This window comes from Heterodontus francisci, chromosome 20 (assembly GCF_036365525.1).
Source record: "Heterodontus francisci isolate sHetFra1 chromosome 20, sHetFra1.hap1, whole genome shotgun sequence".
In the NCBI taxonomy this organism is placed as follows: Eukaryota; Metazoa; Chordata; class Chondrichthyes; order Heterodontiformes; family Heterodontidae; genus Heterodontus; species Heterodontus francisci.
Window position 1 is genome coordinate 29,765,495 of NC_090390.1, and position 288,358 is coordinate 30,053,852.

The window sequence follows — 288,358 nt, forward strand, 5'->3', positions numbered from 1 at the left end:
TGCTTCAGGGAGCATTAAGAATCAACCAGCACTGGAGTCATTTATAATCCAGCCTGGGTAGAGGTGTCAGACATCCTTTTCTGAAAGGCATGACTTTTTGACCTTGACAATCCAGTGGCTGTGCGAGTTATTTCTCTAATACTGGCCTACAATGTACAGATTTATTCAATTCAATTCCATCACTTGGGAATGGTCTCATTAATCAATCCCCAAATTAATTCTATTAATTATCTCAGCACAGAAGTAAATGGATACAGCTTGCTAGCTTTGTACTAGTATCCTCTAATAATGTTTTTAAAGTTTTGGTTAAATAATCTACTTGCAATATTATCCATTCCTCACATCATTTCAAAAACCTGGTTCATGTCTCCCCCATATCTTGCTCAATTTTTATTTGTGTTTTTGTGTGTTAGGGAGAATTCTGCAGCACTTTTCTTTGGAAGTTTAAAAATATTAAACAAATTCCATGGTAAGACAGATTGTCATTCATCTATGAATGGGGTGGACTTGATAGGCTGAATGTTATCATGCTTTCTTACAGTAACAGTCGTATACCTCGCGCATCAAACATGATGTCCTGAAATGTACTTCGGCACCCATGTTCCACTTTTATCCTTTGTATCAAACACAAAGGAATGACCCAAATAGAGTAATAGAGAAGCTGATATTTTATGTTAGTTGCACACCTGCACCCCAAACTAAAATTAATGAGGCATAAGGCCAAACTCCTGACAAGAATAAGCAAATTGTTTCAGCAATATGTTTGTTTTCAACAAATCGATCTATCAATAATCCCAATTGAGCTTTCATGCTTAGTTTTAACCTGAGACCACTAATTACAGCTGTCCTAACCATTGTTGTATTCATTAATGAAGTGAGGACAAAAATGGCAGAAGGAATTTGTTGCCTTTCAACAATGAGGCCCAAATTCGACATTTCCCGGAAGACAAGTGCGGAGCTAAAGAAAAATTGTCAGAAGGAAGCAGCAATGAGATCAAAATTATGTCTTTCTCCTGATGAAATTTGTAGACAATGAGATAGATTTTCTTCTTCATTGCCTGGGCAGTAATATGGCATGAGGGATTGCACACTCTTATTGAACCTGATTGATTTGCACTTAATTGAAATGAATGGCGTAAAACTCAAGCGGCTTCTATAATGGGCAGTGATCTGCCCTGCCAGACTGCTATTCAGGCAGTGGAAATGGAAATCAACCTTAATGGCTCATCCAAAACCTTCAAAGTGTCAAAGGCAGGCCTGGTCTGATGTAATTCCTCTGTCTAACTTCGGGTGAAATTCGTCATGAAGGAGTGAGCAAGATATGTCATACAGTTAGCAGTAAGCCTGAGGAGACAGACTGGAGATGATTGTGTAAATAAGTAACACAAGAGTTGGTTTGTGCAGGTTAAAGTGAGAAAGACATACTGAGACTAGTGTGGTCCAGGATAGTCCAGAGTTAACAAAGGAGGAGGAGGAGATGGTGTACTTTGAAATAAGAAATGTGGTGAGTAAAAATGATGCACTTGTTGTGTACTTTCAGGGAGTAAGATTGAAATAGTTGGTGTGAAGATCTGATGAAATAAAAGTTAGCGTGATGGTCTGATGGAGTGAGAGCTGGTGTGAGGGTGACGAGAGAACTGGTGAGAGGGTGAGGAAGTGAGAGAATTGGTGTGAGGGTGATAGAGTGAGAGAGTTGGTGTGAGGATGAAGGAGTGAGAGAGTTGGTGTGAGGGTGGTGGAGTGAGAGAGTTGGTGTGAGGATGAAGGAGTGAGAGAGTTGGTGTGAGGGTGGTGGAGTGAAAGAGTTGGTGTGAGGATGAAGGAGTGAGAGAGTTGGTGTGACGGTGATAGAGTGAGAGAGTTGGTGTGAAGGTGATAAGAGTGAGAGAGTTGGTGTGAGGGTGATAGAGTGAGAGAATTGGTGTGAAGGTGATAGAGTGAGAGAGTTGGTGTGAGGGTGATGGAGTGAGGGAGTTGGTGTGAGGGTGACGGAGTGAGAGAGTTGGTGTGAGGGTGACGGAGTGAGAGTTGATGTGAGGGTGACGAGATAATCGGTAAGAGGGTGACGGAGTGAGAGAGTTGGTGTGAGGGTGACAGAGTGAGAGAGTTGGTGTGAGGGTGACAGAGTGAGAGAGTTGGTGTGACGGAGTGAGAGGGTTAGTGTGAGGGTGATGGAGTGAGAGGGTTAGTGTGAGGGTGACAGAATGAGAGAGTTGGTGTGAGGATGAAGGAGTGAGAGAGATGGTGTGAGGGTGGTGGAGTGAGAGAGTTGGTGTGACGGTGACAGAGTGAGAGAGTTGGTGTGAGAGTGACAGAGTGACAGAGTTGGTGTGAGGGTGACAGAGTGAGAGTTGGTGTGAGGGTGACGGAGTGAGAGAGTTAGTGTGAGGGTGACGGAGTGAGAGAGTTGGTGTGAGGGTGACAGAGTGAGAGAGTTGGTGTCACGGAGTGAGAGGGTTAGTGTGAGGGTGATGGAGTGAGAGGGTTAGTGTGAGGGTGACAGAGTGAGAGAGTTGGTGTGAGGGTGATAGAGTGAGAGCTTTGGTGTGAGGGTGGTGGAGTGAGGGAGTGGTGTGAGGATGATGGAGTGAGAGAGTTGGTGTGAGGATGATGGAGTGAGAGAGCTGGTGTGAGGGTGATGGAGTGAGAGAGCTGGTGTGAGGGTGTCAGAGTGAGAGAGTTGGCGTGAGGCTGGCAGAGTGAAGGAGTTGGTGATGGCAATTGAATGAAGTAGCTGGTGTGAGGTTCTGATGGTGAATTGGTGGAAAGGAAGGAGAGAGGGATACACTGTGGAAATCAGTATGCCACCAAAGCCAGGAATTAAATTGAATTAAAAAAGCACAAAGTTTTCTCCGCATGAGCAGAGAAACTAAACAAATACTTTATGTCTAGCTTAACAGAGGAAGATACAAAAAACCTCTCAGGAATACTAGAGAACCAAGGGACTAGCAAGAATGAGGAACTGAAGGAAATTAGTATTAGTAAAAACGTAGTACTGGAGAAAATAATGGGACTGAAAGTTGTTAAATCCCCTGGACCTGATGATCTATATCCCAGAGTGTTGAAAGAGGTTGCTGTAGAGACAGTGGATGCATTGGTGATCATCCAAAATTCAATAGATTCTGGAGTGGTTCCTGAAAATTGGAAGATAGCAAATGTGACCCCACTATTTAAGAAAGGAGGGAGAGAGAAAATGGGGAACTATAGACTTGCTAGCCTGATATCAGTAGCAGGGAAAATGCTAGAATCTATTATAAAGGATGTGATAACTGGACACTTAGAAAATAGTAGGAATGGGCAGAGTCAACATGGATTTATGAAAGGGAAATCATGTTTGACAAACCTGTTAGAGTTTTTTGAGGATGTAACTAGCAGAATAGTTAAGGGGGAACCAGTGGATGTGGTGTATTTGGATTTTCAGAAGGCTTTCGATAAGGTCCCACACAGGAGGTTAGTAAGCAAAATTAGAACACATGGGATTGGGGGTGATATACTATCATGGATTGAGAATTGGTTAACAGACAGAAAACTGACAGTAGGAGAGAGTTGGCGTGAGAGTGACAGAGTGAGAGAGTTTTCAGGTTGGCAGGTTGTGACTAGGGTTATACCGCAAGGATCAGTGCTTGGGCCCCAGTTATTCACAATCTATAACAACGATTTGGATATGGGGACCAAATGTAATATTTCCAAGTTGGCTGATGACACAAAACTAGGTGGGAATGTGAGTTGTGAGGAGGATGCAAAGAGGCTTCAAGGAAATTTAGACAGGCTAAGTGAATGGGCAAGACTATGGCAGATGGAATATAATGTAGAAAAATGTGAAGTTGTCCACTTTGGTAGCAAAAACAGAAATGCAGAGTATTTCTTAAATGTTGAGAGATTGTGAAGTGTTGATGTCCAAAGGGACCTGGATGTCCTTGTTCATAAGTCACTGAAAGCTAACATGCAGGTGCTGCAAGCAATTAGGAAGGCAAATGGTATGTTGGCCTTCATTGCAAGAGGAGTAAAGAAGTCTTGCTGCAATTGTATAGAGCCTTGGTGACACCGCACCTGGAGTATTGTGTACAGTTTTACTTGCCATAGAGGGAGTGCAATGAAGGTTCACCAGACTGATTCCAGTGATGGCAGGATTATCCTACGGGGAGAGATTGAGGAGTCTGAGCCTGTATGCTCTAGAATTTAGAAGAATAAGAAGTGATCTCATTGAAGCATACAAAATTCTTACAGGGCTTGACCAGGTAGATGCAGGAAAGATGTTTCCCCTGGCTGGTGAGTCTAGAACCAGAGGACAGAGTCTCAGAATAAGAGGTAAGCCATTTAGGACTGAGATGAGGAGGAATTTCTTCACTCAGGGGGTGGTGAATCTGTGGAATTCTCTAACCCAGAGGGCTGTGGAAGCTCAATCATTGAGTTTTTTCAAGATAGAGATCGATAGATTTCTAGATGTTAAAGATATCAAGGGGTATGGGGAGAGTGCAGGAAAATGGCATTGAGGTAGAAGATCAGCCATGATCTAGTTTAATTGTGGAGCAGGCTCGACAGGCCAAATGGCCTACTCCTGCACTTATTTCCTATGTTCTTATGTTCCTATGTATATGTGAAAGAGGAAGCAAGAGGGAACAAGAAGTGCTGTTGTGAAGGGTAAGAAGATACTGCAGTGCAGATAGATGACATGTGACAGAGTGAAAAGGAGCAGAAGTGGATGGTTGGTCATCTGTGTGGAAATGTTTTAAGTTTATTTGTTAGAATGAAAAAAGATAGTTATCAAGTTAAAGATGAAGAACAATGAAGTGGAAAGACAAGTGCTGGACAGAATGTGACAAGCTCACAAAGGATTCCATCTAAATCAGTAAATGTAATACAGTTTCATTAAATGAAATTTAAAAAAATAAATCAAATGGAATTCAATTGAATGAATTTATCTAAACTTGAGTGTTCATTAACCATCCATATCCAGTCAAATAGCAGGAGAGTCTTATTGTAAATGTAGAGGAAATTTCACAAACCTTAAACTATTGCTGTTTTAGAAGAAGGAAGCTTGATATCAGCATGGTGCTGAAGGGAAGATAAAAAAATCTTGCTGGTGTGACAATGCTAATGGTCCAGAGCAACAACCCTTTTTTGGTGGATAAAGAAGTTTTTGTTGATTTTAGTAGTACCCTGGATACACACAGGACAGATCTTCAGAGTGCAGAGGCGAGTATTGAACATGTTCTATTACCAGTTTCATTTGTATCTGATTATTCATATTTGGATGAATTTTAATTGCCCAACATCACATTTGGGGGAATATGTTAGATGTATCTAGGGAAAGTGGGGAGCCAGCAGAGCAGCTGTCAAAGAATATTCTTTCCAGGTCGAAGCAGGAAAGGAGCTCCATTTTAACTGCGCCCCCACCTAGAACACCATCTCCCCAACCTACCCTCACAATCCACCACTTGGTTTCCTTCAGATGGCAGTAGTAAAACTTGTGACCATAATAAATGATGTTTTAGACTAATTTCCAAAACTAGCACTAAAATATGAAATTTAGGAAGAAAAGACACAGACTAACAGGATAATTCCATGATCTGACACTCTCAGTGGGGGTACATCTAAGGACATAGATAGATTGGTCCTTCCGGAGTGTTGGATAGTGAACTCATCCCTTAAAACTACAAAAAGTCCCTTTTCAAGACTATAACTAAAATAAAGCAAAGTGCAAGGTCTAGAAATGCAACAAAAACAAAAAAAATATTATTATTGTTTGGAGTAAACCAACATTGATACTTTCACTGGAGGACACATTGAGGCGTTCAAGGCAATGTAATAATGCTAAGGAGATCCTTGATTGATGGTACAGTCTTTAGGCAGATGGAGAGAGGTATGTTGCAGTCAAAACCTCTCAATGCAATGAGCATCTGCCTCCTAAGTGTAGAGATTTGTCTCGAGCAGTGGTGCAGAATGGATGGTGTTGGATTGGCTGTCTGTTATACACAGCGCCTGATATTCAGTTCTATTGCAGTCAATGGAATTAAGTATCAGGCGCTGCATATATCAGGTGGCCAATCCAATATCACCCAGTTTGTGCCACCAGCCACGATGAATTTTTAGCCCCTAGAGTCTAATCCTCTGCGTTATAATTTAAATTAATATAAGCTGTACTGATTTGTGATCAAAGTAAATTGAAGAACTCAGGCAATTCCCCAGGTGATGTGAAATTAAATTAGCAGACAAAAGTAGTTAGTCATTATAATCATCAGCCCCTGTTACCCAAACTCTGGGTATTGGACAGATGGAGAATATTACAAAAATGATTAAACCCATAACAGCAAGAACCTGAAGTTAATGAAGTTCATGGTGCATTCATTGTGTGGAAGTCTGTAGCTGCGAAATTGCTTTTGAAGCACAATTTGGGAGATAAGTGTGGGCTACTAAATATTTTTTGGTTGAAGTGGATATATACATAGGTATTTCCATTTGACTATGTTTTTTTTTCACAGCACAATTCGTCCAATATCAGTGTAACCAGTGCAAAAGAGCAGGGAATTTTAAGCATAATTTTAAGCACAAATTGCATTCAGCACAAATCGAGTATCAGCGATCTTTACAGTAGTTTTAAAAGCATCATGCTTGAAGCACGCTCTGCCCACAAAACTGATCATATCCCAGGTGAATTAATTACCATTGCGAGTTTCCGCTATTTGCAGAGCTTCAAGGAGGATGCAAAAATTAAGTAGAGGCCACTGTGGGCAATTCCCTTCGGAGGAGGGAGAAAAGACACATCCCTGCTCAGCTTGGCACAGATGCAGGGCCTCAGGAGTCACAGGAAAGAAGGCTGTATTGGCAACTTCAGTAGGAGATGTGCTCCCACATGTCAGAGTTCCTTGAGGCAGTGTGGGGTCATGGACTGAGGATGGAGGAGTCCATCCAGCTCATGTGACCCACAATGGCTCAGAGCTTTGAGCACATGAGCTACTCCATCGAAAGAGTGGCCAATCTCGTGGAGAGCCATATGTGGCATCACTCTGAAAAGATACAAGAGCAGTGCACTGACATGCACAGGGTGGATACCAAACTGTGTAGCCTGGAGTTGTCAGTGGCGTTGGTGGTGCAGAAATGTCTGGCGCAGATGCCAGTTGTGCCCCAGCTGGTGTCCGCCTCCAGCCATCCGGAGAACCAGCCAAGAACTGATGATGTCACGGAGGAGGGTGAGAGTGTCAATCTTTACAGGATGTCGTCATCATCCTTGGCCTTCTCCCCTCCTCTGACTGTGTGAACCCCTGTGCAGCAGGGCCACGTGACAGAGGCTGCACCAGCAATGATGCTGGTGCAGTAGCCTCTGGAGATGCCCCCATGGGCACCTGTGTCAGAGGGACTCAGCTGAAAGATTCCTGAATCAAATGATCCCTGATGGACTTTCTCACCCTGCTCCATGTGCGGCCACCTCCTTGTGCAGAAACAGCACCTCAATGTTTTTTATTCTCCCCTTCCGCCTCCACTTCCTCTTCCTCTCCCACCTCCTGCTCCTCTTCCTATGAAGAGTTAACTCAACCCAGGGTCTCACCAACCTCAAGGTACCCACTTTTCTGGAAGCCCATGTTGTGGAGTGTGCAGCAAACCACCACAATGATCGCGATCCTTACAGAAGTGTACTGCAATGCACCATCCAATCAGTCCAGGCACCAGAACCGCATCTAGAGAAGCTCATTAGCCTCCTCAATAGTGGTTCTTGGTGAGCAGGTGGCTGAGGTTGTATCATTTCTGTGCCTCTATCTCGGGCTTTTGTAGAGGGGTCAGTAGCCATCTCTTCAAGGGATATCCCTTGTCCCCTAGAATCCATCCATGCACCTTGGGGTCTGAAGATTTATAGCAGCCTGGACTGATGAAGGATGAAGGAGTCATGGCAGCTTCCAGGAGTGCACACATGCATGAAGCTCGTGTGGTGACAGAACAGCGGAACATTAAAGGAGTGGAAGCCCTTCATGTTGATGAATCTCATTGGCCGGTCACTGGATGTCTTGATGGCCCCATGGGTGCAATCGATGGTACCCTGCACCTGGGGAAATCCAGCAATGGTGGCGAAACCTACTGGCCTTTGTCCTTGCGAGGCCTCATCTGTCATGAAATGAATGTATTGGTCAGCCCTGGAATATAGGGCATCAGTGACCTGCGAGATGCAGTGGTCTGCTGCCATTTGTGAGATGCCATTAAGATCCACGGCAGATGCTTGGGAAGAGCCAGAGGAGAAGAGGTTCGAGGCCACAGTGACTTTGATGGTTACTGGCAGAGCATGGTGAATGGTACTGTGAGGCTCAAGATCCTCTGCGACAAGGGTACAGATGTCTGTGGCCATCTGCTTGGAGAGTCACAGTCGCTTGCGGCACTGGGTTTCGCTCATCTCCAGGTAGCTCCTTCTTTGTTTGTAGATCCTAACATAAAATTAGTCAGCCTCTCATATGACAACCCTCTCATCCCAGGGCCAATTTATTAAATCTTCACTGCACCATCTCCAGTGCAAGTATATACTTTCTTAAATGTGGAGACCAGAACTGCACACAGTATTCCAGGTGCAGTCTCACCAAAGCCCTGTACAGTTTTAGTAAGACTTCCTAATTCCTGTACTCCAATCCCCTTGCAATTAAGGCCAACATGCCATTTGCCTTCCCTGGGACTGTCATGACTGACTTCCCACGCTGTACCCATCTCCTTTCACCTGGTCCGCCCCAGACAGCACATGTAGCCGATGCTCCCCTATGAAACTCTCAACTGCCCCCACTAACAAGCTCTTAGTGAGCTCTCAAAGTACCTTAATCAGCCTTAATCGGGGTGCAGATGGGATAGCGATCCCGCCCTCCCCTTGCCTTGCGAAACATGGCCAGTGCCAGAAATGGCCATGCAAAACTGGCATGCCGGCCGACATTGGTATCTTTGGGCCCCATCCACCACCGTTGCTGGCCTCGGGGGATGGGAGCGGAATGTCGGGGGCAGGTAGCTGCAGCTTGGGACCAAAGGAACAATCCCTGTTGCTCAGGGAAATTGCGGAGAGAGGGTATTGAGAGCAGGTTTTCAGAGAAGCTTACAATCGGGGGAGAGAAAGGCTAAGCTTTCCTTGTTGGAGCATTTTTTTTCTTCTGTGCCTCACGAAGAAAGTCAAAAAAATCAAAGCATTTTCCTTTCTAGGACCTCTCTAGACCTAACTCCTTTTCCCACTAAATTCTCCTGGACTGGAGGCCAAAATGACTTCCCTGAACAGGCCTCTGGGTGACACATTAGTCAAGCCCTGATGATGTAAATGGGGCACAATCTGCATATTTACAATGGGACCCCTGCCAATTTCTGATGTGTGTGCTTTTCCCCAACTCAGATAAACCGGTGAAAAGAGAAGCCTGTTGGGGTTGGTGGGAGACGTAAGCAGCAATTTTAATGTCCTGCGTGTCCAGTTTCTATTGGCTAGGTGGGGCTAAAATCATCTATTGCAAAGAACAGCAGTAATTTTGACTTCAGGCAATACTGTAAGATGGGTGACATGAATTCAGCTGCCCGTTATACATCTCTCCCGAATTTCAATTCCATTAGCTTCACTATAACCCAAAGTCAAAATGACCCTCAATGTGAAATGTTTCATAATATCAGAGGGTGGGCAGAGGATTCCAATCAGCTTCCATTCCTGTAACATCTTTCATTTGTGGCGAAATGGGAGGAAATCAGTCTCTGGCTCCCTGCTGACCTGATTTTGCAAACATTTGAATTTGGAGGAGATTAGATTGAGCGCTGTAGAGTTCGTTTATCTATTATTGGCTGTCCTGGATTTCAATGATTCATGAGACATAGCAGTGTTAATACGTACCCAGCTCTTCACTGCTTAATCATAGAATCATAAAAGAGTACAGCACAGAAGGAGGCCATTTGGCCCATTATGTTCTTTGAATGAGCTATCTGATTAGTCCCACTCCCCTGCTCTGCCATCATAGCCAATTCCCTTTTGGAAATTATTACTGAATCTGCTTCCACCAACCTTTCAGGCAGTGCATTCCAGATCATAACTCGCTGTGTAAAGTAAAATTTTCTTCATTTCGCCTCTGCCAATCAACTTAAATCTGTGTCCTCTGGTTACTCATCTTTCTGCACCAGGAAACAGTTTCTTCTTATTTATTCCATCAAAACCCTTCATGACGTTGAACACCTCTATTATGTCTACTCTCGCTCATCAGCAAAGTAATGGAAGGTGTCATCAACAGTGCTATCAAGCATCACTTAAACAGCAACAACCTGCTCACTGATGCTCAGTTTGGGTTCCGCCAGGGCCACTCAGCTCCTGACCTCATTACAGCCTTGCTCCAAACATGGACAAAAGAGCCGAACTCAAGAGGTGAGGTGAGAGTGACTGCCCTTGATATCAAGGCATTTTACTGAGTGTGGCATCAAGGAGCCCTAGCAAAATTAAAGTCAATGGGAATCAGGGGGAAAACTCTCTGCTGGTTGGAGTCATCTTTAGCACAAAGGAAGAAAGTTGTGGTTGTTGGAGGCCTATCATCTCAGCCCAGGACATTGCTGCAGGAGTTCCTCAGGGTAGTGTCTGAAGCCCAACCACCTTCAGCTGCTTCATCAATGACCTCTCCTCCATCATAAGATCAGAAATGGGGATGTTCGCTGATGTTCAGCACCATTCATGACTCCTCAGATACTGAAGCAGTCCCTGTCCCTATGCAGCAAAACCTGGAGAACATACAGGTCTGGGCTGATAAATGGAAAGTAACATTCATGCCACACATGTATTAGTGTCTAATATGTTCTGTTGATGGATGTTAAATACCTAGTAGTTGAAGATAATAGGGTGAACAGGTGTTGGGTGTTGATTAGCTAATTGTACTCAGATGTATATATAAAGAAGAGCCGGCCAACACTGGTTTGAGATTGTTAGGAGTAGAGAAGTAAGCTCTGTGACATGCAATAAACAATCTCCACCAAAGCAGCCTAGTCTCTGTCTTCTTCACAAACAGGTTTGGAAGTTTCTCTGACATTGGTAGCAGAGAATGGCTGCCTACTAGTGAAGATTGGAGACGAAGATTTGTTTTCAGACAGGAGATTAGAATTGGAGATTTTTTTTTGAAAAGAAAGTGATTGGAGTTTTTTTTTAAGAAAGATGACTGAAACCAGGTGTAAGGTGTTGGGATATGATTTTCCACCACTTTGTTGTGAAGCCGAACCTTACAATCAATGGAAGAATGAGGTCGATATATGGACACTGGCTGTGTCTTTGCCAAAAAGGACTAGCCCTTGCGTTCCCACTAGATCGGGGCAAAGTGTTCTTAGAGCTAAAGGCTCATCATTTGGACAATGAAGAAAGTTTGGACAATCTCATAAAATTTATATGAAAGATGACTTAGAGTGCCTATGGGGTGTGGTCAGACTTTGATAAATTTAGGAAAATGGATGTTTCTTCAATAGAAGAATATATAATGGAGGTAACTGACTATATACAAGATTGCAACAATCTTACTTGGAAATTCCAAAATCAGTGCTTGCCTTCAAATTATTGGAATGTGTTAGGATATCAAACATGGACAGGCTCATGGTCTTGACTGGAGTTAGATTCAAAGAAAGAGATATGCTTTTCGATCAGATGTCTGAAGCCTTAAAAAAATTTCTGGGGAAACATTCCTTTCCGGCTGCTTTCATGGCACAAATGGGCTCTTCAGCGGTGACACCGAAGGTGGAGGATACATTGCTAGCAGCATTTCGAGGCCATTCAAATATGGGGCCCAAACATCAGTATGAAAGAAGAGATGTAAATGAAACGAATGAGGATAGAGACCCTTTTGGCAGCCAAAACAGATGGCAGGAATTGGGCAATTATGGCAGAAGGATGAACCCCAGGAATAACCAGGGGGTGGTTAACCGGTGTTTCCGATGTGATTCAAAGTCGCATTATGCGTTCAATTGTCCAAAAAGGAATGACAGGGTTTTTGAGATGACACATGACGTGGAAGGTTTCGAAGGTGAGGATGATGCTACTGATCAATCAGAAGAAGTTGTAATGGTCAAGAGAAGCTTCAGTCTGGTACTGAGTGTCCTGGTGCAGATTCGTTCTATTGTGCAGTACTAGACAGTGGGTGTATGTCCATGATTTGTGGAGTGGACTGGTTAAAGTGTTATATGGATTCTTTAAGTAAGGAAGATTGCAGTAAGGTCAAAGAATGATAGCTCTACCTGTTTTAGGTTTGGAGATGACAACACATTTAAAATCACTTAGAAGAGTGGTAATTCCATATAAAATTGTAGGGGTAAACCACTTTTAGTAGTATGTAGTATCCAGTGAAATACCTTTGCTGTTAAGTAAGTCGTCTATGAAAAAGGCTCAGATGAAATTGGATATGGAACATGATAAAGCGTTTGTTTTTGGGAAATCTGTAGATTTGCAGTTTACACAGTCGGGACACTATTATATTCCTTTAACAAAACCTAACATCTCCACGCAGAATGTTAGAGGTTTTAATGGAATCTAGGGATTTAAAGGAGAAAAGGCAAATTATTTCAAAACTAGATCGACAGTTTGCACATCCATCTCGTCATAGGTTGCAGATTTTGTTAAAAGATGCAGGGGTAATTAATGATGACTACACTAAACTTATCGAGATATCAGTGCAAAATGTGATATCTGTTTAAAAAAAAACAGGATGATATCATCGTGACCCATAGTGAGAGTCTCATTAGCAAGAGACTTTAATGAAACCGTAGCAATGGACTTGAAGGTATGGGATAAGGAGAAAAACATTTTATAGACATAGCGACCAGATTTAGTCTGTCAATGGGAATTTATAATAAGGACAAAAAAATAATAGTGGACAAGATAATGGAAAGATGGATAGGAGTGGGACTGGGAGCACCGGCTAGGTTTCTAACTGACAATGAAGGAGAATTTGCCAATGATTTCAGGAATATGTGTGAAAATATGAATATTGTAGCAACGCACATGGCGGCGGAAAGTACTTTTAATAATGGGATTTCTGAGAAATCATACCGTGATTGACGAAATGCTCTGAAAAATTTTAGCTGACCAACCAAATTGTAAATTGACAACTGCTCTGGCGTGAGCAGTTTAGATTAGATTAGAGATACAGCACTGAAACAGGCCCTTCGGCCCACCGAGTCTGTGCCAAACATCAACCACCCATTTATTCTAATCCTACACTAATCCCATATTCCTACCAAACATCCCCACCTGTCCCTATATTTCCCTACCACCTACCTATACTAGTGACAATTTATAACGGCCAATTTACCTATCAACCTGCAAGTCTTTTGGCTTGTGGGAGGAAACCGGAGCACCCGGAGAAAACCCACGCAGACACAGGGAGAACTTGCAAACTCCACACAGGCAGTACCCGGAATCGAACCCGGGTCCCTGGAGCTGTGAGGCTGCGGTGCTAACCACTGCGCCACTGTGCCGCCCATTAAATGTGCGAAAACATGCTTCCAATGGTTGGAGGCTACAGCCCTCATCAATTAGTTTATGGCAGGAATCCGAAAATACCTTCAGTAATGTGGGATCATCCCCTGGCTTTAGAGGAGACTACAATTAGTTCAATTTTTGCAGAACATTTGAATGCCACACATGCAGGGAGAAGAGCATTTACTAAGGCAGAGGTTTCAGAAAAAAATCAGGAGAGCTTTGAGGTATCGGATCAGACCATCAGAAAAGAATGTAAATACCGGGGACATGGTGTATTGTAAAAGAGAAGGGCAGAAAGAATGGCGAGGCCCAGGAAAAGTTATAGGCACTGATGGAAAATCAATAATTTTGCTACGTAGCAATCAAACTGTTAGTACATTCCTTGCGGCTTATTGCCACTGATTATGCACTGACAGAATCTGAACAAATGATGGAAACTGATGGTGCATCATGTACTTTGCATAAACATATGTCAGATCTTTATGAGCAACTGACTGTGGCAGATGACGGGCTAACCAAAAGTTAGGATTAGAGTGGCGTATATGCCAGAAGGGGCTAGTGAATGGACGCAAGCTACCATTATAGGAAGGACAGGAAAGGCTGCAGGGAAATACAAACATTGGCTGAATATGCAAGACAGGGACAGAATATCAGACCTATGGATTGGTAGAAGGAAGTAAAAATGTGGAAGGCCAGAAAATAGTGTAAGTTCAGACTGTGAGCCTGAAGATGATCATAGTCCAAGGAAAAGGTCACAAACATGTGAAAGGAATTCTGATCGTAGGAGGGACAGGTCGAGTAGTAGCAGTCCAGAAAGGGATAGGAAATCTAGTAGGGGGCGTGGTTTCACAAAAGCAAGGACCAAAGAGCAAGCGAGGAGCGCCACAGGAAGTAAGAGCCCTTATGATAGAGAAACTCCAGTGGCTACTAACAAGTTAGATGGTGAGTTGGCAAAGAATACAAAAGTAAAGAGCTTGACAGTTGGAGAGAGTTTGGCATGTACACAGAGGTGCCAGATAGAGGACAACCAGCATCGTTCCATAGATGGATCTGTACAGAGAAAGTACTTCCCGATGGTATGTATAAAGCTGAGGCCGGACTTGAAGCTCGTGGATTTTGAAGAATCACTAGATGACCAAGAAATTAGAACAGACTCCCCATGAGCAGGAAAAGTAAGTTTGAGGATTTTCCTAGCCCTGTTAGTGACAAGCTCATGGGAATGTAAGTCCATTGACATCAAAGCAGCACTTTTTGTAAGGGGAGGAATTTCAAAGAGAAGTATTTTTAAAGCAACCAAAAGAAGCTGGAGATGTAGAGGGGAAATTATGGAAGCTAAACAAGTGTGTTTATGGGCTAAATGATGCATCCAGCGTGTGGTACTTTTCAGTTAGGTCCGTCCTGCTAAAAGCTGGTTGTATTCAACTAAAAGCTGATCCAACAATGTTTTATTGGTACTGTGAAGAAAAACTAGCAGGCATTTTCTTGATGCAGGTAGATGATTCTCTGAGGAGGATTTGCGGCATTTGAGAAACAAAGTGATTACTGACAACGCAACTGGCCACTGATGACATCAGGCTGCGCCAAGGTGCACACATGCGCAGACAGTCTCCTGCTCTCTGCGCGTGCGCTGCGTTCTGGCTTGCCAGGACTGGTTAGCGCATGCGCCAATGACGTAATCGCGTGACGTGTGCATCTTCGGGCAACGCGCCTGGTCGGCCTCTGCGCATGCGCTTTGCGCATACAGCAATGCAACGCTAACGGGTATTCATCCATGCGTCAAGTTCAGCTCCCCCCCCCCCCCCCCCCCCACCCTCGCTGCTCTCTCTGGCTGCTACCCACCCCCTCCCCCCCCCCCACCCCCCTCGCTGCTCTCTCCGGCCGCTCCACTCCCGCCCCCACCCCCATCCCCGGCCAGCTCCGCTTCCCCTCCACCCACCCCCGTCCCCAGCCCACTCTGCTCCCCCCCCCCGTCCCCGGCCTCCTCGCTCTCTCCCTCCCGCCATTGTGTGCTGCCATGTGTTTAGGTTAGGTTGCCTTCGTGTGATTATTTGAACGGCGCCATCTTTAGTCCTGGCGGCTGCCTGAAGTCGCAGACTGTGATGTTTTAGTGGCACGTGCTGCATTTGCACATGTCACTGCAGCGCCACCTAGTGGTAGCATTGTCAGCAAACGCAGCCTTTGAGAAATGTGCGGCAGATAAAGTTCTACAGGAATTTAAAGTAGGACGTTGGGCATCTGGAACTTTTAATGGGCAGTGCAGTGGTTAGCACTGCAGTCTCACAGCTCCAGGGATCCGGGTTCAATTCTGGGTACTGCCTGTGCAGAGTTTGCAAGTTCTCCCTGTGTCTGCGTGGGTTTTCGCCAGGTGCTCCAGTTTCCTCCCACATCCAAAGACTTGCAGGTGATAGGTAAATTGGCTGTTGTAAATTGCCCCTAGTGTAGGGAGGTGATAGGGAATATGGGATTACTGTAGGGTTAGTATAAATGGGTGGTTGTTGGTTGGCACAGACTCGGTGGGCCGAAGGGCCTGTTTCAGTGCTGTATCTCTAAAATAAAAAATAAATAAATAAAATAAAAAATATATAGGGTTGAACATTAGACAAACTAAGTTGGGAGTAACCCTAAATCAACAGTCTTACCTAGAGAATGTTAATAGAATCCCAATAAATTGGGCCAGATCCTTGCTAAAGGAAGACTCTGCAACCAAGGCAGAAGCAGATCAGTTCAAGGAGCTTAATCAGGCAATTAAACGGGTTGTGCACACAAACTAGGCTGGATGCTTGCTATGATATATTAGAATTGAGCACCATGCTGAAACATGCTACTGTTGGGGAAGTGCTGAAAGCAAATAAGAAATTGAAGAAATTGAGTTTGGACAAATGTACACAAGTTTCCAGCCTTGGGTGACCCAGAAGAAATGAAATTAGTCATTTTTAGTGACGCCTCACACGCTAATCTTCCTGATGGTTATTCGACCACTGCAGGGTTCATTATATTTTGGTGGGAAGAAATGATAAATGTTGTCCATTAGCCTGGGAATCGAAGAAAATAAAGATGATAGTCAAAAGCACCTTAGCTGCTGGGATACTTGCACTGATAGAAGCGATCGACATGGGTATGTATTTATCGAGCATTTTAAAGGAACTCATATAAGGGGCAATCAGAAAGATTTTCCTATAGAATACTATATTGATAACCATTCTCTCTGGGACAATGTCCATTAAACAAAAAGTGTCACGGAAAAGAAGTTGAAGATTGATCTCGCGAGTCAAAAAGAAATGTTGGAAAGAAGAAATTTCCAAAATAATATGGCTCGATGCATGTCATCAGTTGTCGGATTTTTTTACGAAGAGAGATGCTTGTTCAAAGAAATTGTTGGATGTCCTCAAAGAGGGCCATCTTGTGTTATGATGAGTTAAGAGAACATGGAAATTTTTCTGTTAAGATCACTTTGTAATTCTTTAAACAAGGTTTTTTTCCTTAAAACAAAAAAGGGGGGAATATACAGAATGTTGAGGGCTGGTGCTGTTGAAAGCTGTTGGTATAATAAGGTAAGATGAAGAAAAATGTATCATTTTGTCTCCTTTTTAGTTTTGTGTATATGTATATGTATATATATATGTATTTAATTTAAAGAAAAGAGGGGAATCTGTCAGTGTCGAACAAGTTCTGTTGATGGATGTTAAATACTTAGTAGTTGAAGGTAATAGGGTGAACAGGTATTGGGTGTTGATTAGCTAATTATACTCAGATGTATTTACAAAGAAGAGCCGGCCAACACTGGTTTGAGATTGTTAGGAGGAGAGAAGTAAGCTCTGTGGCAAGCAATAAATAGTCTTCACCAAAGCATCCCAGTCTCAGTATCTTTTTTACAAACAGGTTTGAAAGTTTCTCTGACAACAAGTGCCAGACAATGACCATCTCCAAGAGAGAATCTAACAATCTTCTCTTGACATTCAACAACATTACCATCACTGAAACCCACACTATCAACATCCTAGGGATTACCATTAACCAGAAACTGAACTGGAGCAGACACTAATACTGTGGCTGCAAGAGCAGGTCAGACGCTGGGAATTCTGCAGCGAGTAACCCACCTCCTGACTCCCCAATGCCTGTTCTGCCATCTACAAGGCACAAGCCAGGAGTGTGATGTAATATTCTCCACTTGCCTGGATGAGTGCGGCTCCAACAGCACTCTGGAAGCTCAACACCATTCAGGGCAAAGCAGCCCACTTGATCGACACCCCGTCCATGATCTTAAACTTTCACTCCCTCCACCACCAATGCACAGTGGCAGCAGTGTGGACCATCTCCAAGATGCACTACAGCAACTCACCACGCCTCCTTCGACCACACCTTCCAAACCCCGTGATCTCTTCCACCTAGAAGGACAAGGGCAGCAAATGCATGGGAATACCATCATCTACAAGATTCCCTCCAAGCCACACACCATCCTGACTAGGAAATATATCACCGTTCCTTCACTGTCACTGAATCAAAATTCTGGAACTCCCTCCCTAACAGCACCATGGGTATACCTACACTAGATAGCCTGCAGTGGGCAAAGAAGGCAGCTTACCACCACCTTCGAGGGCAATTGGAGATGGGCAACAAACGCTGGCCTTGCCAGCGAGACCCACATCGCATGAAATGAATTTTAACAAATCGCCCTTTATTCTTCTCTGCTGTACAGAGAACAATGCCAGCTTCTCTTGTCGCTCCACCTAACTGAAGTCCTGCATCACTGGTACCATTCTAGTAAAGCACCTCTGTATCCTCTTTTAACGTCTCAACATCCTTCCTAAAGTGTGGTGTTTAGAGTTGAATACTATCCGCCAGCTGGGGCCTAACCAGTGATTTAAAAGGTTTAGCATAACTTTCTTGTTTTTGTACTCTATGCCTCTGTATGATTTTCAAACAGCTTTCTTAATTTGTCCTTCCACCTTCAAAGATATGTGATCATACTCCCTCAGGTCTCTCTGTTCGTGGACCCCATTAAAATTGTACCATTTAATCCATATTACCTCTCCTCATTCTTCCTGGAAAAAGAAATCACTTTACACTTTTTTCTGTGTTAAATTTCATCTGCCATGTGTTTGCTCATTTCCCCAGTCTGTGTCCTCCTGAAGTCTGCTACCACCCTCCTCACTGTTAACTACATTTCCAAGATTTGTGTCATCTGCAAAATTTGGAATCATAGAGACCGTGAAATGTGTAAATCCTAATTGTTTCTCACTTTGAGTATTAGCTGGAGAAGTTGTTGATCACTTTTTCAAGATCAGGCAAGCTGCAGGATCTCAATGTTTTCCTTCTAATCAGATTTTGAAATACAAAACAGCTTGCAATTTGTCTTGATTAAACTGTTTGAGAATTTAATTTGCATTAATTTGTTGCTGTTTTAAAATTCTCTGCTTCCCAGTTAATTGGAAAGTTACATTGACTAGCTGTCCAAAGTGTGAAATTATATTTAACTTTTACATCCCAGTTTACTGTTGCCCAGCCAGTAAAGATTGTCCTGTCCCATTAAAGATTCATTGATCATGGTGCTGGTGGAGAGGATTTTCTCGTAATTGCAACTTCTCTGACAGGCATATTCAAGGTCATTGCCTGTTCATCTTGCCATACTTTATGAAAGCATTGTACATTAATGTGATCAGCTGACATAGCCTGAGTAATAGTCTCAGCAGTTTTATGCCAGTCTATTGTTAAGTTGAACTTTTATTTTCCTACCCGTGTGCTTTATAGAGTTCAGTGCAGTACTGTGGGAGTGCTGCACTGCAGTGAAAAATTATGCCAAGTCTGCCCTCAGGTGCATGTAAAACATCATATGGCACTATTGGGGTAATTCTCCCTATGACCTGGCCAACATTTATCCCTCATCTAACACCACCAAAAACAGATTATCTTATTTAACCCATTGCTGTTTGTGGGATTTTTCTATGTGATAATTGGCTGCTGTGTTTCCCTACATTAGAATAATGACAACACTTCAAAAATACTTCATTGGGGTTGTGAATTGGGCCACGTGAATGCAATTTTTATCCCCTTTGTACAAAACAAAATAAGATGATTCGAGCAAGTTTTTCACAATAACAAGATGTTCAAATACCAATTTAAAGTTAGGAAGCAACGCATAAGAAGGAAAGCCAGATGGAATATTATTAGGGAAGGTCTTTGGCAGTATCAATGAGAGCAAGATAATTGGATGTGCTGTTGGAGAAATTAAGGGACTTGGAGAAAAGGTAGTGGAGTTGATGTCTGCACAAGGGACTGAGTTATTGGGCCTCATGAACATAAGAAATAAGAGCAGGAGTAGGCCATTTGGCTCTTTGCGCCTGCTCCGCCATTCAATAAGGCCATGGCTGATCTGATTGTGGCCTTAACTCCACTTTCCTGCCTGCCCCCATGACCCTTGACTCCCTTGTAGATCAAAAATCTGTCTAACTCAGCCTTGAATGTATTCAATGACTCGGCCTCCACTGCTCATTGGGGAAGAGAATTCCAAACATGAATGACCCTCTGGGAGAAGATATTCCTCCTCATCTCTGTCTTAAATGGGAGACCTCTTAATTTGAAACAATGCCCGCAAGTTCTAGATTCCCCCGTGAGGGGAAACATCCTCTCATCATCTATCCTGTCAAGCCCCCTCAGAATCTTATGGGCTGAATTTTATTGGGGCGCTGTGCTCTGCGGTGGTGCCCTTTGAACTCGGCGGCACACCCACAGTCGCAGCTGCTGCCAAGCCCTTGCAATATTAATCATGGGGGCTCATTTCCATAGAGGCTGCGCGCTGCCCCCCGCTTCCCCATATTATGTGGGTAGAGGTGGGACATTCAGCACAGCAAGAGTTTTGACAGCTGTGCAGCATGTGCTGGGGCCCTATTTTAAGTGCCCCAGCACCTGATTCCTGACAGCTATCAAAGAATACTCATCTGACTGCTGAAGAGTGGGGCTGCTGTCAATCTGGCAGCAAAGCAGAAATTGATGCAGAAATCCAGCAAGACAGGCAATTTCTGTGGAGAAAGAAGCAGAGTTAACTTGTCCAAGTTCACAGACCTGAAAGTTAAATCTGCTTTTCTCTCCACAGATGCTGCCTGACCTGCTGAGTTACCCCAGCACTTTCCGCTATGCCACCACATACTTACCCTGCTGTGTCCTGTGAAGTTGTGATCCTCTTCTCCCACTCAAGTGTAATATTCCTTCTTGTAGGCATGCCGCACCTGGGTGAATACATTTGCACATTCCAGGACGTGAAACTTAAATAGACCATAAAAGGTAGTACCGAGGTTTACAGAGAACAGACTGAAACAAATGGGCATGCACGGGTGTCACAGCAATGTAAATACGTCTTTCACTAAATATTCCTCACCAACGTGTGTGTCCTTTTCTCTGTGCGAATGATGTGTGCCAATATGTAGCGCCAACGTCACATCCGTTTGCATGGTTGGCCCTTCAGGAGAGCCAATGTATGCAATAACATGATTGCCATGCCATCATTACTCATGACTGTCTCCACGGATGCAGTGAAATGGACATTGGCTTAGTCAGCTGCTGCCTCTAATGGTTTACACAACGATGCTGCAGATGTGGACTGGTGCACAGCAGGTGAGCAAGGGTGATGTGTGGCTTGCAGAGCTCATGTCGGTTCCTAAGGTGCTGTTACGACCTACAGCTCCAGTCAAAGCTCCCAATCAAAATATACGATTCTGATTGTGGTGGGAGATGCACACTGATAATTCAATCCCGTCGCTCCACAGATTGCCTAACATATCATTTAAAACTTTCCAGATTAAAGAAAGGCCCACCCAAATTGTACCATCTATTAACCCCCGAATGAAGATAACCAAACCAGGTGTCTTTAAATCAACAAATTAACTCTTTAATTAGAAGAACTAAATTCTTAAATACTATCAAGATATAAACAGAATTTAAAAATAGAAAAAATTAGAGTCCTTGCAAATTTACAGTCCAATGTTGCTTGAAGTCCTCACAGTCATCCGATGCAGGAAAAAGGTTCTTCCACAGTAGAACAGTTCGTAGTCTAACTTCAGTAGGTGATGCTTTCATTCTCCAGCGAATTTCAACAATTAATGACTTGCAAACACTTTCAATGGAATCAAGCTGACTTTAGAGTATTTGAGGGATAAAAGTTTGTCACAGTCTAACTTCCCTTTCTTCAATTTAAATTACTAGAGATCTCTGTTTTGGCTTGACTTTTTTTTAAATTTTGAGATAATTAAACAGACTAAAATCCTCTTCCTTCAGTTTAAATGGTTGAGAGCTTTTTTTCAGGTGTGCTCATCACAGCTGTCTGTGTCTGTTTGTTCTGTTAGAACAAACTGTCTTCAACTCAAAGCCAGTTCAAAATTGAATTGTAACAAATTTATTGCATGAAACCACTGGCTATATCTATGGTAACGAGAATGCACCCTTTGAATCGCTGTCTCCAAATGGCTGTTTCTAAGGCAATGAAAATGCACCTTTCTATAATTCCTGAGGCTTGCCAGTCCTTAAAGCAATACTGATCCTTGGCAAACCTTAAAGGCAAACCGCATATTCCCATAAAAACACCGACAGGACCTTGACAGTGCGGAGAGCCTTTGTCTGATAGGTCATTTCCATACATCCCTACCTCAGTGCTAGCCCTGCGTGCAGCGCCTGGGTACCATCTGCCCTCCCATGCGTCTTTCATGTTGTAGGTCCTCAGTGTCCTCATAGTCCAAGGAGGAGTCCTGTTGACTTCTCTTCTCATCATGCCAAGCCTGACCCCTATTGGGTGTGTAGTTGTGCAGAGCAGCAAAGAAAGGAGCTGGCCTTTTCAACCCGTAGTACAGGACATCACCCTATCCATACAGGCATTGGAGGTGCTCTTTAAGCATGCCGATCTCCTGCTCAGAGGTGGTTCATGTAGCTCAGTGGCTGGCGTTGTATCTCTCCTCTACAACAGTGGTGGAGTCTCTCACTGGTGTCAGGAGCCATGTCTGCAAAAGATAGCCCTTATCTCCAAGAAGCCCCCCCTCCATCTGAGCCAGTTCAGTGAACAGCAGTGGTAGCCAGGAATGGCAGAAGACCCAGGTGTCATGGCAGTTGCCTGAGAAGTGGTCACACATTCATTGCAAGCATGTGCGGCGTTCACATACCAGCTTCACCTTGATTGAGAGGGCTCCTTTAATGGTGACGTGTGCAGGTGGTAGCCTGGCGGGAGGCCTGATGTCCACATGAGTGCAGTCTATCAACATTATAACCTATGGTTCTCCAGCAATGGTGCCAGAACCAATGGCTCTGTGGGCCTGGCTGTGAGATTCCGTCCTGAAGCAAACATTCTCACTGGCCCTCCGGTTCCCATTCATCGAAAAATCCGAAAGTGTCAGTGGAGAGGCGGCGGGCTGCATAATCAGCAAAGGTAAGTACCAATTATCATATGCTAATTGTGGTTTTGCTGCCATGTGGCAGGGGGGCCGCACCAAGGTCCCGGCACTGCCAGTAATATGCAGCGGGCCCTTCTCAACGTCGCAGGTGGAGGTGGGCCTCTCCCCGTGGCATTTTAGCGGTCCCTGCACCGCGCCCCGCGGCATCGAGGGGCCGGTACAATTCAGCCCTATGTTTCAATAAGATCACCTCCCATTCTTCTAAACTGTTATTATAGTATCTCCACAGGGAGAGTCACTGAGTGGGTCTGTTATTATTGTATCTCCACAGGGAGAGTCACTGAGTGGGTCTGTTATTATTGTATCTCCACAGGGAGAGTCACTGAATGGGTCTGTTATTATAGTATCTCCACAGGGAGAGTCACTGAGTGTGTCTGTTATTATAGTATCTCCACAGGGAGAGTCACTGAGTGGGTCTGTTATTATAGTATCTCCACAGGGAGAGTCACTGAGTTGGTCTGTTATTATAGAATCTCCACAGGGAGAGTCACTGAGTGGGTCTGTTATTATTGTATCTCCACAGGGAGAGTCACTGAGTGGGTCTGTTATTATAGTATCTCCACAGGGAGAGTCACTGAGTGGGTCTGTTATTATAGAATCTCCACAGGGAGAGTCACTGAGTGGGTCTGTTATTATAGTATCACCACAGGGAGAGTCACTGAGTGGGTCTGTTATTATCGAATCTCCACAGGGACAGTCACTGAGTGGGTCTGTTATTATAGTATCTCCACAGGGAGAGTCACTGAGTGGGTCTGTTATTATAGAATCTCCACAGGGAGAGTCACTGAGTGGGTCTTTTATTATAGAATCTCCACAGGGACAGTCACTGAGTGGGTCTGTTATTATAGTATCTCCACAGGGAGAGTCACTGAGTGGGTCTGTTATTATAGTATCTCCACAGGGAGAGTCACTGAGTGGGTCTGTTATTATAGAATCTCCACAGGGAGAGTCACTGAGTGGGTCTGTTATTATAGTATCTCCACAGGGAGAGTCACTGAGTGGGTCTGTTATTATAGTATCTCCACAGGGAGAGTCATTGAATGGGTCTGTTATTATAGTATCTCCACAGGGAGAGTCACTGAGTGGGTCTGTTATTATAGTATCTCCACAGGGAGAGTCACTGAGTGGGTCTGTTATTATAGTATCTCCACAGGGAGAGTCACTGAGTGGGTCTGTTATTATAGTATCTCCACAGGGAGAGTCACTGAGTGGGTCTGTTATTATAGAATCTCCACAGGGAGAGTCGGGTTTTGACGCTTGGGCAACTCTCAACCTCCATACATTCGCCCAGGCATGCGCCATGGAGAGGTCACTCCATAGTTGCCTCACAGCGACTGACACCACTGACCACCTCTAGGCGCTTACCCATTGTCTCTCGAGACAAGGAGGCCAAAGAGATAGGCCCCACCTGCACAACCTTTCTTCATTAGGCAAACCTCTCATCCCAGGAATCAGCCGAGTGAACCTTCTCTGAACTACCTCCAATGCAAGTATATCCCTCCTTAAATAAGGTGAACAAAACTGTATACAGTATTCTAAGTACAATCTCACCAATGCTTTGTACAGTTGTAACAAGACTTCCCTACTTTTATTTTTAGGGAAGATGTTCAAAGCTATTATTAAAAGCGTTATAGCAGGGCATTTAAAAAATTCAAGGTAATCAGGCAGAGTCAACATGGTTTTGTGAAAGGGAAATGACGTTTAACCAATTTATTGAAGTTCTTTGAGGGAGTTACAAGTGCTGTGTATAAAGAGAAACCAGTGGATGTATTTGTGCTTAGATATCGGGGAGGCGGTGGCGTACTGGTATTGTCGCTGGACTAGTAACCCAGAGACCCAGGTATTGCTTTGGGGACATGGGTTCGAATCCCACCCACAGCAGAAGGTGGAATTTGAATTCAATTAATAAATCTGGAATTTAAAGCTAGTCTAATGATGGCCATGAAACCATTGTCGATTGTTGTAAAAACCCATCTGGTTCACTAATGTCCTTTAGGGAAGGAAATCTGCTGTCCTCACCTGGTCTGGCCTACATGTGACTCCAGATCCACAGCAATGTGGTTGACTCTTACACGCCCTCGAAATGGCCTAGCAAGCCACTCAGTTCAAGGGCAATTAGGGATGGGCAATAAATACTGGCTTGGCCTGTGACGTCCACATCCCATGAATGAATAAAAAAATTTTTCCAGAAGGCATTTGATAAGGTGTCACATCAAAGGTTATTGCAGAAAATAAAAGCTCATGGTTTTGGGGGTAACATATTGGCATGGATAGAAGATTAGCTAGCTAACAGGAAACAGAGAGTAGGCATAAATGAGTCATTTTTTGGTTGTCAGGTTGTAACGAGTGGTGTGCCACAGGGATCTGTGCTGGGGCCTCAACTTTTTACAATTTATATAAATGACTTAGATGAAGGGACTGAAGGTATGCTTGTTAAATTTGCTGATGACACAAAGATAGGTAGGAAAGTAACTTGAGAAGAGGACATAAGGGAGCTACAAAAGGATATAGATAGGTTAAGTGAGTGGGCAAAAATCTGGCAAATGGAGTATAATGTGGAAAAATGTGAAATTGTCCACTTTGACAAGAAGAATAAAAAAGAAGCATATTATCTAAATGGTGAGAGATTGCAGAGCTCTGAGATGCAGAGGGATCTAGGTGTCCTAGTGCATGAATCACAAAAGGTTAGTATGCAGGTACAGCACGTAATTAGGAAAGCTAATAGAATGTTCTAGTTTATCGTGAGGGGAATTGAATACAAAAGTAGGGAGGTTATGCTTCACCTATACAGGGCACTGGTGAGACCACATCTGGAGAACTGTGTACAGTACTGGACTCCTTATTGAAGGAAGGATGCAAATGCGTTGGAGGCAGTACAGAGGAGGTTTACTAGACTAATACCTGGAATGGGCAGGCTGTCTTACAAGGAAAGATTGGACAGACCAAGCTAGTATCCGCTGGAATTTAGAAGAGTAAGAGGCAACTTGATTGAAACATATAAGATCCTGAGGGGTCTTGACAGGGTGGATGTGGAAAGGATGTTTACCCTTGTGGGGGAATCTAGAACTAGGGATCACTGTTTAAAAATAACGGGTCGCCCATTTAAGGCAGAGATGAGGAGAAATTTTTTCTCTCAGAGGGTCGTGAGTCTTTGGAATTCTCTTCCTCAAAAGGCGATACAAGTAGAGTCTTTGAATATTTTTAAGGCAGAGGTAGATAGATTCTTGACAAGCAAGGGGGTGGAAGGTTATTGGGGGTAGGTGGAAATGTGGAGTAATCGGTTCAGCCATGAGCTTGTTGAATGGCGGAGCAGGCCCTTGGGACTGAGTGGCCTACTCCTGTTCCTAATTCGTGTGTTTGTATGTTCGTATACTCCATTCCCCTTGCAATAAAGGCCATTTCATTGCCTTCCTAATTACTTGCTGTACCTGCATGCTTTTGGTGCTTCATGTACAAGGACACCCAGGTCCATCTTTACTGCAGCATTCTGCAGTCTCTCTCCATTTAAATAATATTCTGCTTTTCTATTCTTCCTGCCAAAGTGGACAGCCTCACATTTTCCCACATTATACTCCATCTGCCAAATTTTTTCCCCATTTACTTGACCTTTCTACATCCCTTTGCAGACTCTTTGTATCCTCCTCACAACTTGCTTTCCTATCTATCTTTGTATCGGCAGCAAGTTTGGCTACAATACACTCTGTCCCTTCATCCAAGTCATTAATATAGATGGTAAATAGTTAAGGCCCCAGAACTGATCCCCATGACACCCCACTAGTTACAATTTACCATCTTGAAAATGACTCATTTATCCTGACTCTCAGTTTCCTGTTAGTTAGCCAGTTCTCTATTCATGCTAATATATCACCCCCGACACCATGAGCACTTATCTTGTGTAGTAACCTTTTATGTGGCACATCATGGAATGCCTTTTGGAAATCCAAATACACTACATCTACTGGTTCCCCTTTATCCAACCTGCTTCATACATCCTCAAAGAACTCTAATAAATTTGTCAAACACGATTTCCATTTCACAAAACCACTGACTCTGCCTGATTGTCCTGCTGCTACCTCTTTAATAATGGATTCTAGCATTTTCCCAATGACAGATGTTAGGCTAACTGGCCCATAATTTCTTGCTTTCCGTCTCCCTCCCTACTTGAACAGAGGTATTACATTTGTAGTTTTCCAATTTGCTGGGACCTTTCCAGAATCTATGGAATTTTGGTAGATTACAACCAATGCATCCACTATTTCTGCAGTTACTTCCTTTAAGACCCTCGGATGTTGGCCATCAGGTACAGGGGACTTGTCAGCCTTTAGTCCTATTAATATTCCCATTACTTTTTCTCGAGTGATAGTTGTTTTAAGTTCCTCCCTCCCTTTTGCCTTTTGATATTCTACTATTCTTGGGATGCTTTTGGTGTCTTCTACTGTGAAGACGGATACAAAATACTACTTTAGTACTTTTTATTTTTTACTAATTTACTCTCCACGTCAGGAAGACAACATACTGGCAACAGGCTCATAATTTCAGGGCTCAGTGGGATACAGTAGTTGGTGCCTTATAGAGAGTGCATGTAGTATGGTTAAATTTCCACACAGTAAAAGGCAGTGATGCTAAAACTGAGTAAATACAACCAACTATTTTGTGTGATCTTTAATTTATTTCAACCAAGTTATATTTTCTAATAGTTGAATAATATTTTGGTAAATAAAACTTAAGAAATTTTAGTTGCTGCCTATGGCCAATCATGGCATATGTTACATTAAGAGACTATGCTGAAGGAGTGCTCAATCATGATAGACAGAAGATTAAGAGGTTATGAATTTACTTAGAAAGCCTTGTATTGATCCTTTGTAACTGGAAGTGTACTTGACAGAGTTCTCGATTTATACTTTTAAAGGTCAGGCATATTATTGGGGAATGTGTTCAGTCTATCTTGCAAACAAATTGGCAAAACTGGATACAGGTTTGTTTGTCATAGCAACCCTGCTAACCTTCTGAAAAGGAAAAAATTCAAAAGTATAAGCAGTTACATTCGAATGTAAGTTCAGTGAGTTGTGCTAGAGCATGATGTGAAATAACTACCTAGAAATTCAATGGCACACACCCATATTTCCAGTGAAAAATGGGTGCATGAGATTCCAAATATGGTGGGCAGGAAGCGTGCATTCATTACAAGTCAGAAGTGCTCTGGCTGCCATATTGGCATAGGCAAGATAAAGGTGTCCAGGTGTTAGACTCTTTATTTGCATGTGCAAAGGGCTTAATGCCTGTTTGAGACCCCCTGTGCAAGATTGAGTTGACCTGAGTACAGCTGGTGCTGGGCCCCCTCCCAAATGGCCATGTCTCCCATTTGCACCCTTTTCCAATTGTCCCCTCTCAATCACCCTCTCTCACCATACCTGAGGGCAGCTGACAGTGAAACTAATTTCTCGGCCACCATATTTCAAGGTAAATGTTTCAAGGCTCAGGCAATGGCACTGAACTTCACTGTAAGATTAGATAAGATAGGGGTGGTTTATGTCCCCTTCCAAGGTGGGAACAGACCTGACATCACAAAGCTTGTTGTGAATCAATGTTATTGAGATAAAAGTAAGGACAAGTTTATTAAGTTTTCAGATAAACATAGTCACACACTCAGGCAGTGATTAACAGTCTAACACAGAGACTATCCGTATTAGAGACTGGGTGGCAGAGCGAACGACTCTTTCTCTTGCAGCTTCTGGTCTTCAAGTTTTTTCGTCGGTGTTTCTCTCTTGTCTCTCGTTGTTGTTCAAAAATTCTCTACTGTTCTGGGGCAAAGTCATGACATCTTTTATCCTGATTTGTTATCAATTATCTCTCCCTTCCCCCAATCATCTTTAGCCTTGTGTTAGAAGAGGTCTTTCTTCACCAACCGTGGATCATTTTTTGGCTGTTGCTAACCTTTTGGATTTATGTAGGTAATAGCCCTTTGTGTTGACTACTTTATCTCAATGCTTTTACATTTCGTGGTCCGTTATCTCATTATGAGACAAATCACATTGTGTTCTCACAGAAGCTGTTTTTACTGTCTGCTCTCAAGGTCTCACCCTTTTCCTGCAAGTAAGCATTTTAAAACCTGTCCATTGGTTTGAGGCCGTCAGGTAAGCCATGGGCAGGGAGGGGTTCGGGATGTGTTCGCAGACGGAAGAGGAGGGAAGGTGGCCCTGGGAAGTGGCAACCCAGACTTCCTTTGTGGTGTCGGGAGGAGCAATCCTACTCCTCATGGCCCCACAAAGATAAGTTTTAAACTTACTTAACAGGGCCTCCACTGGTTGTTTGCCAGGTTACTGTGAATGGAGCCTCCTTGGCAGATATACTGCTCATTGGGGAGTTCAAATTGCATCAGGATCCTAATAACACCATAGGACCCAAATTGGCATATATTTATTCGGCTGCCACATGAATTAGGCAGGTGCCTCAACTGCCCAAGTACACAGCAGTGTTAAACAGAATTGAGCGTTAAATGCACGGGTTTGATTTTAACTCCCGTTCTGCCCAATTACCATTGAATGGGGATGGTGGAAGTCCCCCCTAATGTGGACCACAATTTGTGACACTCATTTCCTGAAAGTAGGGGGGATGGAGTAGAATTACACCTCGTTACAGCTGAGAGAATCTCATTAACAATGGCTTGGATTTTATAGTAAGCGGCGAATAAACTGTGCTTACCGTTCATTGTGCTAATAGTGGCCTATAGACTTTACACAGACTTTTGAGTGGAAACGTATGGCCATTGGAGTACAATACAGTGCGACTGCCTCTACAGGGGGTATGCGACCCGTGTGAACAGGGCAAGCAACTGTGTGTCTCCTCAACCAATCAGATTGAAGAGTCTAAATTGGAACATGTAAGTTAGAATATTTAATTCAATGTAAAATCATTTACAGAAGGTGAAATAGAAGGGAAAGAGAAGATTGGATTAAAAGTGAAAATGGAAAGAGAAAAAAAATGTCAAAAAAAATTATTTTTAATTTTTTAAAGATCTCCAGCACTAATTTAAATCTGAAGGAAAGAGACTACACACTTGTCAGAGTTAATTTTCAATTCCAGAGGTGTTTGATAACAATTAAGACTTATCACGCCATTAAAAATTCAAAGCTGGGGTTGTTCTCCTCAGAACAAAGGAGATTGAGGGGAGATTTAATAGAAGTATGGAAGATTATGACAGGCTTAGATAAGTTAGACAAGGAAAAACTGTTCCCATTGACTAATGGTATAAGGACTAAAGGACACAAATTGAAGGCTTTGGGAAAGAGATACAGGGGGAAATGTGAGGAAGCATTTTTTTACACAGCGGGTCATAGAGTCATCGAGTTATACGGCACAGAAACAGGCTATTCGGCCCATCGTGTCTGTGCCAGCCATCAAGCACCTATCTATTCTAATCCCATTTTCCAGCACTTGGCCCATAACCTTGTATGCTATGGCGTTTCAAGTGCACATCTAAATACTTCTTAAATGTTGTGAGGGTTCCTGCCAATATCACCCCTTCAGGTATTGTGTTCCAGATTCCAACCACCCTCTGGGTGAAAAAATGATTCCTCAAATCCCCTCTAAACCTCCTGCCCCTTACCTTAAGTCTATGCGCCCTGGTTATTGATCCCTCCGCTAAGGGAAAAAGTTTCTTCCTATCTATCCTATCAATGCCCCTCATAATTTTGTATACTTCAATCAAGTCCCCCCTCAGCCTTGTCTGCTCTAAGGGAAACAACCCTAGTCTATCCAGTCTCTCTTCATAGCTGAAATGCTCCAGCACAGGCAACATCTTGGTGAATCTCCTCTGCACCCTCTTCAGTGCAATCACATCCTTCCTATAGTGTGATGACCAGAACTGTACACAGTACTCCAGCTGTGGCCGAATTAGTGTTTTATACAGCTCCATCATAACCTCCCTGCTCTTATATGCTATTCCTCGGCTAATGAAGGCAAGTATCCTATATGCCTTACTAATCACCTTATCTATCTGCGCTGCTGCCTTCAGTGATTTATGGACAAGTACACCAAGGTCCCTCTGACCCTCTGTACTTCCTAGGGTCCTACCATCCATTGTATATTCCCTTGCCTTGTTAGTCCTCCCAAAATGCATCACTTCACACTTCTCAGGATTAAATTCCATTTGCCACTTCTCCACCCATCTTACCAGCCCATCTATATCGTCCTGTAATCTAAAGCTTTCCTCCTCACTATTTACAACACCACCAATTTTCGTGTCATCTGTGAACTTACTGATCATACCTCCTATATTCACATCTAAATCATTAATGTACACTACAAACAGTAAGGGTCCCAGTACCGATCCCTGTGGTACACCACTGGTCACAGGCTTCCACTCACAAAAACAACCCTCAACCATCACCCTCTGCCTCCTGCCACGAAGCCAATTTTGGATCCAATTTGCCAAATTGCCCTGGATCCCATGGATTCTTACCTTCTCAACCAGTCTCCCATGCGGGACCTTATCAAAAGCCTTAATGAAGTCCATGTAGACTACATCAACTGCCTTATCCTCATCTACACATCTAGTCACCTCCTCAAAAAATTCAATCAAGTTTGTTAGACATGATCTTCCCCTGACAAATCCATGCTGACTTTCTCTGATTAATTCCTGCCTCCCTAAGTGGAGATTAATCCTGTCCCTCAGAATTTTTTCCAATAGTTTCCCTACCACCGATGTTAGACTCAAATGGCCCGTAATTACTTGGCTTGTCCCTGCTACCCTTCTTGAATAATGGTACCACATTCGCTGTCCTCCAGTCCTCTGGGTACCTCTCTTGTGGCCAGAGAGGATTTGAAAATTTGTGTCAGAGCCCCTGCTATCTCTTCCCTTGCCTCATGTAACAGCCTGGGATACATCTCATCTGGGCCTGGGGATTTATGCACTTTTAATCTCGCTAAGACTGCTAATAATTCCTCCCTTTCAATGCTAATTTGTTCAAGTATATCACAATCCCCCTCCCTGATCGCTACACCTACATCATCCTTCTCCATAGTGAACACAGATGAAAAGAAATCATTTAAAACCTCACCTATTTCCTCCAGCTCCACACACACATATTGCCACTTTGGTCCCTAATGGGCCCTACTCTTCCCCTGGTTATTTTTTGCACTGAATATACATAAAATTCCTTGGAATTTTCCTTTATATTGCCCGCCAGTGATTTTTCATGTCCCCTCTTCACTCTCCTAATTACTTTTTTAAGTACCCCGTACACTTTCTATACTCCTCTCAGGCCTCCACTGTTTTTAGCGCTTTGAATTTACCATAAGCCTAATTTTTTTTCCTTGTGCAATCCTCTATATCCCTTGACATTCAGGGTTCCTTGGACTTGTTGGTCCTACCCTTCACCTTTACGGGAACATGTTGGCCCTGAACTCTCACTATTTCCTTTTTGAATGACTCCCACTGGTCTGATGTAGACTTTCCAACAAGTAGCTGCTCCCAGTCCACTTTGGCCAGATCCTGTTTTATCATATTGAAATCGGCCTTCCCCCAATTCAGTACCTTTATTTCCGGTCCATCTTTGTCCTTATCCATAACTGTGATCTCTACACCTACATCGTCCTTCTCCACAGTAAATACAGATGAAAAGAAATCATTTAAAACCTCACCTATTTCCTCCGGCTCCACACACAGATTGCCACTTAGGTCCCTAATGGGCCCTACTCTTTCCCTGGTTATTTCTTGCCCTTAATATACTTATAAAATGCCTTGGGATTTTCCTTTATATTGCCCGCCAATGTTTTTTCATGTCCCCTCTTCGCTCTCCTAACTACTTTTTTAAGTGCCCCCTACTTAAAATAGATGCAATCCAGCCTTGCATTGTTCGCTTGTGCCTTAACAGGTCTATATTTGCTCTGCCTTCCAGACTGACTCAGTTTCTCTTTTACATTTGACTGTGCATCATCCCTTATTGTACCTCCACTCTGTATCCCATCCCATGGTAATGATGTGGAACTCGCTGCCCACAAGGGTGGCGGAAGCGGAGACAATCAATGACTTCAAAAGGAAATTGTATGGTCACTTGAAGGAAATAGACTTGCAGAATTACAGGGTTTGAGCGGGGAGTGGGACTGACTGAATAGCTCCATGGAGAGCCAACGTCGACACCATTGGCCAAATGGCCTCCTTCTGTGCTGTAAATGACTCTGATACTATGACTTATGCTTAAATGGGCAAGATTTAACTTTTTTTGAAGTTTTTAATGCGTATCTAGTGGGTAAGTACAACAACTTCACACCCTTCCAGTAGTTTAATGCCAAGTCTCTTGGCAAGCTACCAGTGTAGCGAAGCATCTAGTGGAGCCAAGCACTCAGAGAGAAATTTCCTGATTTCGACTACCAGTGCATGTGCAGATGCCAAAAGTTGCCTTTCAAGCTGCTGTATAATAATTTTGAGCATTGATAGCCTCACTGTTATTCCCACTGCAAAATCCAGGCCATTGTATGTTTAATCAAATTATATCCCACATCCAATTTCACAACTTCAGGCAAGACTCCATATTAAATGTGCACATCGGCACCTGGCTGGCTTAAGTAAGCTTCTTAAAAGAATATGTTATTTGAAATGCCGATTAAATTTTTTTTTGGCATTTGTAACTTGTAATTAGGTCAAAGTACTAATTAGTTTTTCTAAGTAATCTGCCATTGTTGCTTTTTCCTCCAAAATGTTCCTCCCCTATTTTTATCTGCTGCTGCCATTTATATTGCCACATACAAAGTGGTGAAGGCGGGTATTCCTTTGGTGGTTCCCATAGTGCTGCATGATTTCAATAAGAAAGTTGAATCCACCAGGGGACAACAAATGTTGGTCATTGACACCTGAAGCTTTCTGTCAACATCCATTACTACTCCATAGCCTGCATTGACAGAGGAAACTTATCTTCGTTTGCATTAATTTCACAAGAGTGGCTGCCATAGGGTTTTGTTATTTATTGCAGAATGACCTGCAGAGACATCTGGGACAGAAAAGGCAAAGCTGCTTCTGAAGATTTTAACATCCGCATTCTTCCAAGATACCCAGGGGATGTAGAGAGTCATTTACGGCATAGAAGGAGGCCAGTCAGACCCATTTCCCCACTTTGACCCTCGTAACCCTGCAAGTTTATTTTCTTCAAGTAACCATCCAATTTCCTTTTGAAATCATTGATCGTCTCAGCTTCCATCAGCCTCGTCGGCAGCGAGTTCCTGATCATTACCACCTGTTGTATAAAAATTTCCTTCCTCATATTCCCGCTGCATCTCTTCCCAAAACCTTCAATCTGTGTCCCATAGTTCTTGAACTATCAGTTAATGGGAACAGTTGTCCCTTGTCGAACCTATCTAAGTCTGTCATAATCTTGTACACCTCTATTAAATCTCCCCTCAATCTCCTTTGCTCCAGGGAGAACAACCCCAGCATTTCCAACCTAACCTTGTAACTAAAGTCCTCCATCCTTGGAACCATTCTGATAAATCTCCTCTGCACTATCTCAAGGACTCTAATATCCTTCCTAAAGTGTGGTGATCAGAACTGGATGCAATACTCCAGTTGGGGCATAACGAGAGCTTTATGAATGTTCAGCATAACATCCCTGCTTTTGTGCTTCATGCCTCTAGTTATGAAGCCCAGATCCCATATGCTTTACTAACCACTCTCTTAATATGTTCTGCCTCCTTCAAAGATCTATGCACATGCAGCCCCAGGTCCCTCTGTTCCTGCACACTCTTTAGAATTGTGCCAGTATGTATATATTGCCTCACCTTATCCTTTCTGCCAAATTGCATCACCTCACACTTGTCTGGATTAAATTCTATCTGCCACTTGTCTGCCCATTCTGCTAGCCTATCTATCATCTGTTGCAGGCAGTTCATATCATCCTCACTGTTTGCCATTCCTCCAAATTTGGTATCATTGGCAAATTTTGAAATTTTACTTTGTATTCCAAGATCCAAGTTATTTATACATAGCAAAAAATTCAGTGATCCTCGCACTGACTTTTGGGGAACACCACTGTCTGCCATCCTCCAATCTGAAAAACAACTATTCACCACAACTCTCTGTTTTCTGTCCTTAAGCCAATTTTTTTTATCCAGTTAGACACTGACCCTCCTATTCCATGAGCCTCAATTTTGTTAACCAGCCTTTGATGTGGTACTTTATCAAACACTTTCTTAAAATCCATATATACATCCACCACATTCCCCTTATCAACTTTCTCTGCTATTTCATTAAACAAAATTAGATTAGACAAGCATAATCTGCCGTTTACAAATCCATGTGGGCTCTCCTTAATTAACTCAAACCTTTCCCAGTGCCTGTTGATTTTTTTTCCCTGATTGTTTCTAAAACCTTACACACCACTGATGATAAACTAACTGGCCTGCAGTTGCTCGGACTGTTCTTACACCCTTTCTTGAATAGGGTGTCACATTTGCTACTTTCCAATCCTCTGGAACCTCCCCCATATCGAGGGGAGATTGGAAGATTATGGCATGCCCTTCGGCTAACTACATCCCACTTCCTTTAGCAACCTGGGATGCAAACCATCTGAACCAGGTAACTCATCTACTCTAACCATAGGCAGCCTTTCCAATATCTCCTCACTCTCAATTTTTATCCTACCATTGCCTTTACTCTCTCCGCTTCTGTCGCTATTTTGTCAGATTGCTCTTCCTTAGTAAACATTGATACAAGGTACTCAATAAGTATACTAACCTGACCCTGTGCCTCTAAGTATATATTACCCTCTTTGTCTTTAATAGGCTGCATTCCACCTCTTACTATTTCCATGCTGGTGGAAGAGTTTGGGGTTCCCTTTAATGCTGACTGCCATTCTCTTCTTATATTCTCTCTTTGCCAGTCTTATGTTCCTCTTCACCTCCCCTGTCAACTTATTGCATTTGGCCTGGTTCTCACTTGAAGAACTCACCTGACATGCATCACACACCCTTTTTCTGTTTCATTATAATCTCTATCTCCCTGTTTATCCAAGGACCCCTGTTTTTGGCTCCCCTGCCTTTTTCCCTTGTTGGAATGTACCTAACCTGTACCTGAAGCATCTCTTCCTTAAAGATAATCCATTGTTTCATTGCAGTTTTACCTGCCAGTCTTTTGTTCTATTTTATCCTGGCTTGATCCCCTCTCAACGCATTGAAATTAGCCCTCTTCCAATCTAGCCGTTCTACCTCATATTGCTTTTTTGCATTACGAGTTTAAACCTTATGATACAATGATCACTCTTACCCAAGTGCCCCCCCACAGACACTTGGTCCACTTGACCCACCTCATCTCCCAGCACCAGATCCAGCAATACCTCCTTTTTAGTTGGGCCCAGGACATACTGAACGAGGAAGTTCTCCGGAACACATTTCAGAAATTCCTCCCCTCCTTACCTTTTACTCTAAAATTGTCCCAGTCGATGTTTGAGTAATTAAAGTCCCCCAATGTCACCACGCTATATCTCATGTACATATCTGTGATTTCTCTGCCGAGTTCTCTGCAGATCTTCTATCTCTCTCTCACTAATTGGAGGTCAACAGAATACCCCTAGTACCATGATCATACCTTTTTTGCTTCTCAACCCTAACCAAATGGATTCTGTCCTTTCCCAGTCAAGGACATCCTCTCTTTCCAACACTACAATATATTAATAATATTAATGATTTAGATGAGGGAATTAAATGTAATATCTCCAAATTTGAATATGACACAAAACTGGGTGGGAGGGTGAGTTGTAAGCAGGATGCTGAGAGGCTTCAGGGTGATTTGGACAAGTTGAGTGAGTGGGCTAATGCATGGCAGATGCAGTATAATGTGGATAAATGTGAGGTTATCCACTTTGGTAGCAAAAACAGGAAGGCAGATTATCATCTGAACGGCTATAAACTGAAAGAGGGGAATATGCAGCGAGACCTGGGTTTTCTCGTACACCAGTCACTAAAGGTAAGCATGCAGGTCCAACAGGTGGTAAAAAAGGCAAATGGTATGTTGGCCTTCATAGTGAGAGGATTCGAGTACAGGAGCAGGGATGTCTTGCTGCAATTATACAGGGCCTTGGTGAGGCCACACCTGGAATATTGTGTGCAGTTTTGGTCTCCTTATCTGAGGAAGGATGTTCTTGCTATAGAGGGAGCGCAGCGAAGGTTTACCAGACTGATTCCAGGGATAGCGGGACTGACGTATGAGGAGAGATTGAGTCAGTTAGGATTATATTCGCTGGAGTTCAGAAGAGTGATGGGGGATCTCATAGAAACCTATAAAATTCTAACAGGACTTGTCAGGGTAGATGCAGGGAGGATGTTCCCGATGGTGGGGGAGTCCAGAACCAGGGGTCATAGTCTAAGGATACGGGGTAAACCTTTCAGGACTAAGATGAGGAGAAATTTCTTCACCCAGAGAGAGGTGAGCCTGTGGAATTTGCTACCACAGAAAGCAGTTGAGGCCAAAACATTGTATGTTTTCAAGAAGGAGTTCGATATAGCTCAAAGGGATCAACGGGTATGGGGTGAAAGCGGGAACAGGTTACTGAATTGGATGATCCGCCATGATCAGAATGAATGGCGGAGCAGGCTCGAAGGGCCGAAGGGCCAAATGGCCTTTTCTCCTATTTTCTATGTTTCCCTAATCAGTAATGACACCCCAATCCCTTTTTTCCTTCTCTATCTTTCTTGAACACTATGTATCCTTGTATATTAAGCCAACTTTCTGTTATTGCTACTACATCATATTCCCATACTGCTATTTTTTTTTATTCATTCATAGGATGTGGGCGTCGCTGGCCAGGCCAGCATTTATTGCCCATCCCTAATTGCCCTTGAGAAGGTGGTGGTGAGCTGCCTTCTTGAACTGCTGCAGTCCATTTGGGGTAGGTATACCCACAGTGCTGTTAGGAAGGGAGTTCCAGGATTTTGACCCAGCAACAGTGAAGGAACGGTGATATAGTTCCAAGTCAGGATGGTGTGTGACTTGGAGGGGAATTTGCAGGAGGTGGTGTTCCCATGTATTTGCTGCCCTTGTCCTTCTAGTTGGTAGAGGTTGTGGGTTTGGAAGGTGCTGTCTGAGGAGCCTTGGTGCATTGCTGCAATGCATCTTGTAGATGGTACACACTGCTGCTACTCTGTGTCGGTGGTGTAGGGAGTGAATGTTTATGGATGGGGTGCCAATCAAGCGGGCTGCTTTGTCCTGGATGGTGTCAAGCTTTTTGAGTGTTGTTGGAGCTGCACCCATCCAGGCAAGTGGAGAGTATTCCATCACACTCCTGACTTGTGCCTTGTAGATGCTGGACAGGCTTTGGGGAGTCAGAAGGTGAGTTACTCGCTGCAGGATTCCTAGCCTCTGACCTGATCTTGTAGCCCCGGTATTTATATGGCTACTCCAGTTCAGTTTCTGGTCAATGGTAGCCCCTAGGATGTTGATAGTGGGGGATTCAGCGATGGTAATGCCGTTGAATGTCAAGGGGAGATGGTTAGATTCTCTCTTGTTGGAGATGGTCATTGCCTGGCACTTGTGTGGCGCGAATATTACTTGCCATTTATCAGCCCAAGCCTGGATATTGTCCAGGTCTTGCTGCATTTCTACACGGACTGCTTCAGTATCTGAGGAGTCACGAATTGTGCTGAACATTGTGCAATCATCAGCGAACATCCCCACTTCTGACCTTATGATTGAAGGAAGGTCATTGATGAAGCAGCTAAAGATGGTTGAGCCTAGAACACTACCCTGAGGAACTCCTGCAGTGATGTCCTGGAGCTCAGATGATTGACCTCCAACAACCACAAACATCTTCCTTTGTGCTTGTGTCTGCCACTTCGGGCAAGCTTCAATGCATACATGTATGAAACAAGTGACAAATACTAAATTTGTAAAGGGCAATACCTTTACCATTTACCTTGTGGAATGTGGGGCATAACCTGGACAGAGGGCAGAGCAGAGGTATCAGTTTGAATTTTGGTAATACCTGCATCCCTAAGTCAGAATATTGTGGGTCCAAGTCTTACTCCAGGACTTCAACAGATCATCTAGGCTGAAATTTGAGTGCAGTACTGAAGGATTGCTGCACTATCGGAGGTGTCCTCCTTCAGATGAGATGTTAATCCCAGGCCACGTCTATCTGTTCAGATGGATGTAAAAGATCTCAAAGCACTATTTGAAACACATTTCTCCTGATGTCCTGGTCAACATTCATCCCTGAACAAATACCACCAAAATAACAGGTGTTTATTAGTTCTTGGCTTCCACCTCCACTAGCAAGAAAAGTGCATCAGCTTAGACACAGTGAAATTGGGGGCTGAATATAAGTCGAACCAGTGGGCATTCCAGCACTGGGCCGAAGAGGTTAGGGAAGCCCTGCCTCAGCTCTTCGGAGTCCCTCCAGCACAATTCAGAAGCACTCGGGCAATTAACTGCCCGGCACTGGATTTCTCGTCCCTTTAAAGATGGGGATCCCACCTCCCAGAGCTCCAGCCAATCACAGGGCCAGAAGCTGAGTAGTATCAGCAATGCCACTGGGAGTGATGGCCACTGCCGATACTACACCAGGTCTAACACCAGGCCCAGCGCTGGAGCCCCAGACCTGAGGTAGGTGATAGTGGGGTTACGGGAGCCAGTCCAGTAGGCCCCAGTGAGGGGAGGGGAGAGGTGGGTGAGTGTTGGCAGGGGCGGTGTTAATGGGGTGACGATCTTTGCCGCCAGGAGCCTACCTTGGGCCACAGATTTCCCATGGAGGAGGCCTCCCGCACCCAGCCTGCAGGGAGGCCACCTTGTTTCACTGGGCAACCTCCCTGCGTGGTGGAGGCCCCCCCATCCCCCACTGCTGGTTTAATCCCAGTGGCGGTGGGAAGACGCCCTTAAGTGGCCACTGATGGCCACTTAAGGGCCTCAATTGGACTCTGGGCGGCAAGGTTGCCTTTGGCCTTTTCTGCCCCCAACTTAATTATGGTGCTACGAGAAGGCAGCGGGCCCTCCAATTTTCACCTTCCGTCACAGTTCTATGGGCCCGCCCGCCACCTAGCCCATCTCCTGAAGGCCCATTAAATTCCTCCCAGTATGTGTAAAAGGCCATTGATCACATACAGTGCTTTGAATAATCCTGCACAGAGACCGTGTGAGTGACCAACTTAGGTCACACGTGAAATGAGGAGCGCACCTACTTTCCTCCTTTTGGAACCATGTGGGATATGGTAGTGTAGTGCTGACTTAATGGCTGTGATTGTCTCAACATATGGAATGGATTTTGAATTACTGGAGTGCAAAATAACGTATTTGATCCAAGCAGCTGATAGTTCCTAAGGGATGGCTCATAAATATTACCTTTCTCAAGAGTATTCCTTCAGTGTCTGTGGGAAAGATGTGACAGATAAAGCTGCTAAGCGGAAACATGTCAAGTACTTTATAACAGCATCAATACAGGAATGTGTTGATAAGCCTCCAGTGAGTCAATACCTGACAGTATCGTGATACTTAGAGATTTCCTGACATCAGTCCCATGAGAAATGTAGCCATAATAAGCTCTGGTAATTCTAACGTCTACATAAGAATGTTAGCAGAAATAATACCCTGGAAGAAAGGCACCAGAGGGGACAGCTTGGACAAAGGTGCAGTTTGTAGGCTGCAGAAAAGCTGTAGTTGTAAGGGATTCTTTGCTTCGGAAAGTAGATAATTATGTCATTGGAAGGACAAGGTTCGCAAGATGGAGAGTTGTCTACCTGGATCTAGCGCAGTACGCAGTAAGAGAAAGTTAGGAGGTTTACTGAAGGGGTCAGGAACAGGTTTCGTGGTGGCAGTCCATGTAAGGCTAACTATATATGGAGAAATAATATAGGGGCCTTAAAAGGCACATACATGAGGGTTGTCTCAACACTCAAAGATAGAGGAAGCAAAGCTGTGTAGGAACTAAGCGGTTAACAACTGCCATGTTTAATATGTTGTTACTGTACCACCTGGATGAACCTATGTAGGTTATGGCCTGATACAATTCACATGAGTTGCTATGTTTTAAAGTAGAATGCTTTTAAGTGATGCTGTGGTTATGCGTGGGAATAGTTATATTTTGTATATGTATCAATGTATTATATTAGAATTAAGTTATGGACCTTGTGTTTAGAATCATGTTGGTATGTGTATGTTATGTTATGTGTATATATATATATGACGAGGGAGCAGTACCCCAGGACATGCGCGATGCCAACATCATCACCCTCTATAAAAACAAAGGTGACCGCGGTGACTGCAACAACTACCGTGGAATCTCCCTGCTCAGCATAGTGGGGAAAGTCTTTGCTCGAGTCGCTCTGAACAGGCTCCAGAAGCTGGCCGGGCGCGTCTACCCTGAGGCACAGTGTGGCTTTCGTGCAGAGAGATCGACCATTGACATGCTGTTCTCCCTTCGTCAGATACAGGAGAAATGCCGTGAACAACAGATGCCCCTCTACATTGCTTTCATTGATCTCACCAAAGCCTTTGACCTCGTCAGCAGACGTGGTCTCTTCAGACTACTAGAAAAGATCGGATGTCCACCAAAGCTACTAAGTATCATCACCTCATTCCATGACAATATGAAAGGCACAATTCAACATGGTGGCTCCTCATCAGAGCCCTTTCCTATCCTGAGTGGTGTGAAACAGGGCTGTGTTCTCGCACCCACACTTTTTGGGTTTTTCTTCTCCCTGCTGCTTTCACATGCGTTCAAATCCTCTGAAGAAGGAATTTTCCTCCACACAAGATCAGGGGGCAGGTTGTTCAACCTTGCCCGTCTAAGAGCGAAGTCCAAAGTACGGAAAGTCCTCATCAGAGAACTCCTCTTTGCTGACGATACTGCTTTAACATCTCACACTGAAGAGTGCCTGCAGAGTCTCATCGACAGGTTTGCGTCTGCCTGCAATGAATTTGGCCTAACCATCAGCCTCGAGAAAACGAACATCATGGGGCAGGACATCAGAAATGCTCCATCCATCAATATTGGCGACCACGCTCTGGAAGTGGTTCAAGAGTTCACCTACCTAGGCTCAACTATCACCAGTAACCTGTCTCTAGATGCAGAAATCAACAAGCGCATGGGTAAGGCTTCCACTGCTATGTCCAGACTGGCCAAGAGAGTGTGGGAAAATGGCGCACTGACACGGAACACAAAAGTCCGAGTGTATCAGGCCTGTGTCCTCAGTACCTTGCTCTACGGCAGCGAGGCCTGGACAACGTATGCCAGCCAAGAGCGACGTCTCAATTCATTCCATCTTCGCTGCCTTCGGAGAATACTTGGCATCAGGTGGCAGGACTATATCTCCAACACAGAAGTCCTTGAAGCGGCCAACACCCCCAGCTTATACACACTACTGAGTCAGCGGCGCTTGAGACGGCTTGGCCATGTGAGCCGCATGGAAGATGGCAGGATCCCCAAAGACACATTGTACAGCGAGCTCGCCACTGGTATCAGACCCACCGGCCATCCATGTCTCCGCTTTAAAGACGTCTGCAAACGCGACATGAAGTCCTGTGACATTGATCACAAGTCGTGGGAGTCAGTTGCCGGCGATCGCCAAAGCTGGTGGGCAGCCATAAAGGCGGGGCTAAAGAGTGGCGAGTCGAAGAGACTTAGCAGTTGGCAGGAAAAAAGACAAAAGCGCAAGGGGAGAGCCAACTGTGCAACAGCCCCGACAAACAAATTTCTCTGCAGCACCTGTGGAAGAGCCTGTCACTCCAGAATTGGCCTTTATAGCCACTCCAGGCGCTGCTTCACAAACCACTGACCACCTCCAGGCGCGTATCCATTGTCTCTCGAGATAAGGAGGCCCAAAAGAAAGAATATATATATCGATATGCTATATTGGAGAGATTGTGGAAGACGTTGTCTACCGTTGCAGCAATCGCTGAAGTGACTTTTGCTATAAGACAGGATGTCTTGATAACTGCCCTTCTGCATTTCAATTAAGACAAACTCGGAGACAAAATAAGTGATAGACTTGTAGGCCTCATGACGATGGGAATTCAAGTAAAGGTATTCGGAGACCATTCATGACTGGAATATTGATGGGGATAGCAAACATTCTCTATTGTGTGACAATGATGTAGACAAGCAAGTATTCTGCAGAGACAATGCATGGAAGGTGGGATCATATCTGGCAAATCTAACTATTAGAAGAGACAATGTTTCGAAGGTGAGGTCATATTTAACCAATCCAAAGGGTAAGATGGAATGTAACTAATATAGAATGAAGGAACCCTCAGAGGGGGTATCAATGAAAGGTGCTGAGAGACATCAGGGTGCACTGATTGGAAGAAGACACCACCCTCCAGTCAACAGAACACCTCAAGAGAGAAGACTGCGCCACAGCGACTCAGGAAGCAAGAACCGAGAACACTCTGCACTCTGCTGTATAACTACTGCCGTTGGTTAAGTATTGCTTGTAAATTCTTGCTGTGCTTAATAAACTCTCTATCTTGATTTAAGAATACCAGAATCTATACCTTGTGGGTCAAAGGTTGGGCCACATCCAGCCAAACACACAAAATCTCACAGTTGGCTGGCATATTTCTAGTGTTTGGGAACTAAGGAGACCCTTAGGAAAATTAAGTATATAAATAAATAGCTGGTAATCTGGTGCCAAAACAACAATGTTATCTTCAGAAATAAGTGGGAACCTGACCAGATCCAAAAAAAAGGACTGGTAAATGGGTGATAGCTGCACTATAATCAAATAAAGACAAAGGGACCATTGAGGCAGCAATTGAAAATTATTTAATCTAGATCATTGGGGAGGAGGAGGAAGGCAGGGAGATAACTGGATCCCAGATGGAATGGATCATATGTCAAAATGTATTCAATAGTTGAGTGTGGAAACAGTAACCCTGAAGGTTACGGCTGCCGAGGAAAATCTGACACTGGGAAATGTGAAAGAAAGCAAATCTACATTAAGATAATGATGAAGTGAAATAGAAAGGACAGAAAATAAACTGGTTCAGCAATACATGACTGGGATTGGAGCGGGTGAATAAAATTGAGTGTCTGGGATAGGGTATGCTGCAGAAGGAACTACTCTGGATATCAAAATTGATATTCTGGGGTTTGCTACAGGACCCCAGATCAATACAAGGGGAATAATTGATGCTACAGAGAGATGAAAAGGGTATGTGAAAATATATGTCATTTTAATGGGGGATTTCAATTAACCTAATAGAAACTGGGAATACCCAAGTGGTCTAACGTCACTGTTGGTCAATCTGACTGCTTCATGCTCAGAGTGTAAGGTGAGCCATGAGAGACAGTGCTAATCTAGACCTGGTATTCAAAAGTAACCCAGATATTGTATGGGAATTGGAAGATCCAATACATGTGGGAGAAAATGATTACAGAATGGTCAAGTTGAACATGGTGTGGGACCAACTTGTACCATGAACCCAAAGCTAGGTTTATAAGTTTAAAAGGACAAAATTCAAAGAGACAAGAAAAGAATTAAAGTAATTGGATATGCGGAGGATTTGTGTCAACCTTTTAGTGGTAAACAAATGGAACCCCTTTAAAAGAATGCTGCTAAGTATTTCAGGATAAGTACATACTAATGATCAGCAAGTTTACACTATTTAGGTGTGGCATTAGATGGATTAACACAAAGATTAGGAGTAAAGAGAAATAAAATAACCAGTGGAAATCCTGCATGGAGAAAGAAAGGTTTTACTGGGATGAAAAATGAATTTGGCAGAAACAAGTTCGATGGATGATCAGAGGGACCAAGAATGACTAAGAAAGAAAAACAGCTGCAGAGTCGCAAAATAAATCAGTATTACAATAGCAAGAGGATTATTAGAGGAAAAAGTCAAAAGACTGAAAGATGAGAACAGGTCTGAAACTAAGGTTGAGCCCAAGATAGCAAATATTCTGAACGATCACTTCCTCAAAGAATTCACAAGGGAGGACACTGACAACATGTAAGCCTCCAAAAAAGAGTACCAGGGCATAATCCAAGACCAATATCAATGAAATGGAAGTCCTAGACAAATTGAACAAATAAATCTCCAGGTTAGACAATATTTATCTCAAAGTGTTGGGCGAGACGAGCAAGAGATTTGTGAGGCAGCGGCAATCATTATGAAGGAGTGAACAAACACTGGGAAGATACCAGTAGATTGGAAACAGGGTAAAGTGATGTCCATAATCAAAAAGGGTGACCAGACAAATATAGATAACTGCGGTTCCATGTAAAATAATGGAACTGATTTTCAGGAGTAAACTTTAAGATTACCTAAAATGCAGTCAATGTGACTTTAAACAGAGAAGATTATGCCTGACAAACCATCTTAATTTCCCCGAGGAAATGACAACTCAAATAGCCTGTTGTAAATCCTATTGAATTATGTGCTTAGTTTACTAAAGAGCATTTGCTAAAGTTCCACACAAATAATTGCTAATCAAGCAAAAAGCTGTGTAGTTCAGGATAAAAGTTGAGTATACATAAGGAACTGAAGAGTAGAAAGTTAGAGGAGTAATGTCAGAGGGGAAGAGATAGAGAGTGGGATGCCCCAGGACTCAAATAAAAGCAAAATACTGCAGATGCTGGAAATCTGAAATAAAAACAAGAAATGCTGGAAATACTCAGCAGGTCTGGCAGCATCCGTGGAGATGCTTCCAGACTTGCTAAGTATTTCCAGTATTTCTTCTTTTTATTGCCGTAGGACTCAATATTGGTTTCACCGCTGTTTCTAATTTGTACCATTAATCTGGATTCAGAAAGTCAATGTAAATTGTTTAAATTTGCAGATAATATCAAACTAGAAAGGGGAGTTAAAATGAAAGAGGCAGCTGCAGAAACTACAGAATGAGCTAAACAAAATGGGACTATTTGTTTTTTTTTTAATTCGTTCATGGGATGTGGGCATCACTAGCTAGGCCAGCATTTATTGCCCATCCCTAATTGCCCTTGAGAAGGTGGTGGTGGTGAGCTGCCTTCTTGAACCACGGCAGTCCTTGGGGTCTAGTTACATACACAGTGCCGTTAGGGAGGGAGTTCTAGGATTTTGACCCAGTGGCAGTGAAGGAATGGTGATATAGTTCCAAGTCAGGATGGTGTGTGACTTGGAGGGGAACTTGCAGGTGGTGGTGTTCCCACGCATGTGCTGCCCTTGTCCTTCCAAGTGGTAGAGATCACGGGTTTGGAAGGTGCTGTAGAATGAGCCTTGGTGAGTTGCTGCAGTGCATCTTGTAGAAGGTACATACTGCTGCCACTGTGTGTCGGTGGTGAAGGGAGTGAATTTTGAAGGTGGTGGATGGGGTGCCAATCCAGCGGGTTGCTTTTTCCTGGATGGTATCGAGCTTCTTGAATGTTTTTGGAGCTGCACCCATCCAGGCAAGTGGACAGTAATCCACCAACCTCCTGAATTGTGCCTTGTAGATAGTGGAGAGGCAACGGGGAGTCAGGAGGTGAGTTACTCACTGCAAATTCCCAGCCTCTGACCTGCTCTTGTAGCACCAGTATTTATGTGGCTGCTCCAGTTTAGTTTCTGGTTAATGGTAACCTCCAGGATGTCGATAGTGTGGGATTCAGCGATTGAAATGCCATTGAGCATCAAGGGGAGATGGTTGGATTCTCTCTTGTTTGAGATGGTCATTGCCTGGCACTTGTGTTGCATGAATATTACTTGCTACTTATCAGCCCAAGCCTGGATGTTCTTGGTGCATCTAGACATGGGCTGCTTCAGTATTTGAGGAGTCACAAATGGTGCTGAACATTGTGCGATCGTCAGCGAACATCCCAACATCTGACCTTATGATGGAGGCAAGGTCAGTGATGAAGCAGCTGAAGATGGTTGGGCCTAGGACACTGCAATGAGAACTCCTGCAGTGATGTCCTGGGAGGGAGATGATTGACCTCCACAACTACAACTATCTTCCTTTGTGCTAGGTATGACTCCAACCAGCAGAGCATTTTCCCCCTGATTCTCATTGACTCCAGTTTTGCTAGGGCTCCTTGATGCCATACCCAGTCAATTGCTGCCTTGATGTCAAAGGCAGTCACTCTCACCTCATCTCTGGAATTCAGCTCTTTTGTCCATGTTTGAACAAAGGCTATAATGAGTTCAGGTGCTGAGTGGGCCTGGCGGAACTCAAATTGTGATTTTGTGCAATAGTGTATAACAATCACCAGAGAAGCGGTACTGAGCAAACTGATGGAGCTGCGGGCTGACAAGTCCATGGGTCCTGATGGGCTTCATTGTAGGGTCTTAAAATAGGTGGCTAATGAAGTAATAGATGCGTGGTGTTAATTTTTCAAAATTTGCTAGATTCTGGAAAAGTTCCATCAAACTGGAAAGTAGCAAATATAACCTGTCTATTCAAAAAGTAGGGGGGATGCAGAAAACAGGTAACTATCGGCCAGTTAGCTTGACATCTATTGTGGGGAAGGTGTTAGAATCGATCATTAAGGAGGCTATAGCTAGGCAGTTAGAAAAACTCAAGGTAATCGGAAATTGTCAGCATGGCTTTGTGAAAGGGAAATCATGTTTAACCAATTTATTGGAGTTCTTTGAAGGAGTAACAAGCGCAATGGATAAAAGGGAGCACATTCACATACTGTACTTGGATTTCCAGAAGGCATTTGACAAGGTGCCACATAAAAGGTTATTGAGCAAAGTAGAAGCTCATGATGTAGTGGGTAACATATTAGCATGGATAGAAGATTGGCTGGCTGGTAGAAAACAGAAAGTGTGCATAAATGGGTCCTTTTCTGATTGGCAGGATCTGACAAGTGGAGTCCCACAGGGGTCTGTGCTGGGGCCTCAACTTTTTACAATTTATATCAATGACTTAGATGAGGAGAGCAATGGCATGGTAGCTAAATTTGTAGATGACACAAAGATGGGTAGGAAAGTATGTTGTGAAGAGGACATAAGGAGGTTGCAGACTTATATAGATAGGTTGAGTGAGTAGGCAAAAGTCTGGCAGATGGAGTATAATGTGAGAAAATGTGAAGTTGTTCACTTTGGCAGGAAGAATAAAAAAGCCGAGTATTTCTTAAATGGGGAACGACTGCATAATTCCGAGGTGCAGAGGAATTGAGGTCTAGTGCACAAGTCACCAAAAGTTAGTATTCAGGTACAGCAAGTAAGAAAGAAGGCATAATGGAATGCTATTCTTTATTATGAGAGGAACTGAAAATAAAAGTAAGGATGTTATGCTTAGTTATACAGGGCATTGGTGAGACCACATCTCGAATACTGTGTGCAGTTTTGGTCTCCTTATTTAAGGAAGGATGTGAATGCGTTGGAGGCAGTTCAGAGGAGGTTTACCAGATTGATACCTGGAATGAGTGGGTGATCTTATGAGGAAAGGTTGGTCAGACTGGGCTTGTTTTCACTGGAGTTTAGAAGAGTGAGGGGAGACTTGATTTAAGTATATAAGATCCTGAACGGTCCTGACAAGGTGGATGTGGAAAAGATGTTTTTTCTCCCAGAGGGTTGTGCAACTTTGGAATTCTTAGAAGGTGGTGGACATGGGATCATTGAATATTTTTAAGGAGGATGTAGATAGATTCTTGATAGGCAAGGGAATCAAAGATTATCGGGGGTAGATGGGAGTGTGGAATTCGAGACAGAAACAGATCAGCCATGATCTTATTGATGGTGGAGTAGGCTCAATGGGCCGAATGGCCTACTTCTGCTCTTACTTCATATGGTCGTATGGTAAAACGTATTAGCAAATTGGTAGCCTGTTTTACATCTCTTCTGATTTATAGAACATAGAACATAGAACATACAGCACAGAACAGGCCCTTCGGCCCACAATGTTGTGCCAATCCTTTGTCCTCTGTCAAGGACAATTTAATCTATACCCCATCATTCTCCTTTATCCATATACCTATCCAAAAGCCTTTTGAAAGTCCCTAAAGTTTCTGACTCAACAACTTCCCCGGGCAAGGCATTCCATGCCTCGACCACTCTCTGGGTAAAGAACCTTCCCCTGACATCCCCCTTATATCTCCCACCCTTCACCTTAAATTTATGACCCCTTGTAACGCTTTGCTCCACCCGGGGAAAAAGTTTCTGACTGTCTACCCTATCTATTCCCCTGATCATCTTATAAACCTCTATCATGTCACCCCTCATCCTTCTCCTTTCTAATGAGAAGAGGCCTAGAATGTTCAGCCTTTCCTCGTAAGACTTATTCTCCATTCCAAGCAACATCCTGGTAAATCTCCTCTGCACCCTCTCCAAGGCTTCCACATCCTTCCTAAAATGAGGCGACCAGAACTGCACACAGTACTCCAAATGAGGCCTTACCAAGGTCCTGTACAGCTGCATCATCACCTCACGGCTCTTAAATTCAATCCCTCTGCTAATGAACGCTAACACCCCATATGCCTTCTTCACAGCCCTATCCACTTGAGTTGCAACTTTCAATGATCTATGCACATAGACCCCAAGGTCTCTCTGCTCCTCCACATGCCCAAGAACCCTACCGTTAACCCAGTATTTTGCATTCATGTTTGTCCTTCCAAAATGGACGACCTCACACTTTTCAGGGTTAAACTCCATCTGCCACTTTTCAGCCCAGCACTGCAACCTATCCAAGTCCCTTTGCAGACGACAATAGCCCTCCTCGGTATCCACGACTCCACCAACCTTTGTATCATCTGCAAATTTACTGACCCACCCTTCGACTTCCTCATCCAAGTCGTTAATAAAAATCACAAACAGGAGAGGACCCAGAACTGATCCCTGCGGCACGCCACTGGTAACTGGGCTCCAGGCTGAGTATTTACCATCTAAGACCACTCTCTGCCTTCTATCAGTTAGCCAATTCTTAATCCAACTGGCCACATTCCCCACTATCCCATGCCTCCTGACTTTCTCCATAAGTCTACCATGGGGGACCTTATCAAATGCCTTACTAAAATCCATGTACACCACATCCACTGGTTTACCCTCATCCACTTGCTTGGTCACCTGCTCAAAGAATTCAATCAGGCTTGTGAGGCAAGACCTACCCCTCACAAAACCGTGCTGACTGTCCCGAATCAAGCAGTGTCTTTCCAGATGCTCAGAAATCCTATCCCTCAGCACCTTTTCCATCAACTTGCCTACCACCGAAGTAAGACTAACTGGCCTGTAATTCCCAGGGTTGTTCCTATTCCCTTTCTTGAACAGGGGCACAACATTTGCCACCCTCCAATCACCTGGTACCACCCCCGTCAGCAGAGAAGATGAAAAGATCATTGCCAGCGGCTCTGCAATTTCATCCCTTGCTTCCCATAACATCCTTGGATATACCCCGTCAGGCCCGGGAGACTTGTCTATCTTCAAGTTATTCAAAAACCCCAACACATCTTCCCTCCTAACGAGCACTTCCTCGAGCTTACCAGTCTGTTTCACACCGTCCTCTTCAGTAATACACCCCTTCTCATTCGTAAATACCGAAGAGAAGTACTCATTCAAAACCTCACTTATCTCTTCCGGCTCAACACACAGTCTCCCGCTATTGTCCTTGACCGGACCTATGGTCCCCCTAGTCATCCTCATATTTCTGACATACGCGTAAAAGGCCTTGGGGTTTTCTTTTATCCTACCCGCCAAGCATTTTTCATGCCCTCTCTTAGCTCTCCTAATCCCTTTCTTCAGATCCTTCCTGGCCATCTTGTATCCCTCCAGAGCTATGCCTGTGCCCTTTTTCCTCAACTTTATATACGCATCCTTCTTCTTCCTAACAAGACTCTCAACCTCTCTTGTCAACCACGGTTCCCTCACATGACCATCCCTTCCCTGTCTGACAGGGACATGCTTATCAATGGCCCCTACTATCTGCTCCTTGAAAAAGTTCCACATTTCGACCGTGCCCTTCCCTGCCAGCATATGCTCCCAACTTATGCTCCTCAGTTCCTGCCTGACAGCATCATATCTACCCTTCCCCCAATTGTAAACCTTGCCCTGTTGCACATACCTATCCCTCTCCATTACCACAGTGAATGCTACAGAATTGTGATCACTATCTCCAAAGTGCTCGCCCACCAACAGCTCTATCACTTGCCCTGGTTCATTACCTAGTACCAAATCCAATATTGCCTCCCCTCTGGTCGGGCAGTCTACATACTGAGTCAGAAAAGCTTCCTGGACATACTGCACAAACACTACCCCATCCAAACTATTCGATCTAAAGAGTTGCCAATCAATATTTGGGAAGTTGAAATCCCCCATAATTACTACCCTGTGACTTCTGCTCCTTTCCAAAATCTGTTTCCCAATCTGCTCTTCCACCTCCCTGCTGCTATTGGGGGGCCTATAGAAAACTCCCATCAAGGTGACTGCTCCTTTCCTGTTCCTGACCTCAACCCACAGTGCCTCAGTCGGCAGATCCTCCTCGAAAATTCTTTCAGCAGTTGTTACACTATTTCTAACTAACAATGCCACCCCCCCACCTCTTTTACCACCATTCCTAATCTTATGAAAACATCTATAACCAGGTACCTCCAAAAACCATTCCTCCCCCTCACCTATCCACGTTTCAGTGATGGCCACAACATCGTAGTCCCAAGTGCCCATCCACGCCTTCAATTCACTCACCTTATTCCTGATGCTTCTTGCGTTGAAGTATACGCACTTTAACCCTTCTCCGTGCCCATCTGTCCTCTGCGACAGTGCTACCTTCCCCAATACCTCACTACACTCTTTGTCTTTCTGAGTGGACCCACTGGTCCCTGGATTACAAGTCCGGTTCCCATCCCCCTCCCAAACTAGTTTAAACCCTCCCGAACAGTACTAGCAAACCTCCCTCCCAGGATATTGGTGCCCCTCTGGTTCAGATGCAGCCCGTCCTGTTTGAACAGGTCCCATCTTCCCCAGAATGCAGTCCAATTATCCAAGAACTGGAAGCCCTCCCTCCTACACCATTCCTGCAGCCACGTGTTCAGCTGTGCTCTCTCCCTATTCCTAGCCTCACTATCACGTGGCGCCGGCAACAAACCAGAGATAACAACTCTGTCCGTCCGAGCTTTCAGCTTCCAGCCTAACTCCCTAAACTCACTTCTAACATCTGTGCCACCCTTCCTTCCTACGTCGTTGGTGCCAATGTGCACCACGACCTCTGGCTGCTCCCCCTCCCCTTTAAGGATCCTGAAGACGCGATCACAAACATCACGGACCCTGGCACCAGGGAGGCAACAAACCATCCGTGCGTCTCGCCTGCGCCCACAGAACCGCCTGTCCGTACTCCTCACCATCGAGTCCCCGATGACTAGTGCTCTCCCATTCTCCCTCCTTCCCTTCTGAGCCACAGTGCAGGACCCCGTGCCAGAGGCCCGGTCACTGCAGCCTGCCCCCGATAGGCCGTCCCCCCCAACAGTATCTAAAACTGTATACTTGTTGTTGAGGGGAACGACCACAGGAGATCCCTGCACTGACCTCTTCCCACCTCTAACTGTTACCCAGCTGCCTTTGATTTGTGGAGTAACGACCTCCGTGTAGCTTCTATCTATCAACCCCTCAGCTTCCCGAATGATCCTCAGTTCATCCAGCTCCAGCTCCAATTCCCTAACACGGTCTGATAGGAGCTGGAGACGGATGCACTTCCAGCAGGTGAAGTCGGCAGGGCCACCGGAGGTTTCCCTCACCTCGAACATTCTGCAGGAGGAGCACTGCACTCCCCTGGCTGCCATTTCTTTTATTCAATTACCCCTTAGTTAAGTACAACTATAGATATTAACAAAAACAGTAAATAGCTTACCTGCTCAGTCCTTTTTGGTTAGAGGAGGAGGGTAAAAAGGGTCTTATTATTAGGTTAGAGGAGGAGGATGGGTGGGAGACAGTACATTTGTAGTGGCTCGGGTTTACTCAGCTCCGCACCTTTAAGGAAAATACCTACCCAGGAGTCCTCGCTGCCGACCAGCTTCCGGTTCCTCCGGCGCCAAAAGAAACTCAAAGACAAGGAAAACAGTAAGTAAAACAGTAAGTACTTACTTTTAAAACACAGCTCCTGATGCCTTCACTCACCCACCGAAGAGTCGCTACCTTCTCCTGCTGCTCCGCCGGGAAATGAGCATATTTCCATTGAAGTAAAAATGTGATATTTTATTGCTATTTCAACTTCAATTTGACTTTTTTCTAAGCCTATTTTTTCATAGCATCATAAAATGATACAGCACAGAAGGAGACCATTCGGCCCATTGTGCCTGTGCCAACTCTTTGAAGAAGCTATTCAATTAGTCACTTTCCCCTGCCTTTTGCCCATAGCACTACAATTTTGTTACTCTTCGAGTATTTATCCAAATCCCTTTTGAAAGTTACTATTGAAACTGCTTCCACCACCCTTTTAAGCAGTGCATTCTATATCTGCATTAAAAAAAATCCTCTTCTTGTCTCTGGTTCTTTTGCCAATTACCTTAAACCAGTGTCGTTTAGTCATCGACCCTTCTGCCACAGAAAGTGTTTCTCATTATTTACTCCATGAAAGCCATTTATGATTTTGAACACCTCTATTAAATCTTCCCTATTAAATTTGCTCTAAGGAGAACAACCCCAATCTCTCTACCTAATTGGAGTCTCACATCACTGGTACCATTCCAGTAAATCTTCTCTGCCCCTGTTCCAAGGGTTTGACATCCTTCCTAAAGTATGCTGCCCAGAATTGGACACAACGCTCAAAAGTAAAAATTTGCCCAGGTATGTCCTGTCCACAAAAAACAGGACAAATCCAATCTGGCCAATTACCACCCCATCAGTCTACTCTCAATCATCAGCAAAGTGATGGAAGAAGTCATCGACAGTGCTATCAAGTGGCACTTACTCAGCAACAATCTGCTCACTGATGCTTATTTTGGGTTCCACTGGGACCACTCAGCTCCACATCTCATTACAGCCTTGATGCAAACATGGACAAAAGAGCTGAATTCTATAGGTCAGAATCAAGGCAGCATTTAACCAAATGTGACATCAAGGAGCCCGAGTAAAATTAAAGTGAATGGGAAGCGGCGAAAACTCTCCACTGGCTGGAGTCATACCTAGCACAAAGAAAGATGGTTGTGGTTGTTGGAGGTCAGTCATGTTAACCCCGGGACATTGATGCAGGAGTTCAGCAGGGCAGTGTCCTAGGCTCAATCACCTTCAGCTGCTTCATCAATGACGTTCCCTCCATCATAAACTCAGAAGTTGGGATGTTTGCTGATAATTGCACAGTGTTCTGTTCCATTTCAATCCCCTCAGATAACTAAAAGATCTGTGCCTGCATGCAGCAGGATCCGGGCAACATTCAGACTCGGGCTCATAAGTGGCAAGTAACATTCACCCCACACAAGTGCCAGGAAATGGCAAATCTCCAACAAGAGAGAGCCTAACCTCCCTTTGACATTCAGTGGCATTACCATAGTTGAATCCTCCACCATCAACATCCTGGGGGTCACCATTGATGAAAACTATAACTATAGCTACTTAAATACTGTGCTACAAGAATAGGTGAGAGGCTGCTTATTCTGTGGCAAGTGACTCACCTCTTCACTCCTCAAAGCCTGTCCAGTATCTATAAGGCACAAGTTAGGAGTGTGGTGGAATGCTCTCCACTTTCCTGAATTAGTGCCACTCTAACAACAGTGAAAAAGCTCAACACCATCCAGGACAAAGCAACTCACTTGATTGGTACCTCATCCACCACCTTAACGTTCACTCCCTCCACTACAGGCGCACTGAGACTGCAGTGTGTACCATCTACAACATGCACTGCAGCACCTTGCCAAGGCTTCTTCAACAGCACCTTCCAAACCTGTGACCTCTACCACCTAGAAGAACAAGAGCAGCAGGCACATGGGAACGCTACCACCTGCAAGTTCCCCTCCATGTTATACACCATCCTGACTTGGAAATATATTGCCATTCCTTCATTACCGCTGAGTCAAAATCCTGGAATTTTCTGTCCAACAGCACTATGAGATCACTTTTACCATATGGACTGCAATGGTTCAAGAATGCAGCTCACCATCACCTTCTCAAGGACAACTGGGATGGGCAATAATTCAAAAGAAAGCTGGGGCCTAACCAGCAATTTATAAAGGTTTAGAATAACTTCCTTGCTTTTGTACTCCATGCCTCTTTTTATAAAGGCAAAATCCGTAATGTTTTTTAACAGCCTTCTGAACTTGTCCTGCTATTTTACTAGATTTGTTTACATACACCCCTAGATCTCACTGTTTCTGTAGCCACTTTAAAATTGTACCATTTAATTCATATTCCCTGTTCTCCAGAGTCACAGGAATACAAGTAATATTCACAATAAACATGGGGTTTTATTATAATGTAACAGGAACACATATACATAGGTAGTAACTTTATTAACTGCAGGAGCACATCTGAACATGTCTTACTCTGTCGGGCTCCACTCACAACTAATTGGTCATGAGTGACTCAACATCACTTCCTCTGATGTAGTCTCTAGTGTGGTCTGCCCTCAAGGTTGTCTCAAAACAGTGTTCACCAAGAGTCAATATTCGGATGATTTCCCTTTTTTACATATATCAATGACCTGGATATGGATATAGGGAGCATAATTTCAAAGTTGGCAAGTGACACGAAACTCAGAAATGTAGTAAACAGTGAAGAGGGTAGTAACTGATCCAGCACAAAACACACAGGGGGCTGAATTTTACTGACTCCTCGACGCTGCGGGTCGTGGCGCGAGGGCCGGTAGAATGCTGCAGGGAGAGGTCTGCCTCGGCCCGCGATGTCGAAAAGGGCCCACCGAATGTTACCAGCGGCAACGGGACGTCTGTACGCCCCCCCGCCCCCCACCACCACCACCACCAGGCTATGGCCCTTCATCTCCATATTAAAATTAGGCCTAATGAAATGCAAATTCACCTACCTGCAGGCGGTGGCCGTCCCACTCCGATATTACGGCTGCCGTTCGTGCTCCGCACACCTTCAGAACTCCGTATGGGCACAATCCTGTTGGGGAGGGGGGAGTAATAAAACTGTCAGGGTGGGAGGGGTGAAGGAGTGTGGAAATTAATTTTTGTTGGATGTGGGGATAGTGGGAAGGGGTTAGAGGCCAAATGTTCGAAGGTTCAGGGGGAAAGTTCGGGAAGGGAATAAATTATTTTTTGAGAATAACTGCCACTTAAATGACCATTGGGGGGGATTGGGGAAGGGCCTCAACATCTTTATTCATTGCTAATAAAACTTCCCGATGACTGCACCTTTAAACATCAAAACCACATTGTAAGGGCTTAAAGCACTTTAACAATGGAGCGGGGCCTGCACGGTGGCGCCGAACACCGTTGCCGCCCCCTTATGTCATTTTTTAAAATGACATTTTTTAAATGAGCCCCCATGCGTAATATCGCGGGGGGTTCAGGGACAGCGCATCCACGCGGGGTGCACGCCATTTTTAGAGTGCACCACCATGAACTGCGGCACGCTCATAAAATTCAGCCTAGGCTGGTGAAATGGGTAGAAACATGGCAGATGAAATTTAATGCAGAGATATGTGAAGTGATGCATTTTGGAAGGTTGAATGAGAGACAATATAAATTAAATGTTACAATTTTATAGTGAGTGCAGAAAAAGAGAGGCCTGGGGTGTATAGTACTAAATCTTTGAAAGTAAAAGAACAAGTTGAGACGAACATGCCCGATCCTTGTCTTTATAAACACACAAAGTACAAAAGCAAGGAAGTTATGCTAAGCCTTTACATATCACTGGCTAATCCCCAGCTCAGGTATTGTGTTCAATTCTCGGCACTGCACTTTAGAAAGGATGTCAAGGCCTTGGAAAGAGTCCAGAGGAGATTTACTAGAATGGTTCCAGTGATGAAGGATTTCAATTACATGGAGACTAAAGAAGCTGGTCTTGTTTTCCTTCGATCAGAAAACATTAATGGGAGGTTTAATAGAGCTGTTGAAAATCATGAAACATTTTGATAGAGTGCATAAAGAGAAACTGTTTCCAATGGCAGAAGGACCAATAACCAGAGGGCACAGGCCTAAGACAAAAGAATCAGGGGGAGATGAGAATTTTCTTCATTCAGCAAATCCTTATGATCTGGAATGCACTGCCTGAAAGGGTGGTGGAAGCAGATTCAATAATAACTTCTAAAAAGGAATTGGATAAATACTTTGAAGGGGATTTTTTTTTTCAGAGCTATGGGGAAAGAGCAGGGGAGTGGAACTAATTAGACAGCTCTTTCAAAGAGCCAGCATAGGCACAACGAAACAATTGGCTTCCTTCTGTCCTTTATCATGCTATGATTTTATGATTCTGTGATAAGAAGTCAACTACTTGTTCTGTTTCTGAAAATGTCAGGGAGCAGAGTAGCCAGTAACAGTAAATTCTTGAATGAAAACGCCTTTTCTGTGTGCCTGGTGCATGCCAAGACCATATATCACAAAACTGCATGCTTCCAACTGTCATTACTTGGCCATTAAAAATTTTACCTCTATGTTTGGGCCAGCTCGCTTGGAAGGTCATTCAACCGATCTATGCGAACGCCTGAAAAGCTGTCTGTTCAGTCCCATGCTTTTTTTTTTCTTTAGCTTCTACGTATTGTTCTTGTCTTGTAGCTATCTTAGAGCTTATTTTTTGTAATGTTGTTGGTTAATAAACAGGCTAACATCCTTTTGAAAAAACAGTAGCTGAAATGACTGATTGTTTTCCGGTCAAACAATTTGCTATCAAATTTGTGATAATGTAAGTTTCTGAAATTTATGATTCCTGATAATATGAGCTTAAGCAGTAATAAAAAACCAGCAGCAATTAAAATGCACCTCCAGTAATGGTCCTTTAATGCTTATTAAGCAGCAAATGAGGCACTTAACTTAATTTTTGGCTTAGTGTCAGAAACGTCATTAATTCAACTCTAGAGTGTTCAATTGTAATAGAAAATGGCTCATTACCAGCACAGAAAATGATAAAAGGACAGAACCTGCATAGGGATTGTGCCTTTCATGACCTCAGGATGTCCCAAAGTGCTTTACAGTGAATGAAGTACTTTTGAAGTGTTGCAATGTTGAAAACATGACAGACAATTTGTGCACAGCAAGGTCCCACAACTACAATGTGATAATGAACAGATAATTTATTTTAATGATGCTGATTGGGAGATAAATATTGGCTAGAACATTAGGGAGAACTGATGCTTTTCTTTGAAATAGTGCCACAGGATCTTTTACGTCTACCTGGCAACTCTGCCATTGCAGCAACCCTTCAGTACTGTGTGAAGCATCAGTCCAGATTGTGTGCTCATGTATTCCTGGAGGGAGTCTCCATGTGCCAAATGACCATGTCTCAACTTTTGAAAGGAAAATCTCACAAACGGGGGCAGACATTGCAATGTGAAGCACCATATTGCTTCAGGAATCGGCACCCTCTATTCTCAGGCCTAGAGGCCCAAATATACTTCAGACCCGATAGGCACTGTGAATGTCTACATGGTAGTGCAGCACACAGTGCACTAGGAGCTTGCACAAAGATTGTGCTCAAAGCTTATTAAGACCCCAGCTTTTATGTTATTTGTGGTCTTCCTTAGCTTGGCTTTCAAAAGTCAATTCTTGAAAGGGGTTCTTTATTCTCGAGGCCACTCTTGGTCAGCAAGTAGTCCAATATCTTAAGGACAAGAAGCAGCCCTTTACCAGCTATTGGCACCTGATAAACCACCTCGCAAACTCCAGTACCACAAAAATATTGAAATAAACAAATGTTTCTTCTTCCAGTGAAGTTAGCTCTCTGAGGCATTGTCACATTGTGATCCAGTGGTGATGTGCTGGGAGAGCACTTCCAGTTCTATAATCTAAGAGTGAAGAATGGAGCAGTTTACAGATGCATGCATGGATCTATTTGTAGGGAATGAATATTCAGAAGACTAAATCCACTGTCTTCGCCCCCAGCCAAATTCTCCATTCCCTAGCCACCAGTTCCATCCCTCTCCCTGGCCTTTGCCTGCGGCTTAACAAGACATTTCATAAGCTTAGCATCCTATCTGGCCCTGAGATGAACTTTAATATCTGACTCCATATCCTCTCCATCAACAAGACTGGTTACTTCTACCTCCATTACATTGCACATCTCCCCCCTGCCTCAGCTCATTTGAAAACCTCAACCATGCCTTTTTTTTAACCTCTTGACTTAACTATACCAATCTTCTTATGACCGGCCTCCCACTTTGCACCCTCCACAAACTTGAGCTCATCTCAAACTCTGCTGCCCATATCCTAATTTGCACTATTCACCCATCGTCTCTGTGCCCGCTGACTTGCATTGGTTCCCAGTCTGGCAATGCATCCATTTTAAAATTCTCATCCTTATTTTCAAATCCCCCATTGCCTCACCCCTTCCTATCTCTGTAATCTTCTCCAGCCCTACAACCCTCCAAGATCTCTGCACTCCTCCAAATCTGGCCACTTGAGCATCCCCGATTTTAATTGCTCCACCATTGGCGGTTATGCCTTCAGTTGCCTAGGCCCTAAGCTCTGGAATTCCCTCCCTAAACAATTTCACCTTTCTACATCTCTCTCTCTCTCTCTGCTGCTTTAAAATGCTCCTTAAAACCTACCTCTTTGAGCAACATGTCCTAATATCTCCTTATGTCACTTGGTGCCAAATCATGTTTGATAGTGCTCCTTTGAAGTGGCTTGGGCTGTTTTACAACATTAAGGGTGCTGTATAAATGCAAGTTGTTGTTAGTGACTGGTTGGAATGTATCGGGGTCTTTGGGGATTGGATGGCATAGGGCTCCCAGTAGGCACCATATCACTCAGACATGGTCTTCACAATATGAAAATGGATTTGTCCACACACAATTATTGTTTAGAAGCATGTAACAGAAGTTACCCTAAGACTGTCTTCCCCATAGTGGTAAATGTTCCTTGTAACATACCCTAATTATGTATACATACACACGTAGGATTAGAATTTGGTTTAACCTGATTAAAGATTTGGTTTCTTTTTACTGAATGAAATGGTTAAAAATTGTTCATTCCCAGGATGCTTTAGGGTTTGATGTGTCAAAAAACAGTTTAGCTGACATTGTGGTTTAAATGTTGAAACACAGGCTGTAAAATCCATGACTTGTCTTCAAGGCCACCTTAGTCAAGGCAGTTTTGAGATAAGGAATGGTACAATGGTCAGTAGGATAAAAAATAGCAGATGTTATTTTTTGTAGCAAATGCACCCTTTCTAGCAGCATTGGTCACAATGGCATAATCAATGATAGTGTTTGGTAAGGAGCACACTATAAGATCGTGAACTTTTTCTTTAACAATTTGTAAAGAAGATTAGATCTTAAAAGGAACAGCAGCAATGAATGTTGCTTCTCTACCCACAGAAAGAGAACATGTGGTAGTGTTTTATTTCTCTGTATGTTTAGCGTGTAAGATATGTGTATTTGGTCTTGGTCTCACGCAATAAATGGAAAATGTTGTAAATCATAATCTGGTGTCGGGAATCAAACTTGTTAAAGAATTAAAAAAAGCAGCAGGAAAGTGACAAGCAATTCTCCTGATTGTGTCTAGGACGAGTGTCGTTTAGGTAGGAAACTGCGTCAGTGAGTGTGTGAGTTTATCCTTCCAGTTCTTTGAGTAACCATTGAAACTATCAGGAAAGTTCTTCACACGATCCTATTGATCAGGGATAGGCACTGACATGTTGCACCATGGACATTTGACAAAATTATTGATTGAGCCATGAACATGGGAGAAATTAATCTGCATATAAAGTGCATAGCCAATCTAATGCCATCAAAACACAGTCCAATTTGAAATACATTTCTCCCTATAAAGTAGCTAAACCTACAAACATCAAGCGAGAACAACACAAATGTATAAGCTAGCTAGCATGCAAAATAGTATGCAATACCAATGCGAATTACTTTTGTTGACAGAACAGAGCTGGCTACACCATGTCGTAGGGTGGTAGATGGACCTTATCGGATGACCTCTGTGGATTCATACTGTGTCAGGAGTGCAAATTCATCCAATAAACCATGAAACTCAAGGAGAGGCTTGTTATTGTGGTTATTGAGGTGAGTCAGTAGAAAAAGCAGCAACAGGGAGATGGACCATTTCTCACACTGCTGTTGCCACAAGACAATTTAACCCATGATCATCAATGTTATGAAACTTCTCCACCTACTTGTAATATATGTCTGAAGGAAGGGCAGCCAACAAAAGGGAAGTGATCTCTAAATCAGGAGAATTTTTATAGGATGGAGCAGATAGTACTTCTGAAGAGTCATGTAAACAGAAAAGAAGAGTGGGACAGGAAGGGACAGGGAGATTAATGGTAGGTAGCCAAGAGGCGTTGGAGGCAGTACAGAGAAGGTTTACTTGACTAATACCTGGAATGAGCAGGCTGTCTTATGAGGAAAAGTTGGACAGGCTAGGCTTGTATCCACTGGAATTTAGAAGAGTAAGAGGCGACCTTATTGAAACATATAAGATCCTGAGGGGTCTTGACAGGGTGGATGTGAATGTTCCGCCTTGTGGGAGAATTTAGAACTATGGGTCACTGTTTAAAAATAAGGGGTTGCTCATTTAAGACAGAGATGAGGAGAAATCTTTTCTCTCAGAGGCTCGTGAGTCTTTGGAACTCTCTTCCGCAAAAGGCGATGCAAGCAGAGTCTTGGACTATTTTTAAGGCAGAGGTAGATAGATTCTTGATAAGCAAGGTGGTGAAAGGTTATCGGGGATAGGTGGAAATGTGGAGTAATCAGTTCAGCCATGAACTTATTGAAGGGCAGAGCAGGCTCGAAGGGCCGAGTTGCCTACTCCTGCTCCTAATTCGTATGTTCGTATGTTTGTATGACTAGTTCATTCATCTTGACAGGCTGTTAAACTAGGTCTTGGGTTCTAAAATACAGAAACAACAGAATCTCTCATGGACAAAGTGTCCTTTTCTCACCAAAGCTAGTGACAAAATTAAATAAACACAATTACAAATAAAGAGCGCCCTTCAGTTCCTCCAATAAAGCGATTCTCTCAAATTCTATATTGTCTATATCTCAGTCTGTCACTTTTGATTCCGATTCACCTCTGACAAGATAATTATTAACAATAAGGTTTTGTGCAAAAAGTTGTGTGGTTGTCAGTGCATGTAGTATTCAGTTACAAAAATGATTAATCACTATCTGTAAGCTTATACTCCAAACCAACCAATTTGTGTCCAAACCAAATCTCTTACCTGTTAGCAAAGGTGCACATTTAACATAATGTAATCATATGATGCAGACAATTTCCAGATGACATTGGCCACTCAGATTATCTGCCCTCAAACTGGATGGTAAATGATGCACATTGCAGTTACTGATCTTTAACATACTTGTAAAACGTGTCCTTTAACCCAATTCACAGCAAAAGAAAAATCAGTTGATGGCTGTTTCAAACATGGCCATTGAAACATGATAAGTTTTTACTATGTCTTCCTTGACAGTTTGTAAAACTGCAAATGCAGCATGGATTTTGTTAAGGAATCGTAGGCGGTTCATCATAGGCTAAGGTTTATTAAAGCTATCCATTATAGTGTAGTTACTAACTATTGTATATGAGTTAGCAGCATCCTGTTTTTGCCAATTTCACTCAGCCCCTTTACATTACTCTTGTATTCATGAGGAACTTACAGTGCTGACGTTGGAGATTCCTTGGATTTTCTTGCCTGTTTTCCCCTCAATACAAGTTCTGGAACAATGATTCCAAATGGATAGCAGCAGAATTGTGACATTTATATCGAAGTAATAGTCTAGCAACTTTCAACATGTCACTGAGCTTGTGCCCCAAGTGAAAGTAATGCGTGCCAAAGTGTAGAAATTGAGACATTCCCTAAGTGACTCTTGCCATTTTAAAATGAGTTTACATAACATAAGCCTTTAAACTTGTGTTTTAAAATAACATAGTCATTTGTTTATTTTAAAACACAAGGTTAAAGCTTTTAAGCAGGGGTGCCTAACCTTTTCGCGTGGGGGCCACATTACATTTTTTTGTCCTACCTAGGGGGCCAGTGAGACAATTTCGGAAAGATAAAAGCATTTAAAAAATCTTACTATTAATCAAAACAAAAACAAATGTGCATTTTTGTGAAGAAGCTTTAAATGAGGAGACTAATTTATTGACTTACTTTCTCGTCACTATGTTGGGCACTGATTTAATGAGATACCTGGCATTGTTTTTGCTTGCACGAGTAGTCATTGTTTGCCCACACACTTCTTGTAATGATGCGGTGTATTCCGGATAGGTGTCCATCTGTCAGGATCGTGCTTTCTCCCTCGTCTTTCTCTGTCTCTGTACATCTGTCTGTGTGTGTCTCTCTCTCTCTGTTTCACTCTCCCCCTCCCTCTCTATGTCCCTCTCCCTCTGTTCCCCCTCTATTTGTGTTACCCCCTCTCTGTGTTCCCCCCACTGTTCTGTCCCACCCTCTGTGTTGTCCCCTCTCTGTGTCATTCCCCTCTCTCTCTCTGTTGCCCTCTCTCTCTCTGTCTCGCTCTCTCTCTGTCCCCCCCATGTGTATGTCTCTCTCGCTCTCTTCCTGACTCCCTGCTTTCTTTCTCTGACTCTCTCTCTCACTGTCTCCCACTTTCTTGCTCTCTGACCATTGCTAAGAGCGGGAACTGACAGTAGAGCAACATCATGGTTGACCAGTTTTTTTTAAAATCGCAACTGTCAGTTTCACAGCTGACAGGTGCTGACAGCACACCGGCACTTCTGAACTTCGTACAGCTTTGGGGTTTTCCGGCAGGAATTTACAAACATCTCGAATGAAGGACGTAGCCCTGATCAACATAAAGTAAATGTGATCCAGAGACTGCCCCTGCCTGCTTCTGCGAAAGCTGTCCAATCTTTTCTGGGGTTGGTATTCCACAATTTGCTGAGCTCACCAGACTACTGTATGACCTGTGTGCCTGAAGATAAAGAATTTAAAAATCACTGGACAGAAGCATATACCAAGCCAATTGAACTGTTAAAAACTGCAATGATGGAAGCTACTTGCCTTATCTCACCCAATCTAGATAAAGCACTCCATCTCAAAGTCGCTGCTACTTATCAAAACTTGGCTGCAGCCTTATGCCAACAGGTTCAGAACAAACTACTTCTTTTTGCATTTGTCTCAAAGATTCTGACCAGAGTGGAAAAGATATATAGGGGTGAATTTTAACCTGCAAGGGGTGGGGACAGATGTCACTGTGTGCGGGCAGTTAAAGTTAATAAATAGTCAACGTGTCAGGAAGTCGTCAAGAACTTGCCGACTTCCACGTTGAACCGGTGCTGTTTTGGAGGTGTGCAGCAAGTCCCACGGGACAGTCGGGTCAGTGATTTAATGATGTTAAAAAAATCAGTTGATTGCATATTTAATCTGGCCTTCTAGCTTTAACTGCCAGCACCCAGGTTTCCCAAGCTGTGTGAAACTTGCCAGGGTCAACAAGGCGAGAGCACAGTAGGGATTAACAGGGCTGTGAAATTGATAGGCTGGAAAACCTTTAAATAATAATCCAGGACAGCTGCTTCTTTGCCTGAGTGAAAGGCTTTTACTCTCAGGACTTGCGCTGAGGCTCTGCTTTCACTACTTTTCAGGTAATTTTTAACACATGTCTGCTTGTGGTGAATTGTAATCCTAGCCCCTTTTTGGGGCCATTTTGGATCAGGCGTACTTCTCAGATGATCACTCTCAACTTAAGGTTGAGAAAGACAGATCCCAAAGACACTAAATGGGTTAGAAGGAGTGATCTAACTCTCCCTTAAGCAAAGGAACCAGCTGAGAATATTACTGTCCTCCAGATAGCCTTTTACACAGGTTTCAGCCAGATAACAGTCCTGGAATCTCACCTCAGTAATGTACCTCCCCACCAAAGAGCGTATGGAGACGGATTCATGAGTTAGTGATAGAGAAAACTATGTGAGATAATATAAATTCTAAATTATATGAACATTAATTAAAAAACTGAGCATGCAATCCACAGTTGTTGAGTCAATGGCAGCGTTAATAGTTCTAGGATAAGATTTTTAAAAATCTTATTTCTAGTAACGAATCCTATTTTTTAAATCCAAATATTGTTACAGTAAAATATTTAAGTAGGATATCCATCAATTATTAAAGTAATATTTATCTTAAATCCCTGAGTAGAAGACGACAGAATTAGCAAGATACCTCTGTCCCAATTAAGACGAGTATTATCATCTCCTCACTCCAATAGTCGTACCTTTACCATGAGAGACGCTGGAGTGAGTCCAATGAATCTAAAAATCCAATGTGTGCTGCCAGTGTTTATACTGTTTCTCAAGTTACATAACTAATTTCTTACGTATTGGGGGTGTTACCTCAACTATGCTGTAATTTCTAGGTAAGGTCCATCCTCTTTGATTCCTAAGAAAGGTTGTATAATTGCTAATTTCTAGGTAAGTTTCAGGTCTAAGAAAGCCAGGCCAGTGGCAAGCTGTGAGCCTCATGATGGTCAATTTTTCATTAGTCATCCAACTGCGTTTCAAGATTATTATCCAATTTTTGGGTTTGGTTAACTTTGTCAAAAATTCAGTTGACTGTGATTTGGAGCTATCCGCATAAATGCTACACTGTGGTAGCTTTTGTGACAGTTTGCAAAACTATGTTATCAATGTTTTACACTGTGGTGAGGTTCGTGACTTTGGGAATGAATCCCTCTTATCAGATGTTGCCTTTATGGTTCTGAGATGAGGCAGGCTTTTTAACTCAGAGACTCATGTCCATTTAGTATTATAGGCATGGACTTTTTTAACCTTTTAGGAAGATGAACTCTTTTTCAATTCTTTAATCCCTCATTCATAGGAAAATAACTCTTTTAACCTTATAACCCCACATTATGGCCGGATTATTTCACACACACCCTCTTAATCAGCATGAGTGGAAGCAGCAAGGGTTGGCTATTTTAGCCAAGTGATATCTGCAATCAAGACATTTAACAGTATGCCAATATTTATCAAATGAGGTTTCGAGCGTACAATGAACAATTTCAAAACTGTGGGGTTTAGAATTGTCTCAGCATGCACTGTTCCTCTAAATCAGCCCAAGGCTAATATTTAGCCACATTACAAATCAGACAGATTTTTGAATAATAATGGGTAGGAATGAAATTCGTAAAGGTGAGGCATTCAGGTGAGTCAAGGAAAAGTCTCAGTGTCTGATGAGCTGGCTGAAACTTGACATGCTGAGCCATGAATTTGAAGATCAGCAATCGATAGTTGAATCCTGTTGATAAGGTGGAGGATTTAGTTGAAGTGCAGTGGCAGAAGATGAGTTTTGAATGTCCATTTGTAGGCTTACAACAAGATTGTTCAATACCGTGATAACACCCCACCATTCTCAAATCCGAAGAAATCTATTTTATGGAAATGGTCTCCAAAGGTAATCGTACCATATTTCACTGTTGGAGAGAAGTTATCATTTTACAACCAACATGAGGATCACAATCCCAATCAAATTGAGTACTGGAATGATGTATGAGAAGACACCAAAGATACTTCCAAATGCTCCTGAGACAGTATCAGTGATCCATTCAATAGCGGATTTAGTAATAGAAGCTAACCCTGCTATTGCCTCTATAATACCTTGACCTATAGCCTGAAACCAATCTGGAGCTTGCCAAATATTATTTAATTCAATTTGGAACAGCAGGTGTTGTGCCCTTTTAACAGTTTCCTTGACTGGGTAATTGGTAAATATAAGGATCAGTTCCATGCCCTATAACTGGCTAGGAAACATACTCAGTTTTCGAAGTTTAATAGGTGTATAGATAGTACAAGGGGTGTAGGAATATTTAAATCTACAGGATGTAACATATTTTATAATGTGTCCAGAACAGGTGACATCTTTCGAGGGTGTTATCATCCAAGTGTCTATGTCCAGACCACAGTCGGAACACCTGGAAATCGTAATGATCACGTAGAACCCATTCTCTAAAGAGAAATGTCGCCGGTAATCCGATCTAACAGATGTAAAGGTGGCAGGGCCATTTGCCTTATCTGAACCTTTCCCACATTGCGAAAATTTCTCCTATTTAAGACAGATAAGGAATCTTGATCCCTCACACGAAGGAAATAATATATCATGGAGGTGGAATTGAAAGTGGAATTAGGCTCTAAATGTGGATGGGCCATCCGGTCATACGGATGTTTCCTACCAGGGCCCTAACCCTAACCCTGAGGTCTAAATGAGGCTTAAATTAAGGATCTTCCATTGCTTGTAATAGATTTACATTTGTTTTATCAATGGAACTGTAAGGAGGATATCCAGTCTCCATTTGATAGATTCAACTAACCAAACAGTGGGCTGGATTTTACAGGCCCCCCTGACGTCAAGGGTCATGGCGGGGGGGCCCAGAAAATGCCTGGCCCTCGGCCCGACCCCATATTGCCGGCGGCAGCGATACCTCGTTCGGAGATCCGATGTGAGACACTGGTGGGGAGAGGGGAGCAGGTAAGTATTTCAATGTGGGGTGGGGGGAGCGGGTAAAAACTATTCTGATAGGTGGATGGGATGGTGGGAAGGGGTTGAAGGTAAAAGTTAATGAACTTTGGGGGGAAAGGTCAGGTTCACAAGATAAGTATTTTGAGGGGTAAGAGGTCAAGGAATGAACTAAATGGAAAAGGGGGAGGGGTGGTGGGAGAGGAGATAGAAACATTTCTTTAATTTTTAAATTAAATCTAAAGTGCATACCCCTTTAAAAATTTAAATTAAATGTAAGGGCTGGAAACCCTTTAAAAATGCTGTCGGCGCCTGCGCATTGGCGCCATTGCCAGGGATGGACCCCCTCTGCCCCCTTCACGTCATTGGTGGTCCACCCCAACCATGTAAATGAGCCGCAGCGTTTAATGTTGCAGAAGTACCGTGAAGTAAAGCCCGCATGTGCGGGCCACCATCTTTTACGACCACCACTGATCACGGTGGCGGCAACATAAAATTCAGACCAGTATCTCTAAGTATGGTTCTCTTGGTGGGAAGGGAACTAATATTGTGAAGCATGGCATGAGATGTGAGTTTAGCAAGTGCTTTTTCTCTTATGGTATCGAGTCCGAGGTGATTGAGGAAAGACTCTCTATACCATGACCAAGGGAACTGATTAGACTGTAGTTATAAAAAGGACAGGTGAATAGCTGTCACAAAGCTATTGAGTCTAATGCCCTTGTCTGCGGAGAGGAGTTAGGAACATAGGAGCAGGAGTAGGCCATTCATCCTATCAAGACTGCCCCACCATTCAATTAGATCATGGCTGATCAACTACCAGTGAAGAGAAGAGATTTCTGAAGCTTAATAAAATGCCCAATCTTCTTGAGGCTGTGATCTTGATCTCTGTTCCATTGATCCAACATGAGGAGAGATTTTGCTAGCAACAGAGAAGACTTTTGGTGTGAATGAGTGTTGATCAGTGTAGAACATTTCTTGCGATGCCTTGAAGAGTCACTCGATTTGATGAAGTCCGCATAAGACTGATTTAAAGGTATGTGACGGAAACCACACCTGCCAAATGGAAACATATTAATTTTGTCATATGCAACCACTATTTGAACTTTTACTGAACATAACTTGTTTATTTTTATTTAGAGATACAGCACTGAAACAGGCCCTTCTGAGTCTGTGCTGACCATCAACCACCCATTTATACTAACTCTACACTAATCCCATATTCCTACCACATCCCCACCTGTCCCTATATTCCCCTACCACCTACCTATACTAGGGGCAATTTATAATGGCCAATTTACCTATCAACCTGCAAGTCTTTGGCTGTGGGAGGAAACCGGAGCACCCGGTGAAAACCCACGCGGCCAGAGGGAGAACTTGCAAACTCCACACAAGCAGTACCCAGAATTGAACCCGGGTTGCTGGCGCTGTGAGGCTGCGGTGCTAACCACTGCACCACTGTGCCGCCCCCAAAAAAAATTGTTTAAAAAGATCACAGAGCTGACAGGCTGAAAACATGGCTGCACATTTGCATTCTGAGAGACAGTTACATAGAGAAACAATGGGAGTGCTCCCTGATTCAATTAGCGATAGTGATGGTCAAAAGACATTGAGAGCCATTGTCTGTATAACAGCCAGCGCTCTATCTACCACCCCCACCCCTCCACCCCTGTCCCCCACCAAGTATTTCTTGTAAGCTTTGAAGAATCAACAACCCTCACAGGTGATGCTGTTTCAAACAAAGAGCTGGACATGACTAACCTGCTGGACAACCTAGGAGCTGTTTTGCATTGTGCCACACAAAAAGGGCAGATTGAACTTCAAGAAGAAAGCACCACTCTCTGCCTCTCTCTCTCCATCAAAGTCCCAGGGACTCACAGAAGCAACTTAAGCTTCAAGATAGAGGACCCCTTTTCAGCCTTCTGGTACCAGTGAAACAAGGTTAAATGAGTGCACTGGGCCCCAGCAAGAACTGCAAGACTTAACTCCAATTAAAGTCTTTACATCCAAACTAAAAACAGTAACTGAATTCCATCTATTACTCCAAAGCTTCCCCTTTAATTCTTTCTCCTCCTCTGAATCTATTTGTGCGTGTGTTTAACTCTTATGCATGCTAGCACAGTTGTGTCGTGTATTTTTAGTAATTTTAACTGAGTTAGAGTGTTAAGGTTAATAAACTTTCCTCTTTCTTGTTTAGACCTAATAAAGCCTGTCTGATTGGATCATTTACAATTATAATTAGAGAGCTGTGAGCAAGGGCTCACTGAGGTGAAACTAAGAACACTGTGCTTTAAAAGTTAAACCCTGTTACGGCCAAACCAGGAAAGGGCCAGAGGGAAGCCTGAGACCCCTTCCTCACCCGGTCGTAACAGGTATAACTGCTCTATAAACATCTGATTGGTATATGGGGAGAGAAGTATTATCAAACTTTTCCCCAAACGATGATGAGTCAATAGAGAGTTAAGATTTGATAGCTCTGCTCGATTCTAAATCAGTAAGGATTTTTTGGCATAAAACAATAGTTTTTGTAGTTTACTCTTGACTGTATCCCAGCTGCACCATTACACCAGGAGTTAAGTAAATAAACTCTGATACCAGAGAATTCTGTTGTATCCTGGATAGAAGTGTCATTGGTAACTTGATTATCTTTACAACATCCATATATCCCATAGGAAGATAACCTTCCTCAATGTTTTCCCTTGTGCCATTGTAATTACAAGGTTATGGTGAATCGGTCCAATCACAATCGGTACTACCCATCCTGATGTGAGTCGATTTAAACCTAGAAAAGTATCTGATCTCTGCACTTCTGCAGGAAATCATATAGTGTGAGACACTTCTGGAATTTCGCAAGCACTGCATGTGCCCAGAAGGTCTTTAACAAGAAATCGTCCGGTACCATTGGAATTCCAATCTCAGGGCAGGCAAGATCCATTGAGGTGATACTTATCATTTGATAAGTTAAATTTTTTTGTCTTGCAGTCATCAACAAGCATCTGATTGATCTCATCCATCCCATCATAACTCCAAATATTCTTAAAGGAGTCAGAGTAAAATTTTGAGGAACAAAATATTGTCAAATTGTAAGGAAATGCTCCATCAACGGGGAGTAAAATCTTCGGTTTATTACGGTGTCAAAGGTGGAATGATGGAGCTGAATTAGAAGGGACATATTGCCAAATAGTGGAAGTGGATCCAAACACACCTGATTCATGGGTGATTCACAATGATTCAACATCCTTCCCTAAAGGAATATATCTTTGCTCATTAAGATGCTGTAGTCGTGGGGAAAACAGTGGTCAGAGATGCAGACGGGGGGTGTTTTCTCATCCCATCGGTGTGGGCATAACTTTTCTGCTTACCCCAGTCAATGAAGTAGCAATGTCCCACCTGCTCAAAGCATTGCTCCTTTTTTTCTTTTCACCAAGGTCCATAGCTGACATCTGGAAGTCTGGGTTTTCTTTTCGAAGGCTTCTCATGGTTGCATTGAGTCTTCCAACAAATTAATTTTCCTTCTGAACTGATTTAATTTCAAGAGTCTTAACTAATATTGTAATGCACTCTCAACTTGTGTGGGCTGATAAATAGAACCATGTGATAATCCAAGTGGTTGAGGTTGAGGTATTGAAATGATGCCAAAGGAAGTGGAACCTTGGTAAGGGTAGATGTATCATTATTAGTTGCCATAAAATGATGCTTTCTAGAAACAATTGTAGAATTTGCAGTGGAATTTCTACTGTTCTTGTGGGAAGGATGGTGTTACAATCAGATAATGAGGGAACAAAGAGCTCCCCTCTTTTCCCTCTCCTTGTTTGACCATGACAGATTTATTTCTTTTTTAAGTGGATCTACTTGCCAATTCAGTGAGTGTTTAACTGTTTACACACCATGATCATAAAAGAGCCAATCAGACAGGTTTTCTCGAGTTTCCCAAGGGAAGAGGTTAATCTTATTGTACTAAAACCAATCTAAGTAAAAAAAAATATGCTCCAACTTTCACACATGCACACACACAGACAAAAAGGTTAAAAAGTGGGGAAGGATAGATTGTCAGTTAGAGGGGTGAAGTGCGTCACCTGTGAGATGTGGGAGGTCCGTGACGCTTCCAGCGTTCCGGACGACTACATCTGCAGGAAGTGTACCCAGTTGCAGCTCCTCACAGACCGCATGGATCGGTTGGAGCGGCAACTGGAGGCACTTAGGAGCATGCAGGTGGCAGAAAGTGTCACAGACAGGAGTTTTAGAGAAGTGGTTACACTCAAGGTGCAGGCAGATAGATGGGTGACTGCTAGAAGGGGCAGGCAGTCAGTGCAGGAATCCCCTGTGGCTATCCCCCTCTCTAACAAGTATACCGTTTTGGATACTGTTGGGGGGGATGGCCTATCAGGGGAAAACAGCAGCAGCCAGAGCAGTGGCACCACGGCTGGCACTGTTGTTCAGCAGGGAGGGACAAAGCGCAGAAGAGCAATAGTTATAGGGGACTCTGTAGTCAGGGGCACAGGTAGGTGCTTCTGTGGACGTGAAAGAGACTCCAGGATGGTATGTTGCCTCCCTGGTGCCAGGGTCAAGGATGTCTCTGAACGGACAGGGGGCATTCTGAAGGGGGAGGGTGAACTGCCAGAGGTTGTGGTACACATCGGTACCAACGACATAGGCAGGAAGAGTGATGAGGTCCTGCAGGGGGAGTTTAGGGAGTTAGGTAGAAAGTTAAAAGACAGGACCTCTAGGGTTGTAATCTCGGGATTACTCCCTGTGCCACGTGCCAGTGAGGCTAGAAATAGGAAGATGGTGCAGCTAAACATGTGGCTGAGCAGCTGGTGTAGAAGGGAGGGTTTCAGATATCTGGACCATCGGGACCTCTTCAGGGACAGATGGGACCTGTACAAGAAGGACGGGTTGCATCTAAACTGGAGGGGCACAAATATCCTGACTGCTAGGTTTGCAAGCGTCACACGTAGATAGTCCAACTAGGGATGGGGCCGTACTGGACCTGGTATTGGGGAATGAGCCCAGCCAGGTGGTTGAAGTTTCAGTAGGGGAGCATTTCGGGAACAGTGACCATAATTCCATAAGTTTTAAGGTACTTGTGGATAAGGATAAGAGTAGTCCTCGGGTGAAGGTGCTAAATTGGGGGAAGGCTATTTATAACAATATTAGGCAGGAACTGAAGAATTTAGAATGGGCGCGGCTGTTTGAGGGTATATCAACATCTGACATGTGGGAGTCTTTCAAACGTCAGTTGATTAGAATCCAGGACCAGCATGTTCCTGTGAGGAAGAAGGATAAGTTTGGCAAGTTTTGGGAACCTTGGATAATGCGGGATATTGTGAGCCTCGTCAAAAAGAAAAAGGAAGCATTCGTAAGGGCTGGAAGGCTAGGAACAGACAAATCCCTTGAGGAATATAAAGACAGTAGGAAGGAACTTAAGCAAGGAGTCAGGAATGCTAAAAGGGGTCATGAAAAGTCATTGGCAAACAGGATTAAGGAAAATCCCAAGGCTTTTTATAGGTATATAAAGAGCAAGAGGGTAACTAGGGAAAGGGTTGGCCCACTCAAGGACAGAGAAGGGAATCTATGTGTGGAGCCAGAGGAAATGGGCGAGGTACGAAATGAATACTTTGCATCAGTATTCATCAAAGAGACGGACTTGGTGGATGATGAGCCTCAGGAAGGGAGTCCAGATAGTCTCAGTCATCTCATTATCAAAAAGGAGGAGGTGTTGGGTGTCTTGCAAAGCATTCAGGGAGATAAGTCCCCAAGGCCTGATGGGATCTACCCCAGAATACTGAGGGAGACAAGGGAAGAAATTGCTGGGGCCTTGACAGAAATCTTTGCATCCTCATTGGCGACAGGTGAGGTCCCAGAGGACTGGAGAATAGCCAATGTTGTTCCTTTGTTTAAGAAGGGTGGCAAGGATAGTTCAGGATATTATCGGCCAGTGAGTCTTACGTCAGTGGTAGGGAAATTATTAGAGAGGATTCTTCGGGACAGGATTTACTCCCATTTGGAAACAAGTGGACTTATTAGCGAGAGGCAGCATGGTTTTGTGAAGGAGAGGTCGTGTCTCACTAATTTGATTGAGTTTTTTGAGGAAGTGACGAAGATGATTAATGAAGGAAGGGCAGTGGATGTTATCTAAATGGACTTCAGTAAAGCCTTTGACAAGGTCCCTCATGGCAGACTGATACAAAAAGTGAAGTCACATGGGATCAGAGGGGAGATGGCAAGATGGATACAGAACTGGCTCAGTCATAGAAGACTGAGGGTAGCAGTGGAAGGGTGCTTTTCTGAATGGAGGGATGTGACGAGTGGTGTTCTGCAGGGATTAGTGCTGGGATCTTTGCTGTTTGTAGTATATATAAATGATTTGGAGGAAAATGTAGCTGGTCTGATTAGTAAGTTTGTGGACGACACAAAGGTTGGTGGAGTTGCGGACAGTGATGAGGATTGTCAGAGGATACAGCAGGATATAGATCGGTTGGAGACTTGGGCGGAGAAACGGCAGATGGAGTTTAATCCGGACAAATGTGAGGTAATGCATTTTGGAAGGTCTAATGCAGGTGGGAGGTATACAGTAAATGGCAGAACCCTTAGGAGTATTGACAGGCAGAGAGATCTGGGCGTATAGGTCCACAGGTCACTGAAAGTGGCTACGCAGGTGGATAAGGTAGTCAAGAAGGCATACGGCATGCTTGCCTTCATCGGTCGGGGCATAGAGTATAAAAATAGGCAAGTCATGCTGCAGCTGTACAGAACTTTATTTAGGCCACACTTAGAATATTGCGTGCAATTCTGGTCGCCACACTACCAGAAAGACGTGGAGGCTTTGGAGAGGGTACAGAAGAGGTTTACCAGGATGTTGCCTGGTCTGGAGGGCATTAGCTACGAGGAGAGGTTGGATAAACTTGGATTGTTTTCACTGGAACGACGGAGGTTGAGGGGCGACATGATAGAAGTTTACAAAGTTATGAGCAGCGTGGACAGAGTGGATAGTCAGTAGCTTTTCCCAGGGTGGAAGAGTCAGTTACTAGGGGACATAGGTTTAAGGTGAGAGGGGCAAAGTTTAGAGGGGATGTGTGAGGCAAGTTCTTCACACAGAGGGGGTGAGTGCCTGGAACTTGTTGCCGGGGGAAGTGGTGGAAGCAGGTACCATAGAGACGTTTAAGAGGCATCTTGAGAAATACATGAATAGGATGGGAATAGAGGGATACGCACCTCAGAAGTGCAGAAGGTTTTAGTTTAGGCAGGCATCAAGTTCGGCGCAGGTTTGGAGGGCCGAATGGCCTGTTCCTGTGCTGTACTCTTCTTTATTCTTTGATCGTATTAGAGTCGAGAAAAATAAAAGGAATATGAAGTCTTTGGATGTTGGTGACTCAGCTGGCTTCAGGCTGAATTCCGTGGTCATGCAACTTTCCTTTGGTGGTCCTAAAGCTTCTGGTTTCAAGTTTGGTCGCTGATTCGGTGGTTCTCAGGTTGCCAGTTTGAAGATGTGGATACCGATTCATTGGTTCTCTGGGAGAGCAATATGGCTTAATTCCTTCGAGGGAGATCTCTCTCTGTCCTTTCTGGAAAGTTCTCTAAACTGTGTAGCTGAAAGAGGTTACTGTCTGTTCTTTCTGGAAAATTCTCTACCCACTAGCTCCCATGTTATACTTAAGTAGTTAAGCATAGTGAGCATTGATTGGTGAACAGACTAACACAATCAAACGCAGATTAATTACAAATATACGAATTAGGAGCAGGAGTAGGCCCCTTGACCCCTCGAGCCTGCTCCGCCATTCAAGAAGTTCATGGCTGAACTGCTTTCTCCACATTACCACCTACGCCCGATAACCTTTCACCCCTTGCCACAAACACCACAGTCTGCAGCAGGGAATATGCCTTGGTGCTCACGGTCAGCAGAAATAGTTCGAAGCTTACAAGGTTTCGTGGATATCTCCACCAGTTTAATATTCAGATTTCCAGCCAGTGAATTAAAAAATCATCATTTGACCTAGCATATTTTCGTGACACCTCCATACCATGCAAAATGAAATGCAATGACAGGAGCATTTCATTATATGGTTGTAAATAATAAAAAAAATAAATAGTACACACACATTCATCCTCAAACACTTACTTATCAATCTCACACTGCCATCGGTATGATCTGGTTTAGTTTTCATTCAGGATGATTCTGTGCCCGACAGAGGGCCGCCCCCGATGCCCCAACCACCTGCAACACCCAACACGCCCCCCCCGTCCCCTTGCAATCAACCACCCTTGCCTCACCGGGGCCCGAACGATTGAAAACTTACCTGCATTCCGGGGTCGCCGACGTCTTCTACATGCTGCTGGGTGTAGTCGCAGCAGTGGCCACCGCTCCTGGTGGCGCTGCTGGCACAGAGAGCTGCCGGCCCACTGATTGGCCAGCAGCTCTATTAGGCGAGACTTCCTACCTCAAGTGGGCAGAAGTCTCGCCTCACATCAGTTAAAGCCCAGCGACCTGCAAGTTTTCAGTCGGTGGCCGGCTCCCGTCCGATTAGGGTAAAATCCCGGCTATCGTCTGCATAAGAGTTGATGTTGGGTCGGTCTTTTAAAAGATCAATGACGTGAATGGAAAATAAATTTCGTTTGGAAATCCCTGGGGCAATCTCGTCCAGCAGTACTGATACTCATCAGCTCCAGTCATAGTTGTTTTCGGCCAATCAGTCTCTTTGATTGAATGTGATCGAAAGCCATTTGTTAGATCAATACAAGATTTATATTTCTCCCTCTTGATTCCAGGGAGGAGGGCTGTGGAATTCTGCTGCTGTGCAGTATGTGGGGCCATCACCTTATTTAAAGCTTTATAACAAGCCACACCAAACAGTGATGAATTAATTCTTTATCCCACTTTTAGTAGGACACCTTGTTTTTCTAACTCTTTCATGGTTTTAAGGAGATCCAATTTCCCTTTGTGGTCCTGGATAGGCTGCTGTCTTTTGGGCTTGTGCCAGCTGGCATCAAGTGATTGAGGTTCGATGTCTACTTTGCCACATTGATTTGGATGGCATTATAGATAATGGTTGTATTTATTAATGAGTTGTTCCAGAAGTTGTTCCTTTTCTTCGCCTTCTAAGCAAGTTTGATCTAGTTGGATCTGAATGTGTTTTTGCCTGTCATTCTGGTTTGTGGATGCCTCTCCAGGCCTGGTTGAGATGTTAAGGTAATGTTTTATGTCTGGTTGTCCTATTATGACAGAGCAGGCCAATTTGGTACCAGTCCTACCTCTAGGGTGGCTGGGATTCCGTACACAGTAATAGGTACCCTGTAAAATTCAATTATTTGTGTCTGACATTGTGTGAATCCCCCTAATGGCATTTTGTAAATTGGGCTCCACAAATCTATCCATTGGTTTTTATAATTCTGGGCCCCATTACAGTGCAATCAGCTCCCGTATCAAACAGGTTGCCAGGGCAAAGGGGAATTCAAGAGGCCCCGGTTGGGTGCCAGGCCTTCAATCCTGAGATTGGTAATCTTCAGTCCTGAGTTTTATTTTTGGTCCTGCTTTTGACCATCTTGACTGATTTTTTTCCCTCCCTTTTGGGGGTATTGTCCTTTCCAAATCCAGTAGGAGGTCTGTCAGACCGTTTACTATCGCAACGATTCTCCCGTTGAGGTTGACGTTGGTCTTGCCAGGAATCTCTTTGATCCCTATTCCGACCATTCCGTATCCCTCCATGGCTCTATGGTAGTTTTGGCCTGTGTAAAAGTCATTCCCATAGGGCTCCCACTGTCCTCTGCCTTCTCTATGAGATCTGGTCACATATCTTTCCCATCTTGCCAGTGTCTCAGGAGGCTCAGACTTTGTCAGCAAGTCATGGCTGACATCTGAAAACCTTCTTCCAGAGAGCCAAGAGAGCACACATTGATGTCCAGGTCACCACACTCCTGAATTTCTTCACCTCTGGATTCTTTCAGGGATGTGCTGGTGACCTCTGCAGGATTTCACAATCTGCTGCATGTAAGTGCAGCTCCCAGGTGACCGATGCCATGTTTGTCAGGGCCTACACTTACATCCAGTTTGCGACTGATGAGGCCAGTCAGAAAGAGAGGACCCTCAGGTTTGGTGTAATGGCTGGAATCCCACAAGTGCACTGCATACACTGCACTCATTTATACCAGGCCGTCAGCAGCCAAAGTCGCAGTTCTTAAAGGGGCCGCAGTGGCCCCACAAAAATATCTGGCCCATTGCCGACATATGTGAGGCTCCCTCCCTCACCTTCCTCCACACCTCAGAGACAATATGCTGGCTGGGTCAGTGTGGGAGCTGAGTTCCCACAGCCACCAAGGTGCAGAGAGGTGCTCATTGGTCACCTGAAGCTCATCAGAGGTATCAAATGAGGCCCAATCAATAAAGATCTCAGCCTCCTGACATCGGGGCCAGGAGATGTGCTCCACTGACCATCTGCCCATTTTGAATGGAAAGCATTGAATGGGGATTATTTCTTGTCCTCCCCCTCCCTATCTCCCAGGCCCTCCCTGCCAGCTAGCTCAGCCCTTCCACAGGCAGCAAGCTGCATTAAGACATCCGTATGGTGCCCACAGCTCATCAATGTCATGAAAATGGTGTCTGCTCCAGATGCTGGCTTTGGGCTGTCGAGAAGTCACTGTACCGATTTTATGTCAATTTTGGTCAGATGTGAAGTTCCCTTGACCGATCATGTACAACAGCCCTGAGGTTCTGATACGTGCTCCTAGTGGATGAAGCTCCCTGTTGGGAGCACAGAGTAAGCAAATTACCTGTGGATGCCCAAAAGTAATTCTAATGGAACATATGAGGCTGAATTTTACCAGCTGTCTGGGGACGGTCTGGGAGGTGGGGGAGCCGGGAAAATGGCAAGGGAAAGCTTGCGGTGGAGTGCCTGTCATTTTCTTGCTGCCATGCCATCTTGCCAGTAGCGGGGAAGGTGGAGGATGGCTCTCTTGCCCAGAGGCCAATAGTGCCAATTAACAGCCTCTTCCCATTGTCGCTGACATTTTACCAGTGGTAGCGGTGGGGTGGGGGTGCCCTCCACCACCTGGGGAAACCACCAAGTAAACCCCAGCAGTCTCCCAGTGGGCACAGAACAGGGGCCCTCCTATTCGGGTGCTCTGGTTCATGGAGGGGCCCCTTTGCAGCAATGACAGCCTCCCCACCAAGGCAACGGTGCCACCTGCCCTCACCAACCAGACTCCTCCCTGCCGGGACCTGCCTGACTGGTCCCAGTGCTCCCCCAGACCCCACTTACCTGGTTGTGAGGGCACCATCCATCTATGGTGTCCTCTTCTTCCAGGTGCAGTCCTAGCGGTGGCCACCGCAGCAAGTGACGCTGCTGAGCCTGCTGAGCTGCCAGCCATCTGATTGGCCAGAAGCTGTTGCGGGTGTGCAGACATTCTTAGTAGGGACAGCTGCCCGAGCGGCAGCCAATGAATTGGCCACCGTCAGCAAGATGAAGCTCTGCGGCCCTCAGACCGCTGAAGCATGGTCGCCCCCCACCAGCCGCCAGCGCCCCCCCCCACCGCGCCCCCACCCTCACCCCACCCCGCTTTCGGGCCTGTCGGTGGGACGGAGCCCTGTCACCATGACAAAATCCAGCTCATGGAGTTCTACCGCAAAACTAAACAGGAAAACTATACAACAACCATAAATTAACTCCAAGTTGGACTTGGAGCACCTGCTGATTATCCTCCGCAGCTGATCGAGTACCTCTTGGTTGGAGTTTAATGAGGCCTGAGCAAGTTAAATTGCCAGTTTTTTCCTAACTTTTTCCACACAATTAATATTTGCAATTGAAGTTGTAATCTGTTCAGTTGGTTGTTTCATTACAGTAATCTGGCAATTTGAAAATGTCAAACTTACAAGAAGCTGTAATCGCAGGTTAGCGTTACACTGAATGTTTGAATGAAAGTTTTTGGGGAGATTTTTTGGGGGGAGTAAAAAAGATTAATGGAACAAACAATGATTGGAACTTTGAGAAGGCGCATCAGTACAAAAGTCCTTCACAAAAATGCAGCCTCTGATGAATTGGCAAATCAGTGGTGAATTTGTGCCCCAAGAGTTCTACTAATTTGGCTGTTGCAGTGCTAAAGAAGGTCTGACTTGATATAGAAGATAGAACATAGAACCGTACAGCACAGTACAGGCCCTTCGGCCCATGATGTTGTGCCGAACCTTTAGCCTACTCTAAGATCAAACTAACTACCTACCCTTCATTCTACTATCATCCATGTACCTATCCAAGAGTCGCTTAAATGCCCCTAATGTATCTGCTTCTACTACCACCGCTGGCAGCACATTCCACGCACCCACCACTCTCTGTGTAAAGAACCTACCTCTGACATCTCCCCGAAATCTTCCTCCAATCACCTTAAAATTATGCCCTCTGGTGATAGCCCTTTCCACCCTGGGAAAAAGTCTCTGGCTATCCACTCTATCTATGCCTCTCATCAACTTGTACCCCTCTATCAAGTCACCTCTCATCCTTCTTCGCTCCAATGAGAAAAGCCCTAGCTCCCTCAATCTTTCTTCGTAGGACATGCCCTCCAGTCCAGACAGCCTCCTGGTAAATCTCCTCTGCACCCTCTCTAAAGCTTCCACATCCTTCCTATAATGAGGCGACCAGAACTGAACACAATATTCCAAGTGTGGTCGAACCAGGGCCTTATAGAGCTGCAGCATAACCTCGCGGCTCTTAAGCCCAATCCCCCTGTTAATGAAAGCCAACACACCATACGCCTTCTTAACAACCCTCTCAACTTGGGTGGCAACTTTGAGCGATCTATGGACATGGACCCCAAGATCCCTCTGTTCCTCCACACTACCAAGAATCCTGTCTTTAAGCCTGTATTCCGCATTCAAATTCGACCTTCCAAAATGAATCACTTCACACTTTTCCAGGTTGAACTCCATCTGCCACTTCTCAGCCCAGCTCTGCATCCTGTCAATGTCCCGTTGCAACCTACAGCAGCCTTCCACACTATCCACTACTCCAGCAACCTTGGTGTCATCGGCAAACTTGCTAACCCAGCCTTCCACTTCCTCATCCAAGTCATTTATAAAAATCACAAAGAGCAGAGGTCCCAGAACAGATCCTTGTGGAACACCACTGGTCACCGAGCTCCATGCTGAATACTTTCCATCTGCTACCACCCTCTGACTTCTATGGGCCAGCCAATTTTGTATCCAGACAGCCAACTTTCCCTGAATCCCATGCCTCCTTACTTTCTGAATGAGCTTACCATGGGGAACCTTATCAAACGCCTTGCTAAAATCCATATACACCACATCCACTGCTCTTCCTTCATCAACGTGTTTTGTCACATCTTCAAAGAATTCAATAAGGCTTGTGAGGCATGACCTGCCCCTCACAAAGCCATGCTGACTGTCTCTAATCAAACCATGCTTTTCCAAATAATCATAAATCCTGTCTCTCAGAATCCTCTCCAATAATTTGCCCACTACCGACGTAAGACTGACTGGTCTATAATTCCCAGGGTTATCCCTATTCCCTTTCTTGAACAAGGGAACAACATTTGCCACCCTCCAATCATCTGGTACTACTCCAGTGGATAGTGAAGACGCAAAGATCATCGCCAAAGGTGCAGCAATCTCTTCCCTCGCTTCCCGTAATATTCTTGGGTATATCCCGTCTGGCCCCGGGGACCTATCTCTCCTCATATCATTCAAAATTTCCAGCACATCCTCCCTCTTAACCTCAATCTGTTTGAGCATATCAGCCTGTTCCACGCTGTCCTCACAAACAACCAGGTCCCTCTCACTAGTGAATACTGAAGCAAAGTATTCATTTAGGACCTCTCCTACCTCCTCCGACTCCAGGCACAAGTTCCCTCCACTATCCCTGATCGGCCCTACCCTCACTCTGGCCATCCTCTTGTTCCTCACATAAGTGTAGAACGCCTTGAGATTTTCCTTAATCCTACCCGCCAAGACTTTTTCATGTCCCCTTCTAGCTCTCCTAAGTCCATTCTTCAGTTCCTTCCTGGTTACCTTGTAACCCTCTAGAGCCCTGTCTGATCCTTGCTTTCTCAACCTTAAGTTCGCTTCCTTCTTCCTCTTGACTAGCTATTCCACATCTCTTGTCATCCAAGGTTCCTTCACCCTACCATCCCTTCCCTGCCTCATCGGGACAAAGCTATCCAGCAGTCGCAGCAAGTGCTCCCTAAACAACCTCCACATTTCTGTCATGCATTTCCCTGAGAACATCTGTTCCCAATTTATGCTCCCCAGTTCCTGCCTAATAGCATTGTAATTCCCCCTCCCCCAATTAAATATTTTCCCATCCCGTCTGCTCCTGTCCCTTTCCATGACAATAGTAAAGGTCAGGGAGTTGTGATCACTATCACCGAAATGCTCTCCCACCGAGAGATCTGCCACCTGGCCTGGTTCGTTGCCAAGCACCAAGTCCAACATAGTCTCCCCTCTCGTCGGTCTATCTACATATTGAGTCAGGAAACCTTCCTGGACACACCTGACATAAACTGCTCCATCCAAACTATTTGCACTAAGGAGGTTCCAATCAATATTAGGGAAGTTGAAGTCACCCATGACAACAACCCTGTTACTTCTGCACCTTTCCAAAATCTGCCTCCCAATCTGTTCCTCCATGTCTCTGTTGTTATTGGGGGTTCTATAGAAAACTCCCAACAAAGTGACTGCTCCTTTCCTGTTTCTGACGTCCACCCATAATGACTCAGTAGACAAACCCTCCTCGACGACCTCCCTTTCTGCAGCTGTGATACTATCCCTGATTAACAATGTCACTCCCCCACCTCTTTTACTTCCCTCCCTATTCCTTTTGAAACATCTAAACCCCGGAACATCCAACATCCATTCCTGCCCCTGTGATATCCATGTCACAGTAATGGCCACAACATTGTAGCTCCAAGTACTGATCCATGCTCTAAGTTCATCACCCTTATTCCTGACACTTCTTGCGTTAAAATAGACACACTTCAACCCATCATACTGGCTGCAACTTTGCCCTGTCAACTGTCTAACCTTCCTCACAGACTCTCTGCGCTCAGTATCTGCCTGTTCAACAGCTACCCCATCCACTGATCCGTGGCTCCGGTTCCCATCCCCCTGCCAAACTAGTTTAAACACTCCCGAAGAGCTCTAGCAAACCTCCCGCCCAGGATATTGTTGCCCCTCCAGTTCAGAGGCAACCCGTCTTTCTTGTCCAGGTCCCACCAGAAGGTATCCCAATGGTCCACATATCTGAATCCCTCCCTCCTACACCAGTTCTGTAGCTACGTGTTCAGCTGCACTCGCTCCCTGTTTCTAGCCTCACTAGCACGTGGCACCGGTAACAATCCTGAGATTACTACTCTGCTCGTCCTGCCTTTCAGCTTCCAACCTAATTCCCTACAGTCGCTTTTCAGGCCCTCATCCCTTTTCCTAGCTATGTCATTGGTACCGATATGTACCACGCCCTCTGGCTGCTCCCCCTCCCCCTTAAGAATCCTGTGGACTCGATCGGAGGCATCCCTGACCCTGGCACCCAGGAGGCAATATACCATCCTGGAGTCTCGTTCGCGACCACAGAAACTCCTGTCTGTTCCTCTAACCATTGAATCTCCTATCACTATCGCTCTCCCTTCTCCCCCCTTCCCTTCCTCAACCTATGTGGAGGAGATGTCAGGTTATGAACTTGTATAGTTAACAGATTCATCAGAGGGACAATCTCTTGGTCTAATAATTCCCAGCCAATCTACAAACTGTGCTATCACCACCCAGTCACTATAGGATCCTTTTGAGTACTTCCTGTTTCCAGAAGTTGGGGTCTGTAGTGCACGAATATATGAAAATACATGACCCATATACATTCCTTATGCATCACATGATAGATACTCCACACCCACCCACAGCTATGTAATCTATTTGAAGAGGTGAAAATCTAGAAGGGGAAATATCTGAAAAATTCCTCTCCGACAGTGTTCAGCAATCCTGATTCCTGTGGTTAATGGCTCCCCAATTCGTTTTTGTGTATAACCACAAACTGTTCCATTTGTCATGTGCTTCTGTGGTGTGCTGCAAGTCACCTTCACTTTTCTCAGCAGCACATGGTGCTTTGATGCTGGATCATTTGGACCTTGGAATTAGTGCCATCTGAAAAGATTGTTTTTGAAAGTGTCCATCATAAGACGTTGAAAAGTATTGTGGTAGAAAGTCTAATATTAATCAAAATGGAAAGAAATGATATGTAACGTTAATGGTTTTCTATAATCTGTATTAATCTTAAAACCAATGCTTTGACCAAGTATTTGGTCTTAATGGGTCCTTATGTGGCTCGGTGTCAAATTTTGTCTGATTATGTTCCTGTTGCTACCATAAAGGCGCTAAAGAAATGCCAATTGTTCTGTTTTTTGTTATAACCATGTTTATTGGATAAATTACATGTGATCATTGTTTTCGAACTATGAATACCACAATTAGAATTTTTTTTTTAAACTTTGCAGAATTCAGCAGCTGCTTTTGGTCTCTTCTTTGTTGCTAAGGTTTGCTAGAGAATGTAATATTTTTCCACAGCACCCAGCCCTGCCTTTGCCCTTACTGTTCTGAGCCTTTTCAAATCTATTTTCATCTTTTCATGGCACCGAGCAATGATGGTCACCTGTGGTAAATTGGGCAGCAATGAAATCAAATGAACCACAAGATGTAACCATGTCATCATTGCCCATCGTCGCCCATTATGACAGCAGGCCATTGGGCCGCTGATCAAATGGATGGGCACTTAGCATAAAGGAGCGACTGTCACAAAGCCTTGCCCACTAAGGAATTCAGGAGAAACTTTACTCAGAAAGTGGTGAGAATGTGGAACTTGCTCCCACATGGAGTAGTTGAAGCAAGTAGTATTATGCATTTAAAGATAAACTAGATTGGTCCATGAGAGAAGAAGGAACAGAAGGACGTGCTGATAGGATGAGATGAAGCAGGGTAGAAGGAGTCTCGTGTAGACCATAAACACCAGAATAGACCTCCTAGGCTGAATGGCCTGATTCTATGCTATAAATTCTATGTAATGTCACATCAGTGCTTCTATATTTTTTATTGCGTTTTTTTGAGGACTCACGTATATTAGAATTACGGACATTGTTTTATTTGGGAAAATTAAAAAGGATTCCCTGGATATTTTTTTCACTGGGGTCACTGAAGGGACACTGAGAGGTCTTGTTTGAAAAGAACATTTGCTGGAAGTCGCCTGTCAAAGAACAAAGAACAGTACAGCACAGGAACAGGCCATTCAGCCCTCCAGGCCTGCACCAATCTTGATGCCTGCCTAAACTAAATCCTTCTGCACTTCCGGGGACCGTATCCCTCTATTCCCATCCTATTAATGAATTTGACAAGATGCCTCTTAAACGTCGCTGTCGTACCTGCTTCCACCACCTCCCCCGGCAGCAAGTTCCAGGCACTCACCACCCTCTGTGTAAAGAACTTGCCTTGCACATCCCCTCTAAACTTTGCCCCTCTCACCTTAAACCTATGTCCCCTAGTAACTGACTCTTCCACCCTGGGAAAAGCTACTGACTATCCACTCTGTCCACGCTGCTCAAAACTTTGTAAACCTCTATCATGTCGCCCCTCCACCTCCGTCGTTCCAGTGAAAACAATCCGCGTTTATCCAACCTCTCCTCATAGCTAATGCCCTCCAGACCAGGCAAACTCCTGGTAAACCTCTTCTGTACCCTCTCCAAAGCCTCCACGTCCTTCTGGTAGTGTGGCGACCAGAATTGCACGCAATATTCTAAGTGTGGCCTGATTAAAGTTCTGTACAGCTGCAGCATGACTTGCCTATTTTTATACTCTACGCCCCGACCGATGAAGGCAAGCATGCCGTATGCCTTCTTGACTACCTTATCCACCTGCGTAGCCACTTTCAGTGACCTGTGGACCTGTACACCCAGATCTCTCTGCCTGTCAATACTCCTAAGGGTTCTGCCATTTACTGTCTTCTTCCCACCTGCATTAGACCTTCCAAAATGCATTACCTCACATTTGTCCGGATTAGACTCCATCTGCCATTTCTCTGCCCAAGTCTCCAACCGATCTATATCCTGCTGTATCCTCTGACAATCCTCATCACTGTCCGCAACTCCACCAACCTTTGTGTCGTCCACAAACTTACTAATCAGACCAGCTACATTTTCCTCCAAATCATTTATATATACTACAAACAGCAAAGGTCCCAGCACAGATCCCTGCAGAACACCACTCGTCACATCCCTCCATTCAGAAAAGCACCCTTCCACTGCTACCCTCTGTCTTCTATGACTGAGCCAGTTCTGTATCCATCTTGCCAGCTCACCTCTGATCCCATGTGACTTCACCTTTTGTACCAGTCTGCCGTGAGGGACCTTGTCAAAGGCTTTACTGAAGTCCATATAGATAACATCCACTGCCCTTCCTTCATCAATCATTTTCGTCACTTCCTCAAAAAACTCAATCAAATTAGTAAGACACGACCACCCCTTCACAAAACCATGCTGTCTCTCGCTAATAAGTTTGTTTGTTTCCATATGGGAGTAAATCCTGTCCCGAAGATTCCTCTCTAATAATTTCCCTACCACTGACGTAAGGCTCACCGGCCTATAATTTCCTGGATTATCCTTGCTACCCTTCTTAAACAAAGGAACAACATTGGCTATTCTCCAGTCCTCTGGGACCTCACCTGCAGCCAATGAGGATGCAAAGATTTCTGTCAAGGCCCCAGCAATTTCTTCCCTTGTCTCCCTCAGTATTCTGGGGTAGATCCCATCAGACCCTGGGGACTTATCTATCTGAATGCTTTGCAAGACACCCAACACCTCCTCCTTTTTGATAATGAGATGACTGAGACTATCTAGACTCCCTTCCCGAGGCTCATCATCCACCAAGTCCTTCCCTTTGGTGAATACTGATGCAAAGTATTCATTTAGTACCTCACCCATTTCCTCTGGCTCCACACATAGATTCCCATCTCTGTCCTTGAGTGGGCCAACCCTTTCCCTAGTTACCCTCTTGCTCTTTATATACCTATAAAAAGCCTTGGGATTTTCCTTAATCCTGTTTGCCAATGACTTTTCATGACCCCTTTTAGCCCTCCTGACTCCTTGCTTAAGTTCCTTCCTACTGTCTTTATATTCCTCAAGGGATTTGTCTGTTCCTAGCCTTCCAGCCCTTACGAATGCTTCCTTTTTCTTTTTGACGAGGCTCACAATATCCCGCATTATCCAAGGTTCCCAAAACTTGCCAAACTTATCCTTCTTCCTCACAGGAACATGCTGGTCCTGGATTCTAATCAACTGACGTTTGAAAGACTCCCGCATGTCAAATGTTGATATACCCTCAAACAGCCGCGCCCATTCTAAATTCTTCAGTTCCTGCCTAATATTGTTATAATTAGCCTTCCTCCAATTTAGCACCTTCACCCGAGGACTACTCTTATCCTTATCCACAAATACCTTAAAACTTATGGAATTATGGTCACTGTTCCCGAAATGCTCCCCTACTGAAACTTCAACCACCTGGCTGGGCTCATTCCCCAATACCAGGTCCAGTACGGCCCCATCCCTAGTTGGACTATCTACGTATTGTTTCAAGAAGCCCTCCTGGATACTCCTTACAAATTCTGCCCCATCCAAGTCCCTAGCACTAAGTGAGTCCCAGTCAATATAGGGGAAGTTAAAATCACCCACCACTACAACCCTGTTACCTTTACATCTTTCCAAAATCTGTCTACATATCTGCTCCTCTACCTTTCGCTGGCTGTTGCGAGGCCTGTAGAAATCCCCCAACATCGTGACTGCACCCTTCCTATTCCTGAGCTCCACCCATATTGCCTCGCTGCACGACCCCACCGAGGTGTCCTCCTGCAGCACAGCTGTGATATTCTCCTTAACCAGTAATGCAACTCCTCCACCCCTTTTACATCCCCCTCTATCCCGCCTGAAGCTTCTAAATCCTGGAACATTTAGCTGCCAATCCTGTCCTTCCCTCAACCAAGTCTCTGTAATAGCAACAACATCATAGTTCCAAGTACTAATCCAAGCTCTAAGTTCATCTGCCTTGCCTGTTATACTTCACTTGCTGTCAAACTGCTCTGGTTCCCACCCCCCTGCCACGCTAGTTTAAACCCTGCCGAGTGACGCTAGCAAACCTCGCAGCCAGGATATTTGTGCCTCTCCAGTTTAGATGCAACCCGTCCTTCATGTACAGGTCCCATCTGTCCCTGAAGAGATCCCAATGGTCCTGATATCTGAAACCCTCCCTTCTACACTCGCTGTTCAGCCACATGTTTAGCTGCTCTATCTTCCTATTTCTAGCCTCACTGGCACATGGCACAGGGAGTAATCCCGAGATTACAACCCTAGAGGTCCTGTCTTCTAACTTTCTACCTAACTCCCTAAACTCCCCCTGCAGGACATCATCACTCTTCCTGCCTATGTCATTAGTACCAATGTGTACCACAACCTCTGGCTGTTCACCCTCCCCCTTCAGAATGCCCCCTGTCCGTTCAGAGACATCCTTGACCCTGGCACCAGGGAGGCAACATACCATCCTGGAGTCTCTTTCACGTCCACAGAAGCGCCTACCTGTGCCCCTGACTATAGCGTCCCCTATAACTATTGCTCTTCTGTGCTTTGTCCCTCCCTGCTGAACAACAGTACCAGCCATGGTGCCACTGCTCTGGCTGCTGCTGTTTTCCCCTGATAGGCCATCCCCCTCAACAGTATCCAAAATGGTATACTTGTTAGAGAGGGATTTATCTGACAGATTTATCTGTCTTCAGATAAATACCCAGCAGGGGCTTTTTGACTTGGGGGAGATGTTTACGGAGAAGTGACAGGTCAAGAATTATAGTAGTCTGGAGGCTTGACTCTTGAGACATTGTTTTTGGCTTTACTTTTGACAGTCTGTTGGGGTGGGAACTGTTTTAAAGGCAGTTCGAGAAAACCAGCCAAGAGAGCAGTCATTATCAGTACCCTATTCCATCTCTTTGAAAAGCCTGCCAGCTTTTCCATCTCTTTGAGAAGATCTTTGAAGTGAGTAGAAGAAATAGAGAAATTAATGCTGCATTCCTGCTGAAAGGCCTGCCAGGAACCCATGTTGCTGCATTTCTCCTGTAAAGCCTGCCAAACTGATCTTCAACATCACCTGCAAAAAACTATTCTCGAAAGATCCCAGTAATAGCCGTCTATGCATATTTGGGACGCCAAACCAAAAAAGGGACAACTGACATCTTTCCATATCTTCTCTTTTATCTTCAAGAATTAGCAAGTATTTGGCCCAAGTATTCTTTTTTGTGACAAATCTCTAGGGAGAATAACTCTATTTTTTCGGTTAACCTGTGTGTGTGTGTGTGTGAGAGGGAGAGAGAGGTGCTAAGGTAAAAGGGAACTTTCATATTTCACTCTGTATGTTAATGCTTTTCTTCTTTACTGGTTATGTCTTGTTTTATAATAAACTGATCATTTTGTTGTTTATTAAAGAAACCTGGTTGGTGTATTTTATTCTGGGATAAAGAGTAGAGTCTATGATTGACCGTATCGGTAACTGGGTAAACATTTAAATATATGTTGTGACCTGTGAAGAAGTGGAATTAGAAAAGACAGTGCACTCCTCCCACTTCAGTCGTAACAGTAATAATTGGCAGCCACTCTGCACTCCTGCTGTGTTCTGTCATGGAATTCCGCAATTCCTGTCAACATCGGGCTAAAATAGTCAGAAAATGTTGTGAAGAAAGTTTAACTGCATCTCTAATAAGCACACACTGGAGGGCGCTACTGACTGCAGGACAGAGAATAGGCAGCTTAATGTCGCCCTCAAGAATATAACATATGAGACCTGTGAAAAAAGCTGAGTTCCATTATATAAATTCAGCTCATTGACGATTCATCACTAAAGTCAGAAATATGAGCACGACATATCTTTGTGGGTCATTCTGTTGTTCACTATTGTTTAATAATGAATTATTATCAGTCCATAATATTCTATATTAATGTGTCCAATAACATGTAAACATGAAGCCTGACTTAGAGAATGATATAAAATACAGCACAGAAGGAGGCCATTTGGCCCATTGTGCCTGTGCCAGCTCTTTGAGCTATCAGTTAATCTAATGCCTCTGCTTTTTCCCATAGCCATTTAAATTTTCTTTTTCCAATGCAGATTTTTCCCAATATTACTAGCTGAACTTAATTCTGCAAATGTAGCTTTAACTAACCTAAGATCCTGCACAAAACTGTCCGTCACCAATCTCCCCTTCACCCACATACATTTTAGAAATAAGGTTGTGACTTTCAGATTGGTGGAGCCATTCTTATTTGGCTTTTTAAATCATGTTTGGATATTTTTGGAAAGAATTGTTTTGCTGTTTATCATTTGAGTAAATATCAGGGGCATACAGTATATTAGATACTTCACTACAAATAAACAAGTAACTAATACTTTCCAGATATCATTCTGCTTGAATTGGAGCCAGATTTTCTCTGGGGTCCCGGTGCAACTGTAGTAAGCCAGACAGGAAACTTGGGCCGGGGGCTTTTCCGCTAGCTCTCCATCCTCTGTCGCTTCCGAAATTACCCTCAGGAAGCGACAGCACGTCTGTCTAAATGTGGGCTGGCTTATCATAACAAGGCACCAATGACAAGTAAACACTGCCCAATGTGTTTCCTGTCATTTGCACCACAGAAACAGTGGGATCTGGGAGCACCGGATATTCCTGGCGTACAGTCTTATCGTGGCTTGGGGTTGGGGGTGGGTTTGGGATGGAGTTTCAATTTTAAAGGCCCCAAGGAAATCTAATTGATTGCAATACCCATGCCCAAGGTTTTTTTGAAGTGGGATCCCCAACGTGGGTGGGAATTTTGCTGGGAACCCACTCAATGTATTCAAAGGTCCCTTAACCTAGGAAATCAGCCAGATGGAAGTCTCACCACTCTGAAGTTCCAATGTGTAAGGGGCTGCAATATTTATTCACTGCTGATCTAGGAGCTAAATTGAGAATTTATAATTGGCTTCTAAGCTCCTGAGCTCAGGTTCAAAAATAGTCACCTGGGCTCTGTACTGAGTTCCTTTTATGTTGTCTGATGCAACGTAAATGAGATGCGCGGAGTCCAGTTGGTTGAAGATCTCAAAACAGGTTTATTAACAGTTCACAAGTATGTACAGTGCAGAACATCAGACCCCTTTCCTATCCTGAGTGGCGTGAAACAGGGCTGTGTTCTCACACCTACGCTGTTTGGGATCTTCTTCTCCTTGCTTCTCTCACATGCGTTCAAGTCTTCAGAAGAAGGAATTTTCCTCCACACAAGATCAGGTGGCAGGTTGTTCAACCTTGCCCGTCTAAGAGCGAAGACCAAAGTACGGAAAGTCCTCATCAGGGAACTCCTCTTTGCTGACGATGCTGCATTAACATCTCACACTGAAGAGTGTCTGCAGAGACTCATCGACAGGCTTGCGGCTGCCTGCACCGAATTTGGCCTAACCATCAGCCTCAAGAAAACGAACATCATGGGACAGGACGTCAGAAATGCCCATCCATAAATATCGGCGACCACACTCTGGAAGTTGTTCAAGAGTTCACCTACCTAGGCTCAACTATCACCAGTAACCTGTCTCTAGATGCAGAATTCAACAAGAGCATGGGGAAGGCTTCCTCTGCTATGTCCGGACTGACCAAGAGAGTGTGGGAAAATGGCGCACTGACACAGAAAACAAAAGTCCAAGTGTATCAAGCCTGTGTCCTCAGTACCTTGCTCTACGGCAGCGAGGACTGGACAACATACGTCAGCCAAGAGCGACGTCTCAATTCATTCCATCTTCGCTGCCTGTGGAGAATCCTTGGCATCAGGATGCAGGACCGTATCTCCAACACAGAAGTCCTCGAGGTGGCCAACATCCCCAGCATATACACCCTACTAAGCCAGCGGCGCCTGAGATGGCTTGGCCATGTGAGCCGCATGGAAGATGGCAGGATCCCCAAGGACACACTGTACAGCGAGCTCGTCACTGGTATCAGACCCACCGGCCGTCCATGTCTCCGCTTTAAAGACGTCTGCAAACGCGGCATGAAGTCCTGTGACATTGATCACAAGTCGTGGGAGTCAGTTGCCGGCGATCGCCAGAGCTGGCGGGCAGCCATAAAGGCGGGGCTAAAGAGTGGCGAGTCGAAGAGACTTAGCAGTTGGCAGGAAAAAAGACAAAAGCGCAAGGAGAGAGCCAACTGTGTAACAGCCCCGACAGCCAATTTTATCTGCAGCACCTGTGGAAGAGTCTGTCACTCTAGAATTGGCCTTTATAGCCACTCCAGGCGCTGCTTCACAAACCACTGACCACTTCCAGGCGCTTACCCATTGTCTCTCGAGACAAGGAGGCCAAAGAAGAAGAAGAAGACAGTGCAGAACTAAGTATTTACAGAACCTTACTCGAGGTTTTACAGTTACCGAGTGACTCTGGTTCTGAATCACATGACTGCGTCCTGGTACTTGGCTCGTTAGCATACTAAGATCTTAAAGGGACTTAACTCTTAAAGGCAATCATACAACATCCCCCTTCTTTCCAAAGATAAGTCTCGTATGCTAAAAGTAAAACACATAAAATTAGATAACATCACAATTATTTATACATGGACAGAGATTATGAATTTACAAATTTAGTGGCTCAAAGGTCCAGATATTGTCTCGGTGGTTTGACACTCTTGCTAGGGGAATTTGTGTCTCATCTATTGCTGTTCTTTCTGAAGTTTCTCCTTCTCTGCATTCAGTTTCTTTTGCCCTGCCTTAACCTGCTAACATGCGCTGTTGCTTCTCTCAAGATGACCACTTTTAAGGTCTTGTCATTCTTGGAAAGTTCCAGCACCTCATCTCGAAGAGCTAACAGACAATGCTTCAACTCATTCCTCCTCTGCCTTTTCAGGACATTGCATGTCCTACGCCTCTCCTCATCCTCCGCATCTGAAGGCTTGGGGCTCAAGGTCAAGGACATTTGTTGGGGAGGAGTACTTGGTCTCATGGAGATACCTGTCCATTTTGGTTCATTGTGATGCTTGCAGTTCTCTGGAGAGCAGAGGTGAAGGCGTAGAATAGTTGTGCGCTTGCTGGATTTCCAGACATCACCGTTTAATGCTGGCCAGAGTCTGCAAGTGGGTTTCAGTCCTTGGAGATTTCCCATTGGCAATGCTCTCAAGGATAGTTATGATGTTGAGGTCCTTACACGCTGGACGTTCTGCTAATGCTGGTCCGCTCGTGTCTACTAAGCCGTCTTGCTGTATCTGCATAGCATTGTTAATGTGCAACTGCAAGGGATGGGTGAGCCATTGTATGTTGATTACTTGACAGTTGCCAATTGTATCTTGTATTTCCAGTGACTCCAGTACATATCTTTGAGGATTCGGACTGGGAGGATATTTGCACTGGCACCGGTGTCAATCTTGACCCTGAGTGTATGTTTGCCAGCTTTCTTTGGGCATATGATGTTAATAGTGGCAAAAGCTTCCAGTTGTTTGACTTCATCAATATAGTGTGTCAGGTTCACAACGTGGAACACCTTTTCATCTTCTGGCTGAGAATTGCTTCTCTCTGAGTCTTGTCTCAGGTCTGTTTTGCTGCAGACTTTGTGTATCGGCTTGCAGTCTCTGGCTCTTATGTTGTTCCTTGTTGCCCTGTTTTCTTTTTTTTTCATTCGTGGGATGTGGGTGTCACTGGCAAGGCCACTATTTATTACCCATCACTAATTACCCTTGAGAAGGTGGTGCTGAGCCACCCTCTAGAACCGCTGCAGTTCATGTGGGCTAGGTACACCCACAGTGCTGTTAGGATGGGATTGCTTGGGTTCTACTGTGACTTCTGGCTGTATCTTTGGAGCCAGATTTCTTGCATAGGCGGGCCTAGTGCCCTTTTGCACCACACACCTTGCACAGATCTCAAAATGCAGGACAACTTCGCAGTGAGTGCGGCTAACCATGCTTACCACACAACGTGCTTGCTCTTTTTGACATGGTCATGGTGTCAATACTGTTGGTTGCACTCGTGCTTGCAGTGCTGTTGTCCAGCTACAATGGCTTCATATTTCCTCCCATCTTCCAGCAGTGCATCAAGGCTGTGACCTTTCCTTTTTCCAAAGAGGTGTTTTTGAAATGCTTCAAAGGGTGTTGAAATAATCACCAGCTTCATTATTTGGTCTGACAGTTCAGATTCTGAGAAATCACATTTGTAACCCTTGCTGCAGCATCTACTGATGAAATGGACTATTGGTTCCTGCCAATTGCCTGTAGGACATCAATTCCAGGTGGTGAATTCTAAAATTCGATCTTAATCTAAGCTGATCTTCTAGCACTTTCCATATCTTTGTGGGAACTTTCTGGTCCTCTACAGACAAGCCAGAGGTATTGATTCTGTGTAATCCCTCATTTCCAATTGCTATCATTATTTTTACAGCTTGTTTTTCTGGTTCTGTAATCACTTGGTCGGTGATGCAGAACTGCCTTCTCTGTTTGAAAGGCTGGAACTCAGATAGGATATCCATGGGCTTTCCACTTCATGCTGCGAAATTTGGTATCCACCTTCCTGCTATTCCATTGCTAACAATTTGCTTCTGTGACTCTGTACTGCTTTCCCTTAAAAAACCTCTCTTGGCTGCTTTAATTGACAAGAGCAGGCATTTATCAGTGCTTGTCTGTTTATCTAGCCTTCAGCACTCTAGGCTGTCTGTTTACACAGTTGTGCAATAGGCATTTCAAGTGTTTTTTCTGTTTGAGTTTGTTTATAATCCATTCAATAGGTAATTCTTCACACTTGAGAGGTTTTGTGAGTTTTTTAAACTCTGGCTGAGTGAATGAAAGGTCTTAAGGCTGAAGTGGTTTGATGATTTTTTTAAGCTTTAGCTGTGTGCTGCATGACTGGAGGATTCCCATGCTTTATGCTGTTGGGCGCCTCCTGTACTGGCGCCACCTCGATCTGCCTGGGGGAGCCTTTGAAAACAATTGATCAGCCTGAGATAGGGATTGGTTTTTCCCTGTTCTTTTTCTTTAACTGAGCCTTTTAAAAAACAAAGTAATTCATGACAACGCTACTTCATCGGAGAACGTCATCAGGATGCGCCGCGTTCCGCACATGCGCAGACGGTTTCATGCCCGTTGCGCATGCGCAGCGGTCCGACTCTCCAGGACTGATTTGCGCATGCGCAAAGGACGCGGTACGCGCATGCGCACACATTCTATTCATCTCTGCGCATGCGCTGCGGTCCAACCTGCCGGTCAGGTTGTGCGCATGCGCAGATGACGTCATCGCGTTATTTCGTCAACCTCCCGACGCGCCAGTTTGGCCTCTGCGCATGCGTCAAAGCTTCGGCGCGGCTTTTTGAAAGTGGAAGGAGCGGAGGTTTCGTCGGGCACCTTATCTGAATTATTTATTCGTTTTGGAGACTTGCTTCATTTTTATTTGACACAGGAGATTGTTCCAAGGTAAGTTGCTCTGCCTTTGTAAGTTGCTCTGAAAACATTTCCATTGTCTGGGCCACCGCATGTTCTCCAGTCCCTGTTGTGAGTTGCTCTGAAAACATTTCCATTGTCTGGGCCACCGCATGTTCTCCAGTCCCTGTTGTGAGTTGCTCTGAAAACATTTCCATTGTCTGGGCCACCGCATGTTCACCAGCCCTTGTTGTGAGTTGCTCTGAAAACATTTCCATTGTCTGGGCCACCGCAGGTAGCAGGATGAAGGCACAGTGACTGTGATTTCTGGCGCCAAACAGTACACACTGCAGATACATGATGGCCAGGCTACCTGCAGCTGCATCTTCTCCATTCAGACTTTGTTGCCCTGCAAACATGCTGTTGTTGTGCAGAGGCATCTGGGTCTGCCTTTGGACAGGCTCGCCCCCAATTGTCGCTGGCGTGCATCTCAGACACCAACGACGACAGGCATGGCTGCTGCCATTGTGATTACAGAGGAACAGCCAAGGCCCCTCAGCCACAATGAAAAATACCGCTTGCTTTCAGATCAATTGTACCAGCTGCAACAGGCCGTTCTGCAGAGTGGAACGGCAGCATTCATGAGGAGACTGGACTGGCTGCGGCAACAGACTCTCCGCTGGCAGCAAGGACTGGCTGATGAGATGGAGCCATTTACTATGCCCAACAATTGCCCGGAAGCACCTTCGGATGGAGGTGGCCGCGCGCTGGACATCAGTCACGTGTCACAAACCCTGGATCCTGAGCGTCTCACCCCCTGGCCTAATGATCTGATGGACCATACATGTGCCTACCTGTCCAAATCTCCACTTCCCCTACCTGCGGTACCCTCTCCTTGCTGCTCAGTTACACAGTCACCTGCTCCTACACCCATCAGGGCAGTGCACATGGACACACAGTTACCTGCTCCTACACCCATCAGGGCAGTGCACATGGGCACACAGTTACCTGCTCCTACACCCATCAGGGCAGTGCTCATGGACACACAGCCACCTGTTACCCCATCCGACGTTGAAACAACCATGCAGAGCCTTGTGAGACTCCGCAATTGCCAGTTGCTGCCTGTCAAGCAGAGAGGGCGTCCAAAGGGGTCAAGCACTTGGGGAACATTCAGCAAGAAGAGACTGAGCACTAAAAGAAACAAGCATGCCGTGTCCAGTGGTAGCAGAAATGTGAATGCTCTTGCTGTGAACACAACTGGTGATAGTCGTAGGCAGGATTAAATGGGAATGGATGGAAAGACGCACGAGTAACATAACCACTGGCAGGGAACTGCTGGGCTAAATGGCCAGCTTTATGTTCATAGCCCAAAAGAAATGTGCTTCTTTTCCAGCACCCTCACATCATTCATGTTTTCCCTGAGAGCAGCATTGAACCATCACGAGATAGGGGCAGTAACATCATCCTGCCTCCGACAGCTGAGGTGGGTACTAATTGATTCATTGGCGGTGTTATCAGTACATGCCTTTACCGCAGAACACAAAGCATGCTCAACAGTAATTTCATTGGAGGGAGGGAAGCTCTGACACTGATGTTCTTTCCTTATTTTCTTTCATGTAAAACGTGCCCTTGAGAAAACAATCCATGACATTTAAGGACGGCATTCAAGCAAAGGAGGCAGTGCGGGAGAGGACGCAAGGATGTGCTGATTCCTGCATCTGAGGTGGGTAATAAGTGCTTCATTGGCGACGTTATCAATTGGTGCCTTCACTGCAGAGCTTAAAAAGGTGTGCACAACAGTAATTTCAGTGGATGGAGGGAGGCAAGCTCTGACTCTGATTTGCTTTATTTCTTTTCATGTAAAACATGCCGTCGAGAAAACAATCCTTGAGACTTAAGGTCAGCATTCAAGCAACGAAGGCAACTAGATCATGCTGCAGAGCTCATCACGATGTGGAAAGGAACATTGCATTTATGGATGAATTGGGAATGCACATTGGGATGCACTTGGGGAACATTCACCAAGAATAGACTGAGCTCAGACTCTTGTGACTTTGCCTTCTTCACATGGACAATACAGTAGTGGAATAGAGAGCCAAGCTTTTATTCACCACAAGGCTCTCCAGGAACAATCTCTTCAGCTGTGCATAGCAGAGAATCGGCCTGTCTAACGGGAATGCTGGACACAACACTCATGTATCCATGCACAGCAGTTCCTCGGATACTTAATGAACTTAATAAAACTTTTCAATAATTAAACCCAGAATTGTTGAGGTTTTGTTTTGCATGCTATTTCCCCGACTTTGCAACTGCACTTCAGATATTCAACTATGGTGGGGGGGCAGAGGGAGGGGTGTTTGAAGAGGGAGAGTGCGGGGAGGGGTGGGGAGAGGGAGCATGCAAAATGCAGGGACCAAACAGTTGCAATGCCTGAAGTACTGAGGAGAAGTAGAGAAAGCAACTGGGTAGGGGAGAAAGCAACTGGATTGGGCATCCGCAGCTGGAGGGAACGGCTGAATGGAGAGGGCCGGAAGCGAGAGGCCGTAGAGAGCCGCGGGGAGCGAGCGTGCGAAGACCTTGGTGTCACCGGGTCCAGGGACTGGCCAGTAAGTCTTTTGCTGCACTCCTCTTCCGTTCCGCTGCTCCCCCCCCACTCTCTCCCCTTCCTCCCTCTCCCCCCAGCTCTCCCCCTCCCCCCTTCCTTACCCCTCCCTCTCCCTCATTCTCCCCCCCTCCCTCTTTCTCCCCCCTCCCTCTTTCTCCCCCTCCCTCTCCCTCCCCCCCTCCCTCTCCCTCTTTCTCCCCCTCTCCCCTCCCTCTTTCTCCCCCTCCCCCCTCCCTCTTTCTCCCCCTCCCCCCTCCCTCTTTCTCCCCCTTCCCCCTCCCTCTTTCTCCCCCTTCCCCCTCCCTCTTTCTCCCCCTTCCCCCCTCCCTCTTTCTCCCCCCCTCCCTCTCCCTCTTTCTCCCCCCCCCCCTCCCCGGCACCGCTACCGCTGGTCTCCCAGCGCTGCTCTCCCCGGCCCCCGCGCTGATCTGCCCGGTCCCCGCGCTGATCTCCCCGGCCCCCGCGCTGCTCTCCACGGCCCCCGCGCTGATCTCCCCGGCCCCCGCGCTGATCTCCCCGGCCCGCTCCACTCTCTCACTCCGGCCATTGTATTCTGCCACGTGTTTGTTAGATTTCATCTCTGTGATTTTTTGAATAGCGCCATCTTTAGTCCTGGCAGCTGCAACAGTCGCAGGCTGTGACGTTTTCGTGGCACATGCTGTATCTGCGCATGTGCCAAAACAGCGCCACCTACCGATCGCGTTGTCAACAATTGCGGTCTTTAAAAAATCAACTTTGCAAGAACCTCAAAGTTTTTTTTAGCGGGGATTCCTGGAATGTTGGGACAATGACTCACCCGATTGCAATGATTGATTTGCAGTCTGTTGCTCAGTGCTCTGTTTTCTATAGCTTGAGGTAAGTGTCTTCTTCTTTGCCTGTTTGGGCCAGTATTTTTTTTTAACTTTCTCGCTTTTAGCTGTAGGATGGTAGTTTTTAAAGCTGTTTTAGTCTTAGTCTTAGATTCTGTCTTCTCATCACAGCTGCCACCATATAATGAGTTCCTTTTATGTTGTTTTTATTTTATTCATTCATGGGATGTGGGCATCGGTGGCTTGACCACCATTTATTGCCCATCCCTAACTGCCCTTGAGAAGGTGGTGGTGAGCTGCCTTTTTGAACCGCTGCAGTCCATGTGAGGTAGGTACACCCACAGTGCTGTTAGAAAGGGAGTTCCAGTATTTTGACCCAGTGGCAAAGAAGGAATGCTGATATAGTTCCAAGTCAGGATGGCGTGTGACTTCGAGAGGAACTTGCAGGTGGTGGTGTTCCCATTCAATTGCTGCCTTTGTCCTTCTAGTTGGTAGAGGCTGCGGGTTTGGAAGGTGCTGTCTAAGGAGCCTTGGTGCATTGCTGCAGTGCATCTTATAGATGGTACACACTGCTGCCACTGTGCGTCACTGGGGGAGGGAGTGAATGTTGAGGTGGTGGATGGGGTGCCAATCAAGTGGGCTGCTTTGTCCTGAATGGTGTTGAGCTTATTGAGTGTTGTTGGAGCTGCACCTATCCAGGCAAGTGGAGAGTATTCCATCACACTCATGACTTGTGGCCTTGTAGATGGCGGACAGGCTTTGAGGAGTCAGGAGATGAGTTACGAGCTGCAGGATTCCTAGCCTCTGACCTGCTCCTGTAGCCATGGTATTTATATGGCTACTCCAGTTCAGTTTCTGGTCAATGGTAGCCCCTAGGATGTTGATAGCGGGGGATTCAGTGATGGTAATGCCATTGAATGTCAAGGGGAGATAGTTAGATTTTCTCTTGTTGGAGATGGTCATTGCCTGGCACTTGTGTGGCGTGAATGTTACTTGCCACTTATCAGCCCAAGCCTGGGCATTGTCCAAGTCTTGCTGCATTTCTACACGGACTGCTTCAGTATCTGAGGAGTCGCAAATGGTGCTGAACATTGTGCAATCATCAGCGAACATCCCTACTTCTGATCTAATGATTGAAGGAAGGTCATTGACGAAGCAGCTGAAGATGGTTGGGCCTAGGACACTACCCTGAGGAACTCCTGCAGTGATGTCCTGGAGCTCAGAAAATTGACCTCCAACAGCCACAACCATCTTCCTTTGTGCAAGGTATGACTCTAACCAGCGGAGAGTTTTCCCCCTGATTCCCATTGACTTCAGTTTTGCTAGGGCTCCTTGATGCCATACTCGGTCAAATGCTGTCTTGATGTCAAGGGCAGTCACTCTCACCTTACCTCTTGAGTTCAGCTGTTTTATCCATGTTTGAACCAAGGCTGTAATGAGGTCAGGAGCTGAGTGGCCCTGGCAGAACCAAAACTGGGCATCACTGAGCAGGTTATTGCTAAGCAAGTGCTGCATAATGGCATTGTTGATCACACCTTCCTTCACTTTACTGATGATTGAGAGTAGACTGATGGGGAGGTAATTGGCCGGGTTGGACTTGTCCTGCTTTTTGTGTACAGGACATACCTGGACAATTTTCCACATTACCGGGTAGATGCTAGTGTTGTAGCTGTACTGGAACAGCTTGGCTAGGGGCGCGGCAAGTTCTGGAGAACAGGTCTTCAGTGCTATTGCCGGAATATTGATGTGTGATGTGACATAAATGAGATGCGTGGAGCTCAGTTGGTTGAAGATCCAGAAACAGGTTTATTAACAGCTAACAAGTATATAAGGTGCAGAGCTAACTATTGACAGAACCTTACTCGAGGTGTTACTGAGTGACTGTGGTTCCAGGTCACATGACTGCATCCTGGTACTTGTCTCATTAGCATACTAAGATCTTAAAGGGACATAACTCTTCAAAGCAATCATACAAAAGGCTCCTGCTCCCAATTGTTAACCAGTATGGGATTGTGTGCATATGTGCACGAATGTTCTGTGAGAACAGGTTCAGTGTTATCAATGATGTCCGCTACTGTTAAACAATCAATTGACCCTCACACATGCTTGCAAATGAAAAATCACCTTTTGGCTATGGTGCTACAGACTGTGCAGAACTGTACCCAGGAATCTTGTGCATCTGTAGTAGAGCTGGAGAAAGGGCTGGATTTTATAAGCTCGCCACTGATCTTGGAGCAGCCGCCACGACATTCAGCACGGCGGCTCGGTTAAGTGGCTGGGGCAGACCGCCCACGCTGATGACGTGGCGGGGGTGAGTGATCCATCCCTGGCAATGGCGCCAGGCACCATTGCGCAGGTGCTGATGCCATTTTTAAAGGGCTTCGAGCCCTTCCATTTCATTTAAATATTTAAACATATAGTTAATTAAAATGGATTTCCAGCATAGAGGCCTGTGGCAGGCCTCTGCTGGAGGCATTTTCTGGCCCCACCCCACCACAATCCCCGATGTCGAGGGGGATGTAAAATTCAGCCCAAAGAAGGGGCAGAGGGGCCGGGGGAGAAGGAGAAATGATTGGCAGCGATGGAGTGATAGAATATGGCTTCCCTGCCACAGTTCCTCACAGAATGAATTTGATCTCAATTGGAGTTCTAGTGCTAGTAGAGGCAAGGAAAGTTGGAGTAGGAGTCATCTTCTGTAACTCCAGCAGAACATCTTCAGTAACAAGAATGATCCCAAATACCAAATAGGATTGCCTATGAGGGGAAATGAGAAAATCTCAAAGGTTGAAGAGGAGTCTCATCAGTGTACATTAATTATTACATTGTATGGATACAGTAAACCTCCAAATTGGACCATAATTTGCTGTAGGAATGAATCTAATGGTGTCTGTCATTTGTTCGACTTGCTTTTGCACATTTAGGGCAGAATTTAATGCAGACTGTTGAAGCAGGAATGGTGGTGTGGGGGAGTCGGAAAATCATGTTGGAACCGTCCACCCAGAAATCTGACGTTGTGTTGTTAGTTTAAGATCAGTCAAAGGCAGGAAAGCACCAATGCGGCTTTGCTACCTTGATGCGATGGGAATCTCATTTAAATTGCTGAGCAGATGATTGTGATGCATTTGTATCTAATCCACTTCACTTTAATTGTGGGCTTGTGATTTAGTGGACGGTGGGTAAAACTCACGTGCCTTCAGGTTCATGGCCATTAAGAGCTGGCTGCACTGAGGTGAGAGGCTTTAGTGCCATGACAGGGGGGCAGCCATGAACAGTGCTGCATAGGGGACGTGGGGGATGGGGGTGCAGAGGCCAATGCTGGACTGTGTTGCTGTGTGCTCGGCAAGGGAGGGGTCTTGGTGTCCCGGATACTGGTGGTGGGGGGGTGCGTTGGGCTCTCGGACAGGGTAGTCGGGGTCCTGGGGTCTCAGGGTCTCTTGACAGCGGGTTCCGTGTCTCGGTTGCTCTGCAAGGGAGTGGGGCTGGGGGTTCCTGGGTTTGGGTGGCTGTATTGGGTGACCAAACTGTTGTGTGAGATGTTTGGTCACCCGTACTGCTGGATGAGAGGGTTGGCTATCAGCAAGGGTGGGCATTGAGGGCCATCAGGGAGTCCGCCAGGAGAAGTGTTAAAAGCTCAGTTGCCAAGACAGGTTCTTCTCTGCATTGACAGTGCTCTGGTCAGCCAGCATGGGTCTAATACACCCTGTCTGTTTGGACCCCCAATGCGTGATGCAGCGTCTCCAACCAAGGGACAGCCTGCAGGCAACTGCACCTGTCTGTGAAGCTTCATGACAACAGCAATAGCAGCTGGCTATGCCAAGAAGGGCCCACCTGCAGCAAAGGGTGTACTGGACTTGAATCAGCTACCTCCAAATGTCTGAGCAGCATTGTCAATGAAGAATACAGCTCTCCAGGGAGGCTGTCACTGAGATATGCACCCTGCTACAGGACGAGTTGTGATCTATGGGATTTGGGGGGTAACCCTATGCCAATGGCCCTAAACATTTACGTGTCAAGGATCCACTGGGGACATGTATGGGGTCTCCCAGGCAGCAGCCCACCGCTGCATCAAAGAGATGAATAATGCCCGGTACGAGGGCCAGCAACTATGTGCACTACCGAACAGACCATGACAGTTAGGATAAGAGGGCTATTGGATTCAGGGCCATCGCTGCATCTCCCCAGGTGCCAGGTTTAATTGAAAGCACGCATGTGGCCATCAAGGCTCCAATGGAGCAGCCAGTTACCTTCATGAACAGGAATGGCTTCCATTCAGTCAAAGTTCAACTGGTCTGTGACCACCGAAAGCATTTCCTGCAGGTGTTTGCCAGCTTCCCGGGATGCAGCCACAGCACCTGGATACTCCAACAGTCCCATGTGGCACAGCTTTTCAGGCCCCCCACTCGCCTTCAGAAATAGATTCTCGAGGACAAGGGATATCCATTGAAGACATAGCTACTCAAGCCTGTGAGGAACCCTTGCAATGCAGCAGAGGAGGGGCACAACACCAGCCACAGCTCCACCCAAGTGACCATTAGGCTGCTGAAGATGAGATTCCGTTGCCTCGATCAATCTGTTGGAGTCCTGCAGTATGCCCCAGCGAGGGTTTCGCGTGTCCTGGTGGACTGCTGTGCTCTGCGCAATCTAGCACTGCAGAGCGGGGAGCTCTTACATGACGCATCTGTGGAGAGAGAAGCAGAGTTAACGTTTCAGGTCAGTGACCCTTCTTCAGACTCACCTTAATGTATGTAGACTGTTGCCTCCTTTCCATTTGTGTTCACTGACTTGTGCCCAGCTACAAACCATGCTAGTAGCCATGGGAGATCAAATGTTAATGAGGGCTGTGGTACATTGGCATTCCACTAAAGGAGAAGGGGGAAGTAAGCATCTCATAATTAAGGCATAATACAATAATGACTGTTTCACAATGATCATTAATTACTTGAACAAAAGAACTTTATATTAATTATTACATGTCAGGTGGCAGACACCCATGAATCCCAAAGTGTGGCTAGGTGGTTTTCTTAAAATGTTGCGTATGTCGTATGAGGTGTGATTCCAGTGACAGCAGCAGGGCTGGAGGCAGGGTGCTGATCAGGCTGCCCCTTGGCCTGTGATGACTTTGGCGGCTGTCCTCTAGCTGCCTGAGGCCTGGAAGGCCCCGGCTGCCTGAAAGTGTCTGCACCCTGAGAGGAGACCCCAGATGTGGAGATCAACCTCTCTTCCTCCCTTTCAAGGCTCACTTGAACCTCCCTGTTCACCAGAAAAGGACGAGGAGCAGGACAAGACTCCAGGCTCCTTGTCCTTCTTTCGCCTTGCCTCTGCTACATCGAGCTCATAGGCAAGGCGATGGTGTTCAAGTCTGCGAGCATCTGTGCACTCTGGCTCTCCAAGAGGGTCGCCAACCTCTCAAAGGAGGAAGCCTTGCGCTCGTATGCCTGGGACACGGCAGCAATCATGAAATGGATGGACTCCTTCATCATCCATTCATGGCTGTGCATGGTCTCTAACAATTTTTCTATTCATTCAGAGGATTTGGGCATCACTGGCTAGTGCAGCATTTACTGCCCATCCCTAATTGCCCCTTGAGAAGGTGGTGATGAACTGCCTTTTTGAACCGCTGCAGTCCTTGGGGTGTTGGTACACCTACAGTGCTGTTAGGAAGGGAGTTCCAGGATTTTGACCCAGCGACAGTGAAGGAATGGCGATAAAGTTCCAACTCAGGATGGTGTGTGGCTTGGAGGGGAACTTGCAGGTGGTGGTGTTCCCATGCATCTGCTGCCCTTGTCCTTCTCGGTGGTACAGCTTGTGGGTTTGGAAGGTGCTGTCGAAGGAGTCTTGGTGAGTTGCTGTACTGCATCTTGTAGATGGTACACACTGCTGCCACTGTGTGTCAATGGTGGAGGGAGTGAATGTTGAAAGTGGTGGATGGGGTGCCAATCAAGTGGGCTGCTTTGTCCTAGATGATCTCCATTAGGTGTTGCCTTATCTCTCTCCGCAACTCCAGCATGCCCTGTGCTGTCAACACCAGAGCTCATCATCAGCCTGGGGCTCAGCATGGGCCCGGCTACCCCACAGTCCTCCAACTGTCAGTGGCCTCGGCTATCTCAGCCTCAACCAGCTGCTCGGGTGCGTGTATGATGCTCACACTAACCTGTGACCCTGATTCTAGAGCCAAGCGAAAACCCACCAAGGTGAAAGGTTGGAAGGTGGAAGGCACAGGAGAGACATGGGATGGTGCATCCTCCCAGTGCGGATCGTCCTCAGAGGTGGAATTTTGTCCCCTTTCCACTGGAGACTCCTGTGGATGGCAACCAGCATGAGAGAACACAAACATGTGTGAGTTAGGATGTGCAGATCTCGTCATGCCAACCAGGCATTATGGGGGTCTCCAGAAGTGAACTGTATGTCGATGGAAGTCAATCCTTTCTCTTGCGCAAAGACTCCAGTCTCACCATCCGCTATTGAGCGGCCGCCCTATGTCCACCGTAGTTCAAGTGTCTTCTCCTCAGTTGCTGAGAGAGGCCTGATGTCTGGGATCCCTCCGTCAGTCCGTGATATCCCCCTCCTGTTATGGGTCCTCTTGTCCTGCGAGTGGAAAGAGGGAGATAGTCATACTTCACAGAGAGATCAACATGACAGTTCTGCTCGTGGCAGCCCCTCATCCTCTACTAGGGTTTCCTATATAGCTCATCCTCCCAGCAACGCTCAGGGGAGTTAATGTGAGTGAGCTGTGAAAGAGGGTGGCCTGTGGCTGAGATGCAGCCATGCATCAGTCAAGATGAGGTGATGCTTAACCCCCATTGCCTGTGTTTTTGAGTTGCCTCCCTCCCCATGTCCCGCTTGCTCCTGCATAGAGTCTTGCAGGCACTCTTTTAAACTAGGCAGGAGTGAATGCAGGGCTGGCAGGCTTATGAATATGGCAGCAGCACCTGCTCCAGGGTTATCTGACACCGTATTTGGCGTCTCTCCTCCCTCCCCCGCCAGGTGATTGTGGGGTGGGGTGGGGGGCCTGTGCCTCCAGCATGTAAAGTGACCGCCCACCGTATGATCGCGGTAGGGCGGCCATCCATGTGACAATCAGGAATGACGCCCATTTCTGGCTTGCTAAGTTCAGCTGTTAGATTTTTAAATATCTTGCGTGGAAAATTGCTTAAAGTACGAGCTGATAGTACTGCAGCAAGGGAAACCAGGCATCAGGGATCTGGCTGAAGGAAGACACTGGCTGGCCCCACTGTGTATCTCTTTAGCTAATCAGATTAAAAGATTGTGGAATTAACAGTGCAAGGAATGAGAGGGAAGTGTAAATTAGAGAGGGTGAATTCAATGTCAAATCAGGTACAGAAGCAGGTGGTGGGACAGAAGGCCTGGGTGGGGGTGGGGGTGGGGGCCAATAAAATGCTGGGGAGCCATGTCGGGAGGGCGCCCAACACAGTCCCGCTGCCACGCCATTGCCCCAGCAGCAGGCGGTGGTGGGGGGGGGGGGGGGGGGGATGGATGGTGGTGGAATTTGAATAATTATAGGCTGAATTGAGGACTATTTTCCCAGCCTGCCAGCATTTGCCAATTTGCCAGTGGCGGACCAGTCCCCAGCCACATGGCGAGGCTGCCGGCTGTATGGAGGCAGCCTCCCAGCTGCTTCCCGAGGGCTGGGGGAGGGGTGTCCATCACATTCGCAGGCTCTGTGGCCCAAGGAGGAGGCCCCCGGTGGCAATGGCCGCTCCTGCGGCCCCAGTGCCTTCGCTAAGTGATTTTTGTTCCTTCCCTGCAAGGGCGCCTCAGAATAAAGGCAGCCTGTCGTTCTCCTTGCAGCCTGATCAAGGGCCAACTCTTTGGGTGGCGTTGCCGAGACTGCACAGCTGTCGGCCTTCCAATTGGGCCTGGAGAGCCAACCCACCATCCTTAATTGGACGGCAGGTCGACCAGCAGCCAATTAAGAGGCTGCCACCGGAAAGATTGCTGCCGCGGTCCCGCCACCTGCCTGCACAGGCTCGGGTCGCACATTTGGTCTGGACGTCGGGATTTACCTCTGTCAGTAAAGTTCCGGCCAAAGAGTGGGAAAGAAAGATTGAACTAAGAGAGAGCAAAAAGAGAGCTAGAATTAAAAAGGACTTTTCTTTTAAAAAATAAAACACTTTTAAAATCTCCAAAATCAATTAAAACCTGAAGGAATTGACTCCACATTTGTAATAGTAAATTTTCAGTGCCAGAGAGGATGTTTTACAGTAATTAACACATCACATTGTTAAAAGGGTACATAGACTGAAATGGACAAGACTTAACTTTCTATGGCAAGTTTAGTTCGTATCTACTGCGCAAATACAGCCACGTCACACCATTCAATGCATTTCACTAGTGAACCAGACAGCAAGATGCCATTTTTGCAAAGCTAATGGTGGAGCAGCACAACTCGGGCAGCCAAGTTTAGATTTCCATGTTTGGCATGCATCTGCCCCTCACCTAATGTTGCTGCGCATTTGTGCAAAAATAACAGCATCCGGCATTAGCCCCACTGTCATATTGAGAGCCAATTATGGTCCAATATTTTAGAGTAAATTAGGATAGTGAAATTAAAGGTTATAAATTTTAAATAGGTGAAAAATAAATTGAAAGTATTTGAAATTATTTTTGGAATTGCCTGCCATTTAAGATCACATAGATTAAAACACTAGGGCAGTAGTTTAAAGGTATAACTTCCTTCTTCTTTCTTTTCATTTCTTTTCTTTTAGTTAAGGATGGATGAGATTCAATGGGTGGGGTGACCTACTTTTGTCTTGGACCAAGTGCAGGAATCCAAGACTAAATAAGGACCTTAGCAGTCGAAGGTTTGTTTGTATACTGGTCATGGCTTTTCAATGTAATCTGTTTTGGAAGCATTAAAGACCTCAGAGTGCTGTGATAAGTTACAGTTTTAGTTGTTTTGCTGACACACCCACAACTTGCAGAAAAGAGAACCAAAAAGGTAGACAAGGAAGGGATAAATTTGCAGCATTTACACATGAAGGTTATTTCACATCAAGCCACAGTGTACATACACATCCAGCTACTATCTGACATCAGAAATAATAATACTTGCATTCATAAAGCGCTAATCATATCAAAACAATCTCAGTGTTGACACGATGAATTACTTTAAAGAGCAGTGTCTGATATACAGGCAAATGGACATTCATGGTTCAAATCTCTGGATCTAAGAGACCAATCCAAAAAGATAATGGTAGTAATGGAAATTATATCCAATTCATTTTAAGGCCAATGTTACCTGTACTTTACCAATTCAAAACAATGTCAGTTGTGGGGAGCCTAACTGAATAGTGAAATGCTGTACAATTGCAAAGGTCTAGACTATACATTTATGGTGTACACATGGAAATGTTCTGGAATATCGAGCTGGATATGATATCAGTGGCAGTGCCTCATCTAGCTTCACTCGATCCTTGGCAGTTCACCACAAATGAGCTGCAGTAAGTAGAGAGGGGATGGAAAGGGACTAGACTTGTATTGCATTGTGTGTGAATGTGTGTTGCTTTCACAAGGATTTAGCCCTATGGTTGCAATCAAAACTGCTGCTGTACAAAGCAATGAATTCTTGGAGGAAGCTACGGAATTGAAAAGCCTCCTGGAGTTTCAGAGTAATCAGGAATACTTTGAAGTTGGAAAAACCGATGGTAATTTCCAGTGTAAAATTATCGGCAGAAGTTTGACGATTCATCAAGTGCAAATCCTCAAGAGTTTCATTTTGCCTCATCGCTTGCTATTGGCAAGGGGACAGGCACAGAAGGTCAATACTTGGTTAAACTTGTTTTTGACGGAAAGTTTTTTTTATATACATGGACGGGATTGAAAGCATGATTTATTAGGGAGTCCGTTCCAATTTAGAAATATCCGTGACATCATTGTAATATGATGATAAAATAATGAGTTCAAACTTTGATCTCGACAGTTACACGATCCCAACACAACCCTTTGAAACATGCCTTAAATATATGCCATCAATCTGTCATTATGGGTGTACCTCTTAATGCATCCTAATTATTCCTTAGATTCTGCAAAGCAATCAGTAAGAGCCTGTCTCCGTCCTTGGGCTTGGTTCCGTAATTCTTTAATTTGCAGATTAGTTTGTCTTTTCCTTTCGGAGGAAACAGCTGAACTGTTGCCAGAAAATCTCTTTCCTAACCTGGTTTGAAAGAGTTTAAAATGGCCTTGCGCACCACTCTAATGTCAGGTTTGTGTTTGTAGAATGCAACACGGTTCGGACAGGTTAATCTTGGATTGAATGTACAATTTCTCCTTGCACAAAAGGAGAATGAATATGATGATGGCTCCAGTGTACAGTACTTGTGTAAACAATGTGCGTATGGGATGGAGCCAGAACCACAGGGCTTCTGCAGGTCTCCTGTCAAGCCTGGTGGGACACTGTAAAAAAAAACTCTCCCCCTGCCCCACTCAGCTTTTGGTGAGACCTAGTTGTACCATTTCCAGGAGTTTCTGACTTGCCTTGCAAGGGGTGAAACTTCCACCCAGTTCTGATAAGGGAAGCATCATTGGGGTGTGAAGCCAATGGTAGAGCTCCTTAGGACACTTGTCCAGCTCAGTCCAGACCCAAAGACTCTCTGGCAGCAATATGTCAAGTAAGTTGAGCCATGCAGGCGTTCAGATGAGTGAAAATGGACCCCTGACATAACCTGGGGATTGGGGAAGGAATCCATGCCGGGCAAACAGAAGAAAGGCAGCTTTTTAGAGAAAAAAATCTTTTTGCCCCCTCATGAAAGGTGACTGGATTTGGAGGAGGGGTAGTAGCTAACCCGCTCCACCAAGGGAATGCAGATATCGGATTTCCTAGCCACATGGAGTAGATGGGTGCTGGAGATGATGGCATCTGTACCATCTGAAAATAGGTGCCTTCCTGCTGACTCCGCAACCCCAAGGTCATCACCAGAGGGCATCAGCAGGTACAATCCTGTGTAGCTGCCAGAAGTACACCCAGAGCAATTTCAGGACTGTAGTCTTTGTTTACATATTCTAGAGGCGCAATGAATCTGTGGAGCTTTGAGGCTTGTTAATAGAGCCAGGCGCTGATTCTGGTTTTGTGGTTTGGGTTGTATACCTATCCACTGGCTCACTTGCCTAGTCTTGCTATGATAGGATCATAACAAATGATAAATCAGTGTAAACCACAATTAAATGTCCGAATCCCCAAAAAGACAATCATTATGAGCCTGAGCTCAGCATTTGCATTCCCCCTTGCAGAAAAATAACGCAATCCGTAAAGCTTACTGAAGCGTAATTTTGCAATGGTGCTATTGTAAATGCTATTGATCGTTAATGACAACATAAAGTGCATTGTTGTTTACTCTTGAAGTGTGAACTCAGGTATATGGTGTCTCTGATTTTAAATGAGGTTGTTATGACAGAGTAAAGTTTGTCGCATATTGTTTAAACAAACTACTTGGCATGAACATTGGAATGTACAGGACTGGACGACAGCATTGCAGTGCATATAACTAGTGTCAAAGATCGACAAGACTACTTCTGGTACTCTTCAATTCCTTCTTTGCCCTAAGAAGCTGTTGAGCTCCCTCACAAACCTTATTGACACTATTCATCTAGCCTCGTTGTCTGATCCACACAGTCTTCAATCTGTGTGTGAAATACTTTAATCTAAATTGTCTGTGATCACCTTCTGTCCTCTGAGTTTGAGTCGATGTTCCTGAGTAAAAGAAGATGTTGTTTTGTCAGTTTATCAGTGCTGAGTTTTTGCACCATTTGGAATTTGAAACTGTTTATAAGGCCTTCCTCAAAACCACATTTCCCCATGCAAACATTCCTAACTTTTTTAGTATCTCCTTGAAGCTAATTGCTAATCTCTGGGATCAGTTTACTTGCTGCCCTCTGTATTCTCTCCAAAGCCAGGGGCCCAAATTACCTTTTATGTCAGTTACATCGCAGTTACACAGTAGTTGTGCTGGAACAACAGCAGGAGTTACATACAAGTTTCTTGGGGTAAACTAATTGAAATAACTTGAATGTAGAAACTGTCTAAATTTGCAATAAAATAAATGTTTCTTTTGAAATACATGGGGCACTTGTCTTGTGATTTGCTATTTATCAGCATGTCAGTAAATTAGGAATAGACTAGAGGATCCAGTTGTCTTGTAGAAGGCCCTGGCTTTGCAAGCAGCACCCAAGTGCAAGAATTTGGCTGCTCAATGAAAGAGGTCATTTGTCGCCTGCAGGATATTGAGTCTGATAGTTCCTTGGCAAATGTTGCACAGATGCCCTGTGGTAGCCAAGAGGGATGCGAACCTGTAAAAGTTGAAGGTTGCTGCCCCTTTAATTACCACAAACAGAGGAGTTGTGGTACAGGAGCTAGTATGCAGATCTTCATGACTGCTGGCTCCCCAAAGCCTGTCCACCATCTACAAGGCACAAGTCAGGAGTGTGATAGACTACTCTCCACTTGCCTGGATGAGTGCAACTCCAACAACACACAAGATGCTAAATGCCATCCAGGATAAAGCAGCCTGCTTAATCGACACCTAATCCACCACCTTAAACATTCACTCCCTCCCCTAGCAGTGCACAGTGACAGCAGTGTGTACCATATACAAGATGCGCTACAGCAACTCACCAAACATCCGTCAACAGCACCTTCCAAACCTGCAACCTGTTCCACCGAGAAGGACAAGGACAGCGGATGCATGGGAACACCACCAGTTACATGTTCCCCTCCGAGCCACACACCATCCTGACTTGGAACTATATCGCTGTTTCTTCACTGTTGCTGGGTCAAAATCCTGGAACTCCCTTCCTATCAGCATTGTGGGTGTATTGACACCCAATGGACTGCAGTGGTTCAAGAAGGCAGCTCACCACCACCTTCTCAAGAGCAATTAGGGATTGGCAACAAATGCTAGCCTTGCTAGCAATACTCACATCCCATGAACGAGTAATAAAATGTTGACAGAGATGCGCAATGGCATCCTTGGAGAGACACAACTGTCGAATGCATAGCTTTTCAGAGAAGGCCTCGTTGGACTGGCATAATCTGTCCACACATTGGGGAGAGTCGTAACTGATGGGCTTCTGTCCTCAGCAATGTTGCTTGATTGTCCTGCCCTGGACACCCTGCTGATGCGACTCCCCCTCCATAATCATGACATCAAGTAGTAATTCACAGGAGAGAGCCATTCCTTGACCATCTGAATGTTGGGGCAGTCAGGGGTCTCAAATTCTTTTTCTAGAAGGAGAGGAAAGCACTACAGTACAAATAACCTGGCAACAGTGATTTTAAAACAAAGTGACAAAGGTTGCTTCGAAGCCCAGAATAAATAAGTGAAACTGTGCCTTGTTATGCAGGCCCCCACCTGCCAAAAATGAGACACATTAATTTCACGACACAAACAATGATTTTTAAACTGTTACTGGAGTAAAGAAAACTTGATTTAAAAAACAAACATCAAACTCTTGACTGGAAAGACATTTGCATAGTAACAGACAGTACTTGGAAAGGACAAAGGGACCACTCGCTGCTCCAATTTAATCCACAATGGCCTTTTGATTACCAAACATTGAAGGTGGAGAGGCTAGCATTCCAGGTTAACTGCTAAGATGGCCAAATACACAAACAGATGTGGTCAGACCAGTTTAGCCATGTGACTGACTGGCTGTTGGAGCTTTTTGAATGTGAACTTGCCACAGGGAATTTGAACTCAGAAAGCTGTTTTATTCTGGACTGAAAAGATCTCTTTCCTGCCTGCACTCATCTCGCTTTCACCAGCTTCAGAAACCATTGAGGACACATGAACCCCAAGAGAGAAATGTCTGCTACAGTGAACAAGGTTTAAGAAGAATACTGGGCCCCAACAAAAAGCAAGAATTACCTACAAGCAAGAACTACCTACTAAAGGGCGACAGTGAACTTGAAGCAGAGTAACAAGAAACTCTTCTGATATTGCCTCAAACCTCTTCATTTTATTTTTCATCAGCTCTTTTCTGTCGCTATTTGCATGTATCACGTATGCATGCTAGCATGGGGCACGGAGTGTATTCGTAGGCATTAACCGAATTAGAGTTTAAGTTTAAATTTAATAAATTTCACTTTTCTTCTTTAAACCTGAGAAAACCTGGTGTGCTGGTTTCTTTGCCTTATAATTGGAAAGCGAAGAACAAGGATTCACCAAGGGGGAGCTCAAAATACAGTGTTTAAAAATTAAACTCTGTTACAATAAGACCAGGTGAAGGCTGAGAAAGACCCCTAGACACCTTTCTCACCTGGTCGTAACAGCCTTCTTCAGCTCATCAACTCCTCACTAGCACTTGTTTAAAGTGCTAGAGGGGAGTTGCTGGACTGTTTTGTTTTCGGGAGGGATGTAAATTTGCATCGATTACAGGAGCAGTGCAAACCCAGGAAACTTCCATGCATTGAATGGTGAAGGCATGCAAGTGAAGGATTTTAATAGGTCTGAGATTCAGCACTGTTTAAAAGGATTGAGAGAAATATGCATTTAATGTAATAACGGCACATGAACAGTGTAATGCACTAACAGCGATTTCCTTGCACTTTTTCAGTGGAAACAACAGCCGAATGGTCATAGGGTGCAAGGAATTTCACCCCAGGGTATTCCTATTGTCATATCTTGAGTGAAACAGCATACGGTACCCTTGGTGAAGCTGAATCTGTACTGCATAAAAACTCACAATCACTTGAGCGACTGAATTTCTCTATCCCTTTCTTTATCACTGACAGGCATGGGGTGGACGGTTACAATTCATCAAATATAATTTTAGATCCCTGATGTCTGCTTATCTCGGGGTTAATGGTGACCTCTAGCAGCTGCTGTTTCTTTAAGCTGGTGCAGGTACTGATTAGATGATGGTGCCTTATTTCAGAATGTGGACTCACACAGCCTATTCAAACAGCTCGCTGGGCAGGGAAAGTAGAGCCCTTCACATGCATTCTTAGGGCTGAATTTTGTCCAGCCTGCAGGAGCACGAATGGATGTGTGGGGGGGGCTGAAAAATAGGGACGGATGCGCTTGCCCAGAAACCTGACATTGTGATATCAATTCCGGATTTTGTCAGCGGTGGGAAAGCTCCAGACAGCGTCGCTGCCCTGATGTGGCGGGATTGCAATTTAAATTAGTGAACAGTTTATTTTAATACATTTGCATTGAAGTGATCGCAATTTTATGGGGGCTTTAGTCAATGGCATGTGGAAAGCATGTGCCTTCAGATCCCTGGCCATTTAAAGGTGGAGGCACCGAGGCAAGGCCTCAGTGATGCCGCAAAAGGCAGCCACGGGGGCAGTAGTTAAAGGAAGAGGGGGGAGCGGAGGTCATTGTTGGCCTGCAGTGCTGGGCACGCTGCATGGGTAGGCAATTTCTCGGGCGCAAGTGTCCGTTGGGCTATATCCCGGGCGCTGGGCTAACTGCAAGGATGAGCACTGAGGGGCATTAGCGCTCATTCCAAGGGAATTAGCAAAGGGAAAGGTGCCATGCCTCTACAAGGACAGAGCTTTGGAGGGCTACTGATCTGCTGGCATGGGTCTCATACACCTCGTCTTTGTGGGCCCCGTGCCACGCAGTAACAGTTCAGAAGAAGGGAGTGCCAGAATGCAGCTGCGCCCACCCTTGAATGTCTAAGAGAAGAGCGGCAGCAGCCAGCCACGCCAGGAAGGGCCTACCCGTGCCAGAGAGTATACCAGACTTGTGTCAGCTACCTCCAAATGTCCAAGCGGCAGTGTTAGCGAAGACAGTGGCTCTCCAGGGAGGCTGTCACCGACTTATGCGCCAGCTGCAGGGCAAGTTGTGACCTATGGGCTTTGGTGAACACTGAATGCCCGTGGCCCTTTAGATCAACGCGGTACTCATCTTCTATGCATCTGGCTCTTTCCATGGATCCACTGGGGACCTGTGTGTGGTCTCCCAGGCAGCAGCCCACCACTGCATTAAGGAGGTGATGAATGACCTGTTCAAGAATGCCAGTGACTATGTGCATTACCGGATCAACCATGAGAATCAAGCAGAGAGGGTCATCGGCTTTGGGGCTGGATTCCCCGAGACGCAAGGTGTGATCGACTGCTTGCATGTGGCCATCAAGGCTCCAATGGAGCAGCCAGCTGCCTTCATAAACAGGAAGCGCTGCCAGGCTGTCATTCAATCAAAGTTCAACTGGTCTGCGACCACCGAAAACATTTCCTGCAAGTGTGTGCCTACTTCCCAGGAAGCAGCCACAACATCTAGATATTCTGACAGTCCCAGGTGCCACAGCTTATCCGGCCCTCCGCTCGCCTTCAGGGATGAATTCTCAGGGACAAGGGTTACCCATTGAAGATATGGCTGTTAATGCCAGTGAGGAACCCTCGCACTACAGCGGAGAAGAGGTACAGCACTTGCCATGACTCCACCAAAGCAACCATTGAGCAGGCCATTGGGCTGCCGAAGATGAGATTTTGTTGTCTATATCGATCCAGTGGAGCCCTGCAGTATACCCCAGCAAGGGTCTCACGTATCGTGATGGTCTGTTGTGCTCTGCACAATCTAGCATAGCAGAGGGGGGAGGCCTTATATGAAGAGGACCTGATTGATCACCAGTCGTCATCCGACGAAGAGATTGTGGAGGTGGCTAATGAGCAGGCACCACTGGATATTGATTCCCTTGCACGGGAGACCAGGGCCATTGAGAGATACACAGGGGAGGCAAGAGACAATCTCATACATACCTGGTTCCTGCCACCATGATGGCCTGTCAAAGTGAACTAAATAAAGATTCACCTCACTGTATTCCGCCTGTCACCTTCTCTTTATTTCCATTCCATGCCTTGCACCCAGCTTCTGACACATCTGAAACGCTTGTCAAATGCGGCCTGTGCCTACACTGGTAGCCCATTGAGGGAGCAAGGGTGAAGGCAGCTTTTCACAATTCAGGCACGAAAGAAAGAGCATGTTACAAAAATGTCTGTGAACTCTGCGACACAAATTGGAGAAAAAATATAAAGACCAAATTTAATACACCCGTGAATCCTTAAGCACATCTAGGTGTTATTCTTTATACATTTTTGTGTGTTTCTATGCAGCGTGACCCGTGTACTAGTAATTGAGATGGAGGCAGACAGCTGATCAGACTGCCCCTTGGCCTGGGATGACTTTGGCGACCGTCCCTTGGCTGTCTGAGGCCTGGAAGGTCCTGGCTGGCTGGCTGATGTCTCCCCGGTTGTTGTGCTACTGGAGCTGGGCTCACTGGTGGAGGGGATGAGGAGATACTGTCCACACTCAGAGTGCCCTGAGGGGAGCCCCCAGCTGTGGAGGTCAGCCTGTCCTCCACCCTTTCAAGGCTCACTTGAACCTCCCTGCTGACCTGAGTAGGACTAGGAGCTGGAGAAGACTTCAGGCATCTCGTTCTTCTCTCTCCTTGCCACTGCTGAGTTGAGTTCATGGCCAAGTTGATGGTGTATAGGTCTGCACGCATCTGTGGAATCTGGCTGTCCATGAAGGTTGCCAACTTCTCGATGCAGGAAGCCATGTGCTCGCATGCCTGAGACATGGCAGCACTCATGGTATGGATGAATGGACTCCTCCATTGTCCACTCGTGGCCACACATGCTTCTGGCATCTCTGCCATTTGTTGTCTTACCTCTCTGTGCAACTTCAGCATGTCCTGTGCTGTCGACACCAGAGGCTCATCATCAGCCTGGAGCTCAGCATGGGCCTGGCCACCCAGAGTCTGCTAACTGTCAGTGGCCTTGACTGTCACAGCCTCCGTCAGCTGCTCGGGTGCATGTATGGTGCTCTCAGCAGATTGTGGCTCTGAATCTCAGCCCAATTGAATACCCACTGAGGTGAACATCTCTGTGCTGGTGGAAGGTGCAGGGGAATGATGTGACAGTCATCCTTTGACTGCTCCTCCTCCTCCTCAGAGGTCGGCAGCAGGCCCCCCTGGCCTCTGGCATTCGACGACCTGCATGAGAGAAAACAAACATTTGTGCATTAGGTTGTGTGGATCTCCTCAGGCCAACCATGCATGATGTGGATCTCCAGAGGTGTGGTGGAAGACACATAAACACAATCCTCACTCTCTTGTGTGGACACTCCAGTCTCACTGTCCACAATTCAACTGCTGCCCTAAGCTCACACTATCTCCAGAGCCTCCTCTTCAGCTGACGTCGGAGGACACAGAGCAGGGATCGATCCGCCAGTCCTCGAGGTCTCCCTGGTGTTGTGGGCCTGTATGTCCTGCAAGTGGAAACAGGGACATAGTAAGACTTTGCAGGAAGAGCCACAGAACAGTTATGCTAGTGGCAGCACTTGTTCCCTGATGGAGTTTCCTAAATGGCTTCTCCCGATGTTCGCTGTCAGGGGATGTAAAGGGGCTGAGCTGTGAAAGAAGGCGGCCTGTTGCCAAGGTGCAGCCATGCATCCACCAGGATGTGGTGATGCCTCACCCCCTTTCACTGCCTTTGTGGTCACATCCTCTCCATGTAGCACTCCCTCCTGGATAGCTACATGCAAGCCCTAAAGAGGAAAGAGGTATGGAGGACTCACCTTGGTAGAGCGAAGGAGGTCATTGACCCTCTTGCGACACAATGGGGTGACCACTGCTGCTGGCCTCCTCTGCAATCTCTATTCAGGCTTGCTCAGTCAGATGGGAAGGTCTCTTTTTGCCATCCCTTGGAAAGAGGATCTCCGGTCTTTCCCTTGCAACCTGGAGGAGGATCTCCAGGGAACCATCGCAAAACAATGGCGCCAGCTGGTGGCTTGCCTCAGACATGGTCCCAGTTCGCTTCCACTCCGTCCTTAATGGTCAGCAGTCCTGGTGCAAGCGGGTCTAGGAGTTGCAGTCCCAACAAGCAGCGACAGCCCTGGTGTAGAGGGTCCAGGAGTTCAAAATGCCATCACAGGGGTCCAGCAGCACTCCAGGTTCACTGCCTCACTGAAGGGCAGCAGTACAAGCAGGACTGGTAGCACTTTAAAAATGGTGCCAGCACTTGCACTGGAGTCGTCTGACGCTGCAATCAGCATCTCGGAGCCTGCCGCCATCATGCAATTGAACGGGCCCCTCATCTCCAATATGTTAAGTGGCCAACTGCCGCATGATCACGGTCAGCCAGCAGCACACGCCACACGACGATGGCACACCCGCTTCCAGGTCCACCACCGGGACCTGCGACAGGCTAACTAAATTCAGCCCTTAAACAGGTGGTAAAATCTGGTCAACAGCCTTTCACTGTATCCTTACAATGTTGGCAATTTTAAGTTTTAAAAATGTGATCTTAAGCTGGTTACCATTATAATGAGAATGGGCCATGTGTTTAGTTTCACAGGCAGGGCAGAATGCTGCACTTACACTGTTCACCGTGATTTTAAAGGGTCGGGGGGAGGGGAAGGTGCAGTGTGGTGTTTATGAGACAGAGAGTGAGCGACAAACCCAGGCAGTCCAGAGACTGGATGATCTCAATGGCAGGGCCTTATTTCCAAAAACATTCCCAGAGTCTCACTTGATCCTGGGTAGGTTAACTCCTTGCCTGGTGGAAGGGAGCAAGAATTTGGTGACTGGAGGCCTCAGCTTGGTACCTGCAGGAATGGTCTCCATCAGTCAATGGGGGTTTCTGAAGATGACTGGGGAAAACTGGGGGTGTGGTGAGGGGTTTGGCTGGGATTGTCGAAGGGAGGGTATAGAGGCCAGGCAAGGGAGGCTCCTCCTGGCCTCACAAAGAAATCTAAAATAACATTTCACAACTAACCTGCTGGGTCCATGATCCGACTCCCGACAGGTCTGGCCTGATGGGGAAGCCATCATTACTTGCCCGCCCAGGCCTCTCCCTAAAATTGCCGATTTTGTCGAGTTCTGCACTTCATTTCTGTGGGTGTCCCGTTCGACTGCTCAAAAGAACAGGTTAAAATTGGGTCATGGCAGAAAGGCCACCAGATCAGGGGGAAAGTGATTGGCCTCATTTTAACTGCCCCACCCCCATCCGGTTTCCATTGGATTGGTGGAGTGAAAGTCGGTGCCAAGATGTACCATTTTTTATTCATTTCATGGGATATGGGTATCGCTGGCAAGTCCAGCATTTATTGCCCATCCCGAATTGCCCTTGAGAAAGTGGTGGTGAGCTGCCTTCTTGAACTGCTGCAGTCCATCTGGTGCAGATACACCCACAGTGCTGTTAGGAAGGGAGTTCCAGGATTTTGATTTAGCAACAGTAAAAGAAAAGCAATATATTTCCAAGTCAGGATGGTGTGTGGCTTGGAGGGGAACTTGCAGCTGGTGGTGTTCCCATGTCTGTTGCATTTGTCCTTCTAGGTGGAAGAGGTCGCGGGCTTGGAAGGTGCTGTCAAAGGAGGCATGATGAGTTGCTGCAATGCGTCTTGTAGATGGTACACACTGATGCCACTGTGTGTCGGTGGTGGAGGGAGTGAATATTTGAGGATGAGGTGCCAATCAAGCGGGCTGCTTTGTCCTGGATGGTGTTGAGCTTCTTGAGTGTTGTTGGAGCTGCCCCATCAAGGCAAGTGGAGAGTATTCCACCATACTCCTGGCTTGTGCCTTGTAGATGGTGGACAGGCTTTGGAGGGCGAGGAGGTGAGTTACTCACTGCAGAATTCCCAGCCTCTGACCTGCTCTTGTAGCCACAGTATTTATGTGACTGCTCTAGTTCTGTTAACTGCTGTTTTATCCTCATCACTAACCAGTATCTTGATTAGACTTTCTTGAAGATCACATCTTCTCTTGTCCGTCTGTTTATTTATTTCCTATATACCAATCCTAAAACAGCTGGAAAAAATGTGATAAATGCAACTTTACACTTTCACTGTGTACCCAAGGTCTGTTTATAACCTGATATTATATTGCACTTATGAAGAATACTTTTGATCCCCTGATGAGTGTACCACATCAACTCTGACTCCCCAACCCCACTCCCCCACCCTACTCCCCACTCCATTCAACACTCCATTCCCCCACCCTACTCCTCACTCCATCCACCACTTCATTCCCCCACCCTACTCCCCACTCCATTCCTCCACCCTACTCCCCACTCCATCCACTACTGCATTGCCCCACCCTACTCCCCACTCCATCCACTACTCCATTCCCCCACCCTACTCCTCACTCCATCCACCACTCCATTCCCCCACCCTATTCCTCACTCCATCCACCACTCCATTCCCCCACCCTACTCCCCACTCCATCTACCACTCCATTCCCCCACCCTACTCCCCACTCCATCTACCACTCCATTCCCCCACCCTACTCCCCACTCCATCCACCACTCCATTCCTCCACTTTACTCCCCACTCCAGTGACCACTCCATTCCCCCACCCTACTCCCCACTCCATCCACTACTCCACTCTCCCACCCTATTCCTCACTCCATCCACCACTCCATTCCCCCACCCTACTCCCCACTCCATCTACCACTCCATTCCCCCACCCGACTCCCTCATGCCCCCACCCCATTCCCCAAGTCCATTCCCAACTCCACCCTACCACATTCCCAACCCTACTCCATTCCCCCAACCCCCACCCACTCCCCATCCCCACCACCCATTAATAGTTGTGAATCAAGAGTTGAAAAGGAGAGTGGAACATAAAACAACTACCATCACCAGGGAACAGCTACTGAGAAAATTATTAGAACTAAAAGCTGACAAGTCCCCAGGTCCTGATGGACTTCATCCTAGGGTCTTAAAAGAAGTGGCTACTGCAATATTAAATGCATTCATTTTAATTTACCCAAATTCTCCAGATTCGGGAAAGGTCTCATCATATTGGAAGATAGCAACTGTAACTCCGCTATTCAAGAAAGCAGGAAACTACAGGCCAGTTAGCTTAACATCTGTCATGGAGAAAATGCTGGAATCTATTATTAAGGAGGTTATAGCAGATCATTTAGAAAATCTCAATGCAATCAGGCAGAGTCAACATGATTTTGTGAAAGGGAAATTGTGTTCAACTAATTTATTAGAGTTCTTTGTGGAAGTAACAAGCCAGGCAGATAAAGGGGAACCTGTGGATGTGATGTACTTGGATTTCCAGAAGGCATTTAACATGGTGCCACATCAAAGGTTACTAAACAAAATAAGAGCCCATAATATAGCGCGTAACATATTAGCATGGATAGAAGATTGGTTAGCTAACAGGAAACAAAGAGTAGGCATAAATGGGTCATTTTCAGGTTTGGCAAGCTGTAACTCATGGAGTGCCACAGGGATCAGTGCTGGGGCCTCAGCTATTTACAATCTGCAATTTACAATTTACAATACCAATGACTTGGATGAAGGAACAGAATGTATGGTTGCTAAATTTGCTGATGACTCAAAGATAGGTAGGAGAGTAAGTTGTGAAGCACCTGAAAAAGGATGTAGATAGGTTAAGTGTGTGGGCAAAGCTTTGGCAGATGGAGTATAATGTGGGAAAGTGTGAACTCATCCACCTTGGCCGAAAAAATAGAAAAGCAACATATTATTTAAATGGAGAGAGACTGCAGAACTCTGAGATGCAGCGGGATCTGGGTGTCTAGTATACAGAGTACAAAAAGTTAGTATACAGGTACAGCAAGTGATTAAAAAGGCAAATGCAATGTTGTCGCTTACTGCAAGGGGAATGGAATATAAAAGTAGAAATGTTCTGCTACAGTTGTACAGGGCATTGGTGAGACCACATCTAGAGTATTGTGTACAGTTTTGGTCTCCTTACTTCTTCTTCTTCTTTGGCCTCCTTGTCTCGGGAGACAATGGGTAAGCGCCTGGAGGTGGTCAGTGGTTACTTAATAAGGATCTAATTGCATTGGAAAAAGTTCAGAGAAGGTTCACTCGATTGATTCCTGGGATGAGAGGGTTGTCTTATGAGGAAAGGTTGGACAGGTTGGGTCTGTATTCACTGGAGTTTAAAAGGATGAGAGGTGATCTTATTGAAACATATAAGATCCTGAGGGGACTTGACAGGGTGGATGTTGAAAGGATGTTTCCCCTTGTGGGAGAGACTAAAACTAGGAGTCACTGTTTAAGAATAAGGGGTCTCCCATTTAAGACAGAGATGAGGAGAAATTTTTTCTCTCAGAGGGTCATGAGTCTGTGGACCTCTGTTCTCCTGTGTGGTGGAGGTAGGGTCATTGAATGATTTTAAGGCAGAGGTAGACAGATTCTTGAAAAACAAGGGAGTTAAAGGGTATCAGGACTAGGCAGGAAAGTGGAGTTGTATCTACAAAAAGATCAGCCATGATCTTATAGAATGGCAGAGCAGGCTTGAGGGGCCGAATAGCTTACTCCTAGTTTGTACGTTTATTTATTTAGAGATACAGCACTGAAACAGGCCCTTCGGCCCACCGAGTCTGTGCTGACCAACAACCACCCATTTATACAAATCCTACATTAACCCCATATTCCTACCACATCCCCACCCTATACTAGGGGCAATTTATAATGGCCAATTTACCTGTCAACCTGCAAGTCTTTGGCTGTGTGAGGAAACCGGAGCACCCGGCGAAAACCCACACAGTCACAGGGAAAACTTGCAAACATATATAAAGAGCAAGAGGCAAGAGGGTAACCAGGGAAAAGGTTGGCCCACTCAAGGACAGAGATGGGAATCTATGTGTGGAGCCAGAGGAAATGGGTGAGGCGCTAAATGAGTACTTTGCATCAGTATTCACCAAAGAGAAGGACTTGGTGGATGATGAGCCTAGGGAAGGGAGTGCAGATAGCCTCAGTCATCTCATTATCAAAAAGGAGGAGGTGTTGGGTGTCTTGCAAAGAATTAAGGTAGATAAGTCCCCAGGGCCTGATGGGATCTACCCTAGAATACTGAGGGAGGCAAGGGAAGAAATTGCTGGGGCCTTGACAGAAATCTTTGTATCCTCATTGGCTACCGGTGAGGTCCCAGAGGACTGGAGAATAGCCAATGTTGTGCCTTTGTTTAAGAAGGGTGGCAAGGATAATCCAGGAAATTATAGGCCAGTGAGCCTTACATCAGTGGTAGGGAAACTATTAGAGAGGATTATTTGGGACAGGATTTACTCCCATATAGAAACAAACGAACTTATTAGCGAGAGACAGCATGGTTTTGTGAAGGGGTGGTCGTGTCTTACTAATTTGATTGAGTTTTTTGAGGAAGTGACGAAGATGATTGATGAAGGATGGGCAGTGGATGTTATCTATATGGACTTTAGTAAAGCCTTTGACAAGGTCCTGCATGGCAGACTGGTACAAAAGGTGAAGTCACATGGGATCAGAGGTGAGCTGGCAAGATGGATACAGAACTGGCTCAGTCATAGAAGACAGAGGGTATCAGTGGATGGGTGTTTTTCTGAATGGAGGAATGTGACTAGTGGTGTTCCGCAGGGATCAGTGCTGGGACCTTTGCTGTTTGTAGTATATATAAATGATTTGGAGGAAAATGTAGCTGGTCTGATTAGTAAGTTTGCGGACGACACAAAGGTTGGTGGAGTTGCGGATAATAATGAGGATTGTCAGAGGATACAGTAGGATATAGATCAGTTGGAGACTTGGGCGGAGAAATGGCAGATGGAGTCTAATCCGGACAAATGTGAGGTAATGCATTTTGGAAGGTCTAATGCAGGTGGGAAGTATACAGTAAATGGCAGAACCCTTAGGACTATTGACAGGCAGAGAGATCTGGGCATACAGGTCCACAGGTCACTGAAAGTGGCAACGCAGGTGGATAAGGTAGTCAAGAAGGCATACGGCATGCTTGCCTTTTTCAGTCAGGGCATAGAGTATAATAATTGGCAAGTCATGTTGCAGCTGTGCAGAACCTTAGTTAGGCCACACTTAGAATATTGTGTGCAATTCTGGTCGCCACACTCCCAGAAGGACGTGGAGGCTTTGGAGAGGGTACAGAGGAGGTTTACCAGGATGTTGCCTGGTCTGGAGGGCATTAGCCATGAGGAGAGGTTGGAAAAACTCGGATTGTTTTCACTGGAACGACGGAGGTGGAGGGGCGACATGATAGAGGTTTACAAAGTTATGAGCGGCATGGACAGAGTGGATAGTCAGAAGCTTTTTCCCTGGGTGGAAGAATCAGTTACTAGGGGACATAGGTTTAAGGTGCGAGGGGCAATGTTTAGAGGGGATGTGCGAGGCAAGTTTTTTACACAGAGGGTGGTGAGTGCCTGGAACTTGCTGCCAGGGGAGGTGGTGGAAGCAGATACGATAGTGACGTTTAAGAGACATCTTGACAAATACATGAATAGGAAGGGAATAGAGGGATATGGGCCCCAGAAGTGCAGAAGGTGTTAGTTTAGGCAGGCATCAATATCGGCGCAGGCTTGGAGGGCCGAATGGCCTGTTCCTGTGCTGTACTCTTCGTTGTTCTTTGTTCCACACAGGCAGTACCCAGAATTGAACCCAGGTCGCTGGAGCTGTGAGGTTGTGGTGCTAACCACTGCGCCACTGTGCTGCCCAAATACGTATGTTCATATATATGTTCGTATGTCCCACCCTACTTGCCCCACCACTCTACTCCCTATCCAACCTCCCCACCCAACTGCCCAAACCCCACCACTCCTCCAGCCCCCATCACCTCACCCTAGCACACAATCCCACTCCCCACTCGACTTCCACCCCCCCACCCCACTCCCCCGCCCTACCTCCCCACCTCTATGTTTCAGAAGGAGCAGAGCTTTCTTGGTTCTCTGCAACTATTATCAATCTTTTTGCCTTAAATCATAAAATAAGAGCAAATCTTTGCTGCTTTATTGTAACTGGAACTGTTCTGACTGCAGCTCCACTTAAAATTATTTATGCTTGTGGCTAGAATGACTTCACCAAGGAGAATAACCTGAGACAACAGAATTACAGTAACAAAAGAAGGCACAGAATTATCTCTGGTAACAAGGCAGGTCTTGTACCTCCAAAATGCAATTGCACTACTATGTTTGCAGAGGTCATGCTTTTGTGGGCTGTATTTATTGCATTTGTGGTTATTCAGCTTGAGTGGTTACACCAGACTGTTGTGTGGGTACAGGCCCAGTAGTGAGTAACTCTTTTCCACATAATTATCTCTTTAATGGAATTTAGGGATTTCAAGTAAACCACTAATTTTAGGTGATGGACTTGTTCACATTTTTGATGCATGCAAATATGCACCTCCAACAGGCCAATAAATATCTTGCCTACAACACAGAAATTCTGTTCTGTGTGGTAAGTTGGGTTGAACAAAAAGTGTTATTATGAGCAGATTTGCATGCAGTAGAAATGTTTGCATCAACGCTTATTACATTCAAGAGACATTTGAAAAACTTGAATGTCATTAAGTCATTTATGGCATATAAAGAGGGCATTCGGCCCCTCGAGTCCATGCCAGCTCTCCGAGGAACAATCCAGTCAGTGCCACTCCCCCGCTCGATCCCCGCAGTCCTGTAAGTTTATTTTCTTTAAGTGCTCAACAAATTTCCTGTTGCAATCATTGATTGTCTTCGCTTCCACCACCATTGTGGGCAGTGAGTTCCAGGCCATTACCACTCCCTGCATATAAAGGTTCTTCCCCACTTTTCCCCTGAATTTCTTGCCCAAGACCTTCAATCTGTGTCACATAGTCCTTGTATCATCAGTTAAAGGGAACTGTTTTTCCTTGTCTAACTTATCTAAGCCTGTCATAATCTTATACACCTCTATCAAACCTCCCCTCAATCTCCTTTGCTCCAGGGAGAACAACCCCTGCTTGTCTAACCTAGCTTTGTAACTAAAATCCACCATCCCTGGAGCCACCCTGGTAAATCTCCTCTTCATTCTCTCAAGGACACTCACATCTTTCCTAAAGTGTGGTGACCAGAACTAGACGCAATACTCCAGTTGGGGCCTAACCAGAGCTTTATAAAGGTTTAGCATAACATCCCTGCTTTTGCACTCTATGTCTCTAGTTATGAATCCTAAGATCCCATATGCTTTGCTAACCACTCTCTCAATATGTCCTGCCACCTTCAAAGATCGATGCACAAGCATCCCCAAGACCCTCTGTTCCTGCACACTCTTTAGAACTGCGCTGTTAAATCTATATTGCCTCACCCTATCTCTTCTGCCAAAATGCATCACCTCACACTTGATTGTATTAAATTCCTTCTGCCACTTATCTGCCCATTCTGCCAGCCTATCTATGTCCTGTTGCAGGTGGTTCGTATCATTCTCACTGTTTACCACTCCTCCAAATTTGGTATTATCGGCAAATTTTGAAATTCTACTCTGTATTCCAAGATCCAAATTTTGGAGCAAAAAAGGTAGCAAAAAAAGCAATGGTCCTAGCACTGACCCTTGGGAAACACCAACTGTTTACTATCCTCCAATCTGAAAAACAACCATTTACCACAACTCGCTATTTTCTGCCCTTGAGCCAATTTTTATTCAATTGAACACTGACCCTCATATTCCATGAGCCTCAATTTTGTTAACCAGCCTTTTATGTGGTACTTTATCAAACACTTTCTTAAAATATATATAGACAACATCAATCACATTCCCTTCATCAACATTCTTTGTTACTTAATCAAAAAAATCAATTAGATTAGTCAAGCATGATCTGCGTTATACAAATCCATGCTAGCTATCTTTAATTAACTCGAACCTCTCCAACTGCCTCTTGATTTTTTTCTCTGATTATTGTTTCTAAAATATTATGTACCAATGATGTTAAACTAATTCGCTTGTAGTTGCTGTCCTTACACCCTTTCTTGAATAAGGGTGGCACATTTGCCAGTCTTCAACCCTCTGGCACCTCCCTCATATCTAAGGAAGATTGGAAGATTATGGCAAGCCCTTCCACTATCTCCAGCACCATTTCCTTTAGCAACCTGGGATGCAAGACATCCAGACCAGGTGACTTGTTTATCCTAAGCATAGCCTGCCTTTCCAGTAACTCCTCCCTCTCAAATTTTACCCTATCCATTGCCTCTACTCACTCCAGTTCTACCAATATTTTGTCAGATTCCTCTTCCTTAGTAAACACCGATACAAAATACTTATTAAGTGTTCTAGCCTTGCCATGTGCCTCTAAACATATAGCACCCTCTTTGTCCCTAATACGCCCCACTCCATGTCTTAGCAACCACTTACTATTTACATGCTGGTCAAAGATTTTTGGGTTCCCCTTTACGTTGACTGCCATTTTTTTCTCGTATTCTCTCTTTGCCAGTCTTATAGAGTCATAGAGTTATGCAGCACAGAAACAGGCCCATCGGCCCATTGTGCCTGTGCCGGCCATCAAGCACCTGTCTATTCTAATCCCATTTTCCAGCACTTGGCCCGTAGCCTTGTATGCTTTGGCGTTTCAAGTGCTCATCTAAATACTTCTTAAATGTTGTGAGGGTTCCTGCTTATACCACCCCTTCAGGCAGTGTGTTCCGGATCCCAAACACCCTCTGGGTGAAATTTTTTTTCCTCAAATCCCCCCTAAACCTCCTGCCCCTTACCTTAAATCTATGCCACCTGGTTATTGATCCCTCCGCTAAGGGAAAAAGTTTCTTCCTATCTAAGCACCTCATAATTTTGTATACCTCAATCAGGTCCCCCATCAGCCTTCTCTGCTCTAAGGAAAACAACCCTAGCCTATCCAGTCTCTCTTCATAGCTAAGATGCACCGGCCCAGACAACATCCTGGTGAATCTCCTCTGCACCCTCTCCAGTGCAATCACATCCTTCCTATAGTGTGGTGCCCAGAACTGTACACAGTACTCCAGCTGTGGCCTAACTAGCGATTTATACAGCTCCATCATAACCTCCCTGCTCTTATATTCTATGCCTCGGCTAATAAAGGCAAGTATCCCATATGCCTTCTTAACCACCTTATCTACCTGTGCTGCTGCCTTCAGTGATCTATGGACAAGTACACTAAGGTCCCTCTGACCCTCTGTACTTCCTAGGGTCCTACCATCCATTGCATAGTCCCTTGCCTCGTTAGTCCTCCCAAAATGCATCACCTCACACTTCTCGGGATTAAATTCCATTTGCCACTGCTCTACCCATCTTACCGGCCTATCCAAATTATCCTGTAATCTAAGGCTTTCCTCCTCACTATTTACGACACCACAAATTTTTGTGTCATCTCAGAACTTACTGATCATACCTCCTATATTCACGTCTAAATCATGAATGTACACTACAAACAGCAAGGGTCTCCGCATCGATCCCTGTGGTACACCACTGGTCACAGGCTTCCAGTCGCAAAAACAACCCTCGACCATCACCCTCTGCCTCCTGCCACGAAGCCAATTTTGGATCCAATTTGTCAAATTGCCCTGGATCCCATGGATTCTTACCTTCTCAACCAGTCTCCCATGCGGGACCTTATCAAAAGCCTTACTGAAGTCCATGTAGACTACATCAACTGCCTTATCCTCATCTACACATCTAGTCACCTCCTCAAAAAATTCAATCAAGTTTGTTAGACATGATCTCCCCCTGACAAATCCATGCTGACTTTCTCTGATTAATTCCTGCCTCTCCAAGTGGAGATTAATCCTGTCCCTCAGAATTTTTTCCAATAGTTTCCCTACCACTGATGTTAGACGCCTGTAATTACTTGGTTATCCCTGCTGCCCTTCTTGAATAATGGTACCACATTCGCTGTCCTCCAGTCCTCTGGCACCTCCCCTGTGGCCAGAGAGGATTTGGACATTTGTGTCAGAGCCCCTGCTATCTCCTTCCTTGCCTCACATGACAGCCTGGGATACATCTCATCTGGGCCTGGGGATTTATCCACTTTTAAGCCCGTTAAAACAGCTAATACCTCCTTCCTTTCAATGCTACTTTGTTCAAGTATATCACTCCTCACTGATCTCCACACCTACATTGTCCTTCTCCATGGTGAACACAGATGAAAAGTAATCATTTAAAACCTCACCTCTGTCCTCCGGCTCCACACATAGACTGCCACTCTGATCCCTAATGGGCCCTACTCTTTCCCTGGTTATCCTCTTGCCCTTAATATACTTATACAAGGGGATTTTCCTTTATCTTGCCCACCAGTGTTTTTTCATCTCCCCTCTTCACTCTCCTAATTACTTTTTTAAGTACCCCCTACACTTTCTATACTCCTCTCGGGCCTCTGCTGTTTTCAGCGCTTTGAATCTGTTATAAGCCTCCTTTTTTTTCCCTTATCCAAACCTCTATATCCCTTGACATCCAGGGTTCCCTGGACTTGTTGGTCCTACCCTTCACTTTTATGGGAACATGTTGGCCCTGAACTCTCACTATTTCCTTTTTGAATGACTCCCACTGGTCAGATGTAGACTTTCCTACAAGTAGCTGCTCCCAGTCCACGTTGGCCAGATCCTGTTTTATCATCTTTAAATCGGCCTTCCCCCAATTCAGTACCTTTATTTCCGGTCCCTCTTTATCCTTTTCCATAATTGCCTTAAATCTTACAGAGTTATGGTCACTATCCCCGAAATGCTCCCCCACTGACACTTCTACCACTTGTCCGGCTTCATAGGTCCAGTACCGCCCCTTCTCTTGTCGGACTTTCTACGTACTGGCTCAAAAAACTCTCCTATATGCCCTTTAAGAATTCTGCCCCCTTTAAGCCTTTTGCACTAAGGCTATTACAGTTGATATTGGGGAAGTTGAAATCCCCTACTATTATTACCCTATTATTTTTACACCTCTCTGAGATTGGCCTACATATCTGCTCCTCTATCTCTCCCTGACTGGAGGTCTGTAGCACACTCCCAGCCAAGTGATTGCCCCCTTTTTGTTTTTAAGTTCTACCCATATAGCTTCATTTGAAGGACCTTCCAAGATCTCATTCCTCCTTACTGCAGTAATTGACTCCTTGACCAACAGTGCAATTCCACCTCGTCTTTTACACCCTCCCCTGTCATGCCTGAAGATTCTATACCCTGGAATATTGAGCTGCCAGTCCTGCCCTTCCCTCAACCATATCTCTGTGATAGCAATAATATCATATTCCCATGTGTTAATTAATGCCCTCAATTCATCTGCCTTATTTTCCTCTCCTCACAATTTATTGTATTTGGCCTGGTTCTCACTTGAAAGAATTCACCTGACATTCATCATACACCCTCTTTTTCTGTTTTATCATAATCTCTATCTCACCCGTTCTGTAAGGAGTCCTGTTTTTTCGTCCCCCTACCTTTTACCCTAATTGGAATGTTCCTAGCCTGTACCTGAATGTGTAGCATCTTTTATAAACTCCCGACAGCCCAAAGTGCTTTACAGCCAATGAAGTACTTCTGATGTGTAGTCACTGTTGTAGTTCGAAAATAAGAGATAACAATGATTGAAAGTGAGTGAATTTGACTGTATAAGTGTAATACTTCTCAATAAAAACAAGGTCTGAATTTAAGTATATATTATATTCTGTATTCTACTGTACAATTTCATTCATATTGCACTTTAACAGGGTGAAAGGTCTGAAAAGAGGGGATGTGCTAGTCTAGTCCAGTTTCCCTGCTCTCTGGAGAAGGCTGCCCCTCCACCTTCTGTGACCCTGAATGAGCACAATGCCACCAAGAATTGACATCGCCCCATCTCATTCACTGCACCCTTTACCTGTAAGAATATACAAACCAATGATTTCTTCCCAACTTTAGCTGTAACCATGTACATAAATACTTCAAACTTCACTACGCTTCCAAGTTGATTTATATTTTGCTTCCACCCTTACCAGTTCGCTGCTTGTATAAGTGCACACGTATTTAGTGTTTGCTTGGAATCGCCACTTTTATAAGAGGCAGACTGGCAATCTCTGAAATTAGGCCTTGGGACTCATTTCAATAATTTAGATGAGTTGCCAGAGCCTGGTGCACCTATAGACAGCTCGCCCATTTGAATAAATGGATATCAGGCTGGCAGAGGCCTGAAGATTAGTCCCAGGAGTGAGGAAGGTGTGGGAACAGGGGGGATGGGGAGGGGAATGGAGGGGGAGGCGATGGGAATACTGTGGAGTCAGCAGATTACTCCTAGCTTCACAGCAATGTATTTTTTTTTAAACCTACCATTTGGTTCTCTATAATAAAATATGTATTTATAAACAATTAAGTCAGACTGGCATCCAGATGAAACCTGGGGTATGCATTGTGCAGATAAGAAATGGCAGAGGCAAAAGAAGAGTATGTAAAGGCTAAGATAGGAAAAGGAGACTGTCAAGTTGGGTAAAGTACTGATAAGAATGTAAGAGAAGTTAGTGTCTTACATTTCCTCATGAAATCTAACAGAAATCATTAATATGAATAGCATTGAAGGCAAAAGCTAAAATGGCTTTGTTCTTGTTTGTGTGTTTGGCTTTGTTATTTTTTTTAAATAGTCAGCAGTATCTATTTCACAAAGTGGTAAGGAAATGTAATCCATTATTAACAAATATATACTGTACTATCAAATGGTTTAATGTTTGAAAGTTACAGTCAGGAATGCAGTCCAAACAACAAAGCTGTTTTCAAACACTTTAAACAAGTGTTAAGGTTGTTTTATATTTGAATTTCTTTTAAGTTTCTTAATGTGGATCCTAAGTACACATCAAACCCATGTTTAGATCTTTGTGCAACTGCAATTCATAAACAATGGGTGTTGCATTAATAAAGTATTGAAAAATTCTTTGAAAAGCAAGACTAGAATGTCTAGATTTTTAAAGAAGTTTCATTATTGTGGAGAAACCACAGTGAAGGTCCTTAGTGAAGGATGCCAGCAAGATTGAAAAGAGTATAAGAGGTGTTGAGGTAAATGGGAAGCAATGATTCAATGACAGCAAGCTTGGGTTTCAAAGCTTGACTATTATAGGAAAGACTGAGAAAAATTTTGAAGTCCTGGGAATGAATGAATTAATCTGGTGATTGTGTGATGACTCTTAATTTCAACACATTGTTGATGTGTTAAAGGTAAGGGGTGGGAGAAATTAGACTTTCAAGACACATAAAGAAATATCTTTGAAAAATTGAAAGAAACAAAATCTATATTGAATCTTTGAAAGACATGAAGGAGATCAAGAAGTAGCGATTCAGTGTGAGAGGGCATACTGTTTAGAGCACTGAAGGTGTGAATTTCAAGGTGGATACTGCTAAAATACTTGAATCATTAATAAAAGAGGCAAGGATGATGAGCAGAAGATGTAATTGATCTGAATAAAATACAGTGTGCAAGAGGGAGAAGAGCCTGAGTGAATAATAAAGAATCAAAGGTGAGCCAATATAGATAACCATAGATAAAGTGGTCTGAGAGAAAACTAAATAACCATGAATAGAGCTTTGGTGGAAGGCCATATAATATTTAGGAGTGCACACTACTAGGCCCTGTGGAAGTCTTTGAAGATGTCTAAGGTAATGACAAATTATTTATCAAAGAGCTCATGCCCAGAGACCCAAAGGTCCAACCTATAAGTTACAAGATCACAAATAGAAAGGACTGCTGAAAGCCATGTAGTAATATGGAGTAAACTTGAAGATCTGGATGACACGGAACTGAACATAAGTTGCGATAACTTTATAAAGTACAGATGAAAAGGCAGTTGTGAAGTTGGATGTAACTTTCTTAGGAGTAAGGTGAAGGCAAGCAGATTTCCAAGGGTAAGGAAAGTGGATTTTGCAGCAAGCTGAACAAGCTGGGTTTCATTTCTCTTGCAAAGAGAAGGCTGAGGGGTAAACTAACAAAAGTTATGAAATGGTTTGATAAAGTAAATACAGAGAGAGTGTTTCAATTTGTGGGGAAAGCCAACAATATTAGATAATCACAAATAGATCAAATAGGGAATTCAGAAGAAACTTCTTTACTCAGAGAGTGGTGAGAATGTGGAAAGCACTACAATAGGGAGTGATTGAGGCAAATACTATAGATATATTTAAGGGAAAGCTAGATAAGCATAGGAGGGGAGAAGGGAAGAGAGGATTATGCTGATAGAGTTAGATGATGAATGATGGGAGGAGACTTGAGTGGAGCATAAATACCAGCATGGACTAGTTGTTATGAATGGGCTGTTTCTGTGCTGTACATTCTATGCAATTCTATGTAAGAGACTTTGAGAGTTGACATGGGATGGGGATAAGTTTGGAGATTTCACCTTGAGGAGGATGGGAGATATTATTAGAGTCCAAAACATTGAACTTCTGACAGACATGATGGGGACATAATCATCATAATGGTCAAGTAGAATGGAGCAATAGAGTTCGGGGAAAAATTGGATAAGGCCCGATAACCAGTCCAAGGATCGCAATGCATGATTAACCTGCGCCTGTTCGTTGCGATGCAGTCAACACACAAATTTTGTGTTGCCTGCTAATTTAAATGGCAGTAGTGAGTGGCCCAGCACTAATCCGAGTGCTGCTGAGTGGTTGCTTGCCCCAGGTTCATGTGAGGCCAGCACCACTTAAAGCAGCCTGCAATATTTAAAACCAACCTACACCTCTTAAAGGGGAGGCGCATTCTGGCTGCAGCAGCTGCTGAAAGTAGCTTGGAAGGAATGTCTGGCCTGTAAGAAGAGTGAAAATGGTGCAACAGGCCAAAGAGCAAGCTCCCAGATTTTCTGATGCAGCACTGAAGGCTTCTGTGGAGGAGATGGATAGGAGGAGAGAGGAGTACTAGGAGATTCACCAGGTAGACACTGAGAAGGTAGTGCCTAACTCCCATGGAGGAGATGCTGTTGACAATCATGGGTGTGACCATGACTAAGGCTGTGGCCAGCAGTGGGGCTGAAACCATTGAAGATGACAGTATATTCCTAGTTAATCCACTTCTCACATCCCACTACACTCTCATTGCAGTCTCTTTTGATATACAAGCTGTACCTCTTGCTTTCTCACTCCCATCCTTTACCGCAATCCTAACGTCTGCTTTTTTCCTTTCAGATACCAAAGAACTGCCGCCTGGTCAAGCACTGGTGCAGGAGTGTGAAGTGCTGGAGAAGCAGCAGACTGATGATGAAGAGACACTGTCACTCAATCTCACACTCGCAACCACCAGCTCAGATACTGGCACTGCACAAATTTTAGAGGGAAGCATAGAGATGGGATATGCATTTGGTGAGTTACCATGCACAAGTGGCCTGCAGCTATTATAAGAGGAAAGGGTAGTGCGGGTGCCAGCTCACCAGAGTGCGAGATCACACACGAATCCTGCTGCACAGGACTCAGTTGAGGACTTTGATGGGGCCGTGTGCAGATAAAGGCTTAGATATGCTTGGTGCATTGGCAAGCCTGCCAAAAACCTACTGTCACTGTCAAGCAGCATGGAGGAGTCCAGTACCAACTTGGCACCAGGTTTTGCACAGAGCTTGGGGCCCATCCCATCCTTTCCAAGGGTGGAAGTCGTGTCCAATTTTGTGAGACACTTGCAGACCCAACCATGATGCAGCATCTGATGGCCAATGTTACAGCTTTCATTGCAGCACAAAACAGCAGTCACCCAACGTCCGGATGCTGCCGTGAAAGCTCAGGCTGAGATTGTGAAAATTCAGCTTGCTCGCACTGCTGCCATCATGGCTTCAGATACCAGTGTTGAAAGGGGCTTGCAGCATCTTACAGCAGTCTAGCAAGCTGTCCTCCAGCAGATTGCTGGGATTGTTGAGGTGACACCCTGGGGGAATGCCAGTGGCTCCATGGAGCACAAACCTACTGTTCACCCTCAGGATGACAGCATTCATTCTCCCACCCCTGCCACTCTGCAAGTGCCCTTGTTGTTACTTGTCAACCAGCCAGCCCAGACTGCTGCCTCCGCTGCCAAGGTGGTTCAGTTCCCGGCTGGGCCTCCTAGCCCAAAAGCTGCTCAAGAGCATCCTCCAGGGCCATCTGAAATCTCCCTCAGAGCAAGTCATCCACCAGCCATGCTGCAGCCACTTGGGAACTAGGCAAAGGTACCCGCAAAACAGGCAGTAAGGAAATGCCCAAGGGTGATTAGTTGACTTTTGTATGACATATTGGATGCTTTGTTGGATAAATTGATTTGGAATGGTTGTTTTGTGGTGGCTTTTATTTCAGCATTGTGGCCAAGAGGAAGCTGTGATGTTCCTTAACTGAGGGATGGTAAGGTGTGAGACTGTTGGATAATGCGGATCTGGGGTAGGGTTTATGGGAACCGGAGTGACAGAGGAAAGGTAGGGTATATGATGTTATAGCATAGGAATTTTGGGTTGGACTCAGTGGAACTGTAGTTGAATGAGACAATCACTGACAAAACGGCCAGAAAGAGGATATTTTAGTGGCATCCTCCCTTCTTCCTGCTCCTCCTCTTGCTCCTTCTCCTCCTGCTCCTGAGCTGCTCACCATATCCCTGGTGGCAAGGGCTGAGCCCTCATGATGGTGAGGTTATGCAGCACACAGCAGAGCACAACAAATCAGGTGACATGCAATGGTGACTACCACAGGGCTCCTCCAGAGCAGTCTAGGCAGCAGAAACATTTCTTGAGCATCCCAATGTTCTGCTCTATGACGTTTCATGTTGCAGTATAGTTCTCATTATACACATGCTGTCCAAGTGTGGTTGGGTTGCGCAGCAAAATCATTACCAGGTGGCAATACATTGTTGCCCAGCAACCACCCTCTGTTTGATGTGGCGGCTCAAATACTGAGGGAAGAGCGGATTGGTACAGATTAAAGGCATCATCATTGGTGCCGGAATAATGGACATTCACCTGCATGATGTGCTGTGCATGGCCGCACACCAAATGCTCATTCAGGAAGTGGAACCATTTGTGGTTGCGGTACATCTCAGCATTTAGCCTGTAAGGCCATGTGTGTGCAGTCAATGGCACCCTGCACTAGGGCATGGCTATCCAACCCAAACCTGACGGAACCTGACGGGACCCGACTAGTGTGCAGTGGGCGATTCCATCCAAGGTAGAGCACAACCTCTTTAATATAATCAACTTTATTCCGCTGGTCGGGTCGGGTTGGGCGCGGGAAAAATGAAAGAACTCGGGCCAGGTCGGGCTAAGGTTGGATGTGGTTCTGTCGGACTCGGGTCGAGTTTCATTTACAGACCCAAGCAGGCCTTTACCCTGTACCATGGGGAAGCTCACTATCCTGGCAAAGCCACATGTATGCTCTGCCTTCTTCTTTCTGGTCAGAGATAAGTTAATGAACTTCCCTCTCCTTGAATAAAAAGCATCATTCACTTCCCTCATGCAGTAGTGGATGGCAATCTACAAAATGTTACAGATGTTACCTGCTCCAGTCTGGAAAGATCCCAACGCAAATAAATTCAGGGCCACTGTCATAACCACTGGCAGCACCATTATTGACCTTCTCTTAGGTTGCAAGTCTGCCTGCAAGAAGTGGCAGATTCCTGTGAGCTTCTCCTTCGTAAAACGGAGTTGATGTAAACGCTGCGCCTGACTTAGGTTGAGATAGGTGAAATGCTCCCTGAAGACCCTGGGTGGATAAGGCCTCCTGCTGAGAGCCCTTCTCCCCCTCCTCCTCATCCTTCTGTGCACAACTTGTCCTCCTCTGTGTTAATGCTGCTCCATCTCCCCTGTCATGCTGCACGCCAAGGGGTGATAACTGTAGCACCCATGACTGGGAGCAAGTGGTCTGACTAGAACCACTGACGTCAAAACCAAAGTTTTCTCCATGTGCTGCACCACTCCCTGTTGACTTCACCAACTTTAAACAACTCTGCAGACCACTATGCACTTCTACAAACTCAGATAGAGCCAGTAGAAATTAATCAGCAATTAACCAGCAGTTTGCTGATGATCCCTTTAAAATGCATTGGTGGGGGTTCTTCCTGTTGCTGAATGCATATTCAGCTGGTTGAGATTAAGGGGGCATTAGCTGGAGCAGGGAGGTCAAAAATGGCAATAGCAATGCACCCTGACTGACATCACGATCTGCCTACTCTGCATACTTTTGGTGCACCCATCTAATGCTGGCATTACTGACTTCCTCAAAACTCTGTCTGGCCAGGCTGCACCTGAAGTATGCGCGTGTAACGCAGACATCATTTTGGGACCAAGGTGGCACCCATAGTGCCAAAACTATGGGCACTTTTATCACTGATGGTCAAGGGGTCTAGAACATTCACAGAAAGGACAAGCAGTTAAAGTGTATAGATCAAAGCCCATGTACAGGTATTTGGGTAACTGCAATTTATAGACCGTGGGATGAATGCAAATAAATGTTTAGAAGTTCTTTGAGTAAACACAATACAGTGTCTGCAAACACAGTACACTACATTATAGTTTGCAGTGCAGTTGTATCTCCTTTTCATTTTAGACTGCCAATGATAATTCCTGAGTAGGCCGATGAATGGCATGATACATTGTTTAGGTAGAAAAGGAGGTTAGTAAGTACTTAAGCATAAACAAAAAGGAAAAAAAGCACTTTGAACATTTGTACACGTACTTACGTACAAATGGAGTAAAATATATCAATGTCCGTCTGATCAAATGCCAAACCACATTATCTCATATTATGCTGGAACATTTTGAACCTAAAGACTAAAGGTATGTACAAAGAATGTGCTGGTATATATTTAACACGTTGTAAAATTAGATCTTGGGTAATCTTTCACTAATCGTTTTGGCAAGCTTAGTGCAATACCTTTTATATAAAATCCAACGTACTGTCTACAAATTAATAAACTGTTCTCATTTCACATTGGCTCTATGGAGGGCATTCAGTTGTGCTATACATTTAAAACAATTTTACCACTGTGCTAAAGGTCAATTGCAGTGAATAGATAGCTGTTACATAATGGGGAAGTCAGGTCTCCTGATTTCTTGGTGAGTTTCGCCTTCACCTTCATTTGCATTATTCCTAATGCAAAGCTTGGCACCCTGGATCTAGATATTGGAAAACTGGATCACTCAATTTCTGCCCTCCCGAGCCATCTGTTAAAATGAATGAACAGAAAACCATGGGCCACAATCACCCAGTTTTCCACTACGTACTCCCAGTATGAAAAGCGATGCGTGAGGAGCAGTGAAAATGAGAATTTACCCTGATATTTTCCTATTTTTGCCCATCTTTGTAACTTTTCTGAGTTTTGCATTGAAAACAGGGTACCATTCAGTGTCGTGTTCTACATTTGTATATAATGCAACTTGTAGATTTTGATTATACAGGAACCCTAAACATAGATAATACATAAAGCACTGTGAAAATGGATTCAATCTATTTGATTAATTAACTAAAGGAAGCATGTACCACAAAAAGCACACATAGAAAGCATCAAATACTACAGCAACTTTTACTTGTGTAACCTCTGTTGGGGCTGAGAATTAGGATTGGACGATGTAGTTGAGGCAGAGAACGGCAGGGGCAAAGCGGGATTTGCAAATTAATAGAAATAATCTGAAATTAATATACTAGAGCTCAGGAGCCAGTAGAGATCAGTATGGAAAAGGGCGTTAGATGCGCAAACTCAACATGCCACAGGAGGGACTGCATTTTAAAAGTCCGCCACCGAAGTAGGCGGCGGGCATAAAACAAATGCACCCCGCACACAAGGGGACCACGTCGCAGAACTGCTGCGATTCCAAAAGCGGCGGTTCATTACCATGTCCGGGGCAGCTGCCCACCACCCCGCCCCCTACCCCGATTCATGCGAAGGGGGCGGGCGAGCCGTCTCCAGCAAAGGCGTCCGATGCCAATGCGCAGGTGCCGGCGCCATTTTTAAAGGGTTTACAGCCCTTAATGAGCATTTGAAATTTAAAGTGCCAGTTAGTGTAAAGTTTTTAAAAAATGAATAAATAACCTTTCCATGCACTCTCCCATCCCCCCAATGGCAAATCATAACATTCCTACCCTTCCCGCCCGGAATTCCTAACGTGAACATTTGACCTTTCCCCCTCCCCCCCCCCCCCAAAGTTTGGAATCTTTGTCCTTTACCCCTTCCCATCACCCCCTGACCAATCCAAGGCGTTCTAAAACTGCTCCCCCCTCCCACACAGAAAAAAACACCACCTCCCCCCTCCCCACAGGTGTCATGCCACGTTTCCCCGAATGGGAATTTGAAGGTGCAGCATTACTGGCCGCCAGAATAAAGATTGAAACGTGCTGCCTGATTTGCTGCGGCCTGCATGGTAAGTAGGCATTAACATATTTTAATGCGGATCCCGTCGCCGAGCGGCGGGGTAGCTGCAACGAGGCCTCGCCACTGCCTCCTAGATCAGTACAGGGCCTGCCAGCGTCGGGGTCGGTGGCAGGCCTCCGCCATTCCTATCTTCATTGACCCCCCACCACTGTTCCCGGCATTGGAGGGCCTTTAAAATCCAGCCTGAGGTTGGCAGTGGAGTTTTGGTAGCTTAGAGCCCATGTAGGTAGCACATGTTTCCCCACCTTAGTTTAAATTTCCTTCAGTCGTGCACTGGGTTTCCAGTTAGGATCTGAAATTGTTTACCTGGTGGTAATCCATGTACAATCAATTAAGCCAACAGTTTTAAACATCCTCTTCTCAGTAATATTTGCCTACTGCTCAGTATCATTTCTGACTGATTCTTACAAATAATGGTTCAGGAGGTTTATCCAGGGCGGCTAAGCCATACAGCCCAAGAAGGTCCCAGTTTTGACCACAGGCAAGGTGATAGCATTCTGTATTGCTATTCAGCAACCCTTGCTGGAAATAGGTAAACTTTTTTGTTGGGTGAGGAGCAGAGTGGATTTTGCTCTGATGCTCCAAACAATTGCCAATACTGTCATGGCTCACACCTAAGTCATAGCCACTTGTGCGAGGAACTGGCAGGAACAATACCTCAGCAAGTGACTCAAACCTTTAGAAGAAAGAATGCTGGGAAAATAAAGATTAAAGGAATGTTTTGGAGAAACCAATGCTCCATTCCACTACAAGCGACAGTATCACACATTCCTTTTAATGTATTTGGTTTGTGAGAACTGTTTTTGTGCAGTTTATCCAGTTTGTCCAAACCAAATGCCTCTAACTTATTCATGAAATCACTGCTTCTTCAATCTCTCACAGCCTTAATTACACTGTTATGCAGCAGGGACTCTGATTCAAAAAAGGGTGAGATCACAAAGACCAAAGTGAGATTCTGAGATGCTGTAAATCATGTTATTCAGGTGAACCTGAGTGAAAGACAGCTTAAGGGACTGAAGCCCACCTTCACTTGGTTGGAAGATAGCCTCTTAACAGGGCTACCAGGCCACCCTCTTCAGTAACCTTAGTATGTTTTTTTCATAATGCAATATGTCCTGCCACATTCCCCCTGTCCCATCCTGCTTCATGACATCACCCGCAGAGAGGAGTGACTGACTAAGGTACAGTCGATGGTGGGGGGAGGGGGGTCTCTGAAATCTGGGGGTATGATGGGTGCCTGGTGCAGGATGGAGATTGGGGAATAGGGAATCAGGGAAGAGATAAAGATGGAGGAATAGAGGCTTGGGGGAGAAAGGGAGCCTGGGGGATGGGGGCTTGAGGAGAGCGAGACAGGGGAATTGTGACTCAGAAAGATGGTTGATGGGGATTGGGGAATTGGTGAGAGCAGAGGACTGGGGGTGGGAGATTAGGGTCAGGTGGCAGGGGAGAATGGGCTGGATATGTGGCCCAGCATTTTCTGCAGAGCCAGGAGCAACAGCAGCAATTTGGCGATTGGGAGTGGCTCTGAGAGAGGAGTAGCCAGTAAAAGGGTGAATGAAACCTGGGGACCTTACTGTGGGTAAATAGTGAACGATTGTTTCCACTGGTGAGGGAATGGGGAACAAGGGAACAGAAACCAAAGATTCTTACCAGAAGAATCAAGGGGGAAGGGAGGAGGAAGGTCTTTGACCTGAGAACTATTAGACCTTGTGATCCTTCACCATATGAGACTATTGAGGTAGAGGCTAAAACTTAATTTAAAAGATAACAGGATAAATATTTGAAAAGGAGGAATATAAAAAGATCTGGGAGGAATGAGGTTTACGAATGGTCTCCTCCTATGCTTTGATTGCTATCACTCAATGAATGAAAATTCTCCCTTACTTAGACTGGGCCCAAGGAATGCTAAAGAAAAGATTGAGTGATTGCTTTGCTGGACACCTCCATTCATTCCACAAGCATGACACTGAATTTCCAGTCGCATGCCATTTTAATTCTCTGTCCCACTCTCATACTAACCTCTCTCTATCGGCGTCCTTACACTATCCCAATGAAGCTCAACGCAAGCTCAAGGAACAGCACCTTATTTTTGATGAGACACTTTACAACCTTACGGCCTCAACATTGAGTTCAACTTCAGATCATAACCACCATTCCTACTTTTTCAGATAGGTCTTCTTTGGCCTCCTTGTCTCGAGAGACAATGGGTAAGCGCCTAGAGGTAGTTAGTGGTTTGTGGAGCAGCGCCTGGAATGGCGATAAAAGCCAATTCTAGAGTGACAGACTCTTCCACAGGCACTGCAGATAAAATTGGTTGTCGGGGCTGTTACACAGTTGGCTCTCTCCTTACACTTCTGTCTCTTTTCCTGCCAACTGCTAAGTCTCTTCGACTCGCCTCTCTTCAGCCCCGCCTTTATAGCTGTCCACCAGCTCTGACGATCGCTGCCAGCTGACTCCCACGACTTGTGGTCAGTGTCGCAGGACTTCAGGTCACGTTTGCAGACGTCTTTAAAGCAGAGACATGGACGGCCGGTGGGTCTGTTACCAGTGACGAGCTCGCTGTACAATGTGTCCTTGGGGATCCTGCCATCTGCCATGCAGCTCACATGGCCAAGCCATCTCAAACACCGCTGGCTCAGTCGGGCGTATATGCTGGGGATTTGGCCGCCTCGAGGACTTCTGCGTTGGAGGTATGGTCCTGCCACCTGATGCCAAGGATTCTCCAGAGACAGCAAAGGTGGAATGTGTTGAGACGTCGCTCATGGCTGACATACACTGTCCAGGCCTCGCTGCCATCGAGCAAGGTACTGAGGACACAGGCTTGAAACACTCGGACTTTTGTGTTCCGTATCAGTGCGCCATTTTCCCACACCCTCTTGACCAGTCTGGACATAGCAGCAGACGCCTTTCCCATGCGCTTGTTGATTTCTGCATCGAGAGACAGGTTACTTACTGGTGATAGTTGAGCCTAGGTAGGTGAACTCTTGAATCACTTCCAGAGCGTAGTCGCCGATATTGATGGATGGAGCATTTCTGACGTCCAGTCCCATGATGTTCGTTTTCTTGTGGCTGATGGTTAGGCCAAATTCGTTGCAGGCAGCCACAATCCTGTTGATGAGTCTCTGCAGATGCTCTTCAGTGTGAGATGTTAATGCAGCATCATCAGCAAAGAGGAGTTCCTTATGAGGACTTTCCGTACTTTGGTCTTCGCTCTAAGACAGGCAAGGTTGAACAACCTGCCATCTGATCTTGTGTGGAGGAAAATTCCTTCTTCTGAAGACTTAAACGCATGTGAGAGCAGCAGGGAGAAGAAGATCCCAAACAGTGCAGGTGCGAGAACACAGCCCTGTTTCACGCCACTCAGGATAGGAAAGGGGTCTGATGAGGCACCGCTATGCTGAATTGTACCTTTCATATTGTCATGGAATGAGGTGATGATACTTAGTAGCTTTGGTGGACATCCAATCTTTGCTAGTATTCTGAAGAGACCACTTCTGCTGACGAGGTCAAAGGCTTTGGTGAGATCTATGAAGGCAACGTAGAGGGGCATCCGCTGTTCGTGGCATTTGTCCTGTAGCTGGCGAAGGGAGAACAACATGTCAATGGTGGATCTCTCTGCTCGAAAGCCGCATTGTGCCTCAGGGTAGGCATGCTCTGGACCCATCTTTTGTTTCTTTATCAGTGATTACTAGTTGAAATAGTGAGACTGTGAGTTGTGTGTGGGGGATTTTGCAGTTTGGGGAGGGACATACTCTTTGGTCTCTTTCTTTTCTGCCTTTTCAGCCTCCATGGTACAGGGGAAAAAGCTGATTGGCAAATAACTGGTAAGTTATTCCACTTATTACACTAGCAATAATTAGATTTTAAAGCTAAGTAATGGCAGGGCAGTTCGACCAAGTGGAATGTGCCTCCTGTGGTATGTGGGAAGTCGTGGATGCACCATGTCTCCTTGACAAACACATCTGCACGAAGTGTCACCAGCTGCAGAAGTTTGAGCTCCAAGTTTCGGAACTCGAGCAGCGGCTGGAGTCACTGTGGTGCATCCGTGAGACAGAGAACTACGTGGATAGCACGTTTCAGGAAGTAGTCACCCTGGAGCTTAAGAGACCACAGGCAGAGAGGGACTGGGTGGCTGCCGGACAGACAAGAAGGTCAAGGCAGGTAGTGCAGGAATCCCCAGAGGGCATCCCACTTTCTAACTGGTATTCAGTTCTGAGTACCGATGGGAAAGAGGGTTCCACTGGAGAGTGCAGCAAGAGTTATGATCAGAGCACCATGGGTGGCTCAGCTGTGCATGGAGGGAGGAGAAAGGATAAGACAGTAATAGTAGGGGATTCTATAGTTACGGGAACAGATAGGCATTTCTGTGGTCGCAGATGTGATTCCAGGATGATATGTTGCCTGCCTGGTGCAAGGGTCATGGATATCACGGAGCAACTACAGAGCATTCTGGAGGACGAAGGAGCACAGCCAGAGGTCGTGGTCCATATTGGTACCAACGATATAGGAAAAAAGAGGGATGAGGTCCTGCAGGCTGAGTTTAGGGAGTTAGGAATTACATTAGCAAGTAGGACCTCAAAGGTAGTAATCTCCAGATTACTCCCAAGGTCACATACTAGTGAGTATAGAAATAGGAAAATACACCAGATGAATGCGTGGCTGGAGAGATGGCGCAGGAGCGAGGGCTTCAGATTTTTGGGGCATTGGGACCGGTTCTGGGGAAGGTGGGACCTGTACAAGCCAGACGGTCTACACCTGAGCAGGACTGGGACAAATATTCTTGTAGGAAGCTTTGCTAATGTTGTTGGGGATGGTTTAAACTAGTTTGGCAGGGGGATGGGAACCTGAGCACAGTCTTAGATAGGACAATTTCAGGGCAGGAAACAGGAGGCAGAAAATTAGCGAGTGACTCTGAAAGACAGAAGAAGCAAAGTTTAAAAAGTGTGCAGCACAAGAATTTGGCAGTGTTAAAGGGTATTTATTTAAATGCAAGGAGTATAGTAAATAAAGCAGATGAGTTGAGGGCACAGATAGACACATGGCAATATGATATTGTTGCTATAACAGAAACTTGGCTTTAAGAGGGGCAAAAATGGCAGCTCAACATCCCTGGACATAGTTTTCAGGTGGGATAGAGTGGGAGATAAAAAAGGAGGCATTATTAGTTAAGGAATCAATAACAGCTTTGAGGAGGGATGATATGCTAAATGAATCATCATACGAGGCCATATGGGTGAAGCTCATAAATAAAAAAGGGTCAGCCACATTAGTAGGAGCGTACTATAAACCCCCAAATAGTGAGAGGGAGATAGAAGAACAAATAGGTAGGCAAATTTCTGAGTGCAAAAACTACAGGGCAATAATAGTTGGGGATTTCAACTACCCCAAAATCAACTGGGATGCAAACAATGTGAAGGGCACAGAGGGGACGAAATTCTGGACCATTTTGGAGATAGTGACCATAATACAGTTAGTTTTAGCCTAATCATGGAAAAAGAAAAAGATAAAATTGGAGCAAAGGTTCTAAATTGGGGAAAGGCAAATTTTACAAAACTGTGAGATGACCTGGCAAAAGTGGACTGGATATAGCTACTTAAAGGAAAATCAGTGGCAAACCAGTGGGAGGTATTCAAAAGCAAGATACTACAGGCACAGAGTAGGCATGTCCCCACAAAGATAAAGGGAGGTACTGCCAAATCTAGAGCCCCCTGGTTATCTAGAAGCTTACAGGGTAAGTTAAAGCAGAAAAAGAAAGCTTACGACGATCACAAAAATATTAATACTTTAAAAAGCCTAGAGGAGTATAGAAAGTGCAGGAGTGAAGTAAACAATGACATTAGAAAAGCAAAGAGAGGAAATGAAAAATTATTGGCAGATAAAATCAAGGAAAATCTAAAGATGTTTTATCAGCACATTAAGAGCAAAGGGATAACTAAGGAAAGGGTATAGCCTATCAGAGATGTACAAGGGAACTTATGCATGGATGCAGAAGATGTGGGCAGGATGAGTTTTTTGTCTCTGTCTTCACAAGGAGAGGGATGATGCAGACATCGTAGTTAACGAGGAGGAATGTGAAGTATTAGATATGATAAGCATAATGAGAGAGTAGGTACTAGAGGGTCTGACATCCTTGAAAGTGGCTAAATCGCCAGGACCGGATGGATTGCATCCCAAGATGTTAAAGGAAGCCAGGCAGGAAATAACGGATGCGCTGAGGGTCATCTTCAAATCCTCACTAGATACAGGCGAGGTACCAGATGATTGGAGGTCTGTGAATGTTGTACCATTGTTTAAAAAGGGATTGAGGGATAGGCCAAATAATTATAGGTCGGTCAGTCTGACCTCAGTGGTGGGTAAATTGTTAGAATCAATTCTGAGGGATCGGATAAACTGCCACTTAGAAAGGCACAGATTAATCAGGGATAGTCAGCATGGATTTGTTAGGGGAGGATATTGAGAGGGGTAGAAGAAGTGAGAGACCTTGGAGTGTATGTCCACAGGTCCCTGAAGGTGCAGAACAGGTAGATGGACTGATGAAGAAGGCATGTGGAATGCTTTCTTTTATTGGCCGAGGTATAGAATACAAAAGCAGAGATGTAATGCTGGAACTGTATAAAACGCTGGTTTGGCCACAGCTGGAGTGTTACGTACAGTTCTGGTCACCACATTACAGAAAGGACATTATTGCTCTGGAGAGAGTAGAGAGGAGGTTTACAAGAATGTTGCCAGGGCTTGAAAGTTGCAGCTATGAGTAAAGATTGGATAGGCTAGGGTTGTTTTCACTGGAACTGAGGAGGCTGAGGGGAGACTTAATAGAGGTGTACAAAATTATGAGGGGACTAGACAGAGTGGACATGAAGGGCCTGTTTCCCCTTGCAGGGAGCTCAGTTACCAAGGGACACATATTTAAGATGATTGGTAGAAGGATTAGAGGGGATATGAGGAAAATCTTTTTCACCCAGAGTGTGGTGGCTGTCTGGAATTCACTGCCAGGAATGGTGGTGGAGGCAGAGACCCTCAATTCTTTTAAAAGGTACCTGGACATGCACCTGAAGTGTTGTAACCTGCAAGGCTATGGACCAGGTCCTGGATGGTAGGATTAGATTGGGCGGCTAGTTTTTTCAGCCGGCATGGACACGATGAGCTGAATGGCTTCCTTCTGTTCCAGAATTGTTCTATGCTTCTATTCCTACCCTCTTTTTACCTTGCATCATCATCCTTTTTGTCATTTAATCACTTCTGTCCTCCAACCTATCACAGACCTTACCTTTTGTTCTTTCTTTGCTCAAGCAACCCCCGTTGCACTCCCACCACTCCCCACCACCCACCCAACCATCACCCCCCCACCACCATCATCCACCCCCCAACCCTGCAACCCCCTCAATTATTTCCCTGACTCTGTACTTGCTTAGAAATTGTTAAATCTCTCCCGACTTCCAGTTCTGATGAAAAGACTCTGACCTGAAACATTAACTCCACTTCTCTCTCCACAGACGCCGCCTGACCTGCTGCGTATTTACAGTATTTTCTGTTTTTATTTCAGATTTCCAGCATTTAGTTTTTGTTTTAGCAACATTGCAGTTGATAGGCCCCAGGAGAAGGGCTCCAACACTGAGCTTGATGCCCTCTCGATTTGGTTCAGGTTGGTCAAGTTACAGCACAAAACAGGCTATATGACCCAACTGATCTATGCCAGTGTTTATGCTCCACATAAGCCTCCTCATGACCTACTTCATCTCAGCCTTACCTAGCTTCCCCTTAAATGTTTTTATGCTATGTGCCTCAACTACTCCTTGTGGGAGCTGGTTCCACATTCTGACAACTCTTTGGATAAAGAAGTTTCTCCTGAATTCCTTGTGGATTTATTAGTGGCTTATAGTTATGATCTCTAGTTTTGGACACTCCTACAAGTTGAAACATTTTCTCTACATCCACCCTATTAAACCCTTCCATTATTTGAAAGACACATTCATTATCAGGTCATCCATCAGCCTTCCTTTTTCTAAAGAAAAGAGCACTAGCCTGTTCAGACTTTCTTCATAAGTATATCCTTTCAATGCTGGTATATTCTTTCAAATTCTAGTTTCATCCTTGTGAATCTTTTTTGCACCTTCTTCAATGTCTCTATATTTTTATAATATGGAGACCGGGACTGCGTGCAGTACTCCAAGTATGGCCGAACCAAGTTGTGATGCAGGTTTATCATAACCTCCCCGCCTTTCAATTCTATCCCTTTAGAAATGAACCCCAGTGCTTGGCTTGCTTTTTTAAATGGCCTTAATAACCCGTGTAGCTACTTTTAGTGATCCGTAGGTGCCTTTAATCCTCAACCCCATTTAGACTTTTATTATCCATACAATATGAGGCCTCCTTATTCTTCCTCCCAAAATGCACCACCTCATGCTTATCTATATTGGAATTAATTTGCCATCTACACATCCATTCTGCAAGTTTATTAATGTTTTCCTGTATATTCTAACATTCTTCCTTTATAGTAACTACACCTCCCAATTTGGTGTTGTCTGTAAATTTTGAAATTGTACTTACGATTCCTGAGTCCAAATCTGAGTGTTACCAGCATTATTATTAGTTATCAGTGAAATTTTAGTGGGTAACGATTAGCAACTGGGGAAATTGAAGTTCCTTCAACCTTTGATTTCCCCTTTGTAAATTGCTCCCCTATCTTCAGTTTTCCCTTTCCTGCCCTTAGTTTCCCCTCTTCACCTGCCCTCAGGTGGCCTCCAGATTCTTGGAACTTCTCGCACAACAGCTGCTGGCAATGCAACACCACGAGCAAAGATTCTCAACTACAGAAAACCCAACCTTTATAAGGTAAGTGCAATATTAACATCCTGTGTTCAGACATCATGGATGAGCGTGTCAGTGAGCAGTGTGTGCAAAGTTGAACGATAACTGACTTTCACATTTTCACAGATTTCTTTTGCAAATGACTGACTTGTTCACTGGTTAAGTTAGTGGTTTCGTCCAAACCTGTCAGGGACTTGACATACAGTTGTTTGGTTTGACGGGTTTAAACCGTTGAAGTAATAAGAAAGATGAACATTTTGCAATGTAGCTATGAGTAGGATGCTGTCAGATGACCTGTAGTTGAACTGCTGGTCTGACTGCCTTGTATCTAATTTGAGTATATGTGGAGGCTGGAGCCTCAGTAAGGATTGTGGCATACCAGCATCATGTGCTGTTTATCTGACACCATTGGAATAATTAGTGGTCAGCTTGTGGTGAAGTAATTTTAGACTGTAAGGCATGTTCACCTATTAAATTCAGATACTTTCTTCCTCTGGAGTAATAACACTCAGACGCCATTAAAGTAGTTATTGTCTGGAAAATGTAAGTCATTGAATGGGGCCTTTATCAAGCTAAAGAAGGCATTATATGACTCTGTCTTGTTGCAAGTGAGTAAAAAGGAAAGAATGGTTGGCCATGGTTTATTATTGTGCAAAAGTCCTGTAAAAATTACCAAAACAGCTAGTTGGTAAATACCGCACAAATGTAACAAACCTCCAGAAATCATGTTATGAAACAATGGACTATATTTTCATCTTTTTGGAAAAAGTACGAAACTTGTTTTTGTTGATTTTTAATAAGCCTTAATCAAAATAGCAAGTGAGCACAATTTTGAAGTAGGCAATGTTGTTAAGACAGGATCTACGACCATAAAGAAATGGCAGACAGGTAGAGATGAACCGGCCCATTGGTCCACAAAACGTCCCTTGGTCAAGCTTTACCCTTCGGTCAAAGTTGCAGTCCAGTGAAGTCACAGGGGCCCGATCTGTATATTTAAACAGGATCCAGCTGCCTTCCAGCAGGTTTCCCTGTCAGTTAAAATCACATCCTGTGGGAAGGCAATAAGGATCAGAAGGATAAGTTGCTGCCTTAATTTTAACTGCTCATCACCATGTCTGTCTTTCAGATGAGACACTAAACCGAGACCCCACATATGCTCTCATGTGCATAAAACATCTCATGACATTATTTCAAAGAAAAGCTGGGGATTTTTCCCTGGTGTCCAGGCCAATATTTATTCCTCATCAAACATTGTTAAAAGACAGATTACCTGTCCATTATCTCATGGTAATTTATGCGACCTTGCTGCACCCAAATTGGCTGTCACATTTCCTATAGGACTAGAGAGACTATTTTAAAAAAATACTTCATTGGCTGTTAAACGTCTTGGAACATCTTGAGGTCATGAAAGGTGCTATCGAAATGAGAGTTCTTTCTTATTCTTTTTCCCTCTTTATCTTTCTCTTTTTCGCTCTCTTTCTTTCTATCTCACTTTATACTTACCTCCCTAATTCGTACAGTCAGTGTGTAACATCTGAGGTCACAGGTTTGATTGCTGAACTGAGCTGAATCACCATATTTCTACGGGGGTGTTATGATTCGCTTCAGTGTTCTAAAGAAGGAAAGAAAATCATCCAAGCTTTTTTCCTCAAAAATATACTTTATTCATAAAAATCTGAAAAAAATGCATTACAAAATAGTTCAAAACAGCACCAAGTTGGCATTCTAGAAAGTGCAAAGGAAATCACTTTTCTTCAATACAGGAGTGAGTTGCCTCACAACCCTTCTTGAGTCTATTATCAAGGAAGAAATAGCAGGGCATCTCGATAGAAATTGTCCCGTTGGGCAGACGCAGCATGGGTTCATGAAGGGCAGGTCATGCTTGACAAATCTTTTGGAATTCTATGATGACATTACGAGCAAGGTGGACAATGGGGACCCAGTGGATGTGGTGTACCTAGATTTCCAAAAGGCCTTTGACAAGGTGCCGCACAAGAGGCTGCTGCATAAGATAAGGATGCATGGAGTTAGGGGTGAAGTATTAGCATGGATAGAGGATTGGTTGACTAACAGGAAGCAGAGAGTGGGGATAAATGAGTGCTATTCTGGGTGGCAATCAGTCACTAGTGGTGTGCCTCAGGGATCGGTGTTGGGACCGCAATTATTTACAATTTATATAGATGATTTGGAGTTGGGGACAATGTGTAGGGTGTCAAAGTTTGCAGATGACACTAAGATGAGTGGCAGAGCAAAGTGTGCAGATGACTGTGAAACTTTGCAGAGGAACATAGATACATTGAGTGAGTGGGCAAAGGTCTGGCAGATGGAATACAATGTTAATTAATGTGAAGTCATTCATTTCGGTAGGAGTAACAGTAAAAAGGATTATTACTTGAATGGTAAAAAGTTGCAGCATGCTGCTATGCAGAGGGACCTAGGTGTCCTTGTGCATGAATCGCAGAAGGTTGGTCTGCAGGTACAGCAAGTAATTAGGAAGGCAAATGGAATTTTGTCCTTCATTGCTAAAGGGATTGAGTTTAAAAGCAGAGAGGTTATGTTGCAGCTGTATAGGGTACTGGTGAGGCCGCACCTGGAGTACTGTGTGCAGTTTTGGTCTCCTTACTTGAGAAAGGATATACTGGCACTGGAGAGGGTGCAGAGGAGGTTCACTAGGTTGATTCCGGAGTTGAGCGGGTTGGCTTATGAGGAGAGACTGAGTAGATTGGGATTATATTCATTGGAGTTCAGAAGAATGAGGGGGGATCTTATAGAAACATATAAAATCATGAAGGGAATAGATAAGGATGTTTCCACTGGCAGGTGAAGCTAGGACAAGAGGGCATAGCCTCAAGATTAGAGGGAGCAGATTTAGGACTGAATTAAGAAGGAATGTCTTCACCCAGAGGGTTGTTAATCTGTGGAATTCCTTGCCCAGTGAAGTATTTGACGCTTCTTCAGTAAACGTCTTTAAAGCTAAGCTATCTTTTTGAACAATAAAGGAATTAAGGGATACGGTGGGAGCGCGGGTAGGTGGATCTGAGTCTACGAAAAGATCAGCCATGATCTTATTGAATGGCGGAGCAGGCTCGAGGGGCCGGACGGCCTACTCCTGCTCCTAGTTCTTATGATCTTCCATTTCATTTTACATGCCATGTATATTTTACAGAAAACCCAGATTTGGTGTATACAGCCCAAGGGGTTTCCCATGGGTCCAGCCCCTCAGTTCACTGTGGCGGGAGGACCTTACACAGTGGTCTTTCCCCATTGAGCCTTTGCAGTGGCTGCCGCAAGCTTTAGTGCATCCCTCAGAATGTCGTCCTGCACCTTGGAATGTGCCAATCTGCAACACTCGGTCGTGGACAACATTTTGCGCTGGAAGACCAGCAAGTTTCGGGCAGACCAAAGGGCATCTTTCACCGAATTGATAGTCCTCCAGCAGCAGTTGATGTTTATCTCAGTGTGCGGCCCTGGGAACAGCCTGTAGAGCACAGATTCCTGTGTTACAGAGCTGCTTGGGATGAACCTCGACAAAAACCACTGCATCTCTTTCCACACCTGTTTTGCAAAGACATATTCCAGAAGGAGGTGGGCAACTGTCTCTTCCCCATCACAGCCACCTCGAGGGCAGGGTGCGGAGGTGGTGAGATTCCAGGTGTGCAGGAAGGATCTGACAGAGGGGCCCTTCTCACCACCAGCCAAGCAACGTCTTGGTGCTTGTTTGAAAGTTCTGGTGATGAGGCATTCTGCCAAGTGACTTTGGCAGTCTGCTCGGGGAACCATCCGACAGGATCCACCATCTCCTTTTCCCTTGAGGGCCTTGAGGACATTCCGTGCAGACCACTGCCTGATGGATTGGTGGTCAAAGATGTTTTCTGCACAAACTTTTCCACGAAGGATAGGTGGTACAGCACAGTCCAACTGGATGGAGCGCTCCACGGCAATGTGGCCAGACCCATCCTTCTCAACACCGGGGACAGATAGAACCTCAGCACGCAGTGATACTTGGTGTTTGCATACTGGGGCTCTTTGTACAGCCTGATACAGCCGCACACAAAGGTGGTCATCAGGATGAGGGTGACATTGGGTATGTTTTTTCCGCCTTTATCCAGAGGTTTGAACATCGTGTCCCTCCAGACCCCCATTTTGCATCTCCAGATAAAGCGGAAAATGGCTCGGGTGACCGCCTTGGCACAGGAGTGGGGTATGGGCCAGACCTGCGCCGCATACAGTAACAACATGATCGCCTCGCACCTGATGACAATATTCTTACCCACAATGGAGAGAGAATGCTGCTCCCACATGCTCAGTTTATGGTGTAACTTGGCTACTCGCTGCTTCCAGGTTTTGGTGCATGCCCCGGCCCTTCCGAACCATATTCCCAGCACCTTCAGGTAGTCTGATCTGACGGTGAAGGGGACAAAGGATCGGTCAGCCCAGTTCCCAAAGAACATGGCCTCACTCTTGCCGCAGTTTACTTTGGCTCCCGAGGCCAGTTCGAACTGGTCGCAGATGCTCATCAGTCTGCGAACAGACTGCAGATCCAAGCAGAAGATGGTGACGTCGTCCACGTACAGGGAGGCTTCGACCCGAGTGCCTCCGCTGCCGGGGATTTTCACCCCTCTTATGTGCTCACCCTTGCTAATGGACTCAGCAAAAGGTTCGATACAGCAAAAAAACAAGACAGGGGAAAGAGGACAATCCTGTCTGATTCCAGATTTGATCGGAAACTTTCTGATTCCCACCTATTGATTGAGACTGCACTACTGATCTTTGTGTAGAGCAGTTTGATCCAATGCAGATTCCAGCCCAAAGCCCCATTTTGGAGAGCATGTCCATCATGTAGGTGCACGATATCCTGTCAAAAGCCTTTTCCTGGTCCAAGCTGATGAGGCAGGTGTCCACCCTCCTGTCCCGTACATAGGCTATCGTATCCCTGAGTAGCGCAAGACTATCAGAGATCTTCCTGCCGGGTACAGTACAGGTCTGATCTGGGTGAATCACCAACTCCAGAGCAGACTTGATCCGACTGGCTATGACTTTAGGACAGAATCTTGTAGTCAACATTAAGCAGTGAGATGGGCCGCCAATTTCTGATTTCTGCCCTCTCCCCCTTCCGCTTGTAGATGAGGGTGATGATGCCTTTGCTCATGGATTCTGCCATGCTGCTGGCCAGCAGCATACTCTCGTATACTTCCAGCAGGTCTGGGCCGACCCAGTCCCACAGGGCCGAATACAACTCAACCGGTAAGCCGTCGCTTCCGGGAGTTTTACTCATCTAGAAGGACCTGACGGCCTTTGCCAGCTCGTCCAGAGTTAGCGGTTTGTCCAGTCCCTCCCTCATGCTGTAATCTAAGACCTCCATGATAGATGACAGGAAGGACTGGGAGGCTGTGCTGTCCGTGGGCCTCAGGTTGTACAGCCCAGCATAAAAGGATTTGCTAATCCTTAGTATGTCAGACTGCGCAGATGTTACTGAGCCATCCTCTTCCTTCAGGCTGCTGATACAGAACTCTGGTGCGGCCGCACCTGGAGTATTGCGTGCAGTTCTGGTCACCGCATTATAGGAAGGATGTGGAAGCTTTGGAAAAGGTGCAGAGGAGATTTACTAGGATGTTGCCTGGTATGGAGGGAAGTTCTTACGAGGAAAGGCTGAGGGACTTGAGGTTGTTTTCGTTAGAGAGAAGGAGGAGAAGAGGTGACTTAATAGAGACATATAAGATAATCAGAGGGTTGGACAGGGTGGATAGTGAGAGCCTTTTTCCTCGGATGGTGATGGCAAACACGAGGGGACATAGCTTTAAGTTGAGGGGTGATAGATATAGGACAGATGTCAGAGGTAGTTTCTTTACACAGAGAGTAGTAGGGGCGTGGAACGCCCTGCCTGCAACAGTAGTAGACTCGCCAACTTTAAGGGCATTTAAGTGGTCATTGGATAGACATATGGATGAAAATGGAATAGTGTAGGTCAGATGGTTTCACAGGTCGGCGCAACATCGAGGGCTGAAGGGCCTGTACTGCGCTGTAATGTTCTATGTTCTATGTTCTATGATAACAGAGCTCTCTCTGTGTACCTTTTGGAAGAAGAAACGCGAGCACGTCTCATCCTGCTCAACACAGCGGACTCTGGACTGGAAGATGATCTTGGAGGCCTCTGTGGCAAAGAGCAAGGCCTGCTGGCTCTTCACCTCTTGGAGATCCTCCTTGACCTCGATCCCCATCGTCTGCAGCCGGAGCAGATTTTGCATTCTTTTCTGGAGTCGGGACATTTCCCTCTGTCTCTCTCGCCCTCTGAACCCCTTTGAGGAGAAGAACCACAAGATCAGATGGCAGGTTGTTCAACCTTGCCCGTTTTAGAGTGAAGACTAAAGTACGGAAGGTCCTCATTAGGGAACTCCTCTTTGCTGACGCTGCTGCATTAACATCCCACACAGAAGAGTGTCTGCAGAGACTCATCGACAGGTTTGCGGCTGCCTGCAACAAATTTGGCCTAACCATCAGCCTCGAAAACGAACATCATGGGACGTCAGAAATGCTCCATCCATCAATATCGGCGACCACGCTCTGGAAGTAGTTCAAGAGTTCACCTACCTAGGCTCAACTATCACCAGTAACCTGTCTCTCAATGCAGAAATCAACAAGCGCATGGGAAAGGCATCTGCTGCTATGTCCAGACTGGCCAAGAGAGTGTGGGAAAATGGCGCACTGACACGGAACACAAAAGTCCGAGTGTATCAAGCCTGTGTCCTCAGTACCTTGCTCTATGGCAGCAAGGCCTGGACAACGTATGTCAGCCAAGAGCGATGTCTCAGTTCATTCCATCTTCGCTGCCTCCGGAGAATCCTTGGCATCAGGTGACAGGACCGTATCTCCAACACAGAAGTCCTCGAGGCAGCCAACATCCCCAGCATATACGCCCTACTGAGCCAGTGCGCTTGAAATGGCTTGGCCATGTGAGCCGCATGGAAGATGACAGGATCCCCAAAGGACACATTGTACAGCGAGCTCGTCACTGGTAACTGACCCACCAGCCGTCCATGTCTCCGCTTTAAAGACGTCTGCAAACGCGACATGAAATCCTGTGACATTGATCACAAGTCGTGGGAGTCACTTGCCAGCGATCGCCAGAGTAGGCGGACAGCCGTAAAGGCGGGGCTAAAGAGTGGCGGGTTGAAGAGACTTAGCTGTTGGCAGGAAAATAGACAGAAGTGCAAGGGAAGAGCCAACTGTGTAACAGTCCCGACAACCAATTTTATCTGCAGCACCTGTGGAATAATGCTTGCTACATTGAACTGGGAATACACATTGATTAACCGGAGCGGAGCATTGTTGTACATTACATTTGCTACGAGGAGGCGAAACAGCAGGTCGGCTTTGACCTTGGTGAGGTAGTCCAAAGTCAAAACAGATCGCGTAGTGGATTTAACGCTATGCATGTTAATCGAAGCAATCTTTATACCCATTTTAAAGTTGGTTGTTGCTTACCATACCAGGTGTCCTTGCTAGTCCCAGTCCTTGGGTATGTTCTTGCATATTCTATGTTCCTGTACACAAGCTGTTTCACATTTGTTGGGCTCAGAGACCCGTCCTGGTTACTCATGGGGCTTTTGTTCCATTGGGGTGACATCGGGGGGGGCGGGGGGGTGGGGTTCTTGTAGTCAGCAAGGCTCAGGCTGTCCTCTGCTGGTGGTATCTTTCCCCTCTGTCCCTCCTCGACAACATCACTGTGTGCGCCAGACGCTTCGCTGCTCTCAGTCTCCCAGAGCTGGGGTGCACTGGGCATCTCGCTGGGTTCGGCGCTTTGGGGTTTGGGCGCGCTGGGCCCATCACAGCTTCCAGTGCCCTGAAGCTGGGGGCTTGCTCTTCCAGCTCCTTTGAGTTCTGCCACTTCTTTTGCAGGTTCCGTCTTTCCGGCCCTTCCTCATCCAATGAGGAGGAGCTTCTGTAGTCTGTCTCAGACGGTAGCCTCCTCTTGCCATTGGTTTCAGTGGTGACCTGTTCCTTTTTTGGAGGCTTCATCTTTGTGGTTTTCCTTTTTACCACTTGCCACTGACCAGTTTGCCCATCTCTTCAATGTTCTAAAGAAAGAAAGAAAATCATTCAATCTTCCCACTGCCAATTGCTTTCCTGCCGTAAAATACATGGCTGCAAGTGTCGGGTAAGGACAGGATGGCACTGGATGAGGTACACTCCACTGTTGCATAGCCTGCCAATAGTCACTATCTAGATCCACATAAGGGGCGATTCCCTATTTAGGTGCTTCCAAAGGGGAACACTGCTCATTGGGAGCACTAATCAGGTATTCCGAAAGATCTACAACTCCTGGATTGCCATCCATGAGACTCATTAGGCGAATTAGGCGATTCATTAGGGAAATCAGCCCTATAAAGAATTACCACCTTTGGGGGGGGTACTTTGAGGCTGCTGGTGCTCATGGGTCTTTACCCCAACTAGTGTCACTGCCTTTAGGAGGGAAGGGGAGACAATTGGGAGGGAAATACTGTGAAGACAGTGGCTACTGATGAAATCTGCAGACCTAAAATCAGTAAAAGGTAAGCAATGGAAATCATTCTAAAACACAAACTGGAGGAGAATCTGAATAACAATAACTTATTAAAAATAACCAGCATGAATTTAGAGAAGGAAGAGCATGTTTGACAAATCTCAATGGCGGCTTTCAGGATATTGCCGATAGAATAAGTAGCGAGACTCCCTATAATATTGTTTACTTGGACTTTCAGAAAGCTTTTTGGCAAAGTTCCATGAGAAAGACTTCTAATTAAACCACACTGTGAGAGTACTCATAAATGTAATGTCAGACTCTGAGCAAATGTTAAGTGTAATCCCACAGGGGTCAACAATTGAAGCCCTGTTGTTTCTAATCTGTATTCATGATCTAGAAATTGAAACTAAATGTAAACGTGCCAAATTTGCAGACAACACTAAAATATAGCAAATAGTAGGAGAAAAGATGCAGCAAAAGATTTTCAGAAAAGGTTAAATCTATTTCAGTTACACAATTAGTTCACAAATGACAAATGGAATATAGCACCAGTAGTTATAAGGTATATGTATTGGTTAAAAAAAGTTCTATGTTACAGTGAATAAAGTAGAAATGGCATAAGGAGATGAAAGGTATATTTAAAGTACAAATTTAGCATTAGTGCAAACCAGCTTTGCAAACCAAAGCTAAACATGTATTATGCAAACCAGGTGTTAAGGCCTGAACTAAATCCGATGAAGCAGAATAAGGCTCCCGCCTGCAGAGAATTTCACATCACTTTACTCAAGTGTGAGTGCACACCCTGGGCAGAATTTAATGGGCTTCTAGGAGACGGGCTAGGGAATGGGGGGGGGGTGCCCATAGAATTGCGAAGGAAGCAGGGGGGTGGGGGTGCGGATGCAGAGGGCCCGTTGCCGTCCCATTGCACTGATTAAGTTGGGGCGGGAAAAGTTGAAGATGGCCTCCCTGGCCAGAGGCCAATTGAGGCCCTTAAGTGGCCAACTGGTAGCCAGGTGGGGGGTGAGGGGGAGGGCCTCCGCCACACTGGGAAACAAGGCAGCCTTTCTGTGGGCTTGGGGAGTGGGGGTTGGCCTCCTGCATAGGCAATCTGAGGCCTACGGAGGACCCTGGCGGAACAGGCTGCACCTTTGGGAATACCGCCCCCCCATCCCGGCCTCATGCTCCCTCCTTCCCTCATCCCCCACCATCGCTGGGGCCGGACTGCCCCTGGTGACCCCACCTCACTTACCTCTGGTCCCGGGCTCCAACGCTGGGCCTAGTCCCAGGCGAGATGTAGAACCGGCAGTGGTCACCGCTGCCAGTGGCCCTGCCGATACTATTGCGTTGCCGGTCTTCTGATCGGCGGGCAGCTCTTGGAGGTGGGATCCCCTGTCCTTAAAGGGACAGGGATCACAGAGCCGGGCACATAGGTGCTTGAGCGCTGTTGAATCACGCTGGCGGGGCTCCGAAAGGCCGAAGCAGGGTTTCCCTCACCTTTTTGGCCAAGTGCTGGGAGCCCCGCCGGCGCAACTAAATTCACCTCCTAGTTCTCTATTCAGGCAGTATTTACACTGCAACAGCAGCATTGGTGCAAAGTGAAAGCTCTTTGCACAGATGCTGCAATTCTAATGTAAATGGTCCTCAGTGAAAGATTGGCATTGACACTTACAATGTTTGGACAATGTGATAAAGCAATGAAAACAGCTAATAGATTGCTAATATGTGGCCAGAACAGTAGAGAAATGAATTTGCATTAATATAGCATCTTTCACATCCTCAGGACATTCCAATGTGCTTCACAGCCCGTGAATTATTTTTAATGTAGTCACTGTTCTTATGCAAGCGAGGGTGACAGCCAATGTCAGCACAGCGAGGCCACATAAACATTAAATGAAATGAATGATAATTAATGTGTTTTTGGTGGTCTTGTTTAAACAATTTAATGCTGGCCAGGACCATTCTCCATGGGAACCTTTACATCTGCTAAGCAGGAAGGCAAAACCTTCAAATAGTTAGGGGGCTTGACAGGGTAGATGCTGAGTTGCCGTTTGCTCTGGCTGGAGAATCTGGGACAAGAGATCTGAGTCTCGGGATAAGGAGATGGCCAATTAGGACATGAGATGAGGAGAAATTTCTTCACTTGGAGAGTTGGGAATCATTTGAATTCTCTACCCCAGATGTCTGTGGATGCTGCATCATTGAGTATATTCAAGATTAAGGTTGATAGATTTCTGGGAAAGAAGTGATATGGAGACCGGGCGAAAAAGTGATCTTATTGAGTTGTGGAGTAGGCTCAAGGAGTCATATGGTCTACTCCTGCACCTATTTCATATGCTCTTATGATATTCATTTAACTCTTTGTCTAAAAGATGGCACCTCTGACAGTATAGCACTTCCTTGTTCATGCACGGAAGTGTCAGCCTGTCACATGTGCACAGGTCCTAAGTGGGACTTGAACCCACACCTTTGGCTTAGTAGTTATCATAGAATCATAGAAATTTACAGCAGGGAAGAGGCCATTTGACCCATCATGTCCATGCTGGTCAACAAGTAGCCAACCAGCCTGATCCCACTTCCCAGCTCATAATCCATAGCCTTGAAAGTTAAAGCACTTTAGGTGAAAATCTGAGTACTTTTTAAATGTTATGAGGGTTTCTTCCTCTACCACCCTTTCAGGCAGTGAATTCCAGAGCCCCACCAGCGTCTAGGTGAAAAAAGTTCCCCTTGAATCCCCTCTAAACCTCCTACCTCTTACCCTAAATCTGTTCCCCTGGCTATGGACCCTTCGACCAAGGGGAATAGGGTTTTCTATCATATCTGCTACTGTTGGTCTAAGCTGATACCTAGAATGCCAAATTTCAGAGGTTAGGCTGGCCTTTTGTGATACACCGGTCAGACCACACAATGCTCAATTCTGGCCACCACAGCCCAAAAACATATACATTCAATGGAGAAGATATAGAGAACAGCATTAATGCTTGACCCGAGTGTTATCGAACGAGTTATGAAGAGAGATTAGAGAAGCTCAAGTAGCATTATTCAACCTCAGTCAAATAAATGTATTGTCTGTTGCATTTGGCAAAATATTTAAGGTAACTAAAAGTGATAAAATGTTACTAACAATGATGCATTTCACAGTAAGTAGTTGCCAGAACCACGTAATTTTTCAGCTGAGTTAAGTATCCAGCAAAGGAGTATTAGTGAAGGATATCTAATCAAAAACATTATAATTCTTGTTGTATGATTACCTTTAAGTGTGATGTCCCTTTAAGATCTTAGTTTGCTAATGGGCTAAGTACCAGGATGCAGTTATGTGACTGTAAGCCAGGGTCACTCTGCAACTGTAACACCCAGAGTAAGGTTCTGTAAATAGTTTGCTCTGTGCTGTACATAATAGTTTAGCTGTAATAAACCCATTTGAGATCTTCAACATAACTGAACTCCACGCATCTCATTTATGTTGCATCAGACAACATAAAGAACTCATTACATGGTGGCAGCTGTGATGAGAAGAAAAGTCTAAGTTGAAGACTACGGGTAAAACAGCTTTGAAAACGACCTTTCCAATAGGCAAAAGTGAGAAAGTTCAAGCGAAATACTGGCCCAAACAGTAGACAGAAAAACGGAACTTACCTCCAATTGTAGAATGATAGGCTGCAATTAAATTCCTGTGATCAGGTGAGTCAAAAGAAAAAGCTCTGAAGTGCTTAAAATTTTGATTTTTTCTTTCAAAGACTCTGTTAAAAAAAGGGGAAGACCCGACTCCTCTCCCAGGCTGATCGAGGTCGGCGCCAGGAGGGACCCGATTGCAAAATAGCACAGGAAAACCCCAATCACTGCAGAGTCTCCATCCATGCAGTGGCAGTTTAAAAAAACTAATTAAATCCCTTGAGCATGAAGAAGAGCTTCAATTCACGCAGCCACAGCTATAAAAATACCATTAAACCACTCGAGCATGAAGAACATAAACAAACTCTAAAAAATGCAATTGAGCTGCCTAGTGAACAGCTGTGTAAACAAGATAAACACAGAGCATTGTCAAACACCTGCTCCTCTCCATCCAAGCAACTAGGCTAAATAACAAAGAGTTTCTTAAAGGGAAACAGTATAGAGTTATAGAACAAGTCTTAAAGCAAATTTCTCATCATGCTCTGGAAGGCCATGGATATCCAATCCAAGTTCCAACTTTTTAAACAGAGAATGCAGTTATGTTTCACAGATCAAGTGACTGTTGAATGAGAGAAACAGCTCTAAAAATACTAAAGGTGGTTGGAAATGAGGGATTATATAGAATTAGCACCTCTGGCTTATCTGAAGAGGACCAGAAAGATCCCACAACAATATGGAAAATGCTAGAAGATCAACATCTGATTACAAGTGAATTTTAGAATTCACCACCTGGAATTGATATCCGATAGGCAACAGCCACAGGAATTAATAGATCAGTTCATCAGTAGATGCCATAGTAAGGGCAACAAATGCAATTTTACAGAAAATGAGCTGTCAGAGCGCCTAATGGAGCTGGTAATTGTCTCAACACCCATTGAAGCATTTCAAAAAGACCATTTGGGGTAAAAGAAAGATCACAGCATTGATACACTACTAGAAGATGGCAGGAAATATGAAGCCATTGTAGCTGGACAACAGCACCTGCAAGCATTAAGTGCAGCCAACAGTATTGGCATGATAACCAGGTTGAAAAGAGCAAACAAGCTATGTGGTAGGTGTGGTTTGTCCTAACACTAACCATGCGATGCAGCTATGGCAAGTCGGCATGGAAACCACAAATATTTTACCTGGTAAACGAGGGGACCAGTAGTGGCAGGACGACCAGCGTGTAAGGACCTCAACATCATAACTATCCACAAGATCACCAAAGTTCTATTACAGCAGAAGTCGGTAGTGGGGAAAATTCTAGAGTCCATTATCAAAGATTTTATAGCAGAGCACTTGGAAAACAGTGGTGGAATCAGACAGAGTCAGCATGGATTTACGAAAGGGAAATCATGCTTGACAAATCTACTAGAATTCTTCGAGGATGTAACTAGTAGAGTTGATGAGGGGCAGCCCGTGGATGTGGTTTATTTGGACTTTCAGAAGGCTTTCGACAAAGTCCCACATAAGAGATTAGTGTGCAAAATTAAAGCACATGGGATTGGGATAGTGTATTGCGATGGATAGAAAATTGGTTGGCAGATAGGAAACAAAGAGTAGGGATAAATGGGTCTTTTTCCGAATGGCAGGCAGTGACCAGTGGGGTACCGCAGGGATTGGAGCTAGGACCCCAGCTATTCACAATATACATTAATGATTTAGATGAGGGAGCTAAATGTAATATCTCCAAATTTGCAGATGACACAAAACTGGGTGGGAGGGTGAGTTGTGAAGAGGATGCAGAGAGGCTTCAGGGTGATTTGGACAAGTTGAATGAGTGGGCAAATGCACGGCAGATGCAGTATAATGTGGATAAATGTGAGGTTATCCACTTTGATAGCAAAAACAGGGAGGCAGATTATTATCTGAACGGCTATAAACTGAGAGAGGGAATATGGAACGAGACCTGGGTGTTCTCGTCCACCAACCACTGAAGGTAAGCATGCAGGTCCAACAGGCGGTAAAAAAGGCAAATGGTATGTTGGCCTTCATAGCGAGAGGATTCGAGTACAGGAGCAGGGATGTCTTGCTGCAATTATACAGGGCCTTGGTGAGGCCATACCTGGAATATTGTGTGCAGTTTTGGTCTCCTTATCTGAGGAAGGATGTCCTTGCTATAAAGGGAGTGCAGCGAAGGTTTACAGACTGATTCCTGAGATGGCGGGACTGACGTATGAGGAGAGATTGAGTTGGTTAGGATTATATTCGCTGGAGTTCGGAAGAGTGAGGGAGGATCTCATATAAAGAGGTGAACAGACAACCACATGTCACATCATAAGGGTTTTGAGGTTGACATTTGTATATCATAAAGATAAAATGTACTGTAAAATAGTGTGATACTCTATTCATGTACATGTGTAGGATTTGGATTTAGTTTAATCTTATATAATTGAAATTTCTGCTTTATTTTTGCTTATAAATGGCTTGTGGATTTGCATTGTAGTCAGAAATAATGCAATGGTTAAAGTTGGTCATTTGAAAGATACTTTGAGGTTTAATATGAGGTCATACAATTTAGCTGACTGTGCTGTTTAGCTTCTGCTGAAAGTGCAGGATCTATAATTTGTTCCTGTTGACTTTTTTTTTTGTTGGTACATTTTGAAACGAGATAGCCAAGACAATCTTGAGATAAAGAGACAGGGCAATGAGCTCAGGATGGTCTTACAACTGAGATGGTGAACAAATTGGCATCTGAAAATTTTGTAGGAACTACCTCATTTCTGGGCCTCTTGGTCACAGTAACTATTATCAGAATATAAAAACTCATCTAGGACTGTGTGTGTGACAAGAGGCCTATAAAGATCTTGAGCTTTCTTTCACAATTTGTAGAAAGAGTCGGGATTGAAAGGATCAACAAAGGTTACGTCTTTAACAAGGGGAGAAAAGGGGTCATTACATTTATTTCTCTTAATGTCTACTGTTTAGAGACATTGCGTGTGTCAAAGACTTGGTTGAACACAATAAAAGGATTACGCTGCAACCATATTTCGTGTCAGATTTGAATGTTCTTACAATAGAATCTCAGATAATGGAATTCATTTTACACACAGGGCTTTGAAGATTTCTTGTGGCTATCAAAACTATATTTTGATCTCCCAACTCTATTGTTGCAGCAATTGAATCTTCAAACAAAAAAAAAGCTGTATTCATGCATCCTTTATATTCTGATTCCAGTACCATCACCATCTGTTCTTCTTTACGGATTGTATCATCAAGAGTGCCAGAAATAGTAGGGCATTTGGTCTCCCAATGGTGGGATTCAAGTCAGGTTTGAAGTGATGCATTCTCTATTGTCCAGGATAGTAGGGTAATCAGTGGGGGATAAAGGTGAATCAAAAAACTCCCATTTGCTCTCCCAATGTTATTTGGCCTGTAATACCAAAAGGCTTTGGGAAACGGAACAGCACTCATCTTAGTCAGCTGTCAGGTATATGGTTGAAAAACGTGTCGTAACTGGCACTGCAGGAATGCCGACCAGTTGATGCTACAATCATTAGTTATGTTCTGGATTGAAAAGCCAAACTCCTTTAATACAGAAAGCTGTAACCATAGTTGCCCAATCTTTGTCCTTGCTTTAATTTGAAACAAGTTATTCCAGCTATTGATATATTAAATAAAGGTCTCATATATAACATGCACATCCAGTTCACAAAACTTATTTCTGTTATCACTATCTTTGATTATTGTATTTTATGTCAACAGATGTAATGGAAGCTCCCTATGTAAACATTTTACAGTAAAGGCTGTTGTATGTACATCAACACTTAAAATAATGGAAAATAATGTATCTGTTTCGCATGCTATAGTTGCAGACCTTCCAACACCGGTGGTGCTGTGATATGAGTTGCCTAGGTCCAACTGCCAATCTTCTTTAAGCCCTCATTGATTTTGCTTTTGCCTGAAGATAAAGTTTGGGAAGACCAAAGACATTGTCTTCATTTCATGCCATAAACTCTGTTCCCTAGCCACGAACGCCAGCCCTCTCCCTGGCATCCTATTTGACCCTGAGATGAAATTCTGAACACATATCCATTCCATCACCAAGACCGCCTAATTCCATCTCTGTAACTTTGCCTGTTTCCATCCCTACCTCAGCTCATCTGCTGCTGAAACCTTCATCTCTGCCTTTGTTACCTCTAGACTTGACTATTCCAATGCTCTCCTGGCCAACTTTACATCTTCCACCCTCCATGAACTTGAACTCATCCAAAACTCTGCTGTCCATATCCTAATTTGCATCAAATCCCATTCACCTATCACCCCTGTGCTCGCTGACCTACATTGGCTCTCGGTTTGGCAGAGCCTGGGTTTTAAAATTCTCATTCTTGTTTTAAAATCTCTCCATGATTTCACCGCTCTGTATCCTCCTCCAGCCCTATAACCTTCTGAGATCTTGGTGCTCCTCCAATTCTAGCATTCCCGATTTTAATCGCTCCATCATTGGCAGCAGTGATTTCAGCTGCCTGAGCCCTAAACTGTGGAATTCCCTCCCTAAATCTTTGCACCTCTGTATCTTTCTCTCCTTATTTGGGAGACTCCTTAAAACTTAACTCAGACCCAGCTTTTGGTCACCTATCCTAACTTCTCTCTATGTGGCTCAGTGTCAAATTTTGTTCGATAATGCTTCTGTGAAGCACCTTTGGACATTTGACTACATTAAAGGTGCTATATAAATGCAACTTTTGGTTGTTTTTGTGCTATGGGTTCATTCTGCCCATTAGCATGAAAATAAATTTGCTTTTCCTCCTTATTTGTAAACCCCCATCCAGACTGCTAAACTTACTTCGGTCTGCAATTTATCTTACCCTCTGAGCCTCTTGGAGCGTGCCCTGCAGCCACTTCTTGGCCTCCTGCCCCTCAAGTGCTCTCGTTCTCCTGCTCTACATTGGTTCCTGATGATTTTCAATTTTATTTTTGGGGCCTCCTGCTCCACTGCACCACAGCTACTCCTGAATCTCTTCCTATTCCAGTTTTCCTGCATTTTTGATGTCTTCTCCTGTCTATCAATCATTTACTGGTCTTCCCAAGGCTTCCTGCCTGATTCCAGCACTGTGATAATTCTAAATCATTTTTCAAGCTTCATGCTCTGCAGATATTCTTGGTATCATGGTACTCTTGCTATCATGGTCTCCCTACATTTCATTCCTATCCTCCAGCCTCCTGTGCTTTCCTGCTTGACTCCCTGGCTGTTCTGATCTGCCCATCACACACAAATAAAAAAGCAATCGTGTCTGACTAATCTGATAGAGTTCTTTGATGAAGTAACAGAGAGAGTTAATGATGGTCGTGTAATAGATGTCGTATACATCGACTTTCAAAAGGCATTTGATAAAGTGCCATCTAATAGACTTATTTGGAAACAGAAGCACATGCGATTAATGGGATGGTGGTAACTTGGGTACATAATAGGCTAACGGATAGAAGGCCAAGAGAAATAGTGAACAAATGTTTTTTTTCTCTGACTGGAGAGAGGTATACAGTGAACCCATGACCTTCTAATTAATGTAACACTGGTTCCCCTATTGGTCAGGTTGTGTTTACGAGTTTCCAGGTTTACATAGGTGCTTCCATTATAAATGTAGATGTGGAAGTTTATAATGGAAAAAGTAGATGTAAAAGTACGACCACAGGAAATAAAGTTTTATGGACAGAAAATGCATGCAGATATAAGATGTTTGACAGAAAAGAATATTATATTAGCAACTTAATTAATTATTTAACCTTGATATTGCTGTTACATAGTTTTTGGACAATTTTCAAAATATACTTTAAAAAGAAATATGTACACCTTCTAATTTTTTTGGACAAAGGTCTAAGATCAGCAACCACTTGGGACCTGAGCTTGAAAAATTGTCTGGAGTGGTAAGCAAACAATTTGGAGCTACAAACCTGCAAAAACTCCTTTTCAATAACACAAACTTGTGTGGCTAAACTTTGATAGTTCCTTTGATATTTTCTTGTACAGCTCACAAGAACTAACCTACAGAGCAAAGGCACTATTGTGTGAAATACCACAATGGTCCCAATTTGAATACAAACTCAGAACTCTGGTGATGCAAGTTCTGGAAAAACTAGAGAAATATACTTGTACTCTTTTAAAGCACATAATTCTTACAAAATAAAGCGCCATAACCGAGTATGTAATGAAGATAAAATTGGTGTCAATTTTCATTGTATAGTAAATAAAAACTGTAAATGTTAATCAATTTTAACTTGGTTAATCATAACTAATATGAAATGAACCAGAGGCATATATCATTATACAGTTATACAAATAAAATGTCCACCAAATATAGTTTGCATACTTCTCTTTTGCTTCAAGCAATAACTTGTTTTATTAATGTCAAGAACATACTACAATAAGAAAAACCTCAATGACAGGATGTGGTTGGGTGCAGATATATGACTTCATTTTTACTTAATCACTAGAATGGCATTTCCATGCAGCAACAGAAACAGTATTCTTCTGGGAAACAGTATAGTAAACTATGAGATCTGATGTTATAAATCTCATCAGATTCCAGCTTTATACACAGTATGAAACCAGGTTGTCTCTTTACACAAAGGAAAAGACTTATGAAGAACAATTTAAATGCAAGTATTTTTGATTTTGTCAGATAATACCATTAGTGCAGTAGCCAACACTGTGTGAAGTTATATCTGGGCAGATTTTACAGTGGTTTTGAAACAGGGAGGGAAACTCCATAAATATTTATTTATGTTGAGTAAAGCAGTGGGTGGGTTGCATACAATGACAATTCACTGTCTGAACAGCTATGAGTATTCTTTTCCAAATGAGTTCATTTCTTTTCTTGTACTTCTCTTTTGTACTGTGTGTACACATCTGTCTGTTCACAGCTGAACAAACTATAGTCATTCATATTTTTATCTTGGCTCAACTTCCATTTAGCACTTTTGCCTCTGAGTCAGTAGGTTCTGGGTTCAAGTCCCATTCCAGGACTTGAGCGCGCACATAAAAAAATCAAGGCTGATACACCAGTGCAGGACTGAAGGAGATCCCATGGCACTATTTCGAAGAGGTGAGGAGTTATCCCTGGTATCCTGCTCAATATTTATCCCTCAATCCATATCACAAAGGCAAATTATCACATTGCTGTTTGTGGGAGCTTTCTATGTGCAAATTGATGGCTGCGTTTCCTACATTACAATAGTGTCTAACTTCAAAATGTACATTGGCTGTAAAGTGTTTTGAGATGTCTCATGGTTGCGAAAGGTGCTACATATCTATGCAAGACTTTTTCTTGTTAGACCAGAACCCATGTACACAGGTCCAGAGGAATTCACATGCTCTCTGATTCTCTGACCCACATCAGCACACACGCTCAAATGTTCAAATGCTACCTCATTTCTACCCATATCAGGTTTAACTGTAGTCCACCCCAAATTCAAATACCACACATACTGGTTCTTGACTGAACCCTTTCTTTTGTATCTCTAATGATTACTGCTTAGCTGTACGTTGTGCTATCAATGAAAATTAGCTTCTGCTGTCTTTTTGCTAACCAGACCAGCCATATAAATACTGCGGCTATAAGAACAGGTCAGAGGCTGGGTATTCTGTGCTAAGTAATTCACCCCCGATTCCTCAACGCCTGTCCATAATCTCCAAGGCATGTCAGGAGTGTGATGGAATTCTTCCAACTTGTCTGGTCCAACAACGCTCAAGAAGTTCGACACCTTCCAGAACAAAGCTGCCCATTTGCTTGGTACCCTATCCACCACCTTAAACATTTACTCCCTCTACCACAGGTGCATGGAGGCAGCAGTGTGTACCATCTACAAGAGGCACAGCAGTATCTCGCCAAGGTTTCAACAACAGCACTTTCCAAACCGATAACGCCTACCACCTAGAAGAACAAGGGCAGCAGACGCATGGGGACACCACCATCTGCAAGTTCCCCTCCAAGTCACACACCATCCTTGCTTGGAACTATCTCACTGTTCCTTCATCACTGCTAGGCCAAAATCTTGGAATTCCTTACTTAATAATACTGTGGATGTACCTACACGACACAGACTGCAGTGGTTCAAGAAGGAAGCTTGCGATCACCTTCTCAAAGGCAATTTGGGATGGGCAGCAAATGCTCGCCTTGCCAGCAACACCTACATCCTGTGAATGAATAAGAAAAACTGTTTTGTACGGTGGGCCCATTATTGCATTTTTCATACGTGCCTGTAGATGTGTAGGAGTTTGAATCCAGTAACAGTCAGTAATCATGCAGATATGTGTGCATGTCCTATGGTTAAATTGAGCAGTGGCTAGTCTGGGTTCTGTCTTTCACATCTGTGAATTGAGAAATACTGGTTTGACAGTAGATTTGCAGTTAATGTTTTGTAGCGGAAGTATATATTCTTTCGTCCATGCGTGTTTCTTAGCATTGACAAGAATCAAATAGCAGCAACAGCAGATGATAGGCAAAATTCCATAAATGCAGCGTTGGTATCAGAAAGGGAAAATACAGCACTAACATGCAACAACCCACAGATCGATTTTATTTACACTGGCATCCATACAGAGTGCATAAGTTTGTCCTTTTGGCTCAGAGTAGAATGAAGCTTTGTCCATCCAGAGGCACACCATAACTTTCATTTCTCTAGCCAAACCATAACTTAGTGATCTGCAAGACTTGTCAAACACCAAGAGAAGCAGCATTGCGAAACAGCACTCTAGTTAAAATCACAGATACTGTATTTGAAAGGCAAAGGTTAGTGTAGGTAGACAGACATGAAAACACTGTTATGCAGTGCAACAGCTGCATTCTGTCATTCTCCTGAGATCTTGCACAGCCCAATCTAAGGCCCCAGTATCTCCGGGGAGGGCGGAAGTGACCGAGGAGTGTATCCAGGCCAGGGACACAGAGCTCCTGCTCAATTTAACGGCAAGAGCTTATTCTAATTCTTTTCTTCAATTCTCGCTTGGTAGTCGGCCAAATTAACAGATCATCTGACTGCTGAGCAGGTCAACCAGCAGCAGGAGTCGGCAGCCGGGGGCACCGGCAATCGGATCCCGGGGCAGAAGACAGACTGGCGCCTGGGTGGGGGGTCATCCGGGGTTGGGTAGGGGGGGCTCTGCCTTGGCAGAAGGGTCGAGAGAGAGGCAGCGATCGACAAAGGTCTCCTTGGGAAGTTGGTGGGGGTGGGTGGCTTCTCCTGCTGGCCCACAGCAGAGCTATAAAAACATCTAGCCGACAGCGCAGTGCCATGCTTCCCGAGCCCCTGGATGTGGATGTCACCCACTAAATTTAAATCAGGTTCCCAGTTGCACCACGGAAGCCTGGTTTATATATGTTAATGAAGCTTTCCGTCTCCCCAAGATGGGACAGTCCGCTACACTATTGTAACCATCATGACGGGGCACATACACATCGGGCTGGGGTTTCACTGTGTGTCTTAAAGGGTTTATTTCCCCTAAAAAACCTCCTCTTACCCATCATGCCAGTGGAAGAGAGTGGGGGTGGGGGGGAGGGGGATCAGTGTTACTATCAGGGCCCAAGTGTCTCCCCATTAAGAGAAAATCAGCTGTGGAATCTTTAACAAACAGATGTCCCTTACCCCCTGGTGGCTAATCAAGAGCAGTTTAGGGTGGCTTATGGCTAGGTCATTCACCTGCTCTCTCAGATATTGATGACGTGTGATCCTGATGGATGGTGAGGAGAAAATGGGGTAGTGGGGGGGGAGGCTGTGGGTGAATGAAAAAGTGTGTCGGCCTAGAAAATAAATCAAAATGTAAAGATAAGAATGCTTAGAAATCCGTCTCTGCGTGCCAACGTTGTTACTGGGCTGGTAATCCCATCCACTCATCTCAGCTCACAGCTCCAGAATATTCTTGGGCCAGCTCTGAGTGGAGCATCAACCAGATGTAACTCCAACATAGAAAAAGTTGAGAGATTTCCAACCTCAATCTTGCTTTTCAGAGTAAGGGAAAGAACCGATAGCATGTTCTCAGGGGAAGGGGCTATTATCCGATGAAAATGCAGTCCTGGGTGGAGGAGCAAGATATAGACAATGCTTAGAAGATTGGTAGCCTGGACAGAATCATATCTGGAACTCCTCAACCTGTGGTCCTAACAGCATTGATGGCCATTCACCCAAAGGAAGGGGTTGGCAGGCTGATGAGGAGCTATATAACGAGTGACCTAAAGCTATCGTGAACCTCACAGGTCATTTGCTATTCAAATAAGACCCTCAGCTCTTTCCTTTTGCTAATCCCTAAATATTTCTTCTCTTTGTAAGAAGGTAATATCATATCTAAATTGTGTCAGGTGTATATTTGAGGATTCTATATGGAATGGTCGAGTGATGTGTTCAAATCAATGTAGTTCCAAGGTGTATCTATCCCAACCCAACAACAGCTTGTGTTTACGTAACAGCATCAACAGTGAAATGTCTCCAGGCACTTCACAGGCAAGATATCCAAGCAGCAGGGAAAGGATCTTGCGGAAGGTGCAGTTGAAGAGAGAAACTTTAAGGAGACTTCTGAGCGAGAGAAATAGTATGGGAGGAGTTTATAAAAAGAAATTCAGAATGGTGGGAAGTGGGGGTTGGGGGATGTGTCTGCAAAAGGTTCCTCTGCCAATGGTAGAGCAGAGGGAGGAGAGTACCGAATAGGCAAGGGTTTACAGAGTCTGAATCTTAGATGATGTGAGCAAGGAACAGGTTTCAAAAGTAGGGTGACAGGGAGGAATATTGAAGTACTGAGAGATGTGGTACAAGTGGAGGTCAGTGAGGATAATGGATGGTGGGTGAATGCAACAGTGCTTTGAGAATAAAGGGTGGCTAAATAGGATCTAAATTGTTGCAGTATACCTTTAAGGGTCATATCTAAAACTGCTGTCTGTCACCAGACAGGATAAGATGTATATACTCATGTAATCATTCGGCAGAAGTTAGGAACCGTGAAAGAGACTAGACGTATTAGTTAACCTCCCAGTATTGTTGTACATAGTTTCATATCTTCAAATGAAGAACCCACTTATTTAGTTACCAGTCCTCCTTGTGTAGTTGGTGTGTTTGTGTTAAAAAAAGGGAAACACAATATGGTGGCAGCTGGTATTTGAAAATTTAGGTCGAAGATGTTGCAGGATGTGCAACACTGACCCCCTCTACATGCTACAGAAATTCAGTGTGTGGAAGTTTGAAGACATTACAAGTTCGTCTGCAGTACTTGCAGCAGTTTGAAAGTCTCTGTGTGAGTAATTCTGCAACAGTATAGGTGTCCTTCAAACAGCGGAGCCGCGTGGTCCCGGTAAAACAACTGCAGATTGGGGGAGCATTAGTTTGAGTCCAACTGCTGATACAGTGTACACAGAAAAAAATATATTTTATATAACTGACTCCGTGAGGTGTGGCATTGAGCATCGGGGCACCGGATCAGGAGTACCGGGAGGTGCAGTGGGGTGGGGGGGGGGTGCAATCAAACACTTGCAAAAGGGCTAGAAAATTTTAAAAAGTCTGTCGAATGCAGCCTCCAACAGTTTTGAGAAGGCTGAAAAAGACCTTCATCACCATTAAAATTTTGGCTTCAAAACTCATCTTTGCGGGCATGGCCTAGCAAAAGAGCAGGACGGCAGCAACAGCGCCATCAATCCCAAGTCTAACAACTAGATGTGGCCATCCAGGTTACTGCAAGCCAGTGAAACCATAGAATTTAACCCCTTAAGGACTGTGCACGTTTGAATATTTGTTCCTGCACAAGATTTAATCGAAACTCCTGCAAACACTGGCTGGATGATTACAAAATTCCTATCCCTGAATTAGAAGGTGTCAGACCTCCTTACAAAATTCAAATTGTTCAGGCAGCGAATGGAGCTATGTCTTCTGGACCTGGCTGTCTCTGAACCAGCCAGACAAACCATCGAGGTGAAAATAGCCAGAAGAGAACAAAGGACTCCACAGACTGAACACATCAGGACTGTCAGAGGACCACCTGAAAGACCCAAGTAAAATATGGTCTACATTGGAAGGGTGAAGCTCAACTTCTGAACACACCATCTTGAGTTTATGTCTTTCAGACAGCAGCCCAAGGAGACAATAGATCAGTTTGTGAGCCACTGCAGGGATAAAGGGCGCAATTGCAGCTTTACAGAAGCAGAGCTGGTTGATAGGATCATCAAGCTCATGATAGCTTCCACCCCTCTCGAGGCATTTTAAAATAATCAACCCAAAAGTTACAGCTTAGAAACATTTCTCAAAAGTGAATGCAAGTATGAAGCAATCCTTATGGGTATACAGAGTTTACAGGCTCTATGCGCTACGTCCCCCATTGGCACACAAGAACATAAGAAATAGGAGCAGGAGTAGGCCATTCAACCCCTCAAGCCTGCCCCGCCATTCAATAAGATCATGGCCGATCTGTCCCAGGCCTCAACTCCTCTTTCGGGCCTGCTCCGCCTAACCCTCAACTTCCGAGATTTCAAAAATCTATCTACCTCCTCTTTAAATACATTTAGTGACCTAGCCTACACAACTCTCTGAGGCAGAGAATTCCAGAGATTCACCACCCTTTGAGAGAAGAAATTTCTTCGCATCTCAGTTTTAAATGTGTGCCCCCTTATTCTGTAATTGCGACCCCTAGTTCGAGATTTCCCACACCACTGATGTATTCAGTCTGTGGAGTCCTTTGTTCTCTTATGGCTATTTTCACCTTGATGGTTTGTCTGGCTGGTTCAGAGACAGCCAGGTCCAGAAGACATAGCTCCATTCGCTGCCTGAACAATTTGAATTCGGTAAAGAGGTCTGACACCTTCTCAACATCCACCCTGTCAAGCCCGCTTAAAATCTTACATGTTTTAATAATATCATCTCTCATTCTTCTACACTCCAATGAATAAAGGCCTAACCTTTAGCCATTCTTGATAAGACAACCCCTTCATCCCAGAAATCAGCCGAGTGAACCTTTTCGGAACTGCCTCCAATGCTAGTATATCCTTCTTTAAATACGGGGACCAAGACTGGATGCAGTACTCCAGGTGTGGCCTCACCAACACCCTGTACAGTTGTAACAAGACTTCCCTATTTCTAAACTCTAACCCCCTAGCAAATTCCATTTGCCTTACTAATTACTTGCTGCGCCTGCATGCTAGCCTTTTATGTTTCATGCACAAGAACACCCAGATCCCTCTGTACTGCAGTATTTTGTAGTCTTCCTCCATCTAAATAATAATCTAGCTTTTTATTCTTCCTACCAAAGTGGATTACCTCACACTTTCCCACATTGAACACCTTCTGCCAAGTTTTGCCCACTCACTTAACCTATCTATATCCCTTTGCAGATTCTTTGTGTCCTCATCACAACATGCCCTCCCACCTATTTTTGTATCGTCAGCAAATTTGGATACACTACACTCTGTCCTTTCCTCTAAGTCATTAATACAGATAGTAAATAGTTGAGGCCCTCGGACCAATCCTTGTGGCACCCCACTAGTTACGGCTTTACAACCTTAAGAAGACCCGTTGATCCTGACTCTCTGCCTTCTGTGTGTTAGCCAATCTTCAATCCATGCCAACACCTTACCCCCAATACCCTGAGCTCTTATTTTGTGCAATAACCTTGTATGTGGCACCTTATCAAATGCCTTCTGAAAATCAAAATACACTACATCTACTGGTTCCCCTTTATCCACTCTGCTTGTTATATCCTCAAAGAACTCTAACAAATTTGTCAAACATGATTTCCCTTTCATAAAACCATGTTGACTCTGTTTGATTGCATTCTGTTTTTCTAAATGTCCTGCCATTTCTTCCTTAATAATGTACTCTAGCATTTTCCCAATGACTGATCTTAAACTAACTTTTTTTAAATTCATTCACGGGATGTGGGCGTCGCTGGCCAGGCCAGCATTTATTGCCCATCTCTAATTGCCCTTGAGAAGGTGGTGGTGAGCTGCCTTCTTGAACCGCTGCAGTCCATGTGGGGTAGGTACACCCACAGTGCTGTTAGGAAGGGAGTTCCAGGATTTTGACCCAGCGACAGTGAAGGAACGGCGATATAGTTCCGAGTCAGGATGGTGTGTGACTTGGAGGGGAACTTGCAGGTAGTGGTGTTCCCATGTATTTGCTGCCCTTGTCCTTCTAGTTGGTAGAGGTCGCGGGTTTGGAAGGTGCTGTCTAAGAAGCCTTGGTGCATTGCTGCAGTGCATCTTGTAGATGGTACACACTGCTGCCACTGTGCGTCGGTGGTGGAGGGAGTGAATGTTTGTAGATGGGGTGCCAACCAAGCGGGCTGCTTTGTCCTGGATGGTGTCGAGCTTCTTGAGTGTTGTTGGAACTGCACCCATCCAGGCAAGTGGAGAGTATTCCATCACACTCCTGACTTGTGCCTTGTAGATTGTGGACAGGCTTTGGGGAGTCAGGAGGTGAGTTACTCGCCTCAGGATTCCTAGCCTCTGACCTGCTCTTGTAGCCACGGTATTTATATGGCTACTCCAGTTCAGTTTCTGGTCAATGGTAGCCCCTAGGATGTTGATAGTGGGGGATTCAGGATGGTAATGCCGTTGAATGTCAAGGAGAGATGGTTATATTCTCTTTTGTTGGAGATGGTCATTGCCTGGCACTTGTGTGGCGTGAATGTTACTTACCACTTATCAGCCCAAGCCTGGATATTGTCCAGGTCTTGCTGCATTTCTACACAGACTGCTTCAGTATCTGAGGAGTCGCGAATGGTCCTGAACATTGTGCAATCAACAGCGAACATCCCGACTTCTGACCTTATGATTGAAGGAAGGTCATTGATGAAGCAGCTGAAGATGGTTGGGCCTAGGACACTACCCTGAGGTACTCCTGCAGTGATGTCCTGGAGCTCAGATGATTAACCTCCAACAACCACAACCAGCTTCCTTTGCGCTAGGTATGACTCCAGCCAGCGGAGGGTTTTCCCCCTGATTCCCATTGACTTCAGTTTTGCTCGGGATCCTTGATGCCATATTCGGTCAAATGCTGCCTTGATGTCAAGGGCAGTCACTCTCACCTCACCTCGTGAGTTCAGCTCTTTTGTCCATGTTTGAACCAAGGCTGTAATGAGGTCAGGAGCTGAGTGGCCCTGGCGGAACCCAAACTGAGCATCACTGAGCAGGTTGTTGCTAAGCAAGTGCTGCTTGATGGCACAGTTAATGACACCTTCCATCACTTTACTGATGATTGAGAGTAGGCTAATGGGGCGGTAGTTGGCCGGGTTGGATTTGTCCTGCTTTTTGTGTACAGGACATACCTGGGCAATTTTCCACATTGCAGGGTAGATGCCAGTGTTGTAGCTGTACTGGAACAGCTTGGCTAGGGGCGCGGCAACTTCTGGAGCACAGGTCTTCAGTACTATTGCCGGAATGTTGTCAGGCCCCATAACTTTTGCAGTATCCAGTGCCTTCAGTCATTTCTTGATATCACGTGGAGTGAATTGAATTGGCTGAAGACTGGCATCTGTCATGCTGGGGACTTCAGGAGGAGGCCGAGATGGATCATCAACTCGGCACTTCTGGCTGAAGATTGTTGCAAATGCTTCAGCCTTATCTTTCGCACTGATGTGCTGGGCTCCCCCATCATTGAGGATGGGGATATTTGTGGAGCCACCTCCTCCAGTTAGTTGTTTAATTGTCCACCACCCTTCACGGCTGGATGTGGCAGGACTGCAGAGCTTAGATCTGATCCGTTGGTTATGGGATCGCTTAGCTCTGTCTATCGCATGCTGCTTACGCAGTTTGGCATGCAAGTAGTCCTGGGTTGTAGCTTCACCAGGTTGACACCTCATTTTGAGGTATGCCTGGTGCTGCTCCTGGCATGCCCTCCTGCACTGGTCTGTAGTTTCTTGCTTTCTGTCTCCCTCCTTGAATAGGGGTGTCACATTAGCGATTTTCCAATCTGCTGGTACCCTACCGGAATCCAGTGAGTTCTGGTATATTCTGACCAATGCCTCCACTATCTCTGCAGCCAGTTCTTTTAAAACCCTTGGATGCAGGCCATCAGGTCTTGGCGACTTGTCTGCCTTTAATCCCATCAGTTTTTCCAGCACCTTTTCCCTTGTGGTAGAGATTGTTACAAGTTCCTCCCTCCCATTTACACCTTGCTCATCTATTATTGTTGGGATGTTTATAATGTCCTCCACCGTGAAGATCGATGCAAAATATTGGTTTAAATTATCTGCCATTGTTTCCTGTCATTAATTCCCCAGTCTCATCCTCTAAGGGTCCCACGCTTACTTTAGTTACTCTCTTCCTTTTAATATAGAGTCATAGAGTTATAGAGAGATACAGCACTGAAACAGGCCCTTCGGCCCATATACCTGTAGAAGCTCTTACTGGTTGTTTTTATATTTCTTGCCAATTTACTCTCATAATCAATTTTCTCCCTCTTTATTAGTTTTTTTAGCCAGTTTCTAGAAAAATCCCAATTTTCTGCTCTACCACTCGTTTTCGCCACATTGTACACCTTTGTTTTTGATTTGATACTCTCCTTAACTTCCTTTGTTATCCACGGGTGATTCATCGTTCTCTTCGAGTCCTTCCTTCTGACTGGAATAAACGTTTGCTGCCCAGCAGCCAATTCAGACAAACCTGGCAAACCATGTAAGCGGTGCAGTCTCATACATGCACCCATAAATTGTCCAGCTTTCCACGACAAATGCAAGACATGTAGCACCAGGGAACACTGGAAGTGCCAATGCAAGAAACCAAAGCCAGAACAGGTGGCTCAACATCAGGACCAGCCGCAGTCGGATGCATGACCAGTACAGCATCACAACAGACAGAGGGAGCGTTCCAAATTCCACAAGCAGAAAATCCATGAGATGACCAGCCAGACTGCAAGATCGGAAGATGAGAATGAACAAAGCCTTGACACACACAATGAGCAGGCATTCCATCCTGTCAATATCACAGAGTGTATTGACATGGTGGTACCTTCTGAAGCTTTTGCCATTATCCACATTATAGACCCACAAAAGCCTGGGAAACATACACTGTGAACCAAAATTGACACAGGTGCGAGTGCCATTCTACTGTTTCGCATTCTGAAGAACACATACCCACAGAAATGGTAAGTTATGGCTCAACCACCACTGCCAAGCTCACAGCATAGAACGGCTCGGAGATTCTGTCCCTGGGATCCATTGCACTTGAATGTCAATACAACAACTCACCATGGTCACCTCAAATTTTGTATTTCATGGATACCACAGGTCCAGTGATTGCAGGCCTTCCAGCGTGCAAAGACCTGACCTTAATTACCTTTCATAGCATCAACACAATAATGGTGAAGACAACAGACCACAAGGAAAACTGCAGACTATCTGTGATGAGCAGGTGCAGGCATTGCAGGGGCTGGGCTACAAACGCAGTGAATCAAAACTCAAAAGTGAGACAATCAAAGAAGCCAACAAGGGATTGCAGGGTACAACTGGAAACTGATCTGACGATGAAGAAGAAGTGGAGATGGGCAATGCAGAATGACCTCCAGAGGGAGGGGATCACCATCTCAGAACTGAGAGCACATACACCTCAGCACCCTGATGAGGAATTCCTTTGATTACAAGAAGACATCGGACAAAAGGTAAGAGTACAACACCCAACCGATGGAATATGAAATCCGGCAGAAATCATAAGTATCTGTCCAGAACCACAATCAAACCAAGTATGACCACCCAATAGCATGACATTGCGAAGAAATTGATGCCAAATCAGGGAAGTACCAGAACGAGAAACACCAAGTAGCCCAATCGCAAGTCGAATGCAATCTAAGACGCGATCCAAACACAACACTCCTCCAGCCAACCAGAATTGTGAGAACATACAGCGATCTCAAACCAACTTCACAGTAACCGTTACGCTTCAGAGACTCATAAGTTTACCACTTTGTACAATTATGTTTTAAGACATAACAGTTTTCTCTTGATGTAATGTAAATAGTTCTGATTGTTTAAGGATACAACTTTAATTTAGAAAAAGGGGGATGTTGTGGAATCCCTTTAAGGGGTGTGTCTAAAAATGCTGTCCATCACCAGACAGGATATGATGTATATACTCATGTAATCATTGGGCAGAAGTTAGGAGTAGTCAAAGAGACTAGACATATTAGTTAACCTGTCAGCATTGTTTTACATGGTTTCATATCTTCAGATAAAGAACCCACTTATTTTAAATCTAAATCTAAAAATCAAATTTTAAATCAATCAAATCAATCCTCCTCGTGTGATTGGTGTGTTTGTGTTAAAGAAAGAGAAACACAGCATAAATCACAGGTTTTAAAATCAAACATCAGAGGCAGAGACACAGGCAGGATAAAGTGGAGGGTTTAAGATCTCCTATTGCCTCAAATCTAATACAAAAGTGCAATACTGCGGATGCTGGAAGTCTGAAACAAAAATAGAAAATTCTGGAAATGCTCAGCAGGTCAGGCAGCATCTGTGAGAGAGAAATAAAGTTTCTGGGCTGGATTTTGTACTCGGGTGGAAGGCGGGTTCTATGGTGGAGGGGGGCGAGAATCGGTGCAGATTAGTCTGCCATGGAACCCGACGCCGTAGTGCCAGATTCCGATATTCTCAGAGGTGGTGAAGTTCGGTAGCGGCACCACCGCCGCTCTGTGATGGGACCGTACTTTAAATAAATTAACTACTGTTTTGCATGAATTAGTATTTAGTTCGCCACGATCCTACCAGCCATTCATAATTTTCTGCATGATGAAAGCCTTAGATTACAGGACGATATAGATGGGTTGGCAAGATGGGCGGAGCAGTGGCAAATGGAATTTAATCCTGAGAAGTGTGAGCTGATGCATTTTGGGAGGACTAACAAGGCAAGGGAATGTACAATGGACGGTAGGACCCTAGGAAGTACAGAGGATCAGAGGGACCTTGGTGTACTTGTCCATAGATCACTGAAGGCAGCAGGACAGGTAGATAAGATAGTTAGGAAGGCATATGGCATACTTGCCTTTATTAACTGAGGCATAGAATATAAGAGCAGGGAGGTTATGATGGAGCTGTATAAAATGCTAATTCGGCCACAGCTGGAGTATTGTGTACAGTTCTGGTCACCACACTATAGGAAGGATATGATTGCAATGGAGAGGGTGCAGAGGGGATTCACCAGGATGTTGCCTGGGCTGGAGCATTTCAGCTATGAAGAGAGACTGGATAGGCTAGAGTTGTTTTACTTAGAACAGAGAAGGCTGAGGGAGGACCTGATTGAGGTATACAAAATTATGAGGGGCATAGATAGGATAGATAGGAAGAAACTTTTTCCCTTAGCGGAGGGATCAATAACCAGGGGGCATTGATTTAAGATAAGGGGCAGGAAGTTTAGAGGGGATTTGAGGAAAATTTTTTTTCACCCAGAGAGTGGTTGGAATCTGGAACACGCTGCCTGAGGGGGTGGTAGAGGCAGGAACCCTCACAACATTTAAGAAGTATTTAGATGAGCACTTGAAATGCCATAGCATACAAGGCTACAGGCCAAGTGCTGGAAAATGGGATTAGAATAGATAGGTGCTTGATGGCTGGCACAGGCAGGATGGGCCGAAGGGCCTGTTTCTGTGCTGTATAGCTCTATGACTTTCTGATATGCAGCACTCATGTGCGTTCACTTTCCCATCTTTGAAAAGCTGGCGCCATTGAGGTGAGAGTCCTCGGTGCCTGCAAAGGTTAGGTAAGTTATGCGTTGTTATCCTGTCAAATTTGTTTTAAAATCAGACATTGCTACTAAGATACCTGCAGATATGAAGGGAGGTTGGAACTCTGCACGTGTATACTGTTGGGGGGGTGGGGGGGGGGGGGCGGGGGTAGAGGGAGAAGGGGGGAACTCTGAAAGTGGATACTATGGTGTGGGGAATGGGGGAGCTCTGCAAGTGGGTACTCTGGGGGGTAAGGGGAGAACTCTGCAAGTGAATACTGGGGGGGGAGAGTTGAACTCTGCAATGCAACACCAGGAGACGCCATAAATGGCATCTCCAATGCCACCCCCTCCAGATAATTGGGAGGGTGGCCGCTGTCATTAATCTAAGTGGCCACTCACCGTGCAATCGCAGCGACTGGGCTACGAACGTCACAGGTGGGACGGCTGGCATTTTGCGCACCCAGTGGTGCGATAACAAAATCCAGCCCAACGTTTCAGGTCTAACCTTTCACCAGAACTGCTTATCCAAAATGACTTAGGAATTACATTCTTCAAGCATATGTGTCTATATATATATATATATATATATATATGTTTCTTCAGAATGCCACATCACTCACTACTGCACTGCAACCTGTGTATCATTCTGCCATAAATGGAGAGATGTGAGAAAATATGATGCAAGCTCCAGTATCTGTGTGTAAAGTGTGATTATGTAAGAAAGTGTGATTATGTGCGAAGCTCTGGGAACCACAAGACCTAACAGTCAGGAGCAAGAAACCTGCCCAGTTTTCCTCCTGTGAGGCCAACTGCCTCACCCCTATTGCCGCCCGACTACATCAGCCAAATCAGCACAGCCTGGGTAACTAACCTGGCACCTTCCTTGTTTGTATGTCGCTGGATGAACTTGTTGAGTCTTTAATGAACACAGATCCCATACGCTTTTGGACTGCTGCTGCTTTTATAATGGTCTATTTTTCAGGTCAGGATCGATTTGCATTAATGGCACAAATGACGTAGAGGAACAGAGGACCTGGTGATGTGATCAGTAAATTTCTAGCAGAAGGATCATGAATATAGTAATGAGATACCGTCACTATGGTGTTCTCTCATATATTTTTTGTCTGACTAAGCTGTATGAGGCACAATAAAAAAGGACTGTGTTTGTCTCTGTTCTTCCGCAATGTGGAAATGCTGTCCTGCAGCTGCAGTGGTGAAAATATGTTGTGGCAATGAGTGTCAAATAGTATTCGGCCCACACATCCGTAAATAGTATTAACACCATGATAGGAATGTTGTCCTGCCCTCAGCTTCTTGGAGTTCCTACACACTTGATCCGACCCTCATTGCAGAGGAGAATTTCAAATCCTTTACAATCCAAAGATGTGTTGGGTTAATGAGGGATGATTACTTGCTTTCTGTCATGTCCTGGGAGATCTTTGTCAAAATATTTTTTATTGGCTGGCTGTCTTTTTAATCAATGGATGCTAAGTAGGCCCATCGTACTTATGTAAATTAGAAGGAAAATAAACTGCAGATACTGGCAATCGAAAATAAAAACAGAAAATGTTCGAGGTACACAGCTAGTCAGTCAGCATCTGAAGAGAGTAAAGACAGATGATGACATTTTGTGTTGTATCTTTCCGTAAGTGAATGTTTTTGTTTGATATTTTGCATCTAAAATTTTATGATCTAGTTTTCCACCTGAGATATTTGCTCCCTCTATAAATAGCAGAAAACACTGTGAAGGTAGATTTTCAACTTATCACCCGGGTGTTCAATTATCATTGTGGATCAATCACCCATATGAAAATGAAATAGGTGAAGCTGAATTTGCAGGCCCCGCCGAGGATGAGAACCGAGGTGGACAAGGCCCGAAAATACCAGCGCTGGCCTATGTGCTGGTTTACCGAGGCCATTCCCAGCATCAGCCATTTTTGGGGAGGTGAGTTTGGGGCCAGCAGGGCTACATGCCCCCATGAGATGGGTAGCCGATTAGGCGTGTTAGGAGCCTTCTTAAGCACACTTAAAGGAGGCCACCAGTTACCCAAACTGAAGGCAAGAGTTGTGGGGGGGAGCAGTTTAACTACCTGGAGGCAGAACCCAGCAGCAGGCCAGGGGGTTATTGTTCCAAGCAGGCTATAAGGCCCTCCCTACCTGCCTAGGTGCGGGTGAAGCCAAAGGCCATCCTGTAGAGCAATTTCCTATCCACCCACCCCCCCTCCCCCACCACATAGTGGAGGCCAGGCTGCTGTATCAGTTTTTTAAATTTATGTTTTAAAATGTTGGTGAGCCGCACCTCCATGTTGAAGCACCCTCTCAATTACTTACCATCCATTGCAGGCTGTTGTTCCTTTCAAGCTGGAAGGCCTTTGATTGGCACTCCAGCTTCAAGAGCCCATCTGCCACATTTCATTGGACAGGGAACCTACCTCCATGCCAATTAAGGGGTGCCTCTGTGAAAATCCTGGATTGTCTGTGGGGGTGGGTTCGGGACCAGGAAACAGTCTTGACGCCTGTTTCCCGCTCCTGGAGAGAAAATCCAGCCTGTGGTTTCTATAACAGGCGATTTCTACAGTTAGCTGGTCCATGTAATGGACAGGCAATCCGAGATGCCAGTTTTATGCCAAGGCAGCAAACCGACAGCCTCATTTAATATTCCTTTTATAGAGTCATAGAGTGATATAGCACTGAAACAGGCCCTTCAGCCCACCAAGTCTGTGCTGACCAACAACCACCCATTTATACTCTTCTTTCTTTCTTTCTTTTGGGCCTCCTTATCTCGAGAGACAATGGATACGCGCCTGGAGGTGGTCAGTGGTTTGTGAAGCAGCGCCTGGAGTGGCTATAAAGGCCAATTCTAGAGTGACAGGCTCTTCCACAGGTGCTGCAGAGAAATTTGTTTGTTGGGGTTGTTGCACAGTTGGCTCTCCCCTTGCGCCTCTGTCTTTTTTCCTGCCAACTACTAAGTCTCTTCGACTCGCCACATTTTAGCCCCATCTTTATGGCTGCCCGCCAGCTCTGGCGAACGCTGGCAACTGACTCCCACGACTTGTGATCAATGTCACAGGATTTCATGTCGCGTTTGCAGACGTCTTTAAAGCGGAGACATGGACGGCCGGTGGGTCTAATACCAGTGGCGAGCTCGCTGTACAATGTGTCTTTGGGGATCCTGCCATCTTCCATGCGGCTCACATGGCCAAGCCATCTCAAGCGCCGCTGACTCAGTAGTGTGTACAAGCTGGGAATGTTGGCCGCCTCGAGGACTTCTGTGTTGGAGATACGGTCCGGCCACCTGATGCCAAGTATTCTCCGGAGGCAGCGAAGATGGAATGAATTGAGACATCGCTATTGGCTGACATACGTTGTCCAGCCTCACTGCCATAGAGCAAGGTACTGAGGACACAGGCCTGATACACTCGGACTTTTGTGTTCCGTGTCAGTGCGCCATTTTCCCACACTCTCTTGGCCAGTCTGGACATAGCAGTGGAAGCCTTTCCCATGCGCGTGTTGATTTCTGCATCTAGAGACAGGTTACTGGTGATAGTTGAGCCTAGGTAGGTGAACTCTTGAGCCACTTCCAGTGCGTGGTCGCCAATATTGATGGATGGAGCATTTCTGACATCCTGCCCCATGATGTTCGTTTTCTTGAAACCACCCATTTATACTAATCCTACGTTAATCCCATATTCCCTACCACATCCCCACCATTCTCTCAAGACCTACCTACACTAGGGGCAATTTACAATGGTGAATTTACCTATCAACCTGCAAGTCTTTGGCTGTGGGAGGAAACTGGAGCACCCGGCGGAAACCCATGCGGTCACAGGAAGAACTTGCAAACGCCATACAGGCAGTACCCAGAATTGGACCTGGGCCGCTGGAGCTGTGAGGCTGCGGTGCTAACCACTGCACCACTGTGCTGCTGTTCAGTAATATTATTTTTCTTGAATATATTATTTTAAATGGTTTCAGGATTTATTAGGGTAGTTATAGAGAAACTATTTCCTTTGGTGGGGGAATCAAGAACAAGGGGACATAATTTTAAAGAAAGAACTAGGCCATTCAGGAGCAAAATCAGGAAACACTTCTTCATATAAAGGGTAGTGGAAATATGAACATACGAATCTGGAAATCCATATTCTAAAAGGCTATGGATGCTGAGTCAATTCAAGGCTAAAATAAAGTTTTTTTGTTGGTTGAAGGTATCTTAAGGATATAGAGTAAAAGTGGATAAATGGAGTTAAGGTGAAGGTCAGCCATTGTCTAATTGAATGGTGGAGCAGGCCCGAAGGGCCGAATGGTCTATTTCTGGTCCTTATGCTCTTATGTTCTCATTCCATAAGATTGATTCACTCTTTGGGATGTAACATGTTTTGTTTTTCCCTGACAAAAAGAAGGATGTCAGGAAAACCTTGTAAGGTGCCACTTCCATTTCCACTCCTACGCCTGAATATCATAACAAAGAACACATCTATTTTCCAACTGATACACAAGATAACAGATTTGGAAAGCAATACATTTTGAAGCTATAATGATCTGTTGGCATTCTACCAGACTTACATTGTGGGTGGTCCAAAGTATAGTACATTTCTTGGCAGAGTTATTTAACATTGAGCCCCAGACCTGCAATGGTGGTGGAATCGTCTAAGGCTCAGTATGTATTAGTGGGAGTGTGAATCAGAGATACAGCTTAGTGCTATAGCCTCAGACACCCATTTGGTAAGGCTGTACAGCACCGAAGCCTTACTGAATTTACTCTTGCAACTGCAGCTTTGATTTCTGCTTTGCTGTAACACTAAGCTTACGAGCTCTGAAATTCTGTGCAGACTTTCCTGGCATTCCACAATAGCTCTGCATGAAACCTCCTGCCCCGTCAAAAATAATGGGAACCTACTGTTGTTGGTTTCCACTATATGTTTGGAAGGTTCTGCCTAAGTTACAATGGTGATGGGGAGACCCCATGCAGGGCTGTAGTGTAAACCCAGAGGCTGGGCTTTACTTCAGAAAGAAGCAGAGTGAGAATTTGTAGAAGAAGTTGTCTCAGACCTTTCAGGTTTGACATTCTGTCGAGTGTAACTCTTGTGCCAGTGAGTTCCTTGGACCTTTTGGGCACTTTTTGGGTTTTAGGGAATATCCTGAGTATAAAATAGACACTAATAAATCCAATAAGGAATTCAGGAGAAATTTCTATACCCATAGAGAGGTGAGAATATTGAACTCGCTACCATATGGAGTGGTTGAGGTGATTAACATAGATGAAATTAAAGGGAAGCTAGATATGTACTTGAGGGAGAAAGGAATAGAAGAATGTGTCGATATGGTGAGATGAAGGTGGAAGAAGGCTCATGTGGAGCATAAACAGCAACATAGACCCAGCACAACTGCCTCCCTTCCATTTTCTGGTGGGTTTAACTGGAATCCAACAGAACACCTGAGGAAATTCAGAGTGAGTGGGGGGGTTAATTTTGACTGCGTGTGATAGTATAAAAAACACGATAGTGAGTCAGCAGCCTGTTTTACATCTCTCCCAATTTTCTTTGACTTCAATAGAAATAAAAATTGGAACAGATATAAAAACAGAGCTGCCGATTTGCCATCACCCATTTTACACTACTGCACAGGGTTAAAATAGCCCCCAATGCTGTGTTTTAAATGAAACCATAAACATGTCCATTGTATACATGCTTTACCATTTTGTTACTATATAGTGAGCAGCCAAAATGTTGAAATTGTGTTTGTATTTTTTAGAGAAAGCTACAGTTTTGTTTTGCCCTAAAACCCTAGCGATGCTTCAGCATTAACTATATACACTATAGCAGCCAGCCTTCTAAAATCTCCATGGAGAGTATTCGAGGCGATGTTTTGGCCAGTGTTCTAACAATTTCTTTTTCCTGGCATGGTGTGTGGCTTGCATATAAACTATTAATGCAATGCAGATCTTGTGTAACGCTTTTGACATATTCTTTTGGTTTTAAAAAAACAAGCAAATTAATATTTTTAAAAGATGCATTTTCACCAACCATGTCTCATTCTGTATGCAATATATTCCTTTCTGAAGTCTGTGATGGTTGAGCGATAAATCAAAAGACTAAATTGGACCGTAGTCCAGGTTTAGGTTGTGTTTTCAGCAAACAGACCAAATCCAAATATTCCAAGCTGGGTTTCACCACTCGCCGAACTTCCTCGTCAATGATTTTGCCTTTTGATTTCATGTAGTTTGTTATTTTGTGGTTCCAAATTGTAAGTTTCCAGTCTGGAGTCAAGTATCGGGAGCAGATTACTCTGTGGCGTTGTATGAATAACAGCGTCATTAATTTTAATTGTGTTCTGACATTTTCAAAGCCCAGCTAGTGCAACAGTTCCTCCGTCTTCTAACCATGAAAATAAGATTTGGCAATATTTAGCCCAGGGACATTTTGAATAGAATTCAATATTTTCTTCTGTATTTAAATTGTGTGTTCTGTTGTCCAGTGTCAGCTGACCAACAAAATACTTTTCGATAAGATGTTATAGTGCAAAATAATACAAAATAGATTACTTTTTTAAGTAACAAAATCAGAGTCTCTTCAAACTTTCCAAACCATTTAAACTGTCAGCACATGATCTTTATTAAAACATGCCAAAATCCACATCCCTCATTTACCCCCCAAGCAGGGAGGAACTCTAGTCAATGGTTTGTGGTTCATAACTTACTGTTTTATAAAACTAACAATTTTGTTTTTAACTTCTGTAAAACGGTATAGGGGCAAAACTGGATAGCTCCTGAAAATGGGCACGGGGATTTTGATGCAGTATAGACCCATACCCGTTTCTTCCGATGCAAACAGCACACAAACTTGGTTCTGCCTGCTCATTACCATGATTGCAACATGCAGCCAACACTAAACATGCTGTTGAGTGGCTGCGTGTCTCAGCAGGGGGCCCAAGGTCATGTGAGGCTAGCTCCACTTAAAGCTAGCCTGCACTAAGCCAGCCGGCACCGCTTAAAGGCGAGATACATTCTGGCTGGAGCAGATGCTGGAAGTGGTTGGGAAAGAGTGTCTTCGCAGAAAGAGCTCTGAATAATGGCGCACCATGGCAGAGAGCAAGGTTCTCCCATGCAGCGCTGGAGGCCTTGGTGCAGGAGGTGGACAGGAGGAGAGAGGTCCTCTACCTACAGGGGGCCAGTAGGCCCTCCAGACAGGATAGCCATCATGGTTAATGTCAGCAATCTGGCCCTGAGGACCTGGATGCAATACCTCAAGGAGTTCAGTGACCTCATACGACTGGTCAAGGTTAGTGAATGCATCTTTAAATACCATCTCCTGCCCACTGAACAAGTAGCCTCACACACTTCTCAATTCAACACCCCCCCACAACCGCTTTACACACCTACCAATAATCTCTATCAACCACAACTCATACTTCATATTCATAGCTTCACGTCACCCTCAGACACTTCACACTGTTGCAAGCCCCACACCCACATCTCACAACATGCACACATCGCTATTTTTAAAAAAAATTTTCTTTATTCTTTCATGGGATGTGGGCATCACTGGTAAGGCCAGCATTTATTACCTATCCCTAACTGCCCGCCAGAAGGTTGTGGTAACTATGGGGACTGAGTGGGGAGTGGGACTGACACAGAGTTTACAACCCATCCTTTCCAGTGTGGAAGTAGTGTCCAACTCCATTACTTCACTTGTGGACTCAAACATGATGCAACATCTTAAAGCTGAATTCTCAGCTTCCATTAAAGCTCAAGGAGAAGCCACCCAACATCTGAGTGCTGCAGTGAAAGCTCTGACTGACGTCATGCAAGCGCAGCTTGTTGCCACTCTAGCTCGGACTGCTGCCAGCATTGCTGCAGACAATAGTGTTCAAAGGGACTTGCAGGATGTCACATTGGTCCAGCAATCTATCCTCTAACAGATTACTTGGATTGCTGAAGCACCATCCTGGGGTAGTTGGGGGGGGGGGGGTGGGTGCGCGGCGTGGTGGCAGTGGCTCAGTGAGGCACTAACCTGCTGTCCTCCCACCACAGCCAGTCTGCCAGTGTCCTTGCTGTTGCCTGTCAGCCAGCCAGCCCAGACAGCTGCTGCTTATGCTAAGATGATGCAGTCCAAAGCCAGGCCTTCTAGCCCACTGCTGCTCAAGGTCATCCTGCAAGACAATCTCCGTCTCCCCCACGAACAGCCTTCCACCAACCATGGTACAGCTACTGAGGTAACACTGTGTAGGAGCACTAGGCCAAGCAAAGGCACTGAAGGAATACACAAGAGTGATTTGTTTAATTTTGCATGGAGAATTGGATGGTTTGATGAAGAAAGTTGGTTTAGAATGTTTGTTTTGTGGCTGCTTTTATTTTAGCATTGTGACAGAGAAGGTGTTGTGATGATCAGTATCAGAGGGAAGATAAGTTATGGGACTGTTGGTGAATGGAAATTGGGGTTGTGTTTACTTGTACTGCAGCTGGATGAGACGATCACAGACAGCCCGGATGGAAAGAGCGTGCGTTGATTGCCTCCTTCCTTCTCCATTATCCTTCTCCTCCTCTTCCTTCTTTTCTTCCTCCTCCTCAGCTGCTCGCTTTATACCTGGTGGTAAGAACTGTGCACTCATGATGTCGAGATTGTGCAGGAACCAACAGACCACCACGAGTTGTGACACACACTCTGCTGTGTATTACAGGGCTCTCCAGAGCAGTCCAGGCAGCGGAAGCGTTGCTTAAACACCCCAGTAGCCCACTCAATAACATTCCGTGTTGTAGTATGGCTGTCAATATATGCTGCCCATGTGTGCATGGATTGTGCACTTGAGTCATGAGCTAGCTAGTCAGCAGATAGCTCCAATTGATCCACGTAATTGAAGTTCCTCATCCCTGGAACCATTTTCTGCACCCTCTCTAATGTCTTCACATCCTTCCTAGAACTGGACACAATACTCCAGGTGAGGCCAAACCAGTGTTTTATGCAGGTTTATCATAACTTCATTGTTTTCGTATTCTATGCCCCTATTTTCAAAGCCCAGGATCCCGTGTGCTTTATTAACCACTATCTCACCTGCCCTGCCACCTTCAATGATTTGTGCACATATATTGCCAGGTCCCTCTACTCCAGAATCCCCTTTAGGATTGTATCCTTTATTTTATATTGCCTCTCCTCATTCTTCCTACCAAAATGAATCACCTCACACTTCTCTGCATTAAATTCCATCTGTCTCTTGTCTGCCCATTTCATCAACCCGTCAATGTCCTCTTGAAGTTTATCATTATTCTCCTCACAGTTCACAGTACTTCCAAGTTTTGTGTCATCTGCAAATTTTGAAATTGTGCCCTGTATACCAAGGTCTAGGTCATTAATATATATCAAGAAAAACAGTGGGCCTAAACTGACCCCCGGGGAACACCACAATATACCTTCCTCCAGTCTGAAAAGCAACTGAAAACCACTCTCCCTTTCCTGTACTCAGCCAATTTTGTATCTATGCTGCTACTGTTCCTTTTATTCCATGGGCTCTGCATGGCATTTTATCAAACACCTTTTGGAAGTCCATGTACACCACATCAACCACATTATCCTCATCAACCCTATCCGTTACCTCATCAAAAAACTCAAACAAGTTAGTTAAACATGATTTTCCCTTAACAAATCTATGCTGGCTTTACTTAATGAATCCGCATTTGTCCAAGTGCCTGTTAATTTTGTCCCTAATTATCGTTTCTAAAAGCTTTCCCACCACCCAGGTTAAACTGAATGGTCTGTAGTTGCTGGGCTTGTTCTTACACTCTTTTTTGAACAAGGGTGTAGCATTTGCAATTCTCCCGTCCTCTGGCACCGCCCCTGTATCTAAGGAGGATTGGAAGATTATGGCTAGTGCCTCCGCAATTTTCCCTTACTTCTCTCAGTATCCGTGGATGCTTCACATCTGGTGCTGGTGTCTTATCAACTTTTAAGTACAGTCAACATATCTAATACCTCCACTTTATCAATTTTTAGCACATCCAATGTCTCTACTACCTCCTCTTTCATTATGACTTGTGCAGCATCTTCTTCCCTGGTAAAGATAGATGCAAAGTACTCATTTATTACCTCAGTCATGCCCTTTGCCTCCATGTGCAAATCCCCTTTCAGGTCCCTAATCGGGCCCGCTCTTCCTTTTATCACCCTTTTACTATTTATATGCCTACAGGAAATTTTCGGATTCCCTTTTATGTTAGCTGCCAGTTCCTTCTCATGTTCTCTCTTTGTTTCTCATTTTTTTTCCATTAATATTCAGCCTGGTTCTCAATTGTGTTATCCACCTGACGTCTGGCAAAAGCACTCTTTTTCTGCTTTATCTTGCTCTATCTCTTCTATCATCCAGGGAGCTCTGGATTTGTTTGCCCTTCTTTTCCCCCACATGGGAATGTACCTTGACTGTACCTGAAGTATCTCCTCTTTAAAGGCAGCCCATTGCTCCGTTAATTTTCCTGCCAACCTTTGTTTCCCATTTACCTAGGCCAGATCTGTTTTCACCCCATTGAAGTTGGCCCTCCTCCAATTAATTATTTTTGCTCTGGATTGCTCACAGCACTCTTTATACACCTCTCCTATGTCCATTTCCATTGAAGCCAAATGATCATCAGGAGAGGTGTATAATGAATGGCTAATTCAATATCATCCACTTTACAATGTCATTCAAAGTTAGATGAAACCCCATTAGCTGAATTTTGAAATGCTGGTGGGTGTGGGAGCGAGTGCATACACCATTTGAAAATCGTATTCTCGGAGGTTGATACTGGGACCTGCTGCCTCCGGAATGTGAAGCAAGTTTGAAAGGGACACCAGCAGGGAGGGAACAGGAAGCCCACGCACCTCCAATTAATTGGCTGTTGAGCTCATTGCGGAGCACGTGAAAGGCTTGTCAGGTGCAGTTTTACGTTTCAATAGAAGGGCACGGGGAAAACATGATGACTGGAACACAGCAGGGTGTAGAAGTCGTGAATACTGCGGAGGGCTATTGGAAGGGCTGTTGAGCATATTGTAGAAGCTGCTCAAAAAGTGTCCCAGCATAGCCACTGCTGGAGCAAAAGACTTGCATTTGTCCGTGCTGAGTGATAGGAATTTGGAGAGGGACATGAGACCTCTGGCATCACTGGGGCACCTGGGCTTGGTAGGGGAAGGCCTGGTGAATGAATGAACCCCAGCTGAGGGAGTTCAGATGGGAACAGGCTGCTCTGACATTGGACAGAGCAGCTAGGATGAGCCTCAGCAGATTCAATCTCCTGCACAGGAGAAGGCCAAAAGAGCACAGCGGGGGGCTGCAAGAGGAGGAAGGCAATACCCAAGACATCAGGTCTATCGCCCAAGAGTCAGCTACCTGCAAATGCTGATGTGCCAGTGCCGTAGGAGGCTTCGTCTGTCCAGGCAGATGGTCTCAGATCTTTGTGCTCTGATGCACAATGACCTGAGGCCTCGCTGCTTCCATGGCCGTCACCTGCCTGCAGCCATCAAGGTCACCTGAATTTCTATGCAACCAGGCTGTTCCAGGGATCGGCTGTGGCATCACGTGGTTGGCAGCGCATCACGCCATCAGGCAGGTCACGGATGCCATATTCAGGAGAGCAGGGGACTACATCCACTTTGACACAGATGGGCCAGTGCAGGCCTGGAGGACTTTGGGTGTTGCCAATGTCACTGGATTCCCTCAGGTCCAAGGGATCATCGATTGCACAGCTTTCAAGGCACTGACAAACCAACCAACCATATTCCTGAACAGAAAGGGCTACCATTCATTGAATTCCCAGCTGGTCTATGACCATATGAAGTGAATCTTGCTGGTCTGCATTTGGGTCTCGGGCACTGTCATGACTCCTCTATCCTGCAAGAGTGCCGCACTCCTTCAGGTGCACATTCAGACTCTGTGGGTGGCTGCTGGAGGATAAGGATTATCCCCTAAAAAGATGGCTCCTGATGTCCATCTGTTACCCAGACACGGAGGGAGAGAGGTGCTACAACCAGAGCCATCTCCTAACATGGACCTGCATTGAACAGACCATTGGCTTCTATTGCCTTGACCAGTCAGGTGGTGCCCTCCAATATGAGGCAGCCAGAGTGTCTCGTATCATGGTCGTCTGCTGCATCCTGTACAGTATGACAACACAAAGAGGCCTGGAGGTGGATGATGAGGAGGAAGACCTGGAATGGCACTCGGCCTCTGAGGAGAACTAGGAGGAGGAAGAAGAGGAGAAAGGGGTGGAGGTAAGGTTCGCTCCAGAGGTGGCCAGCGCCAGACATTGGAGGATACCTGCCAATGCCGTCCCAGACCTCAGGTTGAACTGCAGGTTGGCATGGCCGCAAGGGCCATGCTGATGTAGCCATGTTTCACCTGGTCACCTCTGAGCCCTTATGACTAATGATACCCGAACTCACCTTCCAGCATGGAGAGTTATCACTCCTCGAAGATGTGAAGCCCCAATGCCAGCCATGACCATGGAGAATGAGGTTTCTACCGCCAACCTTCTCCAACATCACAGAGCATGGAAATACAGCTATCCCAGGGCCCCCATAGCACCCCCACCCACCCCACAAAACTCCATCCCCCTTTTGACATGAAGCATCAATAACACACATATCAGATTGATAACATAAACATGATATTGTAATGAAAGCAAAAGAGCAGGCAAATGTGGAGAACAGCACCCAGGTGACTCATTAAGTGAAATGAATGGCCTTGCTTTCCCTACCACTTCTATGGGGTGCTCCCCTGTGGCAGAGGATGAGGCGGAGGCAGCCTGCTCCCTAGTCTCTGTCGCCAGCTGAGATGCCTGTGGCTTCCCTCCTTATCTTGGGGATGCCTGTGGGAGATCCTCCGCAGGCTGCCATGCCTGCATCATTGCAAGGGCTGCCTCTATCACAGGGCCCTAGCACACAGATGGTTCCTGAGTCAGAGGGGGCAAGGGGCTGATGAGTGACATCGGTGCCCCCTGAGAGGTGGCCCCTTCATCTGCCGCTTCGACTGCCTCAGCCCTTTCCTGCTACCCGTGGATGCTGGATGAGGCCAGCGGCTGGGATGCAGCTGACATCCACTCTAAGGATCTCAGTGCCATCAGTGGCAGTCTATGCTACAGAGACTCACTCTTTCTGTGCATATCAGCACGCTGCTCCTGCACCCACTCATGTGGTGCTGCATTTGGCTTTCCAAGAGATTGCCCAGTCTCTCAATGGAGGAGCTCATGCAATCGAATCCCTGAGTCATGACAGAACACACGCACAGCATGGACTCCCCCATTGCCTGCCCATGGCTCCTCTGGACCTCAGGGAACTCCAATAAATGGTAACTTATCTGCCTCTGATTCTCGAGGAAGGCCCTCCATGTTTATGACACCCGAGGCCCAGTATCTTTGCCCAGCGGAGCATCACTGTGTCTGTCCTCCGTTCTCCAAGGGGGACTGTACACAGGAGTCTCTGCCTCACCCTCCTCCTCCTGCTCATACAGGATGTGAGGTTGTCCCAGTGCTCCCCATTCTACGCTACTCCAGGGCCCAACTGAGGTGAATGTGTCTGTGCTGGTGAAAGTTGCTGAGGTATGATGTGATGGTGCAGGTTCCGATGAGTCTCCCCCCACTGAGGAGGGAGGCTCTGATTGTGCTTGTGCACTCTCCTCCGCCTCTGCAACTGGCCCTGTGGGAAAAACACGAAAGTGAAAATGAGAACTCGCCCTACTCAACAATTACCCCAGCACAACCATCTCCTTAGATGATAGCCGTCGAAGGTCGACAGCACACGTTGGGCAGGAGTCTCCTCCATGCCCTTCACCTCACGATAAAGCAATCAGATGACCTTGCTGTCCACGGCCCCCCCCCCCACCAGTCTCACCATCCTCCACAACTGAGTCATGGGAATCCTGGCGATCTCCAGCGCACCTCCACCATTGGGGTCAGATGTGGAGGTCAGCCACACCATCACCTGTTCTAACCATTTCCCTTTATGGGCTCACTTTTTCTGCTTGATGAGGGGAGAATGATTCATGAGTACCCTGCCCTCCCTCATCTCTTCCAGCATGACATACACATGACCTAATGTGCCCCTCAGTGATGTCCCCTTCTGAATAGCACCCCATATGTTACGTCCCAGTGATGAGACTGAACACTCGATCTGACAATGTTAGGGAGAACTACTGGCAATCTGTGAGGTCAGCTCGTATGTGTGCTGGTGTTTACAGTGTTGGTGACCTGTCACCCCGGTACTGCGGCCCCTCACCTTTCCAGATCTTATCAGGTCATTGTGTCTCTTCTGACACTGGACCATGTCCTACTGGTGACTCCCTGGCTGCTGACCTCCGTCGCCACATCCGTCTATGCCCTTTTTTCTCCTCTCAGCTGATTTCTTCTTCTGACTGCTAGGAACAAAACATCTCCATTTTGGACACTGCATCTGTTCAAGCCTCATGGGAGGAATCAGAAAATCGTGGTGCCACCCTGGGATGCCTGACCATGTCAGCGCTGGCCCTCTGAGGTCCTGCTGTTCCATTGCTTTAGTGAATGGCAAGCCCAGTAATGGTTGCCGTTTCACTTTGCAAGGAGCCCTCCGTTACTGGGTCCCACCTCCACACCGCTGCTGGTGCTGCTGATTGAGTGCCAAGTTCGTCCACGGGCCAATTAGGCCCTTTGCATTTCAAAAAGACGCGGTGCAGGGTCGGGGCCCGGCAATGTTCTGGGCGTCAGGTTCCAAACCCCAGAATGAAAATTCAGCCCCATTTCTCTCACAAACTGAAACCTTCCTCTTTTGCTCTGTGTTTTATTGTGTTAGTGTAGCCTGAGACTAACAATTAATTCAGATTGTCGTAAATATTTTACTGGAGAGCAGGTAGGATGCTCATTGCAGCCAGGGAATTACTGACTGCGATGTTAGGCCAACTCTTAATGTTATGCATCAAACCACCCTCTCACAGTTATATTAACCCATGGAATATCTGAATGTGTCCAAATTGCTCACAGACGTAAAATAAAAGCAAAATGCTGCGGATGCTGGAAATCTGAAATAAAAACAAGAAATGCTGGAAATGCTCAGCAGGTCTAGCAGCATCTGTGAAGAGAGAAGCAGAGTTAAGGGTCACTGACCTGAAACGTTAACTCTGCTTCTCTCTCTCCACAGATGCTGCCAGACCTGCTGAGCGTTTCCAGCATTTCTTGTTTTAATTGCTCACAGACGTGATGGGTATCAGACATGTACAGCAATCTAAAAGCCAGTTGTCAGTCCTGGGACATTTATTGGTGCCTTTTTTCAAAAAAGAAATTGAGAAAATATCAATAGCATTAAAATGTTGATAAAAAGCAGCCTGGTGGCCTGGAAGTCAAATCAATACACTTGACAACATTTGTATTGCTAGTAAATTCAGAACTGATGTTAAGTACCCCATTGGAGAGCGAGTACTCTATCCCACTCCACCTGCCGGTGCTTTTCATTCTAAATGTATGTTTTCCTAACATTCAGAAGTAAGATAAATGATCAGAAAAGTGTAAAAGTGAATGAATATGGAATTACTGCCTGTAAATTAAACACTTCCTGATTACCGTTTTGACAATTTGACGTGACATTTGTTTCAGGAGGTCACATGTACGGTCTACCTGGAGCAAAATTATGGACCAATTTTCCTGGCCCTTGTGCTCCAGGTATGCCCAATTCTGAAACCAACTTCTAGGGAAAATGGGTGATGACCAGTTACATAAGAATATAAGAAATAGAAGCGGCAGTAGACCACACGGACTCTTGAGTCTGTTCTGCCGTTCAATGCAGTCATGCCTGATCTACTGCCATAACTCCACTTCCCTGCCCACTCCCCATATCCCTTGATTCTCTGACAGATCAAAAATCTGTCTCTCTCAGCTTTGAATATACTCAACAATGGAGCATCCACAACCCTCAGGGGTAGAGAATTCCAAAGATTCACAACCCTTTGAGTGAAGAACTTTCTCCTCATCTCAATCCTAAATGATAGACCCCTTATCCTGAGACTGTGCTGCCATGTTCTAGATTTCCCAGCCAGGGGAAACAATGGGCGGGATTTCAGCTCCTGGGGGGTTGGGACCCGGGCATTGCTCCAAGTGTGGCACTCAGCTCCTCTGCCAGTGAACCCAGCTCCAGCAGTCGTGACACCTGAGGAGAGTCCTGCACCAGTCCAGGACACGCCCAGGCAGCCAGGGCCTTCCAGGCTTGAGGCAGCCAGAGGACGGCTGCCAAAGTCATTACAGGCCAAGGGGCAGCTTCATCAGCAGCCTGCCTCTAGCCCAGCTGCTGCTGCCGAGATCACACTATGTAGGAGTAGCTGCAAATGGATAAAAAAGAGTACATAGCAACACTTTGGGTTTCACAGGTGTAGAATATATGTTTTCTGTTAAACAATTAAAAGATCCTTTGTTCAAAATTCTAGGCTTCATTGTCTGAAAGCATTATGCCTTTATGTCTTAAGTTTGAGATGTAGGCCTTTCCTTCCCCCTTAGGGCTATGCCAATGTGACCACAGCCCTCATTAACATGCCATCGTGATGAGAGCCTTCGTTAACATATGCTCTCCCACAGGCACTCACGCACATTGCATCCTCTTGCAAGACAGGGACCACAAATGGAAAGGACGCTACAGAGCTCAGGCATTAAGGTGAGCCTTTATTTCACTCTCTGTGAATGGACATCAGGATGACGGCAAACAAGTTGTTCTGAGGTTGTCTGTTGCTCTACCCGCTTGGCCTCCTGTCTGAGTACCTGAAAATTTACCAATTCTCTCAGTGAAGTCACTCATGAACCTCCAATTCCAACCTTGATGATGGCCCACCCTCTGTTCCAGCAGTGTGATCACACAGACCCATCACACAGCAGTTTGCCTACCCCATACTGAATCCTCCACACCCCCAAATGTACATTTCACTCCTTGAAGAGCAACCGCTACTCTGGACCCTTTTGCAGAGCCTACAGCAATGCACTCCCACAAAGGCCACCAAACCCACCTCTTTGCCTATGCAGCAGTGCTCAAGGCTGCCTCCCTGCCACATCAACGTGCCCTCTCGCCTTTGTGCCACTAGGCCTCATTGGTACTATGCCGCCTGCCGTTCACAGAATTAGTGATTGTTCATTAACTTGCTTATAATGATACTGAGATACATTTAAATCAGCATCTCAGCAATTTAAAATAGGTTCCCATGTTGCGGCAAGGATACCACCATTGTGCTTTCCTGCCTCTGAAAACATCCAGAACCCGCGTCACAATGCTGGATTTCCAGGTGCATTACGATTCTCCAGCACCCCCTGCCACCATTCCCGCCTTTGACAGCTGCACAAAATCCAGACCGTTGTGTGCACTGATCCTTCTTCTCTATCCTCACACCATCTCCCCCCTCGACCATTTCTCCTCACACCACTATCTCCCCCCCCCCCACCACCAGCACCCTCTCCCCACCACCATCTCCCCCTCCCACCACTATCTGCCCCCCCACACCATTTCCCCACAACATCTCCCTGCCAACCATCTCCCCCACCACCACTACCCCCTCCCACCATCATCTCCCCTACCCACAACCATCTTCCTCGCACCACCATCTCGCCCCCCCCCACCAACACCTCCACCCTACCATCTCCCCCTCCCACCACCATCTCCCTCCCACCACTATCTCCCCCCCTCCCCACCATATCCCCCCACCACCAACTCCACCCCACCCCTACCATCTCCCCCTCACAATCTCTCCCCTACCATCTCCCTCCCACCACCAACTCGCCCCACCATCTCTCCCCTACCACAATCTCCCCCCACCATCTCCCCACCCCTACCATCTCCCCCCCCCCCACCATCTCTCCCCTCCCACCCCTCCCCACCCCCAACACCCCTACCTGCCTCCAAGAAACATAGAAACATAGGACATAGTAAAATAGGAGCAGGAGTAGGCCTTTCGGCCCTTTGAGCTATGCTCTGCCATTCAAAATGATCATGGCTGATCATCTAAACTCAGTAACCTGTTCCCGCTTTCTCCCCGTATCCCTTAATCCCCATTAACCCTAAGAACTATATCCAACTCTTTCTTGAATATATTGAATAATTTGGCCTCAACTGCTTTCTGTGGTAGAGAATTCCACAGGTTCACCACTCTCTGGGTGAAGAAATCTCTCCTCATCTCAGTCAGAAATGGCTTACCCCTTATCCTTAGACAGTCCTGGTCTCCCCCGCCATCGGGAACATCCTTCCTGCATCTAGTCTGTTCAGTCCTGTTAGAATTTTATAGGTTTCTATGAGATGCCCTCTCATTCTTCTAAACTCTAGCGAATACAAGCTTAATCGGCCCAATGTCTCTTCATACGTCAGTCCTGTCATCCCAGGAATCAGTCTGGTAAACCTTCGCTGCACTCCCTCCATGGCAAGAACATCCTTCCTCAGATAAGGAGACCAAGACTGCACAGAATACTCCAGATGGTCTCACCAAGGCCTTGTATAATTGCAGCAAGACATCCTTGCTCCTGTACTCGAATCCACTCACTACGAAGGCCAACATACCATTTGCCTTCTTAACTGCCTGCTGCACCTGCATGCTTACTTTCAGCGACTAGTGCACAAGGACACCTAGGTCTCGCTGCACCTCCCCCTTTCCCAATCTGCCTTTCTGTTTTTGCCACCGAAATGTATAACGTCACATTTATCCACATTATACTGCATCTGCTATGTATTTTCCCACTCACTCAACCTGTCCAAATCACACTGGAGTGCCTCTGCATCCTCCTCACAGCTCACACTCCCACCCAGCTTTGTGCCATCTGCAAACTTGGATATCTTACATTTAATTCCCTCATCTACATTAATATATATTGTGAATAGCTGGGGTCCTAAGCACTGATCCCTGCAGTACCCTACCAGTCACTGCCTGCCACTTGGAAAAAGACCCTTTTATTCCTACTCTTTGTTTCCTGTCTTCCAACCAGTTCTCTATCCATGTCAGTACATTACCCCCAATCCCATGTGCTTTAATTTTGCACGCTAATCTCTATGTAGGGCCTTATCAAAAGCCTTCTGAAAGTCCAAAGACATCCACTGGTTCTCCCTTATCTATTCTACTAGTTACATTCTCAAAAAATTCCAGTAGATTTGTCAAGCATGATTTCCCTTTCGTAAATCCATGTTGACTTTGTCCGATCCTGTCACTGTTTTCCAAGTGCTCCGCTATTACATCTTTGATAATGGACTCTAGCATTTTCCCCATTACTGATGTCAGGCTAACCGGTCTATGATTCCCTGTTTTCTCTCTACCTCCTTTTTTAAATAGTGGGGTTACATTAGCTACCCTCCAATCCATTGGATCTGTTCCAGAGTCTATAGAATTTTGAAAAATGACCAGCAATGCATCTACTATTTCTTGGGCCACTTCCTTAATTACTCTGGGATGTAGATTATCAGGCCCTGGGGATTTATCGGCCTTCAATCCCATCAATTTCCCTAACACCATTTCCCTACTAATACTGATTTCATACAGTTCCTCCTTCTCACTAGACTCTATATTCCCCAACATTTCTGGGAGGTAATTTGTGTCCTCCTTTCTGAAGACAGAACCAAAGTTTGTATTTAATTGGTCTGCCATTTCTTTGTTCCCCATTGTAAACTCCCCTGTTTCTGACTGTAAGGGACCCACATTTGTCTTCACTAATCTTTTTCTCTTCACATATCTATAGAAGCTTTTACAGTCAGTTTTTATGTTCCCTGCAAGCTTACTCCCATACTTTTTTCCCCCTTCTTAATCAATCCTTTTGTTCTCCTTTGCTGAATTCTAAACTGCTCCCAATCCTCAGGTCTGCTGCTTATTCTGGCCATTTTACATGTTTCCTCCTTGGATCTAATACTATTCCTAATTTCTTTTGTAAGCCATGGTTGAGCCACCCTTCCTATTTTATTTTTCCATCAGACAGGAAAGAACAATTGTTGTAATTCATCCATGCGCTCTTTAAATGCTAGCCATTGCCTATCCACTGTCAACCCTTCAAGTAACGTTCCCCAATCTATCATAGCCAACTCATGCCTCATACCTTCATAGTTTCCTTTATTTAGATTCAGGACCCTAGTCTCAGAATCAACTCTCTCACTCTCCATCTTCATGAAGAATTCTATCATGCTATGGTCGCTCTTCCCCGAGGGACCCCATACAACAAGATTGTGAACTAATCCTTTCTCATTACACAATACCCAGTCTAAGATGGCCTGTTCTCTAGTTGGTTCCTCAACGTATTGATCCAAAAGACCATCACATATGCACTCCAGGAATTCCTCCTCTACAGTATTATTACTAATTTGGTTTGCCCAATCTGTATGTAGATTATATTCACGCATAATTACAGTTGCACCCTTATTGCATGCATCTCTAATTTCCTGTTTATTGCCATCCTCTACATCACCATTACTGTTTGGAGGTCTATATACAACCCCCACCAACAATTTCTGCCCCCTGGTGTTTCTTAGATCCAGCCATACAAATTCCACATCAGGATTCTCTGAGCTAATATCCTTCCTCTCTATTGTATTGATTTCCTCTTTTACTAACAATGCTACTCCACCTCCTTTCTATTTTTTCCTGTCCTTCCTAACTACTGAATACCCCTGGATGTTTAGTTCCCATCCTTGGTCACCCTGCAGCCATGTCTTCATAATCGCAACTATATTGTATCCATTTACAGCTATTTGTACAGTTAATTCACCTACCTTATTGTGAATACTCCGTACATTGAGACACAATGTCTTTAGACTTGTCTTTTTAACATTCTTAATCATCTTAGCGTTATTTCGCACAATGGCCCTATTTGTTTCTTGCCCTTGATTTCTATGCCTTCCACTATTGCCTTTTTGTATCCCGTCTTTTGTTTCTATCCTTGTTTCCTCCTCCTCAGTCTCCCCGCTCAGGTTCCCATCCCCCTGCCATTCTAGTTTAAATCCTCCCCAACAGCATGCGCAAATGCCCCTGATCGGACATGGTTTCCGGTCCTGCCTGGGTGTAAACTGTCCCGCTTGTACAGGTCCTACCTTCCCCAGAACCGGTCCCGATATCCCAGGAATCTAAATCTCTCCCTCCTGCACCATTTCTCCAGCCACACATTCATCTGGGCTATTCTTCTGTTCCAATACTCACCAGCACATGGCACAGGAAATAATTCTGGTTTACTACCTTTGACGTCCTGCTTTTTAATTTAGCTCCTAACTCCTTAAATTCATCTTGCAGGAACTCATCCCTTTTTCTAATTATGTCATTGGTACCCTCCCCCTTCAGAATGCCCTTCAGCTGCTCCAAGACATTCTTGACCCTAGCACCAGGGAGGCAACATACCATCCTGGAGTCTCGTTTGTGGCCACAGAAACACCTGTCTGTTACCCTTACAATTGAATCTCCTTTCACTAGGGCTCTTCCAGTCCTTTTCCCTCCCTGCTGTGCAGCAGAGCCATCAATGGTGCAACAAACTTGGCTGTTGCTGCTTTCCCCTGGGAGGCCATCCCCCCCAACAATATCCAAAGCGGTATATTTGTTTGAGAGGGAGATGGCCAGAGGGGACTCCTGCATTACCTGCCTGCGCCTGCTACTCCGCCTGGTGGTCACCCATCCCTTTTCTGCCGATGCAGTCATTACCTGCGGTGTGACCACCTCGCTAAACATGCTATCCACGACATCCTCAGCATCGTGGATGCTACGCAGTGAATCCACCCGCAGCTCCAGCTCCATAATGCAGGGAGCCAGTAGCTGCAGCTGGATACACTTCCTGCACACATGGCCGTCAGGGACACTGGAAGCGTCCCTGATTTCTCACGTAGCGCAGGAGGTGCATATCACGGGTGCGAGCTCTCCTGCAATGACTTACCCTTAGATTACTTAGTTACAAATACGTATTACACTAGAGGCCTTGTTCTACTCCAAACACTACCCACTAAAATCTAAAGTCCTTAATAAATTACACCAATTTAAAAAACACTTTAGTCGTACTAACCTTATTACTTATACCGTAGGTTGAATAAAGAACTTTCCCCTGATTTTTTTAAGGCTATTTCTAGGCACTAATAGCTGTTACTCACCAACCAACCACCTTGCAGCTTTCCTGTGATCTCACTGTTGACTTTTTTTTTCAAACTGCAGCGCACCTGGACTGCTCTCCTCTCCGCTCCCGGAAGGTAAGTGACTGGGCCTCGATCCTCGGGCTCAATTTATCCTGTTCTCTCACTCGGCGTTCTCCCCACAGGTCCGCTCCGCTTCTGGAAGCTCCTGCCCTGCTCTCTTTTTGGATGCATTCTTGTGCCACAGGCTTTCCCATACAGTTGGCAGGCAGCTTGTCAATCAGGCTGGCTGTCAGGTGGGAAGCTTCAAGAAACAAATGAATGCCTTTATTTTGTGGCAGTCTGCTGAGCCCCTGTTATTTAATGACAATCAGAGTGTGAAGGGCAGAGTATTAGGGAGCAGATGCCTTAACTCATGATGCCTTTGTAACATCCAACAACAGCAGCAAAACAAAAGAACGTAAGAGCCCATGTGATCCAGGGCAATTTGGCAAATTGGATCCAAAATTGGCTTAGTGGCAGGAGGCAGAGGGTGATGGTCGAGGGTTGATTTGCGATTGGAAGCCTGTGGTGTACCTCAGGGATCAGTGCTGGGACCTTTGCTATTTGTAGCTTACATTAATGATTTAGACGTGAATATGGGAAGTATGATCAGTAAATTCGCAGGTGACATGAAAATTGGTGGCATAGTAAATAGTGAGGAGGAAAGCCTTAGATTACAGGACAATATAGTTGGGCTGGTAAGATGGGCAGAGCAGTGGCAAATGGAATTTAATCCTGAGAAGTGTGAGGTGATGCATTTTGGGATGACTAACAAGGCAAGGGAATATACAATGGATGGTAGGACCCTAGGAAGTACAGAGGGTCAGAGGGACCCTGGTGTACTTGTCCATAGATCTGAAGGCAGCAGCACAGGTGGATAAGGTAGTTAGGAAGGCATATGGGATACTTGCCTTCATCAGCCGAAGCATAAAATATAAGAGCAGGGAGGTTATGATGGAGCTGTATAAATCGCTAGTTAGGCCACAGCTGGAGTATTGTGTACAGTTCTGGTCACCACACTATAGGAAGGATGTGATTGCATTGGAGAGGGTGCAGAGGAGATTCACCAGGATGTTGCCTGGGTTGGAGCATTTCAGCTATGAAGAGAGACTGGATAGACTAGGGTTGTTTTCCTTAGAGCAGAAAAGGCTGATGGGAGACCTGATTGAGGTATACAAAATTATGAGGAGCATAGATAGGGTATTTAGGAAAAAACATTTTCCCTTAGCAGAGGTGTCTATAACCAGGGGGCATAGATATAAGGTAAGGGGCAGGAGGTTTAGAGGGAATTTAAGGAAAAAAAATTTCACCCAGAGGGTGGTTGGAATCTGGAACACACTGCCTGAAGGGGTGGTAGAAGCAGGAACCCACACAACATTTAAGAGGTATTTAGATGAGCACTTGAATTGCCATAGTATACAAGGCTACGGGCCAAGTGCTGGAAAATGGGATTAGAATAGATAGGTGCTTGATGGCCGACATAGACACGATGGGCCGAAGGCCCATTTCTGTGCTGTATAACTCTATGACTCTTTGACTACAATGAAGGCCATATCTCAGCTGGAGTATCCACCCAGCCAACCAATAGGATTCTGAAACACCACATCTACTGCTCTGACAAATCCAGCAGGGACGTATTGTACAATCCTGCAAAAACCTCCAGAATTATTGTAGCTTGTTGCATTCTTCACAACATTTCCATTAAAAGAGGCATCCACGATAAACAGCACAGCAGGAGGAAGAATTGGAGGAGAATGAAGAGGCTGCAGCATCTGCCACAGTGTGGCAAAAACTTCTAATAAAGTCTCCTAAATGTAATCACCAAACGAACCAATTCCTCACCTCCCATCATCTTGGAAATTCCTTTCAATGTGAAACAAACCACACTGTTAACATGATCACCATCTCATCTGCATTCTTCTTCTAGAACAACCAAGGCCTTAGCCTTGCAAATCAAATCAAATCAGCACAATGAATTCAATCCAAGAAAAATATTTCATTTTCCAAAGAAGTCTTCATCAAACACCTTCTTCTCCCTGTACTCAATGACTGTTAGACTCTCCTGCCTATTCTAGTATTCTTAACACTTATTGCGTGTTGGACTCTCCTGCCTATTCCAGTATTCCTATCACTGGGTGAGTGTTGGACTATTCTCTCTATTCCAGTATTCCTATCACTGTGTGAGTGTTGGACTATTCTCTCTATTCCAGTATTCCTATCACTGTGTGAGTGTTGGACTATTCTCTCTATTCCAGTATTCCTATCACTGTGTGAGTGTTGGACTATTCTCTCTATTCCAGTATTCCTATCACTGGGTGAGTGTTGGACTATTCCCTCTATTCCAGTATTCCTATCACTGGGTGAGTGTTGGACTATTCTCTCTATCCCAGTATTCCTATCACTGGGTGAGTGTTGGACTATTCTCTCTATCCCAGTATTCCTATCACTGAGTGAGTGTTGGACTTTCCTGCTTATTCCAGTATTCCTATCACTGGGTGAGTGTTGGACTCTCCTGTCGATTCCAGTATTCCTATCACTGGGTGAGTGTTGGACTCTCCTGTCTATTCCAGTATTCTTATCACTGGGTGAGTGTTGGACTTTCCTGCTTATTCCAGTATTCCTATCACTGGGTGTGTTGGACTCTCCTGTCTATTCCAGTATTCCTATCACTGGGTGAGTGTTGGACTCTCCTGTCTATTCCAGTATTCCTATCACTGGGTGAGTGTTGGACTTTCTTGTGCCGAACCTTTAACCTACTCTAAGATCAAACTAACTACCTACCCTTCATTCTACTATCATCCATGTACCTATCCAAGAGTCGCTTAAATGCCCCTAATGTATCTGCTTCTACTACCACCGCTGGCAGCACATTCCACGCACCCACCACTCTCTGTGTAAAGAACCTACCTCTGACATCTCCCCGAAACCTTCCTCCAATCACCTTAAAATTATGCCCCCTGGTGATAGCCCTTTCCACCCTGGGAAAAAGTCTCTGGCTATCCACTCTATCTATGCCTCGCATCATCTTGTACCCCTCTATCAAGTCACCTCTCATCCTTCTTCGCTCCAATGAGAAAAGCCCTAGCTCCCTCAATCTTTCTTCGTAGGACATGCCCTCCAGTCCAGGCAGCATCCTGGTAAATCTCCTCTGCACTCTCTCTAAAGCTTCCACATCCTTCCTATAATGAGGCGACCAGAACTGAACACAATATTTCAAGTGTGGTCGAACCAGGGCCTTATAGAGCTGCAGCATAACCTCGCGGCTCTTAAACTCAATCCCCCTGTTAATGAAAGCCAACACACCATACGCCTTCTTAACAACCCTATCAACTTGGGTGGCAACTTTGAGCAATCTATGGACATGGACCCCAAGATCCCTCTGTTCCTCCACACTACCAAGAATCCTGTCTTTAACCATTCCGCATTCAAATTCGACCTTCCAAAATGGATCACTTCACACTTTTCCAGGTTGAACTCCATCTGCCACTTCTCAGCCCAGCTCTGCATCCTGTCAATGTCCCGTTGCAACCTACAACAGCCTTCCACACTATCCACAACTCCAGCAACCTTCGTGTCATCGGCAAACTTGCTAACCCAGCCTTCCACTTCCTCATCCAAGTCATTTATAAAAATCACAAAGAGCAGAGGTCCCAGAACAGATCCTTGTGGAACACAACTGGTCACCGAGCTCCATGCTGAATACTTTCCATCTACTACCACCCTCTGACTTAGGGGCAGTCCTCTTTCAAGAACAGCCAAATAGATGTCGAAGACTGATCTATTATGCATCTAGAACTTTGTCTGCGACAGAGACAAGATATGCTGTCATTGGTAAAGAAGCACTCGCAGTCACATGGGCTTGCGAAAAATTTTCTGATTACATTATTGGCCTGAAATTGGTTATTGAGACAGACCACAAACCCTTGGTTTCCTTATTGGATGAGAAGGAAATTGCAAGGATGCCTTCGAGAATTCAGAGATTCCGATTGAGGTTGATGAGATATACCAATGAGACAGTGTATGTTCAGGAAAAGATGCATACTTCTTCTGATGTATTATCAAGAGAAACTGTTGACCACCCTACACAACAGGATGGCAACTTTGTTGAAGAGATAGAGTTATATTCACAGTATACAGCGTGACAATGGCCGGCAAGTACACAGAAACTTCAAGAAATTCATCACGCTCAAAAGCGGGATGAGAAATTCCACCGGACACTTCGACATTGTACACAAGATTGGCCACAGGACCGTCCTAGTAGGAAGGTAATGAAAATGTTCTTCGAATTCAGGAGGCACTGCACAATCGTAGACGATTTGCTGGTGCATAACAACAGACTGGTCATTCTGATTTCACTTCATTCAGATATTTTGGCAAGAATCCATCAAGGCCACATGGGAATCACAAAATGCAGAGCATGAGCTCAATCATCTGTTTGGTGTCCAGGAATATCCAAAGAAATAGAAAACATGATCTTGAAATGCCAGGTATGTGCAGTACATAGACCAGACCAGAGGGAACCTTTGATAACTAAACAATTTCCAACTAGACCCTGGGAACATCTAGGAATGGATTTATTTATATACAATGGAAAATCTTACATCATAGTGATCAATTATGTTTCAAGATGGATTGAAATGAAAGGATTGTACTTAACAACAGAATCTGTTATTAGAGCTTCACAGGAGATCTTTGCAACGCTTGGTATCCCTTTTGAAGTTGAGTCAGACAATGGACCACAGTTTGCAAATGAATACTTCACACAATTTGTGAGGAAGTGGGGATTTGAACATCTCACAACTTCTCCTTGATACCCTCAAGCGAACGGGGAAGCAGAGAGTGGAGTACAAACTATTAAATCGTTGTTGAAGATGAACGAAGATCTTCCAACTGCACTATTGAATTATCGATCTACTTCGTTGTTCTGTGAACTTTCACCTTCAGAGCTGTTGATGGGGAGGAATCTAAAAACTCAACTTGCTTGTCGACCCAAGAAACTACTTCCGGAGCTAGACATACAAAACTACAAAAAAGTTCAAGACAGAGAGAAGTCTTATAGGAACTAACAAGCTCGCAATTACAATAAGAGATTTCATACCAGAAACCTACCAATGTTAAAGGATGGTCAAGGCCATCCAAGTCGGTGAACAAGATTTTCAAGAAAGACAACTGATCTTCCGAGTCTGACAAGAACACGATCAGGGAGAGTCGACAAGTTTCCTGACAGATTGAATCTGTGATGTCAGAGACTTGGGGGGAGATGGGGTAGAATGTAAAGTCAAAATGAATGAATGCATTTATATCAAAAACGTCGATGGACAAAGACTTGGGGGAAGATGTAATATAAGGGTCTGAAAGGGTTAATGTTTGAGACAGTGAGAATAACCCCTTCCACTGTAGTGATGATGATGTAATAGTCACATGGGTATGAGGCTTGCAAGACGCTAGAAGCATCATGAGATGTGCTCGATGGACATACTTAATGAACATATCAATAGTTATGTGCATAAAATAAATACGTTTTTATTTAGCCATACAAAGAATCCGGGACATCTTTAAATAACGCTTGAACTACAATAACAATAATAAAAAACATGCCTATCCCAGCATTCCTATCACTGGGTGAGTGTTGGACTCTCCTGTCTATTCCAGTATTCCTACAACACTCCATGACTGTTGGACTCTCCTACCTATTCCAGTATTCCTATCACTGGGTGACTGTTGGACTCTCCTGTCTATTCCATATTCCTGTCACTGGGTGAGTGTTGGGACTCTCCTGTCTATCCCAGTATTCCTATCACTGGGTGACAGTTGGACTCTACTGCTTATTCCAGTATTCCTATCACTGGGTGACAGTTGGACTCTCCTGCGTATTCCAGTATTCCTATCACTGTGTGAGTGTTGGACTCTCCTGTGTATTCCAGTATTCCTATCACTGGGTGAGTGTTGGACTCTCCTGCCTCTCCCAGTATTCCTATCACTGGGTGACTGTTGGACTCTCCTGCCTATTCCAGTATTCCTATCACTGGGTGAGTGTTGGACTCTCCTGTCTATTCCAGTATTCCTATCACTGGGTGAATGTTGGACTCTCCTGCTTATCCCAGTATTCCTAACACTGGGTGAGTGTTGGACATTCCTGTCCATCCCAGTATTCCTTACACTGGGTGAGTGAGTGTTGGGCTCTCCTGCCGATCCCAGTATTCCTATCACTGGGTAAGTGTTGTACTCTCCTGCCTATCCCAGTATTCTTTTCACTGGGTGAGTGTTGGGCTCTCCTGCCTATCCCAGTATTCCTTTCACATGGTGAGTGTTGGACTCTCCTGCCTATCCCAGTATTCCTATCACTGGGTGATTGTTGGACCCTCCTATCTTTTCCCGGTATTAATATCATTGGGTGAGTGTAAGACTCTACTGCCTATCCCAGTATGCCTATCGCTGGGTGAGTGTTGTACTCTCCTGCCTGTTCCAGCATTCCTATCACTGGGTGAGTGTTGGACTCTCCTGTCTATTCCAGTATTCCTATCACTGGGTGAATGTTGGACTCCCCTGCTTATCCCAGTATTCCTAACACTGGGTGAGTGTTGGACATTCCTGTCCATCCCAGTATTCCTTACGCTGGGTGAGTGTTGGACTCTCCTGCCGATCCCAGTATTCCTATCACTGGGTGAGTGTTGTACTCTCCTGCCTATTCCAGTATTCTTTTCACTGGGTGAGTGTAAGACTCTACTGCCTATCCCAGTATGCCTATCGCTGGGTGAGTGTTGTACTGTCTTGCTTGTTCCAGTATTCCTATCACTGGGTGAGTGTTGGACTCTCCTGTCTATCCCAGTATTCCTATCACTGGGTGAATGTTGGACTGTCCTGTCTATCACAGTATTCCTATCACTGGGTGAGTGTTGGAGTCACCTGTCTATCCCAGTATTCCTATCACTGGGTGAGTGTTGGAGTCACCTGTCTATCCCAGTATTCCTATCACTGGGTGAGTGTTGGACTCTCCTGTCTATCCCAGTATTCCTATCACTGGATGAGTGTTGGACTCTCCTGCCTATTGCAGTATTCCGATCACTGGGTGAGTGTTGGACTCTCCTGTCTATCCCAGTATTCTTATCACTGGGTGAGTGTTGTTCTCTCCTGCCTATTCCAGTATTCCTATCACTGGGTGAGTGTTGGACTCTCCTGTCTATCCCAGTATTCTTATCACTGGGTGAGTGTTGTTCTCTCCTGCCTATTCCAGTATTCCTATCACTGGGTGAGTGTTGGACTCTCCTGTCTATCCCAGTATTCCTATCACTGGGTGAGTGTTGTACTCTCCTGCCTATTCCAGTATTCCTATCACTGGGTGAGTGTTGGCGTCTCCTGTCACTTCCAGTATTCCTATCACTGGGTGATTGTTGGACTCTCCTGCCTATCCCAGTATTCTTTTCACTGGGTGACTGTTGGACTCTCCTGTCTATTCCAGTATTAATATCACTGGGTGAGTGTTGGACTCTCCTGCCTATCCCAGTATTCCTCACTGGGTGACTGTTGGTCCCTCCTGTCTATTCCAGTATTCTTTCAACTGGGTGACTGTTGGAGTCTCCTGACTATCCCAGTATTCTTTTCACTGGGTGACTGTTGGACCCTCATGTCCATCCCGGTATTAATATCACTGGGTGACTGTTGGACTCTCCTGTCTATTCCAGTATTCTTTCAACTGGGTGACTGTTGGAGTCTCCTGACTATCCCAGTATTCTTTTCACTGGGTGACTGTTGGACCCTCCTGTCCATCCCGGTATTAATATCACTGGGTGAGTGTTGGACTCTCCTGTCTATTCCAGTATTCCGATCACTGGGTGAGTGTTGGACTCTCCTGCCTATCCCAGTATTCCTTTCACTGGGTGAGTGTTGGACTCTCCTGCCTATACCAGTATTCCTATCACTGGGTGATTGTTGGACCCTCCTATCTTTTCCCGGTATTAATATCATTGGGTGAGTGTAAGACTCTACTGCCTATCCCAGTATGCCTATCGCTGGGTGAGTGTTGTACTCTCCTGCCTGTTCCAGCATTCCTATCACTGGGTGAGTGTTGGACTCTCCTGTCTATTCCAGTATTCCTATCACTGGGTGAATGTTGGAGTCCCATGCTTATCCCAGTATTCCTAACACTGGGTGAGTTTTGGACATTCCTGTCCATCCCAGTATTCCTTACGCTGGGTGAGTGTTGGACTCTCCTGCCGATCCCAGTATTCCTATCACTGGGTGAGTGTTGTACTCTCCTGCCTATTCCAGTATTCTTTTCACTGGGTGAGTGTAAGACTCTACTGCCTATCCCAGTATGCCTATCGCTGGGTGAGTGTTGTACTGTCCTGCTTGTTCCAGTATTCCTCTCACTGGGTGAGTGTTGGACTCTCCTGTCTATCCCAGTATTCCTATCACTGGGTGAATGTTGGTCTGTCCTGTCTATCACAGTATTCCTATCACTGGGTGAGTGTTGGAGTCACCTGTCTATCCCAGTATTCCTATCACTGGGTGAGTGTTGGACTCTCCTGTCTATCCCAGTATTCCTATCACTGGATGAGTGTTGGACTCTCCTGCCTATTGCAGTATTCCGATCACTGGGTGAGTGTTGGACTCTCCTGTCTATCCCAGTATTCTTATCACTGGGTGAGTGTTGTTCTCTCCTGCCTATTCCAGTATTCCTATCACTGGGTGAGTGTTGGACTCTCCTGTCTATCCCAGTATTCCTATCACTGGGTGAGTGTTGTACTCTCCTGCCTATTCCAGTATTCCTATCACTGGGTGAGTGTTGGCGTCTCCTGTCACTTCCAGTATTCCTATCACTGGGTGATTGTTGGACTCTCCTGCCTATCCCAGTATTCTTTTCACTGGGTGACTGTTGGACTCTCCTGTCTATTCCAGTATTAATATCACTGGGTGAGTGTTGGACTCTCCTGCCTATCCCAGTATTCCTCACTGGGTGACTGTTGGTCCCTCCTGTCTATTCCAGTATTCTTTCAACTGGGTGACTGTTGGAGTCTCCTGACTATCCCAGTATTCTTTTCACTGGGTGACTGTTGGACCCTCATGTCCATCCCGGTATTAATATCACTGGGTGACTGTTGGACTCTCCTGTCTATTCCAGTATTCTTTCAACTGGGTGACTGTTGGAGTCTCCTGACTATCCCAGTATTCTTTTCACTGGGTGACTGTTGGACCCTCCTGTCCATCCCGGTATTAATATCACTGGGTGAGTGTTGGACTCTCCTGTCTATTCCAGTATTCCGATCACTGGGTGAGTGTTGGACTCTCCTGCCTATCCCAGTATTCCTATCACTGGGTGAGTGTTGGACTGTCCTGTCTATTCCAATATTCCTATCACTGGGTGACTTTTGGTCCCTCCTGTCCATCCCGGTATTAATATCACTGGGTGAATGTTGGACTCTCCTGCCTATCCCAATATTCCTATCACTGGGTGAGTGTTGGACTGTCCTGTCTAGTGCAATATTCCTATCACTGGGTGACTTTTGGTCCCTCCTGTCCATCCCGGTATTAATATCACTGGGTGAATGTTGGACTCTCCTGCCTATCCCAGTATTCCTATCACTGGCTGACTGTTGGACTCTCCTGCTTATCCCAGTATTCATATCACTGGGTGAGTGTTGTACTCTCCTGCCTATCCCAGTATTCTTTTCATTGGGTGACTGTTGGACGCTCCTGTCCATCCCAGTATTCCTATCACTGGATGAGTGTTGGACCCTCCTGCTTATCCCAGTATTCCTATCACTGGGTGACTGTTGGACTCTCCTGCCTATCCCAGTATTCTTTTCACTGGGTGAGTGTTGGACTCTCCTGTCTCTTCCAGTATTCCTGGGTGAGTGTTGGACTCTCCTGCTTATCCCAGTATTCGTATCACTGGGTGACTGTTGGACTCTCCTGTCTATTCCAGTATTCTTTCAACTGGGTGACTGTTGGACTCTCCTGTCTATTCCAGTATCCTATCACTGGGTGAATGTTGGACTGTCCTGTCTATCACAGTATTCCTATCACTGGGTGAGTGTTGGAGTCACCTGTCTATCCCAGTATTCCGATCTGGATGACAGTTGGACTCTCCTGCCTATCCCAGTATTCCTATCACTGGGTGACTGTTGGACTCTCCTGTCTATTCCAGTATTCTTTCAACTGGGTGACTGTTGGACTCTCCTGTCTATTCCAGTATCCTATCACTGGGTGAATGTTGGACTGTCCTGTCTATCACAGTATTCCTATCACTGGGTGAGTGTTGGAGTCACCTGTCTATCCCAGTATTCCTATCACTGGGTGAGTGTTGGACTCTCCTGTCTATCCCAGTATTCCTATCACTGGATGAGTGTTGGACTCTCCTGCCTATTGCAGTATTCCGATCACTGGGTGAGTGTTGGACTCTCCTGTCTATCCCAGTATTCTTATCACTGGGTGAGTGTTGTTCTCTCCTGCCCATTCCAGTATTCCTATCACTGGGTGAGTGTTGGACTCTCCTGTCTATCCCAGTATTCCTATCACTGGGTGAGTGTTGTACTCTCCTGCCTATTCCAGTATTCCTATCACTGGGTGAGTGTTGGAGTCTCCTGTCACTTCCAGTATTCCTATCACTGGGTGATTGTTGGACTCTCCTGCCTATCCCAGTATTCTTTTCACTGGGTGACTGTTGGACTCTCCTGTCTATTCCAGTATTAATATCACTGGGTGAGTGTTGGACTCTCCTGCCTATCCCAGTATTCCTCACTGGGTGACTGTTGGACTCTCCTGTCTATTCCAGTATTCTTTCAACTGGGTGACTGTTGGAGTCTCCTGACTATCCCAGTATTCTTTTCACTGGGTGACTGTTGGACCCTCCTGTCCATCCCGGTATTAATATCAGTATTATATCCCGGTATTAATAACTTCTTCACACCCTACCTCCTGTAAGGACTCCATTCCATTCTCCCAGTTTCTCCGTCTCCGACGCATCTGCTCTGATGATGCTACCTTCCATGACGGTGCTTCTGATATGACCTCCTTTTTCCTCAACCGAGGATTTCCCCCCACTGTGGTTGACAGGGCCCTCAACCGTGTCCGACCCATTCCCCGCACCTCTACCCTCACCCCTTCCCCTCCCTCCCAGAACCGTGACAGGGTTCCCCTTGTCCTCACTTTTCATCCCACCAGCCTCCATATCCAAAGGATCATCCTCCGCCATTTTCGCCACCTCCAGCGTGATGCCACTACCAGTCGCATCTTCCCCTCCCTTCCCCTGTCAGCATTCCGAAGGGATCGTTCCCTCCGCGACACCCTGGTCCACTCCTCCATTACCCCCACCACCTCGTCCCCGTCCCAGGGCACCTTCCCTTGCAATCGCAGGAGGTGTAATACCTGCCCCTTTACCTCCTCTCTCCTCACTATCCCAGGCCCCAAACACTCCTTTCAGGTGAAGCAGCGATTTACTTGTACTTCTTTCAATGTAGTATACTGTATTCGCTGCTCACAGTGTGGTCTCCTCTACATTGGGGAGACCAAGCGCAGACTGGGTGACCGCTTTGCGGAACATCTCCGCTCAGTCCGCAAGCAGGACCCTGAGCTTCCGGTTGCTTGCCATTTCAACACTCCCCCCTGCTCTCATGCTCACATCTCTGTCCTGGGATTGCTGCAGTGTTCCAGTGAACATCAACGCAAGCTCGAGGAACAGCATCTCATCTACCGATTAGGCACACTACAGCCTGCCGGTCTGAACATTGAGTTCAATAATTTCAGAGCATGACAGCCCCCCACTTTACTTTCATTTTTAGTTATTTTTTCTTCCCTTTTTTTTTTTGGCATTCCTTTTTACATTTTTTACAATCTTTTTTTGTATTTATTTCAGTTCATCTTAGTTTGTTCAGTTTGCTCACCCACTGTTTTTTTCAGGTTGTTTTTCTTCAGGTTTGCACTTGCTGATGTTCAATATTCAGTATATTCACACCTAATCTGTACTAATGCTTTGTCTTTCAACACACCATTAACATATTGTTTCCCTTTGCTCCATAACCTTTTGGTCAGCTATGTGGCCTGGTCCAATCTGCACCTTCTCCTTTGTTATCTCTTGCCCAACCCCCACCTCACTTGTTTATAATCTGTGACTTTTCTAATATTTGTCAGTTCCGAAGAAGGGTCACTGACCCGAAACGTTAACTCTGCTTCTCTTTCCACAGATGCTGCCAGACCTGCTGAGTGAATCCAGCATTTCTTGTTTTTGTTTCCGGTATTAATATCACTGGGTGAGTGTTGGACTCTCCTGTCTATTCCAGTATTCCGATCACTGGGTGAGTGTTGGACTCTCCTGCCTATCCCAGTATTCCTATCACTGGGTGAGTGTTGGACTGTCCTGTCTATTCCAATATTCCTATCACTGGGTGACTTTTGGTCCCTCCTGTCCATCCCGGTATTAATATCACTGGGTGAATGTTGGACTCTCCTGCCTATCCCAATATTCCTATCACTGGGTGAGTGTTGGACTGTCCTGTCTAGTCCAATATTCCTATCACTGGGTGACTTTTGGTCCCTCCTGTCCATCCCGGTATTAATATCACTGGGTGAATGTTGGACTCTCCTGCCTATCCCAGTATTCCTATCACTGGCTGACTGTTGGACTCTCCTGCTTATCCCAGTATTCATATCACTGGGTGAGTGTTGTACTCTCCTGCCTATCCCAGTATTCTTTTCATTGGGTGACTGTTGGACGCTCCTGTCCATCCCAGTATTCCTATCACTGGATGAGTGTTGGACCCTCCTGCTTATCCCAGTATTCCTATCACTGGGTGAGTGTTGGACTGTCCTGTCTATTCCAATATTCATTTCACTGGGTGACTGTTGGTCCCTCCTGTCCATCCCGGTATTAATATCACTGGGTGAATGTTGGACTCTCCTGCCTATCCCAGTATTCCTATCACTGGGTGACTGTTGGACTCTCCTGCTTATCCCAGTATTCATATCACTGGGTGAGTGTTGTACTCTCCTGCCTATCCCAGTATTCTTTTCATTGGGTGACTGTTGGACGCTCCTGTCCATCCCAGTATTCCTATCACTGGATGAGTGTTGGACCCTCCTGCTTATCCCAGTATTCCTATCACTGGGTGACTGTTGGACTCTCCTGCCTATCCCAGTATTCTTTTCACTGGGTGAGTGTTGGACTCTCCTGTCTCTTCCAGTATTCCTGGGTGAGTGTTGGACTCTCCTGCTTATCCCAGTATTCGTATCACTGGGTGAGTGTTGTACTCTCCTGGCTATCCCAGTATTCTTTTCATTGGGTGACTGTTGGACCCTCCTGTCCATCCCAGTATTCCTATCACTGGATGAGTGTTGGACCCTCCTGCTTATCCCAGTATTCCTATCACTGAGTGACTGTTGGACTCTCCTGCCTATCCCAGTATTCTTTTCACTGGGTGAGTGTTGGACTATCCTGTCCATTACAGTATTCCTATCACTGGGTGACTGTTGGACTCTCCTGCCTATCCCAATATTCCAATCTGGATGACAGTTGGACTCTCCTGCCTATCCCAATATTCCTATCACTGGGTGACTGTTGGACTCTCCTGTCTATTCCAGTATTCCTATTACTGGGTGACAGTTGGACACTCCTGGCTATTCCAGTATTCTTTCCACTGGGTGACTGTTGGACTCTCCTGCCGATCCCAGTATTCTTTTCACCGGGTGAGTTTTGGACTCTCCTGTCTATTCCAGTATTCGTTTCACTGGGTGACTGTTGAACTCTCCTGTCTCTTCCATTATTAATATCACTGGGTGAGTGTTGGACTCTCCTGTCTCTCCCAGTATTAATATCACCGGGTGAGTGTTGGACTCTCCTGTCTCTCCCAGTATTAATATCACCGGGTGAGTGTTGGACTCTCCTGCCTATCCCAATATTCCTATCACTGGGTGACTGTTGGAGTCCCCTGTCTATTCCAGTATTCCTATCACTGGGTGACAGTTGGACTCTCCTGGCTATTCCAGTATTCTTTCCACTGGGTGACTGTTGGACTCTCCTGCCGATCCCAGTATTCTTTTCACCGGGTGAATGTTGGACACTCCTGTCTATTCCAGTATTCCTATCACTGGGTGACTGTTGGACTCTCCTGCCTTTCCCAGTATTCTTTTCACTGGGTGACTGTTGGACTCTCCTGTCTCTTCCAGTATTAATATCACTGGGTGAGTGTTGGACTCTCCTGTCTCTCCCAGTATTAATATCACCGGGTGAGTGTTGGACTCTCCTGTCTATTCCAGTATTCCTATCACTGGGTGAGTGTTGGACTCTCCTGCCTATCCCAATATTCCTATCTGGATGACAGTTGGACTCTCCTGCCTATCCCAGTATTCCTATCACTGGGTGACTTTTGGATTCTCCTGTCTATTCCAGTATTCTTTCAACTGGGTGACTGTTGGAGTCTCCTGACTATCCCAGTATTCTTTTCACTGGGTGGCTGTTGGACCCTCCTGTCCATCCCGGTATTAATATCACTGGGTGAGTGTTGGACTCTCCTGTCTATCCCAGTATTCCGATTACTGGGTGAGTGTTGGACTGTCCTGTCTATTCCAATATTCCTATCACTGGGTGACTGTTGGACCCTCCTGTCCATCCCGTTATTAATATCACTGGGTGAGTGTTGGACTCTCCTGTCTATTCCAGTATTCCTATCACTGGGTGACTGTTGGACTCTCCTGCCTATCCCAATATTCCTATCACTGGGTGAGTGTTGGACTCTCCTGCCTATCCCAGTATTCCTATCACTGGGTGAGTGTTGGACTCTCCTGCTTATCCCAGTATTCCTATCACTGGGTGACTGTTGGACTCTCCTGCTTATCCCAGTATTCCTATCACTGGGTGACTGTTGGACTCTCCTGCCTCTCCCAGTATTCTTTTCATTGGGTGACTGTTGGACCCTCCTGTCCATCCCAGTATTCCTATTACTTGGTAAGTGTTGAACTCTCTTGCCTTTTCCAGTATTCTTGTCACTCAGAGGATACTTCTGTTTATATCACCTGTCACCTCCATCCCATTTTCCCTGTCAACAGTTTTCCTGACTCTCCTGCCAAGGTGAAGAAAGAGCACATTCCACCTCTGCCCCACTTCCTGCAGTTCCGCCTGTTCCCACACCAGTGAAACAAGGGCTGGAATCCTTGTACCCCTTCTGACAGACATGATCATTTTTTTACAGCAGGAAAATGAAGCACATTTTCACTAGAATGCAGAGTTAATCCTCAGATGTTGAAAATTTAAACTTTCTGTACCACACGGCCTCCTGATTCTGCCAAAATGGTAAAGCTGAAAAATCACACAGCCCTTTAAGAAGCATCAGGCCTTTAAGGTTGCAGCAGCCCATCTATTTGGTATGTGTCACACCTGAATGCTTATCAGAAGCACACCCTTTAATGCAAATGACAGCCCGTTGGAAATGTGGCCGCCTTGCATTGGAGTAGAGGCTCTTTTGGTGGTTTCGGCCTCTCTTTAGCATTCGGGCAGTGGACAATAAAATAAATTGTCCCTTGCTTATTTTAGGTTTCAGGAGAAGGAAAGCAACTTTGAACAAAATATACTCCACTACATTTTATAACTTTGTGCATTTCTTGCTTGTAAATTCTTCAATATGTTTTATCCCAGAAAATAATCAATGAAACCAAACACTTTAAAAGTTTTAGAAGAAACGCAAGCTATATAAAGACAGACAGGCCGAATGGAAGCTTGGAGAATCAGATATTTTCATATGATAATTCTTTTTTATTTTGAAGCGAGTAGTTTTGCTGCTCTTATGTGACGAGTAGAGGAGCAAATAGCTGTTCAGTTGAATACTTGTGTCTTTTTAAGCACAGTGTGTTGCAATAACACAAACCAGACCTGGACACTCAATCACTTCCATACTTCCTGAATGTGTGTTCCCTGCCAACATACTGTTTTGTTCTGCGCCAGGCTGTTCGTCTGCAGCCATGCCTATGGAGACAGTTGTATGATTCAATCATTAACCACATCTGTCATCACATTTGCGTTTCCACTTGGGTTAGGTACAACCAAAGTGGACAGCGGATAATTCATGGCAAGATGTCTGGATGTAGGATCACCAAGAGGTGCTTGTGAGATCAAAACCACATCTTGGGCATTGATTTGTAGTGTGAGGCATTGAGGATGACAGCATCAAATATGTTATGTAAACAGGACAGTCTGATAAGGGACTTCTACCTCACTGTGAGCAATGCTTGCGTTCAAAGCTGAAGTGCTTGATGCAAGTGAGTGAAAACAGATTTAAGAAAATGCAATTCCTTCTTGTGCTGATACTATTTTGGTTCTTAATGGGTACCTAGCGTACAATGATTCAGATTCTTTCAACTTAAGATTCAATTAACCCTTTAATTTACAGAAATGTAAATTGTTGTTTGGCACTTTTGGCTTGGGGATTGGTCCTTCCACTAATAAGACAGTAATTTACGAAGACTTTGAAGTTTGCATTTATTACCTGAGCCATACGTCAACAAAAGAAGCTGCTGCTACTGTGATGGCTGTGAGCCCAACAGTTTTGCTTGCCTAATTAAATGTAATTGCTTTATTTTGTACTGACATTCATACATGCAGCATAGCCTTGTAATAACATAAATTGCATGGATGGTCAGAGGACTTTCTGACGCCAGAGTGGAGACGCTCCTGCTGTCAATCCCTGCTCTATCTTGCGAGTCAAAGGAACCGGGCAGTCCTTGTCCCAGTACCCTATAATTAGTCGCACTACAGGAGAAGCTCACTGTTGTGAAATCCCTTGATGGACAGGAAGAACAGTGACCTGATCTTGCTCCCGTTAAGTGTTTAGAAAGGTACCTTTCCAGACTAAATGCAACTGTCTACACCGTACGCATTTAGAGGTAAGACATTCATAAAGAAAAAGAAAATATAGGGCCGATTGGTGACGTGACCTTTATCTGGCCTGGGCTGCGATATATCATTATTTTTATCATTTATTGTGACAAAGGATATCCATGATCAAAAGCGCAATGTTGCCACTTACGCTTACTTCTGAAACTTTGAATAATGTAGTTGTTAACTGACTTTTTTAACTCCTCCACCTCACTTGACTGCTGGAATGTCTGCTAAAGTCAGCAGCAACCTGTACTTTGTTTTTTTTTGTCACAACTAAAGAAAAGCTTGTCGGAGGGCAAGGGTAAATTACAAGCCCGGAGCATATAATGAGCTCTGGGAAAAGCTCTCCTGACCCTCACAGTGAGCGCGAGGCAGGCTGGAAGTGCGATACTGACTTTAGTGATTAATCATACGGTAGGACTAGAGTCGCTGGCACTAATGATAGCCCTGCCCTTTGGGTCTTTGTTAGCCACTGAACAAGAGCGTCTTCACTGAGTGCCGATCCCTCCCCTTTTGTTACTGGTGCCAGTAGGTCTAACAGTGGCCATTAAAACAAACATGACACAGCCCCAGTGTTGAATAGCATCTGAAAACTTTGTAAAAAGCACTTACCTCAGACAGTTTGAAAATATCCAAAATAGTTTCTTTTTAATGAAAACATGCAATGATTAATGAGACTAAGATCAGTATTTTCTGGTAATAAAATCATACCTATGTATAATGATAGAAAAATGCAATATTAACTGTAATCTGCATGTTTTGTTCAAAAATTAGCAAAACTCTTTGGCTAACCTTTATTGCCCTTAATAAACTAATTAAGTAAATTAAAAACCAAACACCATATTTTCCTTTCAAATGTATGATTTTAAAGCTAATTTAACTCTATATTGGGGGTGCAATTGCTTACCATCTTTGGCAGTAATGCTCTAGTTATGCTGTTACAGCACCAAAAAGACAGAAAATTTGTGTTTTAGTGCATCACATGGCTCACATAGAAGATAAACACCAGCACAGACCATTTGGGCTGAATGGCCTGTTTTTCAGCTGTAAATTCTATGTAACCACCCTGCTTCTTTGCCATAATTGCACTAAACGCAGATTTCCTCCATCATTTTAACAGAGCAAATATAGTACCAGCCAATGCCCCACAGGGTTCATTTGTATCGTTGCGCTATTCAAGAACATAGATGTTTCCTGGGTTAGTGTCACTTCTGCAATCGGTGTAAATTCACATCCCAAAAATATAACCTCGCCTAGCACTTCAGACAACTTTTGGTGAGGAATTGGTGAACTGAAGGGAGCGCCAACTTCACTTAACTATTACAGGTTTCTGAAAACCTTTCTTTTTAAACCTTTCCTTCACATCTAACACTGGGTTCATTTTACTGTAGTAGTTTTGTCTCATCTCAGAGTTTTTGTTTTGGGACTCAGACTGCTCCCACAATCAGCTTGACTTTGGAGAAGGGATGGCATTCTCTAGTGGGTTGCCACTTGATGCTATTATTCTGGAGAGGTGTTTCAACATCAGGGTGTCCAGGGCAGCAGAATCAGGTAGCATGGCCAAGGAAGCCCACCAGATAAGACGCTTCCCAACATGTGTACAGGCTGTGCCAGTCTGACGAGGACATCTCCGAGGAGCTTTGCATCCAACAGTCATATCTCTCCAGCATGTCATTGCACATCTCTGTTAACTTCCTCAGGAAGATCTGCAGACCAGCTCCAGTACCACAACTGCTCTGTCCGTGGTAATTAAAATGGCAGCAGCCCTCAACTTTTACAGCTTTGCATCCGTCCAGGCAGTCGCAGGGCATCTGTGTAACATTTGCCAGGAGGCTGTCAGTGAGCAGAGCATTATAATTGGAGGCACATGGAATTGAAAGCACCAACCAAGCAGCAGCTTATGTGTGTGAATAGGAAGGGGAGGCCTTCCCAGGACACCCAGCTTGTCTATGATGCAATCCAGGCAGTGTTCTCAACTCACCACTGCAAGCTGCATCAGAGGGCAGATTCTGCACTGCATCGACTGCAGTGGTATCACCTCAGCCTGGTTAGACTGTGGAATTTGTTGTCACATAGAGCAGTGGAGACGAGCATAGACAAGGGCAAGCTGGATAAATGCATAAAGATTAAAGTCAGCTAGAGCACGGTGAGGAGGTGCATTTGGAGGCTAAACACCAGCACAGTCCTGTTGGCCTGAATGGCCTGTTTATTTTTATTCAGCTGTGGGATGTGGGCATCGCTGATTAGGCTAGCATTTGTTGCCCATTCTTAATTGTCCTTGGCAACTGAGTGGCTTGTTAGGCCATTTCAGAGGGCAGTTAAGTGTCAACCACATTACTGTGGGTCTGGAGTCACATGCAGGCCAGGCCTGGTAAGGATGGCAGATTTCCTTCCCTAAAGGAACCTGTTGGGTTTTTACAACAATCGACAATGGTTTCATGGTCACCATTAAACGAGATTTTTTTTAAATTCCAGATTTATTAATCGAATTCAAATTTCACCATCTGCCATGGTGGGATTCGAACCCATGTCCCCAGAACATTAGCCTGGGCTCTGGGTTACTAGTCCAATGACACTACCACTAAGCCACCACCTTCCTTCTATGCTGTAATTGCTATAGAATTGTATGAAATATGTGCATATGCTCTGATGGGGACTGCAGGTCCCACAGCTCTGAGGTCATCGGCAGTCTTCACCCCTGCCTCCATAAGGAACAAGGCACGTCCTCACCCACCTTCAATCTTCTGGTCACCTCCATGCTTAATGATTCACCTGCTTGCAATTCCTCACTATTTTGATCTAAATCCCCACTGAGTGAAAGCCCCCAGGTTTGCCCAGAGAGATTGGATACCAATCATGTAGGTGGCAATCTGGGAGAAGGGATTTGGGCAGAGGTGGAGAGACCAGGATGACTTGGCTCTCTGTGTTGGTGAGGCTTCTTGTCCTCCTCTGTCATCTCTGTCTTATTCCTCTTCCTGAACCCCCAGTAGACGTAATAGATTTGTAGGAAAACATGCCATATGTTGAGAATGTGTGTGCTTGACCCCCTTGGTATGAAGAAGACAAAGGGATGCAAGATTGTATGTGAGTGCACGCAGACATGGCTGGTAGGGTGAAATTGTAGATGCTGGCCCTGGTATGGTGGCACTGACCTCCTCCTTCATCACAGGTGTGGCAGAGTGGGTCCCCTTGAACACTATGACCTTCTTCTAAAGGGGGTGCTAGATGACAGTGCAGTGTTGTGATGCCCTCTCCAGCGGCCTACCTCTGTCTAGAGCTATGCACCAGTGTCTCCTGCAGCAACATAAGTAAATAACAGTAAGGCTGTCAGCAGGGAGGTGTGCGGCATGGGAGAGGTGAAGTGAGAGATGCAGGGATGTGAATGTGTTAGAATGGAGGAAGGTGTTTTGTGTTTGTGTGTCTGGGGAGGTGCTTAGCCGTAGTACAGGCTAGGGACTTAGTAGAGGCCTTTAACCACAATGTAATGTGAAGGGTTACAAGTGTCAGTGAGGTGGTGACCAATATGGGCAGGGAAGAAAGGAAAATTACTATGAATGCCTGTCCTTGCCAGATTTGGTAAGATCATTGATTTTCTTCATTCTCCCAGTTGTGAAGATATCAGCCAACAGAGCTAGTGGCACCTCCTTCCAATAATTGTGGTTTACCATACTGCTAGGCTTATAAGACCTTACTTCCAGGAAGCTGCGTCTTCTCTGCTCCATATTGTACAAGAGAACATCAAGGCTCTCCTCTGGGAACTTCCCCTTGCCCAGTGGAGAAAACTTATAGAAATTACAACACAAAAACAGGCCATTCTGCCCAGCCAGTCCATATTCCATGTGACCACGTAGTTCTTCAATCCCTTTATCCCCTTTAACTTCAACCATCTATCTCACCTATTTTTAAAAATTGACACAGCTGGATTTTCCCTCCAGGAGCAGAAAACAGGAGTGGGTACTATTTCCAGGTCCCGAACCACACCTCCCACAGCCACCCTCCCCCACACCCCCGGCAGAAACAGTCACTCTTTGGGATTTTGACGGAGGCATGGAGACAGGTTCCCTGTCCAATTGAGCTTGACAAGCAGGCTGTAGAAGCAGGAGGGTCAATTAGATGCTTTTCAGCTTGAGAGGAGCAGCAGGCTGCAGTAACGGGTAAGCAACTGAGAGGGCACTTCAACATGAAGGTACTCGCTCACCAACTTTTTTAAAACTTTAAATAAGAAACAGATTCAGCAGCCAGCACTGTGGGTGAGTGGGGGTGGGGGGGGGGGGCGCGGGTGTGAGGTGGAGGTGTAAGGGGATGGTAGGGAGAATTCCTCTACAGGTTGGCCTTTGACTGCACCTACACCTAGGCAGGCAGGGAGGGCCTGCAGGCCTGCCTGGAGTGCTGCCCCCCCCCCACCCCCAGCCCCAGCCTCCCACTGGACGCCCACCTCCAGGCAGTTCAACTGACCCCCATTGCATCGGGAAACTGCAGGCCAACTGGAAAATCCCAGTCAGCCTCTTTTCAGCCTGCTTAACAAGACTCTTAATGAGCCCAATTGGTTGCCCGCCACCTGGGGGTGGCCGGCCTCGAACCCACTTCGGCAAAAATGGCTGGTGCTGAGAATGGAATTGGGATCCAGCACGCCGGCCGGCAATGTTATTTTCAAGCCCCATCCACCTCTGTGCCTGACCTTGGCGGCCTGAAAATTCAGTCATGGTCTCTTCTGATGATAGGCAGCTTCTTCTTGTCCCAGCCAATAGTGCAACTGTGGAATAAGTTGCCAGCTCAAGCAGTGAATGCTGATTTGCTGTATACTTTCAAGAGAGAGCTAGACCTGTTTCTAGCTGGGGTGGAGATCACCTCGTACAAGAAGTAGATGCCCTATAATATAAATCAAGGTCAATTTAATCTCCTGGACAAATTTCAATCAATGAAAGGGAGGAGAATTCCAGATTTTTTCCCAATTGGCCAGGTTTTTATTTGTTTTTCACCTCTTCCAGGAGATTACGTCTTCAGGTGGGTAGGGACCACAAGGTATCACGACTTATATGGGACCGGCCAGATGGACAAGTTAGTCTTTTCCTGTCTGACATTTTCAAATGTTCATACATTCTGTTTCAATCACTAACTCAAGTGCATAACATAGCCTCGTGAGCTTCTGTGTAAAAAAATTGTAAAATGTTTCTCCTTGGAGTGTAACTCAGGGTGATTTTAATATGCATATAGACTGGATTAATCATATTGGCAAGGGTAGCCTCGAGGGAGAGTTCATTGCATGTATTAGAGATTGGTTTTGGCACAATATTTTGTGGAACCAACCAGGGAGCAGGCTATTCTAGATTTGGTATTGTGTAATAAGGTGGGATTAATTAATGATCTCATAGTTAAGGATCCTCAAGGGAAGAGTGATCATAGCATGCTAGAATTTCAAATTCAGTTTGAGGGCGAGAAACTGGAGTCTCACACTAGCGTTCTGGAGTTGAACAAAGGTAATTACATAGGCATGAGGGCAGATTTGGCCCTAGTGGACGGGGCAGGAAGACTAAAGGGTAGGACAGTTGATGAGCAGTGGCAGATGTTTAAGGAGATATTCAATTCCTTCCAACTAAAATATATTCCAGAGAGGAAGAAAGATTGTAAGAGGGGGAAAAAAACATCCATGGCTAAGCAAGAAAGTTAAGGATAACATAAATACAAAAGCTAAGGCATACCATATTGCAAAGGTCAGTGGCAGGCTGGAAGATTGGGAAACTTTTAAAGATCAACAAAGGGTTACTATAAAATGATTAAAAAGAGCAAAGGTAAATTATGAAAGAAAACTAATGCAAAATATAAAAACAGAGAACAAAAGCTTCCAAAGTATATAAAAGGGAAGAGAGTAGCTAAAGTGAATGTTGGTTCCTTGGAGGATGAGACAGGAGAATTATATGTAGGGAACACACAAATGGCGACGACACTAAATCAGTATTTTGCCTCAGTTTTCATGGTGGAGGACACTAGTACCATCCCATTTGTAACAAGTAATGCAGAGGTTATAGAAAGGGAGGAACTTAGAACATCACTAGGAAAAAGGTATTGAGCAAACTATTGGGAATGAAGGCAGGAAAATCCCCAGGGCCTGCCTACATCCTAGGGTCTTAAAGGAAGTGGCAGCGGAGATAGTGATCCATTGGTTATCATATTCCAAAATTCCCTGGATGTGGGAAAGGTTCCAGTGGATTGGAAAAATGCTAATATAACGCCCTTATTCAAAAAAGGAGGGAGGCAAAAAGTAGGAAACTATAGACCAGTTATTTTAACATCTGTCATTGGGAAATTGTTAGAATCCATTATTAAGGAAATGATAACAGGACATTTAGAAAGTCAAAACACAATCCATCAAAGTCAGCATGGTTTTATGAAGGGTAAATCATGTTTGACTAATTTGCTAGAGTTCTTCGAAGATGTAACAAGTGGATAATGGAAATCCTGTAGATATAGTATATCGGGACTTCCAGAAGGCATTTGATAAGGTGCCGCACAAAAGGTTAATACACAAGGTAAGATCAAATGGGGTTAGGGCGATTTATTAGCTTTGATAGAGGATTGGCTAACCAACAGAAAACAGAGAGTCGGGATAAATAGGTCCTTTTCCGGTTGGCAAGATGTAACTAGTGGGGTGCCACAGGGTTCGGTCCTCGGGCCCCAACTATTTACAATCTATATTAATGACTTGGATGCAGGGATAGAAGGTACTATAGCCAAATTTGCAGATGAAACTCAAATAGGTGGGATAGTAAGTTGCAATAAAGAAATAAGAAATTTACAAATGGATATGGATAGGTTAGATGAATGGGCCAAAATTTGGCAGATGGAATTTAATGTGGATATGTGTGAGGTTATTCATTTTGGTCAGAAGAATAGAAAGGCAAATTATTATCTAAATGGAGAGAAACCTCAGAGTGCTTCAGTGCAGAGGGATCTGGGTGTCCACAGAATCGCAGAAAACTAGTATGGAGGTGCAGCAGGTAATAAGGAAATCAAATGGAACTTTGGCATTTATTGCTGAAGGAATAGAGTATAAAAGTAGGGAAGTGTTGCTGCAACTGTACCAAGGCATTAGTGAGACAGCACCTGGAGTATTGCGTACAGTTTTGGTCTCCTTACTTGAGGAGGGATGTAGTTACATTGGAGGCAGTTCAGAGGAGGTTCACTAGATTGATTCCAGAGATGAGGGGTTTGTCTTATGAAGAGAGATTGAGCAGTTTACGCCTTTACTCTCTGGAGTTTAGAAGAATGAGAGGAGATCTAATTGAGGTATATAAGATGATTAAGGGGATTGACAAAGTAGATGTAGAGAGGATGTTTCCTCTTGTGGGGCAATCTGGAACAAGAGGTCATAGTTTTAGGATAAGGGGTAGCAGATTTAAAACAGAGTTGAGGAGAAATTACTTCTCTCAAAGGGTTGTGAGTCTGTGGAATTCACTACCCCAGAGTGCAGTGGGTGCCAGGACATTGAGTAAATTTAAGGAGGAGATAGACAGATTTTTAATTCATAATGGGTTGAAGGGTTATGGAGAATGGGCAGGAAAGTGGAGTTGAGACCGAGATGAGATCAGCTATGATCATATTGAATTGGCGGAGCAGGCTCGAGGGGCTGAATTGCCTACTCCTGCTCCAAGTTCTTATGTTCTTATGTTCAAAAGCCCAAACTGACTCCAAAAGCAGGAAAAGCGAGACCATGTCCTTCAGATTGTCTCATTCAGCTTCTTCCCATTATCAAGCTGGGCCCTGACTCTGAATTCAAGCTGCATAAGGTAATGCAAAACTGCTTCTGACTGATGCTACAGTTAAAGTGCAGATGCATCTTTGGAAAAAATGACCAGTTTTTGCAAAAAAAACATGTGAGCTCTTTTTCTAGTCCAGGCCAGTCTGGAAATATTGGGCATGTTCAATTTTTGATAAATCTTTCATTGGAAATGTTTTAAACATTTTATTTATGAGTAGAAATGTAATTACACAGCAGAACTGCTCAAGCTTCCCACCCGCATATTTATAGAAACCTCAGATTTATTTATTTTTACATTGTCAGATTTTTGGATTCCTTCCGGATGTGGTAAATAGAGTTGTTTACTGATGTTTAGAGATTATAGTTTAAAAAAATTGCAATTTATGGCAGTCTCCATTATGTTATTTGGTGGCAATTTAATTCATTAGTACTTCCTAGCGTAGTTCAACTTGCATAATCTGAATGAAAGAATGCAGGATTATCACTTTTTAATCTATTTGCGCTCCGAGTAATTAAACCTACAAATTAGTGGAAGGCTCCAATGCGGATGTTAACCGGTAGACTGCGGTTACGACATGAATTCATGGATTTTCCTTAAAGCTGCTTGTTTTGAGGAAGGATTAATGGAAAACATGTGACATCAATTATCATCAGCTCTTTGCGGTTTCTATGTTGGAATGCTCATGTGAATTTTAAAAAATTGACAGTCACCAGCAGCTTGTTAATGGATAGCTTCGGCCGTCATCTCCACAGTGGATCTACACATCTGACTTTGCCACATAAGATACTTTATTCAACTTGTGTGTCCTCAAAGGCATAATTGTATTGGAGCCAACAATACTTTCACACAAAACTCTGTTCCTTTTCCCTATCCACCTGGAGGCCGCATTGTATATTTGCTTTAAAAAATAAAAATTAGTTTTTGGCAGCTCCAAATGTAAAGTAACTTATTGTTTGTTAAAATTGGTGTGCGCATATATGTTTTGTTTATTGTGAGTGTATTTATGAGGCTGGGGGATGGTAATTTAAAAGGTTGCTGATGCTGGGAATGCAATACTTTCTATTTTGGGCACCTTGGGCTTGACATTTGGGTACTGGGGAGGTTAGAAATGCAACACAACCCTAGCAGCTGAGTTGTCGGGGGTATAATTTGAGGTGGAACTTGGAAAAGCTGAGTTTCTGCTCCATTTGCACTGTGTTGTCTATCTTTACTCAGCATGGGGACATATCTTCTGCCACTCCTCATTCCTGTAGAAGGCTGTGGGTTAGTTTCAGCCATTAGACCCAGCAGATCCCCCATCTCTTGAGAGCAGTCATGAATTCCATTGTTGGCCTCCGAAAGATTGTAAGACCCAAAAGTAATTGGATTCCAGAGGAGTCAATCGCCTTGTGCGTTCTGCTTCACCATTGCCTATAGGAAATTAAGTTTCATTTTTGGCTTCGATCTTTGGCCTGATAGGGCGTCTGGCTCCCCCCTTACAATGTCAGGGTTCTGCTGCAATTTTACAGCATCAGCTCAAGAATAATGCAGGCCTACGGTCCCAGTACGTAAAGGGCTCCAATCCCGCAAATTGGGCATGGTCAATGGTGAGTGCACTCGCAAAGTGGTTGGTGGAAGTCCTGCCCCACCACACACTGCCCCACGAAAAGGGCCCTTGGAATTTTGTCACCCTCGTGTCAGCATCAACATTCCTAGGTCAGATATTGCATAACTAGCTAGAGAGTAAAGCTCCCTCTGCTCTACCCCAACAATGTGCCAAAACCCACAATCTCAGGAAGCACCCCCTTGCTGGACCAGTATGACATTTTTCTATTTCCTACAAGCATGGTCTTCCTATGGATTTTTGAGTGAGGTTCCAGTTATGGGGTTAAAATTGGCATGTATTCCTCACATGTCGCAGGAGCAAATGCACTGGTATATTTACCCCTCAGTGCTAATTAAAGACACTATTGTGTTGTGGGATCATGCCCATTTTCCTCTCTTGTTCTGTCTATTCTCCAAAGATGCCTCCATACTCTTCCTTCTCCAATTGTAGCTCATTTTTTTCCAAAGAAACCTTCCCATCTTTATTTATTTTTAGTGAAAACATAGGTGTGGATAAAAGTGATGTAATAAAGCTAAGACAGACTATTCAGCACTTTGATGATGATACCCACCTCTCCAAAAATGGATCAATATCTATTAGCAAACCATCTGCTTTTACTGTGTTCAGGTCTTGTTAAAAGTAATTATTATGAAAATGTGTATCACTCTAGATTAATTAATGAGTTCAATCAAGGATAAATTTAGAACTATCGCCACATAAATGAAAGAAATGGATAGTATAGTCAAGCAGATATCTCAGAGAATATAGTGATAGTTTAAATGAAACGCCTAATTATCAACAATTCTCTATTGAAAAGCCAGGAGCTGCTGTTATTAGCTCAGTTTCAATGTGTTAGAGTAAGACAGAAATACCTTATTGTGACAACCCTATTTACTTTAATACCTGATGCTCTGTTGATAAATTCACATTCAAAACCAATGAATGTTGTTATAATCAGTATTCCATGCAATATTCAACAGAAGTGAGATATTTGTTCTTCGATATTTGTTTAATTTGGAAGTGTCAACACATGCAGTGAAAGATGGGAATAGTATAGACAGGCCTATACTGTGGGAGAATTCAGTTAGTTCTGAAACTGGTAACAGTTTGAGATTACATACGAACATATGAATTAGGAGCAGCAGTAGGCCACTTGGCCCCTCGAGCCTGCTCCACCATTCAATAAGATCATGGCTGATCTGATTGTAACCTCGATTCCACATTCCTACCTACCCCAATAACCTTTCACCCACTTGCTTATCAAGAATCTATCTGCCTCTGCCTTAAATATATTCAAAGACTCTGCTTCCATCGCCTTTTGAGGAAGAGAGTACCAAAGACTCATCACTCTCTGAGAGAAAAAATTTCTCCTCATCTCTGGCTGAAATGGGCAACCCCTTATTTCTAAACAGTGACCCCTAGTTCTAGATCCTCCCACAAGGGGAAACATCCTTTCCACGTCCACCCTGTCAAGACCCCTCAGGATCTTATATGTTTCAATCAAGTTCCTCTTACTCTTCTAAATTCCAGCTGATACAAGCCTAGCCTGTCCAATCTTTCCTTGTAAGACAGCCCACCCATTCCAGGTATTAGTCTAGTAAACCTTCTCTGTACTGCCTCCAACACAGTTACATCCTTGAAATATCAACTTAGAGTGCCTGATGGGGAGGGCAGGAAACCAGGATAACAAAGAGCAAAACAGAACCTGGAACAGAGACTCAGAACAGCTAGCCGGCACTTAGCCAGATGGCTGTCAGCCAGTCCCAGGCAGACAGTTAACAGCAGACAGCCACCAACGACTAACCAGGCAGCTAACTGACCTGCAGCCAGGACCAAAAACTAGCTAGCCATCAGCAGAAGGGGAGAAAGTTCCCTTCCATGTCACACACCATCCTGACTTGGAACTATATTGGTTCCTTCACTGATAGAGTTGAGGTGCAAATCAGTCACGATCTAATAGAATACAGAATAGGCAAGAGGCACTGAGTGGCCTATTTCTTTTCCTATGACTTACTGTGAGTGATGAGATGGGAGATCACCTAGTTTGTTAATAAATATACTTAGACTCCATAGTTTGAATAGAATATATAAAGTCGACATAAATCATGCATAAATGAAGTTAAACATTACGGCTTCAAAAACCTGTAGGCTTTCTTTTTTTAATTCATTCACAGGATGTGGGCATCACGAGCAAGGTCAGTATTTATTGCTCATCCCTACTTGCCTTTAACTGAGCAGTTTGTTAGGCGATTCAGAAGACTGTTAAGTGTCAACCACATTGCTGTGAGTCTGGAGTCACATTTAGGTCACACAGCATAAGGACAGCAGATTTCCTTCCCTAAAGGACATTGGTGAACCAGATGTGTTTTTATACCAATCCAGTATGATCATCATTGCTGATACTAGCTTTTCATTTCAGATTTATTTGGTTAACTGAATTTAACTTCCCCAGCAGCCATGGTGGGATTTGAGCTCATGTCTCTGGATGATTAGTCCAGGCCTCTGGATTACCAGTCCAGTAAAGTACCTACTATGCCTCCTGCTGGTAGCGACCAAACTGCACGGGGTTTCTGCCTTTTCCAAGAATGACTGGCATGCCTTATGTTAGGCACATCCTTCACCTATCAATTACCAGGGAAATGTCTCCAAGAGGCCGCTCGTGGGCAGGAACTGTCTATGCTGGAAGTTTGCACATCGCAGCCCATTCAGGAACTGGGGTAGAACTGGAGACCAGCACATTAAATGAGATGAGGCAAATGAGATTGGGCAAGCCAGTTAAGTACTGGCAACCTCTGACTTTTCAATCTCAAGTCTAGTTTTTATTTTGTTTACATTTAGCAATTAACTGAAATTATTGTTTAATTTAAGAGGCAAGTTAAGTTTCTTACAGTAAGCTCTCTGAGAGTAGCTGCAGCTAGTTAAATAGGTAGCTAGCTGAAACTGGTTTCTGAGCTCTAGCAAAGCTGACACATAATTGTTTTCAGAGAGTATAAATTCAGGGAACTCTCAGTGCTGCTGGAGGGCACAGTGTGTGAAGAAGGGAGTTTGGTAAGTGAGGGAGTTCAGTAAGGAGGGGAACTAGGAGGGATTCAGATCATCACTTCATATGTTAGCCTCTGATGCTACTTCAAGAGGACACATTTAAAGTAGTACAAGGCAAATTTAGCACACATGTCAAGAAGTTTGTCCTTTGACAAAGTATGATTGACGCATGCAATGGACTTCTGGAAACAATTACACAGCCAAAAATTCTCAAATCATTTTAAGAAATGGTTGGATATTTCAATGGCAAGAGAATAGGGTCTTTCTGGATGGATCAACTAACATGAGTCCAATGGCTTTCCTCACCTGTATTTACCTTGTGAATATATGAAGAGTTGCAGAGGAAAGCCAATCCACTTTGTGACCCAGCTGCTCAAAAATCTGAAGCTCTTCATTGATCAACAGTGTTTTCATTGGAAAATTAGTGAGGAACGTCTGTTGGACATTTCGGAGATGACTGCAGTTTGCACTAAACCTCAAAGTCTTTTCAAATTAGTGACGAACTTGGATGAAGGACCAAGGTCCTTAGTGCAGGACAAAAATGTAAAAGAATTGGAGAGAAAACAAGGTGCATAAAAAAGGAGAGGTTATGTTGGGTTTTAAAACTTGGGTTTTAAAAACCCTGTAGGAAGAAGGGAAGAATAACATTTTTAAAAATTCACAGTTTTTAAGATTTCAGCAATGGAATGATTTACAGTCAAGGATCTCAGCACAGTGAGGTTGTACGGAGAAGAAAGGGTGTGTAGGAAAACATATTTTGAGTTCAGGAGGAGCAAAAGAGGAAAGATTTGAAGAGCGATCATCCTAGTAGTGTCATTTAAACAAAGATATAGAAGAAAGATTGCAATAGGAAAGTCGAGCTTGGAGTCTAAAGGCTAAACTGATCAGTTATCTGATAAACTGTCTAACAGTGTAAGAGATGCCAGTTATAAGATCATCATTCAAGTCTTGGAGAACCTGGACTATATGGAGAGTTAAGAGTTATTGAGAAAAAAAGTATTCAGCATGAAAGAGGAAATCAAGCTTCTTGGAGGCAGCTTTAGTGCAGGGAGACGGTGGTGTAGTGGTTATGTCACTGGACTAGTAATCAAGAGACACAGGCTAATACTTTGGGGACACGAGTTCAAATCCCACAACGGCAGCTGGTGGAATTTGAATTCAATTAATTAATGAAAATCTGGAATTGAAAGCTAGTCAGCAATGTTGACCATGAAACTACCATCGATTGTTGTTAAAAACCTTTCTGGTTCACTAATGCCGTTTAGGGAAAGAAATCTGCCCTCCTTACTTGGTCTGGCCTATATGTGACTCCAGACAGCAATATGGTTGACTCTTAACTGACTTCTAAAATGGCCTAGCAAGCCATTCAGTTGTACAAAACCACTGCACAAAAGTTGAAAAGGAATAAAACTGGACAGACCACCTGACATCGACCTAAGCACTGGAAACGACAATGGCAAACCCAGCCCAGTCGGCACTACAATGTCCTTTTTACTAACATCTGGGGGCTTATGCCAAAATTGGGAGAGCTGTCCCACAGACTAGTCAAGCAATAGCCTGATATAGCCAAACTCACGGAAACATACCTTACATCCAATGTCTCAGATACCACCATCACCATTCCTGGGTATGACTTGTCCCACCGGCAGGACAGACCCACCAGAGGTAGTGGCACAGTGCTATACAGTCAGAGGGAGTTGCTGTGGGAGTCTTCAACATTGACTTCAGACCTCATGCTCATGACATCAGGTAAAACATGGGCAAGGAAATTCCTGCTGATTACCACCATTGGTCTCCCTCAGCTGATGAATCAGTACTCCTCCATGTTGAACACAACTTGAAGAAGCACTGAGGATGGCAAGGGCACAGAATATACTCTGGGTGGGGAACTTCAATGTCCATCACCAAGAGTGGCTTGATAGCACCACTACTGACTGAGCGGTCCGAGTCCTGAAGGACATATCTGCCAGACTGGGTCTGCAGCAGGGTGTGAGGGAATAAACAAGAGAGAAAATACTACTAGACCTTGTCCTCACCAATCTACCAGTTGCAGATGCATCTGTCCATGACAGTAGTGGTAGGAGTGACCACTGCACAGTCCTTGTGAAAATGAAGTCCCGGCTTCACACTGAGGTGAGGTGATATCAATGCAGCATTTGACCAAGTGTGGCATCAAGGAGCTCTAGTCAATGGGAATCAAGGGGGAAACTCTCCACTGGCTGGAGTCATATCCTATTAAGGAAAATATCTGTGGTTGTTGGAGGCCAATCATGTCAGCTGCAGCCCATTGCTGCAGGAGTTCTTCAGGGTAGTGTCCTGGGCCCAACCAACTTCAGCTGCTTCATGAATGACCTTTCCTCCATCATAAGCTCAGAAGTGGGGATGTTCGCTGATGATTGTATGAAGTTCAGTACCATTCGCAACTCACCAGATATTGATGCTGTCTGTGTCCATATGCAGCAAGACCTGGACAACATTCAGGTTTGAGCTGATAAGTGGCAAATAACATTCGCACCACACAAGTGCCAGGCAATGACAATTCCAATTAGAGCATCTCGCCTTGAAATTCAATGGCATTACTATCGCTGAATCCCCCATTATCAACATCCTGGGGGTTACCATTGACCTGAAACTGAATTGGAGCAGCCAATAAATACTGTGGCTACAAGAGCAGGCCAGAGATTTGGAATTCTGTAGTGAGTAACCCACCTCCTGACTCCCCAAAGCCTGTCCACCATCTACAAGGCACAAGTCAAGAGTGTGATGGAATACTCTCCATTTGCCTAGATGAGTAACAGCTCCAACAACACTTTGGAAGCCCAACACCATTCAGGACAAGGCAGCCCACTTGATCGGCACCCTATCCACCACCTTCAACATTCACTCCCTACACTACTCACGCACAGTGGCAGCAGATGCATTGCAGCAACTCACCAAGCATCCTTCAACAGCACCTTCCAAACCCGCAACCTCTTCCGCCTAGAAGGACAAGGACAGCCAGACTTGCAGGTTGATAGGTAAATTGGCCATTAGCAATTGCCCCTAGTATAGGTAGGTGGTAGGGAAATATAGGGACAGGGTGGGGATGTGGTAGGAATATAGAATTAGTGTAGGATTAGTATAAATGGGTGGTTGATGGTCGGCACAGACTCGGTGGGCCGAAGGGCCTGTTTCAGTGCTGTATCTCTAAACTAAACTAAACTAAACTAAACAGCAGATGCAAGGAAACCTCAGCCTCTGCAAGTTCCCCTCCAAGCACACACCATCCTGACTTGGAAATATATCGCCGTTCATTCACTGTCGCTAGATCAAAATCCTGGAACCCACCCGTCGCCCCCCGGCCCCACTTCCCTAACAGCACTGTGGCTGTAGCTGCACCAGATGGACTGCAGCAGTTCAAGATGGCAGCTCACCACCACTTTCTCATGTGCAATTAGGGATGGGTAATAAATGCTGGCCTTTCCAGATCTGCCCACATCCATGAAAGAATTAAAATAAATGGAAGAGTGTGGTTTTGATGCGATTTGGTTGATACATGAGGAGATAGTAAAGGTGCTGATGCTGGAATCAGCAAAGGTAAAGAGGTGCAGACTTTAAGCTGCAATTTGAAAAGCTAAGAGGAAATTTTGCTTTGAAGCACAAACTTACACCTTGTAGAATTTATCAATCTAATGTGAAATCTGTACAAATAACAAATTACCCCGGAAAAGCAAAGCTAAACCTACTGATTAGTAAAATAAGAGAGGGGAAATAGTTTTAGTTGTTACAGTGGAATGAGAGTACAGCTTCAATTTAAATACTTTTCACATTGCATTAATTTAATAAGTTCCTTCCTGAAACTTAGACTTGGAATTGTATATTTTAAGTATGTAGCACAAGAATTTTAGCTCCCAATTTATTTTCAAATAATGAAAGAGAAGAAAGGACAAGTTGCATTTATAAAAAGTCTTTCACAATCATAGAATGTCCCAAAGCACTTCGCAGCCAATGAAGCACCTTTACACTGTAGCCATTGCTGTGATGTGGGAAACACAGCAGCCAATTTGTGCACAGAAAGCTCCCACAAACTGCAAATGAGATAATGACCAAATAATCTGTTTTTTATGATGTTATTTGAGGGATGTATATTGGCGAGGACACCTTGAAATCATCAAATAGTGCCACCTGAAAGGGCAGATGAGGCTTCAGTTTAATGCTTCATCCAAAAGATGGCACTCCAATAGTACGGCACTCCTTCAGTGGAGTACTGGAGATCCCACAACCTTCTGACTCAGAGATAAAAGTGCTACCACTGAGCTACAGCTCAGACAGTGCTCATGCAGAGATTCTCGAACTAGTTCTCCCATTGTCCTTTAAAATATTGTATGCCTGCTTCCCAATGGTTCAGTTGCTAAGTTTATTGACCAGAATGAAAATCAGGACGGCCTCAGATCTGTGCTGAGTTTGCAGATCTTAGAAAATCATAATATGATTAGGCAGAGTCAATATGGTTTTATAAAGGGAAGATCGTGTTTGACAAATCAGTTAGAGTTTTCTGAGGATATATCTAGGAGGCTAAAAAAGGGGGAACCAGTGGATATAATATATTTGGGTTTTCTAAAGGCATTTGATAAGGTGCCACATGCAGCATTAATAAGAACATAACACAACAGCACACGAGTGGGTTTGTGGTAATATATTAGCATGGATAGTGGATTAGTTAAAGGGCAGAAAAGAGAAAGTAGGAATAAATGGGTCATTTTCAATTTGGCAGCCTGTTACTAGTGGGGTACTGCAAGGATCAGTGCTGGAGCCACAACTATTTGCAATCTATATCAATGACTTAGATGTAGGGACCGAGTGCAATGCATCCAAGTTTGCTGAAATCTCCTACCCAACACACCACCAACCCTTCGTGCTGCTCAATGCAACACAACCCCATCACTCACACAGCACCACTCTCTGGCACTCAGGATTCACATAACAACCAGATACTCCACCTCACCCTCACACACCTACCAATATTGCCAGCCTCACACCCACCTCTTGCTGTTTCCATATAGCTCCAGCTATTCAGCTATGGTAGGCACATCACCCAAACACAGTGCAACAGAATCACTGATGTTCTTCCCTCTCTCTCTCTTGCAGGACAAGGTGGCACAGAATAGAAGCTAACAGAGAAGAGCTGGAACAAGAGTACCTGCATTCTGAACCCTACAGAGAAGATGGTTGTCCACATCATAGACTTGGCTGCGACAGAGCCGTGGCATTCAGCATCGCTAAGAGCATTGAAGATGATGGTATGTTCCTGCCTTATGTCCCTTCTCAACTCCCAGATCGCCCTCATTCTGTTATCTGGTACGATGAACAAGCTTCAAAGCCTTGCTTTCCATCCCACCACCCCTTCCCTCACAACAACCTTCCCCTCTCACTTTCAGCCACCAAAGAACTCCTGCCTGCCTAGTCACAGCAGGCCAAGGACGAGGAGAGAGAGCAACAGCACACAACTGATGAAGAGGCTGTATCACTTGATATGACACTCAGATACTGGCACTGCATCTACGTTAAAGACTAATATAGACTTGGGACCAGCACGTGTTCAGTCATTGGACACCAAGGAGGCTGCAGCTAAGCCAGACGTTATGATTCCTGTGCCAGCTCTGTGGAAGGCAAGGTCGCAGATGAGTTCTGATACAGGGGTCTCAGATGAGGACCTCAATGGGGTAGCATACAGGAGAATGCTGAGGAGAATGCACACTGAAATGCTAGGTGTATTGGCTGGCCTGCCAGACAGCCTGCTGTCACTGTCAATGAGCATGGAGGAGTCCAGCTTCAAGTTGGTAGAGGGCATTGCACAGTGCTGCCCCTCCCCCAGCCTTTGCTCCATTTCCCTGTTGTACTGGATACCCAGAGGCACTGCAACTACTGCCCCCATACCTGTTGCAGCTTTTGTGTGGACAGATCACCAAATCCTCTGCCATCCCTGTGAGGATGCAGCCAAATCCAGGAAATCTCCACAACACCTTCAAAATCACTTTAGGGTACTTTCAGCCACTTTGTAAGAGTAGAACTTCAAAATTGCCTTAACTGCAATTTGGGTGTCTGGTCCTATAAATAACATTGGTGCTGAGCCCCCTTAGCAGCTGAATGCATGATCTTTTGTGAGTGACATGAAAATTCACTGAATGGACCTGCGTGATTCAAATTTGGAAGATAGGTGTCACATCAGCTGGTAGGGCTGTGTGACGTCTTGAACTCACCAGTTCGCTTACTTCTGACGCTCACAGGGAGCACCTGGCGAGTGTCCTTCTCAAGATAGTGCACCGTGCGGGCCACACCACAAGGCATCCCCGAGAGGGCGGTCGGCTTCTGTAGTGCCATCACAAGCAGTGCTACAGATCTGAATTTCACATCCAAGAAGTCTGCAAAGGGATATAGACAGGTTACATGAATGGGTAAGAAGGTGACAGATAGAATATGATGTAGGAAAATGTGAGTTTATTCACTTTGGTAGGAAGAATAGAAAAACAGAATATTTCTTAAATGCTGAGAAACTATTAACTTTTGGTGTTCAGAGGAATCTGGTAGCCTTGTACGAAAATCATAGTAAGTTAACATGCAAGTACAGGGAGTAATTAGGAAGAAAAACGCTATGTAGCCTTTATTGTAAGGGGTTTGGAGTACTAGAGTAAGGAAATCTTGCTGCAATTGTAAGGACTTTGGTGAGACCACACCTGAAGTATTATATATAAATTATATCCTTACCTAAGGAAGGATATATGTCTTTAAAGACAGTGCAACAAAGGTTCACTGGATTGATTTTTGGGATGAGAGTGTTGTCCTATGAGGAGAGTTTGAGTAGAATGGTCCTATACTCTTAAGTTTAGAAGAATGACAGGTGATCTCATTGAACCATGTAAGATTCTGAGAGGGCCTGACAGAGTAGATGGCTAAGAGGTTGTTCCCTCAGGATGTAGATTCTATAACTTGTAGTTGTAGTCTCAGAAGAAGGGGTCGGTCATTTAGGACTGAGATGAGAAGAGCTTTCTTCGCTCAGAGTGTAGTGAATCTTTAAAATTCTCTACCCCAGAGAGCTGTGGATGCTCAGTTGTTAAGTATATTCATGGTTGAAATCAACACTCTAAGGGAATTGAGAGAAATGGGGAGTGTGCAGGGAAAGTGGAGTTGAAGATCAGTCATGATTCTATTGAATGGCAGCTCATTGCAGCAGCTTAATCGGGAGCAGAGAGTGCGAGCGAGTGAGCAGCTGGGAAGGTCAGTTACAGCTTAAACTTAATTTCCTTTTGTTTTCGACAGACCAAGGGGCTGCTGGGTAAGTAAAACCCTATATATTTGGGCCGTTTAAAATAACTTGCCTTTCATTGCAGCAGTTTATTCGGGAGCAGAGAGTGCGAGCGAGTGAGCAACTGGGAAGGTCAGTTACAGCTTAAACTTAATTTCCTTTTGTTTTCGGCGGACCAAGGGGCTGCTGGGTAAGTAAAACCCTATATATTTGGGCCGTTTAAAATAACTTGCCTTTCATTGCAGCAGCTTATTCGGGAGCAGAGAGTGCAAGCGAGTGAGCAGCTGGGAAGGTCAGTTACAGCTTAAACTTAATTTCCTTTTGTTTTCGGCGGACCAAGGGGCTGCTGGGTAAGTAAAACCCTATATATTTGGGCCGTTTAAAATAACTTGCCTTTCATTGCAGCAGCTTATTCGGGAGCAGAGAGTGCGAGCGAGTGAGCAGCTGGGAAGGTCAGTTACAGCTTAAACTTAATTTCCTTTTGTTTTCGGCGGACCAAGGGGCTGCTGGGTAAGTAAAACCCTATATATTTGGGCTGTTTAAAATAACTTGCCTTTCATTACAGCAGCTTATTCGGGAGCAGAGAGTGCGAGCGAGTGAGCAGCTGGGAAGTAAGGTAAGGCTTTTTCTACTTTTTTTTTATCATGTGATTGGTAAAAACTTTTCATTCCTTTTTCATTTATCTAAGTTTCAGACTAAGTTAAGGTTAAGATTAAAAATAGCAGGAGATCTCAGACCCGTGTTATGCTCCTCTTGCTCAATGTGGGAGCTCAGGGACACGGCTGATGTCCCTGACTCCGTCACGTGCAGCTGCAGCTCTTGTTGGACCGCATGACGGCTCTGGAGCTGCGGATGGACTCACTTTGGAGCATCCGCGATGCTGAGGAGGTAGTGGATAGCACGTTTAGCGAATTGGTCACACCGCAGATTAGGATTGCTGAGGGAGAAAGGGAATGGGTGACCAAAAGGCAGTGAAAGAGCAGGAAGGCAGCGCAGGTGTCTCTTGCGGTCATCTCCCTCCACAACAGGTATACTGTTTTGGATACTGTTGAGGGAGATGGCTCACCAGGGGAAGGCAGCAGTAGCCAGGTTCATGGCACCATGGCTGGCTCTGCTGTTCAGAAGGGCGGGAAAAAGAGTGGAAGGGCTATAGTCATAGGGGATTCGATTGTAAGGGGAGTAGATAGGCGGTTCTGTGGTCGAAAACGAGACTCCCGAATGGTATGTTGCCTCCCAGGTGCACGGGTCAGGGATGTCTCAGATCGGCTGCAGAACATTCTGAAGGGGGAGGGTGAACAGCCAGTTGTCATTGTGCACATAGGCACCAATGAGCTAGGTAAAAAACGGGATGAGGTCCTGCAAGCAGAATTTAGGGAGTTAGGAGCCAAGCTAAAAAGTAGGACCTCAGAGGTAGTAATCTCAGGATTGCTACCAGTGCCACGTGCTAGTCAGAGTAGAAATGAAAGAATAGTCAGGATGAATGCGTGGCTTGAGAGATGGTGCAGGAGGGAGGGGTTCAGATTTTTGGGACATTGGGACCGGTTCTGGGGGAGGTGGGACTATTACAAATTGGACGGTCTACACCTGGGCCGGACTGGAACCAATGTCCTTGGGGGTGCTTTTGCTAACGCTGTTGGGGAGGGTTTAAACTAATGTGGCAGGGGGATGGGAACCAAATGAGGAGGTCAGTGGACAGTAAGGAGGTAGTAACTAAAGCCTGGAAGGAACTAGATAATGAAGTCAGCGTGACTAAGGGAAAGAGTAGGCAGGGAGCAGATGATGAAAGCAAAGGGACTGGTGGTCTGAGGTGCATTTGTTTTAATGCAAGAAGTGTAGTAGGTAAGGCAGATGAACTTAGGGCTTGGATTAGTACCTGGGAGTATGATGTTATTGCTATTACTGAGACTTGGTTAAGGGAAGGGCATGATTGGCAACTAAATATCCCAGGATACCGATGCTTCAGGCGGGATAGAGAGGGAGGTAAAAGGGGTGGAGGAGTTGCATTACTGGTCAAAGAGGATATCACAGCTGTGCTGAAGGAAGGCACTATGGAGGACTCGAGCTGTGAGGCAATATGGGCAGAACTCAGAAATAGTAAGGGTGCGGTAACAATGTTGGGGCTGTACTACAGGCCTCCCAACAGCGAGCGTGAGATAGAGGTACAAATATGTAAACAGATTATGGAAAGATGTAGGAGCAACAGGGTGGTGGTGATAGGAGATTTTAATTTTCCCAACATTGACTGGGATTCACTTAGTGTTAGAGGTCCAGATGGAGCAGAATTTGTCAGGAGCATCAAGGAGGGTTTTCTGGAGCAGTATGTAAATAGTCCAACTCGGGAAGGGGCCATACTGGACCTGGTGTTGGGGAATGAGCCCGGCCAGGTGGTTGAGGTTTCAGTAGGGGAATACTTTGGGAATAGTGATCACAATTCCGTAAGTTTTAGAATACTCATGGACAAAGACGAGAGTGGTCCTAAAGGAAGAGTGCTAAATTGCGGGAAGGCCAACTATACCAAAATTCGGCAGGAGCTGGGGAATGTAGATTGGGAGCAGCTGTTTGAAGGTAAATCCACATTTGATATGTGGGAGGCTTTTAAAGAGAGGTTGATTAGCGTGCAGGAGAGACATGTTCCTGTGAAAATGAGGGGTAGAAATGGCAAGATTAGGGAACCATGGATGACAGGTGAAATTGTGAGACTAGCTAAGAGGAAAAAGGAAGCATACATAAGGTCTAGGCGGCTGAAGAAAGACGAAGCTTTGGAAGAATATCGGGATTGTAGGCGCAATCTGAAACGAGGAATTAAGAGGGCTAAAAGGGGTCATGAAATATCTTTAGCAAACAGGGTTAAGGAAAATCCCAAATCCTTTTATTCATATATAAGGAGCAAGAGGGTAACTAGAGAAAGGATTGGCCCACTCAAGGACAAAGGAGGAAATTTATGCATGGAGTCAGAGAAAATGGGTGAGATTCTAAACGAGTACTTTGCATCGGTATTCACCGAGGAGAGGGACATGACGGATGTTGAGGTTAGGGACAGATGTTTGATTACTCTAGGTCAAGTCGGCATAAGGATGGAGGAAGTGTTGGGTATTCTAAAAGGCATTAAGGTGGACAAGTCCCCAGGTCCGGATGGGATCTATCCCAGGTTACTGAGGGAAGCGAGAGAGGAAATAGCTGGGGCCTTAACAGATATCTTTGCAGCATCCTTAAACACGGGTGAGGCCCCGGAGGACTGGAGAATTGCTAATGTTGTCCTCTTGTTTAAGAAGGGAATAGCAGGGATAATCCAGGTAATTATAGACCGGTGAGCCTGACGTCAGTGGTAGGGAAGCTGCTGGAGAAGATACTGAGGGATAGGATCTATTCCCATTTGGAAGAAAATGGGCTTATCAGTGATAGGCAACATGGTTTTGTGCAGGGAAGGTCATGTCTTACCAACTTAATAGAATTCTTTGAGGAAGTGACAAAGTTGATTGATGAGGGAAGGGCTGTAGATATCATATACATGGACTTCAGTAAGGCATTTGATAAGGTTCCCCATGGTAGGCTGATGGAGAAAGTGAAGTCGCATGGGATCCAGGGTGTACTAGCTAGATGAATAAAGAACTGGCTGGGCAACAGGAGACAGAGAGTAGCAGTGGAAGGGAGTTTCTCAAAATGGAGACGTGTGACCAGTGGTGTTCCACAGGGATCCGTGCTGGGACCACTGTTGTTTGTGATATACATAAATGATTTGGAGGAAAGTATAGGTGGTCTGATTAGCAAGTTTGCAGACGACACTAAGATTGGTGGAGTAGCAGATAGTGAAGGGGACTGTCAGAGAATACAGCAGAATATAGATAGATTGGAGAGTTGGGCAGAGAAATGGCAGATGGAGTTCAATCAGGGCAAATGCGAGGTGATGCATTTTGGAAGGTCCAATTCAAGAGTGAATTATACAGTAAATGGAAAAGTCCTGGGGAAAATTGATGTACAGAGAGATTTGGGTGTTCAGGTCCATTGTTCCCTGAAGGTGGCAACGCAGGTCAATAGAGTGGTCAAGAAGGCATACGGCATGCTTTCCTTCATTGGACGGGGTATTGAGTACAAGAGTTGGCAGGTCATGTTACAGTTGTATAGGACTTTGGTTCGGCCACATTTGGAATACTGCGTGCAGTTCTGGTCGCCACATTACCAAAAGGATGTGGATGCTTTGGAGAGGGTGCAGAGGAGGTTCACCAGGATGTTGCCTGGTATGGAGGGCACTAGCTATGAAGAGAGGTTGAGTAGATTAGGATTATTTTCATTAGAAAGGCGGAGGTTGAGGGGGGACCTGATTGAGGCGTACAAAATCATGAGAGGTATAGACAGGGTGGATAGCAAGAAGCTTTTTCCCAGAGTGGGGGATTCAAATACTCGGGGTCACGAGTTCAAAGTGAGAGGGGAAAAGTTTCGGGGGGATATGCGTGGAAATTTCTTTACGCAGAGGGTGATGGGTGCCTGGAACGCGTTGCCAGCGGAGGTGGTAGATGCGAACACGATAGCGTCTTTTAAGATGTATCTAGACAGATACATGAATGGGCAGGAAGGAAAGAGATACAGACCCTTAGAAAATAGGCGACATGTTTAGATAGAGGATCTGGATCGGCGCAGGCTTGGAGGGCCGAAGGGCCTGTTCCTATGCTGTAATTGTCTTTGTTCTTTGTTCTTAAGGGTCTATATTGCCTACTGTTGCTCCTCATTCTCAGTGAGACCATTAACATTAAAATATGAGATATAAACCCCCAAAGCAATTTTAAAAATTACACAATATTTCATATTTTAAGACTTATTATAAAGACTAAACTAAAAGAAATCTCCATTATCTAAATAGTACTTTGTAAGTAGCTGATACCCCAAATTACAAAGAAAGGTGTCTTCTTTACTTATTAAAGGACTTGAAAACCTCACACCATGCTTATATGTGGCATAGTCCTCTTTGATGGTGAAATCTTTCCCGTTAAATGTCCCAAACTCCTCCCCATTGCAATGGGTTGGATCTCCCAGACCTTACTCAAAGTCAATGTCCTCTTTGCTCACTTGTCTGAGCACCTTTGACCTAGGCATCCATGAATATGGTAATCTCTGGTGATCCTGCAGGTCTTCTACTTCTCCACAAACTTCAGCTTTCAAAACAGGTTCAAGTCTTCACAGCCTTTCATTGTATCAGATTTTCCTGACAGCAGGTGTACCCTCTTTCTCTCCCTTAGGTTGCCATTGCTGGTTATCTTCCTTTCTTACAGCCTGCCTTGAGGCTGCAACTTCTGGTTTCCTTTCTTACAGTCTATCTGCCTTCAGAATAGTTGTTAAATTTATCTGGAATCAAAAGTCAATAGCTCATTGTCCTTTTCCAATATGCAAAGTCCACAAATCTGGTTTTAGCAGAGCCACCTGGGTCTTCCATTGTTTCCAGGTGTTAGCAACTGCCATGCACATTTATATTCTCAGAATCACTGACTCCTTGCTTATGATCCAAAAGTCTGGGAGGATGAAGCCCATTGTTCTACCCTGCAGTTTCTGTTTTTCAAAAAAGTCTTTGATCTATGTTCTCTGTTGCCCTGGTACCCAAGACTTCTGTCTTGTCTTTGAGCAGAGTGGTTGTGAGATCACCTGACTTCTCTGACTCCATCTTAAAACTTTTAAAAATCATAGTTTTTAAAACACAATTGCATTACTAAGTCCAGCGTTCATAACACTTATGTTCTTATCTCACCTGGGAGGCAGTGGTGCTACAATTGGCCTCAATGTTCCTGAACTTGGGAGTGGAAATCTTAGCCAGGGTCCCCCTGGTGATCAGTATTCATTTGGCTGAGGACAGCATTGCTTGTGATAACACTGTGGTCAAATAGCCTACCAACACTTACTGCCTGGGCTATGCATGAAGAATCGTGCTTGGGCAAGATTCTGGAGGGCAGCTGGTGCTCATGAAAGCAATCCCCACTATAAGCCAGCATCCTCAGGAAAGAGGACAGAAAGCTGGATGGGAAAAGATTCAAATAAATATTCAATCCAGTTTAATCTTTTATGGTCTTTCAGAGTTACAGTGGCACATTCCATTTTGTTAGGAGACTATTTTGTGGCCTGGCAGTCAGTGTTGTTGTTTTGAATAAGGAAATCAGGATTGAGTGTGTTATTAATTACTGGACCGTTACTTTATATAGGTAACGTCAGGAAATGAAACTAAATACCAGAAACTAAATGGGAACAATTTTGCCAAGAAATTTGTGCTTACTCGCCACAGGCAAAAAGCTTTACATGGCATCGAAGATTGCTTCCAGGAGGATGTATCCATAGCATTAAATGGTCAGTGAAATGAACACCACAACATTTGTAACCTGGACGCAGATTATGATGTTACAGAGGACAAAATGGATGGAAATCTCCAACTTGGAGATGTGGCAGACAGTGGCCATACCATCGATTGCCACAGGACACAGACAGGCTAGCAGAAGAGGCAGACAAGTGGCAGATGGAATTGAATACAGAAAACTGTGAGGTGACGTATTTTGGCAGAAGGGATAGGGAGAGGCAATATAGACTAAATAGCACAGTTCTAAAGAGTGTGTAGAGACAGAGGGACCTGGGAGTTCATGTATCTAGATCTTTAAAGGTGGCTGGACATATTGACAAAGTGGTTTGCAAAGCATATGGGACCTTGGGCTTTATAAATATAGGCATTGAGTACAAAAGCAGGAAAGTTAGGCTTCCAGTTCTGGTCTTCACACTTTAGGAAGGATGTGAGGATCCTTGAGAGAGTGCAGAAGAGATTTACCAGAATGGTTCCAGGGATGAGGGATCTTAGCTACAAGGTTAAGCTGGAGAAGCTGGAGTTGTTCTCCTTGGACGAAAGGTGGTTGAGGGAAGATTTGACAGAGGTGTACAAGATTATGACAGGTTTAGATGAGGTAGATAAAAAAAAAAGCTGCTCCCATTAACTGATGGTCCAAGGACTAGGGGACACAGATTTAAGGTTTTGGGTGAGAGATGTAGGGGGATGTGAGGAAGAACCTTTTTACGCAGCGAGTGGTAATGGCCTGGAACTTGCTGCCTACGAGGGTGGTGGAAGCTGAGACAATGAATAATTTCAAAAGGAAATTGGATGGGCACTTGAGGGAAATAAATTTGCAGGGCTACGGGGATGGAGTGGAGCAATGGGACTAATTGGATTGCTCTACAGAGAGCTGGCATGGACTTGATGGGCCTCCTTCTGTGCCATAATGACTCTATGACTGTTATGACTCCATATTCAGATGTTACAGAGCACAGCTCTTAGCTCAGCAACAATATTGCGCTCAATGTGTGCTGCTGACATGCAAATAACAACAATACATACCATTTTTCTTTGGTGTTGTTTAGACTTGCATTGAAGTGTTCTGGGACACAAAACACTGGTTTTACTTCCCCAAGGCTGTCTCCTCCTAGGAATTAGTAATTATAGCTCACTGCTTAATACTATGGTAGTGAAAACGATTACAGGTATCATGGATGCTATTAAGTTGTTGTCAGATAAGCATGTTGTTTCTGATAAAGGGCATCTGAGCTGTAATGCTTTATCCTTTTGACTTCTTTATAAATGTATCATAGACATACACAGTTAGTTGAAATACAAGTAAAGCCACATGCTGAGCTGTGTTGAAGACAAATAGGGGATATGAAATGGAGTAGCATGGCAGTTAAGATGCTGACTCCATACTGTTGTTCTGATAAGCTAGTGGTAGATATTTAAATCTACCAGCTTTATTTGTGATGGATTTAGTTAATTCTGAGCCATACTACTGGGTGGGGTAGATTATGGAAGCAGTATGTCTTCCCTTGAAAATCACTGACTAATTTCATAATTCCCAAGGGTGCAACAGTCAACTTGTCTTGATTTTTTTAACTGAAAATTTTGTAATGAGAATTATGTAATCAGGAATTCACATTTCCACTAAGAGTAATCATGTGGTAACACACTGCTCTTAAATCACTTGATTTGAGGATCTGTAACATGCAGCAGACAGCAATAACTGAGCTATAAACTGAAAAAAGTGTGTAATCTTTCCATGGTCCAAACATTGGTCCAAATTTTCCAGGAGAAGTAACTGTGAGGTTATCGGCATTTACCATTATTAAAGAGTAAAACATACAGCAACTTCAGCGACTGCATATGCACAGGGAAATGTGGAAACTGGACGTTTCGGTCTAAAATAAAAACAAAAAATGCTGGAAATATTCAGCAGGTCAGGCAGCATCTGCAGAGAGAGAAACAGAGTTGATGGGCTGAATTTTGTCTTAAGGGTGAAGGTCATGACGGCGGTGCCGTTTCTGTTTGAGAATTAAGGGCCAGCTGCAGGCAAACTCGCGGTGGTCAGCCAATTAACGAATGCAAGGCGCCCGGGACGTCCAATCCTAGGCCTGAAGTGGGAAGTCAGGGTCATGGTTGGGGTGAGCTGAAACCACAGCAGGTGCTAATGCCATATATTAAAGGGCTGCCAGTCCTGGATACATTGCTGCCTGACCCATCCTGCTACTGTTGCCTTGAGCCATCCTGCTCCTGCTGCCTGATCCATTCCACTCCTGCTGTCTTGAACCATCCTCCTGCTGCTCTGCTGCTGCTGACCTTGACTGAAGACTCAAACCAACTAGGAGCTCTCTGGAAGGATACAGCAACAATGGCAGAAGGAAGACCCCGAGGGGCCCCACGGTTCAGCGATGCCTCCCTGTAGGTTCTCCAACAGGCTGCAAGGGCAAGGCAGGAGGACCTCTTCCCAAGGGACAGGAAGAGGAGAGGATCCTGCCTGACCAAGTAAGCCTGGACGGAGATCACAGAGTAGGTCAGCAGCCATGGGGCCACCCCTTTCGAACCTGGATTCAGTGCAGCAAGCACATCAGTGACCTCATTCAGTCTGCCAAGGTGAGTACGCCATACCTCTTTTCCCTTTGGGGCTTACATGTGGCAATAAAGGCCGGCTCGAGTCTGCAAATGAAACCCGACCTGAGCCCGACAGAATCACATCCAACCTGCGCTCGACCCAATCCGACCCGACCTCTGGAATATAATCAACTTTATTGAAGAGGTTGTGCTCTATCTTGGATGGAATCACTCACTGCAGACGAGTGCGGAATGTTTCCCGCCTTGACGTCCTGGCTGTTACTGTGTCCGACCCGATCCAACCCAAGCCCGAATGCTGGACCCGGAAGAGCGACCTGACCCGACCCGAACCCGACACATGTCGTCGGGTCCCGCCAGGTTCGGGTTGGGTATCCATGCTTTATGTGGCAATACGAAACGGAGCATTAGGTGCTGAGGGAGTGACCACCCAGTTGTTGGCAAGGGGGTGAGGCAGCAGCATATCCTGTCAGAGGGATAGCTGCATCGCGGTGAGAGGTGCCCATCTGCCTTTGCTGACCACCACAAGGTTCTTCGAGAGTGACCGTATGCAGGTGGCATTCGTGTGCCCCCATCATGGCCCAGTGGGCCCGCACAAGGCATAGGTGTTTGCCTGTCTCCGTGGGGAAACTAATAGTCTTTCTTTTTGTGCTTGCAGGAGAAGATGGCACACGACAATGAGGAGAGGGCCAGGACTGGTGGAGGGGTGGCGTAGCTCCACATCCTGACCCCCATGGAGGAGGAGGAGGCCTTAGAGATGGCAGAGCACCAGGACGTCCATACAATTGCTGATGGAGAGACAGGAATACCAACCCAAGAGGGGGATAGAATGGGGGCGGGTGCACAAGTGTACATCTAGCACACACAAGTCATAGTGCTCATGTAGCCAATGCTGGACACATGGAGCTCCACAGCAAGCATAGTTGGGATGAGGAGATGGGAATCCTTTAACTCATAAATGTTTATGGTCTCTCATGCAGGTCAGGGTCAAATGAAGACACAAAGAGCTTGAGAGACTGCAGGCCAGCCAGCCATCTCTGAGGAGGAGGAGGGGACCAAGCTAGCGAGCAGAGCGCAAACACGCCCGAGCAGCTGACAGAGGCTGTGACAGCTGAGGCCACTGACAGTCGGATGACTGTGGGAGGCCAAGCTCATGCTGAGGCCCAAGCTGATGATGTGCCTCTGATGTTGGTTGCAACACAGCAACTGCTGCAGCTGCAGCGAGAGGTGAATAAGGAACATCTGGTAGAGCATGCAGAGACTATGTGCAAAAACGCACAGACCATGGAGGATCCATCCAGGCCATGAGTGCTACCATGAGTGCTACCATGTCTCTGGCATGTGTGTGCATGGCTTCCTTCATCGAGAGGCTTCCTCCATGGAGAGCCCAATCCAGCAGTGGATGCCAGAGATGTGCGCAGACCTGCATGCCATCGCCTTGTCTATGAGCAGTGGCAAAGCAAGAGGTGGAAAAGGCACCTGGAATCTCCACCAGGTCTTTATCCTTCTCAGGTGAACGGGGAGGTACAGGTGTGCCTTGCAAGGAAGGAGGAGTGGCTCCTCCCTTGAAGCTCCTCTCCGGGAGCTCCTCTCCTCATTGTTGTGTGGACAGCGGCTCCACAGCCTCTCTGTCAGTGACACCATCACTTCAAGAAGCTGTGATGACGGAGAAGGGTGCTGCACCTGTGCAAGAGCCCCTCAGTATGCTGGGGCCCTCCAGGCCTCAGGAAGCCAGAGGACAGCCGCTAAGGTCATCCCAAGATACAGGTAGCATGATCAGCAGCCTGCCTCCACCTCAGCTGCAGACACAGGGGTAGTGCCTCATTGGAGCACTCATAAGACAGCTAAGAAGAGCACCTAGCTGCACAGGGTTCAGCGGTGATTACAATCTGTAGATGTTAAGTTTTGTTTCTGTAGTGTGCCTCAATAAATCTTTCACTCACTGTTGCTGCTTCTCATTCTAATTCTTGCTGCCTTGTGAGATCTCACCGAGACCCTTGCTCCCTCAAAGGGTTTGAAGTGATGGACTAAGATGAATCCATTCAGCTCCTCAGCCTTGCCACTCTGTGCTGTGTACCTGTGTGCTGGTCGATGGAATGCAAAATGTTTTTTTTATTCTTTCGTGGGGTGTGGGCACTGCTGGCAAGGCCAGAATATATTGCCCATTCCTAATTGCTCCTGAGAAGGTCGTGGTGAGCCACCTTCTTGAACGGCTGAACTCCATGTGGGGTAGGTACACCCACAGTGCCGTTAGGAAAGGAGTTCCAGGATTTTGATCTAGCGACAATGAAGCAATGGCGATATAGTTCCAAGTCAGGATGGTGTGTGGCTTGGAGGGGAATTTGCAGGTGGTGATGTTCCCATTGCATTTGCTGCCCTTGTCCTTCTAGGTGGGAGAGGTCGGGTTTGAAAGGTGCTGTCTAAGGAGCCTTGGTGAGTTGCTGCAGTGATCTTGTAGGTGGTACACAATGCTGCCACTGTGCATCAGTGGTGGAGGGAGTGAATGTTTGTGGATGGGGTGTCAATCAAGTGGGCTGCTTTGTCCTGGATGGTGTTTACCTTCTTGAGTGTTGTTGGAGCTCTCATCCAAGAAAATGGAGAGTATTCCATCAAACTCCTGATACCTTGTGATGTTGGACAGGCTTTGGGGAGTCAGGAAGTGAGTAACCTGCCGCAGAATTCCCAGCCTCTGACCTGCTATTGTAGCCACTGTGCTTATATGGCTGGTCCAGTTTAGTTTCTGGTCAATAATAACCCCCAGAATTTTGATAGTGATGATGAAAATGAAGGGTGTGACAGCAGGACTGATTCAAGGTAAAGCTTTATTGGAATCTTTTTGAAAGATCAAAAGGATCACAGGAAATGGTCCTGTATTGGTGTGTCGTGAGCCTCCCTTGCATGTACATCATTGCACATTGTCTGTGACCCAAGGGGTCCCTCATCTTCCATCGTATGGTCAGCTGGCTCCTCCACATTCTCATTGTTGAAGAAGGCATCACAATTAGCAATGTCCTCATTGTGCATCACCTCCCCCCTCTGCAGTGCTAGGTTATGCAGCGCACAGTAGACCACCACAACACGCGAGACCCACTCTGGGGCATGCTAAAAGGCTCCAATTGATCAATTTAGGCACCTGAATCGCATCTTCAGTAGCCTAATGGAGAACACAGAACATGAGAGAGAGACAGAGAACCGGAAATGGGCCGCCACACATTTCCCAGCTCAAGTTCAGAAGAGGAGGCGTTGGAGATCAGTGGCATTTCAGCATCCCTGGCTTTTAGAGACATGAACCTCCTAAGATGTGGCAATACAATTAAGTATCAGTGACTCATATGTCATACGGCACTCTGCCATGTTGACTTAATTATAACAATGCGTAAAATATGATCATTTTCATCATGAAAAGTTACAACGTTCTTACCTTGCCAGTATTCATTCCTGTCTCTTATTAGGGGCAGCACAATAGCGCAGTGGCTAGCACTGCAGCCTCACAGCTGCAGCGACCTGGGTTCGGTTCTGGGTACTGCCTGTGTGGAGTTTGCAAGTTCTTCCTGTGACCGCATGGGTTTCCGCCGGGTGCTCCAGTTTCCTCCCACAGCCAAAGACTTGCAGGTTGATAGGTAAATTGGCCATTGTAAATTGCCCCTAGTGTAGGTAGGTGGTAGGAGAATTGAGGGAAGGTGGGGATGTGAGGGGGAAAATGGCTTTAATGTAGGATTAGTATAAATGGGTGGTTGATAGTCAGCACAGACTCGGTGGGCTGAAGGGCCTGTTTCTGTGCTGTATCTCTTTATGACTCTATGACCACAGGGCCTTCACGGGTGCAGAGGCAGTTGGTGAAGGTCGCGGACAATGATTCTTCAGAGGAACTGAATCCTTCTGAGGGTGCACCATTACAGGACTGATGTGTACAATGCACCAGCTCAAATACTCACAGTTCAGTGGAACTAGTTAGACATTTGTGTTTTCACCTGCTGACTCAGACTTCACCAATGAGCAAGAGCAGTTAGTAGCAGGGACAGCAGTGGAAGTGCTGGAGGAAGCAGTGTTGGAGGAAGCAGACCTCAGCAAGCTCTGCTCAGCTGGACACAGATGCTGTATGTTGGGGGCCATCAATGAAAAGGAGAATCATTAAGCAGCAGCACAGAATGTAAAATGTACTGACAAGCCTTCCAAGCAATGCCCATGATTGCAGAGAGGATGGAGGAGTGTACCACAAACACGAGTGGGCTGGTGTCACAGTACATTGCGGTAATGTGTCCTTCCACGAATAGAGTGGCCAGCTGCATGGAACATCAAAATCAAATGAATTCATGCAAGCCTTGACCATGGCCATGCATACTCTAGCTGACAACATATCTGTCACCTTAAATAGGATGACAGGTACCATGGCCTTGATATCTGCATTAAAGTGTTCTCCTGCAAAGTGATAGGAGTGAAATATGGCAGGCCACAAGAGGGTTAACAGTGAAAGGGTCACACGTCAGGACTTCCCACCTGTTGCCCCCACCTCAGCTGGTACCTGACATGACTTTGACAGCCACCGGTAACGTGTGGCCACCAGGTCCAGGAGTCCGCAGGTCTTCTTCTAGGAGGCTGCTGATGTCTGCCACCACCTGACACGTCAACCTGATCCTCCTGAAACACTGCTCTTTAGACATATCAAAGAAACTCAGCCTCTGCTTGTAAACCCTGAGTCATGGGGAGTGCCTTCTGTGAGCTGTACCCATCTGCTGCTCCCTTCTCTACTGTCCAGGTACAGATCTCTCAAAAGCAGGCTGCTAGTGTTCATTTTATTGGTCCTTGTCCAAGGTCCAATCTAAGGCAGCCAAAGCCCCAGCCACTCTGATGTGATTCAGAAAACATTCAAGGGATAGAAAGTGAACTGTTAGCAAAGGTACTATGAACAAACCCTTTTCCAATAGGAGGTAAGAAAGCAACCGTGAGTACTGAGTACTTATTGCAGTATTTCCCTGAGATTGATTGACCCCCTCACTTGCAGTTGTGATCTTGCCCTGCCTTCACTGGTGATTTTTAGCAAGCCCAGGAAACCGATGAAACATCGTGAAATTTTAAAGCGAGTTGAAATATCACTCCAACTGAGCAATTAGCATGTGTTAATAGGCAACCTGCTTCTCCGGAGGGTTTATTTGTAGCCAGCCTAATGCGATCGAGTGAAATGCGGAAGTCAGTGGGTTGGAATCAGCTTCCTCATGGACCAACATTTTTGTTGGTTTGAAGCCTCCCACCCACGCCCGAACTCAGTCGCTCCTCCAGATTAAAATGCTTGCCTTGTTCACACAGTTCCCAGATCCCTTGTAGAGGGCGCTGTGCTGAAATAGATTTCTAATCACCACAAGTTCCAGTGCAAAATCCCATAGAAAGTTTGTGAGCATGTGCAAGTGTAATGAATGACGAGCACCATTCATTCACTACTGTCCACAAAATCCAGGTATTATCATTTGCTTTTTCTGAATGGAGTAGTTGTTGGATTCCTGAGAGGCTTTTCCACACATTGGCTTGGGAGGTGTCAGCTCGCATTTCCATGATGCATTGGAGGTCATAATAATTTTCACACTATAGCCAAATCAGTACAGTAGTCTCTATTATTACACAGCTTTATTTTTTAAAAAAACAGCAAATGCTAGCAGAATTTCCATCATGGCCAGTAAAGGCAATCAGATCTTAATAAATTGGCAATGAATATGAGCCTACATAAGATTGTAATAATGTCAAATACTCCATGTGACAGTGTTGGGATTTGAGTTAGGGAGGTTATCTGTGAAGAGGCCAGACCAAGACCAAATTGGGAAATATGGAAACGCATTAATATTTTGGAGCATTCTGTGATTACCTTTGGAGAATTTTTACAGAACTATTCCATCAGGAGATTAAATAGGTATAAAATGGTTCATTGGGAGGGGTGCAGTGGATGATACCAAGGTTTGGGTAAGAGTAGACTACAACAACAACTTATATTTATATAGGGCCTTTAATGCAATGAAACGCCCCAAGGCGCTTTACAGGAGCATTACAAAACAAAGTATGACACCAAGCCACAAAAAGAGTTATTAGGTCAGATGACTGTTAGCTTGGTCAAAGAGGTAGGTTTTAAGGAGCATCTTAAAGGAGGAAAGCAAAGTGGAGAGGTGTAGGGAGGGTATTGCAGAGCTTGGGGTCTAGAAAATTGAAGGAACGGCCACCAATGATGAAGTGATTAAAATCAAGGATGCACAAGAGGCCAGAATTAGAGGAGCGCTGATATCTTGGAGGGTTGTGGGACTGGAAGAGATTGCAGAGATAGGGAGGGGCGAGCCAATGGAGGGATTTGAAAACAAGGATGAGAATTTTAAATCAAGATGTTGCTTGACTGGGAGCCAATGTAGGTTAGCGAGCACATGGGGTGATAGGGGAGCGGGACTTGGTGTGAGTTAAGACACGGGCAATAGAGTTTTGAATGACTTCAAATTTACGGAGGGTTGAATGTGTGAGGCTAGCCAGGAGTGCGCTGGAATAGTCAAGTCTAGAGATAAAAAGGCATGAATGAAGGTTTCAGCAGCAGATGAGCTGAGATGGGCTGAAGTCGGTCAATGCTATAGAAGTGGAAATAGACAGTCTTAGTGATGGCACAAATATGAGGTCGGAATCTCATCTTGGGGTCAAATGTGACACCAAGGTTGAGAACAGACTGGCTTAATTTCAGATTGTTGTCAGGGAGTGGAATAGAGTCAGTAGCTAGGGAATAGAGTTTAGAGTGGGGACTGGAAACAATGGCTTCAGTTTTCCCAATATTTAATTGGAGGAAATTTCTGCTAATCCAATGCTAGATGTTGGCTAAGCAGTCTGATAATTTAACAACAGTGGAGGAGTCAAGAGAAGTGATGGTGAGGTAGAGCTGAGTGTTATCAGTATACATGTGAAAACAAATGCCGTGCTTTTGGATGATGTCGCCGAGGAGCAGCATGTAGACGAGAAATAGGAGAGGGCCAAGGATAGATCCTTGGGGGAACTCCAAAGGTCATGATGTTGGAGCAGGAATCAAAACCATTGCAAGTAGTTCTCTGGCTATGATTAGTTAGATAAGAATGGAACCAGACAAGGAGGGAAAATTTACCTTTCTTACGGTCACATAGGATGTCATTTGTGACTTTGATAAAAAGCTGTTTCGGTACTGTGACGGGGCAGAAACCTGATTGGAGGGATTTAAACATGGAGTTCCAGTAAAGATGGGCATAGATTTGGGAGGTGACAACATGTTCAAGGACTTTGGAGAGGAAAGGGAGGTTGAAGATGGGACGGTAGTTTGCAAGGATGGTGAGGTCAAGGATTTTTTGAGGAGAGTAGTGATGATGGCAGATTTAAAGGAGAGGGGGACAACACCTGAAGACAGAGAAATGTTTACAACATCGGCCAACATGGGAACCAGGAGGGGAAGTTGTGTGGTCAACAGTTTGGAGGGAATAGGATGGAGGGAACTGGAGGTGGGTCTCATGGACAAGATGAGCTCAGAGAGGGCATCAGGGGAGAAACGAGAGAAAGCTGCAAATTCAGGGTGGGGCAGGGGGGGAGCAGTAGAGAAAGTTTGGCCTGGTGGGCTAGGGGAAGGGAGAGATGTGGCAAAAACAGCTGATTGGATGGTTTTGATCTTAGTGACAAAGAAGTCCATGAGCTCCTCACACTTATTGTTGGAGGTGAGAGTGGAGGGGAGGGGAAATAGGTTTGCAGTAGAGAAAAGAAGCCAGGATGATCCTGGAATAGTGAACAATTTTAGCATACGAGAGCAAGACCTGATAGTGTTTCATGAGGTCCAACCAGATCTGGTGGTAGATGGCTAAACCAGTTGTCCGCCATATCCTTTTAAGTCTGTGTTCCTTAGACTTAAGGGACAGTAAATGAGGGCCATAACAGGGTAACAGATAGGGTGAGAGAGACTGATCTTTTTTATTTGGGATGAGTGCATCAAAGGTGGAGCTGAGGATGTGGTTGAGCAAATCAGTGCTGCAGATATGTTGTGGTGAATGGGGAGCCAAGGCCAGAGAGTTGGGAGTTTGAAAGTGCAGTTGTATCAAATAGTTTTTTCCAAGGATGTTACAGAATGAGATAAGTTTGGGGCATGGAAGGGGGATGTGGGTGGAAAGTGATACAAGGAAGTGATCAGAGATGGCCTTATCTGTAATTGATGCGATGGGACGAGCAAGACCACGTGAGATGGCAAGGTCAAGGGGATTGCCATGAATGTGGATGAATATAGAGACTAAATGAAGTGATGTCCTTTCCTTGCATACTTTTGGCTAGTTGTAGCTACCATAACCACATTATTACCGATCACCCGTTAAAAGAAACACTTAGCAAGATTCATGGGTCATTGTTTTATATGAAGTGTCATAAGTTCATAACGTGGTGAGTCTTGGAAAATGTACCTACCTCTTAATGGATTATTTCAGTTTACAGTTTCTGATAAAATGCAGAGTGCTTAAGTGCAGCCAGGAAGTTCGAAGGTCATCTTTATAGGGTCAAAGGTCACTGCTGATTAGTCAGCAGCAATGAATTATAAAGTACTGTTCATCGATTCCCTCTAAGAATTTGACTCCAGCTAACTAAGCAAGGAGTAGCAGTGCCAGCCAAGTCTTGGAGACACCTGCACAAGCAGCTAAAAAAAGACCAATGCATGTAACCAGCACTATATGGGAAAGTGAATGTAAAAGAAAAATAAATCACTAAATGATAAACAGTAAGCATCATACTTGAAACCTCATTAAACAAGAGAAATGAGCAGTAAAAATAAGATGGAAGTTAATATATGTTGCTGTAAAAATCATTTACTTTAGTTGAGACAGAATAATACTGTATACATACAATAGAAGTAGCATGTCTTTGAGACATTCTTTATTGTGTTTTCAAGAGGTGATGGGTCTGATTTTCCAACATCCAATTCAAACAAGTTACATTTGCCCTGTTCCTTTAATGTCAGAGAAAACCATACTACTAGAGATGTATGAAAATAAACCTTAGCTTTATCTCTATTTATAGAAGTACCACACGGTTTAGGAGGATATATATTTTGTTCTGTGTGGCCTGTGGCCCTGGTGCAAAATGACAAGTAGTGTCTGGAAAATCAGGCGGAGATCTGTATCACCAGATCTGCAACCATTCTACAAAATATAACGAGAATCAGTTTAATATTTAAGTCAATAATAATGGAATATAACACATATGTAATTCCCTGGTTTTCTGTGTGGACAGTGTTACGACCAGGTGAGAAAGGGGTCTAGGGGTTCCCTCTCAACCTTTTCCTGGTTTGACCATAACAGGGTTTAATTTTTACAACACCGTGTTTTTAGCTTCCCCCTCAGTGAATCCTTGTTCACTGCTCTCCAATTCTAATGGCAAAGAAATCAACCAGACAGGTTTTCTTAGATTTAAACAAGAAAGTTGTATGTTTATTAACCTTAAAACTCTAATTTGGTTAAAACTACTAAAAATATGCAACGCGACCAAGCTGGCATGCACAGGTGATAAACATACATGTAGATAGAGACAGAAAAGGAGAAAGAATCAAGGGGAAAGGTTTGAAGCAATAGCTGGAGTTCATTTACTGTCCTTTGAGTTTGATGTAAAGTTTTTGATTGCATTTCAATCTTGCCATCCCATTGGGGCCCAGCGCACTTTCAATCTTGTTTCACTGGTTTTCTGAGTTGAGGCTTAGTTTCCTTCCGTGGGTCCCTGTCTTTGCGTGAGAGGAAGACAGACAGAGACCTTCCTTCTCTGTTGTCTTCAAATTGCAATCTGACTCAAACTGTTCTGTGAACATAATTCAAAACCAAACCTGGGCCAGCAGGTTAGTTATGTGAACAGCTGTTTTTTTTTAAACAAACTCTCCTATCTTTTTGTGGATTCTCCATCTTAGCAGATACCCTCAGTGGGAGGGTGGGGTGGGGGTGGGGGGGTGGGGAATGGAATGCAATCAAAATCCATTTGGGTTAATTGGATCAGGAAGCAGTTCCATTGTCATCTCCAGGCAACTGTCTCTTAGAATGCAAATGTTTCCAGCCACTGCTGTGATCTCTTTTAAAAAGCCATTTTTTCAGTCCAGCAACAGTTTAAAATTAATGTTTCATATGACGAAATTAACATGGCTCATTCTTGGCAGATGGGGCTTTCATGACACCTCCACCCCCAATGGAATGAAATGCGATTTTTAGAAGAGCATTTCATTAAAAAAGACTCAAGAGAAGAGTAAGTGCAGGAAAACACACATAAAATGCTAAAAATTGTTACTGCCTGTCTTTTCTTGGTAGCAGTGCTGCTTTAAATTGCCCTTTCTAGCATCCCAATAAACATGTGATTTTTGGGGAAGTTTTTCAGTTTGCACATGCCCATGACTGTCGAGGGTGCCTTTGTTCCTGTTGAGGTTTGCAGGGGGAGTGTTAGATTCAATTAGCCCTAGGTTGGAGTTCTGCTCAAGAGAGTGAGTAGTGGGTCGATCCATTCTGAACTCTCTTTCAGTGATTTGATGAGTCATGTAAGGGCTTTTTCACCTTAGGGGATGGGTGGTTCCCTTTTCTTCTGACTGTGGGGAGAATTCTTTACAAATCTTCCCTTTGTCCTCTGGGACACTTCTACTTGCAGGTATTTATCCAGATTCTACTGCATTCCCCTGCGGCACTTCGACTATGTGAGGCATTGCCCTCACAGTTTCTCTACCCTCTTGAGGAATTTCTTTGTCTTTGCAGGTTTCTGTAAATGCTGTTAGCAACTCTGGTGGGGTGCTTCAGGTGTCTGCATTTACATAGGAGGATGTGGGGTCTAATATTTCAAACTTTTCGGGGTTGGCTGGCCGGACAGTAGGGGTTTCCATTTGGGATTCCTTCCAAAACTCCTTTAACCTGCCCTCTTTGTCCCTTTCCCTCCTCTCCTCTCTAACCTTTTGTCAGCCTTGTGCCTGCCTGTTCCCTTTTGTTCTTGGCAGGGGTCCCTTACAGTTCACCATTCCTCTGCTGGAGGGTCCTCCAAACACTGATACAGGACTTAGGGTGCAGATTTCACTGTAGGTTGGGGTGTCCTCTCAACCTGGCACATGTGGCAACTCCTACAGTACTCCACCACATCTTTGTGGAGTTTTGACCAGTCAAACTGCTGCCTTATGCAGGCTTTGGTTTTTCGTATACTGACATGTACAGCCATTGTAATCTCATGGGCCATTCTTAATATTTCTTTCCTGTACCTCTGCGGCACCATTAACTGGTGAACCACTGTCCACTCCTTGCTCTCAGATCTGCGAGGACAACTCCACTTCCTCATCTTTTCCACCTGTGACATGCTCGCATAATATTCAGAACTGATTTAATTCAAGAAGATGTTTGCTGTGCCTGACTGAATTTATATAATGTTTATATAAAATCGCATTGGAGTTGAAAAAAGTAAAAAAATTAGAAAACATATGCTTTCTGTTCTTCATTCTTGGCAATCTTGGAGATTCATCGAGAAAAATAGGAATGGTGACAGGGAAGTCTGCAATGCTTCTTGTTCAAACACATCACGCACGTATGATATCTGGTATCTTTTGTTGACCCTTTGGCTTATTAAATAATTGTGCTAGACTGTGCTCTGAGTGCTCAGAATAGCTATGTGTGTCTGTCAGTGACTTGCAGCTATATCCGTTTGATCTGGAGGAATCCTCAAGGAATAGCATAGATGAAAGTGTTGGCAGAGCGGGGTCGGCTTATAATACAAATCTTTAGCCCTGTGGTGATGATGTTAATCATGTGGTTGATATCAGTGATTGCACATGTACTCAATGTCAGGCAGTTCCAGAAGAACAAAACAGCCTGTCTTGTTATGAGACCAGTCGAGTCAATGAGCAATTCTCTGTCCTTTGCCTACATATTATTATATATAAAAAGCAATAACTTGTATTTATATAGTACCTTTAACATTTCAAGGCACTTCACAGGAGCGCCATCGAACAAAATTTGACACCAAGCCACATAAAGAAATATTAGGTCAGGTGATCAAAAGCTTGGTCAGGGTGGTAGGTTTTAAGGAGCATCTTAAAGGAGGAAAGTGAGTTAGGAAAACAGAGAGGTTTAGTGAGGAAATTCCAGGGCTTAAGTCCTTGGCAGCTGTAGACAAACCACCAATCATGGAGCAATTAAGATCAGGGATGCTCAAGAGGTCAGAATTAGCGGAGGGTGGATATCTCAGAGGGTTGTAGACCTGGAGGAGATTACAGAGATAGGGAGGGGTAAGGCCATGCAGGGATTTGAAAACAAGGTTGAAAATTTTAAAATCGAGGTGTTTTTTAACCAGGAGCCAACATAGGTCAGCAAACACAGGGGTGATGGGTGAATGGAACTTGGTACAAGTTTGGACATGGGCTGCAGAGTTTTGTATGACCTCACATTTATGAAGGATAGAATGTGGGAGGCGTCTGTAGACCATGGAGTATACAGCTCAGTTTTAAGAAAAACCATGGTCAAACAGTAATATCAGTTGTAAATTATTTATCTTTTCAAAACTAATAAGGAACAATTAATCAGTACAGGCTAACATCTTGAATGTATTTAATATAAAAGGGCAGAAGATGGTAAAATTTCTTGAATCTGTCAATGCCTGAAGCAGAATAATGATGCTGCTCACAGTTAGAATTTATATTTCAGTAACACGTGACAATAAAGTTCAGTTTTTAGTGACAATAGTCCTGACTCAGCATTTATCTTCACATCTCTATCCTTTCTCTACACCTCTATTCTCTCCCTCTCTTAACCCATCCGTTCCCATATTCCTTCTTTTTTAGGGCAATCAGGTGCAATATAACCTCCCTATGTAGTTCGTCACTCAACAGCAGCACGGACTGGAGAATCAGATGCACTTGATTCACAGCACTGCAGATTTCTCAGTTTGTAAAATGCATCACCAGAAAATCAGGAGCATCGGCACATGAACACACTGAGCTCCAATCCATGGTACCAGCTAGTGAGACAAGGTAATGCACTGTGTCTAGCAAAATCTACCCTCGTATGCCATCTTATAAAGGTATTTCATACGGATACCATCAGTATATTGGAATTTTATTGGTAGGATATTTAAAAATGATGAAAATTATATGTTTATAAAGAAAGAAAAACTTGCATTTCTCTGGCACCTTTCATGACCTCCCAACATCTCAAAATACGGCCAATGAAGTATTTTTTGAAGTGTAGTCTCTTCTAATGTCGGAAACCAGACACAGCAAGTTCTCACAAACAACAATAAGATAATGTCCAGGTAATCTGTTTTAATGATGTTGGTTTGAGAGATAAATATTGGCCAGGGCATCAGGGAGAACTCTCCTCTTCTTTGAAAATTAATGTGGGATCTGTTACATAAGGATGCAATTGAAAAGTCACAGACAGAACACTTATGGAGTTGGATGCAATTTATTTAACTGTAATTGCATGAATACATATATATAAATAAAGTGACAGGGAAAAGTGATCGTAGAAAACACCACCAACATATGAGCATACGAATTAGTAGCAGGAGTAGGCCACTCGGCCCCTCGAGCCTGCTCCACCATTCAACAAGATCATGGCTGATCTGATTGTAACCTCAACTCCACATTCCTGCCTACCCCCGATAACCTTTCACCCCTCACTTATCATGAATCTATCTAACTCTGTCTTAAAAATATTCAAAGACTCTGCGATAATCATGGGGGATTTTAATCTATATATAAACTGGAAGAATCAGATGGGCAAAGGTAGCCTAAATGAGCAGTTCACAGAATGTTTTTGGGATAGTTTCTTAAAACAGCACATTCAGGAGCCAGCCAGAGAGCCGGCTATATTAGACTTGGTATTGGACAATGAGATAGGATTAATTGATGACTTCATAGTGAAGGTGCCCCTCGGTAGCAGCGATCATAACATGATTGAATTTTACATTCAATTTGAGGGAGAGAAGAGTGGGTCCAAGACTAGTATTTTAAACTTAAACAAGGGCAATTATGAGGGCATGAAAGCAGAGCTAGCTAAAGTAAACTGGCAAAGTAGGTCAATAGAGATTCAGTGGCAGACATTTAAGGGGATATTTCAGAATTCAGAGAACAGATACATTCCGACGAGAAAGAAAAATTCCAAGGGGAGGACCCACCATCCATGGTTAACTAAAAAAGTTAAAGATAGTGTCAAACTTAAAGAAAAAGCATATAATTGCACAAAGATAGGTGACAGGTCAGAAGATTGGACAGAATATAAAAAGTAGCAAAGAATGACTAACAGATTGATAAGAAGAGAAAAATTAGAGTATGAGAGAAAGCTAGCTAGAAATATAAAAACAGATAGTAAGAGTTTCTAAAGGTATTTTAAAAAGAAAAACGTTAACAAAGTAAGCGTTGGTCCTATCGAAAGTGAGTCTGGAAAATTAATCAGGGAAAATAAAGAGATGGCAGACGAATTGAACAAGTATTTTGCATCGGTCTTCACTACAGAGGATACAAGTAATATCCCAGAAATAGCTATAAATCAGGAAATGGAAGGGAGGGAGGAACTCAAGAAAATTACAATTACCAGGGAAGTGGTACTAGGCAAATTGTTGGATCTGCGGACTGATAAGTCCCCAGGTCCTGATGGACTTCATCGTAGGGTCCTAAAGAAGTGCCTAGTGAGATAGTTGATGCATTGGTTTTAACTTTCCAAAATTCCCTAGATTCTGCGAAGGTTCCATTAAATTGGAAAATAGTGAATGTTTATTCAAAAAGGGAGGGAGACAGAAAGCAGGAAACTACAAGCCAATTAGCTTACCATCTGTCTTCGGGAAAATGTTAGAAGCTATTATTAATGATGTTAAAGCAGGGCACTTAGAAAAAATCAAGGTAATCAGGCAGAGTCAACATGGTTTTGTGAAATGGAAATCATGTTGAACCAATTTGTTGGAGTTCTTTGAGGGAGTTACATGTGCTGTGGATAAAGGGGAACGGGTGGATGTAGATTTCGAGAAGGCATTTGATAAAGTGCTACATCAAAGATTATTGCAGAAAATAAAAGCCTCATGGTGTAGGGAGGTAACATATTGGCATGGATAGATTGGCTAGCCAACAGGAAACAGAGAGTAGGCATGAATGGGCCATTTTCTGGTTGGCAAGATGTAATGAGTGGTGTGCTGCAGGGATCAGTGCCAAGGCCTTAACTTTTTACAATTTATATGAATGACTTGGGTGAAGGGATGGAAGGTATGGTTGCTAAATTTGCTGATGACACAGAGATATGTAGGAATGTAAGTTTTGAAGAGGACATAAAGAGGTTACAAAGGGATATAGACAGGTTAAGTGAATGGGCAAAGTTCTGGCAAATGGAGCATAATATGAGAAAATGTGAAATTGTCCATTTTGGCAGGAAGAATAAAAAAGAAGCATAGTATCTAAATGGTAAGAGATTGCAGAGCTCTGAGATGCAGAGGGATCTGGGTGTCCTAGTGCATGAATCACAGAAGGTCTTGCTGCAAGTATGCATGGATTAATTCATTATTTGAGGAATTGCAAATGGAACAATCATCAATGAACATGCCCACTTCTGCTCTTATGATGGAGCGAAAGCCATTGTGAAGCAGCTGCAAAGATGGTTGAGCCTATGACACTGCCCTGAAGGACTCTTGCACTGCTGTCCTGTGACTGGAATGTTTGGCCACCAACAACCACAGCCATCTTCCTTTGTGTTAGGTATGACTCCAGCCAGTGCAGTGTTTTTCTCCTGATTCCCGTTGTCTTCAATTTTACTGTGGCTCCTTGATGTCATGCTTGGTCAAATGCTGCCTTGATGTCAAAAGCAGTCCATCTCACCTCATCTCTGGAATTCAGCTCTTTTGTCCATGTCTGGACCAAGACTGTAGTGAAGCCTGGAACTGAATGATCTTGGCAGAACCCAAACTGGGCATCTGTTCATAGGTTATTGGTGAGTAAGTGCAGCTTGATAGCATTGTTGACAACACCTTCCATCACTTTGCTAATGACCGAGAGTAGACTGATGGGGCAGTAATTGGCTTTGTCCTGCCTTTATTGGACGAGACATACCTGGGCAATTTTTCACTTTGTCAGATAGATGCCAGTGTTGTAGTTGTACTGGAAAAGCTTGGCTGGAGGCATAGCTAGTTCTGGAGCATAAGTCTTCAGTAAGACAGCCAGGATGTTGTCTAGGCCAATATCCTTTTCTGGATCAATGCACTCAGCTATCTCTTGATACCCTGTTGAGTGAATTAAATTGGCTGAAGTCTGGCATCTGTGATGCTGGGGCCCTCAGGAGGAGACCATGTTCTGTCATCCACTTGGCACTTCTGGCTGAAAATGGTTGCAAATGTTTCAACCTTGTCTTATGCACTTACATGCTGGGCTCTGCCATCATTGAGGGTGGGGATGTTCATTGAATCGCCTTCTCCCGTTAGTTGTTTAATTGTCCACCACCATTCATTACTGGATGTGGCAGGACTGCAGAGCTTTAGTCTGATCTCTTTCTTGTCCTATCACTTAGCTCTTTATATACCATGCTGTTCCACAGTTTCGCATGCATGTAGTCCTATGTTGCAGATTCATCAGGTTGGTATCTCATTTTTAGGTATGCCCAGTGCGACTTCTGGTATGCAGTTCTACATTCCTCATTGAACCAGTGTTGGTCACTTAGTTTGATGGTAATGGTAGAGTGACGGATATGTCAAGACTATGCGGTTACAGATTGTTTTATTTTTAATTTCTAAAATATATTTTATTCATAAAAATCTGTAAAAAATACATTACAAAACAGTTCCAAACAGCAGCAAGTCAAAAAATACAAATAGTGCAAAGGAGATCAGTTTCCTTCAATACAGGAGTGAGTTGCCAACCGTTCCATTTTATTTTTCGTGCCATGTACATTTTACAGCAAACAAACATTTTCCGGATACAGTTCGAGGGGTTGTCCATGGATCCAGCCCTTCAGTTCATTTATTTAGAGATACAGCACTGAAATAGGCCATTCGGCCCACCAAGTCTGTGCTGACTATCAACCACCCATTTATACTAATCCTACACTAATCCCATATTCCTACCACATCCCCAACTGTCCCTATATTCCCCTACCTATACTAGGGGCAATTTATAATAGCCAATTTACCTATCAACCTGCAAGTCTTTGGCTGTGGGAGGAAACCAGAGCACCCAGCGAAAACCCACGCAGACACAGGGAGAACTTGCAAACTCCACACAGACAGTACCCAGAATTGAACCCGGGTCGCTGGAGCTATGAGGCTGCGGTGCTAACCACTGCACCACTGTGCCGCCCAGCTTGGTGGGGGGACCTTACACAGTGGTATTTCGCCATTGAGCCTTTGCTACGGCTGCCCCAAGCTTTCGTGCGTCCCTCAGCACGTCGTCCTGGACTTTGGAATGTGCCAGTCTGCAACATTCGGTTGTGGACAACTCTTTGCGCTGGAAGATCAGCAGGTTTCGGGCAGACCAAAGGGCGTCTTTCACCGAATTGATAGTCCTCCAGCAGCAGTTGATGTTTATCTTGGTGTGCGTCCCTGGGAACAGCCCGTAGAGCACAGACTCCTGTGTTACAGAGCTGCTTGGGATGAACCTTGACAAAAACCACTGCATCTCTTTCCACACCTGCTTTGCAAAGACACATTCCAGAAGGAGGTGGGCAACTGTCTCTTCCCCACCACATCCACCTCGAGGGCATTGTGCGTAAGGGGTGAGACTTCGGGGGTGCAAGAAGGATCTGACGGGGAGGGCTCTTCTCACCACCAGCCAAGCTACATCTTGTTGCTTGTTTGAAAGTTCTGGTGATGAGGCATTCCACCAAATGACTTTGGCAGTCTGCTCGGGGAACCATCCGACAGGATCCACAATCTCCTTTTCCTGTAGGGCCTTGAGGACATTCCGTGCAGACCACTGCCTGATGCTTTTCTGCAGAAACTTTTCCACGAAGGATAGGTGGTACGGCACGGTCCAACTGGATGGAGCGTTCTGTGGCAATGTGACCAGGCCCATCTTTCGCAACACTGGGGACAGATAGAACTTCAGCACGCAGTGCCACTTGGAGTTTGCATACTGCAGGTCTACACACAGCTTGATGCAGCCGCACACGAAGGTAGTCATCAGGATGAGGGCATTGTTGGGTACATTTTCCCACCCTTATCCAGAGGTTTGAACATCGTGTCCCTCCGGACCTGGTCCATTTTGGATCCCCAGTTGAAGCAGAAAATGGCTCGGGTGACCGCCACAGCGCAGGAGTGGGGTATGGGCCAGACCTGCGCCACGTACAGCAATAATGTGAGCGCCTCGCACCTGATGACCAGGTTCTTACCCATAATGGAGAGAGATCGCTGCTCCCACATGCTCAGCTTATGTTGTACCTTGGCTACTTGCTCCTCCCAGGTTTTGGTGCATGCCCCGGCCCTTCCAAACCATATCCCCAGCACCTTCAGGTAGTCTGACCTAACGGTGAAGGGGACAAAGGATCGGTCAGCCCAGTTCCCAAAGATAGGGTGGATCCCTGAAAGTTGCTACCCAGGTTAATAGGGCTGTTAAGAAGGCATATGGTGTGTTAGCTTTTATTAGTAGGGGGATCGAGTTTCGGAGCCACGAGGTCATGCTGCAGCTGTACAAAACTCTGGTGAGGCCGCACCTGGAGTATTGCGTGCAGTTCTGGTCACCGCATTATAGGAAGGATATGGAAGCTTTGGAAAGGGTGCAGAGGAGATTTACTAGGATGTTGCCTGGTATGGAGGGAAGGTCTTACGAGGAAAGGCTGAGGGACTTGAGGTTGTTTTCGTTGGAGAGAAGGAGGAGGAGAGGTGACTTAATAGAGACATATAAGATAATCAGAGGGTTAGATAGGGTGGATAGTGAGAGTCTTTTTCCTCGGATGGTGATGGCAAACACGAGGGGACATAGCTTTAAGTTGAGGGGTGATAGATATAGGACAGATGTTAGAGGTAGTTTCTTTACTCAGAGAGTAGTAGGGGCGTGGAACGCCCTGCCTGCAACAGTAGTAGACTCGCCAACTTTAAGGGCATTTAAGTGGTCATTGGATAGACATATGGATGAAAATGGAATAGTGTAGGTCAGATGGTTTCACAGGTCAGCGCAACATCGAGGGCCGAAGGGCCTGTACTGCGCTGTAATGTTCTAAACATGGCCTCACTCTTGCCGTGGTTAACTTTGGCTCCCGAGGCCAGTTTGAACTGGTCGCAGATGCTCATCAGTCTGCGCACAGACAGCGGGTCCAAGCAGAAGACGGCGACGTCATCCATGTACAGGGAGGTTTTAACCTGAGTGCCTCCACTGCCTGGGATTGTCACCCCTCTTCTGCTCGCATCCTTCCTAATAGGCTCAGCAAAGGGTTCAATACAGCAAACAAACAAGACCGGGGAGAGAGGACAGCCCTGTCTGACTCCAGATTGGATTGGGAAACTTTCTGATTCCCACCCATTGATTGAGACTGCGCTACTGATGTTTGTGTAGAGCAGTTTGATCCAATTGCAGATTCCCTCCCCAAACCCCATTTTGGAAAGCACGTCCATCATGTAGGTGTGCGATATCCTGTCAAAAACCTTCTCCTGGTCCAGGCTGATGAGGCAGGTGTCCACCCTCCTGTCCCGTACATAGGCGATCATATCCCTGAGTAGCGCAAGACTATCGGAGATCTTCCTGCCAGGTACAGTGCAGGTCTGATCAGGGTGGATCACGAACTCCAGAGCAGACTTGACTCGACTGATGATGACTTTTGACAGAATCTTGTCAACATTAAGCAGTGAGATGGGCCGCCAATTTCTGATTTCTGCCCTCTCCCCCTTCCACTTGTAGATGAGGGTGATGATGCCTTTCCTCATGGATTCTGACATGCTGGCGGCCTGGAGCATACTCTCGTATATTTCCAGCAGGTCTGGGCCAACCCAGTCCCACAGGGCCGAATACAACTCAACCGGTAAGCCATCGCTTCCGGGAGTTTTACTCATCACGAAGGACTTGACGGCCTTTGTCAGCTCGTCCAGAGTTAGTGGCTTGTCCAGTCTCTGCCTCCTGCTGTCATCTAAGACCTCTGTGATATATGACAGGAAGGGCTGGGAGGCTCTGCTGTCTGTGGGCTTCGCGTCATACAGCCCAGCATAAAAGGATTTGCTGATCCTTAGTATGTCGGACTGTGAAGACGTTACTGAGCCATCCTCTTCCTTCAGGCTGCTGATAACAGAGCTCTCTCTGTGTAACGCGAGCACGTCTCATCTTGCTCAATGGAGCGGACTCTAGACCGGAGGATGATCTTGGAGGACTCCGTGGCAAAGAGTGAGGCCTGCTAACTCTTCACCTCATGGAGGTCCTCCTTGACCTCGACCCCATCGACTGCAGCTGGAGCACATTTTGTATACTTTTCTGGAGTCGGGTCATTTCTCTTGGTCTCTCTCTCGCCCTCTGAACACCTTCGAAGATAAAGAACCTCTTGATGTTCTCCTTGATCGCCTCCCACCAGTGAACTGGAGACTCAAAGAGGGGTTTCACGGTCCTCCAACCTTTGTAATCCCTTTTGAGTTCCTCAACGTTCCATGGGGTCAGCAGTGTAGCATTGAGCTTCCATATCCCCCTGCCAACCCGCTGGTCGTCCTGTAAGTGACAGTCAGCCAGTATGAGGCAATGGTCGGAGAAGAACACCGGCTTGACGTCGATGGATCTGACCGTGACAGCACGGGACACAAACAGGAAGTCAATCCTGGAACGGGCAGACCCATCCGTTCTTGACTATGTGTATCTACGCTGCGCTCTGTCTGCAGGTTTGCTGAAGACGTCGTGCAGTTTGGCATCTTTTACTGTTTCTATTAGGAATCTGGACGTAACGTCCAGTTTGCTGTCGTCTCTGCCGGATTGTCCAGCTGCATCGATGATGCAGTTGAAGTCACCGCCTAGGTTGACCAGCCTGGACATCGCCAGCAGCAGTGGGAGCTGCTGGAAGATGGTCAGCCGCTCGCTGCATTGAACTGGGGTGTACACATTGATCAACCGGAGCAGAGCGTTGTTGTACATTACATCTGCTACGAGGCGGCGACCGCCCACCACCTCCTTAACTTCGGAGATGGTGAAATTACCTCCCCGCAGCAGAATACCCAGGCCGGAGGAACGGGAATCATTTCCCCCTGACCAGATTGATGGCCCGTGGGACCACCATCGCAATCATTGCCTGTAGGTACTGAGGTGTGGTATTCCACACTCCTGCAGAAACAGGGCGTCAGCTTTGACCTTGGCGAGGTAATCTAAGGTTGAAACACATCACGTAGTGGATTTAATGCTACACACATTAATTGAAGAAATTCTTATACCCATTTTTTAAAGTTATTTGTTGCTTTCCATACCATTTGTCCTTGCTCGTCCCAGTCCTTCGGGATGTTCCTGCATACCCATAGTGTATGCATGCTGTTTCACGATCATTGGGCTCAGAAACCCCTCCTGGTTTTTCATGCAGGTTTTGTTCCACTGGGGTGACATGGTGGGGGGGGGGGGTCTTTTAGGCAGCAAGGATTGGGCTGTCCTCTGCTGTTCCCCTCTGTTCCTCCTCGAAAGCATCACTGCTCCTGGCGCTGGAGTGCGCCAGACGTTTCGTTGCTCTCAGTGTCCCGGAGCTGGGATGCGCTGGGCATGTCGCTAGGTTTGGCGCTTTGGGTTTGGGGCACGCTGGGCCCATCACAGCTTCCAGTGCCCGGGGGCTGGGGGGCTTTATCTTCCAGCTCCTTTGAGTTCTGCCGCCTCTTTTGCAGGTGCCGTCATTCCGGCCCTTCCCCGTCCAGTGAGGAGGAGCTGCTGTAGTCTGTCTCAGATGGTAGCCTCCTCTTGCCACTGGTTTGGGTGGTGGCTTGTTCCGCTTTTGGAGGTTTTCTCTTTGCGGTTTTCCTTTGTACCACTTGCCACTCACCTGTTTGTCCATCTGTTGCCTCCTCCTCCATTGGTTCTGTCTGTGGAGGAGGGGTTTCCGGGAAAAGGGTAGGTGCTGGGTCGCTGGTTTCAGCTGCCTCCCCTTTCTTCTCCTTCTCAGGTAGACTTTCCTCACTGCGGAGAAGGTTGCTGGTCTCCTTTCCAGCATCGGATGCCTTCGTCGTACCTTCTCCCGGCCTTTTCTTGGACCTTGCCGCCTGAGCATAACTGTGGCAGCGTTTGGGGCAGGTTTTGTAGAGGTGGCCTGCCGCACTGCACCAGTTGCAACACTTACTCTGCTTACAGTCCTTGGTCTGATGGCCTTCCTTCTTGCAGTTCTTGCAGCCAACCGTGCTGCAGTTAGCTGCCACGTGACCAGATTTGCCACAGGTGCGACAAACTCTGGGCTGCCCAGCGTAGACCAAGAAGCCTCGACTTCCCCCAATAGCGAAGCTGGAGGGAGGGTGGATGATGGCTCCATTGGCATCAACCTTCAAGGTCACCTTGACCTGCCGCTTGCTGGTCCAAATCCCAAAGGGGCCCTTGACATCAGTGCTGCTGCCGGCCACCTCGACGTACCTGGCGAGAAAGGTGAGTACATCCACGACAGGAACATGGGGGTTGTAGAGGTGAATTGTCACCACCCGGTCACGTTATGATGGCAGCGTGAAGAGTGGCTCCGCTTTGAGGATGGACAGCAGCGCCAGGTTCCCTTTCTCCTTGAACACCTTCAGGAACTTGATGCATCCCGCCACATTCTTAAATGTCACATCGAAATACCCACTGCTGGGGAAGTCCTGCAGGCAGAAGATGTCCGTAGCTTGGAATCCACAACAATCGATGAGGATTTTCTTGATGAAGAAGGTATGATCAACCGGTGCATCTCCTTCCTTGTCCTTCACAACCACCCAAACGGTGTTACACACTCCCTGGCCTGAAGCTCGAAGGTTACAATTGTGGTGCAATACAATCTGCTGCTGTTGATGGCCCACAGATCCTCATGGATAACAAATGCTCAGTTTTGAGCTGCTACATCATGGACATGGTCACTATTACTAGCTTTTTTCCCAGATTTATTTAATGAACTGAATTAAAACTCCCAAGATGCTGTGGTGGGATTTGAACACATGTCTCTGGCTTTTTAGCCAAGGCATCTGGATTACCAGTCCAGTAATATAACCAGTATGCTACCATATCCATATTAGGGAAAGCTAAAAGTAATCGCTTGGTAGTACAGAAACTGACTGTGACCAATCAGAGTCAAGCTGCCTGGTTTAAATTTCAAACAAAGCTTGCCAGTTAACTGTCAGTCACTGTAAACTGGTGCATTCTCCATGACAACGTCTCTACCAATTAGAGTTCACTTGCCAACCAATCAGCACTCTCTTCTCATGCAGTGTAAGTTGTTGTTTTCCCTTACATTGGTTATTCTTGCGTACTGTCCTGATGAGTGCAAGATGAAAAGCTTCGACAGCATATCTCTGTTTTCAGCAAAGCTAAAATTATTTTAAGATACTTCAGACTGATCGAGAAGTCACTTGTATTAGGCATATTTTTATGACAGTTAGCAGAACATCAAGGGCGATTGAACCAGGATATAATAACAGATAAAAAGGAATAAATGAGGCCTGAAACCTTCCATGCCCACTAGAATAACAGCAGTTTCTTCATTAGCATAGACAGAAGTGAAAGTGGCAGTTGAAACAAGGAAAGGGATTAATTTAAGTGAATTAATGGGAAATGTTTGGACCAAAGAGGAGTCAGAAGTTTGAGCAAGAGAGAAAATGGAAGGGAGCGGAGCAGATTATGTAAAATTTGAATTCATTGAGAGACAAAAGATGACTGAGAGATGACTGGAGGTGAAAATGAACAGAATAAAATTCAGTGAGATTCCATGAAGGTTGAATAAGTTTAAGTTAAAACAGGAAGAAGAAACAGCAGATGACGTAATGTGAGTTGTGAATATTTAGTCTGTGCTTTCATATTATTCATTACTTTGATGAAGAAAGGAGATGTCATCACTATAATGTGAGAGAGATGGCGGATCCCAAACGGTGTTATTTATCCTACCTGCACATAGGGCACCTATCCAATCATAAACTGGCAGTACAGTTATGTCAGGTATTTCCCCTATTGGTGAGTCACCTTGATGGGTCATAGGGCTAAGAACGGCAGGGGAGAAAATTTGATGAAGGCTGAGGAACCAAAAGGCAAGCAAATATAAACTTGAGTATTGCTAAAAAAAAGACATGCTTTTCATCTTGCACTCATCAGGACAGATGCAAGAATGCTAAATTTCAAAGGCAGCAACAATTTATACTGCTTGAGAAAAGGGTGCTGATTGTTGGCTAATTGGCTCTGATTGATCGAAGTGTTGCCATGGAGAATGCATCAGGGAACTATGGTTTAATTCAAAAAGGTGCAATGCCTAGACATGCTCCTTTTGTCTGCAAGAGGACCAATCCCTGAGTATATGTAGCTTCTAGCAGTGTGGTTATAAGAATGAAATGGTTGGTGGGCTGGCAATCATTCTTCTGGGAAGCTTTATGGGACTTTGCAATGCCAGAGACAAAATGATCTATTTGTATGGAAGATTCTTTCCTTCTCTTGGAAGGAAAAGAGATAACCGTTTGCCGAGGCCACAATAAGCCAAATGAGGAATGTTCAATTCAATACAAACTGTTTGCTCCAAAGAGAATCTTGCATGAGAAGAATTACTGTCTGTTAGGTGGTATTCATGGTGTTATCAGCCATCGGCCATCTCCTTACCCTCCTGCTCAGACACAATTGCAGTTGTTTATGTATCTGGAGTGCAAACTGTTAAGGTGACTTTCTGTTAAAACAGCATCTTGGCATTTTAGTACAAGCTATAAAGTGACTAATAAGCAACAATCATGTAAAGCATAGGCCAGCCATGTCTGTACTTAACCAACCAATATCTATTCCACACCTTATTATTTACAGATAATATTGTTTATACAAAGACATATAAGAACATTCCAGCCTGGGGTGTATACCACAACTAGACTGGCAGTATTGAGTGTAAAATAAGACCAAGGAGTTGAATTTCTGCAGGAAAATCTCTTGAATATCCAATGTCTTGCACCACCACCCCCTCCCCACCCACTGACCCCCACTCACAGTGTCTATTATCTGTGTCTGTTGGTTTGTTGGGTTACTCAGAGGTTACCTACCAAAACATAATGGAGTGTTTGATGTCTGTGTTCAACATAAGTATTGGTAGTTTACATTACAATAGTGACTGCACTTCAAAAGTATTTCTTTGGCTATAGAAATACCTTCAGACATCCTGAGGTCATGAAAGGCACTATATAAATGCATGTTCTTTCTTTTACTTTAGTCGTATTGAAGATGGACCTGGAAAAGGTGTAGCAAAGGACTATCAGGCTGGTACCTGGCATCATACAAGCAAGCTGCAAGAACAGACAGCAGAAGCTGAGATTTTTCATGCTACAGAAGAGAAGACTGAGAAAGAAAAAGAACGAAAGAACTTGGGTTTATATAGTGCCTTTCATAACCTCAGAATATTCCAAAGTGCTTTGCAGTCAGTTAATTACTTTGAAATGTGGTCACTGTTGTAATGTAGGAGCAAGGGTAATTATTGAGAGTTACAAGATTCTCAAGGGTATCGACAAGTTAAACCTTGAAAAACTGATTATCAAGGCCCCAAAAATGACAATGAGGCGATATGGGAGGATGTTCAAAAGAGGGAAGAGAATTGTGCAGATCAGATATACATGTTACCTCATTGAAGCCATTGTAGCTAAGTCTTTGGGTTGTGCATCTATGGCCATATATTTATTGTTTACATTGTCCATTGAGTGACATGGGATGTCTTCATGGGCCCTGAAACCTTTTTTCTCATTTGCTGCCATAACATATGGATGTGGAAGATTGCATTAACTCACTTTGCCAACTTGGACACATAATGAGAGGGTGGCACTTTGCTTCAAAGGGGGACATTTTCCATTGGAACACATACCCCCACCCCGGATCTGTGCATGCAGGGCCACAGCTATAAATGCAGTGGTCCTGCTCCTTGTCTTCCACCATCCATTGTGCATTTTCCCAGATGCTCAATGCAGCTGCATAAATGCCTGAGATCTTGTCCATGCATGAAATGTGCTTCCAGGACCTGGATCAGGGTATTTTAGTGAACTAATGTTACTGGCACTGTGTAATGAGTCCCAGTATTTATAATGACAACTCAATGGAACCAGAATCTCTAGGTCTTTTTAACCAAGATATGAGTCATTGGGTTGGTATGTCCCCTTGTCTCCACATATTACCTCAGAAATTCCTCTTTGCCTCTGGACATCATCTTTGAAACATTCTAAGGTGTGGTTTCATATTGTTTTATTGCCTGTCATTTTCCTGCCTTTAAAGCTAATTGAAGCAAGACCAGACCAGTCATGTGGCCCATTTCCAGTTTCTTAAGCTGATTCAGTTGAATGATTTCATCTTCTGATAAATGGTTCAGACACAGAAAAAAAGAAAAACTTGCATTTATATAATGTCTGTTTTTGCTGATGGTTGAGGTATTAATATAGGGAGAACAGGGAGAACACTTCTGCTCTTCTTGAGCTTAGGTTGAGAACTGTATCATAATAGAGCTGGGCATTGACCTATACAATATACAATGTTGGTGGCAGGCAATATACTGATGGAGTAATGCGATTTATGTTCATACCCATCATTGTTGTGTTGGTGCCTTCAGCGACCTTCGAGGCTCAGTGAAATTGAGCTCTGATGTTGCTCAAGTGAGAAGGGTAATGAAAGTGTTAATCATGTGGCAGTCATATGCTTGATACACCTCTAGACAGCTGATTGTTCAACACAGCAGAGCAGTGAGAAAGGAGGCCGATGTGTAAATGGCAACGTAAGATAGTAATGTGGGCTGTCACTGAAAGCACCAATTTGTCCCTGGAACGGAGGTGTCTGCAGATCTCCTGGTAGCAGTTACCTTCCTGATGAACTGGAGACTATGGAGGCAATTCTCCTCAGTAACTGCTGGACAGCTGTACGTGGGCCTGTAGAAACAGTTGGTGGCATAATGGCAGGTGTGGCAGTTTGCCTATGGTGCCACCTGATATCCCTGGCATAATTTGATGTTATTCTTCATCCTCTTGCACAAAATACACTGAAAGGGGAGAACTGAAAGCAATCCCCAGGATACCCAATTGTACGGCAGCCAAAAGAAATTAATAATCATTCATAATAGATCAAGGGATGCAGTCCTGACAGGCATGAACCTCACTGGCCTTTAACGCTATTTTAAACGGGTGAGCTTAACACTGAAAGTGGAGCAACGAAACAGGGATGTTCCTGGATCCTTCGTTATTGGCTCATTTCCATGGAGTCTGACAGGGAAGTGAAGCTTGTTGCACACCCTGTGCAAGAAGAATGTAGACTGCCAGCAGATGAATCAGTTCAGGATCTCTGCACTGTGCTGTGCAGAGCAGGCAGAAAGCCAGGGAATTACTCAACCCAGGGTTTTCCTGCCCCCATTGAGTGACACAGTTCACGGACTGGAATTTCTAGACTGCGCCCTTGCACCTGTGCTTTGTGTCAGGAGACTCACAGGCACATCACTCACTTGTTCCCTTTGAGTACTGGATGGCAGAGTGGTGGCTGCTTCACATTCTCATGGGGGTCAAAGGAATTTGAATGCAAAAGCACACAACTCCAGTTAAATTGGCATGTTTTCAAGGTCATTTGAAACATGTGGAAAAGAAATTCAAAACAGCTATTGATGCTTCTTTTCTTACTCCCTTTCCCTTCTTTCTTTTTTGAAGACTGCAACCCCAGGCACCCTCCAGTACCTTGCCCATGTGACAAACCTTTTCACTTCTATGTATTCTCTACAGGAGCATAACCATCCAGCCTGAACAAGTTCTCACCCAACAACTATATACATGTCTTTCCAGCAGGCGTCATTGAATAGTACCCAGGGGCAGGAGCACTGGCTGATTTCTCCCCTTTGAAACTTTGGAGCCTTGAGGTCAATTGTAGGAGTCATTCCAACACCCAGTGTTAAATCAGTTAGCTCAAACATTGCCGCTCTGAATGGCTCAGTCACTACCGAACAATCTTGCTGAACACTGGGGATCGTTATTTAAGATGCACTAAAGCTCATGAGATTCAACCACTGTTGCAAATGAAAAGGGAATTGTCTAGTGCTGAAAATGATAAAATGCCAGTAAAAAGGCTTTGGGCACTACACATCTGAGCAAAAATGTCACTTTGATTTATAAAGCTAAAAAGAATCTTACTGTTATTATTATATAGGCTGAATGAAAATCTTTAATTAATTTGGGTTTGGGCTATGGGATGAAATCCTGCCATTTTTGTAACTATATCAGCTATTGGAGATTTGAAATAGATACAGGTCCATGTGGGTTTGAGAACTCGTGTGGTCTTTGTGGTGAGCACAATAAGCCTGAGCCATTCATTTTGAGGCTGGGATGGTTATATGGAAGCAGTTGTCTGATACCAAAGTCCCCAGTGAGGTAAGCCTATTGTTGGAAAGCAGACACACAGTTTGTACCTGTCGTAGCAGACAATGGCCATCTCAATGACAAGAGACATGACTTCATGGCCGAGGCTCCTGAGTGGCTGATCACATTGTATTTTAATAAACTGCACCAAGACTTTGAATTACAAAAAGATAGCTTGGGTTCTTATCCATCAAATCTTTCTCAAATTATATTTATTCAGCTGCTTTCTGACATAATGATAAACCATATTTTCGATACTGAAGACTGACGAGGAGTTTTGTTTAATTAAATGAAAGGTCTTCAGCTTTCTTTAATATAAAGTTCTCTTGTAATAAGAGCATTACAAAATGCATGCATTGTGCTTCCGAAAAGGGGATAAGATTTTTTTTACAAGATTCATATGAATTTGTAACTGACATATTGCAGATGGCAGTTAATCAAATAGAATTATGTTGTTGCTTTATTTTCACCTGTGTGGTGTAATGAGCAGCAATTAATATACAGAATAATGCATAACTGCGGGGAGGGACAAGGAGTGCCAAGTGTGTATGTAGGAGATCAAAAGAAACAAGATGATACCTCCATACACCACGGTAACACAGCCTCAGTCATCAGTTATTACTTATAATACGCACGTTATTATTTTACTTGCCTCTTCCTTTAAAAGTTAATGTGTATACATTTCCAAATCTTTAAAGTGATTTAGGATATTATTACGACCAGGTGAGAACGGGGTCTAGGGGCTGTCTCTCAGCTTTTTCCTGATTTGTTCATAACAGGGTTTAATTTTTAAAACACTGTGTTTTTAGCTTCCCCCCAGTGAATCCTTGTTCACTGCCCTGCAATTGTAATGGGCAAAGAAATTTAAAAACAGACAGGTTTTCTTAGATTTAAACAAGAAAGGTGTAAGTTTAATAACCTTAAAACTCTAATTTGGTTAAAACTACTAAAAATACGCAACACGACCACACTAGTATGCTTACGCGATAAACACACAGGCAAATACAGAAAAGGAGAAAGAATCAAGGGGAAAGGTCTAAAGCAATAGCTGGAGTTCATGTACTGTCTTTTGAGTTCAAGGTAAAGTCTTTGATTGCAGTTAAATCTTGCCAGCTCGTTGGGGCCCAGAACACAATTTCAAACTTGTTTCGATGGTTTTCTGTCTTCTTGAAATCCAGTTGCCGTCTCTTTTTGTGAGAGAAACAGTGAAACAGGGAGATGCTGTCTTAATTCAAGTTCAGTTGCAGACTAACTTCAAAATGTTCTGTACCCACAATTCAAACTAAACCTGGGCCAGCAGGCCAGTCATGTGACTAGCTCTTTTTTTTCGGGATAACCTGCCCGGCGAGATTTTGTGGATTCTTTCAATCTTAGTAGACATCCTCAGTAGGAGGCGGGAATGCTGACTTTCACACATTCAATGTCGGGTGATCAGAATCCATTTGGTTAATTGAATCAGGGAGCAGTTCCATTGTCTTCTCCAGGCAACTGTCTCTCAGAATACAAATGTTTCCAGCCACCGTCCAATTAGAATGCAGGTGCAACCATGTTTTCAGTCCAGTAAGAGTTTAAAATTAATTGTCCATATGACAAAATGAATATGTCTCATTCTTGGCAGGTGTGGTTTTCATCACACCTCCACATCCAGTGGAATGTAATGCGATTTTAGCAGACCATTTCATTAAAGCTGGAGAGAAGAGTAAGAACAGCAAAACACACATGCATTTCTCTCATTCATTCTCATTCATTCAGAAATCCTAAAAATTGTTACCACCTGTCTTTCCTTTGTAGCAGTGCTGCTTTAAACTGCCCTTTTTGGCATCCCAATAAACATGTGATTTTTGAGGAAATTTTTCAGTTTGTACATTTCTATGACTGCCCAGGGTGTCTTTGTTCTTGTCGTGATCTGCAGGGGGAGGATTTGATTTAATTAGCCCTAAGGTGGAGTTCTGCTCATGGGAGTCAGCAGTGGGTGGGTCCACTCTGCACTCTCTTTTAGTGCTTTGGTGAGTTATACAAGGGCTTTTCACGTTACGGCAAGGTTGGTTCCCTTTTCTCATGACTGTGGGGGAGGATTCTTTGCTAATCTTCCTTTTGTCCTCTGGGACACTCCTGCTTGCAGGTATTTGCCCAGATTCTACTGCACTTCCCTGCAGCACCTCAACTAGGTGAGGCATCACCCTCATGGATTTTCTACCCTTCTGAGGACTTTCTTATGAAAATACGAATTAGGAGCAGGTGTAGGCCACTCGGCCCCTCAAGTCTGCTCTGTCATTCAATAAGTTCATGGCTGAACTGATTACTCCACGTTTCCACCTACCCCCAATAACCTTTCACCCTTTTGCTTATCAAGAATCAATCTACCTCTGCCTTAAAGATATTCAAAGACTCTGCTTCCACCGCCTTTTGAGGAAGAGAATTTCAAAGACTCAGGACCCTCTGAGAGAAAAAATTTCTGCTCATCTCTGTCTTAAATGGGCGAGCCCTTATTTTTAAACAGTGACCCTTAGTTCTAGATTCTTCCACAAGGGGAATTATCCATTCCGTATCCACCCTGTCAAGAACCCTCAGGATCTTATATGTTTCAATCAAGTTGCCTCTTACTCTTCTAAATTCCAGCAGACACAAGCCTAGCCTATCCAATCTTTCCTCGTAAGACAGCCCACCCATTCCAGGTATTAATCTAGTAAACCTTCTCTCTACTGCCTCCAAGGCATTTACATCCTTCCTTAAATAAGGAGACCAGCACTGTACATAGTATTCCAGATGTGGTCTCACCAATGCTCCGTATAGCTGAAGCATAACCTCCCCACTTTTGTATTCAATTCCCCTCGCGATAAACAATAACATTCTATTAGCTTTCCTAATTACATGCTGTACCTGCATACTAACCTTTTGCGATTCATGCACCATGATACCCAGATCCCTCTGCATCTCAGAGCTCTGCAATCTCTCACCATTTAGATAATATGCTTCTTTTTTATTCTTCCTGCCAAAGTGGGCAATTTCACATTTTCCCTCATTATACTCCATTTACCAGATCTTTGCCCACTCACTGAACCTATCTATATCCCTTTGTAGCCTTCTTATGTTGTCTTCACAACTTACTTTCTTACCAATCTTTGTGTCATCAGCAAATTTAGCAACCATACCTTCGGTGCCTTCATCTAAGTCATTTATATAAATTGCAAAGCGTTGAGGCCCCAGCACAGATCCCTGTGGCACACCACTCATTACATCTTGCCAACCAGAAAATGACCCATTTATGCCTATCTCTGTTTCCTGTTAGCTAGCCAATCTTCTATCCATGCCAATATGTTACCCTCTACACCATGAGATTTTATTTTCTGCAATAACCTTTGGTGTGGCACCTTATCCAATGCCTTCTGAAATCTAAGTACAATACATCCACTGGTTCCTCTTTATCCACAGCACATGTAACTCCCTCAAAGAACTCCAATAAATTGGTTAAACATGATTTCCCTTTCACAAAACCATGTTGACTCTGCCTGAGTACCTTGATTTTTTCTAAATGCCCTTCTATAAAGTCTTTAATAATAGCTTCTAACATTTTCCCGAAGATAGATGTTCAGCTAACTGGCTAGTTTCCTACTTTCTGTCTCCCTCCCTTTTTAAAGAAAGGAGTTACATTCGCTATTTTCCAATCTAACTGAACCTTCCCTGAATCTAGGAAATTTTGGAAAATTAAAACTAACGCATCAACTATCTCACTAGCCACTTCTTTTAACACCCTAGGATGAAGTCCATCAGGACCTGGGGACTTGTCAGCGTTCAGCTCCAACAATTTGCTCAATACCACTTCCCTGGTAATTGTAATTTTCTTGAGTTCCTCCCAACTTTCCATTTCCTGACTTACAGCTAATAATGGGATGTTACTCAATAGTGAAGACCGATGCAAAATGTCTGTTCAATTCATCTGCCATCTCCTTATTTTCCCTTATTAATTCCCCAGACTCACTTTCCATAGGACCAACGCTCACTTTGTTAACTCTTTTCTTTTTTAAATATCCATAGAAACTCTTACTATCTGTCTTTGTATTTTTAGCTAGCCTGCTCTCTAATTTTAATTTCCTTATCAATTTTTAAATCATTATTTGCTGTTTTTTTATATTCTGTCCAATCTTCTGACCTGCCTCCCATCTTTGCTCAATTGTATGCTTTTTCTTTAAGTTTGGTACTATCTTTAATTGTTTTAGTTAACCACGGCTGGCTGATCCCACACTTGGAATTTTTCTTTCTCGTTGAAATGTATCTATTCTGTGTATTCTGAAATATCCCCTTAAATGTCTGCCACTGCATCTCTATTGACCTAGCCCTTAACCTAATTTTCCAGTTCACTTTAGCTATCTCTGCTTTCATGTCCTCATAATTATCCTTATTTAAGTTTAATATACTAGTCTTGGACCCATTTTTCTCTCTCACAAATTGAATGTAAAATTCATCATATTATGATCACTGCTACCTAGGGCCGCCTTAATTATGAGGTTATTAATTAATCCTACCTCGTTGCACAATACCAGGTCAGGTGTAGCCTGCTCTCTGGTTGGGTCCAGAACGTGCTGTTCCAAGAAATTATCCTGAAAACATTCTATGTACTCCTCATCTAGGCTACCTCTGCCCAGTTGATTTTTCCAGCCTATATGTAGGTTAAAATCCTCCATAATTATCGCTGTACCTTTCTGACAAGCTGCCATTATTTCTTCCTTTATACCCCATCCTACAGTGTGGTTAATGGTAGGTGGCCTGTACGCCACCCCACAAATGTCTGCTTGCCTTTATGATTTCTCGTCTCGACCCAAACTGCTTCTACATCCTTGTTTCCTGAACTTAGGTCATCCCTCTCTATTGTGTTAATACCATCATTAATTAACAGAGCTACCCTCCACCTTTTCCTAGCTTCCTGTCCTTCCTAAATGCCATGTACCCTTCAATATTCAATTGTCTCTGCAGGTTTCTGTAACTGCTGTTAGCATCTCTACAGGGGTGCTTCTGGTGTCTGCATTTACATAGGAGGATGTGGGGTCAAACATTTCGGGGTCGGCTGATCGGTCAGTAGGGGTTTCCATTTGGGACTCCTCTCGGATCTCTTTTAACCTGTCCTCTTTTTCCCCTCTCCTCTCTAACCTTTTGCCAGCCTTTTGCTTGCCTGTCCCCTTTTGTTCTTGGCAGGGGTCCCTTACAGTTCACCAGCTCTCTGCTGCAGAGTTTCACAAAAGCCAATACAGGACTTAGGGGTGCAGATTTCACTGCAGGTTGGTGTTTCCTCTCAAACTGGTACATGTGGCAACTCCTACAGTACTCCACCACATCTTTGTGGAGTTTTGGCCAGTCAAACTGCTGGCTTATGCAGGCTTTCTTTTTCATATACCGACATGTACAGCCACTGTAATCTCATGGGCCATTTTTAATATTTCTCTCCGGTTCCTCTACCGCACCACTAACTGGTGAACCACTGTCTACTGTTTGTCCTCAGGTCTGTGAGAACTTCACTTCCTCATCAGTACCTCATTCTTTAAGTAGCAGCAGTCAGGGACTCCCTTTGCTTCAATTTCAGTCTGGGCAGCCTGTGCGAACTCAATCAGTACTAGGCCAGCTCGCTGAGCTTCAGGTAGGGAAGATTCATTTAACGCATTCCCTATGTCTTCTAACTTTCCAAAGAAAGTATCAGACATGGCCATAGTCATCTTCCTGCAGTGCCAATTCAGTCTCTTCTGGGGGAGCTGGTTTGGTCTTGGCCCCATTTACTACACAGTCAGGAAAACTGCAAGGGACCGTCTCCCGCCATTGTCCTGTCTCTCTGACCTCCTGCGGTCTCTCTTTCACTACTGAGAAAGCTACCACCTTTGCCCCCGCCAGATCATTACCTAGGAGCAGGTCAACCCCATCCACAGGCAAACTAGGGACAATCCCTACGGTCACCGGTCCCAAAACTAGGTCGCATTCCGTGCATCCGACGTAAAGGTACAGCCATACACTGCCCTCCAATGCCATTCACCACCATTCTGGTATTTCTTGCACTTTCTGGGGGACAAGTCAGGCCTTTTCCCAGTAAAAGGGATCTAATGGCCCCTGTGTCCCTGAGGATTACTATGGGCTTGCTTGCCCCACCCGAGGGGTATGGGGTTACTCTCCTTTTTGACACAAAATCCTTATATCCCTGAGGGACCCTATTAAATTTTCCTGCACTTACAGATGTACGTTTCCTGGGCCTTACTACTGATGCAGTTAAAGCCACAGCTTGTTCAGCTCTGCTTTCCATCAGGGTTATTTCTCCTTCACTGAGCGGGTGTGCTCTGATTAACCCTACAGGCTTTCCCTGTAGTTTCCAGCAGTCAGCTCTTATATGACCTGCTTTATTACAATGGAAGCACACAGGTCTCCGGGTCTCACTGCTACTTACAGCACTATTCTTTTTGGCTGGAGGAGGGCCCCCTGTATCTCCAGCTTTTCTTTCTCTCCCAGGTTTGCTTGGGCTTCGATCACCTTCCCATCCTTTGTCCTTTTCGGATTTGTGGAGGTGACTTGGAAAGGTTTTCCCCTGGGGAACTGACTCATAGATGAGATCAAACTCATCAGCCAGAACTGCGGCTTGCCTAGCTCTATGAACTTTTTGACTTCAACATGTGTCTTTATGAAAAGTGGGAGAGAGTTTTTAAATTCCTGGAGCAGGATTACCCCTCTGAGGTTTTCATAGCTGGGCTGCACTTTAAGAGCCCTAAACCACTGGTCAAAAGCCAGCCGCTTACTTCTCTCAAACTCCAAGTAAGTTTGATCAACTTGCTTCTTGAGGGTTCAAAACTTTTGGTGAAAGGATTCCAGTACTAGCTCATATGCCCCGAGGATAGCATTTTTTGTCAGTTCATATTTTGATGAACTCTCATCTGGCAACAGGGAATAAACCTCAAGTGCTTTTTCAGTTAACTTACTTTGTAGCAGGAGAGTCCAAGTCTCAGCTGGCCATTTTAACTGCCTTGCAAGTTTTTCAAAAGTTACAAAAAATTCTTCCACATCTCCCTCATTGAATTTTGGGATCAGTTTAGTAAACTTTAACAATTCACTACCCAGCCCTGAATTACGATTCTCCATATTGGCCATGCTTTCACTGGGGTTACTCTGTTGCCGCCTAGTTAACTCAAGCTGCCTCAGCTCTCCTCGCATTCCTTCTGGAAGGTTCTTTCTCTTTCTCTCTCCTTTTTCTCTTTTTCTTTCTCCTGTCTCTCTCTCTCTCTCTTTCTTCATATTCCTTCTGGAAGGTCATTCTTTCTCTCTGTCTCTTTCTTTCTCCCATCTCTCTCTTTCTCTTTCCCTGTCTTCTAATTCAGGTTTCTTCTGCTTCAATTGTATCATTGCTAGCAATATCCTATCAGAGTCTCTTTCTAACCCTATTTCTGCTTCTTCAGATTCAAGGGAAAAATGGTTGGCCACTAGTTTTAGGAGTTCAGACTTTCTAGCCTTGGCAAGTACAGTGATCCCAGACTGTTCAGCCATTTGTCTCAACTACAGTGCTTCTAACATATCCTAAGTTACTTCACCCTGCCTTGTTGAGTTACTGGCTTCAGTGGCAGACATGTAAGTATTCTAGCACACGCAACCACAAGAAAACCTGTATTGAAATCTTTTTTCTTTTTGATTGGGATCAATTTGACTTCCCACTTACAAAACCTCATTTGTTTGTGAGTCCAATCTCGGACACTAGCCCCAAATTTCTGTTAGGACCAGGTGAGAAAAGGGTCTAGGGGTTCCCTCTCAGCCTGGTCCTGGTTTGACCATAACAGGGTTTGATTTTTAAAACACTGTTTTTAGCTTCCCCTCAGTGAATCCTTGTTCACTGCTCTCCAATATTAATAGCTAAGAAATCAACCAGATGGTTTTTCTTAGATTCAAACAAGAAATGTGTAAGTTTATTAACCTTAAAACTCTAATTTGGTTAAAACTACTAAAAATATGCAATGCGACCACACTAGCATGCATACGCGATAAGCACACAGGCAGATATACGCGATAAGCACATAGGCAGATAGAGACAGAATGGGGGAAAGAATCAAGGGGAAAGCTTTGAATGAATAGCTGGAGTTCATTTACAGTCTATTGAGTTCGAGGTAAAGTCTTTGATTGCAGTTAAATCTTGCCATCTCGTTGGGGTCCAATATACACTTTCAAACTTGTTTCGATGGTTTTCTGTCTTCTTGGAATCCAGTCTCTTCTTTTTGTGAGAGAGAGAGAGAGTGAGACAAACAGATGCTGTCTTCCTTCAAGTTCAGTTGCAGTCTAACTTCAAACTTCTGTACACACAATTCAAACCAAAGCTGGGACAGCAGGCCAGTCATGTGACTAGCTCTTTTTTTTTCAGGACAACCTGCCCAGCAAGATTTTGTGGATTCTTTCAATCTTAGTAGACATCCTCAGCAGGGGGCTGTAATGCTGACTTTCACGCATTCAGTGCCAGGTGATCAAAATCCATTTGGTTAATTGAATCAGGGAGCAGTTCCATTGTCTTCTCCAGGCAACTGTCTCTTAGAATGCAGATGTTTCCAGCCACTGTCCTGTTAAAATGCAGGTGCAACCATGTTTTCAGTCCAGTAAGAGTTTAAAATTAATGTTCCACAAGATGAAATTAATATGCCTCATTCTTGGCAGGTGTAGTTTTCATCACAACATCCTCATTTATATATCAATACAAAGAATATGAAAAATACAAGATAATCGTTTCCACAAATCACAAGAAATTAGCTATGCCTTCCTTGTAAATTATGTCAGCTTCAAACTGCACTCTTGCTCATCATATAGTTCTTGTAAATGTGGCAAATGTTTCCACAACTCATTATAAAAATATGTAGAGCATAAGATGATACAGGAGCTGTGGTTGATAGAAAAACAGGAGATAAATCAGTCATAAAGTAGAGGTCTGAATTCTGGTATCCGTGTGCAGTGCTAGATTGTGGGGTTTAATGTTACCTGTGAAAGGTCACTCATTAACCACTAGCCACCTCTTGCCACCTTTTGATTGCCACAGTGTTGCCTCTTATGGCCTCAGTTGCGGTTTCAGCCAGACGATCTTGGTGCCTCCTCGGACCAGCAAACAACCTCTTGGTTCGCACCGGCACCCTCAACTTGCCAATTAAGAGAAGCAAAAGTGACACGAGGAAAAACCTTTTCACGCAGCGAGTGGTTAAGGTCTGGAGTGTGCTGCCTGAGAACGTGGTGGAGGAAGGTTCAATTGAAGCATTCAAAAGGGAATTAGACAGTTATATGAAAAGGAAGAATGTGCAGGGTTGTGGGGAGAACCGGTGCAGACATGTTGGGCCAAATGGCCTCCTTCTGTGCTATAACAATTCAGTGAATAAACAAATGAGGTCAGTGCACCAATGTCCCATGTATCATGGGCAACACCCCTATTCCAGCAAAATTCAATTTGTAGGCCATGATATCAGGCCTACAGTGTCTCTGCTGTGAAATTCTATGGTTCAATGAAAAAAGGACAAGACAGCATACTGCATCTACACGTAAATCAAAAGCACTGAACAACTGAACTCAATTTTAATCTATTGTGTAGCCTGTAATTCTCCCATTGTGCAGGAAGGATGTCCAAACCAAACCAAATTGGCTGGCTCATGCGGTGTTCCTGGAAAATTCTTTTGGCATCAAAATTATGGATATGGAGGCATTAGTGCCTCTGTTAGCGCAGGGTGGAGAACAAAAGGTAGACTTACATTTTTATAGTGTCTTTCAGGACCTCATGACCTCCCAAAATGCTTCTCAGCCAATGAAATAGTTTTTAAGTAGTCACTGTTGTAATATAGGAAATGTGGCAGCCAATTTGCACAGAGCAAGGTCCCACAAACAACAATGTGAGAATCACCGGATGTTCTATTTTCAGTGATGTTGATTGAGGGTTAATTATTGGCCAGGAAGCCCAGGAGATCTCCCCTGCTGTTTTTCAAGGTGGTGACTAATTTCACCTAAGAAGGTAGACAGGACCTTAGTTTGACGTCTCATCCAGGGGGCTGCACCTCGGACAGTACCGCACTCCCCCGCCCCCATACAGCACTGGGAGAGTCAGTCTAGAATTTGTGCTGAAGGCTTTGGAATTGGGCTTGAACCTTTTGACTCAGAGGTGAGAGAACTACCCACTGAGTCACAGATAAATGGATAACTATATCTCCAGGCAATACAACCAGTAGATACCTACATGATGAGACTGATCCTCCTGATGCACTTCTCCTCATTGATGACCAGGTAGTTGACCCTTCTGCGGTACAGCCAGTGCCCGGGGCAGTGACAGCTACAATATGTGCGGTGATCCATGCTCCCATGCCAGCCTCTCCACCTGCTGCTTCACAGCTCTATCCTGAAATGGCTGCTACACCTCTACTTCCAGAATGAAAAACTCCTCTATGCTTTTTACTTCTTTTATTGCTGTGGTATTGGAAATCTTCCTCTTCATGGTAGCACTGTAAGACCTGAAGTAAAATGCACACTCTTAGATTTGACTATACAACTGCAGGATACAGCACTGATTTGTCATTAATTTTTCACTGATGTTCATCAATATATTTTAAGAAACAAAGAAGTCATCACAGTGGCATTGAACACACTTTCTGCTGACATTGCAGATCTTTTTTAACCTAAATCGACTCTTTATGCTAAAATTACCGTAGAGAAGAAAATTTAGCTCCTTATTTCCGCCAAGATTTGTTTGTGTTATAAATGTTGGGAGGTGTTTATTTCAGGAAAGAGAAATTCTTTCTGATATGCAGTTAGAGATGAGGCTGCTCGTACAATGGATTGAACCACATATCTCATTTCAAATATGTTTGGAACTGTGCCCATTGTAAGGTTTGGGTAATAAAATCTGCAGTAGCGTGTGTACAAATGTATCCTGAGTAACTATTCCAGAAGTCAGAAGTCAGAATGGTTGTACCTATTTCACAATAGAATGACTCTACATGGTGTCCGATTGCACATGTTGCTGATACACAAAATCATGGAAAAGCAAAATTGAATGCAACATTTCTGCAGGCTAAATGCCCTCAGATGCTTGAACATTTCATCCGGGTCACACTCCACCCAGGTACCTATATGTTACACATTGTATTTGCAAGTCAGGAATGAAAAGCCTCTCACTAGACAAATGTTGCATTTGGTGATCATAATACATCCATTCAGCAACTAAAGTTTCATGTAGTTATGATGTCTGAACGGCTAATGATGGGAAAGCAGGAAAGCTCAAACTTAAATGTCTGATTATGGAAACCAGGCTTTGTTGATTCTGAGTAATTCTGATGAACACCGGTGAAATAATATAATTATAGGAATGGGTCAGGGGTGGCAATAATTTCCAATGTGAATTACTCCAAGTTGGAATTGTTCTCATTTGACAGCATTGGTGGCCAGTTTAAGTAAGTGTAATTTTAATTTTAGAAGCACAGGTTAAACTGTTTAAAGGACAAAAGCTCCAAGTACACTCAAGATAATTAAGAATGCAGCATTTAGATGTGGAGGTCACAGCAAAGTGAACTCTAAATAAAGCCCATTCTTTTCTTCTTCGGGTTACCTAGGATGAGAAAGGACACTGCACAAAATGGCCATATTGAACCAACCATCCACACTCACCTTAAATCTATTATTAGTTTTCTCAAAATGTCACACTGAGCCACATAAATAAGTAAAGTGCATGGATTAACTATTGGGATTAGTTGCTCTCAGTCAGGGAAGCAATAGGGGTGTTACAATTGGCCTCAACACTCCTGGGTTAGGAAAATAAGAACTGAGCAGAGTTCCCATTCCTAATTGCAGTCCAACGAACCTGCTGGAGATGTGCATGAATGTCAGGTTCAACCATACTTGATTTCAGCTATGGTGTCGCTAAATCTCTATGCTCCTAAATGAGTAATGGTCAATTTGGCAGGTATTGGAGGGTAACCAGCATTTGAGGAACTGCACTTCAGCAAAGGTCAATGGGGGGAATTTTAACCCTATAACTCAATGGAAACTGGTAGGCAGTGCAAATGCCCTGAGTTACTATTCTCCTGCTCAGTCAGCAAGGAATCCAGTGGGTTCCTTCTTTACGTGTCGGGTCCTGATGAAGTCATCAAGGCCTGACTGCAATATTAACTTAGGCCAGAGAAAGGAAATCACTGTGGTTTTCCGTCACGACAAAGTCAGTCAGAAAGAAATGAACTATGGAAGAGGCTGAAAAAGACACTTGCTTATCTTTTCTCTGTGGGTCCGGGGTGAGCAGGAGCAGTGAAGAAGGAAAGGCACAGACACAGGAAAAGCTTCTTAATGGGCCTAATGCTCTATTGTTTGAAGGTAGAAGCACAAAACTCTGCACTTGGCCTTTCTTCACGAGACTGCACTTCCTACATTTTCTCAACACCTGTTTTTCAAAATTAATATTTCAGCAGCCATCTTTGGAATAATTTTTCTTGTCATTGAAAATGTCATTTTTGATTTACATTTTTGTTGGAGCTATTTTAAAAATTAAATTATCACTTTTTTTCCGTCTCTTTTACCTCTCACTCTTAATCCCATCTTTATTTACCTCCTTATTTCACTTCCTGTACATGATTTTACATTGAATTAAGTATTCTAAATTTATACTTCCTGGTTTAGACTCTCCGGGTCTCATTGAGAATTATTTAATTTGACTGGTTGAAGAGCCTCTGTGTTTCCTACCTAGCTAAAGCACACCATAGATCTCCGGTAGAAGGCATCATGCCTTAAAGGAATTCGCATAACCAGAAGCTGCTGCTCAAAAGCCCCCAAAGGATGGGATTTTGCCAGCCCCATGGTAATGGGCTTGGAGGCCGGACTGGCCAGTTAAATGGTTGGGGGACATGTCAGACTGAAACCCCAGCGTCTTTCTGTCAACGATATATTTTCCCAGGGCAGTCAAGCAGCGGGATCAGGAACAGGCTGGCAGGCAATTGAGGCTGTTAAACAACCGATTAAGAGTGATCTAGAAGCGGATTTTAAATTTTCCCCAGAGCACATGGTTCCATAGAGTGTCAGTGGCTCAGCTGCTCAAAGGAGGCAAGAGTTGAGTGGCTGGACGTGGCAGCCATTGAGTACAGCTGCATTGTCAAACAGGCAGGCTGAGGTTCAGTTAAGCAAAGGGTTGAAAAGTTGGAGGCATTGCACAGTGTGAGCCCATATCGGAGGAAGGCTGTCTTCCAGGTCCACTTCAGCTCGTGTAGGCAGCACTAGGAAGTTGAGAGGCTTTGAACCGTGAGTGCTCCAATTCTCAATGGGTGATTTGCACAGAGTTTGACTCCTTCAGTGGAGAGGACAGTGGGAGAGAGAGAATGGTTCAGCTACATGGGGTGGGGCTGCAACAGACAGAGGAGTAGCAGCCTCATGAGGGTGCGAGGGGACGTGGACAAGGAGGGCACATAGGGCCAATAATGCAGGCTAATATTTGCAGAAAGGGTTTACAGACAAAAGCTGAACATCATGGAGCTGTCGGAGGACCAGTGTCTCTGAAGACTGTGTCTGTGCAGGCAGGTGGTAGCAGACGTGTGCAGAATGCTGGAGGAGGAGTTGAGGCCAATGAGATGTGGTGGCCGCCCATTGCCTGTGGTGGTGAAAGTGACCGTGACACTCAACTTTTACACCTCAGGCTCATTCCAGAGATCTTCTGGAGATATATGTGGGATCTCTCAGTCAGCAGCCCATTGCTGCATCAAGCAGGTGACGGATGTCATGTACCCAGAGAGTAGGGCAATACATCAGGTATTGCGCTGATCAGACCAGTCAGGCTGAGATGGCAATAGGATCTGGGCCATC